We start from the raw sequence: 288,358 nt of genomic DNA, 5'->3' as shown, positions 1-288,358 counted from the left end.
ACCCTTTTTATTCCCTCTTGGCTTTTGTACATATTCTATATTACCCGTCTCTTCCTACAGCTTACCTCTATTTTTTCAGAATTTTGAACAGGTGGCACCATTTTACGCTGTCTAACGCCTTTTCCTGGCCGTCAAGTCCTATGAAAGTGTCTTCATTTTTCTTTAGTCTTGCTTCCATTATCAACCACAACGTCAGAATCCCCTCTCTGATCCTTTACCTTTCCTAAAGCCAAACTGATAGTCATCCAACACATCCTCAGTTTCCTTTTCCATTCTTCTCTATCTTATTCTTGTCAGCAACTTGCAGGCATGAGCTGTTGGGCTGATTCTGCGATAATTCTAGCAGTTCTCAGCTCTTGCACCCTTCGGAATCGTGTTGATGAAATTTTTCCAAAAGTCAAATGGTATTTCACCAAAATGGTATTTCGCTAGACTCATACATTCTCCACACCAACTAGAATAGTCGGTTTGTTGCCACTTCCCATATTTTATGTTAGAAATTCTGATGGAATGTATTCTATCCCTTCCGCCTTATTTTATCTTAAGTCCTCCAGAGCTCTCTTAAATTCTGATTCTAGTACTGGATCCCCTATCTGTTCTAAGTCGAATCCTGTTTCTTCTTCTAACACGTCAAACAAGTCTTCCCCTCATAGAGACCTTCACCGTACTCTTTCCATCTATTCACTCTCTCCTCTGCATTTAACAGCGGAATACCGTTGCACTCTTAATGTTACCACCTTTGCTTCTAATTTCACCGAAGGTTGTTCCGACTCTCCTATATGCTGAGTCCATCCTTCGGGCAATCATTTCTTTTTAGATTTCTTCACATTTTTCATGCAGCACTTCGCCTTATCTTCCCTGCACTTCCTATTTATTTCATTCCTCATCGACTTGTATTACTGTATTCCTGAATTTAACTGAACATTTATGTACTTCCTTCTTTCTTCGATCAACTGAAGTATTTCTTCTGTTAACCATGGTTTCTTCGCAGTTACCTTTCTTTGTACGTATGTTTTTCGTTCCAATTTCTTTTATTCCTCTTTTTAGAGGTATCCATTCCTCTTCAATTGTATTGCCTACTGAGCTATTCCTTATTGCTGTATCTAAGCCACAGAAAACTTCAAGAGTATCTCGTCATTCCTTAGTGCTTCTGTATTCCTGTTCTTTGCGTATTGATTCTTCCTAATCTCTTAATTTGAGCCTACTCTTCACCAATACTATATTGTGATCTGAAGCTATATCCTCTCTTGGGTAGGCCTTACAATCCAGTACCTGATATCGGGATCTCTGTCTGATCACGATGTAATCTAGCTGAAATCTTCCCGCATCAGCCAGCCTGCCGGCCGCATTGGCCATGTGGTTCAGGGCGCTACAGTCTGGAACCGCGCGACCGCTACTGTCGCAGGTTCGAATCCTACCTCGGGCATGGATGTGTGTGATGTCCTTAGGTTAGTTAGGTTTAAGGAGTTCTAAGTTCTAGGGGACTGATGACCAAAGAAGTTAAGTCCCATAGTGCTCAGAGCCATTTGAACCAATCAGCTGGCCTTTTCCAAGTATACCTCCTCCTCTTGTAATTCTCGAAGAGAGTATTCGATATTAGTAGCTGAAATTTATTACAGAATTCTATTAGTCTTTTTCCTCTCTCATTCCTTATCCCAAACCTATATTCTCCTGTAAACCTTTTTGTCTACTCCTTCCCCTACCACTGAATTCCAGTCACCTGTGACTATTACATTTCATCACCCTTTACGTACTCTATTACCCTTTCGATATCCTCATTACCTTTATTTATCTCTTCATCTCCAGCTTGCGACGTCGACATGTATACCTAAACTATAGTTGTTGGTGTTGGTGTGCTGTCTGTCGACTCTAGTAAAAACAACCCTATCACTGAACTGTTCAGTAAGACTCTCTTTGCCCTATCTTCCTATTCACAACGAACCGGTTATACCATTTTCTGCCGCTGTTGATATCACCCTATACTCATCTGACCAGACTGCTTGTCTTGTTTCCATTTCATCTCATTGACCCCTACTATAACTAGATTGAGCCTTTGCATTTCCCTTTTCAAATTTTCTAGCTTCTGACAATCCATGCCCTGACTCGTAGAACGTTATCCTTGCGTTGTTTATTGAATATTTTCCTCGTGGTCACCCCTCCCCACTTGGCTGTCCACTCCAAATGGGGGATAATCCAGAATCTAATGGAGAGATCATTACGATAATTTTTCAGTTACAGGCCACGTGTCCTGTAGACATACGTTAAGTGTCTTTATTGCAGGGGTTTCCATTGTCTCCTGCATACTCTTGCCGTTGATTATTGCTGATTCTTCCGCCTTTACGGACAGTTTCCTACCCTAACGACAAGTGGGTGCCCTTAACCTCTGTCCCCTCCTCCACCCTCTTTGACAAGGCCATTGGCAGAATTAGGACTTCTTATGCCTGAACCCTTCTGCCGTCACTTCTGATTATTAATCAAAAATTAAGCTGTAGCTTGTTTCGAACGCTCTCTCTAGACCACGGGTTAAACATACATATGTGAATGTTTTTACTCACTGTCTGCGTTTGTGTGGTTCGGTTATTACGTAAGTTACAAGAATTTTTCACTCTGTATACGTGTTTTAGTAATTTCACCTAAATACTGTTTCAGCATGAACCATCACTAGGGTTACCACCTGTTAAAAGATAAGTAACGTATCTTATTTCAAGAAAGGATGAATAGAAAGTATATTTCTAAGAAGCAAGTATATTCAAAACCCATCTATTGATTTACCTAAATAGCATTTCTCATACTTACGGCTTGGAACATGGATATTTGGTTGGTTTTAAAAGATTAATAAATGGTGCTACATTCCAAATGTACATTTAAGTAAGTTACCAATTATTCTATTATTTAAATTTTTCGAAGCTCTGTCTCTCTCTTCTCGCTAGTTTGAACGCATCGTCGATTATTTTGCTACCGTAATATAATTTTTTTAATTTTTTGGTGTCTTAATCTCTAGCATTTTAATCATAAACCGTCACTTTCCGCAAGTAATCTTTTTCCAGAAATATTTGTAATCATACGTCAGTTTCCTCTGAATTTCTTTAATTAATACAGTTCCACAATATGACTCCTCCTTACCGATACTGTACATCGCAATGAATCTATTTTGAGAACCACTTTTTATTTATTCCCACGCCACTGAGCGTTTCTGTCCATTATTAAGAAAAGGCTTATTCATAAACATGGTCAAAAAAACTGAACGAAAAGGTACTTATTGGTACTCAGTTCAAATAAAATTTCAGAACGGCAATAACAGTGACAAGTGATGACAGAGTGCAGTCAAAATAATGATTTAACAATGGAAAAACGATCGAATGCTTCCTCTCAGGACAGATTAGGCCAGACTGCGTCGACTGTTTTCATTCGGTTACTCCCACATACTAGTTTCACTTGAAAGAAATGAATGAATAATAATCCGACAGTTAAGTAAACTGCAATCGACTGTTTTCATTTGGTTGCTCTCGCAGACTAGTGTTACTTAAATGATCGAATACTTAGAGCTGCAGCCGACTGATTCGACTGAATTAATTCGTTGGCTGGCATAGACTAGTTTCATTACAACGAATGAGTGAGTAATTCACCTTACACGTAAAACTAATTCGAATAAGTAGGTTGTTTTTCAACAACCGACTTAATCGATTGTCATTTAGTTGTTTCAATAATTATTAGTCACAACGCGCGCCCGGGTTCCCGGGTTCGATTCCCGGCGGGGTCAGGGATTTTCTCTGCCTCGTAATGACTGGGTGTTGTGTGCTGTCCTTAGGTTAGTTAGGTTTAAGTAGTTCTAAGTTCTAGGGGACTGATGACCATAGATGTTAAGTCCCATAGTGCTCAGAGCCATTTGAACCATTAGTCACAACGTCATGTCAGCCGCATCTCCATTTCAAGGTAAACCTGTCTCATCATTAGATTCCACATTTACGCACTGTACTTGTTGCCATGAGAAAAAACTGTATTTATTCATATAGAATTACGGACAGTACAATAATTTATAACTTCTGTGAATCTGGAAAGATACACGTAAAAATGCACAGAAAAACATTTGTCATTCCACGTAATTGTGTTTAAAAACAATGCGGCTTTATTATGTATGTTATTCTCTATTCTATCTTAAAAATATCAATAACTGTGAAACAGTCGAATGATTTGATGTAATTATTTACTCTGGTTTTCATCATGGATAAGGAGAGACATGAGAGACATTTGAAATGTACTTACGTCGCATTTTGCTTAAATATATGTGTTCATTTGCTCTTAAAACATTTATTTATATACCTTTATCATCCCTACATGTTAGCAAACTAATACTTATTTTTTCGTGGTTCAAAGGGTGTTCAAAAGGTTTTACACAGTCTTCTTCATTTTTTTTTCATTTTTTGCAGGAGGAGAATGAAATTTTTTGGTGTATATTTGTCATTCCACGTAATTGTGTTTAAAAACAATGCGGCTTTATTATGTATTTTATTCTCTATTCTATCTTAAAAATATTAATAACTGTGAAACAGTCGAATGATTTGATGTAATTCTTTACTCTGGTTTTCATCATGGATAAGGAGAGACATGAGAGACATTTGAAATGTACTTACGTTGAATTTTGCTTAAATATATGTGTTCATTTGCTCTTAAAACATTTATTTATATACCTTTATCATCCCTACATGTTAGCAAACTAATACTTATTTTTTCGTGGTTCAAAGGGTGTTCAAAAGTTATACACAGTCGTCTTCATTTTTTTTCATTTTTTGCAGGAGGAGAGTGAAATTTTTTGGTGTATATAAGTATTTTCTTTTATTTACAGGTGAGCCATAATGGACCGTGAAGAAGATGTCAGGTTGCGACAACGGTCGGAACTGGACTTCCTCTTCAAGACCGGCGATGAAAGTTGCTCCCTGTTTATGGGGAGGACACAGTGGATCACAGTAGTAGCAAGCGACGGTTGCAGAAGTTTAAAGATGGTGATTTCTCTCTAATGGACAATCCACGATGCGGTAGACAATCGACGGCAGTGATTGATATGAATAAGGAGATCATTGATCAAATCATCCAACATGTCAGATGCGTGATGACACGACAGCTTGCTGAAATGACTCGTTTGTCATTGGGTAGTGTGGTACCACTGGTATAGTCACTGAGGTACAGAAAAATCTGTGCACGTTGGGTTCCTAGATTATTGACAAGAGAAATGAAAACGATGAGGAAGAATGTGTGCGAGGGTCTCATGAAGACCTTTACTGAAGCGTGAAAACAGTGTTTTGGCGGCGTCATTATCCAGGATCATGGTTTTTTTTTGTCCGAACCTGAGAGCAAACCCCAATCCATGGAGTGGCATCATCCGGGTTCCCCTCAGAAGAAGAAACCAAGACTTTCACGAACAACAGGCCGAAAGGTGATGGCCTCCTCCTTCTGGGATCAGGGAGTTGTCATTTTCATTGACTTTTTGGAACCTGGCTCCACAATTAACCAGGACTGTTGCTATTTGTCATCGGACAAGCTGCGACGTGCCATCAAGACCCACAGACCACAGCTTCAGGGTCCGCTTTTCAGACTACATCATGACAATGTCAAAGCCCATACAGCCTTTATGACGTAGGAGAAAATCAGGAAAATGGGTTGGAAAATTGTTCCTCGTTCTCCCTACAGTCCGGACTCCACGCGGTCTGATTTTTGCCTCTTTGGTCGTCTGAAGGCCCACCTGCGCGGTAAAACATTTGACAGTGAGAAAGACCTTATTTCCTGTGTCAAGCGATGGCGTAAAAGTCAAAGAATTTTACCAAAGTGCATTTACATCACGGAAAGAACGTTGCGCCAGATGCGTCACAGCTAAGTAGGCTGTTCACAAAAAATTTCATTCTCCTCCAGCGAAAAATAAAAAAAAAATTAGAGATCACTGTGCAAAACTTTTTGAACGCCCTTTGTATCAGGACGTGCAATAAAGTATCAGCCTATGATTAACTGTTGTCGACAATTTGCGCGGCGCACATCTTATTTGAATGTTGCCAATATTAAACGGCACAGAGCCCCGGAAATTACTTACAAAGTTTCAATTTTACTTATATTATTTATTTTCAGTGTCATTTTAATTTATTTTCGAAGATTAATAGCATGTTGCCCCATAATGGCTATTTTTTATCTGAGCTACGAAATTCACAGAAATTAACTTATTTCGAAAATAATGATCAATGATAAATACGCCACACAATAATATATTTCTACGCAAACCTATGACATTAAAGAAGTCTTAATTTCAATGAAACTGCAATGCAAAACGAACCTGAGATATTTTGTTAACATACGAGCTAGTACTGTGCGTCACATGGTTCTTTACGTGTTTCGTGTTGCAGCCTTTAAACCTTCAAATAATATTTCCATAAAAAAAGGACTGTGACCGTGATATGTTGCCACGTTAGTGTGTGTGGCGTCGTTTCATGTGTAAGTTTACGTAAATGTGCCTATAAATCATAAAGTTTAATGAACTGCGCATGTACACACAATTAAGGCACAACAATTGCCGTACCCACACCACTTGAGGTGCAGAACAGAACAAAATAACGTACATATTAAAAGAAACACAGTACATTCCACCGTTTAATTTCGTAGTAGGCATCCTTCGAGAATTTTTGGTGGGCGTGTAGTTGATATGAAGCATTGCCTTCTCTTTTAAACTGTCTGTATATATCTGTCAGTGTTTTATTTTAACGGAGTGCACACTTTTTAGTGCAGCCAGGAGTCAGCTGCTTACTGTACACGGATCTGGTATGCTCCTTAGTCTACAGAATATTTTCCTTACTAAACTGGTCAGTTGATTGTTGGTATGTTTGTTGGCAGCAGGGAGATCCCCTGTACCCTCAATTCCAATAATAATTATCACGATCCGATGTACAGGACAGGTAATTATTACCTCCAAAGGGAGGCATAGCATCAGAAGCTGATAGAAGTGGTAACTGGAAAGACTTGAAGGTATATAAGAAAGTAGAACCCTTAACATCAACAAATGAAAAATTTCTCCTCTGCCGTTCCATCCGTTAAACAACTCTCCCACTAAAACGTTACAGGTACTCTGAACGAAATAAACAGTACTTCAGTACCACGTCACTTCACGTCACCATGTGAGACTCGGTAAGGTGAGATCATCATCCACTTTTCCTGCTTCGCATATCAAATGGTTCAAATGGCTCTGAGCACTATGGGACTTAACTTCTAAGGTCATCAGTCCCCTATAACTGAGAACTACTTAAACCTAAGTAACCTAAGGACATCACACACATCCATTCCCGAGGCAGGATTCGAACCTGCGACCGCAGCGATCGCGCGTTCTAGACTGTAGCGCCTAGAACCGCTCGGCCACACTGGCCGGCTCCTGCTTGGCCTTTGTCCCACATCGTCACAGGGTAGTTATGCTTATTAACGGATTCGTGTGGCTAGCTTAATGGGTGGACACATGACATTCCTGTCGCTACCCCGTTACCCCCCTGGAGTGTAACATATGTATCCCAGCTGTTTGCGTGTAGTGGTATTCACGTGAAAGTGAATGCAAGTTTTCTAAAGGTTTGCGAATTGTGTAACTGAGGTGAAATTTTGGCGCCTGTCTGATAATCACTTAGAGTGCTGCGGGAAACTGCCGAAAAACTACATCCACGCTGGCAGCACACCAACTCTCGGCGTTAATCCGCCGGGCGAATTCGAGCCGGGACGGGTGCACCTCCCCATCCCGGAAACGGTGCCACAACATGAGAGGCTATCCGCGCGGGTCGAGGTGAGATAATTATTTTATCAAAATACTGGTCTTTGTCAAAGAAGTTTTTGTTGATTCATGCAAATAACTACATGAAGGAACCACTTGTTAGTTAAAGGAAATCTCGTAGTTGAGAAAACTAGTTCGTGAAAACTCCCTTTCCACACTCCATAACCGGCCGGTGTGACCAAGCGGGTCTGGGCGCTCCAGTCTGGAACCGCGTGACCACTATGGTTGCAGGTTCGAATCCTGCCTCGGGCATGGATGTGTGTGATGTCCTTAGGTTAGTTAGGTTTAAGTAGCTCTAACTTCTAGGGGACTGATGACCTCAGCTGTTAAGTCCCATAGTGCTCAGAGTCATTTTCCACACTCCATATTTTTATTTCCAGTTATTACTTTAACTTCATCTGACAGCAGGAGCAGTCCCTTTAATGCAGCATGTAATGGTACTTGAATTACGTAAGCATTACGGCACCTCACCTCAACCTCTCGATACCAGCAATATTCTACTGTGTTTCTGTAAAATAGTTAACATATTTCTGGGACAACATTCAGATTTGATTTCATTAATGCAGAGGTACTTCGATACATCGATATGTATGTATTGCAATGATATTATTCTTATGTGTATTCTTTCTTTTGTCACTATGATCTCTGACGTATTTGTAACTCTGATTTTTGGGCGCGTAAGCGGTTATTAGAGAGTCAAGCTTTGGTCGTCTTGTTAAAAAGATACAAATTGTAGTCAGTTTATGAAATGTAAACTTTAACAGTGAAGAAGATATTTTCAAAAAAAAAATGGTTCAAATGGCTCTGAGCACTATGGGACTTGACATCTGTGGTCATCAGTCCCCTAGAACTTACAACTACTTAAACCTAACTAACCTAAGGACATCACACACATCCATGCCCGAGGCAGGATTCGAACCTGCGACCGTAGCAGTCGCGCGGTTCCGGACTGAGCGCCTAGAACCGCTAGACCACCGCGGCCGGCAGATATTTTCAAGTATGTTTTATATTGTGAAGTGATGTTTTGGAACGAGTTACGTGATATTGCAGCAAAAGTAATAAAAAAGAAGTGTAACTTAAATTCGGAGTGCTGATTACTTTTTTACATCACTATTGTCCTAACTTGCAAAAGTTTAATCTTCAAGAATGGTTTATGAAACACATCTATAAAACTTTTGAATATCGCAGAATAACACCTAGGCCTCTTTGCATCCGAGCTTGGAATCATCATTACCTAGATTTTCGACGATTGAGCCATGAGTTCACAACGAGACCAGCGTGGGAAACACGAAAAATGAGTGCCTATTTTATCCATTACTTCAAGAAATGACTTTATTAACTGTGCTCTAATGACACCTGCCACATAATATAACATTGTTTTTGCCCGAAAATGCAATATTTAGCAGCGTGAGCAACACTACCATCATAATTAATTTTTGACCTTTGTTGTGGGAGGGTTGTTAGAAGCAATAGCCTAATCCTTCCAGCATCGTTGTTGGATATTAGTTCTTCCACCTACGGAGACGAAATCGGCTGCCGAACGAAAAAGTGAAACTTTCTTTCCTTCCTGTAAATCAAAAGCAATTAAGTCACTAGTGTATAAACTGTCATTTCATATTTAAAAGCACTTGGAAAAAAACCAGTGCGCGCCACGAAGGAGCCGTCTGAATGAGACGGAAATCGGTAGATGTGATGTACATGTACAGACAAACACATGATCACAATTTCAGAAAAAATTGGATGATTTATTCAAGAGAAAAGGCTTCACAAATAGAGCGAGTCAATAACGAGTTGGACCACCACCTCTGACCCATATGCAAGCACGTATTCAGCTTGGCATTGATTGATAGAGTTGTTGGATGTCCTCCTTAGATATATCGTGCCACATCTGACCAACTGGCGCATTAGGTCATCAAAATCCAGAGAGTTGGTGGATGAGCCCTGTCCATAATCGTCCAAACGTTCCCAATTGTGGAGACATCCGACTACCTTGCTGGCCAAGTTAGGCGCTAATGAATGTGGAATGGGTTGGGGTTGGGTTGGGTTGTTTGGGGGAAGAGACCAAACAGCGAGGTCATCATGTCTCATCGGATTAGGAAAGGATGGGGAAGGAAGTCGGCCGTGCCCTTTCAAAGGTACCATCCCAGCATTTGCCTGGAGTGATTTAGGGAAATCACGGAAAACCTAAATCAGGATGGCCGGACGCGGGGTTGAACCATCGTCCTCCCGAATGTGAGTCCAGTGTGCTACCACTGCGCCACCTCGCTCGGTAATGTGGAATGAAGTAACTGCTCTAGTAAAAACTCAGTGAAGGTGCCTGAGAACTTTTGTATATAATTTTGCTAAAATAATTTTATATGAGCTTTGAAGTTCAGTAATTTCATCAATTTTTATCCTATATGACTATTTACAGGGGGTTTACAGCCAAACAGTTTGAAGTAAAGATCAGGATGGAAAGCAATGTATTCCATTTCAAAACGGCGTTCTCCTCAAAGTCGCTGTATCTAGAAAGTAACGCCAGAGGCGGAGCGACGCCCGCGGGGAGGCTAAATTTCGGCTTTAAGCGAGCGGGAGCGAAGCGGCGTGTGTTTGCGTTCCGTTTTAATTAAGGACTTTACGGTCGTGGCACCAGAGAGGCCCAGTGGGCAGCGCGGCCCGCCCCAACCCACTGCAGCTCAGTCCGGCTGGTGACCATTCTGTGGACTGGTGGACGACTGGCGGGCAGTTCGTGACGCGTGGTGCCGTCCTGCAGGCGTCCCACGTACAGCACTGACGAGCTGAGAGCAATGTGACGTAGCCACCTGTTCAATCTGACACTGCGGCTCCCAATGAACGTCCTGTTTTCCTCCGTCACTGACTACTCGAAAGTCGCAGAACCCAATTTAATTTTGAATGTAGAGGACGATATAAAATTAATGTTGGCATTCACTAGTAAGTTCCCAAGAAGTTTTGACATTACTAAGAAGCCCGTGCTAGATACTGAAGTAAAAGGTAACACTAAAAATCGAATATTTATTTTACATCTATTGCTGGTGTTCAGTTTTGGTCATGAAATCTGTCCCCAGACTGTCATCACTTCTGTGTCATCACTTCTGTGTCTATGATGTTCATTTTTGGGACACAACCTACGACCAGCTTAGAGACAGAAGAGATGACAATTTCTGCAGGACCTGACTTTCATTTTGCAGGACAATGCTAAGGCACGTACAGTGCAAGCTGTTACTGATTTGTTTGACTGATGGGGCTGCTAAGTGCTACACCACTGCATTCACCTGACTTAAGCCCTCGTGAGTTCAACTCGATTTCTAAACTGAAGGAAACACTTCACGCCACTCGCTTCACAACACTACAAAGTTGTCGGGCAATAGACCGCGCAGCTCGAACTGTCAACACAACTGGCACTGCTAAGAGTATCCTACGACTTCCAAATCGCTGGAAACGGGCTATACACAATGCTGGTGCCTACTTTGAAGGTGAGTAAAACTTTGAAACACGTATCTGTTTTCTATCAGCTGTAAATAAATAGTGTCCACTATTAAAGTTCCAACCCTCGTATACAGCACGCAATGCAGCACTCGGAACACCGTCAGTGCAATTGTAACCACTCGGTTTAAGTTGGATTGTATAGCGTCCCCAGTGCTATATTACGAAAAGACTTAAAAACAGTATTTATAAAGAAGAGACATTTAAAAATTGAATAATATATTTTTATCAAGTAGCCGTAAAACAATAATTTCTCTGTCGAGAAATGCAAGGAAATGCAATGCAAAGAAATAATTTATGACAAAATGATCTAAAGAGACGACAAGATACGCTCTTTTGTTAAATTTTTAGTCGACTTCACTTCTTCACTTGTCTTGATGATGTACAGACGGATATCTTGCGAGTGCTGGCAAATGTAAGCATATTTGTATGAGTTAAGCATATAATATACTGATTTAGTATTATTGTGCACTTTTAATTTGTAAGAGGTGATCCCGATTTCATGTCCGCCTTCCTTGAATTAACCTGCATTCAAGTAATTTACAGTTCAACAATCGCAGCGGCCGATGCAGCCAATGACGCCATTACGTGGCGATATTAACTTACGAAATTAGCGGAAGCGAAATACTCGCCCGCTATTAACATAATATTAATTTTTCTCCGCAGCCGCACGAAGTTGCAGAAATACGTAGCTTTAAGATTCTTATTTTCAGTACCATAGCCGAGAGCCAGAGCCAGGACTCCGACTACAATACAATGGTTAATGGAGGTAAGAAAAATACTCTCCCGCGTGTGTGGGCCGCAATCTTAATTAATAACTACAGATCTTTTGCTTTAAAGTGAACTGACTAGCCGAGGAAATTAATATGAAAGGTTTATTCCAATGTTCAACTTATATGCTCATGTTATAAGATTCTGCGAGTCTAACATTCATTAACGTAACAAATAATTTGAAATTAATATTGTTAAAAAGGAGAACTTCAGGAAAGCATTTAATCGTAAAATCAAAATTAAATGAAATATCATTTTTATTAAGGCCCACCACGTAAGTCGGCAACAATCAAAAAATAATAATAACAGTAATAATATGTTGAATTACGTCGGCCGACGGACGCGAGATGGGCGCCGCAACTTTGGGGCCCGATCAAAGAAAATATGAAATTTGCTAAATCTGACTCTATTGTAATGAATGTAATTATGTATGTGTCTAATTGTTGCAAAATATTAATGCTTATATGAATTCTTTTACATGTACAACAACAAAACCACACCCTGAGGAGATCTGGAGAAGAAAATGTGTAGAAAAGAAAAAGGATTGCGAGAAAGAAAAATAAGTAAGGTAAGGCCTATTGTGCAAGCATCCTGTGTAGCTCTGTGCGGAATATCGAACCCATGTGCACATGAGATACCTTCGGTGTTTTGTGTATTTATGTGTTTATTTTTGGAGGGGATAAGTATTCGTTTTGTTTATTTATATGTTTATTTTTGGAGGGGATAATTATTCGTGTATGTATCAGTGTTAAAGATTCGTCAGTGGCTTAAAGTGAATTTATTATGGGTAAGATAGGACAAGCTAAAGCATCCGTACCAGACGAACAAAATTTTGTTAATATGGAAAGTGAGGGTCATTTGCAATACGCAAACTAATCCCAAGCCACCGCCTCGGATAACATAATTTCCGGAGCGGGGTGCGAGGATCTGTGGGCGGTGAATGACACTCCACAGCAGAATGGGAATAGAGTAACAACTCCACTGCCTGGGCAGGGGGGCCAATCGAGTGCTAGATTAAGCAGCGGGGCACCAGTATGCTCACCGATTGCAGACCCATTTGCAGAATTTCTGCGCAGGTTAGAAGAAAGAGATAGGGAGAGAGATCAGAAACTGGCTCAGATGCTCCATGAGCAAGAGCAACAAAGAGAACAGAAAGAAAGGGAAAAAGAAAGAATGTCAGAACAGAGGGAAAAACAAAGAGACGAAAAACTGGCTCAGATGCTACATGAGCAGGAGAAAAAATTAACGCAAATGCTACATTACCAAGGGAAAGAATTTACGCAAAAGCTCAGTGAGCAAGAGCAGCGCAGTGAAGCGAATCTAGACCGTATACAAAGCGAACTTGCCGAGATGCGGGACGCGTGCAAAGAAATACCCGATCTTGTGCAAAGCTTAGCCGGCAAGATGCAAAAACTACAGATATCGCAGGCTAGGCTTGAAGACAATGTCCAAACTTTAACCACCAGCATGGATTATGTGGAGATAGATGCACGGAAAAGTATTGACGCATATTTGGAAGTGCAAGCTCAAAAAGTAGAAAAAGAATTAAATGAATGGCTAGAAGTAAAGGATCCCGAGATATCTGCAAAGATTGAAAGTGGCGTAAAAACAGCTGTAGAACAAGCCACTGCGGCCGCGAGTGTAAATATTAACGCTAGCGCTGCCGCACTACGTGCCGAATTAATACAGATCAAATCCCGTGTGACAGCGGAGTTACCAAATTGGCAACAGGAGGTCGCGCGGAGAGTGTCTGCGTTGGAAAGCAATGTAAACAGTGGCGGACAGATCATGAATCCGACTCCGCGTACTGATTACTATAATAACGCTGACGGTAGGCAGGGTGCGAGTGCGCAACCGCAACCTAATGCGAATTATGAGCACGAACAACATGTGATACCGTGCAGCGCACATCACGAAGTAATGAATGTCCCAGAATGTAGCAATCAGATGTGCAAAAAAGAGGACAATGTAATAAAACACTGGACATTCCAACCCTTCAATAACGAAAAACGAAATGTCCACCCTGTTGTATTTATTAAGATCTTCAGTAATGTGTTTCCCAGGGCATGGACGGAAAGACAAAGAATACTGTTCGTGGTCTCCTTTATTCAAGGTGACGCGGCACTGTGGGCCACCGACGTGACCGAAAAATGACTAACGATGCAACAGTATGAAGGTGCTTTCTTGCAAAAATTCTGGTCTGATAGCGTCCAAGAAAGACTACGAAAGGAGTTGTACAGTCCAGAAATGTACAATCCTAAGATGGGAACGTTACGCAAATATTTCGAAAAGTATATAAACAAAACCAGGTACTGGGACGAGCCAATGTCCTATCGTGACATAATCAGATTAATAAAAATGAAGTTGCTCAGTGAAATTAAATGATATTTCATCAATGTGCCGGAATACGATATAGAACAATTCATGGAAATAGTGGATTCTGTTGACTTATTGATCCAAGATATGAAAACCGAAAACAAGTGGAATCATGCAGGCTGTAATCAACAAAAAGCCGATTACAATGGCAGCCACAGCAACGGTAGTAACTTAGTACCAAATGGTAACGGGAATAGGCAAGAGCACCGGCAACAGAATCGAGGCACAAACAATGGCAAGGGTTATAACGGCAACGGTTATAATCGTCAAAATCGAAAGAGACATCATGATGGACGCATGAGTAATGGATATAATGGTAACGGCAATCCGCAATGGCGGAACAACCGAAACCAGTGGCGTGGTAGTAATGAACCGACACCACAGTGGCAACAAAACACAGCGCCACAATGGAACGCCAACCCAGGTCCATCACAGAGCATGTCAGGGAGTTACAACCGACCACCGCAAAACGAGCCATACACAATATCAAAATACGCCATCGGCGAGGCAGGGCGGTCGACCCAACAGTAGCAACAACAACAACCAGAACCACAATGTGAGGTTAGTGGAAGTGACAGACAACTGTCAACCCACTAATGCTCATCCGTTAAACTAAAGACAGCGACAATACGCTCTCCGTTGTTGGTTGCAGGATGGTGTAGTGAGGGCACATTCACGGATGACAGCCATAAACTTTGTATGCTGAGATACAATGAAGGAACAAAAATAGAAAAGGAACTTGTAGACATACCGCAGAAGTGTAACCGAACCGACAAAAGTGTTGTGCAGGCTATATTGCAAGCAGATATGTACGGAGCACCAATACCGATAATAGTCGATACCGGCGCGTCAACCAATGTCATGAGTACAAATTTTTACAAGTACTTGAGTCAAAATAATAGAATACCAGTATTGCCAGTGAAGAATTGTCGTGTAACAGGTGCAATAGGTGCACAATCTCATATCATAAAGCACCAGGTGCAAGTCGAGTTTACGGTAGGAAATGAAGCAATGAAAAGCTCGTTCCTAGTAGTTAAGGGATTAGGTGTTGCTTGCATCCTGGGGATGGAATTTTTACGCCAGAGGGACGCAAAAATCGACCTCTTGTGCGGGAAAGTAAGCCTTATGAATGAGGGTAGACGTGTAATTTTGCCATTGTTGAGGACACGGGAAGTGCACGGTAAATATTGCCGGAGCTTTCAGTCGAGATTCGAAGGAATACAGGTAATGAATTTATATTCTGACTTAAGTACAAGACAAGCATGTTATAAAGAGTTTATTGCTGAAGACAGAGAGGAAAAAAGGAAACTGATAGCCATGAAAGTCAGGGAGTCAGAACATTTGACTGAAGCACAACAAAACGAATTGACTCAGCTACTTACAGATTGTGAGAATGTGTTTTCGGAAAAACCCGGTGTTATCGAGGGCTACACCTGTAACATCGAAAGCCGGCCGAAGTGGCCGCGCGGTTCTGTCGCTGCAGTCTGGAACCGCGAGACCGCTACGGTCGCAGGTTCGAATCCTGCCTCGGGCATGGATGTGTGTGATGTTCTTCGGTTAGTTTGGTTTAACTAGTTCTAAGTTCTAGGGGACTAATGACCTCAGCAGTTGAGTCCCATAGTGCTCAGAGCCATTTGAACCATTTTTTTGTAACATTGAAGTGGTACCTCACGATACTTTCTGTCACGCAAACTACACCATCCCGTGGTCAAAGAAGGAGGCAATTACGAAAGAAACAAGAAAAATACTTACAAAGACTTAAAGAAGTTCGCTCAGTAGAGTAACTTTTACATATGTGAATAATAGGTTAAGTTCATAGTGAATTTTTCTCTGTGTGTGTAAATGCTCGGATTTTAGTGTAACATTTAAAGACAATGATGCACACAAGATTAGTGCGATTCAGTTTTGTAGATTTTAAGGATTAATAGTATTTTTAAGCAATTGCATTTTGAAGAAAAAAAAAATGAACGTAGGTTTAAGAATATTTTACAAATTTCATGTTGAGAAATGCTTTAAAAAAAAAATTCAACAGCATGTAACGATGAAAGAATTTTTCATTAGTGTGTCATGAATATTTTTGAACGGTAGTAGTAATGCAACTTATGAAATTCAATATTATAGTGTATATGTTGTTCCATGTATTTATGTCTATACCGATCTTGAAATATGCTCATTCATAATTTACTAAACAACGTGAGTGCAGGGTGTACATCACCCAAGGTACCTCATGTGTTGTGGACAAGGTACAAAGCAAATCAGTAAACGCGACTACCGCTAAGCACTGTTAAAATATATTGCCATCTGCTAAGGCAGAGATTTGCACGAAGTTGTAGTGTAAAAAAAGACACAAATCTAACATTAATCTAGGAACTTGCACGCTAGGCCTAGATTATAAAATGTCTACAATAATGCGAAAGGCAAAGTTTTGTAAAGTCGAGCCTGGCTCTGGAAGGCAAGTACTCAAGATGATGATGATGATGATTAGTGTTTTAGGGCGCACAACAGCGAGGTTATCAGCGCCCGTTCCCAAAAGTTCAATTCAGAGCCGAATCGTGAGAGAAGTGGTATTGTTCAAATTGCAAGATTGGACACAGCCCATCAAAACAGGGAGATAAAACTAAAAATAAAAGAGCAGTACAAACAGGGAAAAGAGAGCAACGGTGGCTGAGTGACCACTTAAAAATAATGGGTGACCAAACCACTGGACAGCACATTAAGACTTCAATCCCAATATTTTGGGAAGAAGGCCAGACATCACACAAAAACGTAAAACTCTAGCGACACTCGCCTCATTATTAGTTAAAAGAGAGGGTAGGTCTGGTGGGAAACGGAAATCTTCCCTCAAACCCGCATATAAAACACACTCAGTTAAAATATGCCGTATCGACAACTGTGTCCCACATGTCTGACACGTTGGTGGCTCCTCACGACGTAACAGAAAACCATGGGTCAAAGGACAATGTCCTATTCTAAGCCGTGTAAGGGCTACTTCCTCAGCGCGGCGTTGTCGGAAGGAGGTGAGCCACGGTCGGACAGAATCCTTCACCGCTCGCAACTTATTATCCCTCACGTCCAGCCACTGAGCCTCCCACCAACGCATGACCTTCCGAGTCACGAAAGACGTAATGGCCTGCAGGGGGACGGAACAGCGAGCAGGAGGTGTGATGGAGCAAGCCTCCTTGGCAGCCGCATCTGCAAGTTCATTTCCAGGAATCCCTATGTGCCCTGGAACCCAGCAAAAAATCACATCCTTACCCTGCTGTTGCAAGAGCAGGAGTGCGTCCTGCACTTCTTGCACCATCCGATCTGCTGGGTACATCTGTTCAAGAGCGTGTAGAGCACTTTGGGAATCGGAGCAGATGATGAATTTCGTGCCACGATGTCGGCGCATATGCTCTAATGCTTGCAGTATGGCAAACAGTTCTGCATAGTAAACTGAGAACTGCTCTGGGAGCCCTATCCGATGGACAGTATCGGGAAACACAGCAGAGCAGCCCATAAAATCCCCCTGTTTAGAACCATCCGTGTAAACAGTAGTAAAATCGGAATGGCGTTCTAAAATCTCAGTAAGTTTAATTTTAAAAAGGTGGTCCGGGGTACAATACTTCCTGTAAGCAGCCAGATCAAGAAGTAATCTTGGCCTTTGTAGTCGCCAGGGAGATCCCCTACTCCATCCCTGGTGGAGGACCTTAATGCCCTCCAGGTGTACCGACTCGAGACTCTCCTTTGCACGGATGCCAAACGGCTTTGTTGCCGCCGGACGGTGGCGGAAGAGACGTGCCAGTGCCGGCTGGGAAAAAGTGTCGGACGCCAATGAAAGAGGAGTGGACTTGGTCCTGTACGCGTGCCGTACCACGAGGAGAAGACGCCGAATGGACAGCGGAGGCTCTCCCGCCTCGACACACAGACTAGCAACCGGACTCGTGCGATAAGCCCCCGTTGAAAGCCTAATAACCCTCATGGTGAATCACATCCAACATTTTGAGGTAGGAAGGTCTTGCAGAGCCATAAGCTTGACATCCGTATTCCAGTCGAGGTCGCACAAAGGCCTTATAAAGTTGGAGCAGACGTGCCCTGTCAGCGCCCCAGGATCTATGACTGACGCATCTAAGGACGTTTAAAGCCTTGAAACAGCGGACCTTTAGATCCTTTAAGTGTGGCAACCATTTGAACTTCTCATCAAAAATAAGCCCGAGATATCTCACTTTTTCCATAAAGGGGAGAACAGTGTCTCCTATTTTTAAAACAGGGAGATTAAAAAGAGAACGGGAACGGTTAAAATCTACACAAATGGTCTTCTCCAAAGAGAATTTAAAGCCCGTGGTCTTAGACCATTCCTCCAATCGCACGAGTGTCAGCTGTAATTGGCGTGTAGCAGCTGTGACGGAGGAAGACGCACAGAAAATGGAGAAATCGTCCACAAACAAGGAGCACTGCACGGGCCGTCGTACTGTGGACGCAATACTATTGATGGCAATTGCGAAAGCTGTCACACTGAGGACACTTCCTTGAGGGACACCGTTCTCCTGCTTAAAACGGTCAGACAGGACATTCCCAACCTTATACTTAAAATACCTGTCCGACAGAAAGGATCGGATGAGTGTGGGTAAACGCCCACGGAAACCCCACTCATAAAGCTGCCGCAAAATGGTATGCCTCCAGGTAGTATCGTACGCCTTCTCCAGGTCGAAGAAAACCCCGATAAGGTGTTGCTTACGTAGGAAAGCAGCTTGTATCGCTGTTTCGAGTAGGATCAGGTTATCTAGGGTGGAATGATACCTCCTGAATCCACACTGGCAGCAGGTAAGTAAGGATCTAGATTCGAGAACCCACACCAGGCGCCTATTGACCATACGCTCAAATGTCTTTCCGACGCAGCTCGTGAGACTAATGCTACGGTAGCTACTGGGTTCGGTCCGACCCTTCCCTGGTTTTAAAAGCGGAATTAAAATCGATTCTTTCCACGAACTAGGAAAGTCACCTGTCTTCCAAATTTCATTAAAAAGTTGAAGGAGGACTTCCTTTGACCGCAGATCCAACTGCTGCAGCATGCTATACGATATCAGGTCTGGACCAGGTGCGGTATCCCGAGAGATGGACAGTGCAGAGTCCAACTCCCACAAAGAGAAAGGCTGGTTGTATTCCTCAGTGTTCTGTGAACGGAAATCAAAACCAGCCCTCTCCTGTGTACCCCGATAGCGCAGAAATTCTGGGTCCTGGCTAGAATCGGCCGTAATAGTTTGAAGAGATTCTGGCAACGGCCGGGCGATGTCTCTCGGAGATGTTAGGAGACACCCCCGCTCACGTATAGCGGCTAGTGGCGGTCGAGAGTATCGCCTTGAGATCCTCCTAATGGATTCCCATACTTTACTTGAAGATGTGGACCTATTGATGGAGTTCAGGAACTCACGCCAAGACCTCCGTTTACTCTCCCTAACGATTTTCCTCGCCCGCGCCCGTGCTATCCGGAAAGTTGTCAGATGCGCAGCAGTGGGGCACCGACGGAATCTCCTCAAAGCCGCCCGCCTGTCTCTGTTGGCGGTACGACAGTCGTCATTCCACCAAGGGACAGGCTGCCTCACAGGTGTTCCCTTTGACTTTGGGATGGATACATCAGCGGTATGGTGCATCACCGCCGTAATGTGATCCACCCAATCCTGGGCGCCTTCACACCGTTCAAAAACAGCCAACTGCCGGTAGAGCGTCCAGTTTCCCTTCCGGAACAACCATTTCGGCGGCTGTGCGACACGACCCATTTCAACTGGCAGATGGAGCCAGATAGGGTAATGGTCGCTGCCATGAAGGTCGTCGTCGACGACCCACTGAGCAATGTCCGCAAGCACAGGCGAACAAATAGAGAGGTCTATGGCAGAAGACGAACCGGAAGCGGTGCTAAAATGCGTGGCCTGACCTGTGTTCAGCAGTATGACGTCGGAAGTCCTGAGCAACTGCTCAATCATCTGGCTTCTGGGGGAGGTTTTGTTGGAACCCCATAATGCATTATGAGCATTAAAGTCTCCTAAAATGAGAAAGGGACGGGGTAGCTGATCAATGAGCCGTGCGAGGGCTTCACTGTCAATGAGCTCAGCGGGTGGTAAATACAAGGAGCATACTGTAACATGAACCTGGGCCAGGATCCGAGCTGCAACCGCTTGTAGCGACGTGGTTAAGGTCACAGGTGAGGAGTGGAATGTGTCCTTAATGAACACTGCCACCCCACCCTGAGCCCTATTACCAGTCAGGTCGTCTTTCCTGTACACGTGATATACCGTAAGTACAGGCGTGTCAGTCTCTTTAAAATGTGTCTCTTGCAAAGAGATGCAAATGGGGTTTGCCTGTACTAACAGCCGCAATTCTGCAAGGCGAGGTCTGACTCCATTCAGATTCCACTGAAGTATGGGAGCCATATCAGCGTTTCGGTTTAGATTTCCCCCTGTCTTTGCGCCGCGCTGGTGAGGCACTTGTAGAGCGAGTGGCAGCAGAGGGGCTGCCAGGTTCTGGGGAAGAGGTATCAAAATCCATGACGATGTCCTCCTCATCAGTCAGGGATGCCATGACGACATCCGATGGTGCCTTTGGCAGGTGTGACGTCAAACGCCGTGCCCCTTTCCCTGGTCCCGTTTTCTTTGTGGAAGCTGGGGATGGGGGAAGTGGAGAGGCATTCTGTTTCTGGAGGGCCTTCGAAGGCTTCACTGGAGCTTTCTCTGCAATAGCGGTGGGTGCAGGCGGAGCAGCCTGAATAGCTATATCGTTAGTGGGAGTGCTCTGGCAGATACAAACACAGGTACAGGTATTGGTGGAGGATACTGCGACGCTGGACATGGTCTGCGTCGAAGCGTCTACTCGCGACGCACAGTTGTGCACCAAGGAGGCATAGGATGTGGCAAAGACAGGGGGTTTTGTAGCCCTATACTCTTTTTTGGCTTCCACATAAGGTAGCCTCTTTGTCACCTTGATCTCCTGAATTTTTCGTTCTTCCGCAAAGACGGGGCAGTCTCTGCTCCAGACGGGATGGCTCCCAGAGCAGTTTATACACAGCGCTGGAGATGTGCAGTTGGTCCCAGCTTCATGAGCTGCCTTGCCACAGATACCGCAGGTTGGTTCACCCCCACAACTCATTGTCGTATGGCCAAATCGCTGACATTTGAAACAGCGCATAGGGTTAGGTATATAAGGCCGAACCCTAAGTCTGAGGAAACCAGCCAGAACGTATTCAGGTAAGACAGGCGAATTGAAAGTCACAATGAAAGTGGCAGATTTCTCAGTGACTCCATTATTTCTACGTGTCCTTTGTTCCACGTCTACAATCCCCTGTGTTGCCCATTCTTGCTTCAGCTCGTCGACATCGATATCCATTAAATCACGGCAGGTGACAACGCCTTTACTGGAGTTGAGGGAATTGTGCAACTCGACAGTAATATCATACTCGCCTAACTTGGGTGACTTCCGAAGCAGCTCCACTTGCGATGCCCTAGTAGTCTCAACTAACGTACCATTCCTCAGGCGTTTGATAGATTTCAGCGTACCTGCGAGTCCTTCTAAACCTTTATGTATGTAGAAAGGAGACACTTTTTCAAATGAGCCCTCCTTCCTCTTAATCACGATGAAAACATTGTCATTTACGACTCCATGAGCCCTGTTACTCTTTTCCATCTGCATATCTGGAGGACTAGTCTCCCTCATGCGCTTGACTGATTGCGAAGTTGGTGAAGGGAAATACGTGGTTGCCATGTGCGTCCCACGAGCAGCTAGGGAACGAAACGTCAGCCCAGACAGAGCCCCGCATGCCTGGGTAAGCCTTATACAACTGAGGTGCGGCAGGTTCCTCAGAGGTCGCCCGCTAGCGACTGTTCCACCTCAACAGCCATGCATCTTATCGGCGCGCAGCACACCTTAAGATTGAAGATTTTTTTTAGAGAGGTATGTACCATCCTCGCGATCCAGGCAATCAAGCCAAGATCCCCGGCCCCTGCGACACACAACGTTCCACCGTTGCGCCACACGGTGGTCGCTGAAGCATGCCCAGAGCTTACGGTGTCAGAGGACTGGCGGCGCACACCAGTCCCCAGCTCGGGGATCCCGGGTTCGCCAAGCCCGTACCCAGCACATAAATGCTGTGTCCCCTGAGGGGGCAAGTACTCAATGAGTGGGCAGACATGATATGGGGACTTACCTCAGATGAGACGGAAATACAATTGTATAGCCAAAAAATCTGAAGGCAAGTACGACTCTAAGTGGAAAATTAAAAAGAGATAATTAGTGCGAGAGACTGGTAAAATCCAGCACGAGCCAAAATCCAGTTCAGACTGAACGAAATACATTAGTGTTTGCGAACTAATCGAAACAGTTACTTCAAACAGTGTGAAAAACTGTGAAGGTGAAACTGTGATACGGACAGTGAAGTGCTAGTATTGAACGTTCAACAGCGGTAAGGACGCCAAACGCAAATATTACGCTCGAAAAACCGTGAATTTGCTTATAAATGTAAACGGTTAACGTGAAGTGAACCCACAGTCAATATTTTTGGGACAGACTGTAATTTCAGTGAGTACAACAACGCGAGATTGGAAAGCGATGCGTGGACTGTTGCAAAACAGCGACCGCAGAAACGGCGAATGTTTGTGCTAAGCTCGTATTGGGACACTCACCAGTGCCTGCGAGTGCGGCGAAAACATAAATAATTTTGTCAAGACAAAAACTGACGTGTAATGGAAACATTATTGCATCAAAACTGCATTTACGGGAGAAGATCCATGTCATGTATTCTGCAAGACAGTGCTAGCTTGACACTCGGAAACTGGCGAAAACTTAACAACTGCCCCACTAATAAATGCTTCTTTCCCACTAGCGTAGCCATCTGCAGCGGGAAACAAATGTTACGTTGGTTGTGTGTGTGTTTCATGTACTACGTCGGAGATGCGTAGCAGAGCTGACTCCTGCCAACAAGAGCGGGGGGCGAATATCATCCCACTCCACCACGCCCGTGCGAGACAGAAACGCATCGCCGACCGTGCAGCCGATCAGCTGATTCAGACGTTCCGCGACGGCGAGAGACACGCTGGCGTCGAGCGGGCGTTAACCTCTCCGCAGCCGCCGCGACCGCCGAGCACCGAACACACCAACCGACGCCGTCGCGAGCTAAACGCCGCGGCGTAGATCATCAACGACACCGCAATCAATTGTTATAATGACCTCATTTCTTTGCATAGTGCAACAAAACATTATTTGTAATGTATGCACATCCTGTACTCCAATGACATCCCAGAAACATTTAAGTGAAAGTGACCCAAGCAGTTAGTCTGTCGCTCCGCCGAGGTTTTCCCCAGGTTTCCCTACGGCCACGCCAAATGGGGAGCGAACAGTTGACACCCCTGGGACTTCAAATATTCCGGACTAACTCGTGCTTGTATACTTTTGAACACTGCAAAAGTTGCAACCCTAAAAAGAAGCAGCCAAAATGAAATTAATTGTATTCTATGTCCTTTTGTACATGACTGTATACGTAACCAATTGTATATTATATTGTTATGTAGATAACTTCATCTGTATTACACTTTGTGTGCAACACACCTCAGTAATTACAACATACGATGTGACATATGTAAACTGTAAAAAACAAATCTGCGTGTGGACACTGTGGACATGAAAGAGGAAATATTTATGTCAAAAAACACGAATATTTTTTATGACATAAACATTTCGGGGGGCAATATAGCGTCCCTAGTGCTATATTACGAAAAGACTTAAAAAACAGTATTTATAAAGAAGAGACATTTAAAAACTGAATAATATATTTTTATCATGTAGCTGTAAAACAATAATTTCTCTGTCGAGAAATGCAAGGAAATGCAATGCAAAGAAATAATTTGTGATAAAATGATCTAAAGAGACGACAAGATACGCTCTTTTGTTAACTTTTTTAGTCGACTTCACTTCTTCACTTGTCTTGATGATGTACAGACGGACATCTTGCGAGTGCTGGCAAATGTGAGCATATTTGTATGAGTTAAGCATATAATATACTGATTTAATATTATTGTGCACTTTTAATTTGTAAGAGGTGATCCCGATTTCATGTCCGCCTTCCTTGAATTAACCTGCATTCAAGTAATTTATAGTTCAACAATCGCAGCGGCCGATGCAGCCAACGACGCCATTACGTGGCGATATTAACTTACGAAATTAGCGGAAGCGAAATACTCGCCCGCTATTAGCATAATATTAATTTTTCTCCACAGCTGCACGAAGTTGCAGAAATACGTAGCTTTAAGATTCTTATTTTCAGTACCATAGCCGAGAGCCAGAGCCAGGACTCCGACTACAATACAATGGTTAACGGAGGTAAGAAAAATACTCTCGCGCGTGGGTGGGCCGCAATTTTACTTAATAACTAAAGATCTTTTGCTTTAAAGTGAACTGACTAGCCGAGGAAATTAATATGAAAGGTTTATTCCAATGTTCAACTTATATGCTCATGTTTTAAGATTCTGCGAGTCTAACATTCATTAACGTAACAAATAATTTGAAATTAATATTGTTAAAAAGGAGAACTTCAGGAAAGCATTTAATCGTAAAATCAAAATTAAATGAAATATCATTTTTATTAAGGCCCACCACGTAAGTCGGCAACAATCAAAAAATAATAATAACAATAATAATATGTTAAATTACGACGGCCGACGGACGCGAGAATTGTTTAAGCATTTTAATGTTGTTTAGAACTTTTATAACTTGTTTCGTTTCAGGAATTTCCAGATGACGGCCTCTATTAACTACACCTCAGTGGGAGGTTACAGATGCTGCTTTTATAATCTAAAATGAAGAGCTTAGCATATAAGATGAAATTGATTAATCGCTTATCACATCGCAGCGGGCTAAACGTGAAGCGTTCACTCGCGGGACAGCCATTAAACTGCAGCCTTACGCGTTGGCTAAACAGGCACGCCGGCATGGGCATCGCTTAATCCGCCACCCCTGACGTCCCGGTACGGTATGGCGAATTAACCTGCGCGCCGCGTGCTTTCCGCTCCGCCGGGCTAATACAGCTGCCGCTGCGGCGCGGAAACTTCGGAGCGCGGCAATGTTTGCCCTGAGAGACACTAAACAAAGGCTGCCCCACTCACACAGTCATAAAGCGCGCCGGCCGCACGCGGGCTGCACTGCCGCCGCTCAACTCTCACCTCCCGCTCTCCCGTGTGTGCTATGCCCCCAGTCTCGCTGAAACTCGCTTCTATGAAACTGCACTGCGAGTAACGTATGGTGGGCTGCATAAAAATTGGCATGATTACCCAAGACTCGCCCTGTTTTTCACCTACGTTGGTAAACATTCGTGTGACTGATCCTTTACTGTCTCCCACTAACCTCGAATTAATGTGACTGTCAGATGTTACTCAATGGTTTAACACTCTGGACTAGCTTAGCATTAGCGGGGTTTAAATTCAGAGCGTGTGTTAAAAGGAGGATATAAGATGAACATCAACAAAAGCAAAACGATGATAATGGAACGTAGTCGAATTCAGTCGGTTGATGCTGAGTGAATTAGATTAGGAAATGAAACACTAAAAGTTGTAAAGGAGTCTTGCTATTTGGGGAGCAAAGTAACTAATGATGGTCGAAGTAGAGAGGATATAAAATATAGACCGGCAATGGCAAGGAAAGCGTTTCTGAAGGAGAGAAAATTGTTCACATCGAGTATAGATTTAAGTGTCAGGAAGTCGTTTCTGAAAGTATTTGTCTGGAGTGTAGCCATGTATGGAAGTGAAACATGCACGATAAATAGTTTGGACAAGAAGAGAACAGAACCTTTTGAAATGTGGTACTACAGAACAATGCTGAAGATCAGATGAGTAGATCACATAAATAATGAGGAGGTATTGAATAGAATTGGGGAGAAGAGGAGTTTGTGGCACAACTTGGCTAGAAGAAGGGATCGGTTGGTAGGACATGTTGCGAGGCATCAAGGGATCACCAATTTAGTATTGGAGGTCAGCGTGGAGGGAAAAAATCGTAGAGGGAGACCAAGAGATGAATACACTAAGCAGATTCAGAAGGATGTAGGTTGCAGTAAGTACTGGGAGATGAAGAAGCTTGCACAGGATAGAGTAGCATGGAGAGCTGCATCAAACCAGTCTCTGGACTGAAGACCACAACAACAACAAATTCACAGCATAGAGGGAAAGGTTGTTTGAGTTTCTCCTAAATCGGTCTTTTTATGTATTACCTTATGGGCAGTGGTAAGGACATGACGCTACAACCTGTCGAAGGAAGAGAACTGGACAGAAGCAGAAATGATTAGAGACCAAGTTAGCACAACGAACAGAAGGTTTATTTAACTCGTAATCCTCCAGGCAAGCGAATAATCACGATCGAAGACATTACAAATAATGCAGTAAGAAACAGAGTCCAGCTACAACAACAGCAACAGCTGTTGAGTCTGAGCAGTGACCAGGTGGCTTCCGCATAGCGTCGCGATGCGAAGTGGCTCCGAGCGCGAGTACGCTGAGTCGCTGCCGCTGGCCATCATATATTGTGGCAGCAGAGGGCGCTCATAGTACAGAGCCAGAGGAGGCGTGGCCAGCAGGAGTGATCCATTGGTTCCGCCAGATCCTGCATGACAGCTATCGGCGTTGGGCAGAAACTTTCAACTCTTTTGCCAACTGCGATACGCCAGTGCAAAGGTATCAAATATGTGATACCACAGATCTAGATGAACGCTAGGGTGATTCCTTCGAAATGGACGCATGCAATCCAAAATTGTGTTTCTTCTGTAACACCTTCCTTGTTAGTAGGACAGTAAATCCAAATATTTCCTTCGACCTGAATTAATAACAGTGCTAAGGCAGATATTACACATTATAAATTTGCTATAGTATTCTATCAATTTACTTAAAAAATTGACAGATATTAGAATGCAAATCATTTTGTACTGTGACAGTCATTCATGAGATTGTGAAGAAAATTTTTGCTGGTTCTGATTTGCAATACTTTGTTACTGGGTGGTTTTGATGAGAGAGACGTTCAAACCACAACTGGCACGTCACGCTTTACAAAAAGCCAGATAGGTTCAAATGGCTCTGAGCTCTATGGGACTTAACATCTGTGATCATCAGTCCCCTAGAACTTAGAACTATTTAAACCTAACTAACCTAAGAACGTCGCACACATCCATGCCTGAGGCAGGATTCGAACATGCGTCCGTACCGGTCGCGCAGTTCCAGGCTGTAGCGCCAGATAGGAACAGCTTCAATGAAGTGAGTGTCCTGCTCAGAGAAGGTTGCCCATGTAAAGTCTGATGGACAGCAAGAAGATTTCCACCAAGTTACATCCACACTCAGACACGTGCATGAAGCAAACGCACTGCATTTACCAACAAGTAAGTTTGTTGCCAAGTGGCTGCTTCCTTGACACCTCTAGAAAGCGGAAAACACTTGAAACAATTCGCTAGGAAGGTTACAGCCAGCACTGCCACAAGGAGGAACATCATGAGAACGAGACGAGATTTCCTGGACTGGACGCCAGCTGCCACATGAACAGAAATTTTCATTCTGCAGAAATTTTCATTCTGCACAAAGAGAAAGCCAATACACTTTGCAAATTCAGTGCGTTGGAAGACAGAGTAATGGAAACAGGAGCATCCAAGCAATCAAATGGTTTGCGTGAGTAATAGATGTGTGATGGAGAAGATGCGAGTACAATGAGTTCGTCTTCTGGGCACATGCCAACCTATTGTCGACTGTCTTAGGACCTCATGAAACGTCCCCTTTTGAACATTTATGCAAGACTGTCCTTAAACTGGTACACAATTTTTTTTTTTTTTAGCGCAACGCAATCTGACTTTCAAAAATCCCTAAAAAAGAATGGCCCTGACTAACATTAACCTATGCGTTTCACAAATCGCTTACCTCACAAAAATCTTGGTTACTCGAACTACTGCAATACAGCTAGCGCCACTACTGCCAGCTAAATATAAGATTCAAACTATGGAAGGCACTAACTACTGATAGAGATAGTTAGCAAATGAAAGATATTAATAGAGGACAAACAATGTATTTACCTTAATATCATATATATATATATATATATATATATATATATATATATATATATAGCAGTTCATGACAAATTTCAAAACTCCGCCATCTCTCTCCCCACATCCACCACTGTTGGCGGCTCACCTCCAACTGCGCAACGCTACGCACTGGTCACAGCCAGCTGCCTAACACTACAATGGCGAGTATTACAACAATGCAAAGCAGCCACAGACTGCACACAGCACAGCCAGTGATTTTCATACAGAGGTGGCGTTACCAATAAAAAAACCCAAACAGCCTACTTACATAGCCCCCATGCTCCCCACAAAAAATTTTACAAATTGTTTTGGGCAGTGGGCAATAATGATTTGATAAAATTTTTCGTAATTACAATAACAAACATATCAAATGCACACACTTATTGATACAATGTTGGTCAGAAGCTAAAATTTTCTCACAGTCCGTAAAGACAGTCCTCATCATTCGTCACAGTAAAATTGCAGTGTTTTTCTCAAAGTCTGAGCAGTAAAAGAAAATGCACACAGAAGTAGTGGATTTCCATGCAGTCTTGAAGAAGTAGTGTTGACCTTCCAACGGAAAGACAGTGCTGACTCTCGACATGCAGACCGGTAATGCGCCACAACAGAGCAAACCCACAGTAGAGTCAGTTGAAGTTTTGAAGAATATTGGTAGGTAGGTCATCACAGAGTAGACCTACTGTAGTCCTGGTAGAGATTACAGTATTGGTGGGCCACCAGGGGTGCAGACCCACTGCAGTCCTTGTAGAATTAATGGTATTGGTGGGCCATCAAAGATACAGACCCACTGTAGTCCATGTAGAGACGGCCAGCAGCCATCTGTTGCAACTGTGCAGGTGCACAATCACCATCGAAGAGTCTTGTGGACAATATAGCAAGTCCATAAACCACCACTTGTGCACTCACAAAGTTTTTGAAATTGTCCTTAGAACCAGCAATGCTGTTATCCAGTCCCTTGCTGAATTATTAACACACGTGCAAACACTAACAGTCCCTACTTCTCACATATTGTCCATATACTATGACCAACAGAAACGTGTGCAGTTAAATGTAACTTACAAGTTGCTTAATTTGATGAACTGGTGTCAATTACAATTTTATAACATAAGAATACAATAACAAAAGTACAAAATACATAATTAAAGAACATAGCAATACAGATAACATTTGCAGTAAAACAGGCTTTACAAAAGAATAGAAATAGACATATACATCAGTGTTACAGGAATTATGACATAAATAAATATATGAGAGATCAGAATAACTTTTGAAACATCAACTTCAGACAGGAGCACTAAAAGAAAACGGAATGAATAATGTCTAAACATCTTTACAAAGTAAATAACATATTATTAATGCCAATTATATTTGAGGATAACAGTATTCCTCATCATAGTGAATGTAGCTGAGTATTAGAAGAGAAAAAAATTCTATGAAACAGTACACAGAGACAGGAAGAAAACAAATACACAAGGGTACACAAACACATAGTGGGATAACACCAATAGGAAAGGACAGGGTTCGTTTTCAGTGTAACATGTGGTACTGCAGTCCAACCCAAAACTTCATATATCTTTCCTCTTATTTCATCCTTTGTTTCCACCAAAAAAAATTCTATCTAAGCATGCTTTCTGTATTTATATGTTCACACATTTCTTACCTCAACATTTATTTCCAAGAAAATCCTACCTAAACCTGTTTTCTGTACTTTTTTTCGTATAACTTCTCAATGCATTTCTTCCAATTCATCGCAACTCATTCTCTTAGAGGCTACCCCCTCTTAAGCTAACTTAAATCTACTGAGCTCAGATGCTAAACTATGGGACGAGGCAATGCAGCAGCATAAAACAATTAATACAAACAGCAATAAAAAAATGGAAATTTGCAAAGCAAGCTACAGTAAATCCAAATTACCAAGCAATTCAACATTACACCTAATATGAGGCAATGCGCAGAAAACAAGAAAAATAAATCTGGCTTAGCTGAGTAACACAAATTAAAATTCAGTAGCACGAAAATGAAATAACTTATATCTAAACATGACATAGCTCAAGCAGAAAAATATTACACTAAAAATGGCCATGCCTAATACCTATGTCACATCTTAACACTAGAGTGATGCATCACAAAAACTTGCTCTGCAAGAAAGTTACCAAGTCAATAAAAAATTATTTATGCAATTCCTGTGAAAAGAAATGTCTATTTGTGCTCTCTTTTCTAAGAAAGTATATCATAAACGTATTCTTTACTGGGTCTGTAGACAGAAAATAGTGATATTAGTACATATATATAAAATTTTATAATAACCAATGCTGCAGTGCAGCTAGGAACTAAATATTAAACAATATAGGCAAAGCAAGGCGTCAAACGTCATTCACTAGCCATATGGCATTTCATAATGTAGTAAACAATCTGTCAACTAGCAAGACAATAGACATAAAATGTTTCTCATCATTTCATTTCAGTAAATGTCATAAATTAAGAACTCTACAGTGTAATCATGTTTTCAAGTTTGAGGGTGTCGTATTTACGTGCTTTCTACAAAGGAATGTCGATAGCGAGGATAATGGCCTCCCCCTTTTTTTTTCTACCACCTAATGGCTTTTTCTCAAGGCGGCTGGCACACCTGGCCGCTCACAACGAATTACGTCACGGTCACTTACCTTTATTACCGAAATATTTACGACAGCAGTTTTCGCTACAGTGACAGTCTCATATAAAAATTTCACAGGTCGAAAATTTGCGTTACAAATGTGTAGAAACAAAATCCTATAAGTATAACAACGTCCAAAAAATTTTCGCCAGCATTGTGATACATTGACGCATACACACACATTTCTTAACTCTTAAAGTGCGATTCTTGGTTTCCAACAACCTTTTTCACAAATCAGAGTCCCTAATCACTACTCATTATTCCTTACCTTATTCGTCGACACTTCTTCAATATTTCATCATAAGAAATACATGGCATAATCAAACTCCTCATATACGGTATCATCATCTTATTAATCATAAACATACCTCAACAGTATAATACACATTGTCGTCGTAATAATAACATCATAACACCTCAGTCAAATCTCAAAAACGTCGTAGCTTTCTGCAATAATTTCAAACCCTAAAAAATATTCTCTGCTCATTTCAATAATGTCATCTACCTCAAACGTACTTTAAAAATCATGATCTCATACCAAATACGTCATTCTAAGCTCTCGTAGTATCACAATGGTTCCGAAAAATATGAGCATTTCTCAAAGTACAGACAAAATACAATTTCGTAAGTGTGAAGTTATCCAACTGTGTAATTACGTAAACATCTGTCACTGATGTAGTAAAAAAAAATGTTTATCTCTCAGTTGAATGATCAGATAGCTGTGTAATTCTGTGTTAGAGAAATATGGTACCGATGTGTAAAGTTGTATAAGCAAATACCATATTAGCTAGGGCTCCTTGTGCTTGCCAAACACATGGTACACAAAGTAAGCGTGTACCCCCCTGAGGATTAATGTAATTATACCCTCAGGTGTTACAGATTACAGCAATGAAATGAAATGTATCACTGAAAACTTTCTTTGTAATTCAAAAATCTTGAAAAATAAATGGCTTTGACTAACATTAACCTATGCGTTTCACAAATCGCTTACCTCACAAAAATCTTGGTTACTCGAACTACTGCAATACAGCTAGCGCCACTACTGCCAGCTAAATAAAAGATTCAAACTATGGAAGGCACTAACTACTGATAGGGATAGTTAGCAAATGAAAGATATTAATATAGGACAAACAATGTATTTACCTTAATATCATATATATATATATATATATATATATATATATATATATATATAGCAGTTCATGACAAATTTCAAAACTCCGCCATCTCTCTCCCTACATCCACCACTGTTGGCGGCTCACCTCCAACTGCGCAACGCTACGCGCTGTTCACAGCCAGCTGCCTAACACTACAATGGCGAGTATTACAACAATGCAAAGCAGCCACAGACTGCACACAGCACAGCCAGTGATTTTCATACAGAGGTGGCGTTACCAATAAAAAAACCTAAACAGCCTACTTACAGTCAAATCATATCGCTGCATTCATTTTGATGACTGTCTTTCCTTTATGACACATTCATGTCCCATCATTTGTTATAAATGACTCTTTAAGCCTCTGCCTGCGATTCCTTGCCTGTGAGATAACCACAAACGACGACGGCCACTGAGGGTGTTAACCTGGAAACATCGCACTGGCCGCGATGCGTGTTACAAAGGAGGGATTAAGTCATGCATTGTGGTTGAAGGAATGATTTAAGACACCTAAGGTATCGCCATAAAACCGCTGAACACAGAAGATTAAAGCTTCCAGCTGTCCGCTCGCTGTCACATAAATATCAAGGAGTATTCAACACGTTGTGCCTACCTCACATACGCTGCACATACCCCCATGTATAACCGACTCCATCGAGTGGTGAGATCAGGTAATCCACAATTGAATCTGTACACAATTGAATCTGTAGCCAGTCAGATTGGCCCCTGTGACATGTACTTGTATCGATGATGTTATAATAATTTATTCCTTTTAATAACTTGTTTCTCTACAATCAAAACACATGAGCAATACACAACTATATGTTTGATTTTTTACCAGAACTATCTGCAACATCATCTCGGAAATAGAAACAGATCCTGTCTCCCTTTTTTTAATCAGATTTTTGGAACATGTCTCTTGGTTGTAATGCAACTTTCGCAACATTTACATCAACTTAAAAAACTATGTCCTACTACTAGTTGCTTGGTAACTGACAGGAAAGAACTGTGACTTTATAGTGAATCAGGTCTACAACAGCCCACTCTGCAGCTGAGATAAGGAAGTACGAAGAAAACTAATGGTAAGTTCTACGTTATTTATTATTCACGAGGTACAAAAACTACGTTTTCTACCGTTCTATTTTATGTTTATGGAGGCTCCTGTATTTAATTGTATGCAACATGAAAAATTTTGGTTTTTGTATATCAATTACAATAAAAGAGTGTAACTCATTGAAAGTCTCCGCCATGTTGGCACTGACAATTTAACTTAGCTACATCTAGGTGGACTCTTGTTAAATGTGAAAATAAGATTGTGACATCTGACATAAACATTCCCCCTAAAATGGAGACTAGTCAGGTTAGTTATTCTGAATAGTCTCATTAAGGTCTAGGATGAATTGACAGCTGCCTGCTTAGTATGTTATTATACAGGTTGGAGAAAAATTGTGGCTCGGAATTTTTAACCAGTAGGAACCAAAATTACTAATGTTGTGTAGGTCGACAACGCAGATTTTTTAAACTACGGAAACTTGACGCCTGGCGCTCCGATTGTCCTCGGGATTGCCCTGTTGCCGGATGCTCTGGACAACGCAAGACTGCGAATGCTTTGCCTGCCGGAGATCGCGATGTTTGCAGGGCGCCCCGTACTCTCGGTGATAGCGCCCCAGCCTTCCACTCTAGAGGCCTGGGGGTGAATCCGCCGGGGTCCCGTTTCATGATGAGACGTACTGGGACAATCCCGTCAACAGCTGTTAGTTCGCATACAGAAAGTCTTTTACAAATTGTATCGTCCCTGAAAAGGACCTTTTTTGTAGCTAGGACACTGTTTACTTAAAGCTGGTGCTCGAATTGGCGACCCTCTGGCGCGACACAACCTTGGTAAAGTCGAACGGTGTTTTGCCGAACTCCTTCAAAGATTCCTGGCGTTGCATGGTGTTATTGGCGGCATGTTGAATGCGATCCATTAATTCGTCTTCGTTTCTAGGTGGTTCACGTCTGGGTGGGTGAACTAGAATCTTAAGGAATCCCCACAGGACAAAGTCCGGTGGCCATGGCGGGGACCATGTCCTACGAACAGCTCTGCCAATTACCCGGCCGTCGGAAAGTTCATTAAAATATCCGCGCACAGCATGACTGTTATGTGCCACGCCCCATCATGCTGCAACCACATGCGTAGCCGTATGTCCAGGGGAACGTCTTCCCACCAGGCCGGGTAGAGTTTCTTGCAAAAAGTGAAGGTAATTTATCCAGGTAAGTCGAGGAGGTTGACGGACCAGCCCAATCAGATTGTCACCCACAATGCCTGCCCAAATGTTGAGCGAAAATCGTTCCTGGTGTCCGTGGACGTACGTGACGTGAGGATTTCCCCTTGCCCAGTAATGAACGTTTCGAGTGTTGTGAAGTCCATCATGATGGAAGGTACACTCGTCGGTAAACAATAAAACGACGGAGAAGTCGGGATCTCGTACAACACGTCGCAGAAACCACCGGAAAATCCCTAGCCTGTGTTCATAGTCCGCGACCGTATTTAGGACTTGGATAGGGTGCAAACTGAATAGACACTGGCCGTCATTCCTCAAAACCCCCCAGACTAACCGATGAGTGACCCCCATGTCGTGTTCAACCGCTCGAGTACTTGTCGTAGGTGCTTCCTCGAACAGCTCGAGAACAGTCCCTTCAACTGCAGCATCCCGTCGTGCTCGAGGTCTTCTAGCATCACCATGATATCCCGCGAACGAGCCTGTTTCGCCAAGTCACCGGTGAATTGCTGTAAATGCCTGCGAGTATGGGTGGCGTCTTGCTCGCTAGCGTTCCGCATGCTACCGTCGAGCTTCACGCGCATTACCGTCGGATAGTGCATAAACAAAAACCATATCTCGTTGTTCTTCAAAGGAATACTGTGACGCCATGTTTACTGTGTGACTAAATCGCAGGTGTATACTCTAAAGCGAAGCTTACGTGTGAGATGGAGACAAATAGCAAGACCTATTCGACACGTGTGCGTATCACGTTGCGGGCAGTGACGGGGCGACAAACGGCAACAGGGCAATCCCACGGGCAATTGGAGCGAGTGGCACCAAGTTTCTGTAGGTCAAAAATGGTGCGTTGTCGACCTACACAACATTATTAATTTTGGTTCCTACTGGCATCAGCCACCCAGGGTTAAAATTTCGTGAGCTGTATAGAGTACTTGTTTCTTGTGCGGTTATAAAACAATTTCCACAGGAAACACTGTTTTTATGCGTTTTGACAGTTATTTCAGACATGAAAAATATAATTTTGACGTCTTTGACATAAGCACCGTGGTGTTAATTTATTTTACACAAGCATTTTAGATGTGGGATTACTGCAGGTTACATTACGTGTTTTAAACATGGAAATAACATTGCGACACAAGACAAACATTTTGTGTGTTTGCGTTGCTGATTTTTTTATGTGCCTTGTATTCATGGAATTAACATTGTGACGCTTGATATAATCATTGTGTGTGTGTGTGTGTGTGTGTGTGTGTGTGTGTGTGTGTGACGAAATTTACTAACGAAACAAAACTTTAAGTGCTTTTTTCAGGATGATACAAGTCTTTCAGATGTCTTTGAACGTTGTGGCTACCTATAGATTTGCCTGTTTCATTTTAACGACCAGTAAAGTACTGAACTGTGACTAGAGAGATCTAAATATGTCTGTATTGGCTTAAAAGTTCTCTGATTGGTCCATTTATAAGATAAGAGACGTGGCTTGTGACGTCATGGGTGGGTCACTGCCCGACACACATTATGACAAATTGTGAACAATGTGCGCTGGAAGTCGTGCTTCCAGTCAAGTGTGTTGCAACCCAACTGTTGATGTTTTGTGTTAATGAACTTCCTGATAATATACTAAACTCAGAATTTTCATAAATGGTTCTGTTATCCATAGCAAAATGCTGACGGAGAATACTTGCACAGTTGCTAAAAATGCCAAAGTGGTTAAAAGAGTGGATACTTGCTTTAAATGTTCGAAATGTAAGATTGTATAGTTCACAAAATAAAAGAATAGAAGGATCAGAAGAGTCAGTTATAGATAAAGCAGGTGGCTGACTTCCATTCATTGGTACAGTAATAAGGAAATGCAATAAGTCTATTGCTTAGAAATCATTCGAGCAACCTATTCGCGTCTCCCTCTAAACAGGAGATAGGGATGTTGAACATACAGAGGGAAGGGCAGCACGAATGGACACAGATTTGTTTCAAATGTGAGAGTTCGTCACACAGATGCTGAAGAAACTGAGCTGGGAGGCAACTGAAGACAGATGCAAACTGTACCGGGAAAGTCTACTTAAAAGCTTTCAAGAAAGAGCTAAGCGTGATGAATATAGCAGTATACTACAACACCCTACGTATCACTTCCATAGAGATCTTAAGGCCAAGATTAGATTAATTGACGACCGTTTGAACAAAACGTACACCAACGGTTTTCAAAACGCATTTATTAGCGGTATTTGGTACTTCAATACTAGCCTCACGCGATGGATAGAAGAAAATTCTACAAAACGGAATATTTGCCGCTGTAAAATACACCTGAATACAGAAAATGTTCACAAAACTCGACATCTCCATTTTTCAAGATTACGTGGTACTTAGCTTCCCTATATTTGTGCTGCGTCGTTGAAACTTAGAACATAAAATATAAAAGTTAAATTTAATAGCCTTAAACTCGCGTTTGTTTATTGGCAGGCAAACGCACAACTCCTAACAAGATTAACTGTCTGTTGGTTAAGTGTTTGTTGGACTACAATGCAGATTGTCCCGCTTAATACTCTCATATTTAGCCACTGTCTTACAACAAGATTAATAGCTGTTGCACTAAGCTATTCTTGGAACATTATTATTAAGATGTTAGAAAATTTAGAATATTTTGACAGTTCAGGAGATGAAAAGTGCAGGATTAGGCAGGAGTCGCCAACGTTAAACGAGTGACAAGTGCAGGACTGCTACCTCAAATTAAGATTTAAATAAAGACTGTAACTATGTGGAAACAACAGAAGGAAACAACATGAAAAGCACGATGTTTGTGTCCCAATGACCTTATTCGTTTTAGAGAGAGCCTGCATATGAATAAAACGAAAATTGAGCAGGATGATTTGTTATTACAGTTAGTGTAGGTGCATTACACATTGGCTGACTAATAAGCAAGCATAAGCTGAAAATAGTTTTAATCGACACTGGACATTCCAAATAAGAGTTAAATGAGTTTGCGATGATTTCTGGCTTGCGCTAAGCTTTTGAGGGCCAAAAAACGACGGAAGTTTAGGACTTTCTTGTTTTTTTTCTAATAGATCGGAAACCATATATCCTATTAAAAATTTCCAAAACTCCAGAAGGAAAAAATGTGGTGTCACCGCCAGACACCACACTTGCTAGGTGGTAGCCTTTAAATCGGCCGCGGTCCGTTAGTATACGTCGGACCCGCGTGTCGCCACTATCAGTGATTGCAGACCGAGCGCCGCCACACGGCAGGTCTAGAGAGACTTCCTAGCACTCGCCCCAGTTGTACAGCTGACTTTGCTGGCGATGGTTCACTGACAATTTACGTTCTCATTTGCCGAGACGATAGTTAGCCTAGCCTTCAGCTACGTCATTTGCTACGACCTAGCAAGGCGCCATTATCATTTGCTATTTATCTTGTGATGCATGTACCGTCAGACCGATGTTCACCAATTATGGATTAAAGTTAAGTATTCCAGAAGCTACGTACTTTTTTTACTAGACTCAACTCCTTTAACTGTTCCAGACCTCACGCCAGCCTCACGTCTGTTGACTGACAGAGACCACCGACAAATGAAGAGGGTCGTAACGTCTAACAGACAGACATCTATCCAGAACATCACACAGGAATTCGAAACTGAATGAGGCTCGACTGCAAGTACTATGACAATTAGGCGGAAGGTGAGAAAACTTTGATTTCATGGTCGCGTGGCCGGTAAATGTCAAACGACGCCTCGCGTGGTGTAAGGAGCGTAAACATTGGACGATTGAGCAGTGGAAAAACGTTGTCTGGAGTGACGAATCACGCTACACAATGTGGCGATCCGATGGCAGATTGTGGGTATGGCGAATGCCCGGTGAACGTCATCTGCCAGCGTGTGTAGTGCCAACAGAAAAATTCTGAGGCGGTGGTGTTATCGTGTGGTCGTGTTTCTCATGGAGGGGGCTTGCACCTCTTGTTGTTTTGCATGGCACAATCACAGCACAGGTCTACATTGATGTTTTAAGCACCACTGTTGAAGAGCAGCTCAGGGATGGCAATTTCATCTTTCAACAGGATAACTGTTCATAATGCACGGCCAGTGGCGGAATGGTACACGACAATAACATCCCTGTAATCGACTGGTCTGCACAGAGTCCTGACCTGAATCCTATAGTACACCTTTGGGGCGTTATGGAACGCCGACTTCGTGCCAGGTTCCACCGACCGACATCGATACCTCTCCTCAGTGCAGCACTCCGTGAAGAATGGGCTGCCATTTCCCAAGAAACCTTCCAACACCTGATTGAAAGTATGCCTGTGAGTGTGGAAGTTGTCATCAGGGATAAGGGTGGGCCAACACCATATTGAATTCCAGCATCACCGATGGAGGGCGCTACGAACTTGTAAGTCATTTTCAGCCAGATGTCCGAATACTTTACACATAGTGTAAAAAATACGTGTTTCAGCATTTTTGGAAGTTTGATCCCTATAGGGGTGAAGTAGTGCGTGAAATTGTTTTTGAAAATAAATCATAATGAAGTACTGAAGTGTTTTTAAAACTACATCTATGAAAATTGGAACTGACTTTTCGGTTACAAAAGAAATCTATGTTTCCATGTTTTTGGAAATTCAGTCCCTTGTGGGATGAAATAAAGCCAGTCTGATTCACTGACCGATCATCACCCAGCCCAAACTGCTAAGGATACTAACTGGAAATTCGGAGAGGGTGTGGATCTTTCACCGTAGGAATCGTATAGGTAGCGATTGTTCGAAATTCCACTCCTAAAGGGTGAAATATTGAATGAAAAACTTTTGAAAAATGTCGCCTTCGTCCTATTTTGAAGCTAGGACTACGAAATTGGTATTTGGTTTCTCAGACGCAAACACAAAAATGTGTTTTTTAGAATTTTTGGAAATTCAACCAATAATGGGGTAACGTAGCGTGTGAAAGTTTCTTTTTTGAAAATAAATCATTATTAAGCAACTACTAAAGCATTTTCAAAACTTCATTTATGAAAATTTGTATTTATCTTCTCGATTAGAAATAAAAGAATGCGTGTTTCACTGTTTTTGGAAATTCAGCATCTAAAGGGGTGAAGCAGGGGATGAAATTTTTAAAAAAATACTTCGTTACATTAAAAATATTTTAAAGCTCAGTCTATGGAATTTGCTGTTTAACTTCTCGGTTAGATGTAAAGAAATGTGTATTGGGGGATGAAAGATCCTTAACTTCTCGGTTAGATGTAAAGAAATATGTATTGGGGGATGAAAGATCCTTCGGAAATATAACCACAAGAATGCAAAAGGCATTATTCATAAAAACTGGACTCCACCTACCTGAGTCGTTTTTTGATCAGAAATATATGCGGGATAGACCCTGCTTCTATGGCCTTATTCAGCTTGATAAGTTCATAAGATCTTGCAATCTGTGAACAACATATTCGGTTAAAGGAAAGCAAAAATAATTTGTTCAAGCAATATATTTTATGGGAGCGCAGTGGTGGGCGTTAGGCTAGTGATATCCTCAGTCTCTAGCAGCAAATTCCCTTTCTGGAGAATAAGTGCATGAACACATTTCGAAATACAGAAAAGGGCTATGAAATTCTGATAACCATAATTAGTATAGGGATCATTAAAATATACTTAGCAAATACTTATGCACGTAAATAAAACACTACATATTGTACTACTGGCAGAGTTTATAACCTTTACTTGTGTTATTACAGTTGCACCTATGTAGCACTAGGGGTTCAATGCATAAATGTTGTTTTATGTCGCTACCATGACTGTCTGTCGAAAATATTTTTGTTTTGTTTTTAATTACGTTTTTCCAAAAATGATAATATACGGTTCTCAAAAATTTGGGCGCCGTACGTCTAATTTGCATAAACCTCTGTCTAGATGGAATTTTCATTAGGTAAAAAAAAGACGTTCAGATGTGTGTGAATTCGTAAGGGACCAAACTACTGAGGCCATCGGTCTCTAGAGTTACACACTGCTTAAACTAACTTATGCTAAGAACAACACACAGCCAGCCGGAGTGGCCGAGCGGTTCTAGGCGCTACAGTCTGGAGCCACGCGACCGCTACGGTCGCAGGTTCGAATCCTGCCTCGGGCATGGACGTGTGTGATGTCCTTAGGTTAGATAGGTTTAAGTAGTTCTAAGTTCTAGGGGACTGATGACCTCAGCAGTTAAGTCCCATAGTGCTCAGAGCCATTTGAACCATTTTTTGAACAACACACACACCCATGCCCGAGGGAGGACTCGAACAACCTGCAGGGGAGGCCACGCAATCCGTGACACAGCGCCTCAGACCGCGCAGCCACTCCTCGCGGCTTCATTAGTTCCAGCTTTAGAAGATGGTGTAACTCGAAACTGCAGAAACACAAATAAATATTACAAGCTTAGCCACTTACTGTTGCATGTTGTTGCTTAGCAAACGGCTGATAACTCCCACGGAACAACAATTAACACACAAGTTCGAGTACCTTTATAATTATTCCATAAATAGCACTTTCTTTGGCATTGGAAGAATAAGCAACTAAATATTATTTACAAGAAAGAATAAATAAAAGATTCAAGTAGGAAATTAACCAAACAAAAAATGTCTACAGAAGTCTAAATTATGGGTGTTCAAAAAAGTCTGGATTCAAACAGCTAATATTGTTATCGTCCAAACCTGTTTCAATAAATTTTTACTGACATCAGTTGGTACCTTTATTCAGGTCTGATTTCCTGTCGACTTAACGCGTGACACCCATACAAAAATCACAGTTTATAAATTTCGATATTTTAACTTGTGCGTATTGTTTATTAAAAACGTGTACCGAGTTTCTGTGCATATTTCTGCAGCATATGAGCATGTACCTGAAGACAGAAATCAACTCTGAGCGTGCAGTTGAAGGCAGCAACCACGAGGAAACCATGTTAACCCATCTAATGATGTAAATAGAGTTCTCCAGAACCTAACAGTCCAGGAAATAAGACCTGAATAAGAATACCTACTGATGATCGCAGGAATGTAACTAAAATACACTTGGGCGATAAAAGGGGTAGTTGTTTGCATAACTGGCATACGTGAATTATCAAAAAACAAACTTATTTAAAAATGGCATTAGAATACCTGTTTGGTTGCTAAGATACTGCTCAGTGTGGGAGTTCAACAAACACTTTAACGCATCTGAACAGTAAAGAAAACCTGTCGTTTAACATACCGCTCTCATAGTATGCTTTATTTTATAGGAAAATCTTACGCAAAGCTCTTCAATTGACTGTACTAACGTCTTAACCTCTTTCTCAGTTCCATATGTCACTCATTATGGGGACACGATGACTCAGTTTTTGAGATTCAGAAAAGGGAAGTGGCAGAACACAAAATCGAGATGAAACACAGTCGCCGTGGTACTGAGTCCAGTGGATGGTGTTTGTTTAGTGAGTGTTGTACGTGACTCGACCTTCACTGAGAAATTCATGAACAATGTAGCATTAGCTTTCGCGTTATGAATTAAATTGAAACTTGCCGTTATATTAAAACTGCCGGAAATGGGCCCAGATTCGAGTAGAGGTCTAGTACACAGTTTTAATCTGCCAGCAAGTTTCAATCAGCGCACACTGCGCTTCGGCGTCAAATTTAATTCCGTATGAAATAACTTTTTGACGTAAAAGTATGAATGAAACAAAAGTGTATGCTGTGGGCAAAACGAACGACGTTGTGCTGTTCCTCAGAGACTGGCCTCATATTCTGGAGGATGGAGGCTCTAATTTGTATCCAGCTATCCTAATTAACTTTTTTCTTGGTTACTTAAATTAATTTATGTCAAGCCTTGGATGGTTCCTACTGTAACACCCCGGCTGATTACCTATCCAGTCCTTATCAGACGAATACAGTATGACATTCCTGTATATATGAAATGTTTTTTTTTCTTCTTAGAAATTAATATCAAAACATACTCCTTAGCTTTATAATCGCTATCCAAGAATAAATGGACTACCGCTCCCACCACCTCTAGCTCTAATTTGGTTTGAAGGTCATGAACTATATAATAGCAGATATATATATACCCCCAAGGTATGCCTACAAAACTACAAACGGCAAATGGAATGCGCCTATATATATATATATATATATACATATATATATATATATATATATACAGTGTAATTAAAAAAGAATACCACAACTTTAAAAATGTGTATTTAATGAAAGAAACATAATATAACCTTCTGTTATACATCATTACAAAGAGTATTTAAAAAGGGTTTTTTTTCACTCAAAAACAAGTTCAGAGATGTTCAATATGGCCCCCTCCAGACACTCGAGCAATATAATCCCGATACTCCAACTCGTTCCACACTCTCTGTAGCATATCAGGCGTAACAGTTTGGATAGCTGCTGTTATTTCTCGTTTCAAATCATCAATGGTGGCTGGGAGAGATGGCCGAAACACCATATCCTTAACATACCCCCATAAGAAAAAATCGCAGGGGGTAAGATCAGGGCTTCTTGGAGGCCAGTGATGAAGTGCTCTGGCACGGGCTGCCTGGCGGCCGAGCCATCGCCTCGGATAGTTGACCCAATTTCAGACGATAAGGTTTCATAACTAACCTTTTTCGTAGGACTCTCCATACAGTTGATTGTGGAATTTGCAGCTCTCTGCTAGCTCTGCGAATCGATTTTCCTGGGCTGCGAACAAATGCTTGCTGGATGCGTGCTACATTTTCATCACTCGTTCTCGGCCGTCCAGAACTTTTCCCTTTGCACAATCACCCATTCTCTGTAAACTGTTTATACCAATGTTTAATACACCACCTATCAGGAGGTTTAACACCGAACAAATGTACAACTAAATGAAACTTTATAGCTCCCTTAATTCGCCGACAGATAGTGCTTAGCTCTGCCTTTTGTCGTTGCAGAGTTTTAAATTCCTAAAGTTGTGGTATTCTTTTTGAATCACCCTGTATATATACTCTCTGACTGGAGACTTAGTAAACTAAACAAATTATAGAAAAATTTGTTGCTCATGGCAAGTCCAATTGACTCACCATCGCTGCCAAATTTTTGCCCCCCCCCCCCCCCCCCCCCCCCAGTGGAGGGTTATGTAAGAGGTCCATGATTAAGGAATTTGTTGCTAGCGCACTCGAGCAGATGTAATTTCGATGGATTGCTCACGCGCTGCCTGCCTTATGTAAGCTATATGCGAATCTCAGAATAGAGTGCACTGTTGTCAGCAGTAGGAACTGTGTAGCAGTCGTAGTTGTTACTAGCGAGCAGTCTGGTGTATCGAGTTGGCTGGGCCGGTCGTGGGGAGCGATGGCGGAGCCTGAGCGTTGTAGTATAAAGTAAAAGCAGCCTCGCACATATGTACTATTGTTATGTCAAGCCCTATGTAAATGTTTTTAAAAGAACCTCTTAATAATAATCTTTCTTATAAAAAATTAACTTTTGATAATCATTCAACTCAAGTTAAAGATTTTACTAATTTCTCCAATCCATGGTCATCCTGATTATTGTAAAGAAAAATCAGTTGTTTCTTTTTATACATTACAAATCTATTGGCCAGCATTGCACAGGGCTGTGCCAGAAAAGTTTAGTTTCATATAGTAGCAGATATATATGCGTTATCCGGCGACTTGACTGAGGTAAGAATTTTCAATATATTCAGTAAAATCTTTCAGGGCCATGACGCAGCACTGCTGACGTCGAAAATTTATCAGTTTAAATTCACAATCAATTATTGAAAGGTTATAAGCGAGTCGCAATTTTTTATTGAGAGATTAGCCACATTTTATTATTGATAGGTTACGCAATTTATCTGTTGGTAGGTTACGCTAAATGTCAATGCTATGCATATTTTCTCTGTTGGGCAGTTACGCTAAATGTGAATATTATTCATATTATTTTATTGTGGGGAGGTTACAAGCTTAAGAATCGTTTACATACCACACGCTGTCTCGGTACTGAAAAGATGGGTAGGCTTCCATGGAAACATTATATCCAGTGTATTTCGCCATCGCTAACAAACAAAAAATTTCTTTCCTGTTTTAAATACGATCAAGGTCTCCTGAAGTCGGGTGTGTACAGTCAGTACAAATGCGGCGTGTCTTACGTGTAGAAGACTATATTAGAACAGTGGAGCAGAGATACAAGGAACCTCAACGAAACAACCAAGTACATCAGCTGTTGCCAAACACTGCATCGAATACAACCATAAAATACAATACCATGAGAGCAGTATCGTATTGGAACGGTTAACCGAGCGCTCTAACGCACGGCTTTCCGGAGTGGGAAGGAGCGCCTGGTCCCCGGCACGAATCCGCCCGGCTAACTTGTGTCGAGATCCGGTGAGCCGGCCAGTCTGTGGATGGTTTTTAAGCGGTTTTCCATCTGCCTCGGCGAATGCGGGCTGGTTCTCCTTATTCCGCCTCAGTTACACTGTGTCGGCGATTGCTGCGGAAACAAGTTCTCCACGTATGCGTACCGCACCATTACTCTACCACGCAAACATAGGGGTTACACTCGTCTGGTGTGAGACGTTCCCTGGGGTGGTCCACTGAAGGCTGAACCGCACAATAACCCTGAGTTCGGTGTGGGGCGGCGGAGGGGTGAAGTGGACTGTAGTAGTCATCGTGGGGTTCTGGACCACTGTGTCTGTGGCGGGGACGGAGCCTCTTCGTCGTTTCTAGGTCCCCGGTTAACCGGTTAACATAACATAACATAACATAGTAATGGAAACACCAAATTAATGGGGCGGCGCATCTTGAGTATCTGATCGAAGTAAAGATATCGGATAACCTAACAAACCGGGTTGGAGGGTTCAACTTAAACAGGGCTTGGGATACAGTACTCAGTTTGTTAAGATAGGTGGGAAACGCTGAGAGAATGTGTGTTTCACGATATATACGGGTCCTGAAAACAAAAAATGTTTCAGAGAGGGTAGTGGGTGATAGAAGCTGGACCCAGCCATAAATAGCGGCTGGAGACCCACAGTAATTCACAGACTGGATGGAGTCCATGCACAGAGAACACGTAAAAGTGATATTACAAGATGATTCGCCAGCAGCGAAACAGGTGTAACGTGGCTGCCGTCTAGCGATAGATCGGGTGGAACTACAAGAATAAGCAAATACACTCCTGGAAATTGAAATAAGAACACCGTGAATTCATTGTCCTAGGAAGGGGAAACTTTATTGACACATTCCTGGGGTCAGATACATCACATGATCACACTGACAGAACCACAGGCACATAGACACAGGCAACAGAGCATGCACAATGTCGGCACTAGTACAGTGTATATCCACCTTTCGCAGCAATGCAGGCTGCTATTCTCCCATGGAGACGATCGTAGAGATGCTGGATGTAGTCCTGTGGAACGGCTTGCCATGCCATTTCCACCTGGCGCCTCAGTTGGACCAGCGTTCGTGCTGGACGTGCAGACCGCGTGAGACGACGCTTCATCCAGTCCCAAACATGCTCAATGGGGGACAGATCCGGAGATCTTGCTGGCCAGGGTAGTTGACTTACACCTTCTATAGCACGTTGGGTGGCACGGGATACATGCGGACGTGCATTGTCCTGTTGGAACAGCAAGTTCCCTTGCCGGTCTAGGAATGGTAGAACGATGGGTTCGATGACGGTTTGGATGTACCGTGCACTATTCAGTGTCCCCTCGACGATCACCAGTGGTGTACGGCCAGTGTAGGAGATCGCTCCCCACACCATGATGCCGGGTGTTGGCCCTGTGTGCCTCGGTCGTATGCAGTCCTGATTGTGGCGCTCACCTGCACGGCGCCAAACACGCATACGACCATCATTGGCACCAAGGCAGAAGCGACTCTCATCGCTGAAGACGACACGTCTCCATTCGTCCCTCCATTCACGCCTGTCGCGACACCACTGGAGGCGGGCTGCACGATGTTGGGGCGTGAGCGGAAGACGGCCTAACGGTGTGCGGGACCGTAGCCTAGCTTCATGGAGACGGTTGCGAATGGTCCTCGCCGATACCCCAGGAGCAACAGTGTCCCTAATTTGCTGGGAAGTGGCGTTGCGGTCCCCTACGGCACTGCGTAGGATCCTACGGTCTTGGCGTGTATCCGTGCGTCGCTGCGGTCCGGTCCCAGGTCGACGGGCACGTGCACCTTCCGCCGACCACTGGCGACAACATCGATGTACTGTGGAGACCTCACGCCCCACGTGTTGAGCAATTCGGCGGTACGTCCACCCGGCCTCCCGCATGCCCACTATGCGCCCTCGCTCAAAGTCCGTCAACTGCACATACGGTTCACGTCCACGCTGTCGCGGCATGCTACCAGTGTTAAAGACTGCGATGGAGCTCCGTATGCCACGGCGAACTGGCTGACACTGACGGCGGCGGTGCACAAATGCTGCGCAGCTAGCGCCATTCGACGGCCAACACCGCGGTTCCTGGTGTGTCCGCTGTGCCGTGCGTGTGATCATTGCTTGTACAGCCCTCTCGCAGTGTCCGGAGCAAGTATGGTGGGTCTGACACACCGGTGTCAATGTGTTCTTTTTTCCATTTCCAGGAGTGTACATTAACTGCGCTCGGAAACAGACAGCCGTTCTAAACGCCTGTGAGTCTGTGTATATGCAGTAGACATCAGTAACGCTCCTATGCGCAGAAGGGGGTAATCCGATTTTTCTTATTGCCTGTTATCGTTAGTTGTTTTCTGTTATTGTTGACATCTGTGGCCAGCATCTGACTTCAAGTTACCATACTGAAGCATATGCATATTTTTCAGTGAGTAAATTTTCGTGAATGTAATAATCGAACATGTACCATAATTTTTGCAGGCAGAGTTTTCTTTTTCTTTGGAGTAAAAAGCGTTCTTGGCGCTGATTGTTTGGTATTCTAGAAATGAACTGCAACAAACAAGCTTGAGCGTCCTAATCAAGATACATAGTGAGGAAAGTTGCCTGTATGATCCTCACGACCTGCTGTATCATAATAATATACCTCTGCACTACAACTTCACGTGCGTGATTTTCGATTTGTATATGTAGAGTCTCAATTGGTGAAAGTTTTGCTTTATTTCAGCATCCCGCTGCTGGAGATAGTCCTATCATCAAATGTATACACACATGGTTTCATTCTTACCTCTGGGTAGGTGAAATTGCCACCCAAAATACTGTGTCGTTTGAGCAGATACTTTCCTGTATCATCGATAGCAGCTAGCAAAAACAAGCCAAGTCCATTCTCGAAGTTTCTGTCAACCTTCGGTCCTCATCTCGTTCATAAACAGGGTTTATATTAAATTACTGTCTTCATCCCTTTTTCACAGCTAGGCTCGAACGCAACTACGTCTGGCTTTTCGCCGTCGTATTCGATCTTCTGCCCGTCTCTTAACGGTTGCAGCCGCTGTCGGAGCAATCAATAGGTGCAAAAGCGGCTGCGTCCTCCAAGTGCAAAATGCTGTATAAAAATAAATTTCGATAAAAATATGGTTGTGCGAGCAAGCCTTAAAAGGAACAGTTCAGCCCATAATTCAGGACAGCAATAACATAACTGAGATACAAAAGATACGGTAATTATCTAATAAACAGAAACGATGACTACTTAGACATTTTTCATACGAATGGACAACGACCTTATTTTGCTACCGAGCGAGGTGCGCAGTGGTTAGCACACTAGACTCGCACTCGGGAGGACAACGGTGCAAAGCCACCTTGAGGCATCTTGATTTAGGTTTTCGGTGAATTCCGTAAATCACTCCAGGAAAATGCCGGGAACGTTCCTTAGAAAGGGCACGGCCAACTTCCTTCCCCATCCTTCCCTAATCCGATGGAATTGATGACCTTGCTGTTTGGTGCCCTCCCCCAGATCAACCAAACAGCCTTACTTTGCTGATACAGTTTTGGCGCCACGAATATCCCATGTGTACCGTGTAGTCAATCTACAAAACATGTACGCCTCGGGCGCTGCTGCAGGTTTACACTTAAAACTGCATAGTGTAAAATGGGGTTAACAGCACAACTCGAAACTTCTGAAGAGGACGGCTTTGTGGTCTTCGACATAATGTGCAGAAAATGGAAATAAGTTATTTGAACATCCGGAAGCACGCCATTAATCAATCACGTCGAGAACACATCAATTGGTTTGTTCCCTCTGCCATGAATTGTTCTGCCATCAGTTCTTTCTGTTACGGTATCTTTCCCTACAGACTGTGCGGGTTGGAACAGTTAACCGCTAATTGCATCCTAGTCAGTGGAATAATTAACTACATAGCGCTGGATACGGCGCCAATAAAACCACCGGTGCCTTACTAGAAGTTGGCTGCAGCCGCTACACAGATTATATCTCGTGAACGCGGGCAGGAGGGTGCTAAAGAGCAGAAAGCGTCGTTCGCTCGCTCGAGCCGTTGTCGGCGGGCGAGTAATGAATGTTTCGGCGTCGGCGCGCTGCCTGGGGGCTCCATAAATCATGGCCCGCGAGCCGCCGGCAGCGGCGGAGGACAATGCGAGGCCTCGATCCCTGCGCCTCCATAATACATGGCCGTCCGCGGCAAGTGCCGGCGACACCGCCGCAGCTGTTGAGGCGTGGAGGCAACCGCACAGAACGTGCTATTTGCTTGTACAGCGCAGCGGCAATGCGTGATGTTGTCCCAGTGCTTCGCAATGACCAATAAATTTACATATATTGTCTCTTCATTTTTAATATTTTAGTTTAACCCTGCTATTTTCCTTGATCCAGTGTGAGCCGACAACAAATTTCTTTCTGTTACTAATTTCAATGTAATGTCTGGTGTTTGTAATTTTATGTATTTTTTTCCATCGATAACTACATCACATGAAAATGTGAATTTCTAATAAGCATTATTCTGCTTTTTTGTAGTTAAAATTGTTATTCCTGTGCTATAATCACCCGACTGCTTTGAATACTCATTTCTACGCTTCTTTCATTTTTCACGTTCCACTATATACAAACCCGTGTGCATATCAGTGTACACGACAACAGAGGTCACTGTTTGCTTTTGAATCAATAGATAACATGTAAAACAATAGACTGGTAGCCAAGATCGGAGGAATTCTTTTTATTCCATGATTACCGGTTTCGGCGAAACTAAAGCCGCCAACATTGGATCTAGGAAGGACAGAAAACACTATAAAAGTGTGCTTGGATTCCACTTATATAACATGTATACATATAAATTTAGTTACATACCTTAGGACACATACAGGTTACAATATCAAGGCAAACAATGGTGATATTAATAGTTGCCTATAACACGCAGGCCTTACAAAATTGTCGTAAGTAGCACATAGGCGTCCAAGAGAGATGTTAAGTGTCTCCATCACATACAAGCGCAAGCTAGGTACTACCGCAACTTTGGCTCTGTTCTTACACTACAGGGCGCGTTGCGAGACGTCGCTAGCAGAAGAGGGGCCAATGAATGTCACAGCTCGCGTCATAACATGACCTGCATGTGTGGTAACACTACGTCATCAGGACTTGTACATAATTCTAGAGATTACTGTATCACGTAAACATATACAAAACTTATGAAAGGTGCAGACCTACACAATTGCACATCTGCCTGGTCACATATACGACACAGCGAAAAGCAAATGCGAATTTCATGAGAATATGATCTCGCAGATGTGTGTGTGTGTGTGTGTGTGTGTTTAAATGTGTATGAACTTTTAAGGGACCAAACTACTTAAGTCATCGGTCCCTAGACTTATGCACTACTTAAACTTACCTAAACTAATGCACGCTAAGAACAACACAACATCCACTCGAACCTCCGGCGGCAGTGGCCGCGCAGTCCGTGACGTGACGCCTCAAACCGCGTGGCCACTCCACGCAGCGCAAATGCGAATTTTGGAAACTAAGAAATCAGTTAGGCCTGACTGACTTCTGAAGGAAGACATACTTTTAGCTCTTTCAGTAAATAGTTGTATACTGTGATCATTGCAAAATATTGCCTAACTGAAAGTGATTAGAAGCAATAGGTAGTGCATCTGATACTATGCAGGATATTTCAGAAGCAGACAACCACTGGTGAAGACAGCACTCACCTTACATCAGAATCGGATGACGGCACTTCAGACGATGACCTTAGTAGTGACAGTCTGCGAACTGTAGAAGTACTCTAGTTCAATCGAAAGATAAGAATATCACTATGGGGTTGTTACCTTTCCACATCATGAGGGCGTCCAGTGCAAACATAATGAAAGAAACACATCGTCCAAGTGTCAAGTCGGAACATTTTGATGACATTACATTAGAGGCTAAGATTAACGTTTTATTGCTTGCCAGTTTTCTAAATCGTATGGTGAGTCAACAAACATCTTGCAATTTCTCCTGTTCCAATGTCGCTACTGATGTCCTGTCACATCTTTCGAGTGTTATGTTTTGATGATAAGCCTGATAGATTGGAATTAAGTGCAAAGGACAACTAGCAGTTATGGGAACAATGTGTAGAAATACTTTAAAAATTATTCAGACCTATGTAAATATTACTGTTGGTTAAGAAATTGTGGTTTTAGTAGTCATTGTCCATTCAAACAATATAATCGGAGCAAACCTGTTACGTATGGTATAACGATTATACTGTATTGTATGTTGTTAACCAGGGACCTACAAACGACGGAGAGGTTTCGTCCCCGCCGCAGCCGCAGTAGTCCACTACCCCACGACGACTACCGCAGTCCACTTCACCCCTCCGCCGCCCCACACCGACATAAACGAATGAAAATAAGCAAAGTAGACTAATTTTCGTGTCGAACGATCACTTACTTCAGATACCGTTCGAATAGTAAAAACGGCAACATTAAGGATTGAACGAGGTCCTGAACGTGAGATTTCCACAACAGTTTACTATCTATCTGAACACCTAGAAATCTGAACTGTTAGTTTCACTATACGCCCATTCTGTGAAATTAAAACGTCAGGTTTGGTTGAATTGTGTGTTAGAAAGTATAAAAACTGAGTCTTACTGAGATTTAGAGTTAGTTTATTTTCTACGAGTAAACATAAATATTTTACAATTACCCGTAATACTAGAGAGCATAAATAAGGAACAGGAGTGGCCCCAACAGTAGTCCCCGGGGCACCCCCACCCCCCCAGTTGACTGTACCCCACTCAGACCCCACATCACAGCCATTCTCAACACTGAGAGTAATGACCTTCTGCTGTTTGTTGCTAAAGTAAGAGGTGAGCCATTCTGAGCTGCTCCCTGTATTCTGTAATGGTCCAACTTCTGGAGCAATATTTTGTGATCAACACAATGAAACGCCTTAGTTAAATTAAAAAATACGCCTAGCGTTTGAAACTTTTTGCTTAACCCATCCAGTACCTCACAGAGAAAAGAGAATATAGCATTTTCAGTTGTTAAACGACTTCTAAAGCCGAACTGTACATGTGATAGCAAGTTGCGTGATCTAAAATGATCAATTATCCTTAAATACATAGAATTTTCAATAACTTTAGCAAACACTGATGGCATAGAAATGGATCTAAAATTGTCTACATTATCCCATTCTCCCCTTTTGTGCAGAGGCTTTACTACTGAGTACTTTAATCGTTCAGGAAACTGACCATTCCTGAAGGAAAAATTACAGACATTGCTAAATACGGGGATAACATGTGCAGCACAGTACCTTAATATTCTGCTAGGCACTCCATCATATCCATGAGAATCCTTACTCCTCATTCATTTAATTATTGACTCAATCTACCCCTTGTCTGTATCTCAGAGGACTATCTCAGACATCAGTCTCGAAAAAGCATTTGCCAAGAGAGTTATATGATTCCCTGCAGAATCTTAATTTTTATTTAATTCACCAGCAATGCACAGAATATTATTGTTAAATACTGTACATATATCTGATTTATCAGTAACAGAAATATTTTTACTACGAACTGACTTAATATCGTCGACCTTATGCTGTTGACACAAAAAATTGGAAGGATTTGTGAAATAAGGAAAAATAAAATTAACTTCAGTACAGGAAATACAGCACAAAATTTTAAATTGTAAAGGAAAATAATGGAATTGCTGCAGGAATTTTCTGGAATTTAATGTTCATTTGTTCTGATAATTATGTAAGCTGTCCAGCGAAAGTCAGCTATTGAATAACATGTGAAAATACAAGAAATGATTATTTGAAAATGTATGAATACAAACTAGCTGTGCTTCAGAGAAAAGCGACCTTTAGGGATAATGTACAAATAATTTGCTAATAATGATAAGGAATGTTCATGGTATATATTTAGGGCATATCTGTGACAGACATCATTATAGCGTTCTGGTGGCCAGCAGATGAATGGCAACCATCAATCTTTCTGAAAGGCAGTTCAGAATATTGTTAAAGTATACATTATCATAAAGATAAGAAAAATTGAGTGTTTTGCAACATAGAAAGGAATGTAAGTACAAAAAAGGGCAACCTTTCATTTTTAAATACGTAATTTAAATGAGCTGTGAAGAATCACTACAAATCTTCTAACAAAATATGTGTAATTAAATAACTTTAGTCGTGTTATAGACAGTGATGATGTTCATCATTAATAAGCGAAACTTGTTCGAGAGATACAAATAAAACTTCCTGTTTCAATAGACGGGTTTTGTCTTATCTATATCATCAAGCTCAATTAAAGCAGCAACTGCAGAAAAATGGCTGAAAATGTTAATAATGATGTTACGTAGGTACAAACAGTTATCCACGTCGTGTTTCATTGGTGGCAAGAGGAATGATATCTGTAGTGACCAGAATGCGTCCGTGGACCTTGGTTTACATCATTTAAACACATACCTAGAAATTAAGAGAGTAGTAGCTATTTATTTACTTCAGTCAGAGTTGATAACGATCATGACCGGTGTGTGCCACTGGAGGCTAGCTCCAGATCTATAAAACATAAAAAAGCATAACATACAAAAAAGCCAGTGTGTCTGCTGTGCAGTTAAAGACATGAAACTGTATAAAATAATATACCTGGGATATCTGCTTACAAATTAAGCCTTCACATTCGTCTTTATCGATATTTTGTATGATTTTAAAGTACTGGACAGATGGTGTTTTTATGGTGGGGAAGAAGGGGGGGGGGGGGGTACAATCGAAAGGTTGGGGGATTGGACGTGGAACAGGAGAAGATATATGAATTTAGAACTGTCCTCTGTTTTGTAAGATAGGGTCATTTTCCATACATTTAAATGCCAAATTTTAAAAACGTTCATTCAAGAAAGATATTAAATCCAAAACCTATAACTTAAAAAGTTGTATAGGTATCATATTAACCGAACATGCAACATTTATCATAAAAATCAGCCGAAAAACATGTATAATGTTATGGCCATGACTGAAATATGTAGTTTATGAATAAAAATCTGTCGACTTACCGTATTTCGGTTTTTAGGTTTTCGTTTGCGATACGTAATTAGGGGGAAAATTCCATTATCAGGGGTTTCAACATTTACACTGGGCTTTCCGTCTTGAAATGGTGAAGCAGTCGGACTACAGAGATGATGTCTTGCTGTTCTTCTTTCCTTCAAGGATTGGGCCTTAGACTCGTTGTTATATAACTACTATAAAGAATGAACTCTAGTACAGCAAACTACACCACCATAAATTACCTGCCTGTGTGAGAAACTAGCTCATTGACTCTCAATGCGATATTCCTGAAGATTTTTTGCCTATTATTATACGCATATCGTCACAAACGTAAGAAGTAAACGTTTAAAATAAATACCCAACTCGAACAAAGACATTAATTCACGGACGTTCTACTCTATAGAATGAGCCACCTGAGACAGAAAACATGTTGTTGTTGGTTGTTTTGGGGAAGGAGACCAGACATCGAGGTTATCGGTCTCATCGGATTAGGGAAGGACAGGGAAGGAAGTCAGCCGTGCCCTATGAAAGGAACCATCCCGGCATTTGCCTGGAGCGAAAATCACGCAGAAAACATGTCAAACGCTATAATTTTCTTATTACTGCGAGAAATGAAGTACATTATGATGGAAGAAGTTCAGACCAAAGTCGAAGTCGGGAGCTCGTAGAAATCAATTGTTCTTTTATAAACGAAGGACAGCAATATATCACACACTTTCACTCACTGCATATTGTTGCAGGAATGGACAACAGTCGCTGTCATTCTTTTGATAACACTGTTAATTAAATAATGACAGTTGAGAGGACGTGTAATACGTAGAGTAGGTGCTTCAGTAGTAATATTTAAATGATTGTTTGTACAGTGTTGCGGCCACAGTAATTTAACTGATGTCACTAATGGAATTACGGTGTATCATATTATGCTCGAGAAACTGCTGTTCCTGTCTGTCTCGCACTCTTTTATTTTGTTATTTTCAAATTAATGTCAGTTTTTTCGTCAACCTCCATATCTTACTGTATGAGTCAATTTCATACCTGTTTCACCCACTACGGTTAAAATTAGTTTTTAAAATCTCGGAGCAGCGTTCCTAGTGACTCTCGACAAATAAACTTCCAAACATTAGTTAACTGCGTGCCCATGCAGCATAGATGAGTAAAATTTTCTATAATTTTTCCCGTTTAAATTCTGCAATGAGTAAAAAATAAGACAAGTACTCAGTTACTTTCGTGTGCCGATCCATACAGTCCCTGCTGAACGAAGTTCACAAGGCCCTGCCATTTTAGACCAAGCAATGTTTCGAAAGAATTCGGTGCCCTACTACAGTAAGAAGAAGGTTTTTGCTGTGGCAATCTTCTTATTTTCAGCCGGGGCCTGACCTCACTTTTAAGCAGCAAATTAGGGAAACTGGTCCGACGCAGCAGTGAAGAGAAGGAAAATAAAGCTTGTTGACGACTTAATCCTGTTATCTCTCTTGAGAAAATGGGCTTCCACGGAAGAGGATTAAAGAAATTGGTCCATAAAACCGGCCGTTCTTCCGTGAACGAGCAGTTAAGACTAAGCCTTTGACATGGCTGCATAAGGAACCTTCGGTCCTGACGAATGGCTAGTGCCTCGTATGAAATAAGCAGGACACATTATAATGTTCCGCATGTTTGAGCACTTTTATGTTCGCAGCTGCCTCGATCCGAAAAGAAACGCGTCTCGATGCGCACGAAGAGTAACCGTGTTACCTTCACTTCTTTCAATCCAACAGAAAATCTCCACATGACGCATTTACGTATAGGAGATAAAGCAAGTCAACACGGTTCACAACGTCGAACAGGTTTTCCAGACCAAAAAAAGAACGGTTCTTTGTAATAGCTTTCGATGTTAACTATGGTGTCTTCGTTAATTTGGTTAAGAGTCATCTTTCTTGACTCATGACTTGCATGTGAAGATTGAAATAGTAACTGCACATCATTTAACACAGTTGTTAATGCCAAGAACGTACCAAATTTCTCTTCACATTGTATTGTAATATTTGGTTCAGAGCTTTGCTTCCGCTGTTTTGCAATAAACGACAGGAGCGGCCAGTGGTGGCGCAGTTGTCGTACAATACGCTTAGGCATTTGTAAACAAAACGCTATCAGTATATTAGATGATCTGTGATTGGATCATAAAGTTCTTCTCGAATGAATAAGCCTATTTAGGAGCCCAGTTCTCGTCATTTGCGGGAAGTTTTAGTATTCTACTTGAACATGAAGAAATCTGCGGCTGAGGCTCGTAAAATGTTGGGTAAGACCTATGGTGAGGCAACTGTTAGTGACAGAACGTGCAAAGAATGGTTTCAACGCTTCAAGAACCGTGGCTTTGGAGAAGAGCGACGTGCGGGAGGAAGAGAAAAGATTTTTTAACCTACTGAAACCGACAAAGACAATCACACCAGATCGTTATCGAAAGCAATTGATGCCTCTGAGTTGAGCACTGAAAGGCAAAGGGCCACAATACAGCCATAGACATGAAAAGGTGGCTTTGCACCGTGAAAATGCTCGACCCCATGTCGCAAAACCCGTCAAAACATACTTGGAGATGTTGATCATGTTAAGTCTTGCAAACCCTGTGTATTCTCCAGACATTGCTACCTTTGATTACCACCTCTTTTGATCAATAACAGGTGGCATGACTGACCAGCACGTCTGCTCAAAGGAAAAAATGGAAAATTTGATCGATTCATGGATGTCCTAAACCAGAATATATCGCGTTCAACCGTTTATTTGTTATGTGCACAGGGAGCACAGTTATCAATGTCGAACAGGGTCAAAGGATTCAGTGCCTAAGGGGCTGAATGTATTTTCCAGTGACTGTATTTTTTTATTGGAATTGGCAATTGCATTGCCCATCAATTCGCACAAAGATTTTGCTGACAATAACACTCACCACTGGCACTTACAACACGCTACACGATAATTCGATTTTTGTATCCATTTCACAGTTCAGACATTCGTTCAATGTAATCGTATAGCTTCTTTTTTAAAGATGGTTACACTTGGCGACAGCCTTGCCAGTCGGTCGCTTTGTGAAATCTTTGACATTTAAAGTAGTCATATATCTGCTCTCAACCACTCTGTAGCTACAATAGCAGTTTGATTTTTTTTGGCACAACGCAATTTACTAACTTGTACAAAATTTTTCCACAGTTCATCGCCATTCTTATGCTCTGCCTTGTTTTCCACTGATTTGATTGTTCGGTATGTTTTGTCTTTGGCTTTGCACCCTGTATTTCATTTACGATGACGCGCAAAAGTGTCAAGGTTCCGGCGGTAATCTGACAATTAAAGATACCGAAATGGACGATTCTCCGATTACTGAATGATAGTGACGACTTTGCGGAACAACTACTGCAAAGCGCCACAGAAAACGTGAATTCCGTTTCCCAAAGTAATGTACAGTTTACTGACAGTATGATTTCACCTCGGTTACCATCTGCTCACTTTGTCGATTCCGGAATAGCGGACGAAGTAGAGCTAGATATTGCTAACACGCAAGTGTCAGAATAGGATTTTTTTACCGGATCAGATCGATGAACTTCCCAGTTCTTCTGCAGTCAATCGGAAGGTCAATAGTACGTCACAGGACAGAGTAGTGCTAAGTACTGAGCCTGTTTATAAAAATCCGTAACATTCCATTAGCAGTAATTATCCAGATAATGCAACAAATGAGACGCCCATGGCTTTAGATGATGTCCCCACACCTCAAAACACAACACGGGTGACGCCCGGAATCGATGCTTCAAAATCTCATGCAAATGGTGATTAAACTGAGTGTCCAGTTCAATGAACAATTTTCCAGCACACGAGAAAAGCAAGATGACAACACCACTCCGTTCAATGTACGATTTAATAAAATGAATGAACAATTTTCAAGCATAAGAAAAAACCAACACCAACACTCAATTCAATGAACAATTTTCCAGCATACGTGACGAGCTTAAATGCACACAGAAACGACTGATAACTTTTTCAGATAAGTAGGTACAGATATTAACGTCAGTGAAAAGCGTCTTTGAGATCAAACTGAAGCTGTAACCATGCAATACGCAGACAGCACCGAACCTTATAGAGATGACATTAATGCTTTAAGATATCAATATAGTGAAACCTATAAAAAGCCCAGATGAAATCCAATCCGTTAATGACAGAATAGATCAACAAGACACTCGGTTGGAGGTACGTCTTAAAGTTCACACTGAGACCTCAGAAAAGCGATACAAAGACTTTCTCCGTAAATGCACAGAGGAAAACAATCACTTTTTACAGTATTAGCAGTACAAAGACAGGAAGTAGAACTACAGTTGCTTACTAGTCTTACAACACATGTATACGCTAGTATGTATTCCTTTAGAAACGTTGCCACGTCGCAAACTGCACTATTGAAAATTCAATCGACAATACAGAGCAATATTTTACGGAGTAATTATCCATGACCTCTATTAAGCGCCATGAGTTTGTCAGCTTTTCCTGCGTCGCTACCGTTAGAGACAGCAGTTTGATAATCTCGGAAAACTTTAATGAACCCATTGTGACTACCAAATGTGATAACAAAACTAGCTTTCCCATCTCAGAAATTTCAGTACATTTCATTGATACTAACGACATTACTGTCTGGAGTGAAGCTCATCACCGACCTGTTGAACCACCCATGCGGTCTGAATCGGTTAATAGTAAAGTTATCAAGCCGCATATTAAGCATGATGACGCTATTAGTAAAGAAGTTTCCTGTCAGCACAAAAATGGTACATACGACGCCGCGTTTTGTGATGGAAACCCGTTCACACCACAGCTTTCCGCTTGATCGTGTGCAAGCACTTCTGCTTCAGTCAACCTTTCTGCTGATAAATGCTCTTCCCCACCTATCGATGTGGAGACCAGATTCATACAGCGAAATCAGTCCTAAGCAAATAACTTTTATTTCCTTCAGATTGAAGATGCGAACAATCAAACACCAGACGCCACACTCAGTCTCAACTCAGCACAGAGTTTGTTTCCTTCCGTGGCGCATACCAGAAATATTAGACTGTCACTGCGTCACAACGTAAAATTTTTTGAAGAACAAGACGATTTCCCTTACACTAAATTTTTGAATTGTGTAACTAATACTGCGCAAAAGCTAAAGCAAACTACGTATACTGCTCACAGCCCACCCTTCTGTTCGATGGCTACGGACTCCTGTGAAACCATGCAATATATCACCATTCCGTTTATCTCTTTCAAAGGAACTATAATATAATATCGTATAATAAATGATAACATAATACAATATAATCATGACAACGTACAGTCAGTACCCAAAATTAGCAGCTACAAGAAGACGATGTCCATTACCACAGAAAATAAAACACAGAATCTGCATGGATGTCGCATGGAAGTCACATTCAGAATTTCAGCACGGATGCAGATGTTATTATGAGCAAAGAAGAGTTTTATTATCGACGATAAGGCATCCCAGTCTAATGTCACAGTCCGTAAGAATGATTGTCACAACAGTTCGAAAGTATTTCAACAGACCACTTCTAATTCTAACGAACAACACATTCACTTTGGTTATGTTAGAGAACTGCAATTGACAACAGGTTTCATGAAAAGAAATTATCTTCTGGCACAGTTGAACTTACACTGTGAAACAACATTTGTGATATTTCAGATAAAATTTGTGAAATCGCTCGGAGTAATACTCAGAAGACTCGTATGTATGCAGACGTCATTTTATGCGAACGGGATTTTCATTATCTACGATCAATCGGTTCTGTCTAACGAGACAGTTCGTTAGCATGATGCCAAAAACAGTTCCAAATTATTTTCACAACAGAGTCCGCAAGGAGAAGAAATTGTTTTATATTCAGTTCACCATTTATTTAATACAAGAAAACACACATATTCCGATAAACCAACCCCGCACAGTTATCCTAGACAAACTGCAAACAGCTCTGATAACGCTAAGATTTCTCAAATGTTACAAATTAGTCAAGGTCAAGGGCAATGGGTAGTACAGACCACAGACAGACAGAGTATAGTATCTGCAGCAGGTAAAGGCCATGCCGTCCTTGAAAACAGCAGCGGCGCGGTCAACAATACCGCCGGGCCGCACAAAGGCACGCTACAGCTTACTTCAAAGCAATGTAGCGCAACGCCGACCAAAACAAAACTCCGCTCCGCATATATCAAGCCCACTGACGTCAAAGTTGCTTCCTTTTACTCGCAATACCCATCTGATTTAACAGTAATGTACAGATCCTATGAAATTATTTGCCAAGCCATCAGCAGCAAATTAATCAACAGTAAAATAACCAGGGTTTGCTATCACCAGCACAAAAGTGTCAAGCATATTTACTTGACAACATCGAATTTCAAAACTAATCACATCTACATTCATCTCAAAAATATTATGCCAAGCCAAACACAGAGCTGGATCAATTATATTGCACAACGTAAATACAACATAGCAGATTCTGCCATCACATAAATTACTTTGTATACTATTTTACTTTCCCGGACTACGACGTTACGCACGGTATTGACACTTATACACAGAACTGGTCTACTTTTTACGTCTATTTTAGGTATGCAACAATTGAATGATATGTACTGAATTTCACTTTCTATCGTATAGCAAAAATGAGAAATTACTGAAATACCAGTAAGGTAAGTTTTAGCGCCAAGAATACAGCAGTGATTATGAACAAAATGATACGCACGCTTACTGCAGAAGCAAGTATTAGAAAAGAAAATTTTACGGCATTTATTCTACAAAATTTCTATGTAACCAGCTACTTTATTAACTATACAGATATGCACCACTCTTAGCGAAATAAATTATTTCTTCAGTTCGACGTCTTGCATTCTGAAGTCATTACACTACTGCTATTTATATTTATGTTAACACTTTTCAGCTCTGAATAAAATTTTTTTGCAACTTTTCAGGAAATATGATATTTGGCATTAGTCTCGCAGTAGTCGCTAATTACATAACCAGTAAATCTCAATTTATGCTTATTTTGGTTTTACATGCAAGTCTACAAACGTATAAAACACACCAGCCTTTAACTTGATACACTTCCCATGCTCATACAAATTCAGTTCATACGTTTCACCCTTCCCTGATTATTCAGTATTTCATTTGTTGGCGACATGCCTGATAGGGAGAATCTGGCAGGTCGGTTCTCTTACTGTAAGTACAGGCCTTGCATTTTTTCTATTTTCATACGCATGTGAATGAAAACAACAACTGGGAAAGACACCATTTATTTTGACATGTGTCCAGCCGATGGCATCCCTTGGGTGTTCTGACTGGTGCAAACTGTAGCTCAAACATTTTTTTAATTATAAGAATTTGTGTCCTTTTGTATATTGCCACTATATATCTTTATTTCCGATGCTATTATATCTTCACTGATACCATGTAAAGTGCTATTTTTTTATAATGCTATGCTGCTCCACTTTGCCATTATTGCACGCCCTAAGAAGGATAGTATTACTAGTGACATTTAGGCTATTGTCTGACGAATTAATATTACATTTTTTGTTAGGTTAGTCAATTTTTGTGCTTTATTATGTTTCCATGTTTCCTTTATGCCCTGTATTTGCTCTAATTTGCTATATATTTCTTGTACTTGATGATATCACTAGTTTACTTGCTTTCACCTATGTAGATTTAAGAAATTAATGTACCCTGTAACTAAAGTCCATTGCATATGCTCATCCATTTTGTATACTTTGCAGAGCCAATGTACTGAAGTATCATTGTCTCTCAACAAGACATTATGGCTATAAATAGAAGCACACGAAAGTGCGAAATGTACCACCAATAAAGGTGTGCAGGAAATGCATTACGTAGAAAGCATGACATAACCAACTGATGTGGAACACTAAACACCATTGACACTTCTCACACTGGCAGTACTTCATAAACCTTTTTCTGTTAGTGTACTTGGTAAAGTAGGCAGATTGCCTATAAAAATTTATGATTAAGGATTTTTTCTCTCCATTTTGTGTTAGCTATAAGAGCATTATTAGAATATTTAATGACTGTTCATGCCCTGAGCTACACTCCAATAATGATGATTGTATTGATATCTTGATGATTCTTGTATAGTGATATTTTATGAAGTTAATATATATTTTGTGTATGTTTGTCCTTTCTAGAAAGATCTATCTTACGTTTGACACATTATTGGAGGTATTTGTGGAAGACTGTCACAGAAGCTTTCCACCTAAAACCATTTATTTTACCATTCCTCGTGAGATTACGTATGATACTGCCTTCTTATGTTAGCATACATGACTGCCTTTTTCTCCAGGTTAATAGCCACATTTCCAGGTTTCACCATTTCTGCAATTCACCATCATCTTTGCATAATCATCTCATGGTTTACTGTGATGTGCTACATGTACCTAGTCAGTAAGCTATATTGCACTTAGTAATCCAGTCCTTACGCTTACATATACTATAAACACATTTTTCTTTGCTTTGGCCATAGCTGTTCTTGACACAAAACGAAAGACGATTGATGGTTAATCATTTTCTTTACAGATAAAGTGCGCTAAACTTATTAACCATTCCCATGTCCTTCCCTGTAGCTATGGTCATTGTCAGAGACATAGGTCACTTACCAGACTGAAATTTATGAAGCCTCTAAGGTGCCAACAACTTATAAATATTGTGTCTTTACTCACATGATGATTCTATTTGTCTAATATGTACTCACACAGGCCATGCAGAGTCACACTTTTATATAATACTGCTATTTATGGACTTTGTTCTTGCAAAAGCCATGTCGAGTTACGTATTCTCATTATGAATTACACATAGGCCTCTGAGTGCCATATAAATTTATATACCTTCTCAGCTTTGATGTATATGCTAAGTAAAACTAGGCCACTTTGAGCTGCAAAGAAGATTTCTGTCACATTTTTTGCTATTAAGGTCAGCATTTTTTTATGTAAAAATAGGCCACTTTGAGCTGCTAAGATGATTTCTATGACATTTTCTTACCCATTAAGATCAACATTTATGTATGCAAAAAGGCCACTTGTTTTAGATATTAAGATATGCATGTATTTCATGTACTAGGGCACTTGAAGCCCCAATCATTTCATAGCTATTAAAATCAGCATTGCGTATGTAGAAAGGCCATTTGGAGCCTCCAATTGATATTTTTTCGACAATTGTTTTAGTTATTAAGATTTGCATGTATTCCATGTGCAAGACCACCCAGAGCATTCAGTTCTTGATTTCACTGTTAGGTTTTCTTAAGTAATTGTATCTCAATATTGCATATACAAGGCCACTGAATGCCACACTATAATGTTATGAATGAGTGATGTTCTCTATCATGTTAGCTTATTCTATGTCTAATTGGCAGCCTGATGCCAAACTAATAGATTTTGCCTTATTCAGAGTTCACTTTCATTTTTGCCTATTCACTCTTATGTAAAGCATTGTTGCTTCATCCAGTTTGTAATTTCATTAGGATTCTCAACTTTTTATGGTCAGGTACTCGTAGATTACACAATGTTGACTTAGGTAGAAATGGTCATCTTCCAATACCTTGCCTGTGCTACCTTTCCATACCTTCCATTCTCCAGTTTCCTACCTCTGTTCATGGAATTAGAGCAATTTATTACTGGTATTCATACTTCAACATAAGTGACTATATATCTCATTTGGATCTCAGAAGAATCTCTACTATTAATAGCAGTGATGATGCTGGTCATCACATGACAGACATTATGATAAGTGCCAACTATGGTTATTGGTATTTTGTTGCTGAGTACCTCTTGTACATCTGCACATGACTGACGAACATAATACACAGTTCAGATGTCTTGGTACATTGAATGCAATCCACATTGTTCACTACTAAATTGTTGAACCTGCAAAAGACAAATAGAAATGGACTTAATGATGCAGTCACTTGAACATCTTATAGGCTACAAACATGACTCTTCCTTTTCCTTGCTCAGTAGTATACTATTATCTTGATGGTTAAGACTGTATACTCATTCTGATTTATATAATTTTTTTGTCAGCAACCTTGTTTAAGAGACAATTTACTCATATTATAGCCATATTATATTTAACACTACCACACCTGGGAACTCACAATTCTTTCAAGTTTAATGATGTGATACAATTAGATGTTTTTGTACAATCATGACATGTTACTTTATAATGGTCCTTGGGTCTACACTGTAATAGTTTTATACTAATCAAGTTTTATGAATATCTGTAATGAGATGCATTTACCACACAATTGTTGTACAAGATGCTTCCAAATATGTGCCAAATTTGTTAAACCTCGCTGGAGGGTTGTGAAAGGAGTCTACTGGGGCTCACTTGTACGTGGCACTCGAATATGCTAAGATATTAATGTAAACTAAACTGAAACTATGATATTATAAACGATGTGTGTCTCTGATAGGCTGTATAAAGCAGAAAGCTGACGACTGTGCACGACAACAGAGACAAAGCTGCTTCGGTCTGAGATAGTAGTGTTAGAGTAAGACAGCACCTGAGTGCAAGAGCATGGAATAGGTAGGTTTTGTGGTGTGCTCCGTGAACTCACCCAACGTTAGATTAATGTAGGTACGACGAGAACATGGAAGCAGAAGTCTTGATGCAAGCAAGGTAAAGATGTTAAATAATTATGACTTTTGTTTTGACAGACGTTAGTATAGATGAGTTGGCTGATAATTTGTAATCGTTGAGTAACCCCAGAATGTACGAGTACATAAAATGATTTGATAAAAAGGCCAGTTAGGTATTTCACTTTTGTAATGTTTCGAAGATTTTTCAACAGAACTATATGTTATTTAATGATTTGCATTTATGCTGGTTTATTGTGGTTAGATAATACTTCCCACATAAATCTCATTGTTTGTGAATCTATTAGTAAATATGATATATTATTCTAACCAATGTAAATTCAATTGTAGATGTTTTTGAGAAGAGAAGCGATATAATTTCGCTAAAATAAAATCGGTGTTGGTAATTCACCACGATCAGTACAGCTTCCCTGTCCAGGTCATATGTTTTCCAAAACCGCTGGATTTTTCATAAATGTTTTCATTTACCGGCCAAAAGAATTTCATGTGCATTGAAAGTATTATGGCCAGCATTTCACGCTGCTGAGCTTGTAGCTAGTATACTTTTTTTTTGTGATACACGAGAATACATCGCATTCCACAGTTGCTGCTTTAGAGGTAAGACAATATAAATATTTGTATGCAATCACCATCATTCAGTATATTCCATACAAAGCAGAGTAACTTTAATGAGTATCGGAAAGAAATTTTATTTTTAAAGTACGTTACAGCACCAATCACACCCCACAAAATGTAGCAGAATGGAAAGTTTGCAAATTATCAGTTGATGTCGTTGAAAGAAGCATTCCAACAAACTGCTGATCATCCATACCACAAGAATATTTGTGGTAAAAGTGCAGGTGCAGGGACATGAAGCAGTGGTAGTTGACTTTTTTTTAAAATTGCGTCATATGACTGGGCGTTATCCACTGACTTGTGAAGTCAGAAAAGAGGAGAGTACCTATGGGTCCGAAGCCCTTACAATAAAGAAGCTGATGAGATAAAATGAAATGAAATGTCATGTGGCAAGGGGATCCCGTTGGGTGCAAGTTTTTTAGCTGACGCTACTTCAGCGTCTTGAGCGTCGATGGGGATGAGATGATGACGGTAAGGACAAAATAACATCCAGTCCCTGAGCGGAGATAACCTCTGACCCAGCAGGAAATGGAACTCGTGCCTCTTTGCATGACCTTTCCTCGCGCTGAACACTTAGCTATCGAGGCGGACAAGATGTTGATGTTCAGATTGCTTACATTATTCAGGAAACGAGGTTGCATGTTGTACCATAAGACGCCGTAGCCTATAACAGTGTTTGTCTACTGTGCCTCTAGCAATGCTGAATACCACATGGCGGTTATGACGGTAACGTAAAACGCATATGTAGCTACAAATGTGTGGAAGGGTTGAAGAAGGACTCCTCCAGAAACAGTTCATTTTCGGAGTCAGCACCAGTTCTGTGGCGTTCGTTGGGTATTGTGGTCAGAGGCGTGAGCGGATCCTGGACAATAGCAGGCGACACAATGGCGTATGTGCTCAGAGTTCTGAGAGCAGGAAGCAGTGTCTAACCAACGACGCAGGCGGCCACTGTGGTACTGGTGTTCAGTTTCGAGCCAACACTGCGGACATTGATGTACGGAAAAGGCGATTGTCTTCCAATACCGTGGCCTCGCTGCGTAGTCCAGCAACCAGTAGTTTCTGTGTATTACATCGCACTTGTTTCTAACAGGCATCAACGACACAAAATCTACTCCTTTCCGCTTCACTGGCATGAAGATATTACGCCCTATGACGTGACAGGATATCCTGCCATTTGCATTATCCTTCCCAATCTATTTGACAGTTACTTACTGACCAAGCTAAACTCAATAATTACACTTATACATCCATAGTTTTAAAGTCATTATAGTCCTTTCCAATCTATTTGACGGTTCTTTATCGAACATGCTAAACTCAATAATTACACCTTTTAAAATGGCCCTGAGCACTATGGGACTTCACTTCTGAGGTCATCAGTCTCCTAGAACTTAGAACTACTTAAACCTAACTAATCTGAGGACATCACACACATTCATGCCCGAGGCAGGATTCGAACCTGCGACCGTAGCGGTCACGCGGTTCTATACTGTAGCGCCTAGAACCGCTCGGCCACTCCGGCCGGCCCATAGTTTTTTAAGTCGTTATACAGTGTATGATGGACGCTAATTCACGCCACTTTCAGATATTAGTTTTCTGCCCCATTCCATTCACATATTGTGTTTGGGAAAAGGGACTGCCTATACGCGTCTGTATGTGACCTAATTTCTGTTGCCTAATTGTCTGCATCACTATGTGAGATATTCGATGAGCATAGCAGAATTTTTGCACATTCTTCAATTTCTCAAAATTTATGAAACAGGGTTTTGTGATGTCAATGCTGCTTTTGTTTATCCCAATTCATATTGGAGCCTAGTACTAACGTAAATATATCCAAGAACTGTTTACAACTAGTCTTATTTACAGTCCAGTCACATTAATGTGACCACCGCTTATGTTCGACGTCAATGTTAAATAACCTCTTACAGATGGGAAGTGGCAGTACTAACTGTGGAGCGTATGTAAAGCATGTTTGGGGGACGCAGGAACCAATATCGTATTGTGGAAACGGAGCGAATTGTTTGACGTCTGCAGGGGCATGATCACTGGCTTTCGGGCCAAGGGTGGAAGCATTTCCGAAACGGCTAAGTTTGTAAATAGTTCACTTGTAATCGTAGGCAAAGTATGCCGTGCTTGGGAAAATGATGCTATCCAAAACCGACGTCAAGGCAGATATAGTGTACTACAGGCACAGGGGTGAACGACAGCTGCGTACGAGCGAGCAGACCTGAAATTGTTGAGTAACTCACCGCCCAGATGAACCAATGACCTACCAACAGTGTCTCCTCAACGAGCGTTCAGCGAATGTTGTTGTGTACGGGCTTCTGCAGCAGCCAGCTTGTTCACACACGCTTGCTAACTGGTGTCCATCAGTGATGAAGGTTGGAACTTGAACGCCAGTACCGCAATTGGACAGGGGGCCTTTTCAGATAAATCTCGTTTTACGCTCCATCGGACGGGTGTGTTGGAGCGTACGGCGTAAATCGTCTGAAAGCAGACACGCTGAAAAAATTGTCGGTGAGGGTTTAGACCGGATGGCCAGCCGGGATGGCCGAGCGGTACTAGGCGCTACGGTCTGGAACCGCGCGACCGCTACGGTCGCAGGTTCAAATCCTGCCTTGGGCATGGGTATGTGTCATGTCCTTAGGTTAGTTAGGTTTAAGTAATTGTTCAAATGTTCAAATGTGTGTGAAAGCTTATGGGACTTAACTGCTAAGGTCATCAGTCCCTAAGCTTACACACTACTCTGTCCGCAGCTCGTGGTCGTGCGGTAGCGTTCTCGCTTCCCGCGCCCGGGTTCCCGGGTTTGATTCCCGGCGGGGTCAGGGATTTTCTCTGCCACGTGATGACTGGGTGTTGTGTGATGTCCTTAGGTCAGTTAGGTTTAAGTAGTTCTAAGTTCTAGGGGACTGATGACCATAGATGTTAAGCCCCATAGTGTTCAGAGCCATTTGACCACACTACTCAACCTAAATTATCCTAAGGACAAACACACACACCCATGCCCAAGGGAGGACTCGAACCTCCGCCGGGACCAGCCGCACAGTCGTTTAAGTAATTCTAAGTTCTAGGGGACAGATGACCTCAGAAGTTAAGTCCCATAGCGCTCAGAGCCATTTTTTTATTTTTTGTTTTTTATTTTTAGACCGGATGAGTAAGCGTTACGGTCTAGGCAATGTTTTTCGAGGCATTTTCTGTGTGATCTCTTCATTCTGCAAGAGAGAGTGTATCGCCACAGGTACGCATCTATCCTTGGGGACCATGCAGTTTGTTCCTCCTCGGCACGATGTTATCTACCAGAGGGGCAATGCAACGCGTCACACAGCTCATAGTGTGCGTGTGTGGTTCGAAGAACACCGGTGTGAGTTTACCGTACTTCCGCAGCCCTCAAACTCCCCAGTTTAAAACCAGTCTATAATCAGTGAAACCACTTTGATCGAGCTGTTCGCGCCATGGATCCTCAACCGAGAAACCTAGCGCAGCAGGCCATGACGCTGGAGTCAGTGTGGCCCTAAATCCCTGTCGGTACCTTTCAGAACTCCATTGACTCTCTTCCTGAACGTCTTGCAGCGGTCTGTACTGCAGAAGGTGGTTCTTCAGGCTTTCGACAGGTGGTCACATTAATGCAATTGGACCGTATTGTTGGGTACAATGGGCTGTCTCTCTTTGTATGGCATTTGTTGCATTTTTGTAGACATTTAATTTAAAATAAATGCAAATTCTGTGCAACTAGTTCTGCAATCCCTTACAATCACCATTCAACGATACCTCCCTGTATCGGACCGATGATCTTAGCAGTCTGGTCCCTATAACCCCTACAACCAACCAACCACCTCCCTGCATATTGTATACAATAGCATACAATAGCATCGTCATCGTGAACGCTCAAGCTGGTGTTGCTGTCAACTCACTCCAGTAAATTACTTGTAAACACTGCCTGACAAAAACACTGAGGCACATAGATGGCATGATAGGGTGTTAATGTAATTCCGCACATGTACGTGCCATCGGTTTACATGTATGTGATGGGAGTTGCAAGTCTCTGTGATAGGCAGAAGTGCCACTAGATTGCGTTACTGTTGCTCGAGTTTAGCGTTTTCACCTTGCCTGGTAGGGTAGGTAAGCGGAGGAAACAGCGTCAGACGCTGAGTGGTCACTATGGACGAGATGATGGGGCGTTACCAGCAACTGGCAGTGTTTGGGATAGGATCGTCGTATTGTGTGCACTAAGTGCACTGTGGCCCCTTCGCATCAGCTCCTGCGATCTAAAAACAAGTAATGGTCTCCCCGCAGCATTCTTTCATCCTGTACTTGTAGTGGGAGGCCAGCAGCCATGCGTAGGCTGCTTTTGAAACTACAACATAAACGGCCTAAAGTGGAGGCTTGACCGGAAAGCATGGAATGGCAGCTTGCCTCAGGAGGGTATACGACCGCTTCATAGAACGCTTCCCAACCGAATCAGTGCATCTGTCCCGACCAGACGGTGTGCAAAGTCATACTGGTAAGTTTGCCCTTAGTACCATGTTCTTTATAAATTCAATTCATTTTACAATGTCTGAAACAACAGCATACAGTGAATAACAGAGCTGCGATGTTTCTTCTCGTTTCCTTCTCCCCTTCTGGCTGCTTCAGTCCTTATCATAGGCAGTGAGTATTAAGAACATTATTACCCCTATTACATTTTATTGTGGCACATCCTACGTTACATTCGTTGCTGCTGAACATTGGCTCTGAGCACTATAGGACTTAACATCTGAGGTCATCAGCCCCCTAGAACTTAGAACTACTTAAACCTAACTAACCTAAAGACATCACACACATCCATGCCCGAGGCAGGATTCGAACCTGCGACCGTAGCAGCCGCGCGGTCATCAATCCAGTGGCTTATCTATGAAAATATATGACAGTCTCTTTCTTTATTAACTCAATTTGTATTACTCTGTCGAATGCCTTTCGGAAACCTGCAAGTAGTAGCGCACTATCGGTACGCTGTCATTAGCATCAGCTATCTTCGGTGTCGTGTTAAAGCTGAGACAATTGCACATGTCATAGTTCTCTGACAGTAGGATCAGCACTTCCTTAGCTTTTCAGGAACCATGACATCATGCCATGTGCCGAGTTCAAGGAGAGGAGGGGAGGGGAGGGCCATGTGCTTCTGAAAATTTTGAGTGAAGATCCTCCGTCCTTAGTGCCCTTCCTTTCTCTCCCACCCCCTCACCATGCGTCCTGCATTTGTGGGAGCGAGACTCCACTGCTGTTCACATGTGTGTTACCAAGTTGTAGGGATCATGACATCATAGCCACTCCATCCCCGTCTTTGCCCTCTGATCCAATGCGTTGCCAATGGCATACAAGTTTAAATTTGCACGTTTGTGCTGTCAGCACGAAGCCCACCCACCTCGGGAGCGCGCGTGCTTTATATCGCTGCCGCTTTCGTATCATACCTGGAACACAGTCCCCTCGCACGTGTTATATTTTTCGCGTTAGCGCTTTCTTATCATTCCGTGAACGCAAACACAACGTGCCCGCGCACCCCAGCGCCCCGTACTACGGGCGTCACCGGCTTTCCACCTCATCGTCAAAGGCGGGACTCCCAACTGCTTTCGAGCAATTCGTTCAGTGTTCTGATATTTGTTATAACGAGAAATCCATTTAAAGTATTCGAGCGAAATGACGACGTCACGCATCCTTCACGTCAGCGTATCGCACATAATTGCTCAGTGCTCGGGTACTTGTTACAGCAATTATTGTTGCCCCAAATGGTCGGACCACGTCACACACCAGCATAACGTCCATAACTGATATAGTGCTCAAAAGTACCTGCAGTATTTACAACCATTGTCGCGACTCTGAAATGTTACTGGGATAACAGACGGACACATTGAGCTGTTACACACCGAGCGAGGTGGCACAGTGGTCAGCACGCTAGACTCGCATTCGGGAGTACGACGTTTCAATCTCGTGTCTGGTCATCCTGATTTAAGTTTTCTGTTATTTCCGTAAACCGCTCCAGGCAAATGCCAGGATGGTTCCTTTGAAAGGGCACGGCCGACTTCCTTGCCCATCCTTTCCAAATCCGATGAGACCGATGACCTCGCATGTTGGTCTCTTCCACCAAACAATCCAACGCCTAAGAGCTGTTATTTTCGGAATTGTAATTGAATTGACGTACACCACTTCGTCTTGCATAAGCGGGAAGAGTTATTAACAACCTTTTTTTGAAGTTTTAAAATAAATTTGAAAGTATCATTATAAACTTCTTCACGGAAATTCTGCAAGAATACGGACAGACTTACGCAGGGGATATGAGGGATATGAGGCTGCAAAGGTACCATGTCTTCGTTTTGCTCTCCACAATGCAGTAGTCTAATTCTGGAAGAATTACTACTTCTCACTTGTTCCGATGAAGACTTCGATCAAAACGGACAGCTATATTGACTAATGATAATGATCGCTGTCACGTACTTTGAATTTTTATGTAGTTTGTAGAAGAAAAGAAAGAGACCTCGGGTGTGATTCCCGCCTCCCCAAGGACACGAAGCTGCACCAGAAATAGTTCTCATGCTCATATTTTCGTTATTAGTCGACAATATGGAAAGATCATCAATATAAATAAACGATTTGCCTGATTCGATCAGCATCTCAGTCAAATTGTGTTTATAGGACTAACTGCGTTGGACGATAACAAAGAAACGTAGAAATTTCCTCCTGGTGTGTTGAAAAGCTCAACTCTTTGTAAATATGGATAATACTGAGATAACACACATAGACTCTTTTACGTATCAGGAAGCCATAAATTGTTCCATGTGATTGCCGTCAGACATAGAAAATGTAGCTCCTGTTGTGTGAAAAGTAATCAGATTAGGTAATACCGTGTGCCCACTGTCCTCCCCACCGTCGCTACACAGCAACGAATTCGGTGTCCGTTACTTACGAAATTTTTAGATGCGTACAAGCTGAATAGGAGAATTTTTTGCTAGTCTCAGCCGGTCCTGAGAAGCGCGTACACGCTACGGTCGCAGGTTCGAATCCTGCCTCGGGCATGGATGTTTGTGATGTCCTTAGGTTAGTTAGGTTTAACTAGTTCTAAGTTCTAGGGGACTAATGACCTCAGCAGTTGAGTCCCATAGTGCTCAGAGCCATTTGAGCCAAGCGCGTACACAAAATTATGCTTAGTCGGTGAGTGTGAGCCTCCTAATCCCCTATGTCTTAGGACTTGTCAAGATGTTGAAGTATGAAAGTACGTACGTAGTTAAGACAGCACCACTGGAATAACATTCCTGTGGGTACCAGCCCTTAATTTGGCAGGTTTCATCCGTTTTAATATAGCACTCCTGTGTCGTATTTGTTGGGGTTGGTGTACTTTATGAAAGCTTTATATACACCGGACAGAGTTAGTATTGCTTCGTGAACTAATTATCTGTGCACCAGCAAACAAACTGCTGAGCGTTCTGAAACACCACACAGCAGCAGTTCTGTAAGGTATTGAGTGTTTGTGATTTACGTCCAAATATACTACATATTTTGTGGTCTACTACTAGAGGTCACCTCAAAGTAAACATTACGCTTCATCCGAGAAATGAAACTATTTACGCTGGAAGTTACCTTAGCATGTGCTTTCTACGGTGTAAGCTGTCACACTGCAATTTTGGAAATGGGTTAAACTGTATCACAGTCGAAAAGAGCTTTAATATATCGCTTCTGCATCATATTTGTTGTGGGCAGTGAGTGCAGTTCATTAAAGCTGTGGAGGTGCCACGTTCAACGCGTAACCCAGTATTTCATTCAGTTCGCTGAAACTCAACAACCGCTCATTTTATAAACATCTTTAAAATGCATCAATGTATTCGGAAAGTGCTGCACTATGTTTTTATATCAGTTTTTTCTGTGGCAACAAATTATAGAGGTCCAATTTGCGAAAATGCATTTTTTTCTGACGACGGTGCCGAATTTTCAACATGAGGGAAATTGTTTTGTTACTGAAGTTAGGTGAACACAATGGGAATGTAACCGCAGGAACACATCATATTTCGTAAACTCCAAACCGGAACTCTGAGTTTTCCAACGCGAGATAATTTCGGTTAATTAACAGCCACAATGGGTCCCACGTGCACCAAATCTACGCGGTCGATCGTACGGTTCCGTTACGAGGAGTAGCTAGGCTTTAATTAACCTTGTGGATGTAAGGTCCTCCAGTTATGCAAAACACCATTTTTTCCATGTTCCCAAACATGTTTCAGCAACACTGAACCATCAGTGGGTTTCTGTTTTATTTAATCTGTAATGTAAACATTTTTACTAAATGATTACAAAATTATGTCTAAATTTAGTTCAAAGAACAATTCGTTTCTTTTTGTTAGTACCTTCACAGTCGGTTTGCATGGTTTTTCAGGACCACTTGTGCATTATTTACTACAGGTAGCTTGTCATCTGCAACCAAACGATGTTGAGAAATTTTGTTGGGAGTTAATCTATTATTTTATGTTATAAAACGTAATTTAGTTTGTTGTAATATTCCGCGCCTATAGACGTTTTTACTAGCGTTTCTGTGTGGCAAGCACTTTTGTTCTCAGCATCATGGTAAGGTACTGTGAAGCACATGTAAACATAACACGTATTTTCACAAAATAAGGTTGTAAGAGCACTTTGCTCTTCACCGAAACACACTGAAATTGTGGTTGTTGTGTGTCCCAACCCAGTCAGTGTTCATTTGTTCACCAGTGAGTTTGACACTGAATTTGAACTTTGTTTACATTTTATCTATGTGTGTGTGTGTGTGTGTGTGTGCGTGCGTGTGTGTGTCTGCGTGTGTGGATTTTTTAGCTGTTTCTGTTGTCTTTTTTGTGAAGTTCTTTTAATGTTTTAAATAGAGTGTCCTTGCAGGGTGTAGTGTATTCATTTACGACCGGTTTGCCTTCTGGTAATGGCTTCTGCATGTGGAAGTTTTCCTCAATGGTCAATTTGCTGTGTAGCCTGTGGCTGGGTTTTAGTATTCTTAAGTTTGTTTCTGTTGTAGTTGGATCGTGATTGTGGGCTATTAGGTGGTCAGCAAATGAAGCATGGGAGCTGTTGCTTTTTAAAGCTCTGAAATATTCTGAATATCTGGTTTTTCAGTTTCTGCATGTCAGTCTTATGTACACTGTTGCATGTGAGTTTACATATTCCTAATCTGTTAAATTTATCTGTGGGTGTTTCTTGTGTTCCGATCTTTTTCTGTGTTGTGCTCTTTGTCCTGTATCCTATTCTGAGTCCCTGTTTCTTAATATGTTGCCTACTCTGTGAACAATCTTGTGATTGTAGGTGAGTATGTGTCATTTCATTTTGTGAGTGTGTTATTGATCTGTTGTGTCTTGTGTGTGGTCATCGTTTGTATTTTGTGTTGTTCTGTGTTGGGTGAGGACTTGAGTATGTGTGTGTGTGTGTGTGTGTGTGTGTGTGTGTGGTATGTTCATTTTTGTACTGTTTACATATTTTCTGATTTAATTTGTCTACCATATGGTTATCATAACCATTATCTACTGCTATTTGTTTTATTGTGTTCTGTTCTTTTGTGTAGTTCTGTTTGTTCATGGGTGTTCTGTTTAATCTATGGAGCATGAATCTGAAGTTTGCTTGCTTATGTGTCAGTGGGTGGTACGATAGGTTATGAACAGTGGTGCTTGTCGTTGTCAGTTTCTCGAATATTGTGACGTTATGTGTGTTGTTTGTTTTATGGATGGTGAGATCTAGAAAATGTATGGGGTTATTAGTTTCTGTTTCTAGTGTGAAGTTAATTTGCGAGTGTAAGTTGTTTATTTGACTATGTAGCTGTTCTATGTGTGTATGTGGTTCATCAATCAGCCATATTATGTTATTGACATAACGGTACCTGTATAAAACTTTGTAGTTTTTTTGTTTTATTATGTGTCTGAAGATTATGTTCTCCAGGTTGTTCGTAAATATGTTAGCTAGGAGGCCACTAATTGGTGATCCCATTGACAGTCCTTCACGCTGAGAACAAAATTTTTTGTTGAATAGAAAATAATTTTGTGACGTTATGGTCTGCAGTATTGTTGTTATTTCATTGATATTGTGACTGGTGACTTTCCTTGTTGTTTTAATCTTTGTGTGATGATGTTGATTGCTTCATTTATTGGAATACAAGTGTACATTGATGTGACGTCAAATGATATGAGGGTTGCTGTCTCTAGTATGTGTATGTTCTTCTTTCTGTCGATTAATTCCTTTGAGTTTTCTAGGCTAGTGTTGTTATCAAATGTGTAATATATTTTTAGTAATATGTTTGTTTGTTGGGCTAGGCGGTAGGATGGAGCATTTTTGAAGTTGATGACGGGCCTAAATGGGATATTATCTTTGTGAACCTTTGATAGGGAATTTAGGGTGGGTGTTTTTGGATTTTTCTTTGTCATCCTTTTTACCTGGCCTTTTGCGAATGTATTTTTGATGTTTTTCAGTGTCTGTTGAATGTTTTTCTGGTGTCTTGCTGTTGGGTCACTGGTCAGTTTTGTGATATTGTTGTCTTTGAGAAAATCTAGTGTTTTTTGTGTATATTCTTTTTCATCCATAATTACAGTAATATTCCCTTTGTTTGCTATTGTTACTATGGCATTGCTCTGTTTTAATTTTTGTTTTAACTTGTTGGCTGTGATTTCTTCTGATGTTCTGTTATTAGAAATAATGGTGGATTTGTGTGTTCTGATTATTTGTGTTATTTCTGCAGCTACTAACTCTCTTGTCAAGTTTGTATTAAAATTTGGTGTGCTCAATCTTTCTTGTTCTTTTATAATGTGTTCCAAATCTGTTATGAGTTTTTCTATTGTTTTGTGTGATATGTTTGTGATAATGTTGTGTTTTGCTCTATTTTCTAGTAGGATATTTTCTTGTTTGGTAAGATTTATGTAAGTTAGGTTAATGATTCTGTTATGGAAATTATATTGTTCGTTGTGCTTGGTTTCAGTGGATGTGTATGTGCTGTTAATTATTCTGTTGAAATTTCTGTTTTGTTTCTCCTGTTTTTCTTGCATTACTCTCTGTATGTGTGCTTTCTCTCTTTCTGTTATTTCCTCAAAGTGAGTTGGTATTGTAAATTTCTTGGCCAATTCTAAATGTTCTGGTGAAGTTCAATGTTGACCGATTGCTTTTTAGCTTATAAGTCCATAATTTCTTGCTTTAGCCACATAACCCCCACTTTCGTCTTCACTTTCTTTGGTGCATATGACTTACTATTCACAGAGTTTTTGATATAGTGTGCATTATATTATGAGCTATTTTTATTAAACTATGTATTGAGGTTTGTCTTCTGATGCTTCGTTAAGGTATTCCTGCAATTATTGTAGAGCTTTCTGGGAAATGCCTCGCTGGGTGACGAGATATTCATCATTTGGATTTTCAGCTCCTTCTGTTTATTGTGTTTGCAGTTAAAATTGTTGGATGTAATGTCCGCCAGTTACGCAAAACACCGTTTTTTCAAAGTTCCCAAACATGTTCAGCAACACCGTGCCATCACAGTAGGTTTCTGTTTTATTTAATCTGTAATGTAAATATTTTTTCTAAATGATTACAAAATTATATGGAAATTTAGTTTAAACAACAATTCATTTCTTTCTGTTAGTACCTTCACAATAGGTTTGCATGGTTTTTCAGGACCACTTTTGCATTTTTTACTACAGGTAGCTTGTCAACTTCAACCAAACAATGTTGAGAAATTTTGTTGGGAGTTAACCTACTATTTTATGTTTTAAAACGTAATTTAGTGTGTCGCGATATTTCGCGCCTATATACGTTTTGCCTTGTGTTTATGTGTGGAAAGCCCTTTTATTCTCAGCATCATGGTGAGGTGTTGTGAAGCACACGTAAACATAACACGTATTTTCACAAAATAAGGTCGTAAGAGCCCTTTGCACTTCACCATAACACACTGTCATTGTGGTTGTTGTGTGTCCTGGCCCAGTCAGTGTTCCTTTGTTCACCAGTGAGTTTGGCCCAAATATGAATTTGGTTTACATTTTATCTGTGTGTGTGTGTGTGTGTGTGTGTGTGTGTGTGTGTGTGTGAGTGTGTGTGTGTATGTGTGTGTATGTACGTATGTTCTGTAAGCTTCTTAGCTGTTTGTGTTGCCTTTTATATGGTATTCTTTTTTGTGAGTAAAATGGTGAGTTTTTGCAGAGTGTAGTGTATCCTTTTATGATGTGTGTTTGTGTGTGTGTGTGTGTGTGTGTGTGTGTGTGTGTGTGTGTGTGTGTGTGTGTGTGTGTGTAGACTTTTTAGCTGTTGTGTTGTCTTTTTTGCAAAGTTCCTGACAAATAGCTACGAAGCATACAGAACGCACTTACACGCACACACACACACACACACACACACACACATACACACACACACTCACACACACATACGCACACACACACATAGACACACACTGACACACAAAGTTTCAATATAAACAAAATTCAAATTTGACGCCAAACTCACTGGTGAACAAATGAACACTGACTGGCGTGGGACACACAACAACCACAATTACAGTGTGTTTTGATGAAGTGCAAAGTGCTCTTACTGCCTTATTTTGTGAAAATACGTGTTACGTTTACGTGTGCTTCACAACACCCCCGACGATGCCGAGAATAAGAGTGCTTGCCACACACAAACGCTAGTAAAAACGTCTAAGGGCGCGGAATATGACAACAAACTAAATTACGTTTTATAACATAAAATAATAGGTTAACTCCCAACAAAATATCTCAACATCGTTTGGTTGCAGTTGACAAGCTACCTGTAGTAAACAATGCACAAGTAATCCTGAAAAACCATGCAAACCGATTATGACGGTACTAACAAAAAGAAACGAATTGTTGTTTGAACTAAATATCCGCATAATTTTGTAGTCATTTAGTAAAAATGTTTACATTACAGATTAAATAAAACAGAAACCCACTGATGATGGCACGGTGTTGCTGAAACGTGTTTGGGAACTTAGAAAAAACGGTGTTTTGCATAACGGGCGGACCTTACATCGAACAGTTTTAACTGGAAATACTAATAAACACGAGGAGCTGCAAATCGAAATGGTGAATATAAGTAACCTGTTATTAATTTTTTACGATCCCTTTCCTTATTTCCCACGCAATAGAAAAAATTTTATGCTTGTATATCGCAGTGAGAAAACGTGTATTAAATAGTCGGTAAATTGGTAAGGCTATTACCATCTGGCAGACAGACCAAATACCGTCAGTTATCGAATGTGTATCAACGTAATATTACCTTTGCGAGTACGGATATCATGGAGGGAATGGACAAGTCACGCGGCACCCCTGACGAGCAGCACACTTGTGCACCAGAGAGACTCCGCGGAGCAGGATTGCTAGGCAAATATAGCCCCAACTAGCCCACGGCTGTCATCTCTGTTGTTGTTGTGGTCTTCAGTCCAGAGGCTGGTTTGTCGCAGCTCTCCATGCTGCTCTATCCTGTGCAAGCTTCTTCATCTCGCAGTAAATACTGCAACCTACATCCTTCTGAATCTGCTCAGTGTATTCATCTCGTGGTCTCCCTCTACGATTTTTACCCTCCACGCTACCCTCCAATACTAAATTTACTAAATTTGTGATACACTCGATGCCTCTGAACGTATTCTACCAATTGATCCCTTCTTTTAGTCATGTTGTGCCACAAATTCCTCTTATCCCCAATTCTATTCAGTACCGCCTCGTTAGTTACATGATCTACCCATCTTATCATCAGCAGTCTTCGGTAGCACCACATTTCGAAAGCTTCTATTCTCTTCTTGTCTCAACTACTTATCGTCCATGTTTCAATTTCATACATGGCTACACTCCATACAAATACCTTCAGAAAAGGCTTCCTGACATTTAAATGTATACATGAAGTTTACAAATTTCTCTTGTTCAGAAACGCTTGCCTTGCCATAGCCAAACTTTATATCTTCTCTACTTCGACCATCATCAGCTATTTTGCTCCCCAAATAGCAAAATTCATATACTATTTTAAGAGTTTCATTTCCTAAAGTAATTCCTTTAGCATCACCTGATTTAATTCGACTACATTCCATTATCCTGGTTTGGCTTTTGTTGAAGGTCATCTTACATGCTCCTTTCAAGACAATGTCCATCAGAAAACACGAAAAACCTTTATTTCGGCATTGATGCAGTTTGTACTGTTGAATTTGACCACGAACGGTCCCTGAGCCAAGTCCATGTGTTGGTGGGGGTGAGAACAGCCCATTATGTCAGAGGTCAATGCATCGAATTTGGTCACATTATTGGTGCTCGTACTGTCGGTGCCTTCATAACCTCTTTCATATCGAGAGTGTAGCATTCGTAAAGTTCTGTGATTGATAGCATTCAACAGGAAACAATACGAACAATGTAAACAATATAGAGATTGTATTGTTGAGTGACGGTGACCTTATTTGTACAGCGCATGTCCGGGTGGGTGGATTGTCAATTGGTATCTCGTTAGTGAAGCCTTCTTTATTTCGATGTTCTGCACCTGAAGTTTGACTTAAGACTCTGCTTCGTTGTGCACTGTGTAAGACCATTCTGGTTTTGTGCATCACTAATGAATTGGGTTAATGTTATTTGCATTCGTAACACTCACACTTCACTTCATTTGCGTTCACCGAGATAGCACTGAATTAAATATCTACACGCTACCCGATTCCCGTCAGTTGACGACACAAGATGGCTATGTTTCTGTTTCTTCTTTGAAGTAAATCACCAGTAACAGTCTGTCAGATCTACCAAATACACTACCTGACCAAAAATTTGAAATACCCAATATGAGAGAACTTAAAACGCTGTCGTTAATAGTGACGGTGAATAATCTTCACTAATATGTTGTTCTTTACAGTTTGCTTACGGAACAACAGTGCCGAATAATATAGCGAAGCCTAGGTAACAGTCACTGTAATACCGCTGAATATCGTTTATGTGACGTTTTCGTCTGGGTCGTGAACAAATGTATCGATTAGAGTATGCTAGTAGTATAATGTGCTGCTGCTGGCTGACTGCCTAAGCACCATGCACTATGGTTCTCATACGCTTGAATATCTCCGATGTATGCTAGAATAACTATGTGCTGCCACTGACAGTAACGCAAAGGCCACCTGGCCGCTCGCCACGGTTTCTTCAAAATAATTCAGTACAAGACTATTAATTCTGTTTAACCCACACGCACAAGTTTTGCCTATGACTGGTGTCGTAATAGGCACACATTATCACATCTACAGTCACATGAAAACATGTATACATGGTGTTCCATTATAGTGACCGGGCCAAATATCTCACGAAATAAGTGTCAAACGAAAAAACTGTAAAGAACGAAACTTGTCTAGCTTGATGGGGGAAACTAGATGGCGCTATGGTTGGCCCGCTAGATGGCTCTGCCGTAGGTAAAACGGATATCAACTGCATTTTTAAAATAGGAACCTAGATTTTTTATTAGACATTTGTGTAGTACGTAAAGAAATATAAATGTTTTAGTTGGACCACTTTTTTCGCTTTGTGATAGATGGCGCTGTAATAATCACAAACGTATAAGTACGCGGTATCGCGTAACATTCCGCCAGTGCGAACGGTATTTGCTTCGTGATACATTACCCGTGCTAAAATGGACCGTTAACCAATTGCGGAAAAGGTCGATATCGTGTTGATGTATGCCTGTTGTGATCAAAACGCCCAACGGGCGTGTGCCGTGCTTGCTGCTCGGTATCCTGGACGACATCATCCAAGTGTCCGGACCGTTCGCTGGATAGTTACGTTATTTAAGGAAACAGGAAGTGTTCAGCCACATATGAAAGGTCAATCACGACCTGCAACAACTGATGATACCCAAATAAGTATTTTAGCTGCTGTCGCGGCTAATCAGCACATCAGTAGCAGACAAATTGCGCGAGAATCAGGTATCTCAGAAACTTCGGTGTTGAGAATGCTACATCAACATCGATTGCGCCCGTACCATTTTTCTATGCACCAGAAATTGCATGGCGACGACTTTGAACGTCGTGTACAGTTCTGCCACTGGGCACAAGAGAAATTACGGGACGATGACAGATCTTTTGCACGCGTTCTATTTAGCGACGAAGCGTAATTCACCAACAGCGTTAACGTAAACCGGCATAATGTGCACTATTGGGCAACGGAAAATCCACGATGGCTGCGACAAGTGGAACATCAGCGACCTTGGCGGGTTACTGTATGGTGTGGCATTATGGGAGGAAGGATAATTGGCCCCCATTTTATCGATGGCAATCTTAATGGTGCAATGTATGCTGATTTACTACATAATGTTCTACCGACGTTACTACATGATGTTTCACTGCATGACAGAATGGCATTGTACTTCCAGCATGATGGATGTCCGGTACATAGCTCGCGAGCGGTTGAAGCGGTATTGAATAGCATATTTCAAGATAGGTGGATTGGTCTTCAAAGCACCATACCACGTCCCGCACGTTCACCAGATCTGACGTCCCCGGATTTCTTTCTGTCAGGAAAGTTGAAGGATATTTGCTATCGTGATCCACCGACAACGCCTGGCAACATGCGTCAGCGCATTGTCAGTGCATGTGCGAACATTACGGAAGGCGAAATACTCGCTGTTGAGAGGAATGTCGTTACACGTGTTGCCAAATGCATTAAGGTTGACGGACATCATTTTGAGCATTTATTGCATTAATGTGGTATTTACAGGTAATCACGCCGTAACATCATGCGTTCTCAGAAACGATAAGTTCACAAAGCTACATGTATCACATTGGAACAACCGAAATAAAACGTCCAAACTTACCTACGTTCTCTATTTTAATTTAAAAAAAACTACCTGTTACCAACTGTTCGGCTAAAATTGTGAGCCATATGTTTGTGACTAATACAGCGCCATCTGTCATAAAACGAAAAAAGTGGTCCAAATAAAACATTCATATTTCTTTACGTACTACACGAATATGTAATATAAAATGGGGGATCCTATTTAAAAAAAAACGCTGTTGATATCCGTTTGACCTATGGCAGCGCCATCTAGCGGGCCAACCATAGCGCCATCTGGTTTCCCCTCTTCAAGATAGACAAGTTTCGTTCTTTGTAGTGTTTTCGTTTGACTCGTATATCGTGAGATATTGGGCCCGGTCACGATCAATGCACCACCCTGTATATTCTCGATATTCCTCTGAATTGTTGTGTGTGAATATATGTAACACGCCTTTTACTGTATGGTATTAACGACGTGAATTGTTAACATTTATTAAGTAGTCTGTACACTGTAGAACAATCTTAATGAGATTAAAAGTTTCGCTGTTAACAAAATACGGGCACCGTATGTGTGTGCACTACTTTACTATGATGAAGTGACGGAAGTGCAAATTGTTGCGAATTACTGGAATTTACAGAGGTACTTCCGCGTACAATTATAAATCGAAAAGAAACGGTAACGTGAAATACCTATTACGATATTTCAATTTTATGGCATGGCATCTAGTTGGTCAAACTCCGTTCTCGTTTAGTGTAAGTGAATCTGAACTACTGAAAATGCACGCATCTACTAAATGGCTTCGTAAGTACTGTGTTGTCCAATCAAGAAGTTGCTCACTTTGGTGCCCTACTGTCAAGCAAGTATGCTTTCACAGTCAAATTCAGTAGAATGATAGCTTTTAACTGCGAGAAAATTAAAGTCCGAGTAAAGATTTAAAATATGTTTGGCCTAACTACCATTGATTTAGATGTCTCTCGATGGTTGGGAGAACGGAATTGGGACGTGCTGGGAGTGAAGGATGGACAAAGTTTTAGGTACTCAACAATTGACACCTACGAATTGATCCATTTAAATAACGAGGCATAGATTTTATTTCTAAAATATCATTTTCAGGTGAGGCGTGCGTTGATACTCATAGTCCAAATATGCTAAACACTGGCGGCTGTTGAGTATACATTTCTCAAACTCTGGTAAACTTGAAAGTGTGAAATAGCATCTACTGTATAAAAGTTATGATTATTGACAAATTTATACAACTTCAGCCACTGCTAGTAATAATAGTAATAATAATAATAATAATGATAAATTCACCAGCAAGGCAATATTAAGCGATTCGAAAAGTTTGAATACCTCGGAGTTTGAGTGATCACTATGAATGGCATAGAATACTCGTATCAGACAGCGTTGTCAGTTCCTGACAGAGTAAAAGAAGCCTTTTGGTCAGCTGGTCTGATCGTAAAATATCCAGGCTTCTCGGGTATTAACATGTGACAGTGGTCTAATAATCGACTGAATGGAAACATGAGGGCAGGCGTACCCGTCGTGAAGGTCAGACCATCACAAGACAGGGCTGCCATACTGTGCACCAAGCACGTCTCGTCCCTTCACATTTGCCTCTGCTGTGCCAGAACTAATAATGGACTCCAGTAACACTTTGTCATGTCACGCCTTTGGTCAGAGATTAGCAGCTGCTGGAGTATGGATATACTGTGTTATGCGTAGACCATAACTAACACGACAACACGGACAGCTGCTTTTGGAATTGTGCCCTGAATGGGAAGCGTGGACTGCTGTCACCGAAGAAACGCATTTCTGCAATACTTTGGATCACCACTGCTGACGAGTAATGCGGCGATCTTGCGCGAAGTACCATTTTTGGCAAGGTTTTGGAGAGGCATGACGGGTTATGGTGTAGGGTGCCATCGAACATAACTTCAGACGTCCACTGGTAGTGTCTGAAGGCAACTGATGGCGTAGTGTACGTCACGGACATCCTACGTTCTCCTGAGTTACCTTTCACGGGACAGTAGCGTGGTACCATATTTCAACGGGAGAATTTCTGTTCGCACATGGCACGTGTCTCTATGAACATTCTGAATCGTTTTGAGGTTTCCCTCTTGGCCAGTGAGATACACAGATCTTTCCCTGATAGAGCATGTGTGGGACCAGTCCTAGTATCCAAAATATCACTGCCCGATTACAACAGTTATGCGTCACCTTGTCTCATGATGAGTATACGATGGGTCCACAATGGTCTTCCGAACCGAATCAGCCCATTCATCCAGGCCAGAGAAGGTGCAACGACATACTGATAAGTGGGCTCATATTGATAAGTTCTTTGTAATTAGAATCGATATTTTAACCACAGAAGTAATATAACTACCCTCACAATCCATTATGTTTCATATCGTTTTCTTTATAAGAGATATTTTCTCTCTAACTAGGTAATGTGAGGCATTTTCAATGTGTGCCTACATGAACATGAAGAATGTAAATACTTATACATTTTTAATCCCTTTTTTTATTTTGTGTTCAAGTGTAAATGAAAATATTATAATGAGGAACTGACAAATACACGGGGTTAATAGTGCTGGGACTTAGTAAGGTCATGGTGGACATGTGGAGAAGTGTCATTTGATCACTGGAGTAAGTGACAATTTCGCAGAAGGACGTTCATGTTAGTTGGTTCTGAAAGTGAGAAGATTATATATAAATGTAGCCAGCTTGAGGAAGCAGTCTGGGTACACAAAAACGAGAGAAATGCGGAAGCTTCCAGAAAATAATCATAACATCATCATTGGCGTGCAACACGAACTTTCGAGAACAAATACGACTCGATATCTCAACCTCGAAGAGCACTCGCAAAAGGGTAGATTGCAAGTAGAAACTTTAAAGAAGTCAACACAGACGACAGGGGTAGGTCAAGACTAACAATACGCCTGGAAGAACAGAACTACAAGCATCTTCATCATTAACCACGAGTATACTGTGAATTGACTGAGATAGTCTACCAAACAGTTATCAGCTTTATTTTGATTGAGGAGGGACTGCGTAATAATTCAGTGCTCTAGACTATGTTAAAAAACGTGATTGGTTTAGCTATCTATTTTATTTGGCAACAGTGCTGCTTACTGTGTAAGAGCACAAGAGCACATGAACGCCATAGTTTTTGACACCTTACGGACTTAATGGTTATTTTTCTTTGGATGCTGTTAAACGTAACACAGATGTTGTAATCTGAAATACACGGCAATTAAATCTACCGCGCTATATACTACATTGCAACTTCTCTAGACACTTTGAGACTTGGCATCAGGGTCGCGAGCTCAGCATCTCTTGGACACGTTTCAAGGAGCTTTTGCGAACGAGCGAGTGACATGACGCATTGCCTTGTGCGTCAAATACAAATGGATTTGATGAACAACGGGAACAGTCAGCGGTGTGCACAGCTAGGCATTACCACTCAACAAGTTTACGTCAATGCCATTTGGTGGTAGCACACGGCAGACGTTTATTACCGTTCACTTAGAAATTGGCGTAAATCCCATTAGATGGTAGCATAGCAGATATTCCATTTACTGTAAAATAAGATTGGCCGTTAGTACATGCTACAGTTAGGAAAACCTATTTTGTGGGTTTCTGCATGAGTTATAGTATAGGAAGTTTTCGATTTAAATCATACAGTAATGCTTTTGTGTTCCTAACGGGAGAGTGTACCAGTTTAATGAGTTTCTTTTACCTGCAGTTGTATCATTTTGGTATACGTTATTACCTGAATTTAATCATTTGCACAAACTTCAGTTTGAGCCTGAAGTTGGTCTTTCACTCTGACAAAACGAACACAAAGCAGTGAATTTGCTTTCGTGTAGTGTCAAGATGGACTCTGTTGAATCTACACTGATAATCCAGAACATTGTGACCACCGACCTACTTTCGATATAAAGCTGCGTCCCATAACGGGGAATGGCTTCTTGTTGTTGTGGTCTTCAGTCATGACACTGGTTTGATGCAGCTCTCCATGCTACTCTATCCTGTGCAAGCTTCTTCATCTCCCAGTACCTACTGCAACATACAGCCTTCGGAATCTGTTTAGTGTATTCATCTCTTGGTCTCCCTCTACGATTTTTACCCTCCACGCTGCCCTCCAATACTAAATGGGTGATCCCTTGATGCCTCAGAACATGTCCTACCAACCGGTCCCTTCTTCTTGTCAAGTTGTGCCACAAACTCCTCTTCTCCTCAATTCTATTCAATACCTCCTCATTAGTTATGTGATCTACCCATATAATCTTCAGCATTCTTCTGTAGCACCACATTTTGGAAGCTTCTATTCTCTTCTTGTCCAAACTATTTATCGTCCATGTTTCACTTCCATACATGGCTACACTCCATACAAATACTTTCAGAAAGGACTTCCAGACACTTAAATCTATACTCGATGTTAACAAATTTCTCTTCTTCAAAAACGCTTTCCTTGCCATTGCCAGTCTACATTTTATATCCTCTCTACTTCGACCATCATCAGTTATTTTGCTCCCCAAATAGCAAAACTACTTTACTAATATAATTCCTGCAGCATCACCAGATTTAATTCGACTACATTCCATTATTCTCGTTGTTGATGTTCATCTTATATCCTCCTTTCAAGACACTGGCCATTCCGTTCAGCTGCTCATCCAAGTCCTTTGCTGTCTCTGACAGAATTACAATGTCATCGGCGAACCTCAAAGTTTTTATTTCTTCTCCATGGATTTTAATACCTACTCCGAACTTTTCTTTTGTTTCCTTTACTGCTTTTTCAATATACAGATTGAATAACATCGGGGAGAGGCTACCACCCTGTCTCACTCCCTTCCCAACCACTGCTTCACTTTCATGCCCCTCGACTCTTATAACTGCCATCTGGTTTCTGTACAAATTGTAAATAGTCTTTCGTTCCCTGTATTTTACCCCTGCCACATTTATAATGTGAAAGAGAGTATTCCAGTCAACATAGTGAAAAGCTTTCTTTAAGTCTACAATTGCTAGTAACATAGGTTTGCCTTTCCTTAATCTTTCTTCTAAGATAAGTCGTAATGTCAGGATTGCCTCACGTGTTCCAACATTTCTATGGAATCCAAACTGATCTTCCCCGAGGTCGTCTTCTACCAGTTTTTCCATTCGTCTGTAAAGAATTCGCTTTGTATTTTGGAGCTGTGACTTATTAAACTGATAGTTCTGTAATATTCTCATCTGTCAACACATGCTTTCTTTGCGATTGGAATTACACTCGTGGAAATTGAAATAAGAACACTGTGAATTCATTGTCCTAGGAAGGGGAAACTTTATTGACACATTCCTGGGGTCAGATACATCACATGATCACACTGACAGAACCACAGGCACATAGACACAGGCAACAGAGCATGTACAATGTCGGCACTAGTACAGTGCATATCCACCTTTCGCAGCAATGCAGGCTGCTATTCTCCCATGGAGACGATCGTAGAGATGCTGGATGTAGTCCTGTGGAACGGCTTGCCATGCCATTTCCACCTGGCGCCTCAGTTGGACCAGCGTTCGTGCTGGAAGTGCAGACCGCGTGAGACGACGCTTCATCCAATCCCAAACATGCTCAATGGGGGACAGATCCGGAGATCTTGCTGGCCAGGGTAGTTGACTTACACCTTCTAGAGCACATTGGGTGGCACGGGATACATGCGGACGTGCATTGTCCTGTTGGAACAGCAAGTTCCCTTGCCGGTCTAGGAATGGTAGAACGATGGGTTCGATGACGGTTTGGATGTACCGTGCACTATTCAGTGTCCCCTCGACGATCACCAGTGGTGTACGGCCAGTGTAGGAGATCGCTCCCCACACCATGATGCCGGGTGTTGGCCCTGTGTGCCTCGGTCGTATGCAGTCCTGATTGTGGCGCTCACCTGCACGGCGCCAAACACGCATACGACCATCATTGGCACCAAGGCAGAAGCGACTCTCATCGCTGAAGACGACACGTCTCCATTCGTCCCTCCATTCACGCCTGTCGCGACACCACTGGAGGCGGGCTGCACGATGTTGGGGCGTGAGCGGAAGACGGCCTAACGGTGTGCGGGACCGTAGCCCAGCTTCATGGAGACGGTTGCGAATGGTCCTCGCCGATACCCCAGGAGCAACAGTGTCCCTAATTTGCTGGGAAGTGGCGGTGCGGTCCCCTACGGCACTGCGTAGGATCCTACGGTCTTAGCGTGCATCCGTGCGTCGCTGCGGTCCGGTCCCAGGTCGACGGGCACGTGCACCTTCCGCCGACCACTGGCGACAACATCGATGTACTGTGGAGACCTCACGCCCCACGTGTTGAGCAATTCGGCGGTACGTCCACCCGGCCTCCCGCATGCCCACTATACGCCCTCGCTCAAAGTCCGTCAACTGCACATACGGTTCACGTCCACGCTGTCGCGGCATGCTACCAGTGTTAAAGACTGCGATGGAGCTCCGTATGCCACGGCAAACTGGCTGACACTGACGGCGGCGGTGCACAAATGCTGCGCAGCTAGCGCCATTCGACGGCCAACACCTCGGTTCCTGGTGTGTCCGCTGTGCCGTGCGTGTGATCATTGCTTGTACAGCCCTCTCGCAGTGTCCGGAGCAGGTATGGTGGGTCTGACACACCGGTGTCAATGTGTTCTTTTTTCCATTTCCAGGAGTGTATTTGCGTTTGACCGATGACAGATTGTGATGGCCAGGAGGCTCAGTACGAGCATTGCGGAAACTGCACGACTTTTCGTGTTTTCGAGGAGTGCTGTGGTGAGTGTCTTTAACGCTTGGCGAAACCAAGGTGAAACCACATCCAGACGTCGTGGGACCGCATGTACGAAAGTATGATCGAGTGTTGAGAAGAAGTTACCGTCTCTGATCGCGCAGATGAGGAAATCAAACGAGAAATTTATTGCTTCTTCTCCACTTTGAAGATCCTGAGTTCCCACTTTATAGGATCATGCCACAGCAGACATAGTCTTCGGGAAACTACAACATCCTTACCTTGAAACAGCGAGCGCTAAACAATATTTATTGGAATTGGAAGATATAATTACAGTGATAAGAAATATGCCACTGAAAAAATTTCATCATCTTATGAAGAACAAATCTAGAAGAAAAGAAAAACAGAAAGCGAAGTAGCGGATGCGAAGGAAGTTTGGTGTCGCCGTAATAAGTCATATGAAATAGAGATGTTGGTTCACGAATCACCTCTTGGCATCAGAATTATTTTCTCTGGTTTCGACAAATTTGCCTTAGAGTGAAGTTGACATTATGGTTGAAAAGTATTCATGGTTACTGAAGGCGCAACTAAGAGCAAAAGTACAACTACTCTACAGCAAAGAATATCTTCAACGTGCAAGTGGTACTGTTGCAATGTTTCAACTTTTACTATACAACTACATGGGTCCAGACGTCTTTCCGCAATTAATGAATTGACGAGAACAATTAATATTACTGAAGTATCACCAAGTCTCATTTTCTCATGGAGGAAAATGGCATAATGTCCTTCTATATAATCCTTCCATATAGTCCATACAATAGTTTATATTAGTACACGTTACGCTGCAGTGTAGATAGGGGCGGACACATTATATAGGGAAAAGTACATTTCAGCGTAATTGACACTGCCTATTTATAAAGAAAATCCATATATCTGTTATTCAGTTGCGCAAATATTTCGGCCACTCTCTGTATGAAGTCTGTTATATGAAATGAACGGTCTGTTGAATACAGGATTGAGGTTAAACTGAAAGAAGGGAAAGTAATGAGGACTAGCAGAAATGAGAACAACGATAAGCATTAGGTCAAAATAGGTGACGAAGACATACCTTGGAAACAAAGTAACACTTCATGGACAAAACAACGAGGGCATAAAAAGTAGACTAGCACAGGCAATGAGAGCATTCCTGGCCAAAGAAGTCTACTGGTATCCAACGTTGGCCTTAATTTGAGGCAGAAATTTCTGAAAAAAAAATGGTTCAAATGGCTCTGAGCACTATGGGACTTAACATCTGTGGTCATCAGTCCCCTAGAACTTAGAACTACTTAAACCTAACTAACCTAAGGACATCACACACATCCATGCCCGAGGCAGGATTCGAACCTACGACCGTAGCGGTCAGGCGGTTCCAGACTGAAGCGCCTAGAACCGCACGGCCACACCGGCCGGCCGAGATTTCTGAGGCTATACGTTTGGAGCACAATATTGTACGATAGTGAAACACTAACTGTGGGAAATCCGGAACAGAAGAGACTCGAAGTGTTTGGGATGTTGTGCTGTAGATGAATTTTTGAAATGGTAGTGGCGAGGTAAGGAATGAAGAGGTTCGCTGCAGAATCGGCGAAGGAAGAAACATTGGGCATAACTGACAGCCAGAAGAGACAGGACAATAGGAAGTATACTAAGACAACAGGAAAAACTTCCGTGGTTCTAAGCAGTAGAGAATTAAGGATATGGAGGAAGACTGAGACTGGAGCATACCCAAAAAATAACCCAGAGCGTAGAGTGCAAATACTGCTCGGAGATGAAGAGGCTGGCACAAGAAGGGAGTCTTATCAAACCGGCCGGAATGTAGCTTCTCAAGTTTGTTCCGAATGTATGTTTGTTTTAGGATAGCTAGCTGCATGTAACCCGGGAGCTGACATCTGCCGGCGTAACCGGGAGACACACGCGCATCTGTCACCACCTACCGTGGGAAAGCTATCCAACGGCTCTTACTGGACGCGTACATTCACTACCTATATAAACCCAAATAAATAATACCAAATATTATTCAGTCATTTTCAATATCGGTACACTACCTTTTGACATTCAGGAGAAGGTTGTCCCCAAATTTCACCTTTATAACTACCATAATTTCAGAGATAAAAAAATTGCTATAAAAGTCAAAAACCGACATTTAGGAAACTAAATTCACTTGCGAAATATAATAGTTTATCCTTTGGTATTATCTATAAACGTAAATAGAACTCTCAGGGTACAGAATTAATTAATTGAGATTTTCATATTAAAACTTAATTATTTTTCGTTTTCGTAATATAAAAACCAGGCAGAATTATTATTGGTGTCTAAAATTTTTGTGGGAGTATATGTGACTGAATGAGAGCGTGTACGTCGGACATTTGTCAAATTTTAATGTGGCATTAATACCGTCTTCAGTAACCTGCAAGAGTTACGCAAGCCTGTCGTGGGAAAATGTTCGTAGGGAATTTACCCACTTTGCTGATGACGTATGTCTAGGTGTGATTGCTATTGTAACAGAGCATCCAGATAGCTGGAGTATTTCTGTATCTAAAAGATATTTCCAGATTTATTCCCTTTTCGTTTTCTTTTGTTAAACAATACTTTAGTATTTGTATGTCAGAATGTCGTAGATGCGTCTGTATGTAAGGATTGGTGCATGCCAGTTTTGGCACGACTATGATCATGAGCGAGCATTCTGTTTGGCAGCGAGTAAGGAATTGAGACGGTTCCCGCTCGTTACCTGGTAAGATATACCGGCAGTGAGGCCACAAGAAGGGAGTCTCCCGCTAGCTTTGAACGCGGATGGTCATCTTACTAGTGCGAGTCAAAATAATGTGTAAAATGAAGGAATATTGAGTTCCTCGCGTTTGATACGTGTTGTGACTAACGCTAATGTAGTTACAGACAGTTTTGTGAAGTTTTAAAACTGTATTGTTGGAATGATATTTGCATGTGGAAGTTTGGCCTTTGTAGTATCTGCGTGGCATGTTTCACTATTCAACCACTGAGCATTTTTGGCGAGCAGTTTCTTTTTTGAAATCCACCAGAAGGAAAGAATGTAATAACTCATGTTAGTGGTGGAATTAATGCCTGCGGAAAGGTTGTTTAACTCGGGTCGTATTTGGTCAGATTTCTGGCTGCTGTGCATGCGAAATGAGTGTATGAATTGTGAACTTGTCTAAAATAACCAATAGTTTAAATGTGGACTGAATAGCCGGCCGGGGTGGCCGAGCGGTTCTAGGCGCTACAGTCTGGAACCGCGCGACCGCTACGGTCGCAGGTTCGAATCCTGTCTCAGGCATGGATGTGTGTGATGTCATTAGGTTAGTTAGGTTTAAGTAGTTCTAAGTTGTAGGGGACTGATGACCTCAGCAGTTAAGTTCCATTACTTAGAGCCATTTCTAGATATTATATGGTGTTTCTTATCAAAACTGCTTTTACATCATCTTGTAAGTATCTACGTTGCCGAGTGAAGGGACATCGAGCAGACGCCGTTTTGAGGTAGGTGAATTTCTAATTTGCAGCCTACACAGCACACGGAATGTCAAACCCCGCCACGCCCGAAGAAGACTGACAACACAAAACATCGCGTTGCCGATCGTGATAGGTGTCGTGCCAGTTTACAAAAATTAAAACTTATTTCGAGGACCTGTATCACGTCCATAGGTATCTTTGATCCTAATTAGTATCTTGCAGTACAATTGAAATGGTAAGTGCACTGCATCTTACGGCAGAAACATCTGTCGAAAAGTGGATCCAATGCCAAAAACTGTTCATAACATATTTTTAAATGAAAAGTGTGTGTTTTATAGCAGATTTTGATAAAAGCGACATGTTCCTTAAGAAAGTTCCTTCGCGGTGGCAGCTTTCATCAGTCCTTTAACATGGATTAAAATAGAAATATAAACGATTCTGCTGAGAAAGGCATCAGGCTAATGGTTTACAAGAAAGAGAAAGATAAGAAACGTGTGCCTCGGGTTGTATCTGAGTATCGCCAGTTTCCAGCGTGTAAAAAGAGACTTCACCAAAGGATAACTACTTTCTGGTCACAGATAACTCATATCTACGTGACTATGTAGGGGAAGGAAACCTACCGAAATTGCACTACAATTTATTTCATAGCATATCTCTTAATCAGAAACTTACATTCCCAAAGGACATATCTGCAGCTCATTTGCACTGATCTATAGAGATAGGACTGAGTGGGAAGAGAGAAATCGGAATGCGTGGTATGGTAATCGTTTGAAGAAAGCGAAGGGTACTTTGATCATGAGCAGTGACAAATTATTCAAATCAGTTACGGCATTGCCACCTATAAATCTATTATACAGGATACTCAAGACATATATGGGAATACAGAAGCTAATACATGCTTCCACTACGAAATTATTTATTAAGTCGAGGGTCCCTAACACATATCAAGGTGTCTTTCGGAGGAAACATTGATTCCGTCGTGGAAGGATCCGTGGCGTGAGTGTAGCAACGAAACTCGTTTCCTCCCCAAGCTTTCACGCAGTGAAGAAGCGGACAATTTTTCCTTCTACAGTCCACTCCCATTACCGCATTCAAAGACCGAGCAGGGAGGCAATGGGCATTATCCTGTGAGAGAGCGAGGCCGCACAAATCTAGTGAAAAATTTAAAAATTTTTAAGAAACATTCTCCATGCATGTGGGTGCTCATAGCGTATACAATTTCATGCTTTACACAGTGCATAGTGACTTTAACTGATGGCCATGAGATCGCTAAAACCTCAGTAAGTAACGGACAAGGGCAATGGCATTAGATATAACGGTTTATCGGTTAGAGTAACGATAATGTGAACACAGTGTTCGCCGCAAGATTCGTAATATATGGTAAAATAAGCTCACTCTGGCTAACGTTTCGGACAAAATTTTCGTATGCTGCGGTTTATGAGGAACGAAGCATACACCATCAAATTACACTTAAACGCTAAATTAAATAAATGAATCGAGAATAGGCTCACGAAGCATTTTTCTAAGATAGCGAAACTGAAATAAAATGTATTGAGCATTTCTCCAAATTATACTATGACTTCAGACAAGTGCTTCCTCGCCTATACAGGACTGTGCAGCAGAGAACGTTTTCCTATCACTAGTTCGTCGCAAGAGAGTGGTAGGAAGGAGCGTGGCCGAAACGGGTCTTCTTTCGAATAGGTGGACGGGAGAGAATTCTGTTACGTGGCCAACCTCACCCCAGTGATATCTGAACCTACCGTTTATCTTTGACATTGCTCACTGTTTTCCTTTCTCTGGTGTACTTCTCGCCTAGACAAAGTTGGTAAGACCTACTTGCTAGCAGGATCAACTTTGATTGCCATTCGAAACATTTGAAATGCCCACACACCACCATTCATTCATTGATAATCATATATAGGATGAAGGGATAATATAAAGGTCTTATACAAGTAAAATACATTTAACGAGTCGGCTTATCCTTTCTCCAGAGGTTTGCGATTTGTGCTGCAGTACAATAAGCGTCATGAATCCAGCACTATGAGTCTGCTGGACGGGTTCTAGATACGAGGTTTATGAAACGAATCTGACTGACCCATTTCAAATTCATAAAATGTAATATGAGACCGAGGAAGGGAGCTGGCAAATGTAATACGAAACTGAGAGAAGACAGTGTCTGCAGGACAGTCTCATTCTATTAGTTCTTTTTTCCGGTAGACAGTACGTCCGCATTAAAGCGAATTCCTCCAGAGCACCAAATTTCTTTGTTTAACGTGCGCTCGTAATCAGACACCGAAATTAAATTTTAAATAGGAGTGCGATAAAATTGGATGTTACTGTCGAACATTAAAGAGCTGGTGCAGAGATAAAGGCACCATCTGTCGGCAGTCAGTTTCCATTGACGCACCGCCCTGTAGCAGCCCGAGATCGTTACACGCTTCAGACTACCAGTAGCCTACTTAAGCATTTTTACCTCTGTTTGGCAGTATGAAACTAGAGACAGGTGAAGAATCACGAACCCCATAAAATATTCATGTCTCTCTAAAATCTATTTTTATAACAATTTAATTTTTGTTTTATAAACAGTGTGAATGGTAGCGTCATAAATTGTATCACGGAACTTAACACAGCAGTATTAATAAATAACTTGAAAGTAAAAAAAAATTCCATTTAATCGTGTAATTATAAATAATACACTTTAGGAGATAAAATGTAAATAAGAATTTAGGCAATTTTTCGTTTTCTCACATGGATGAGTCTGCCATCTCATTTCCTAACGAGCCCAAATTCATATAACTAATTAATTATGAAGTGGAACAAAAGAAGTGGGTAGCACAAAGAAAAAGTCGAACATGAAAAGTAATGGCCATCGTAGTGTGTATCTTAATTCTCAATAATTAGTACCTAGTCCAGGTACTTCTGTCTATGCGTTTGGTCTATATTTTTGCTGGATTTGTTCTAAACTTCTCATATACATTATAAAGCTGTACTGGTTGATATAGACGGATCTCAAATGGAAACGAGATAGATGAATAAAATGTAGGTAAACTGTTTATTATTTCAAAAGTAAAAAATGTTCGCGTTTGCCTGCAGAACCATGATTGTATCTAGGCATGCATCTCTTCGTCCGAAGCTAATCGTTGGCCACGAATGTTTTTTCCAGTGCTCCAAAATATGGAAATAGCACGAGGAGCGATCGGGACTGTATGGAAGATGTGTAATGTATAACGGTAGTAAACCTTACCACGAGGAATGGTACGAAAGAGCGACTTAAGCACCACCGATGTCAAATGCCGTCACAGTACCAAAGGTAAGCAGTATTCGGAAAGCATGTGCTAGTTACACAGTGTCAGCCTGAATATTTCAACACTTATCGCGAATCGTCTTTTTCCCGCTACTCTACTCCAGTAGTCCAAGAGGATTAGAATGGACTTCAGACAAATCAAAGCCCCGTGCTTTCATTATTTCCTGTTAGTGTCGCCTCCAATATACAGGGTGAGTCACCTAACATTACCACTGGATATATTTCGCAAACCACATCAAATACTGACGAATCGATTCCACAGACCGAACGTGAGGAGAGGGGCTAGTGTATTTCGTTAATACAAACCATAAAAAAATGCAAGGAAGTATGTTTTTTAACACAAACCTAGGTTTTTTTAAAAATGGAACCCCGCTAGTTTTGTTAGCACATCTGAACATATAAAAAAATACGTAATCAGTGCCGTTTGTTGAATTGCAAAATGTTAATTACATCCGGAGATATTCTAACCTGAAGTTGACGCTTGAGTACCACTCCTCCGCTGTTCGATCGTGTGTATCGGAGAGCACCGAATTACGTAGGGATCCAAAGGGAACGGTGATGGACCTTAGGTACAGAAGAGACTGGAACAGCACATTACGTCCACATGCTAACACCTTTTTATTGGTCTTTTTCACTGACGCACATGTACATTACCATGAGGGGTGAGGTACACGTTCGACGGGCGTGTCATAGGACGTGGAGGACGCATAAATTGGCCAGCCCGTTCTCCTGATCTTACACCTCTGGACTTTTTCTGTGGGGTACGTTAAAGGAGAATGTGTACCGTGATGTGCCTACAACCCCAGAGGATATTAAACAAAGTATTGTGGCAGCCTGCGGCGTCATTACACCAAATGTACTGCGGCGTGTACGACATTCAAACCATGTGTGTACATGTACCTCACCCCTCATGCTAATGTACATGTGCGTCAGTGAAAAAGACCAACAAAAAGATGTTAGCATGTGGACGAAATGTGCTGTTCCAGTCTCTTCTGTACCTAAGGTCCATCACCGTTCCCTTTGGATCCCTACGTAATTCGGTGCTCTCCGATACACAAGATCGAACAGCAGAGGAGTGGTACTCAAGCGTCAACTTTAGGTTACAATATCTCCGGATGTAATTAACATTTTATAATGCAACAAACGGCACTGATTACGTATTTGTTTATATGTTCAGATGTGCTAACAAAACTAACGGGGTTCCATTTAAAAAAAACGTAGGTTTGTGTTAAAAAACATACTTCCGTGCATTTTTTTATGGTTTGTATTAACCAATTACACTAGCCCCTCTCCTCACGTTCGGTCTGTGGAATCGATTCGTCAGTATTTGATGTAGTTTACGAAATATATCCAGCGGTAATGTTAGGTGACTCACCCTGTATATATATATATATATATATATATATATATATATATATATATATATATATAACTGATAAATAATATAAGTACAGAACATATTAAGAAATGACAAAATGTATATGCAATGAGTACAAGATATATTAACAAATAACATAGAGTGCACATGCACTGTATAAATTTTTAGCATTTTTACATTAACTGATCACATTAACAAATGAAATGAAGTGCACACACACTGCATAATTCTTTAGCATTTTTTACAAGAACTGAATACATTAACAAATGAAATAAATTGCACACGCACTGTAAAAGTCATTAGCATATTTAGGACAACTGATCATATTAACAAATGAAATGAAGTGCACATGCACTGTAAAAGTCTTTAGTATTTTACAAGAACTGATTACATTAACAAATGAACTAAAGTGCACATGCACTGTAAAAGTCTTTAGCATTTTACAAGAACTAGGAAAGGAATGGGAAGGATAGCATCATGGTTGCAGCACAGTGGGTTGCACTTAGCTGCACTGAAAGTCCATATCTTTCTACAGAAGCACCACATCAGGTGAGACAATCTGAAGTTTTCTTCCTGAAGTATTTGTCAGTGTAGCCAATACACTGAAATGTTGCGTTAATATTGTATGTTATCATTTTGGTAGTACATTAGGTACACCAAACAGTAGGACCGTAAAAACATCTCCATCGTTGAATGTGGTGGGCAGCTTGATATGTTGACACCACATTCTTGTAGAATCCATGCTCTTACATCAACATAGAATTAGTGCAAAAAAAAAATATAGTGCTCCATGATCATGAGGATGGACAGGACATACGGATATTGCAGTAATTTGTGGTAATTAGGTCAGAAGGTGAAGGACATTAAGTCTTATACTAGTCATCATACAGAATTACACTAGTGTATCAACCGATTTGACTAGTTACTAAACATTTCTATGTATGTATGAAGTATTACAGAACATTATTCGTTAGTCATCTTATTACAGTAATTATTGGCATAGTATTAATGCATAAGTCATCTCATTACAGTAATCAGCGGCATTCACTTATGCATGTCATCTCGTTACAGTAATCAGTGGCATTCATTTATGCATATGTCATCTCGTTACAGTTGACACACAATATTTTGTTAGCGCAACGCAATCTGACTTTCAAAATTCCCTACAAAAGAATGGCCCTGACTAACATTAAACTATACCTTTCACAAATCACTTACCTCACAAAATTCTTCGCTGCTCAAGCTACTGCAATACAGCGAGCGCCACTACTGCCAGCTAAATAAAAGATTCAAACTATGGAAGCCACTAACTACTGATAGGGACAGTTAGCAAATGAAAGATATTAATAGAGAACAAACAATGTATTTACCTTAATATCATCAAAAGTCATAATATATATAGCAGTTCATCACAAATTACAAAACTCCGCCATCTCTCTCCGCACATCCACCACTGCTGGCGGCTCACCTCCAACTGCGCAACGCTACGCACTGTTCACAGCCAGCTGCCTAACACTACAATGGCGAGTATTACAACAATGCAAAGCAGACACAGACTGCACACAGCACAGCCAGTGATTTTCATACAGAGGTGGCGTTACCAATAAAAAACCTAAACAGCCTACTTACATAGCCCCCATGCTCCCCACAAAAAATTTAACAAGTTGGTTTGGGCAGTGGCCAATACAGATTTGAACAAATTTTCATAATTCCAATAACAAAGAAATCAAATGCACACACTTATTGATACAATGTTGGTCAAAAGCTCAAATTTTCTCACAGTCCATAAAGACAGTCCTGATCGTTCATCAAGGTAAAATAGTAGTGTTTTCCTCAAAGTCTGAGCAGTAGAAGAAAATGCACACGGAAGTAGTGGATTTCCATGCAGTCTTGAAGACGTAGCGTTGTCCTTCCAACGGAAAGACAGTGCTGACTCTTGACATGCTGACAGATAATGCGCCACAACAGAGCAAACCCACAGCAGAGTCAGTCGAAGTTTTGAAGAATATTGGTGGGTAGGTCATCACAGAGCAGACCCACTGAAGTCCTGGTAGAGATGGCCAGCAGCCATCTGTTGTGACTGTGCAGGTGCACAATCACCACTGAAGAGTCTTGCGGATAATGTAGCAAGTCCATAAACCACCACTTGTGCACTCACAAAGTTTTTGGAATTGTCCTTAGAACCAGCAATGCTGTTATCCAGTCCCTTGCTGAATCATTAACACACGTGCAAACACTATCAGTCCCTACTTCTCACATATTGTCCATATACTATGACCAACGGAAATGTGTGCAGTGAAATGAATGCCTACAAGTTACTTAGTTTGATAAACTGGTGTCAATTACAATTTTATAACATGAGAATACAATAACAAAGGTACAGAATACATCATTAAAAACATAACAATACAGATAACATTTGTAGTACAGGCTTTACAAAAGAATCGAACTAACATATACATCAGTGGAATTATGACATGAGTACATACATAAATAAAAGATCACAATAACTTTTGAAACATCAACTTCACACATGAGCATTAACACAAAACAGAATAAATAATGTCTAAACATCTTTACAAAGTAAATAACACATTATTAATGCCAATTGTATTTGAGGATAACAGTATTCCTCATCATAGTGAATGTAACTTAGTATTAGAAGAGAAAAAAGTTCTATGAAACAGTACACAGAGACAGGAAGAAAACAAATACACAAGGGTACACAAACATGTAGTGGGATAACACAAAAGGGAAAGGACAGGGTTTGTTTTACTGCAGTATTTTGCATGGAGATCTCCCTTTGTTCATCATTATTCCCAAAAAGTCCTATCTAAGCCTGCTTTCTGTATTCTGTTCATATTTCTTTCAAAATAATTATTTCTGTTTGTACAATACTCATTTGGGCCCAAATCTTTTTCATATAACTTCGCAATGCATTCTTTACCTATTCTCCATAGTCAGTTTCTTATATAGTCTACCCCGTCTTAAGCTAACTTAAATCTACTGAGCTCAGATGCTAAACTAAGGGACGAGGCAATGCAGCATCACAAAATAAGTAACACAAACAGCAATGACCAAAAAAATGGAAAATTGCAAAGCAAGCTACAGTAAATCTAAATTACCAAACAATGCAACATTACAACTAATATGAGGCAATGCGCAGCAAACAAAAAAATAAATCTGGCTTAGCAGAGTAACACAAATTAAAGTTCAGTAGCACTATGCCTGGCAAACAGCAGCTTATATCTAAACATGACATAGCTCAAGCAGAAAAAATAGTACACTAAAGATAACAATGCAGATAAGGGAAATGTATAATCACATCTTAATGTCTAAGTAATTAAAGTGGTGCACCACAACAACTTATTGTAAAAGAAATATTACCATGTACTTGAAAAGAATATTATGTATGCAGTTACTGTTACTAGTCCCTTCTTATTGTTCTTTCCTTTCCAAGTGCTCCTTTTTTGAAGAATGTGGATCACAAAATTATTATTTAATAGATCTGTTGACAGAAAGTGTTCACATTAGCAAATGCATCTAAGTTTATTTTATAAAACTAATGCTGTAACACAACTGGAAAACAGGTATCAAATGAAATAAGCAATGACGCAAACCAAAGCATACAAATATCATTCAATAGTCATGTGACATTTCATAAGTTAGTAGAAATTCTCTCAACTCTCGTAGAAAGACGCTTGTCGTAATCAGGTGTGCAGATGTAAAAATATTTCTCGTCATTTCATTAGGCATTTCAGTAAATATCATAAATTACGAGCTCCACAGTATGCTTTCAACAAGGAAATGTCAATAGCGCGGGTAATGGCTTCCCCTTCTTTTTTTTCTACCTGTGCTTCCAGAAGGGCACACCCTAATGGCTTGTTCTCCAGGTGTCTGACACAGCGGTGTGCCGACGACGCACGTGCAGGTGGTCACTTAACTTTCTTACGGAAATATTTACGACAGCAGTTTCCGCTATAGTGACAGTCTCATATAAAAATATTTCACAGGTCAAGAATTAGCGTTGCAAATCTGTAGAAAGAAACTCCTATAAATATAAGTGTCCAAATAAAATATTCGTCAGCATTGTGATACAGTCAGGCATTTATGCACATTTCATAACTCTTAAAGCACGATTCTTGGTTTCCAACATACTTCTTATTCCTCATATACGGTAGCATCATCTTATTGATCATAAACATATCTCAACAGCATAGTGCACATCGTCGTCGTAATAATATCATAACATCTCAGTCAGTTCTCAAAATCATCGTAGCTTCCTCCAAGAATTTCAAAACCTAAAAAAAATTCTCTGCTCATTTCAATAGTGTCATCTACCTCAAACGTACTTTAAAATCATGCTCCCTTACCAAATATATCATTCAAAGCTCTCATAGTATCACAATGGTTCCAAAAAAATATGAGCATTTCACAAAGTACAGACAAAATACAGTTCCATAAGTGTGAAGTTACCCAACTGTGTAATTGCGTAAACATGTGTCACTGATGTAGTAAAAAAAATGTTTATCTCTCAGTTAAATGATCAGATAGCTGTGTATTTTGTGTGTTAGAGAAATATGGTACCGATGTGTAAAGTTGTATAAGCAAATACCATATTAGCTAGGGCTCCTTGTGCTTGCCAAACATATGGTACACAAAGTAAGCGTGTACCCCCCTGAGGATTAATGTAATTATACCCTCAGGTGTTACAGATTACAGCAATGGAATAAAATGTATCACGGAAAACTTTCTTTGAAATTCAAAAATCTTTAAAAATAAATGTTTTAAGTACAAAATTAATCACTCAAATACGTGTACTGTAGCGCTAAATGTGCGCCTTGTTGCAACATAATCTATGTGGATGTGTCGTAGTTATCGTCCTCCGATAGCTAAGTTCTGCAGAAGTCAATGTACTTACCTCATAATACACAAAATTGAAATGCTTTGCGTATAAATGTCTTAGTTATTACGCTTATTGCCGTGATGAGGAAAGTACTGTGCTGTAACGTACTGTTGTGCTACGGAAAAGGCAGTCTCATTGTAGCTATACCACAAAAGTTACTACTAAAACCTGTTTTACTTTCCAGAAGAATTCAGAAAAACTGTGCAGATATAAAACAGATACACCGCAAAAGCAACATTGTAAATTGTCACTCATTAGTAGCGTCGTGATAAAATCGTGTAGTTGTCACATAAACTAACCATTGTGTCGTCTGGTATCTCACAGAAAGTACTTTAAATCCAGAATGTATTTTCAAGTAAACCAAAATGTTGCATTAAAATCTCATTAGCAGTACTGGTAAATGTTCTACGTATGTAAGCCTTATAGTCGTTCCATAATCGTGCATTTAACAAGCAAGAATGTACACACACAATAACATTGTGACATCTGTTCACTATAACAATGCATTCATAATTTCTGTTTCAATAAGTTCTCTTGGTGCTTGACTGGATATTTAACTTCAAACATTGTTGCATGTTAACAGATTCTAAGTCTGACAAGCATACTAGTAACGTAAAGTGAAAAGTTTTATGGCAAAGACTAAGTTAAACAGCAGATTATCATTTAATAAACGGTTTTGTGAAATGTGGTGTAAACCTTTACTCTTCCTAGTACTCAGAGTTTGAACTTGAATGCAATTGTCATGCGGTATACGTCGGTAAAGAATACTGGAATTTTTCTCAAGGTTAGTGTCTATGTTATTTTTCTCTGAGCCAGCCGGCGCACGTGGGTGCCTGCGGCACGAGTCATTGTCTGTCTTTTTGTTGGGGCGCGTTGTTATTGGGATTTGGAGACCTAACTTCTACAAATTCACCGTGACGAGAGGGCCCTGCTCTGTTTGAATCCCGCCAGTTCTGATGCAATTCAGGTCTGTCGTTACGATCATATCGTCTGTCGTCGTGTCGGTAGATTCCATAGTTTCTTTCTTGTCGGTCACATGGTGGAGAATTTCTCCCTGAATCGTAACTGCGCGCTGGTCCGTTGCATCTAAAGTTATTTTGTCTCCCTTGATAATAATAGTTCTGATTACCATATTGTCTGTTTCTATGGTTATCTCTGTCATATTCATTACTACGGAAATGCGATCTTTCTCTGTAACTATTACTCTGCCAATGGTTGTCATATGGGTGGTGTCTGTTTTGGTCACGATTTGCGTTGTAAGAATAGGCTTGTCGTGGCCAGTTATTGTTTCTGTCGTCAAGGAATTGTGACGGATGTGACCTGTAGCGATTGTTTTCCTGTTTTCGTATCCCGCGACTGTCTGTGTCAATTTCTAATTCTTGTAACAGTCCCTGAAAAGCTTCAATGTCGTCTTTGCAACGTCCTGCTAAAATAATATGTCGTAAATGTTCAGGCAATTTGAGTAAGCAAATGCGGATGAGTTCTGAGGGGCTGTATGGGTTTGAAAGATACTGATTCTTATGCAACATCTCTTCGAAAAATTTCACAAGACTGGAGAATTCAGATTGTTCGAAATGTTTCATCATTATGATGCCATGTTTTACTCGGTCTTGTGTGGCTTGAGACCAATATGCTAAGACGAAGGCATGGTAAAATTCTCCTTCACTGTGGCAATCGTGAATGACCGATCACATTCTTACAGCTGGTTCATTCTCTAAGTAGCCACACATAAATTCTAATCTGTGTTCTAACGACCAGTTGGGAGGAAAACAATGAGAGAATTGATGGAGCCATGCTTGTGGATGAATGTCGTTGCCAGAATTCTTAAATGTTTTGAATTTACGTGTAGTAATGAACAGCTTATAGTCAAAATCATCATGTCAGCGAGTCGCATATCGGTCATTGTTAGGTCGTGTCGGCCGTTCCATCTCAAAATTCGGTGCACATTGCCAATTTCTTTCATAACTTCCGAAATGCCCTGTGTTATTATTTTGCGGCTTTTCCGTGTTTCTAAGTCACTCTTCCCGTGTTGGAGCGCGAGTGTCCTCTGAAATACGTAATTCTTGTATTACCTGTGTCAGCTGATATTGTACTTCCCAGATTTCTCTTTGGTGTTGTGTATTAATTTGATTCTGATTTTGTTTGAATTTTCTTATTTGTTCATACTCTTCTGTGTCAGTGAAGGCTACGGGTCTTGTGTCATTCAGATCATCATCTACCTTTGTAGATAAGTTAGTGACCTGATCCGAAAGTTCGGCTACTTTCTCCGATAGTGTACTTATTTCTTTAGTGTGTTTTTCTGAACCAAGTTTCAGAGTATCTACTGTGTCCTTAAAGTTTTCCTGAGTTTTTGCAAGTTGCGTAACCGAATCGGTAGATGCAACTGAGTCAGTCTTAGCTTGCAAGGTCTCATGATTTTCATGAACAATAATTTGCAGTTCTTTTATGGCTGCGTCGTGATTCTGTAATGCATTTTCATGCCGCGAAAAAATAGGTTGAAAATGCTCACAAATTTGAGTTTTTACGTCATTACAGACTTTTTGACATTTCGATTCAATGTTATGTAACTCGGTAGTTAAATCTTCAAGCGTTTGACCAAGAGTTTGTTCCAATGAGTCTAACTTTTGAAGCTGTTGTTGTGTTTGTCTCTGATTTTGTTCCATTGTGTCTAACTTTTTGAGATTTTGTTCCACTGTGTCTAACTGTTGCTGTGTTTGTCTCTGGTGTTGTTCCATTGTGTCTAACTTTTCAAGCTTTTGTCCCATTTGTTGCATTAATTGTAATAACAATGCACTGGTGTCTGAAACATGTTCCTCAGTGCTTTTCGGCAGTGAAGTTGCACCGGCCACATTCACATTTTGACAAGTGGAAAATGTGTCTTGACTCATTTGAGAAAACGGTGGGAACCCAAAACCTGAGTCTGCAGTATTTGCAATATTGTGTTCTGTCATTCCCGATTCCTAAGGCGAGTTGTTGCCGACCAATCGATCGATAACGCTTCACTGTTCACTACCTGTTTCACTGTCTACACCATTGTTTGCCGCCCGCTCCATTTCCCTATGCGCAATTACCAAATTACTACTTTGAACATTAGTTAATTCATTACTCTGCGGCGCTAACACACTGCTTTCGTCTTCACTGTCATTTCTCAGTTTACTTTGGAGCCTAGTATTACGTTTTTCACACGCCATTATTGTCACAGTATTTCACACGATAACACAGAAAAGCGCAATTTGAAGAGCAAAATAAAATAACATAGCAATGGAAATAATGTCTACTTAATTACCAGCGCAGCTGCGAAATACTTGGTGCAAATCTACATGCATGCCACAACTGTTTTACTGTACAACAATGAAAAACTACAACTACAAAGGAAATTCTCTCTATGATTACGGGCTATCAATAAACAATAGCTACACTAATTACACAAACTACAAGAAAAAAATCAGAAGATTCCAGTGAGGTATCCTCGGCTAAGGGTCGCCATATGAAACGTCCCCTTTGAAACAATTATACATGACTGTGCTTAAACTGACACACAATATTTTGTTAGCGCAACGCAATCTGACTTTCAAAATTCCCTACAAAAGAATGGCCCTGACTAACATTAAACTATACCTTTCACGAATCACTTACCTCACAAAAATCTTCGCTGCTCAAGCTACTGCAATACAGGGAACGCCACTACTGCCAGCTAAATAAAAGATTCAAACTATGGAAGCCACTAACTACTGATAGGGACAGTTAGCAAATGAAAGATATTAATAGAGAACAAACAATGTATTTACCTTAATATCATCAAAAGTCATAATATATATAGCAGTTCATCACAAATTACAAAACTCCGCCATCTCTCTCCCCACATCCACCACTGCTGGCGGCTCACCTCCAACTGCGCAACGCTACGCACTGTTCACAGCCAGCTGCCTAACACTACAATGGCGAGTATTACAACAATGCAAAGCAGACACAGACTGCACACAGCACAGCCAGTGATTTTCATACAGAGATGGCGTTACCAATAAAAAACCTAAACAGCCTACTTACACAGTAATCAGTGGCATTCATTTATGCATAAGTCATCTCATTACAGTAATCAGTGACATTCATTGGCCAGTTACTAAACATGTATCACGTATTGAGTATTAGCATCAAGCTACTAGTGTTGCAACCTCCCCACAAAAATTTAAAAGATATTATTTTAAATGCAAATGGACATTGAGCTAAGTGTAACCTCCCAAGAGATATTTTGAACACAATAATTGAATGTTAACTAGAATACAACTTAATGTAACCTCCCAGCAAATAAATTTAATGACAATGACAATTAAATAAAAATTAGCAATCTGACCCAGGTATAAGCTGCCCACAAAAATGTTAGTCAATTCAATGATAATGAAATCTCAGTCACAATGAAAATGCAGATAGACCGAAATGTCGATCTTTAGGCCCTGATTAAACTCAAATTCTTACCTCAGTAAAACTGCATCTGCTCTTATTTTTCGCCATAGCTTGGAGGAAATGCATCGCAAAATATTTTTTTTTAAGTTAAAGGGAACTTTTCTTTATGGAAATGTAAGGCAAATATTCTTTCAAAAAAGGATTCTTTGTTAAAAATGGTTGGTTTAAAAACAAAGTTATTATTGGGGCGATTCTTGGACAAATTAGTTACAGTTAATTTACATCATTAGCTGAGCGCAATGCTGCTTCATTACCTTATTTAAAAATAATATACCTCGTCCTGAATCTTGACCAGAGTGCCATATCGACGCCCACCGACTGCTCACACACAACTGCTAACCCGCAACTGAACTGTCTCGTAACTCGACTGCCACAGAACTGTACTCTCGCGCGGTCAAGCGCAGACTAGGAACGGCAAATAGCTCTCTGGTCAGAGACTCTGCAATGCCTCGCCATCGCCGCCACACAACATACGTGTTTCATAACCCTCCACTGGGGGGCAAAAATTTTGGAGCGATGGTGAGTCATTTGGACTTGCCATCGCAAGAAATTTTTTTTTAAACTAATTAACTTTACAGTTACAGCATATATACAGATATAGTACATGAATTAAATGTGGTGCACATGCACCGAGTACAAAACATTAGACAATGACAAAAAATGTATACAATGAGTACAGAGCGTATCAGCAAATCAGAAAAATGTATATACAATATAAAAGGCAAGAGTGCACATATACTGTACTTCGGAACAAATCGAAAAATGTCTTTAGCATTTTAACAACAAATAAACATAATGGCAAAAAATCATGTCGACAAGTGACATAAGTGTACCTGCATTGGAGTTCAGCAAATCTAAAAAAATGTATAGGCCATGAACATAAATGATGTTAGCAAAAAATGATTTTCACTATGTGACAAGAATTAGGATAGGAAAGGGAAGGATTGCATCGTGGTTGTAGCACTTTAGATTGCACATAACTGCTCTGAAAGTCCATATCTTTCCACAGAAGTACAACACCAAGTGACACAATTTGAAGTTCTTTTTCCATTAGTATTTATCAGCGTAGCCAAGACACTGAAATGTCGTAGTAATCTTCCATGTTATCATTTTGGCAGTACATCAGGTACACCAAACAGTGGGACCATAATAACGTCTCCATCGCTCACGGTGGTGGACAGCATGTCGTGTCAACACCACGCTCTTACAAGGCACACCAACGTAGAATTAGTGCAAAAACCAAATATAGTGCTCCATGATCATGAGGATGGACTAGACAAATGGATATTACAGTAATTCCAGGTAGTTAGGTCAGAAGGTGAAGGACATTAAGTCACAGACTAGTCTTGATTAGGAATTACATTAGTAGTTTGCGGCATTCATAGCCCAGTTATTGAACATTTCTGTACCATGTATTTAGTATTACAGAATAATGTTCATAAAATTAAATTATTGGCATCATGGGTAATCGTATTACAATAAACAGCGGCAGTCTTTGGCCAGTTACAAAACATATTTAGTATGACAGAATAATAATCATCAGAAGTCTTCATTAAAAAAAAGTCAGTTATTGGCCTAGCATTAACATAATACATTGAGTTATACAAATTATTGGCACTCATTGGCCAATTACCAAAACATGAAAAGTCATCATTGAAAACAAGAGCTAATTAATGGCATAATTATTAACATAATTCATTTAGTGACATTAATTATTGGCATTCAGTGGCCAGTTATAGAACATGAAAAGTCATCATTGAAAACAGGAGCTAATTAATGGCATAATTAATAACATAATTCATTTAGTGACATTAATTATTGGCACTCAGTGGCCAGTTATAGAACATGAAAAGTCATTATTGAAAACAGGAGCTAATTGATGGCATAATTAATAACATAATTCATTTAGTGACATTAATTATTGCCACTCAGTTGCCAGTTATAGAACATGAAAGGTCACAATTCATTTAGTTATACTAATTATTGGCACTCAGTGGCCAGTTACCAAAATAGGAAAAGTCATTATACAAATTATTGGCACTCATTGGCCAGCAAGTACTGAATAGTATAAAACATTGTTCATCAGTCAGTATTATTCAGATCATTAAGAAGTCATTATTAAAAATCAGATAATTACAATCAAAACATTAATAATCATGGGCATTATAAGTAGTCTCATTACAATAAACAGTGGCAGTTATTATCCAGTTACAAATAATTATTTTATATTTTTTTGTATCATTAAGAAGTCATTACTGAAGTGACATACTATTCAGAGCTGATCAGTATTATTCAGAATTCTCTGAAACTAGTAACATTATTTGGGACTGGTAATACATTTTTTTTTTTTTTTTGTTTTTGTGTTAGCAATGCATTGCTTTGGGATCAGTAATTAATTGCTGAGGCATAACAATATTTGCTTTTGACCTATTGCTGCAAATGAGGATAGGTGTCATTCGTCATGAGTGAGCTGTAGCAAGGTTATGTAACAAGGCAGTATATGTGATCACATTTATAAATGATAGACACAAATTGGTAAAAAATAAAAATGCAAGTACTAGAACAGGTATAATAAGTAACAGGTTTAGTAAGTATCATGAAAAGCTTCTCCTGGAAAAAAAATACCAAATAGATTATTGAGCTGAAAGAAGAAACGTAGACTATACTGAAAAGTAGTGAACTTCGAATTAACAGGTAGTGAAATGTGTATAAAAATGTGTTCCATAGCTGTCCTTTCCAAAATCTTCAGTCATCATACCATACGATATAAAACATACTGTCAAAACAAACTCCAACAAATACTTAAATGACTACATAGCATAAATACATGACTTCAACATTATCCTCATCTGTAAAGAAAAACTTCATTATCCATATTATCATAACTTCATTATTATCATCACCTGTAAAGAAAAACTTCATTATTCATAGTAGCATATTCTTCATCATTACTCTTCATCAGCATTCATTATCATCTGCAAAAATCACTTCATTATTCATTACACAACTATTCCTTGTCTCTAGCATATTTCATCACTTAAAACTAAGATGTGTAGTTCTGTCTGACAGCCTGCATCAATTGCCTTGTATTCTGAAAGAAAAAATTAGTTAAGACTGCTATTCTACGATGTGTATAGTATATTCTTGTTAATGCTTGTTAATTCTGATCCATTTACTCTTCCTCATAAGGTGTTTGTATCTTCTTCTGTCTATTCCGTAGTTGAAATTCCCATTTCTGTTTAATTTATTTCCTTTACGCATCATGTCTTTCTGAAATTGATGAACAAAGATTGATGCCTTGCATTTAAATCATATACCCACTAAATAATGACTGGTTAATGGTGACGCAATTAAGCATACAGCATAACATGACAGAAAACGTAATATGTCAAAAGCATAGACAGTGTTCAAAGGCAAAAAATGTACAATCACAATGCAGCAGCAAAAAAAAAAAAAAAAAGGAAAATGTAAATAGTCACGATGTTGAGATATCATAGGGCAAAAATGTGTCAAAGTCAACTGGTGTGTTATACCTTAACTATTTCACAGTGCATTCAAACAAAACTGGAAAACAATCATACACTCAAAAAAAATGGAAAATGTGCACGGTCCGATGTGTAACGACAAGAAGAGCGACCTGCTAACCTTACCTTGCCGGGCACTTGCCAAGAAAAAATACGATAATCATCAATAATTAGTGATGTGAATATAATTGCATAAATGTTCATAAAAATTAGCAAATAGCATTACAGCGTGATAAATCGTAAAGTATGTTCACTCAATAAAGGGTTTTATGTTGGATAAGTGGTGGTTTCCTTTCGATTTTCTGGTTCTCAGAGTTGCGACGTGTACTACATTGGGGTGAGGAATACTGCGAATCCGATATGGACCTGCGTATAGAAGTTCAAATTTACTGCACCTACCTTTTAATTTGCTGGATAAATAGTGTGTACGTACTAATATCTTCTGTCCAATGTGAAAGTCTCGGCGTGTACAAACCTGTTTTTGCTGTCTTCTCCGGCGCTCTGCGGCACGTTTGATGTTGTTCAGCGCAATGTCAATTATTTCGTGGTGTCTTAGTCGACGACAGGTAGGGAAGTTTACTAATTCTTTAATTTTGTTTGGTGGTTCAACGTTTTTCAGTATAACAGACGGAGATAGCATAGTGGATTCATTTGGAATGGAATTAATTACATCTTGGAATGAGAATATGTGTGTGTCCCAATCAATATGTCTTTTGTGGCAATATATTCTACACAGTTTACCAATTTCTTTCATTAATCGTTCACAAGGGTTCGAAGAAGCGTGGTACTTGGATATATAGATCGGAGAAATGTTTCTAGCTCGTAACATGCGTGTCCATATAGCTGAACGAAATTGTGATCCATTATCGGAAATTACTTTCAACACATGCCCTACATGAAATAGAAAATGTTTTACAAATGCTTTCGAGACAGTTTTAGCAGTAGCTTTCCGTAACGGAGTGAAAGTAACAAATTTTGAAGTGAGTTCAACAGCGACAAAGATGCAGCAAAAACCTCTATTAGTTCTCGGAATTGGACCAAAAATGTCTACCGCGGCCATATGTCTTAATTTAACAGGTATAATGGGATATAATGGAGGAATGTGTGAAGTGGTGTCTGACTTAGCTTTCTGGCAAATTTTACATGACGCTAAAACTCGTCGTATACGTTTTTCCATGTTGGCAAAAATAACAGTTCTGTCTCAGTATAAGAAAACATTTTCTGGCTCCGTAATGTGCGTAGCTTAAATGAGTATATCATATTAATTTGTTAACAAGTTCGTCAGGAATGCATAATAACCAATTGTTGCTGTCTGGATGAGAGCGGCGAAACAGAATGTCATTGCGTACAGTGTAGTGGTTCCTAATCGTAACATTATTCTTATCTTGCCAAAGGTGTTTAATTTCTTTCCACACATTGTCTTTACTTTGCTCTTGTGCTGTGTCCTGTAATGACGATGAAATGAAATTTTCAAATGCAACTTGCTGAATGTACATAACGCTGAAATTTGCTTTGCAGAAGTTGGTTGCTACGTCTTGCTGATTGTTGCTTAGAGAACGTGATAGTGCGTCTGCTATAACATTTTGTGTGCCGGAAATGTGAACTATTGTAAAATTAAATTCCTGTAAATACAGTTTCCATCTACTTAACCTGTCGTGAGTAAATTTAGCTGAAAGTAAAAATTGTATCGCTCTGTGGTCTGTGTAAACGGTGGTGTGTCTTCCATAAAGAAAATGCCTAAATCTCGTAAAAGCCCATACAACACATAACGTTCCCAGTTCTGTAACGGAATAATTTCGTTCAGCAGGTGACAAAATGCGGCTTGCAAATGCGATGTTTTTAATTACTGTTGAGCCAACTTCTTCAATTTCCTGAAAAATGTGAACGCCTAAAGCGGTGTTGGAACTGCTGGTGGCAATGGAAAAATTTCTAGTAAGATCTGGGTGCGATAAAAGCAACAAAGCATGTTTCAGGTTCACAAATTCAGAATGTTCTTGCTTATCCCAGGACCAAATAGTGTTTTTACCTGTCAATTGGCATAATCTAGGAGTGTCTAAAGCAGAGTGATGAATAAATTTGCGAAAAAAGTTAATTAAGCCCAAAAAACTGCGTAGTTGCTTTTTCGTTGTAGGAACAGTAATGTCACGTAAAGCCTGAAGTTTTTCCGGGTCAGGCGCAATACCTTCTGCTGAAATTACGTGTCCAAGAGATTTTATAGAAGTTTTGCCAAAGTGCGATTTACTGAGATTAACTGTGAGTCCTTGTGCATGAAAAGTTTGCAACAGTCGTTCTAAAATCACATTGTGTTCAGACCAGTTAGCTTCTGCGATAAGAATGTCGTCTACGTACGTCGTAATTCTGTCCTTAAGTTCTGTCGGAAGTATAGTGTTCAAACCGCGAATAAAAGCTGCAGAAGAAATAGTTAAGCCGAACGGTAATTTACAAAATTGATAACAGTCGCCAAAACAGAGAAAAGCTGTATATTTTCTGCAATTCGGATGAAGCTGAATTTGCCAAAATCCCGATTTCAAATCTATTGTGGAATAAATAGCTGTACCGTGAAATTTCTGCAGTAGTTCTTCTAATGTCTGTGGTCGATCTGTTTCATTAATAATTATGTCATTGATGCGACGTGAATCAAGTACGAGGCGAAGTGAGCCATCTTTTTTCTTAACAATATGTAGCGGGTTTATGTACGGACTAACTGCTGGTTCTATAATTCCTTGGTCAAGCATATCTTGCAATTCTTTTTTAACTTGTTCTCTATGGATATACGGAATGGGATAATGTTTAGCTTTAAATGTATCGTGCTGTTTGACTTGAAATTCATACATAAATCCGGACATAGTACCAGGAATGTTGTCAAAAACTGGAGCTTGCTGTAAAAGAATTTTGTGTAGTTGCGTGCGTTCGTCGTCTGTATTTGCACTGCTTTGTTTAACTTTATCGGAAATCATCTGCATTACGTCGTAGTCAGCTTCGTCTGGAGTGTTGTAGTTATATACGTACGTATCCGTGAACAATGTGGAATTACAGTCTATGTTACGAGTTGCGGAAATGACCTCTGTGCGATTAATTGTTTGTTCTTCCGCAGATAAAGAATGCTGAAACTCTGAAGCCAATTGCACATTTTCATACTTCAACATTAAATAGGAATTCTGAAAATCAACCACTGCGTCGTGTTGCACGAGAAAATTAGTACCCAAAATAACGTCTGTTGTCAATAAAGGAACAATCCAAAAATTTGAGTGAAATGTGTGACCTGCAATACAAAATGATAAATGCAATTTAACGTCTACTCCTTTACTCGATACTGCTCCTTTCACTTTCGTTTTGCCTAAAGGTAATGTGGGATAGGTATTCTCTTTGTTACACTCGTTAAAAGTTTCTTCATTTATTACTGACATAGGTGATCCAGAATCGATTACTGCTGAAAATTTCGATGAACCAATTTTAATTTCGATCACAGGATGTGAAATAGTTTTCTGAATAACTGGTCTTTCCTGCAAAAGAGTGTCTCTGATGTCGTCAAAAGTAATTACATTTTCGTGAACAACATTCTGCGTGTCTAAAGTAGTGCTCGTGTTACTGGAAGATGCGACCTGTACAGTATCTAGTCAGATTCTATCTCACGTGTTATTGTTATCAGGAGGATGCGGTGGCATTTCTACTATTTGAACAGTTCTATTACTTCTTCCAGACGTGTTACGCTCTGGATGATACCTACTGTCGGGTTCATTCATGAGAATATGTTCTTGCGGATGATTTTGCTGTTGGTAAGATCGACTGTTATTATATGTACGCTGATAATTGTGCTCATCATTTTTACGTCTGTCGTGATACTCATTCCTATACGGTGCATTGCGATAGGAATTGAAATACTGCGTTTTCTGTACGTAGTTGTTCCTTTGCTGCCGTGCGTTACTATTTGTTGGATCTGGGACTATACGTGCATGCGGCGAAACATTAAAGTTAGGTTGACCTTGTGCATTACATTGTTGGTTATGTATTCCAACCGGCTGACTTTCATGCTGTTGTGGTGGAAAACGTCTATTGTTACCAAAATGTGATTCCTGTTGCTCAAAATTTTGACGATATTGATAATTAGAATTTTGTCTGTTATTAAAGTTTTGGTGGTTGTCATTCCTAAAGCGTCTGTTACCTTTTCTATTAAAATTACGTGTCTGATCATAATTGCTGTACGTCTGTTGGCCTTGGTTGTTATATGAAAAATTTTTATTTACGAAAGAATAATCTGATTGCTGCACTTCTAAAAGCTGCAGCAGATCCCTGAATGCCGAAATATTTTCTTTTTGTTGACCTGTTAAAAGTGACACTCTTAATGATCGTGGTAATTTAGAGATACATAATTGAATGAGTGCAGATTCACTATAGGGTTCACTTAAATACTGGTTTTGTTGCACCATGTGCTCAAAAAATTGCGTCACACTCGGAAAATTTGAGTTCTCGTAATTCGGTAAACTAATTAACTGATATTTAATTCCGCGCTGTGTCGTCTTCGACCAATACGCTGACAGAAAAGCATTCTGAAACTCTTCTACCGAGTAACATTGTCTCGCGATCGGTCTCATTCGAGTTGCCGGTTCGCCTTCCAAAAAACTGCAAATAAATTCAAGTTTATGCGTAACGGGCCAAGCCGGTGGAAAAGCAAAGCTAAATTGTTGTATCCAATCCAGTGGGTGAATCTGTGTTCTGTCATTCTTAAACACTTTAAATTTTCTTACTGACAGAAAATGTTTGTAATCAAAATTATCGTCTCTGTGTGATGGAACAGGTTCAGGATTGTAAGAGAATCTGTTGAACTGTGGTTGTTCGGAATCTAAGTCCCGTACTCTTTGTAGATTACCCAAATTATACGCGCTGCGCGAGTCTGATAAATGTTCGCAAAGTGGCGTCTGCTGTGATGTGTTATTAACTGAAATACTTTTCATCTCTGTTACTTCTTGCTGTAAATTTGACAATTTTCTACGTAAGGTGTTATTAGATGAATCAATCTCATTAATTGTCTGCTGTAAATTTTGAAATTCATGTGTTTGGTTAAATGAAACCGGTGAAGTATCGTCTGATTTGCTGTCATTATTAGTTTCAAGAACGTTAATACGACTGGCCAATTCATCACATTTTTCAGTCAGTATTTTTACCTGATCTTCGGTTTTAGTGTCAGTGGCATTAATCTGTTTTTGCAACTTACGTGCAGTTTCGTTCAGTTTTTTAACGTCAGCTTTGACGACATCGGAATCCTGTGTTAGTTCTAATTGTTCGAGTCTGTCGGTCACTGTTTGAAAGTCGGTTGCGTATGTGTCTGTTTTCGATTTAAGATCCGTAATTTCGTCACGTAATTCTGTGTTCGACTGGTTGATGGTATTAATTTCGTCGGACACTGTGGCAATATTATTGTCTACATACGTTTTTGCCTTCGCAAACATTTTACGTTTGTCTTCTTGTCTCAGAGCAGTGATTGTTTCCATGACTTGACGTTTGACTTTATTTTGATCCTGAATAAATTTGCGGAAACGCGTATCACTGTTTTGAATGTGAAGACTAAGACGTTCGTTAATTTGAGTGTTCTGCTGGTCGAATTTCGCGTCAATCTTTTCATCCATTGTGCGCGAAAGTTCTACCGTCATTGCTTTAAACTCGTCGCGTAATTGTGTAGCTTTCTCAGAGCATTGTTTAGCGACTGTACTGATTTCCGCTCTAAGTGTTTCTGTTGTGGCTGTTTGCATTTCCCTTAATTCTTGAGCAACAGATCTAATTTCTTCGCTACTTTTCTTTGAACAAGCCTCAATTTCCTCGCGTAACTGTACCTTAGTGTCATGACACTGCGCGGCAACGGCTCTAATTTGTTCACTAAGCTGTCTGGAATTGTTGTCTAATTTTTCATTAAGCTTGTCTTGTTTTTCGTTCTGTTGTTTGACCTGTTCACTAAGTTTGTCTTTTTTTTCATTATTTTCGTTCTTAAACTGTAGCAAAACTGCCATAATTTGTTCCAAGCCAAAATTAGCATTTCTATTCTCTGTGCTGTTTAGTGGTGTACCTGCAATTGTCGCGCTTTGTGTGACCATTTGGTCATTCTGCAATTTACAAAAAGGATTATCAGTCGGACGTACACTGTCAGTCACTATTTCGGAATTAAACAAATCCGTCGTACTTTCAGTACACTGTCCATTTTCATTAGAAAAATTTGCCTGTACGTTACTTGAATTTTCCAAACCGGGTGTGTTAAGCTGGGCAGCGCTCATTACAATAGTGCGCCCCGCGTCATCAATTATCGTCAAATTAACAGAGGACATAACCGAGTTCGTTTGTTCATCATTAAGACAAAAATCATCATTAGTGGTTGGGATGCACTGATTGTCAGTGAACGCAGGATTGTCATCATTACACTGCGTGTCACAATTACTATCGGTCACGTTGTTAAAGTCGGTAATTTCATTCATAATACATCGCGATACACTATTCACAGTCTTTCGCGGCATTTTCACAATAGTCACAATTGTTCACAAAAGAAATAAGCACAGATGCAAAAAGCAACAAACACAAATACAACAGAGCAAAGAATTGCCGATGATCTGAGCAAACAAAGTCACAAAATTAGTAAAAGCGTTGCCCCAAGTCCTAATTATATTTAAGCAAATAAGAGCTGATATCTGACTGTTTTTCAAAAGATTCTCAACGAAATACGATCCTGGACTGGGTGTCGCCAAGTGTAACCTCCCCACAAAAATTTAAAAGATATTATTTTAAATGCAAATGGACATTGAGCTAAGTGTAACCTCCCAAGAGATATTTTGAACACAATAATTGAATGTTAACTAGAATACAACTTAATGTAACCTCCCGGCAAATAAATTTAATGACAATGACAATCAAATAAAAATTATCAATCTGACCCAGGTATAAGCTGCCCACAAAAATGTTAGTCAATTCAATGATAATGAAATCTCAGTCACAATGAAAATGCAAATAGACCGAAATGTCGATCTTTAGGCCCTGATTAAACTCAAATTCTTACCTCAGTAAAACTGCATCTGCTCTTATTTTTCGCCGTAGCTTGGAGGAAATGCATCGCAAAATATTTTTTTTTTTAAGTTAAAGGGAACTTTTCTTTATGGAAATGTAAGGCAAATATTCTTTCAAAAAAGGATTCTTTGTTAAAAATGGTTGGTTTAAAAACAAAGTTATTATTGGGGCGATTCTTGGACAAATTAGTTACAGTTAATTTACATCATTAGCTGAGCGCAATGCTGCTTCATTACCTTATTTAAAAATAATATACCTCGTCCTGAATCTTGACCAGAGTGCCATATCGACGCCCGCCGACTGCTCACACACAACTGCTAACCCGCAACTGAACTGTCTCGTATCTCGACTGCCACAGCACTGTACTCTCGCGCGGTCAAGCGCAGACTAGGAACGACAAATAGCTCTCTGGTCAGAGACTCTGCAATGCCTCGCCATCGCCGCCACACAACATACGTGTTTCAGTGTTTATATATGATATCGTGTAAGTGACATAAGACATATTTAAAATGTAAGACATTGGAACTAGTATTCAAGGTGTTTAGTCCAATAATACATAGAAATAATGGAATCAATACATCAGAGAAATGTGCATTATCTTTAGGACTAGAAATATATCTTAAACTGGTAGCATTATTTAGTTGTATACCGGTAATAGTTGGGACTGGTAATGATTTTTTCTTTTTTTTGTGCTAGCAATGCATTGTGTTGGGATCGATAGTCAATTGCTGGGGGATGAAGATATTTGATTTTGACTTATTGCTGGAAATAAGGATTAATAACATCATTCGTCATGAGTCAGCCATAGCAAGGTTATGAAACAAGTAGAGTATATGTGATCACATTCATGAATGATACACAGAAATGGGTAAAAAAATGCAAGTATTAGAACAGGTTTCATAACTAAGTATTTATAGCATATTAATATCATGAAAAGCGTCTCCTGAAAAAAAAAAATACAAAATGGATTATTGACCTGAAAGAAAAATGTATATTATGCTGAAAAGTAGCAAACCTCGAATTAACAGGTAATGAAACGTAGACTTAATATTCGTGTACTCTACTGGTCTTTCCAAAAACATACAGTCATTATACATATTATGGTGAAAAGTAGTAAACTTCAAATTAACAGGTAATGAAACGTGTACGTAATATGTACGTACTCTAGCTGTCTTTCCCAAAACATTCAGTCATTATACTATGCGACGTAAAACATACTGTCAAAATGAACTGCAACAAATACTTAAACAACCACATAACATTTCTTAACTAATAGAAAATATATAAACTCCATCATTATCATCATCTACAAAGAAAATCTTCGTTATTCATATTACCATATTCTTCATACAACTATTCATCATCATTTATTATCATCTACAAAAAAATAGACACTTCATTATTCATTATTTGTATTACCATTTACTTCATACAAATATTCACAGTATAGAGTTTCTTACCTCTAGCATATTTCGTCACTAAAATTAACATGTGCAGTTCTGTCTGACAGCCTGCATCAATCGCCTCGTATTCTGAAAGAAAAATAATTAGTCAAGACTGCTATTATACAGTGTGTATAGTATATTCTTGTTAATGCTTGTTAATTCTGATCCATTTACTCTTCATGACAAGGTATTGCATTTTCTTTCTTTCATTCCAATTGTGAAATTTCCATTTCATAGTAAACCACTGTGGTTGTATAATTTATTTCCTTTACATGGTATTGCTTTCTGAAAATTATGAATAAGGATTAATATCTTGCATTTAAATCATATACCCATTAAATGAAAACTTGTTTCTAGTGATATGACTAAGCATACAGGATAGCATGACACAAAACTTATTAGGTCAAAAACATAGACAGTTTTCAAGTGCAAAAAAAGTGCACACTATCATAATGTAGTAGCAAAAAATGTAGAATAGTCAAGATATTGAGATATCATAAAGCAAAAATGTTAAAGTCAACTAGTGTTTGTTACGTCTTAAAGATTTCACAGTGCATACAGACAAGAATTCTACTTTCGATAGGAAAACAATCATACATACACAAAAATGAAAAATGCGCACGGTCTGATGTATAACGACAAGAAAAGCGACCTGCTAACCTTATCTTCCTGGGCACTTGCCAAGAAAAATATAATCGTCATCAGTAAGTGATCATATAATTATCTGGAAATGGCATTACAGTGTGATGTTCATTCAATAAAGGGTTTAATATTGGAGACATGGTGATTGCCTTTGCTTTTTCTGGTTCTCAAAGTTTCTACGTGTACTACATTAGGGTGAGGAATGCTGCGAATTCTACGAGGTGCATTCAAGTTCTAAGGCCTCCGATTTATTTTCTAATCAACTACTCACCCGAAATCGATGAAACTGGCGTTACTTCACGACGTAATCGCCCTGCAGACGTACACATTTTTCACAACGCTGACGCCATGATTCCATGGCAGTGGCGAAGGCTTCTTTAGGAGTCTGTTTTGACGACTGGAAAACCGCTGAGGCAATAGCAGCACGGCTGGTGAATGTGCGGCCACGGAGACTGTCTTTCATTGTTGGAAAGGTGAGTAGGGAGCATGAGGAATCACTTCAATGTTGTTATCACGAAGAAACTGTTGCGTAACGTTAGCTCGATGTGCGGGTGCGTTGTCTTAGTGAAACAGCACACGCGCAGCCCTTACCGGACGTTTTTGTTGCAGTGCAAAAAGGAATTTGTCCTTCAAAACATTTTCGTAGGATGCACCTGTTACCCTAGTGCCCTTTGGAACGCCATGGGTAAGGATAACGCCATGCTGTCCCAGAACATGGACACCATCATTTTTTCAGCACTGGCGATTACCCGAAATTATTTTGGTGGCGGTGAATCTGCGTGCTCCCATTGAGCTGACTGGCGCTTTGCTTCTGGATTGAAAAATGGCATCCACGTCTCATCCATTGTCACAACCGACGAAAAGAAAGTCCCATTCATGCTGTCATTGCGCGTCAACATTGCTTGGCAACATGCCACACGGGCAGCCGTGTGGTCGTCCGTCAGCATTCGTGGCACCCACCTGGATGACACTTTTCGCATTTTCAGGTCGTCATGCAGGATTGTGTGCACAGAACCCACAGAAATGCCAACTCTGGAGGCGATCTGTTCAACAGTCATTCGGCGATCCCCCAAAACAATTCTCTCCACTTTCGTGTCGTCAGACCCGCTTGTGCGAGCCCGAGGTTGTTTCGGTTTGTTGTCACACGATGTTCTGCCTTCATTAAACTGTCGCACCCACGAACGCACTTTCGACACATCCATAACTCCATCACCACATGTCTCCTTCAACTGTCGATGAATTTCAATTGGTTTCACACCACGCAAATTCAGAAAACGAATGATTGCACTCTGTTCAAGTAAGGAAAACGTCGCCATTTTAAGTATTTAAAACAGATCTCATTCTCGCCGCTGGCGGTAAAATTCCATCTGCCGTACGGTGCTGCCATCTCTGGGACGTATTGACAATGAACGCGGCCTCATTTTAAAACAATGCGCATGTTTCTATCTCTTTCCAGTCCGGAGAAAAAAAATCAGAGGCCTTAGAACTTGAATGCACTTCGTATATGGACCTGCGTATAGAAGCTCAAATTTACTGCATCTACTCTTTCCTCTGTTGGATAAATAGTGTGTGCGTACTAATATCTTCTGTCCTATGTGATAGTTACGGCGTGTTCAAATCTGTTTTTGCTGTCTTCTCCGGCGCTCTGCGGCACATTTGATGTTGTTGGGTGCCATGTCAATTATTTCATGGTGGCGTAGTCGACGAGATGTAGGAAGGGATACTAATTCTTTAATTTTGTTAGGCGGTTCAACATTTTTCAATTTAACAGTCGAAGCATAGTAGATCCATTTGGTATGGAGTTAATTACATCCTGGAATGAGAGTATGTGTGTATCCCAATTAATATGTCTTTTATGGCAGTATATTCTACATAGCTTACCAATTTCTTTCATTAGTCGTTCAGAAGGATTCAAAGAAGCGTGGTACCTGGATATGTAGATCGGAGAAATGTTTCTTGCTCATAACATACGTGTCCATATAGCAGATCGAAATTGTGGTCCATTGTCGGAAGTTACTTTCAATACATGCCCTATATGAAATAAAAAATCTTTTACAAATGCATTAGAAATAGATTTAGCAGTAGCTTTGCGTAACGGAGTGAAGGTAACAAATTTCGAAGTGAGTTCAACAGCGACAAAGACGTTACAAAAACCTGTACTAGATCTGGGAATCGGACCAAAAATGTCTAAAGCGGCCATATGTCTCAATTTAATCGGTACAATAGGATGTAACGGAGGAATATGTGAAGTCGAGTTTGATTTAGCTTTCTGGCAGATTTTACATGACACTAAAACTCGTCGAATACGTTTTTCCATGTTCGCAAAATAACAGTTCTGTCTCAGTATACGAAAACATTTTCTGGCTTCATAATGTGCGTGACTTAAATGAGTATACCAAATTAATTTGTTAACAAGTTCGTCAGGAATGCATAATAACCAATTGTTGCTGTCAGGGTGAGAGCGGCGAAACAGAATGTTCTTGCGTACAGTGTAAGGGTTTCTGATGGTAACATTATTCCTATCTTGCCAAACGTGTTTAATTTCCTTCCACACGTTTGCTCTGCTCTTGTGCCATGTCTCGATGACGATGAAATGAAATTTTCAAATGCAACTTGTTGAATATACATGACGCTAGAATTTGCTTGGCGGAAGTTGGTTGCGATATATTGCTGATTGGTGCTGAGAGAATGGGATAGTGCGTCTGCTACAACATTTTGTGTACCGGGAATGTGAACAATTGTAAAATTAAATTCCTGTAAATAAAGTTTCCATCTGCTTAATCTGTCATGTGTAAATTTAGCGGAAAGTAAAAACTGTATAGCTCTATGATCAGTGTAAATGGTAGTATGTCTTCCATAAAGAAAATGCCTAAATCTGGTAAATGCCCATACAACACGTAATGTTTCAAGTTGTGTAACAGAATAATTACGTTCAGCAGGTGACAGAATTCGACTTGCAAAAGCGATGTTTTTAATTACTGTAGTGCCATCTTCTTCAATTTCCTGAAAAATGTGTACCCCTAAAGCGGTGTTAGAACTGTCGGTGGCAATGTAGAATTTTCTGGTAGGATCTGGGTGTGATAAAAGTGGTGCGTTCAACAAAGCTTGTTTCAGATTGACAAATTCAGATTGTGCATGGCTATCCCAAGACCAAATAGCGTTTTTACCCGCCAACTGGCATAATCTAGGGGTGTCTAAAGCAGGGTAATGAATAAATTTACGGAAAAAGTTAATTAATCCCAAAAAGCTGCGTAGTTGTTTCTTCGTCGTTGGAACAGTAATTTCACGTAAAGCTTGAAGTTTTTCCGTGTCAGGGGCAATGCCTTCTGCTGAAAATACATGTCCAAGAAATTTTATGGAAGTTTTGCCAAAGTGCGATTTGCTAAGATTAACTGTGAGTCTTGTGCACGAAAAGTTTGTAACAGTTGTTCCAGAATCAGATTTTGTTCAGACCAGTTAGCTTCTGCAATAAGAATGTCGTCTACATACGTTGTGATTCTGTCTTTCAGTTCTGTCGGAAGTATACTATTCAAACCGCGAATAAATGCTGCTGAAGAAATTGTTAAACCGAACGGTAATTTGCAAAATTGATAACAATCACCAAAACAGAGAAATGCTGTGTACTTCCTGCAGTTCGGATGGAGCTGAATTTGCCAAAACCCCGATTTCAAATATAATGTGGAATAGACAGCAGTACCATGAAATTTCTGTAGAAGTTCTTCTAGTGTCTGTGGGCGATCTGTTTCATTAATATGCCGTAGACATGACGCGAATCAAGTACGAGGCGAAGTGAGCCATCCTTTTTCTTAACAATATGGAGCGGGTTTATGTACGGAGTAACTGCCGGTTCAATAATTCCTTGGTCAAGCATAGCTTGCAATTCTTTCTTAACTTGTTCTCTGTGGATATAAGGAATGGGATAATGTTTAGCTTTAAATGTGTCGTGCTGTTTAACTTGAAATTCATACATAAAACCGTACATAGTACCAGGGATGTTGTCAAAAACTGGAGCTTGCTGTAAAAGAATTTCGCGTAGTTGAGTACGTTCGTCATCTGTATTTGCGCTGCTTTGTTTTATCTTATCAGAAATCATTTGCATAACGTCATAGTCGGCTTCGTCTGGTTTATTATAGTTGTGTAAGTACGTATCTGTGAACAATGTGGAATGACAGTCCGTGTTACGCGATGTAGAAATGACCTCTGTTCGATTAATTGCCTGTTCATCTGCAGATAAAACGTGCTGAAATTCTAATGTCAGTTGTACATTTTCATCCTTTAACATTAAATAGGAATTTTGAAAGTCAATAATTGCTTAATGTTGTACCAAAAAATTCGTACCAAAAATAACGTCTGTTGTCAATAAGGGAACAATCCAAAAATTTGAGTGGAACGTATGACTTGCAATACAAAATGATAAGTGTGTCTGTAATTTTACATCTGCTCCTTTACCAGATACTGCTCCGTTTACTTTAGTTTTGCCTGATGGTGACGTAGGATAAGTATTCTCTTTGTTACATTCGTTGAATGTTTCTCCATTTATAACTGACATAGGTGATCCAGAATCGATTACTACTGAAAATGTGGATGATCCGATCTTTACTTAAATGACAGAGTGGGAAATGGTTTTTTTTTAATGACTAGTTTTTCATGTAAAAGAGTGTCTCGGATGTCGTCAAAAGTAATAACATTTTCGTAAACAAGATTCTGTCTGTGTCAAAAGTATTGCTTGCGTTGCTGGAAGATGCAACCTGTACTATATCTAGTCAAATTCTTTCTGACGTGCTGTTATTTGCGGGAGGATGCTGTGGCATTTCAACTATTTTTACTGTTCTGTTATTCCTTCGTGACGTGTTAGGTTCGGGATGATATCGACTGTCTGGTTCGTTCATGATAATTTGTTGTTGCGGATGATTCTGCTGCTGGAACGACCTACTGCTATTAAATGTACGCTCAAATCTGTGCTCATTACTTTTACGTCTGTCATGATAGTCATTGCTATACGGCGCGTTGCGATAGGAATTGAAATGATGTTTTTTCTGTACGTACTGATTTCCTTGTTGCAGTGCGTTACTATTTGGTGGAGCCGACGCTATACGTGTAGGTGGCAAAACATTAAAGCTTGGTTGATCTTGCACATTACATTGTTGGTTAGGTATGCTAACCGGCTGGTTTTGATGTTGGTGTGGGGAAAAACCTTTATTGTTACCAAAATGTGTTTCCTGTTGCTGATAATTTTGACGATACTGATAATTAAAATTTTGTCTGTTATTTAAGTTCTGGTGGTTGTCATTCCTGGAGCGTCTATTACCTTTGCTATTAAAATACCGTGGCTGGTCGTGTGCTTGTCGGCCTTGGTTATGATGTGAAAAATGTTTGTTTATGAAAGAATAGTCTGATTGCTGAACTTCCGAAAGCTGCAGCAGATCTCTAAATGCCGCAATATTTTCTTTCTGCTGTCCTGTTAAAAGTGATACTCTTAACGATCGTGGTAATTTAGAAATACATAACTGGATAAGTGCTGATTCACTGTATGGCTCACTTAAGTATTGGTTTTGTTGTACCATGTGTTCAAAAAATTGCGTGACAGTGGGAAAATTTGAGTTCTCATAATTCGGTAAGCTAATTAATTGATCCTTGATTCCGCACTGTGTCGTTTTCGACCAATACGCCGACAGAAAAGCGTTCTGAAATTCTTCTGCCGAGTAGCATTGTCTCACGATCGGTCTCATACGACTTGCTGGTTCGCCTTCCAAAAAACTGCAAATTAATTCAAGTTTGTGTGTTACGGACCAAGTTGGTGGAAAAGCAAAACTAAATTGTTGTATCCAATCCAAGGGGTGAATTTGTGTTCTGTCATTCTTAAATACCTCAAATTTTCTCACGGATAGAAAATGTTTATAATCAAAACTATCGTCTCTGTATGTCTGAACACGTTCAGGATTGTATGATAATCTATTTGTCTGTGACTGTTCGGAATCTAAGTCACGCACTCTCTGTAAATTACCTAAATTATACTGGCTGTGTGAGTGTGAAAAATGTTCGGAATGTGGCGTATGCTGTACCGTGTTAGAGGCTGAGACATTTTTCATCTCTGTCACTTCTTGCTGTAAAGACGACACTTTTCTACGCAATATATTATTGGACGAACTCATCTCACTGATTGTCTACTGTAAATTTTGGAATTCGTGTGTTTGATTGAACGAAATTGGTGACGTATCGTCTGATTTAGTGTCATTGTTATTTTCGATAACCTTAATACGACGGCCAATTCATCAAATTTTTCAGTCAGTGCTTCAACCTGATCGCCATTTTTAGTGTCACAAGCATTAATTTCTTTTTGGATTTTACGTGTGGTTTTGTTTAATTTCTCAACGTCTGCTTTAATAGCATAGGGATCCTGTATTAATTCCAATTGTTCAGGACTATTGGTCACTGTCTGAAAGTCTACTGTGTGTGCGTCTGTTTTTGTTTTAAGATCGGATATTTCATCATGCAATTCGGTGTTCAACTGTTTGATTTCGTCTGATACTGTAGCAATGTTGTTGTCTACGTATGTTTTTGCTTTCGTAAATAACTTACGCTTATCTTCCTGTCTCTGTACAGTAATTGTTTCCATGATTCGTTTCTTTACTTTGTTCTGTTCCTGTATAAATTTACGGTAACGCGTTTCACTGTTTTGTAGGTGGTGATTAAAACGTTCGTCAATTTGGCTGTTGTGTTGAAACGTCCCCTTTCAACAATTATACAGGACTGTGCTTAAACTGACACACAATATTTTTAGCGCAACGCAATCTGACTTTCAAAATTCCCTACTAAAGAATGGCCCTGACAAACATTAAACTATACCTTTCACAAATCACTTACCTCACAAAAATCTTCGCTGCTCAAGCTACTGCAATACAGCGAGCGCCACTACTGCCAGCTAAATAAAAGATTCAAACTATGGAAGGCACTAACTACTGATAGGGATAGTTAGCAAATGAAAGATATTAATAGAGAACAAACAATGTATTTACCTTAATATCATCACAAGTCATAATATATATATCAGTTCATGACAAATTAGAAATCTCCGCCATCTCTCTCCCCACATCCACCACTGCTGGCGGCTCACCTCCAACTGCGCAACGCTACACGCTGTTCACAGCCAGCTGCCTAACACTACAATGGCAGACAACAATGCAAACTAGCCACAGACTGCACACAGCACAGCCAGTGATTTTCATATTGAGCGCTACGTAACGTTGCCAATAAGAAAACATAAACAGCCTACTTACATAGAGAAAACATAAACAGCCTATAAACAGCCTACTTACATAGAGAAAACATAAACAGCCTACTTACATAGAGAAAACATAAACAGCCTACTTACATAGCCCCCATGCTCCCCACAAAAAATTTTTACAAATGGTGTTGGGCACTGGCCAATACAGATTTGACAAAAATTTTTCACAATTACAGTAACAAAGATATAAAATGCACACACTTATTGATACAACGTTGGTCAAAAGCTCAAATTTTCTCACAGTCCCTAAAGACAGTCCTAATCGTACATAACAGGAGAATAGCAGTGTTTGTCTCAAAGTCTGAGCAGTAAAAGAAAATGCACATGGAAGTAGTGGATTTCCATGCAGTCTTGAAGAAGTAGTGTTGTCCTTCCAATGGAAAGACAGTGCTGACTCTCGACATGCTGACAGGTAATGGGCCACAACAGAGCAAACCCACTGCAGAGTCAGTCGAAGTTTTGATGAATATTGGTAGGTAGGTCATCACAGAGCAGACCCACTGTAGTCCTGGCAGAGATTGTGGTATTGGTGGGCCACCAGAGGTGCAGACCCACTGTAGTCCTTGTAGAGATGACCAGCAGCCATCTGTTGCGATTGTGCAGGTGCACATTCACCATCGAAGAGTCTTGCGGAGAATATAGCAAGTCCATAAACCACCACTTGTGCACTCACAAAGTTTTTAAAATTGTCCTTAGAACAAGCAATGCTGTTATCCAGTCCCTTGCTGAATTAGTAACACACGTGCAAACACTAACAGTCCCAACTTCTCACATATTGTCCATATACTATGACCAACAGAAACGTGTGCAGTGAAATGTAACTAACAAGTTAATAATATCATGAACTGGTGACAATTACAATTTTATGACGTAAGAATACAATAACAAAGGTACAAAATACATTATTAAAAACATAATAATACAGATAACATTTGTAGTAAAACAGGCTTTACAAAAGAATAGAAATAAACATATACATCAATGTTACAGGAATTATGACATAAGTACATACATAGATCAGAATAATTATTGAAACATCAACTTTACACATGAGCATTAAAACAAAACAATAAACAATGTCTAAACATCTTTACAAAGTAAATAACACATTATTAATGCCAATTGTATTTGAGGATAACAGTATTCCTCATCATAGTGAATGTAGCTTAATATTAAAAGAAAAAATTCTATGAAATTACACAGAGACAGGAAGAAAACAAATACACAAGGGTACACACACACATAGTGGGATAACACCAATAGGAAAGGACAGGGTTCGTTTTCAGTGTAACATTTGGTACTGCAGTCCAACCCAAAACTTCATATATCTTTCCTCTTATTTCATCCTTTGTTTCCACCAAAAAAAATTCTATCTAAGCATGCTTTCTGTATTTATATGTTCACACATTTCTTACCTCAACATTTATTTCCAAGAAAATCCTACCTAAACCTGTTTTCTCAATGCATTTCTTCCAATTCATCGCAACTCATTCTCTTAGAGGCTACCCCCTCTTAAGCTAACTTAAATCTACTGAGCTCAGATGCTAAACTAAGGGACGAGGCAATGCAGCATCACATAACAAATCAACACAAACAGCAATGCAAAAAAAATGCCAATTGGCAAAGCTAGCAGCATAAATGAGCAAAAGTCAAATTCAATAACACTATGCCTGGCAAACAGTAGCAACTTATATCTAAACATGACATAGCGCAAGCAGAAAAAATATTACACTAAAATGGCCATGTCTAATACCTATGTCACATCTTAACATTAGAGTGATGCATCACAAAAACTTACGCTAGTAGATAAGTTACCAAATCGTAAAAAAATTATTTATGCAATTCCTGTGAAGGGAAATGTTTTTTTTTTTTTTTTTTGTGCTCCCTCATTTGTTTTGGATAGATCATAAAATTATTTACTGGATCTGTAGGCATAAAATATTTATATTAGTACATATATTAAATTTTATTTTAACCAATGCTGCAGTGCAGCTAGAAACTTGATATTAAACAAAATGTGTAAATAAATACATTAAGCAAGCCATATGGCATTTTTCTTAACTAGCAAGGCAATAGCTGTGAAATGTTTCTCATCGTTTCATTAGGCATTTCAGTAAATATCATAAATTACGAGCTCCACAGTATGCTTTCAACAAGGAGATGTCAGTAGCGCGGACAATGGCCTTCCCTTTCTTTTTTTTTTCTACCTGTGCCGCTGAAAAGGGCTCGCAATAATGGCTTTTTCTCCAGGCGTCTGACACAGCTGGGTGCCCGCGACGCATTACGTGCAGGTGGTCACTTAACTTTCGTACGGAAATATTTACGACAGCAGTTTCTGCTACCGTTGCAGTCACATTTAAAAATATTTCACAGGTCAAGAATTAGCGTTGCAAATCTGTAGAAACAAAATCCTATAAATATAAGTGTCCAAAAAAAATATTCGTCAGCATTGTGATACAGTCACACATTTCATAACTCTTAAAGTACGTTTCTTGGTTTCCAACATCCTTTTCATAAATCAGAGTCCCTAAACACTACTCATTATTCCTTACCTCATTATACATATACATATTCGTCGACACTTCTTCAACATTTCATCGTGAGAAATACGTAGCATAATAAACATTCCTCAACAACATAATACACATCGTCGTCGTAATAATAACATCATAACACTTCAGTCAAATCTCAAAATCGTCGTAACTTCCTCCAATAATTTCTAAGCCTAAAATAATTCTCTGCTAATGTCAAAAGTGTCAGCTGCCTCAAACGTACTTTAAAAATCATGATCTCATACCAAATACATCATTCAAAGCTCTCATAGTATCACAATGATTCCGAAAAAATATGAACAGTTTACAAAGTACAGACAAAATACAGTTTCATAAGTGTGAAGTTATCCAACTGTATAATTACGTAAACATCTGTCACTGATATAGTAAAAATAAATGTTTGTCTCTCTCAGTTAAATGATCGGATAGCTGTGTAATTTGTGTGTTAGAGAAATATGGTACCGATGTGTAAACTTGTATAAGCAAATACCATATTAGCTAGGGTTCCTTGTGCTTGCCAAACACATGGTACACAAAGTAAGCATGTACCCCCCTGAGGATAAATGTAATTATGCCCTCAGGTGTTACAAATTACAGCAATGGAATGAAATGTATCACGGAAAACTTTCTTTGTAATTAAAAAATCTTTAAAAATAAATGTTTCAAGTACAAAATTAATCACTCAAATACGTGTACTGTAGCGCTAAATGTGCGTCTTGTTGCAACATAATCTGTGTGGAAGTGTCGTAGTTATCGTCCTCCGAAAGCTAAGTTCTGCAGAAGCCAATGTACTTACCTCATGATAAACAAAAGTGAAATGCTTTGCGTAGAGATATCTTAGTTATTACGCTTATTGTTGTGATGATGAAAGTACTGTGCTGTAACGTATTGTTGTGCTATGGAAAAGGCTGTCTCCTTGTAGCTATACCACAAAAGTTACTAATAAAACATGTTTTGATTTCCAGAAGAATTCAGAAAACTGTGCAGATATAAAACAGAAACACTGCAAAAGCAGCATTGTAAATTTTCACTCATTAGTAGCGTCGTGATAAAACCGTGTAGTTGTCATATAAACTAACCACTGTGTCGTCTGGTATCTCACAGAAAGTACTTTAAACCCAGAATGTATTTTCAAGTAAACCAAAATGTTGCATTAAAATCTCATTAGCAGTACTGGTAAATGTTATAAGTATGTGAGCCTTATAGTCGTTACGTAATCGTGCAACTAACAAGCAAGAATGTACAAATACAACACTGTGTCGTCTGTTCACTACAACAATGCATTCGTAATTTCTGTTTAAAAATGTTCCCTAGGTTCTAGACTGGATATTTAACTTCAAACATAGTTGTATGTTAACAGTTTCTTAAGTCTGACACAGCATACTAGTAATGTAAAGTGAAAAGTTATATGACAAAGACAAAGTTAAAAAGCAGATTATCTTTCAATAAACGGTTTTACATGTGAAATGTGGTGTAAACCTTTACTCTTCCTAGTACTCAGAGTTTGAACTTGAATGCAATTGTCATGCGGTATACGTCGACAAAGAATACTGGAATTTTTCTCAAGGTTAGCGTCTATGTTATTTTTCTCTGAGCCAGCCGGCGCACGTGGGTGCCTGCGGCGCGAGTCATTGTCTGTCTCTTTGTTGGCGCGCGTTGTTATTGGGATTAGGAGACCTAACTTCTACAAATTCGCCGTGACGAGAGGGCCCAGCTCTGTTAGAATCCCGCCAGTTCTGATGAAATTCACGTCTGTCGTTTTGTCGGTAGTTTACATAGTTTCTTGTTTGTCGGTCATGTGGTGGAGAATTTCTCCCTGAATCGTAACTCTGCGCCGAACTGTTGCGTCTGAAGTTATTCTGCCTCCCTTGATAATACTTGTTTTGGTTCCCATATTGTCTGTTTCTCTGATTGTCTCTGTGATAGTCATTACTACGGAAATGCGATCTTTCTCTGTGACTATTATTACTCTGCCAACGGTTGTCGTACGGGTGGTGTCTATTTTGGTCACGATTTGTGTTGTGAGAATAGCCTTGTCGTGTCCAGTTATTACTTCTTTCATCGCGGATTTGCGACGGATGTGACCTGTAATTGTTGTGTTCCTGGTTTCGCGTTCCGCAATTGTCAGTGTCAATTTCTAATTCTTGTAACAGTCCCTGAAAAGCTTCAATGTCGTCTTTGCAACGTCCTGCTAAAATAATATGTCGTAAATGTTCAGGCAGTTTGATTAAGCAAATGCGGATGAGTTCTGAGGGGCTGTATGGGTTTGACAGGTATTGATTCTTGTGCAACATGTCTTCAAAATATTTCACAAGACTGGAAAATTCAGATTGTTCGAAGTGTTTCATCATTATGATGCCATGTTTTACGCGGTCTTGTGTGGCTTGAGACCAATATGCTGAGAGGAAGGCATGGTAAAATTCTCCTTCACTGTGGCAATCGTGAATGACCGATCGCATTCTTACAGCTGGTTCATTCTCTAAGTAGCCACACATAAATTCTAATCTGTGTTCTAACGACCAGTTGGGAGGAAAGCAATGAGAGAATTGATGGAGCCATGCTTGTGGATGAATGTCGTTGCCAGAATTCTTAAATGTTTTGAATTTACGTGTAGTAATGAACAGCTTATAGTCAAAATCATCATGTCGGCGAGTCGCATATCGGTCATTGTTAGGTCGTGTCGGCCGTTCCATCTCAAAATTCGGTGCACATTGCCAATTTCTTTCATAACTTCCGAAATGCCCTGTGTTATTATTTTGCGGCTTTTCCGTGTTTCTAAGTCCCTCTTCCCGTGTTGGAGCGCGAGTGTCTTCTGAAATACGTAATTCTTGTATTACCTGTGTCAGCTGATCTTGTACTTCCCGGATTTCTCTTTGGTGTTGCGTATCAATTTGATTCAGATTTTGTTTCAGTTTCCTAATTTGTGCGTTCTGTTCTGTGTCATTAAAGACTACCGGTTTTGCGTCATTCAGATTATCATCTACCTTCGCAGATAAATTATTTAGCTGATCTGAAAGTTCAACTACTTTCTCTGATAATGAACACATTTCCTCAGTGTGTTTTTCTGAACCAAGTTTCAGAGTGTCCATTTGTGTTGAAATCGAATCAACTGTGTCTTTTAAGTTTTCTTGACTTTTTGCAAGTTGCGTAACCGAATCGGTAGATGCAACTGCGTCAATTTTAGCTTGCAAGGTGTTGTGATTTTCATGAACCATAGTTTGCAGTTCTTTTATGGCTGCTTCGTGATTCTGTAATGCATTTTCATGACGCGAAAAAATAGGTTGGAAATGCTCACAAATTTGAGTTTTTACGTCATTACAGACTTTTTGACATTTCGATTCAATGTTATGTAACTCAGTAGTTAAATCTTCACGCGTTTGTTCAAGAGTTTGTTCCAATGAGTCTAACTTTTGAAGATTTTGTCCCATTGCGTCTAACTGTTGCTGTGTTTGTCTCTGATTTTGTTCCAGTGTGTCTAACTTTTGAAGCTTTTGCTGTGTTTGTCTCTGATTTTGTTCCATTGTGTCTAACTTTTGTAGCTTTTGTCCCATTTGTTGCATTAACTGTAATAACAATGCACTGGTGTCTGAAACATGTTCCTCAGTGCTTTTCGGCAGTGAATTTGCACCGGCAACATTCACATTTTGACAAGCGGAAAACGTGTCTTGACTCATTTGGGAAAACGGTGAGGACGCAAAACCTGAATCTACAGTATTTGCAAAGTTGTGTCCTGTCATTTCGGATTCCTGAGGCGAGCTGTTGCCGACCGATCGATCGATAATGCTTCCCTCTTCACTAATTGTTTCACTGTCCACGCCATTGTTTGCCGCCCGCTCCATTTCCCTATGCACGATTACCAAATTACTACTTTGAACATCAGTTAATTCATTACTCGGTGGCGCTAACACACTGCTTTCATTTTCACTGTCATTTCTCAGTTTACTTTGGAGCCTAGTATTACGTTTTTCACACGCCATTATTGTCACAGTATTTCACACGACAACACAGAAAAACACAATTTGAAGATCAAAAATAAGAGAACACATTAACATAGCACTGAAAATAATATCTAGTTAATTGCAGCTGCGAAATACTTGGTGCAAATCTACATGCCTGCCACAACTGTTTTACTATACAACAATGAAAGACTGCAACTACAAAGGAAATTCTCTCTATAATTACGCGCTAGCAATAAACAAAATCTACACTAATTACACAAACTACAAGAAAAAAATCAGAAGATTCCAGGTTCGAATCCTGGCAGGGTCGCCATATGAAACGTCCCCTTTCAACAATTATACAGGACTGTGCTTAAACTGACACACAATATTTTTAGCGCAACGCAATCTGACTTTCAAAATTCCCTACTAAAGAATGGCCCTGACAAACATTAAACTATACCTTTCACAAATCACTTACCTCACAAAAATCTTCGCTGCTCAAGCTACTGCAATACAGCGAGCGCCACTACTGCCAGCTAAATAAAAGATTCAAACTATGGAAGGCACTAACTACTGATAGGGATAGTTAGCAAATGAAAGATATTAATAGAGAACAAACAATGTATTTACCTTAATATCATCACAAGTCATAATATATATATCAGTTCATGACAAATTAGAAATCTCCGCCATCTCTCTCCCCACATCCACCACTGCTGGCGGCTCACCTCCAACTGCGCAACGCTACACGCTGTTCACAGCCAGCTGCCTAACACTACAATGGCAGACAACAATGCAAACTAGCCACAGACTGCACACAGCACAGCCAGTGATTTTCATATTGAGCGCTACGTAACGTTGCCAATAAGAAAACATAAACAGCCTACTTACATAGAGAAAACATAAACAGCCTATAAACAGCCTACTTACATAGAGAAAACATAAACAGCCTACTTACATAGAGAAAACATAAACAGCCTACTTACAGTGTTGGTCAAATTTCGTGTCTACTTTCGCATCCAGTGTGCGTGGAAGTTCTGATGACATTAATTTAAACTCGTCGCGTAACTGTGTTGCGTTTTCTGAACATTATTTAGCAACTGCACTAATTTCATCTCTGAGTAATTTTGTTGTGGCTGCATGTGTATTACATATTTCTTGTGCAACGGATCTAATTTCTTCACTACTATTCTTAGCACTAGCCTTAATTTCCTCACGTAATTGTTCTTTAGTATCATGACATTGCTCGGCAACGGCTGTAATCTGTTCAATAGAGGTGTCAAGTTTTTCATTAATATGTTTGTGATTTTCATTAAGTTGTTTGTAATTGTTGTTTTGTTTCTCATTCGACTGTTTGAGATTTTCATTAAGTTGTTTGTTCGATTCATTGAGTTGTTGTTTGAGATTTTCATTAAGTTGTTGTTTGAGATTTTCATTACTTTTCATTAATTTGTTGTTTGAGATTTTCATTAAGTTGTAGCAATAATGCCACAACGGTATCCATGCCAAAATTAGCTGCTGTATTCTCTGTACTGTGTGATGGTATATCTGCATGTGACACGTTTTGTGTACCGGTAACCATTTGGTCATTGTCTGATTCACAAAAACGTTTGCCAATCGGATATGCACTGTTGGTCACTACATCGGAATCAAATAAACTTGACGTGTTTTGTGTATATAGTTCACCATCGTTAGAATCATTTATCTGTTCACTGTGTAAATTTTGCAGATCAGGTGTGTTAAACCGGGCAGCGTTCATTGTAATGGAAAGTGCCGCGTCATCAATTGTCGTTAAATTAAATGTGGACATAACTGAATTTCTTAGTTTATCAATTGGAATAAAATCATTACTGGTGGTCGGCACTCACGGAATGTCAGTAATAGGAGGATTATCATTAAGACACTGAGTATCGCTAGTATTATCCGTCAAATTATTCAGGTCGGCTTTTTCGCTCATTGCACATCGTGATGTACTGTCAGCAGTTTTTTGCGGCATTTTCACAAATCAAAGGTAAGCACAAAATCAAACAAAGACAAAGCACAATGGAACAAATACAGTGACAACAAGAGCAATAAATTGCCGATGATCTGTGAAAGAAAGAATGACGAATTAGTAAATGCGTTGCGCCAGATGCAAACTACATTTAACAATAGTGTAAATAAGAGCAGATATATGACTACTTCTCAGAAATTCACGAAAATACGATCCTGGCCGCTTGTCGACAAGTGTAACCTCCGAACAGAAAAATTCCGAAACCTACCAATAATACAATGATGATATATGACAAATCTATCGGACAGCATGGCAAAGGGCTGTGCCAGAAAAAAATTCTAATAGGAGCATATATATACGCGTTATCCGGCGACCTTATTGAGGTAAGAATTTTCAATTCATTCAGAATGATCTTTCAGGGCCATGACGGAGCGCTGTTGACGTCCAAAATTCACCAGTTTAAATTCACAGTCATTATTGGAAGGTTATAAGTGAGCGACAATTTTATTGAGAAGTTAGTCACATTGTATTATTGGTATGTTACGAAATTTTACTGTTGAGAGGTTTTGGAGTGTATGTGTTGGAAGGTTACGCTGAATGTGAATTATATACTTATATTTTTTACAGTTGGGAGGTTATTAGACATATTATTTATCTGTGGGGAGGTTACAAGCTCAACTTCTTTCTAAGGATAAATGTATGCTGCATCCTTGCTGTTGACACCTTCTTGATCACTGCTGGCACATAGCACGTCACTGCTAGCTAGTAGGGTTGTTGTAGTTACGCAGTGGTCTCGCTGCTCGCTGCCCGACGGGGTAATTACTCTGCAGCCGTTCAGATTTCGAGCAGAGTGGCAGGAGCGTCAAACGCGGAACTGCAGGAGTGACCTTGAAGCAATCAATCAAGGCTCAAGTTTCAATACATACGGCAATAGTGGCAGCTTGGAATACAAAGCAGCTCGTTACCATCACTTGGTGACGGTGGTTAGCGAACAGCGGGTCGAGCGGAGATGGAGAAGGTTACATGGACAGTTAAGATGCAGTGGGACGGATTTATTATTGCCGGGCGATTTCCGGAAAGTAGTAAGCAGCGAGCAGCGGGATGGCAGCACAAACGTTCTCTAAGGTGTTCCTGATTTTTGACTGCAACGCCCTCGCTCACTTTCACGCTGTGATTAAACATACATTTGGTGTAGTATTCGTAGGTGTTGTAATTCTTTGGCGAGACTTTTGCTTATCTGACTGTGTTCGAGCTCTATGGGCTAGTAACCAATTTATTTGTGATAGATGGTGATGGCTTCAGGCATAAGTTTGTATACTGTGTACAGGGGATCCGAGTTCTCTTCTAAAACGTTGAGGAATAACTGGCTATATTTTTCAAATTTCATTGTGAATTACATATTAGGATGAATCTAGTCTAAATCTCCAACGAAATCTCGAAGTTTTTTCGTTCCATGTCGCCACACCATATCGACAGCAACACGGTGATTTAGACTTGCCGGATCCTTGTGCCTTTAAGATAATGGACTGTTCATCGCCATGCCATCGCACTCCTCATAAAATATTCCATCGAACAGGAAATAGTTTTACATGAGAAGGTTCCTAAAAAGTTCAGTGAAAAATAGTCGATCTGTTGTGCTGTCAATTCAAAGCAGTCAAAAATTGGAACTTCTGTAATGAGGGAGATGCCGTCGAAATTGACCACGAGCATTCATAGTTTGCACCAATATGAGCATATTCATAAACCATTTAATGACTCTTGAGGGGTTTCTGTACATTCTTCCTTGTTTGTTTTACATGCATTTTAGTCCATTTTTGGTCGTCTACGACTTCGTTGATTTCTTTTGGGAAAGGATCTTAAAAATGTTGAAAACTTGTGACGAAATAATTTTAATTGGATATTACTATTTCCGTTTTTCTGTGTATACCTTACCTCATTCCACCTGTTTCATTTTATTCTTAAGACGTGGTATCTAACAATCTTAATTAGTGTTAGTGTTTCGTGCAAACATGTCGCAGATCTGTATGGTGCTTCATTGTATTTTTTCATTAGCTGTTTATCATGACCAGGTAGCACATGGACGACAGGGGAAATATTATTTCTTCAGCTTGAACGTTGTCAATAGAAAAATTATCAATTTTGGTCCTAATGTTTTGCTGAATGAGGTGGAGAAATTCTCCATTGAAATCTAATTGTCAGCCGGTGTGGCCGATCGGTTCTAGGCGCTTCAGTCTGCAACCGCGCGACCGCTACGGTCGCAGGTTCGAATCCTGCCTCGGGCATGGATGTGTGTGATGTCCTTACATTAGTTAGGTTTAAGTAGTTCGAAGATCTATGACCTCAGATGTTAAGTCCCATAGTGCTCAGAGCCATTTGAACCATTTGAAATCTAATTGTTATTGTTGTTGTGGTCTTCAGTCCTGAGACTGGTTTGATGCAGCTCTCCATGCTACTCTATCCTGTGCAAGCTTCTTCATCTCCCAGTACCTACTGCAACATACATCCTTCTGAATCTGTTTAGTGTATTCATCTCTTGGTCTCCCTCTACGATTTTTACCCTCCACGCTGCCCTCCAATACTAAATTGGTGATCCCTTGATGTCTCAGAACATGTCCTACCAACCGATCCCTTCTTCTAGTTAAGTTGTGCCACAAACTTCTCTTCTCCCCAATCCTATTCAATACCTCCTCATTAGTTATATGATCTACCCATCTAATCTTCAGCATTCTTCTGTAGCACCACATTTCGAAAGCTTCTATTCTCTCCTTGTCCAAACTACTTATCGTCCATGTTTCACTTCCATACATGGCTACACTCCATACAAATACTTTCAAAAACGACATCCTGACATTTAAATCAATACTCGATGTTAACAAATTTCTCTTCTTCGGAAACGCTTTCCTTGACATTGCCAGTCTACATTTTATATCCTCTCTACTTCGATCAGTTATTTTGCTCCCCAAATAGCAAAACTCTTTTACTACTTTAAGTGTCTCATTTCCTAATCTAATTCCCTCAGCATCACCCGACTTAATTCGACTATTTTCCATTATCCTCGTTTTGCTTTTGTTGATGTTCATCTTATACCCTCCTTTCATGAGACAGTCCATTCCGTTCAACTGCTCTTCCAAGTCATTTGCTGTCTCCGACAGAATTACAATGTCATCGGCGAACCTCAAAGTTTTTATTTCTTCTCCATGGATTTTAATACCTACTTCGAATTTTTCTCTTGTTTCCTTCACTGCTTGCTCAATATACGGATTGAGTAACATCGGGGATAGGCTGCAACCCTGTCTCACTCCCTTCCCAACCACTGCTTCCCTTTCATGCCCCTTGACTCTTACAACTGCCATCTGGTTTCTGTACAAATTGTAAATAGCCTTTCCCTCCCTGTATTTTACCCCTGGCACCTTCAGAATTTGATAGTATTCCAGTCAACATTATCAAAAGCTTTCTCTAAGTCTACAAATGCTAGAAACATAGGTTTGACTTTCCTTAATCTAGCTTCTAAGATAAGTCGTAGGGTCAGTATTGCCTCACGTGTTCCAGCATTTCTACGGAATCCAGACTGATCTTCCCCGAGGTCGGCTTCTACCAGTTTTTCCATTAGTCTGTAGAGAATACGCGTTAGTATTTTGCATCCGTGACTTATTAGACTGACTGTTCGGTGATTTTCACATCTGTCAGCACCTGCTTTCTTTGGGATCGGAATTATTATATTCTTCCTGAAGTCTGAGGATATTTCGCCTGTCTCATACATCTTGCTCACCAGATGGTAGAGTTTTGTCAGGATTGGTTCTCCCAAGGCCGTCAGTAGTTCTAATGCAATGTTGTCTACTTCCGGGGCCTTGTTTCAACACAGGTCTTTCAGTGCTCTGTCAAAACTCTTCACGCCGTATCGTATCTCCCATTTCATCTTCATCTATATCCTCTTCCATTTCCATAATATTGTCCTCAAGTACATTGCCCTTGTATAGACCCTCTATATACTCCCTCCACCTTTCTGCTTTCCCTTCGTTGCTTAGAACTGGGTTTCCATCTCAGCTCTTGATATTCATACAAGTGGTTCTCTTTTTTCCAAAGGTCTCTTTAATTTTCCTGTAGGCAGTATCTATCTTACCTCTAGTGAGATAACCCTCTACATCCTTACATTTGTCCTCTAGCCATCCCTGCTTAGCCATTTTGCACTTCCTGTCGATCTCATTTTTGAGACGTTTGTATTCCTTTTTGCCTGCTTCATTTACTGCATTTTTATATTTTCTCCTTTCATCAATTAAATTCAGTATTTCTTCTGTTACCCAAGGATTTCTACTAGCCCTCGTGTTTTTACCTACTATGTCCTCTGCTGCCTTCACTACTTCATCCCTCAGAGCTACCCGTTCTTCTTCTACTGTATTTCTTGCCCCCATTCCTGTCAATTGTTCCCTTATGCTCTCCCTCAAACTCTGTACAACCTCTGGTTCATTCAGTTTATCCAGGTCTCATCTCCTTAAATTCCCAGCTTTTTGCAGTTTCTTCAGTTTTAATCTACAGTTCTTAACCAATAGATTGTGATCAGAGTCCAAATCTGCCCCTGGAAATATCTTACAATTTAAAACCTGGTTCCTAAATCTCTGTCTTACCATTATGTAATCTATCTGAAACCTGTCAGTATCTCCAGGCTTCTTCCATGTATACAACCTTTGTTTTATGATTCTTGAACCAAGTGTTAGCTATGATTAAGTTGTACTCTGTGCAAAATTCTATCAGGCGGCTTCCTCCTTCATTTCTTAGCCCCAATCCATATTCACCTACTACGTTTCCTTCTCTCCCTTTTCCTACTACCGAATTCCAGTCACCCATGACTATTAAATTTTCGTCTCCCTTCACCATCTGAATAATTCCTTTTATATCATCATACATTTCTTCAATCACTTTGTCATCTGCAGAGCTAGTTGGCATATAAACTTGTACTATTGTAGTAGGTGTGGGCTTCGTGTCTATCTTGGCCACAATAATGCGTTCACTATGCTGTTTGTAGTAGCTTACCCGCACTCCTATTTTTGTATTTATTATTAAACCGACTCCTGGATTACCCATATTTGATTTTGTATTTATAACCCTGTATTCACCTGACCAGAAGTCTTGTTCCTGCTGCCACCGAACTTCACTAATTCTCACTATATCTAACTTTAACCTATCCATTTCCCTTTTTAAATTTTCTAACCTACCTGGCCGATTAAGGGATCTAACATTCAACGCTCCGATCCGTAGAACGTCAGTTTTCTTTCTCCTGATAACGACGTCCTCTTGAGTAGTCCCCGCCCGGAGATCCGAAGGGGGGACTATTTTACCTCCGGAATATTTTACCCAAGAGGACGCCATCATCATTTAACCATACAGAAAAGCTGCATGCTCTCGTGAAAAATTACGGCTGTAGTTTCCCCTTGCTTTCAGCTGTTCGCAGTACCAGCAAAGCAAGGATGTTTTGGTTAGTGTTATAAGGCCAGATCAGTCAATCATCCAGACTGTTGCCCCTGCAACTACTGAAAAGGCTGCTGCCCCTCTTCAGGAACCACACGTTCGTCTGGCCTCTCAACTGATACCCCTCCTTTGTGGTTGCACCTACGTTACGGCTATCTGTATCGCTGAGGCACGCAAGCCTCCCCACCAACGGCAAGGTCCATGGTTCTTGTAATCTAATTATTGCAGATAAATAATGCTTCCTGCTCATTTCTTCTGTTTGATTTTTTTAAAGAAGTCAACATTGAAGTACCAGTAATTAAACTTATATTTTTGTTAGAGCGAGCGAGGCGACGCAGAGATAAAATTCTGGATTCGTAATTGGGAGGACGGTGGTATAAATCCACATCTGGCGACCGACATTTTCCCTCATTTTCCTTACCTGATTAAGAAAAATGCCGAGACACAGACTGTTCCTATGAAAGGGCACGGCCATCTCTCCAATCCAATATTGTACTTTGTCTCTAATGACTCGACGTCGACGAACCTTTAAGCCTATTCTTCCCGTCCCTTCCTTTTACGGTGACTGCGAACTTAACAATGAATCTAGAGTACACAGTTGACGGTTACAATTACAGGAGACCTATACTGAGTAACAACTTAAAAGGACACGTATTTAATTTCTCGTCTTCACAAATAAAAGCTTGTTTCAGTAATTTTGACTGTGTCCAACTCTGACGTGTTGAATCTCTATGTAAATGGTACTAACTTCTAACCATTAATAATTACTTCTCTATTGCCATGGTTACATGGCGTTAAGACAGGCACAGAACATCTGTCGCTCCGTAATGTCCCAGATATTCTGAACATAGAAGAAGTTCATTTATCTCACTTTTCAAAATTCGTAATTTTCTAATGAAACAAACTAACGTTAGATATATTGTGCTTCTCTTCTGTCCTAGCTTCTTTCGAGACTGCCTGTACCTGCCGGAGTGGCCGAGCGGTTCTAGGCGCTACAGTCTGGAACCACGTGACCACTACGGTCGCCGTTTCGAATTCTGCCTCGGGCATGGATGTTTGTGATGTCCTTAGGTTAGTTAGATTTAAGTAGTTTTCCGTTCTAGGGGACTGATGACCTCAGAAGTTAAGTCCCATAGTGCTCAGAGCAATTTTTTTGAAGCCTCTGTCTATAAAGGTGCTCATCTGATTCCAGTAATCTCAGGTATTTTTCCTCGTGTGTTTTTATCCCCTTTACACTTTCTGCAAGCAGCCCAGCTAATATGACCCTTCCTGTATATTCAGCAGTGTATCTCCATCCTCCCAATTGTAGTAATGGGACAGCACAGGTATCAGACTTTGATGCAGTCAGCAGCAATATACTCAGCTGTTTACATGACTGACAGTTGTATTATCCGTAAGAAGCGTGTTTCATGCTAAACGTACTGTGAAGTGACGTCAGAATGACGTGTCATTTTTATACAGCCCTGAAACTCGGTAGCAGTCAACCCATTAAGCCGCGAGTGACGTCAGTTTGTGCTATATGTGAGTGGGTGCTCGTATTTCGCGACATATTCAGAAAATGCAGATTACATTTATGGCCAGCAAGAATATAAATGTCAGTTCCGCTCGTTTCATTGCATCATTTTAAGCTGTGCTCTTAGGTCTCTGCCTACCCGCAACCTCATAAATCTCGACGTATTATTCGGAAATAGGGCAGCCAAATACTTGTGACTTGCAGTTATTAAATATTTTCTTCTTTTGGTCAGAACGAACACACCCTCTCCTGAGAGATAGCGCTCTTATATGTGCAAAACATGCTTCTATTACATTAATTCAAAGTCCCAGAATCTGTTACAAACGCAGAGATTAAGAGATGGTATAATAATACTAAGTCGAACATGAGACTAGCTTGCCCATGTCAACCAGGGCATTCATGGCGGAGGATAATCTCCGCAAAACCCACACATGTGTGCTGTTACTTCAATGTCACCCCGGTCTTTTTGAAGTCAATATATCGTTAGCTCGGTATTTTCCTGTTCTTCCTACCGGCCGCTGTGGCCGAGTGGTTCTAGGCGTTTCATTGCGGAACCGCGCTGCTGCTACTGTCGCAGGTTCAAAACCTGCCTCGGGCATGGATGTGTGTGATGTCCTTAGGTTAGTTAGGTTTAAGTTGTTCTACGTCTAGGGGACTGATGACCTCAGATGTTAAGTGCTATAGTGCTTTGAACCATTTGGACCTGTTCTTCCTACTAAGAGCACCTGATCATTACCACCAAATTTTTTGCTTCATCCTCAGTGCTAATCACCATTCTAAGTTTGGTACTAGATTACGAGGTGACTGTGACTAGATACAGTGTATACCAGGAAATTCCCCTTGGGTGAACGTAAAGTCTCTGGTATAAGCAGAATACAGAACGCCTGTATGAGACCTGAAGACCTAGAATGGCAATGTTGATTAGTAGGTCAAGACGTGGAGATAGGCTGGCAGTATCCCCATTTCATTGCCGAACAAGCGTGTCCTGGAGGGCCTTAGCGGTCCCTGATGGCAGTATTAGAGCTGTAATACGTAGAGTACCACGCATATCCAGGGTGTATCATGTTGCAAGTACTCTTCCATTCAGCGAGCTTTATGGAGTCACCCATCATCATTCGTGAGAGGCCACACAGATCCACATGAGCAAGTAAATGTGCACAGACGGTCGCAGTATTCGAAAACTTTCTGTGAAAGATACCCAAATGTTGGTCACCGCGTTGGCGTAAGGAGCACCCTGCTTTGAACAGCTTGTGCCCGCCCGTGAATTTAGTAATGATCCTTTTATTGCGTACTGATATCAGTCATTGCCTTCTCTTCTCGTACTCTACAATGACCAAGGAGTTTTGAAAGGGGACTTCTTGTTCTGAGTGAAGACCTGTAAAAATACCAACGATGTAAAGCGACTGGCTGCGTACTCTGAAAAAAATCACTGAAATTGAAAGGAGGCTACTGGGGCACACTTATATGTGGCACCCGAATATTGTAATTATACTAATCTAAACTAAAATTAAACTACTATATTATAAATGATGTATGTCACTGATGGACCGCAGAGCCGAAAGTCCTGCTTCTGGTCTAAGATTGGAGTGTTGGAGTAAGAGAACCCTTGGCCCACAGCAGTAAATAACTGTCTGTGAGCGAAAGAGGATGGAGTAGACAGTTTTTGTGGTGTGCTCTGTGAAGTCATCAAGTGTTAGATCATAATGTAGGCATTACGAGTACATGTATTAATGGAAATACAAATGTGGAAGCAGAAGTCTCTTCGCAACCAAGGAAAAGATGTTAAATATTTGTGACTTTCGTTTTGCCAGTGCGGTAGTGTAGAAGAGTTGGCTGATCATTGGCAGTTGTTCAGTAACTCCAGAATATACGCAGAGAGATGTGGTGTAAAGGCTAGTTAGATGTTTCCCTTTTGAATTGTTCCTAAGATTTGTTAGCACAGGTATATGTAATTTGACAATTTGTCTATATGCTTTTTTAATGAGCTTAGATAATACTTGATGTATAACTCTCATTGTTAGTGACTCAATTAATAAAAAGGATGTAATTTTTCCGAGTAATGTAATTTCAATTTCCAGATGTTTTGGAAGGCTAAACTTAACTTCGAATACAATTTCACTATTGAAATGATCAATGTTAGAATATCACCTAATTCAGTACAGCCTCCCAGTCCAGGTCATACGTTTTTCAAAGACATTGAATTTTTCTTAAATGTTTTCAATTATCAGCCACAGGTGCTTCACCTATATTTAAAAGTAATACGGCCAGCACTGCACACCGCTGAGCCTGTAGCTTATATTCTTCTTCATGAGAGACCAAACTACATCGCGATCCGCCGTTGCGGCCTTAGAAGTAAGACAATTTATTTCTTTGTTTCGTGCACTGGGACCAAAGTTACAACTTTTGAACAGGGCCAGAGGATTCAGTACCTAAGGGGCAGAATGTATTTTCCAGTGATTCTATTTCTTTTTTGGTATTGGGAGTGACATTGCCCAATCACTTCGTATAAAGTTTTTGCTAACAATAACACAGAGTAAGTACACCACTTGCAGTTACAACACGCTACACGATAACCCCAGTTTTGTACGCTTTCTCAGTTCAGGCATTCATACAATGTAATAAAAAATCGGTAAAGAACGCTATCCATTCGTTCAATGAATCCCAAAGAAAATTTTTAAAGAACGTTACAAAATGTAGAGGGTGGTTGAAATATTTGATACAATAGCCAGAAGTCTCACCACGTCGTTAACTGTTCGATTCCACAATTTACACTACTGGCCATTTAATTTGCTACACCACGAAGATAACGTGCTACAGACGCGAAATTTATCCGACAGGAAGAAGATACTGTGGTATGCAAACGATTAGCTTTTCAGAGCATTCAAACAAGGTTGGCGCCGGTGGCGACACCTAAAACGTGCTGACATGAGGAAAGTTTCCAGCCGATTTCTCATACACAAACAGCAGTTGACCGGCGTTGCCTGGTGAAACGTTGTTGCGATGCCTCTTGTAGGGAGGAGAAATGCGTACCATCACGTTTCCGACTTTGCTAAAGGTCGGATTGTAGCCTATCGCGATTGCGGTTTATCGTATCGCGACATTGCTACTCGCTTTGGTCGAGATCCAATGACTCTTAGTAGAATATGAAATCGGTGGGTTCAGGAGGGTAATACGGAACGCCGTGCTGAATCCCAACGGTCTCGTATCACTAACAGTCGAGATGACAGGCCTCTTATCCGTATGGCTGTAACGGATCGTGAAGTCACGTCTCGATCCCTGAGTCAACAGATGGGGACGTTTGCAAGACAACAACCATCTGCACGAACAGTTCGACGACGTTTGCAGCAGCATGGACTACCAGCTCGGAGACCATGGCTGCGGTTACCCTTGACGCTGCAGCACAGACAGGAGCGCCTGTAATGGTGTACTCAACAACCAACCGAGGTGTACGAATGGCAAAACGTCATTTTTTCCTGTTTACAGCATCATGATGATCGCATCCGTGTTTGGCGACAACGCGGTGAACGCACATTGGAAGCGTGTATTCGTCATCGCCATATTAGCGTATCACCCGGCGTGATGTGCCATTGGTTACACGTCTCGGTCACCTCTTGTTCGTATTGACGGCACTTTGAACAGTGGACGTTACATTTCAGATGTGTTACGACTCGTGGCTCTACCCTTCATTCGATCCCTGCGAAACCCTACATTTCAGCAGGATAATGCACACCCGCATGTTGAAGGTCCTGTACGGGCCTTTCTGGATACAGAAAATGTTCGACTGCTGCCCTGGACAGCACATCCCCCATATCTATCATCAATTGAAAAAGTTTGGTCAATGGTGGCCGAGCAACTGGCCCGTCACAATACGCCAGACACTACTCTTGATGGACTGTGGTATCGTGTTGAAGCTGCATGGGCAGCTGTACCTGTACACGCCATCGAAGCTCTGTTTGACTCAATGGCCAGGCGTATGAAGGCCGTTATTACGGCCAGAGGTGGTTGTTCTGGGTACTGATTTCTCAGGATCTATGCACCCAAATTTCGTGAAAATGTAATCACATGTCAGTTCTAGTATAATATATTTTAAACATAGCTGCACAACAGCAACGGTTTCACGTAATAAAATTATAAACAGCCGACCAGTTGCAATGGATAAAGAAATTCTTTACCTAGGTTTCGACAAATATAAATTTGTCTTCTTCAGAAGGTAGCAATTTTACATAAGTAAGGACTCATATACCATCGCCGTTTTTACAATTATCGGCATAGATCCATGTTGTGAGCTCTGCAAGATCCATGAGCTATTTTATATTTACGTGACAAACCCTAATTCTAGGGCTATATTTTATTTTTGACACATGGATCTATGCCGACAATTGTAAAAATTTAAAATTGCTACCTTCTGAAGAAGACAAATTTATATTTGTCGAAACCTAGGTAAAGAATTTCTTTATCTATTGCAACTGGTCGGCTGTTTATAATTTTATTACTAGTATAATATATTTGTCCAATGAATACTAGTTTGTCATTTGCATTTCTTCTTGGTGTAGCAATTTTAATGGCCAGTAGTGTATTATAATGCCAAAACTGCAAGAGAAAACGCTTGAATTTTCTCATGTTGGGAAATCAGAATGAGCGATATGGTTTACATGGTAAAAACATTTTGAAACAAAGATCGCCTAAATGTTTCTTTTTGTTATAAAATATGTTCATTTTGAGCTGAAACGTTACCTCAAGTGTCATGTTAAATGGCTTTAAGCAACTTGTGCACGTGGCTATGTCCGCAAATGGAGCGCTCACATCCACATAGGCATGTGTACAAGGTGCTTTTTGGTTTTAAGTGTTTTATTTACAACAAACCTTTGTGTAATGTGCTATAATTTAGCCACCAACTCAAAATGAACATGTTTTATAGCAAAAATTTTTGTATACCTGGAGTTGACAGCAAAGTCTGCCGAAACAAGTTGCTGTAAGTAAAGAAATATTTATACGATCTTGGCCTTAGAAAGTTTATACCATGAAATTCAAAACTCAAGATGTGGATAATCTAGATTCTTCTGAATTTTGCATAGAGTTAGCTTTTTACGAATATCACTCATTCAATATTGTAAATACAGAAAATACTGCAAAATTGAAACATATTGCAGGTAAAATTACAGGTTTCAGCCAAATATGGACTTTCTTTCTTTCTTCCTGCTTGTAAAAATCTTTGAAAAACATACCATAAATCCAGATATATTTACTTCACCGCTTTGAAAATATTTCGCATGTTACCCGTTTTCGTATTCTGTAACAAAGTAACACAAACGGTATTACGTAAACAACTATCGTTATTTTCGAATGACTGCACAATGAAAGTCACTTGATGTGGGTGAGCTGGACACGAACAGCATAGGGAACACTTACCACAATCAAAAATTTGCAGTTGCTTTGGCCTACTATGGAGTGAGAAACAGAAAGTAAGGCATAGTTACTCCGTACTTTTCATTGCGTCTTCCGAATTTAACTTGCTATGACAGTAATGTTACAGATCAATTGTAACTCATCGTGTCACGAATGATCTCAAGAGTGCCACGTGACGTAACGAGAGCGTGGGCGGCCGCGCAAGGACGAAACCAAAGAATGAGTCGAGATTAGCCGGCCGAAGTGGCCGTGCGGTTAAAGGCGCTGCAGTCTGGAACCGCAAGACCGCTACGGTCGCTGGTTCGAATCCTGCCTCGGGCATGGATGTTTGCGATGTCCTTAGGTTAGTTAGGTTTAACTAGTTCTAAGTTCTAGGGGACTAATGACCTCAGCAGTTGAGTCCCATAGTGCTCAGAGCCATTTGAACCATTTTGAGTCGAGATCAGTAAGTATTTTGACGACGAAATAAGCGCTGCTGTGATCATTATTTCGGTATCAATATTGTCGCGAAGTATTTAAAAATTCAACCTTGAACTAAAGCATTAAGTTAATCTCAAAGATAAAGTGACCTTGTGACTGTTAATCCCGTCATACAGAGAAATCAAAATCAGTAAACCTATTTTGGCTGCTGTCATTTTGTGAGGAAGTAACAATTTGTTAAACATACTGAATTTTGAAAAAAGCTTCTTCTTGGTAGCGGGATTCGGAAAAGCCTACAGTTCTGGCGGTTGTAATGGCGCCATGACAGGGATCCTATGTAACCAAAACGAAGCGGCCAGTTTGTATGGCCCAGCAGGCGATAACTAGCCCGCCCATCAGGATGGCATCAGCCCCACATTCTGACACTGTAGGTATACCAGATGGCAATGGCATTGCCGCAGTGGTAAGACCGTTTCCCATCAGCTAACCGAAATTACGGGCTGTCAGGCTGGGCTTGCACTTGAGTGGGTGATCGACCGGCTCTGCAAATCGCTGTTGACGTGCGGGGCGCTCTCGGCCCTAGTGTAGCCGTGAAGAGCTACTCGACTGAGAAGCAGCGGCTCGTAACGAAAGCTGACAACGGCCTGGAGAGCGATGTGCTGACCACATGGCCCTCCATATCCGCATCCACTGACCCATATCCTTCCGAAATCTGTTCGGACTCAAGTGTAGTAATGTGAAGCGCAGGCCTGTTAACAAAACATTGAGCGCTGCCGCACCACTCCATTCTGTCAGATGGTCTGAGAGCAGGTGCTTCATACGCAACTAGGTCTTCGCTGTAGGCATTCATCCAAATGCTGTTCATTACTTTAGTAATGTCACGCAATGCTGATCGTCATTTCATTCACTTGGCGACCTCGAGTATTTCACGATACAACAGCAAAGCAGTAGCTGCAGCAATGAGATAGGAGTCATCAAAATCTTCCCCTCTCCACACCAAGCCCCAGCCCCATCCTTTTATTGCCTAAATCTGTTATCGTTCAGCCATCTCTGTCCAAATGTTCTCATTTACGTGAGTGTAGCTCTAGTTCTCTACTTGTTTTCCATGTCGTTCTGTGACTGTGCTTATGCCATTGGAGACTGCTCTCGGTGAATTTTACCTGGTTCTAATTTCGAAAAATATCACAGTTTTCTTTTTTCTAGGTCATTTATTTATTAGTGCTTCGATTTCTACCACCTTTCCCCAGTATACATACAAATCAGTAGTCCGCTGCAAGTAGGGGCACACCGAGCGGGGTGGCGCAGTGGTTAGCACACTGGACACGCATTCGGGAGGACCATGGTTCAAACCCACGTCCGGCCATTCTGATTTAGGTTTCCCATGAGTTCCTTAAATCGCTTCAGGCAAATGCCGGCATCGTTCCTTTGAAAGGGCATGGTCGACTTCCTTCCCCACCCTTTCCTAAGCCGGTGGGACAGATGACCTTGCTGTTTGGTCCCCTACCCTGAATCAAATGGTTCAAATGGCTCTGAGCACTATGGGACTTAACATCTATGGTCATCAGTCCCCTAGAACTTAGAACTACTTAAACCTAACTAACCTAAGGACATCACACAACACCCAGCCATCACGAGCACATCACAGTACACATTCTTCTTTAATGTACCCCACAGAAAGAAGTCCAGAGGTGTAAGATCAGGAGAACGCGCTGGCCAATTTATGCGTCCTATGAAACGCCCGTCGAATATCCTGTCAAGGGTCAGCCTAGTGTTAATTGCGGAATGTGCAGGTGCACCATCATGCTGATACCACATACGTCGACGCGTTTCCAGTGGGACACACTCTATTCCACGGGGTTCCATTTAAAAAAACGTAGGTTTGTGTTAAAAAACATACTTCCGTGCATTTTTTTATGGTTTGTATTAACCAATTACACTAGCCCCTCTCCTCACGTTCGGTCTGTGGAATCAATTCGTCAGTATTTGATGTGGTTTACGAAATATATCCAGCGGTAATGTTGGGTGACTCACCCTGTATATCTATCAATTCATGACAACCATCTTTACAAATTTCCTTTTTCTGGCGAACACACGTCCAGATCGTCCGCTTATAGTAATCTCTCAAAACTTTGGCACTTCTCTCTCCACACCCACCACTGCTGGCGGCTCACCTCCAACTGCCCAACGTTACATGCTGTTCACATCCAACTGCCCAACACTACACAAGCGAATATTCCAACAATGAGACCAACCAACCACAGACTGCACACAGCACAGTTAGTGATTTTCATACAGAGCGCTATGTGGCGTTGGCAATATAAAAACCAAAGCAGCCTACTTACAATACCAGTCAATTCAAGCGCAGGTATTCGCAGTCCGGGGGCACCTACTACATCTTCACTTACATCTACATACATATTGGTAATCCAAAAACCATCGTAGAGTGTGTGGCGGAGAGTACCTTATACCTCTACTAGTTATTTCGATCCTATTTCACTCGCAAATGCCGCGCGGGATTAGCCTAGCGGTCTCAGGCGCTGCAGTCATGGACTGTGCGGCTGGTCCCGGTGGAGGTTCGAGTCCTCCCTCGGGCATGGGTGTGTGTGTTTGTCCTTAGGATAATTTAGGTTAAGTAGTGTGTAAGCTTAGGGACTGATTACCTTAGCAGTTAAGTCCCATACGATTTCACACTTTTTTTTTCACTCGCAAATAGAGCGAGGGAAAAACGACTATCTACATAACTCTCTGCTAGCCCTTATTTGTCTTATGTTAGTAGTCATTATGCGAAAGATACGTTGGTGGCAATAGAATCGTTCTGTAGTAAGTTTCAAATGCTGTCTCCGTAATATTTGCCTGTTGATCATACATACATGTAACACATCTAGCAGCCTTTCTCTGAATTACTTCGATGGCTCCCTTTAATCCGACCTGGTGGGGATCCTAAACACTGAAGCAGTACTCTAGATTGGGTGGAACCAGTGTTCTGTACGCTGTCTTCTTTACAGGTAAAACAAATTTTTCTAAAATTTTCCACAATAAATCGACGCCTACTATTCCCCTGCCTACTGCATCCCTTAAATGTTCGTTGAATTTCTTATCGATTTGCAACGCTATGCATACACGCTTAATCGATGTTACTGAGTCAAGCAGCACATTACTAATACTGCCTTCTAACATTAGTGGATTATTTTTCTCATTTGTATTAACACCCACTCAACGACGGCACGCTACCTTACACTCCTGCGTCATCAGCAAACAGTCGCAGATTGCTGCTCACCCAGTCTGTAGACCTTGAATGAATAGAGAGAATAACAGTGGGTCTGTCACACTTCCCTGGGGCATTCCTGACGAGACCCATCTCTCTGATAAACACTCTTGTCGTCGCTGAAAACGTACTGGGTTCTCTTACTTAAAAAGTCTTCGAAGCACTATCGTATCTGGGAACTTACTCCGTCGGGGCCTTTGTTAACAATCCCCGTGTCAAACGCTTTTCGGAAGGCCGGCCGGTGTGACCGAGCGGTTCTGGGCGCTTCAGTCCAGAACCGCGCGACTGCTACGGTCGCAGGTTCGAATACTGCCTCGGGCATGGTTGTGTGTGATGTCCTTAGGTCAGTTTGGTTTAAGTAGTTCTAAGTTCTAGGGGATTGACGACCTCAGATGTTAAGTCCCATAGTGCTCAGAGCCATTTGATTTGAGCTTTTCGGAAATCTAGGAATATAGAATCTACCTGTTGTCCTTCAGCCACGGATCACAAAATATCCTGTTGGAAAAGCGCAAGCTGAGTTTCGCACGAGCTATGCTTTCCAAATCCGTTCTTATCTGTGACTACTTGATTAATTGAGAGGGTTTACGGGACCAAACGGCAAGGGCATCAGTCCTGCGATTCCGAAGTTACTCACAGAAGAAAGAGAGTCCTCTAAAACTGGACGGATCCGGTCAGGGGAGTCAAATTATCAAATAATGAAGTTGAAACACACACAGTAAAAGGCATAAAAGATGAGACCAAATGGAAAAAAACTGGAAAAAAGTGGCGGTTTTCATGGGGGAGAGAAGTCCCAACCTCAATTACCCTGCCCTTGCTCTAGGAGTAAAGCAAAACCATGTATCTAGAAATAAAAACCACTTTCACAATGGAAACTGGGGACCAGTTCAACCATCCGTGAATCGTCTGCCAATATTAAATTTAAGGAATCTCGAAGACTGTACTTAGCACAAAGGGCCAAAAGAAGGGGACATTCCACCAAGATGTGGCATACCGTCAGTCTGGCTCCACAACCACATTATGTGGGTGGTTCGCTACACAGGAGGAGACAATGGGTGAGACTGGTGTGACCAATGAATAGACGGCATAAAACAGTAGCTTTCTTCCAAGAAGAGTGGACGGAAGAGCGCCAAACAGCAGCAGATTCCTTGATTGTGCGGAGTTTATTATTATGAGCAGTAGCGCACCACATATAGTTCCACTTTTGGGAAAACAGAGATTTGAGGCATATCCGCATATCTACAGCTGGAATCATGAAAGAAAAGGGAGGTATCTATATGCTTCTCTAGTCAAACAGTCAGCCAGTTCATTCCTTGGTGAACCGTGATTTATTTTCAAAGAATATCCTTAAAAATTTATTTTATTTACAAGTGATTCATCAAGAACATTAACACATTTAAACACACTATGTAAGCATGGAAGTAGATGCAAGGGAGTAACTGATGAAATCATAAGCAAATTCCTTTTAACAAATGAGAATTTTATTAACTTTAATAATGCCTAAAAGCATTTTTGAAAGAGACAGATTTAAAATTATAATCAGAAAGCACCCTCTAAATATCAAGTTACAATTTATTCAGAGTCAGAAAGAAACAAGTTTTGACTGTTTGAGCTTTTGGGCAGAGAACCTTGCCGCTCCCTTTTGACACGGCCGTAGTCACGACTGCTCACAACAGCCTCTGAAAGACTACTCTGGTGCAAATCTGCAACACACCAGATTACTTTAAAGTAAAGTTTTAACAATTTACACAAGCACACAAACTATGCAACCCCGTAGGAGGAACGGAAATGGTACAAAACACTAAAAATTAAAATATTAACTTTTCCACCGAAGGTGCAACTTGATTTTAACTTCTAAGAAAAGTCTTGCGGTGAAAGGGTGGCAAATTTATTTACTAAAATGATCATTTAAATAAAAGCCCATGAAATGCAATCTTATATAAAATTCTACAGTGTTGGCCAAACAAGTTAAGATGCTCTATAGTGCACAGATACCGTCTCTAAAGATGATAGGCAAGATCAAAACATGTTTCGGCCTTAGCAAGCCCTTCAAGCAATAAATTAGTTAACACACCAAATCCGACAAACATGACAGAGGCAGCTACTACCGTATGGTAGATAGATGGGGAGATTACCAAACAACCCGAACCGCAGGTTGTTCCAACCCGCCCCTACTCCACAAGGGAAAATCGGACCACCCAATTTATAAACAACCACCTTCCCGTGGGTGGGCAAACGGAGTAGAATGGTGGGACGACCCCAAAGCAAAACGGCTGGTGACCTCACCAAGAAAACAAGTAGAATTTAACAAGAGTAAGTGAAACAACATATCACCAATCACTTAACTTCTAATAAACTGCGATATCTCGAGAAGACCTGGCGCTGCGCCCCCAAATCACTCTCCCGAACCGTCCACTGCCAGCCTCTTCAGCCAAGAAGGCGCGCTGATCTCCCGTCTCACTGCGTCGCAGCTCACACCGACCAGACTGATGTCGTGGGTTGACTCCTGTTGCTCTCGTGTCGACCGCGAAGCCACTACCCCTCGCTATACGGCGCGGCAAACTGGACTCACGTGGCGACCTCACATGCGCTGACGCTCAACACGGACAAGTCATCTCGTGTCTCAGTGCGCGACCGACCAACCGATCGATCCAACCGCCAATGACCATTGCCCGAGCAAACTCGAGCAGACTGGCGGCCTAACGCGCAGACTCAGATGCAGGAACTAAGCCCCGACCGGGCGACCACTCGCTGAGTTCTCTTACTGGCGGAGTGGAAAGACTCTCATTTTGCCGGCTTTAAAGGTTGATCCGAACGAAAAACGTACTAGCATTCCGGGCGACAGACAGACACTAACTGCCTCACAAATGCGGACGAGAGACAGACTAGCAAGCTGGGTTCGAGAGACTGACCCAGACGCACTGACCGGCGAGCTCATAGCGCTCCTTAAATGCACGTGAACAGGGAACCTTTCCCCTTTTCCACCAGAGGGAGACACCAAAGCTGCCACTGCCACAGCGGCGCCACCGCCAGAAACGGAGAGCGACTGCTTCACACTACGCGCTGCGGCGCGCTCTTCAAAACAGCAATTTTTACCACGGCTCACTTGGATGCGCACATTACTTCGGACCCAGAGAAAGACAATTGGGCAGGTGGACAGCCAAGGGCAGAGAGAAGGTCACGGATAGCACAGACTGAAAGGTGACGAGAAGCATCGGTCGATAGCCTGCAGGATGCTCATTGAGTCTGAACAAATTAAAACACTGTGGAGGGAGGCCTGAGAAACACAATGGAGGGCTCTGTGAATGGCCAGAAGACCTTATGTGAACACACTACATGATACGATCAATAAGTGGTGTTCTAAGCGAGCAGGAGATGTGAAAGAGTATCCCACCTTATCGATTGTCTTAGAACTATCAGTATAGAAGATGGTGGCACCCTGGAACTCTGCAAAGATGGCACATACAAGACACCAAAAAATCATAGGGACGACAGAGACCTTAGAACCCTGGAATAGATCGGTCCTAATCCATGGTCTAGGCACCATACAAGGGGGGGGGGGGAGGGGGCAGTATGGGAGGAAATACATGGGGTGCATCCAATGAGTGGAGATGGAGATTCCAACAGAGGGAAGTAAGATGCATGCCAGCTGGAAATCCCACCCAAGGGCGGTTGTCAGGAGGGAGACATCCCTCATTGTGAAAGAGGAGAGGGTACACAGGAGGTCAGGGAATCGGCAAATGGTGATTGCATAAGAAACCAGGAGTTGGCTCGATCATATTTGTAGAGGGGTAATCTCAGCTTCTGTGAGGAGACTGTCAGCAGTACTTGTGCAAAAGACACTAACAGTCAGACACAACCCACAATGGCGAACAATGTCAAGAAGCTGCAAAGAGGAAGGAGCCACAGAGCAATAAACCTGACTGCCAAGTCTAGTGTGGACAAGATCAGAACTCAGTAACGATGGAGAAGAGTGGTACAATCTGCAACCCAAGATGGGCCAGGAGGCAGAGAGCATTAAGCTACTGCATGCATGTAGTCTTTAGGTGGCGAATATGGGGCAGCCAAGTCAGCTTTTAAAAAAATAGGACCCAAGAAACGGGACTTTGCTACAACATTAAGGATATGGTTGCCTAAATAAAGTTCTGGATCGGGGTGTACTGTGGGTCAACGACAAAAATGCAGAACCTGGGTCTTGGAGGGAGAAAACTGAAAGCCATGGGAGGTGGCCCATGCAGAGGCTCGTTGGATGGCGCCTTGGAGTCAGTTCTCAGACAATGCTACTGAGTGGGAACTGCACCAGAAGCAAAAATCGTCGACATACAATGCCAGGGTAACCAGGGGCCCAGCAGAGGTTACAAGCCCATTGATGGCTTTGAGTAAGTGTGTGACACTTAGCCCAGAACACTCTGCGATACCATTCTCCTGAATCCGAGGGGTACTGAGTGAAGTGCTAACTCGAACCCAGAAGAGTCAGTGATATAAAAACTCGCTGATAAAAATCGGAAGGGAGCCACAGAAGCCCCAGTCATGGGGTAACTAAAATGTGATGGCGCCAAGCCATGTCATATGCTTTATGTCGGTGAAAGAAGACTGGGAAATGGTGACAGCCGTTTGTAAAAACCTGTCTGATGGTTGTTTCCAGTCTGAGTAAATGTCAGTTGGAGATCGCCCTATCTGGCAGCTACATTGATTCAGGGACGAAAGGCCCCTAGATTCGAGTACCCAACATGATCTGAAGGTAACCATCCTTTAGAGCAGTTTACAAAGTACTTTTGTCAGGCTAATCAGGTGGTAGCTGTCGAGAGACGTTAGGTTCTTTCCAGGCTTCAGGTCAGGGATAACTACACTGTCTCGCTATTGTGACGGAAAAGCACCAGTGAGCCAAATGTGGTTGAAGAACCTGAGGAGATGCTGCCTGTGGGGATCGTCCAAGTGTTAGATCATCTGGTTGTGCATGGAATCTGGGCCTAGAGCCATGTCTCGTGAAGAGGTAAGAGCCTGCAAGAAATCCCATTCAGTGAAGGGTTCATTATAGGGCTCCACTTGGTGCAGTTGAAACAGAGGGGCATCTATTAAACTCTGCATTTCTACCAGAGGACGGTAGCAAGATATGAAGAGGATGCAGGTGCCACTGCAAAGTGTGTCGCAAGGTGTTCTGCAAGGACCAGTGGATCAGTGCACAGGAAACCTTGGAGGTTAAGACCCTGGTGGTCCAGAAGGGTATGGAGCTTGGACCAAACCTGCGCTGAAGAGGCATATGTCCTGAGGAGGAAACACAGCGTTCCCAGCATTTCCTTTTGCTCTGCTTAATAAGGTAACGAGCCTCACCATGAAGACGCTTAAAAGCAAGGAGGTTGTTCTGTGAAGGATGTCGTTTAAATCACTGCAGCGCCCATCGGTGGTCCTAGACAGTGACTGCTACATCCTTGTCCACCACAGTATCGGTCGACAACAAGGGGGACCAGTGGATATGGGGACAGCACTGCCAGCAGCATGAACAATAGTGGCAGAGATACTTTGCATGACTTCATCAATGGAACTCGAGAGGGAGGGGTCGAAGTACAATGGCATATATATATAAAGGCCCACTGGCCCTGCAGTATACCCGTCATGGAGGTCTGTCTGCCTGGTGGAAGTAGGGGAACGATAGAATTACCAGATAGTGGTTACTGTTGTGAGGGTCATCATGGGCTGACCAATGTAGGGAATTCACAAGAGCAGGGGAGGAGATCGATAGCAGTGAAAGTTCCATGACCAGCAATGGAGTGGGTCGGGGAACCATCATTGAGATCCATAACAAGTTGGTCAATTAGGAGACCCCTACCCACTGAAGTTGCACTCTGCCAGAGTAGGTGGTGGGCATTGAAGTCCCCAAGGACGATAAATGGGGACAGGAATTGGTGGCTTAAGGTAGACAGTTGAACATAAGGAAGTGGCCTACCTGAAGGGAGGTAGACATTGCAAATGGTGATTGATGGGGTCATGTGAATTCTAACCACTATTGCTTTCAGGTTGGTACTTAGAGAGATCGAGTCACTAATAACATTGGAGCAAATCAAAGTGCACACCCCACCAGATGCTACCATTGGGCCAGCATGGTTCCAACAGAATGCCCAATAACCATTAAATGTTGGAGAGTGGTTATCATAAAAATGCGTTTCTTGAAGAACAAGACAGGATGCAGAATAGGTGGAAACAAGATGTTGTATTTCCGGTAGGTGACAATAGTATCCATTGCAATCCCACTGGATGATCATGTGGTGAGAGTCCAGGTTAGACATAAAGAAACTGAGAGGAGGTCATGTCACTCAGTCAGTGATCATCACCTACAAGGATGGAGTGACATCCATAAATAAGATATCAGACTCAGATTGCAATGGGGGATATGGCACCTCTGGGGGCACCAGAGGTGGGGGGGGGGCTAGTCTTGGGAGTTATGTTCTTCTTCTTCTCTTTCAGAGGTGGAAGAGTGAAGGGCAGAGAGGGAGTACAGGTGCCTGACACCGCAAGAGAGTGGGCATCCTTGGGGTGTTTCGTGGCTGAGTGGTGGTAGGAGTCTTTTGGTCTTGAAGGCGCTGGGGAGAGGGGTCCTGGAGGGGGGGGGGAGAGGGAGCCCTATCACCAGCACGTGCCACAGAAGGGGGGGCACTTCTTTGGCTGGGGAGGGGGAGTGCCTCCCAGACAGGATATCAAGGGAATCAGAGGGAAGGGGAAGAGGAGAGCAGGATGGGTCTGCAGTAGGGAAGAGGTAGCAGGGGGAAAAGGATGTAACACAAACAAAAGTGAAAGATAACGACACTGGATGGAATCTCTCATACTTTTAGCGAACTTCAGTATAAGACAGGTGATCCAGGGACAATCTCTTGGATCTTCTCTCTTGTAAGCCAGGCAATTCAGCGAGTGAGAGGAGTGGCAGTCATGACAATTGATACACACAGGTGGTGGTAAACAAGGGCTTCCCTCACATCTGTAACACAAAACCTTGACCTTTTCTGTGAGGGTATGCCCCTCAAAAACCAGAATGAAGGCACTGGTATTGGTACAGTTGTCTTTGTGACTCTTCTGCACACTTCAAATAAAATGAACACCATGTCACTACAGATTAGCCCAGAGTTCCTCAACAGTTTGCAGGATGAGGTCCGTATGAAAAATCACTCCCTGGACCATATTCAGGGATTGGTGAAAGGTAATAGACAATGGGACGTTGCCAAGACGATCACAAGCACGAAGAGCTGCAGATTGAGCGGCAGGAGAAGCTTTGATCTTCAGGGAGCCTGACTGCATCTTGCTAAGATACTCCACCAAACTTGTCCTCGATATTCCCCACAAAAAACAATGGCTTTGTGGCAGTGAATGTGTCCCCACCTGCCCTAATACAGACGAGGTAGAGGGGAAAGTCTCTCTTCCCAAGACAGCAAGCATGGCCTCCTCCCAAGGTGTAGCCATGGAATGGAAGGCTGCCGGGTCATAAAAAGCAGCATTCAATGATCCCTCACCTTTCAAAGAGACAGCTGTTTGAGAAGGGCCAGATTTTTTTCAGATTGACACGTTTCATTCGCTAAGCATCTGCCCTGATATCACATACCCTGATTGGGGGCTCCCCCCATGAGAGCCACCCAGCCTGGTATGGCGGCCGTTGCCAGAGTTCCAGTGCTCCAAAAAGACAAGCAACCACAACTTGGCATACATGGAGAGGGAACAGCTCGGGTATCACTAGTGTGATCTCTGTGTTGTAAGGGGGCTTAGCCAGATGGGTACATAACAGCCCTACCAAACAGACTGGCTACAAGTGCTCGTGACCTTGCAGGGTGGAAGGGGGCTACAGCGGGGAAGCGAGAAGGGAAGGAAGGGGGAAAGAGGAATCCACATTGTAGACACTAGGGAGAGAGTTCTTCCCCAAATGACTCACACGAAAAACAGAAAATTTTGAAGTGGAGGTCAAGCCTCAAACGGGGACCTAATCTCCAAAAAGGATGAAAGAACAGGCAGAAGGAACAAAATTGCAAGCAATGCAGGGAACCAGGTGGATATCCAGGTCGATATAAATCAGAACACCGAGATGGGGAAGGAAAGGGCAGCGGAGAAGGAGTGAGGATAGAGAGGGATTGCAGGGTGAAGGAAATGCAGCCACGGAAGGAAGAATTGGCTGGAATAGCTCAGGGCTCCGTGTGCACCACGCACGAATTAACGAAAGAACTTTAAACCCCCTGAGGGGTATTGATCTGTGGGCAAAAGCTTTTCGTCTCTTAAAAATTTATTGTATTCGAAATGAGAAAATTATCAAGAATTCTGTAGAAAATCGATATTAAAGTTATTGACCTGTAACTTTACGTGTCCATTCTCATACTCTTCCTACATACCCGAATCATCTGCGGATTTTTCCAGTCGGTTTGGACTTTGCTCTGGATGAAAAATTCTCGATAAATGAAAGCTAAAGAAACGGCTCATGCCGTAAAGTACTCTCTGTAAAACCGAAATGGGATTCTCTCTACCTGGCTACTTATTTACTTTCAGCTCATTTAATTTCTTCTCTATGCCATGGCAGCCTATTATGGGAGACGTTCGGCAATTAAGTTTCGTCATTGTTTTCAAAGAGAGGATAGTACAGCAGCTGACACAACCAAACCCCATGTGAATCCACACTCGTTGCTAGTTCAGCGACGGATGGGGCACCAGCGGAGGAGGGATGATGCATGTGCAGAGAGCTGAAAAAGAGGGAATAACAGCAGACTGGCGTACCCGAAATTATTCGAGTACACATACGATAGTAGAGGACGTTTACTCACAACGTGGTCGCCAATGGAAGTGCGTGCTGTTACCCAGTGTGAATGGGCACATGAGACTAGTGTGTTCATCATTCATGAGCGACTGTTGACCGTGTAAGCCGAAAAGTCATGTCCCATCAAATTTTGGTCACTACTGTTGCATGTTCAGAGAAGGCGCGAGGTAGCCAAGCAGTCTATGGAGTCTTGTCACGGTCCGCGCGGCTTTCCCCGTCGGAGGTTCGAATCCTCACTCGGGCATGGGTATGTCTGTGTTGTCCTTAGCGTAAGTTAGTTTAAGTTAGATTAAGTAGTGTGTAAGCTTGGGGACCGATGGCCTCAGCTGTTTGGTCCTATAAGACCTTACCACAAAAAAAAGTTCAGAGAAGGAAGGCAGGGTGTGGAGTTTGAGGGTCGAAGTGGGTTTCCCTCGACATTCATGAATACAAACAATATTTCTTGAGTAAACGACATGGTGTTATTTGACACCCGCCTAGTACATTGGATATTGGCCATGCTCAGGCCCGTCGCAGTTTCCGTGACTTGCTGAGTTACCGAAACGTGTCTGCAAGAGGGATACCGAGAAACCTGGCCCTGGATCACAAAGGTGCAAGAATGGGAATCCGCCTCTGTCACTTGATGCGGTATTGGCAAGAGGGAAATGAGTTCCTGTTCAGAATCCATTGCCGCTTCAGTGACTTCGAAGCATCGCAGTTCACTAGAGAGAAAAAAATGCAAATTGTCACCCTGCACAGGAAAGATTATGGCCACAGTATCCTGGGATGCGAAACGTGTGATTCTAACTGATTTTCTCCAGCAAGGGACCATCAAAGTGGCAAGCTGCTGCGACGCCCTCACCAAACTCAAGTGCGCCATTCGTCGAAAGAGACCAGGACTCCTGAGTGAAGACCTTATGCTCTCGGACTATAACACTAAACCACACACAGCAAGGCTCACACAAGAACAGAAGCTTCGCTTTGGTGGGAGGCTGGATCATCTGGCCTACAACCCTGCTCTTTCCCCAGCGGATTTTCACCTGTTCCCTACATTGCAAGCTGCACTCTAGGGACGTCACTTCCAAACCAGTGGTGAGGTGAAACAGGCGTGTGACAGTTCCTTGCATCGCAGGCCACCGAGTTTTACCAGAGTTGTTTCTTGAAACTGATTGCAAACTACGACGAATGTCATGATTTCGCTTACGACTAGATCTAAAAGTGGTGTCAGGTGTATAGTTAACGATGTTATGGTGTATTTGCTTTTGGCACTACGTTTCTGTATGAAAAGCGACGACAAAACTTACTTTCGGAACATCCCTCGCACTGTCTCCTCCATACGGGAGTCTATGCGATGGTCAAACCACAGTATATTTGTTCCATACTCCCGCATGAACCATTAATTAAACGCGAAACTTAAAAGTGTAGCTTTCTTTTTGCTATGTTTAACGGCAACATCAGACAGGTCAACCAATGACTCGATGGAAGCCTTCGACCCGCTTAATGATTTTATGTAGTGCCAGAATTTTCTTCGGTTGTCGGTGTGATCTCGTCTTGAAGTGTGATGGCGGTAGTTGTTGTTTCGCACGTTGAGCTTTTACGGATGCACCTATCTCCATTAAATTTTGCCTCTCATCAATTGCGAATCTTCTTTTGAACCGAGAATGCAACAAGTTTTGCTTCCTCAGCATTTTCCGAATTTTAGTTATCAAGATTGTACTAGGATGAGATAACTACGCTAGGTGCCAGATTGATATGGACCAACAAGCAGCCTACACTACAGATGGACCACCTTCTGGCGGATAGTCCTCCTCCTGGACTTATTGCTTTTCTATTAGTGGACCGCCTTCAGGATCACTCCTGCACCACCAGACTCCTGTCCTAGGCGTTAGGGTTGGGGAGGGGGGAGGGGAAGGGGAGGGGGGTTTTCAGCAGACTGTGAGCAGGGCAGTACAACCGCTCGCCCTCTTATGCTGACGTGGGCATCATAAGCGTCACACACCTCCTCTCTGAAGTGGCGCGTTCCAACCTGGAACCTCTCATCCTCTGCAAGAATTCCAGCAGAAGGTCGCACCGCTGGCGCCTACCGCAACCAGCCACGCTACATGGGATTTCAAATGGCTCTGAGCACTATGGGACTTAACATCTGAGGTCATCAGCCCCTAGAACTTAGAACTACTTAAACCTAACCAACCAAAGGACATCACACACATCCATGCCCGAGGCAGGATTCGAATCTGCGACCGTAGCAGTCGCGCGGTTCCGGACTACAGCGCCTAGAACCGCATGGCCACCGCGGCCGGCCTACATGGGGTTCCTGAGCGTCAGCATACCTGGAGAGGCCAACGTGAAAGAAAGGTCGTGGCGCTTACGTCATAGTAGGTGACGCTGCAGGTCTTACGACTGCCAGCAGCCACCTCCGGGTTGGAGCGCAAAACTATTTCGGACGAGTTTAATAATTCTTGACTGCGCTGTCAATACATGCAAGCTCTCGATAGCACAAGGCAAAATTGAGACTTTTAGTGTGTACTTTTTCATTACATACCGATTCCCTGTGGACCCTGCACGGAGCCAAGCGCTCGCGAATTGTGGCGGACAAGCCGACTACTATGAAGTGTCAGGTTCGTTGCGGGCCCCGTATATCTCGTGGGTACCAGTACCTGGGCGCTGACGTCACGGCCGACCTCTTGGTCGACAGCTGGCCACAGCAGCACTCTGCGGGACATCGACGTTAAGCGCCAAGGGAGGCGTTGCCGCTGTGTTGCAGTACTGCGAGTGTGGTAGCTCGAATCTCAATAAAATGTTTGACTTTCCGGTACTACCAACGGCCAGCAAATTCGCCATGACTTACCGCCGCAATCCAAGCCTGCACAATAGTGGTCCTGTACCCCAGGCCACTACAGTTAATTTATTTTGACGAAGTAATCCTCACTCGCGCACGCTACCTTAGCCAACTGCAACTTCAATTAATATTAAGTAATAGGATTTTCTGAATAATAATTTTGCACACAATTTACGTCTGCAAGAGATGTGCACAGAGAAGAGTTTTAACACATGCATAAACCTTGATAATATTTCAATATATTTTGCAAACTTCACATATGGAGTAATTATGAAAATATGCAGGTTTGAGTATCAAGAATTATAACTGTAATTTTCATTTGATCCTACTTCTTGATTTTCCATTAAATTTTTAAAACGGCATGCCCTGTTAAGATGTTTTTGCCTGCCTTGAAGTTCTACGTTCTCTCCTTCCCATTGAACATAATGGCTGAAGTTATCTGTAGAATATCGAGCGACATGGCGCAGTAGTTAGGATACGGGACTCCCATTCGGAGGGTGACGGTTTAAACCCGCGTCAGGCCTTCCTGATTTAAGTTTTCCGTGATTTCTCTAAATCCCTTCATGGAAACGCTGAGTTGGTTCCTTTGAAATGGTGTAAGGATTTTATTTGGTACAGAAAATTGTAATTTCGGTAATATTTTCGTTGTGACCCAGTAATAGTGGTACCGTCCCTGCCGCCGAAGAGGTTGCGTTGCGAGAGAGTGTCATTATATGCTTTACTAGTGAGTGGAGTGCAGCCTTGGAGAGAGGGAGGGAGGGAGAGAGGGAGGGAGGGAGAGTAGCCGAGCGGTTCTAGGCACTTCAGTCTGGAACCCCGCGACCGCTACGGTCGCAGGTTCGAATCCTGCCTCGGGTATGGATGTGTATGATGTCGTTAGGTTAGTTAGGTTTCGGTAGTTCTAAGTTCTAGGGGACTGATGACCTCAGTTGTTAAGTCCCATAGTGCTCAGAGCCATTTGAACCATCTGAGAGGGAGAGGGAGGGACCGAGAGAGAGAGAGAGAGAGAGAGAGAGAGAGAGAGAGAGAGAGAGAGAGAGGTGTCACGTTGTAGCTTGTGGTCAAGTAAGACGTGTTTAGGCCGTGCAGTGTGCCGGAAATAATTGTCTTATATTGTTTTTCGTTTATGGAGAGATATTTTGCCAATTCATTTTAAGAGCGCATTTGCCGATATGTCCATGAGTAGTAATTAATTTGGTCAGAAATTTAGAAATTGAGATTTTCATGATTATGTAACAACATTTGAAACGGCTATGTTTCACTGTTTCGAAACAATGGTGTTTCATACCGCTCTGTCTCGGAAAACGGGACCAGATTCGATCTCGAGTTGGACACAGGAACTGTATCGCTGTTTGAAAATGACGCTGTTTCAGTCCACTTGTGCTTGGAAGCGACTAATTGTGTCGAAACAGTGACGTTTTATTCCGCTTTGTTTCTGGCGCGGTTCGGGCACGGTAGAGATACTGAAACACATTTAACATCTCACTTCATGAAACACTTTATAATGACTCCTTTTCTTACTAGGCTAATTACTGTTTAGCTCTACAGGGCCATTATACTGAAATGTTTCCCCACACCACCTAGTATTGTCTTTCTATTTGTGTGAGTAACTGTATGTTCACTGTTGTGGGTAAATACATACAGCGTACACAGGGCGGTGTGTGAAACTGATGGCGATTACACGCTTCCGCTGTTGTAGAAATCTGCTCCAGATGCTGCAGATACCATGTTGAGCTGAAAGTGGTAACCAAAGTAAGGAGAAATATTCTTCGGGGCTCTGTTGCATAGCAATCAGATTGCTTTCAGTTCTGAGAAATGTCCAGTTACTATTGTGGATTTGAATGATCCATGAAGTGACTTCTTTTCCGAAGAAAACATCGAACTATTACACTAGAACTGAACGCTCCCGTCGGAACTGTTCTCAACTGGTGTTTATTAGTAAATCACAATAGCAGTACATCGCTGGGTGTATAATAAGACGTACCTTCTTGAAATGAACAATATTTTATTGTTCTATTAACTGATTTCCTTCCATATACACTTATATTTTACAATGTGAATCAAAACTCGCAATGGCGTCGATTTTTTACATCACAAGAATGGCTCTCCTCCCCTAAAAAATTACTCTTAACCAGAACAAAAGAACTCTATATCCTAAAATAATTATGTGAGCGCTGACCGCCATAGAGTAATAAACAATATCTTTGTCTCTCTCTCTCGCACTGTCACAGCAAGTTACGCTGCATGATACATCATATATGCCCCTCTTGTGGACGAACGTTTTTGGGCAAAAACAAACACGAGCGTTCACACAACACTATATCGGTGATTGTTTATGACGCTGTATTAATGTCCACTAGAGTATTAATGTCCACTGTATTTCTTATGATATTTTGGTATTAGTGAATGACTATCTAAATGTAAATTAGTGATTTGGGTGCATATACCGCTGACAAAGCCTGTGCTGAATTCCTGATGCAGCATATATGCATAGCTTACATGCTTGCTTTTATTCATTTGTCGAGGATGGCATGAGATGTGATCAGAAAACTTTTTCATCATCACTCAAAGCTTCTGTCACTCACCTTGGGATGTCTCAAACGGATAATCTAGCCATTCGGCCAAGCCCCACAAAGGAAAACCAAGGAAAACTTCGGGGTAGATTTACCATCCTCGTATTTCTCATTTGCAAAGAAAATTAATTGAATTACAATGGAAAATAAAAAAAATATTTACAATATGGATTTTTTTTAAATGAATTTAAACACTGTTCACTAAAGAAACACAACACTGTTAATCTTCTGTGTCTTGAGGTGAACCGTCGACGCGTTGGTTTACGTCCATCTACGATTGCCTTCTATCTGTCATCTCCTGGTAACTGATGGAATTCTATTCCCATTTCACCGTCTCCTCGTGGGTATTATGGTTTTCCGCATATGGTTAACATGAAAATAAGAGTCAGTGTAAGTTCCGTGGAAAAGGTATTTGATCTATGCTGAGCTGAAATAGAATCTAATCTAAAGTTCTTTCTAATTGTCTGTCCTGAATTCGAAATATTCGGAAGTCGTAAGGTGTTCTTCATTTCTATCAACAACCCTATAATGCACTATACACAAATCCAACTGGTGCTGCCGTGTCAACTTATGCTCGTCATCTTTCAGATGGACTTTTACACTTGTTGATGTGCTTATAACTGAAAGGCATTTGCTCAGTTGGTAACTTCGCGAGTAACAATTGACATAACATAATTTACATACACAGGTATGTTACAACAATAGTACAATTATAAAGACAATGTTCATCACAAAAGATTGAAACAAAGTAATAAGCGTCCTTTTAAAACTGAGAACGGGTTACCCCTTCCGAACAGCATGACTTCAGCTCAACAAGGAAAAAAGAAGCAAATAGAAACATACACTGACATTGTTAAATTGACATAAGGAAAAATATCTTGCCATAGACCAGATTCATTTGAGTCACTAACCCATGGTCATTATGCATTGTGAAACCTGATTGAAATTACTATCTACTAAATAAAAATTTTTTTAAAAGAAATCATTCATACTGTAGCTAAATTCTCTGCATACTGATAAGAAAACTTATCCTTACAGTGGAAAACCTGTACATAATGTCTGCATATCTCTCGTACAGTATGCCTGAAAAGAAGAACTAACTACTAAATTGCAAAAAAAAAAGAAACTATCCTAAGTATGATTCATAGGTTTAATGAAAATTCTCTAATCAATATTATTTGATAAGAATAGTATTTTCAATCTTCAGAATCTTCAGTCATCATGAAATTGCTTTAACAAGTGATGAGGATACATTCCTTTCACCTTTCCATTCTTCACATCCTTCTAAACATAAGTTCCTGGATGGGGTATTTTGGTAATCACAAATGGTCCTTGATACAATAATTGCCGTTCCGTATTCTTCCTCTGTATAAGTGAAGCCTTAGGATGAGTTTTTACTAAAACTTGGTCTTTCACTTTGTATGTTTTTATTTTTCCAAGTCGATTGTCAAAATATATTTTCCTTTTTCTTGCCTTGTCCATTATATTGAGTAAGGATTGTCGTACTTTATTTTGTAGTTCTATTTTGTTAATAGCTACTTTAGGAATTGGTCGAATCCAGTCATTCTGTTCCTGTTTTCCAAACATCAGTTCGTATGGGGTGTATTCTGTCGTAGTATGTGGCATATTGTTTACAATTTCCTGAAAATCGTGAAGATAATTGATCCATTTGGGTTGCTGGTTGTGGCAATATGTTCTCATGAACCGGTTTAATTCACGAAAAATTCGTTCCACGGGATTCGCCGAAGGGGGGTACACTGATGTTAGAATTTATTTTATACCACAACTGGCTAATGTTTGCCTCCAACGAAATCCAGTGAACATTGACCCATTGTCAGAAAGAATAGCCTCTGGTTTGCCTACTTTGACTATATAATCTTTGACCAGCTTCTTGGCTATGGATGCAGCAGTAGCTGATTTTAATAGATAAAGTTTGACATACTTAGTGAATATATCAAGAAAAGCTACAATATATTTGCATCCTCCCCTTGATGATGGGAGAGGACCACAGACGTCGACCGAAATGATTGACAGCGGTTTAGTGGGTATAATAGGATGTAGGAAATCTTTCACACAAAAATTTCCTGGTTTGGCTAGCTGACAAATTTTACATTTCCTTAACTGTCTGTGCACTTTCCTGTGAACGTTTGGGAAGTAGCAATATACTTGAATCTTCCGAGCACACTTTAATACTCCAAAATGTCCCCAAGTGATGTGCGTGTGCAAAATTAAGTCATTCTCATTCTTCTCGGGAATACACACCTTCCAATTATCTGAATCAAGATGCCCTTTGAAAAATAAGACATCGTCCTCAACTTTGTACAGTCTCTTCAGATCATCGTTTCCAGGCTTTGCTAAAGTTTCCTTTATTGAATGCCAACGAGGATCTTCATTCTGTAGTTTTTCCATGTTCTTACACATGTCAAGAAAATGTTTCCTATATATTCTATCAGTCATTATAAGAACATTAAATTCGGACGGATTGCCGGTGATGTTGATAGTTGACAAATCTCCATCTGGCATTCTAGACAGTGCATCAGCGATGAAATTATCCTGTCCGCTTAGGTATTTAATTTCAAATTAAAACTCTTGGAGTGAGAGCGTCCATCTTGCTAATCTTGGATGCAATAATTTACATGTTTGCAAAAAACTTAACGCTTTGTGGTCACAGTATACTGTTGTCTTCGCTCCATATAAGTAATAGTAAAATTTCTTAAATGACCAGACTACGGCCAATGCTTCCCTTTCGGTAGTCGTATATGTTCTTTCACAAGCAGTTAAGAGTCGGCTAGCAAAAGCTATTGGACAGAAAGTTGATTTCCTATCTATCATCTTTACCTGGAAGAGGCATGAACCTATTCCAATTTCCGAAGCATCTGCCATTAAACCGAATTCTTGGCTCATATCTGGATGATATAATATTTGTGAATTGACTAAGGCATGTTTTATTGCTTCAAATGCATTCTGACATTGTTGCGTCCACACCCACGGAGTATTTTTGCGCAACAAGCTGTACAACGATTCTGCATTAATAGAGTGGTCATGAATGAAACGCCTGATAAAAGAGACAACTCCGAGGAAGCCCTTTAACTGTCTTTTTGTTGTTGGAACTGCAAAGTTTTTGATTGCCTTTAGTTTCTCGGAGTCCGGTAAGATGCCTTTTCCATTTATAAGATGACCCAAAAATTTGATTTTATCTCGAGCAAAATGGGACTTTTGCAGATTTGCGGTTATGCCTGCTTCCTTGAAGCGTTCTAACACTCTCCTCAATAAATCAACGTGCTCCTCCCATGTGCTCGTAGGTATGAGCATGTCGTCCACAAATAAAGTTAAATTGCTTCGAAGTGCAGGTCCCAATGCATGATCTAGAGCATTTATCAAAACTCCTGAGCTCACGTTTAGCCCGAAAGGTAAAACCTTAAATTGATAGCTTCTACCTGCATGTACAAATGCGGTGTACTTTATTGATGGTTCGTCTAGAGCCACCTGCCAAAATGAACTTCTCAAATCAATATTTGTTAAGTATTTCATCCCCTCGAACTTTTGAATTATCTCATCGATGTTTTCCGGGTGAGTTCGCACGGGCATGATAATCTTATTTATCTGCCGTGCGTCTAACACGAGACGAACTTTTCCTCCCTTTTTCGAGACAACATGAAGCGGACTACAGTATGGACTCGTCGAAGGTTCGATCAGATCCCATTCAAGCATCTGGTGGATTTCCGCATCAACTGCCTTTCGTTGGTGCCACGGTACTGGATAAAAAATACGGCAGAAAACTTGGTGTGGTATCACATCTAAATGGCATGTGTATCCCTTGATTACACCAGGTCTTTCTTGAAAGACTTCATGATATTCCTGTAGAAGATCATATAATTGCTTTCTTTGGTGTTGTTGCAAATATTCAGGTTCTTGCACCTTTTCATATACCATAACTTCAGGGTTTAAAACTGGTTGCAAGTAATTAATTTGGTAATACCGTACAGGTTTGCTATGTATCCACTTTATTTGCAGCTTTCGTCCCTGACAATACTTTCCATGGGTACTATATTCCCTGAGAAGATTCAGTTGATGTTTCTGATCCATTATTGTAAAACTGGCACGGCCTAGAGAAAAATCGATATGCCAATTTCTCTCTCTAAATTCATCTATACCCAGGATACAGTCCTCAACCAATTTTTTTATTACAAGGAACGTGCAATTTATAGCTACATTTCCTATATCTAACTGGAGTTGAGTCTGCACTTTAACCTGAGAAGACTTATGACCAGTAGGACCTACAATTCTACAACATTGAACAGGAAAAATCGGTGGATTTGCTTTCTGAAGTATTCTTTGAAATAATTTCTCAGAAACGACATTTACTGCTGCTCCTGTATCTAAAGTAACTTGCACAGTAATGCCTTCAATCGCCGCCTGAATTTTCGCAACAGGTACAGTGATATGTTCCACTTGACAAGGCATCATATCCTGCTGAAGTTCTTCTATTCGAGACTGAGAGTGTCTATCCTCCGAGTAAGCTCAATGACAGCTTGCTTGTTATCGTGCTTAATTGTATTCACGTCTTGCGCAATAGTGTTCTGTACATGAATAACTTCTTGCACTTGATGATTTAGTGTATCTTGACGACATAAGATGTCTTTGTATTTGTTTGTTAATTCCTGATACTGTTGTTCTTGTGTAACTATGAGTTGTGCCTGACTGGTAGTCAAGTGACTCTGCTTTGTTTCCAAACTCTAGAATTTTTCAGTAATCTTATCATTTATTTCTTTTAGTTTATTAGATTGCTCCTGAGCCAAATTCAATTGCGCACTCTCCAATGCCTGGAATCTACGATTCATGTCGTTTGCAAACGTGGATTGTGCCGTTGCAAGATTAGATTGCGTGGTTTCCAATGCCTGGAATCTACGATTCATGTCATTTGCAAACGTGGATTGCGTGGTTTCCAATGCTTTAATCCCTTGTGTTATGACAGTCAAACTTGACATCAGCTGGGATAACAAATCGGTATTCTCAGCAATTGGCGATTGCACTGGGCTTAATGAGGATTGTACCGACACAATTTTCGGTACAGTCATTTCGTTTTCGCACGCGTCTGTGTCAGAGATGAAACTCATGTTGTTTGTTGGTTGCAGCATATTTCTCTGGACTTCTTTCGACATATGAATGTCGGAACTAGCAACCGTTTATGTCGACGGCATGAGCGCATTAATTATTGCTGGTTGCTCAGCCGTAATCGACATATCGCTAACTACGGCGGTATTAAATTCTGTGGCACTAGTTGACGATGTATTCACACTATTGAATTCATTTTGTGGCATTGTGATGCGTGCTTCCTATTGGCTTTGAACATAGATCTAGTTATCACCATGTAAATGAGCAATTGACAGTTTCTCCTCTAAATAAGTCCTACAAAAGTGACTATTAAACTTTTACACACGCAAAAACGTTAATGTCCTAATGCTGTTAATGTAAACTTTACAGTGTGACACAAAAACAGTGCATAGATAACACATAAAATGTTGTCTTACTATATCTACTGAAATACTGGACTTCTAGTAAAAGTAATATAGCAACTCTACTTATACTTAGAAAATTTCTACGTGAAGGGTCACTACAATGCATAAATGCTCAAGAAAGCTAGTAATTCAAATGTTCTGGCCTTTTTGAAGTTTCTGCTCGGCTGCTGGGATGGCGCACTCGTTCTCTTCACAAGATACTCCCGCACGTTAGCGTTAGCATGAAACACACAAAGGACCATAATGTAGTTACTCTATAAGACTAGACATATATACACACAATGAAACATTAATTACTAAATTACTAACATATTTATATTGCAGGTTCACTATGAGTGTTGTATCAGGATCGTGTCCTATCTAACGGTCGCCATTTATAATGACTCCTTTTCTTGCTAGGCTAATTACTGTTTAGCTCTACAGGGCCATTATACTGAAATGTTTCCCCACACCACCTAGTATTGTCTTTCTATTTGTGTGAGTAACTGTATGTTCACTGTTGTGAGTAAATACATACAGCGTACACAGGGCGGTGTGTGAAACTGATGGCGATTACACGCTTCCGCTGTTGTAGAAATCTGCTCCAGATGCTGCAGATACCGTGTTGAGCTGAAAGTGGTAACCAAAATGCGGAGAAATATTCTTCGGGGCTCTGTTGCATAGTAATCAGATTGCTTTCAGTTCTGAGAAATGTCCAGTTACTATTGTGGATTTGAATGATCCATGAAGTGACTTCTTTTCCGAAGAAAACATCGAACTATTTCACTAGAACTGAACGCTCCCGTCGGAACTGTTCTCAACTGGTGTTTATTAGTAAATCACAATAGCAGTACATCGCTGGGTGTATAATAAGACGTACCTTCTTGAAATGAACAATATTTTATTGTTCTATTAACTGATTTCCTTCCATATACACTTATCTTTTACAATGTGAATCAAAACTCGCAGTGGCGTCGATTTTTTACATCACAAGAATGGCTCTCCTCCCCTAAAAAATTACTCTTAACCAGAACAAAAGAACTCTATATCCTAAGAATAATTATGTGAGCGCTGACCGCCACAGAGTAATAAACAATATCTTTGTCTCTCTCGCACTGTCACAGCAAGTTACGCTGCATGATACATCATAACTTTCATGTGTGTCTAAATCTTTTTGACACACAACAGCACGAAGCTTGAGGTTTCCGAAAATAAAGCTTCTTTTCTAATTGACTGCCCTATTCCAAAATGGCCTAATATCTGCTTTGCAAACACCAACAAACAATAAAATAAAGGACAGAATTCGTATTTAAAATACGAGTAATAAAAGTGCGAAAAACATTCAGTTAAATTACATATCTCCTATAATATACACGTGCTGCAACTATATTCGAGCTCAATAAATATATGAAGATGCCCCTGATACACAGATCACAAGATCTATTGCTGTGGTGGAAAGAAGATCATGTGTTGTTTCCTACGCTGTTTGAAATAATGAAACGACGTCTTTGTGTTGTGGCCACCTCTGTTCCATGTGAGCGTATATTTTCAAAGCAGTACAAATAATAACAGACAGACAATCCCGTCTTTCGAGCTAAAAAGTATCAAAAATGATATTTCTAAACTACAACTGAGAATAGGTGCAGTAGATCTACTCAGAAATGAAACAGTAAAATTTCTGGTGATTTTCTTCTTCTCTGGCCAGTGTGCACTGAATTTGTATTTGACTGTATTTTGTTCAGTCCACTAAATCTTAAAGGTAACTACCTTACAAGAACATTTTTCTCAGATTTGTTGCACGCACAAGACACGGTTTTGCTCACCATTCAGTGAGTTAAATTTTTTTGAGTATGTTTATTTATTTGTGTGTTCGAGAATAATTATCTGATTTATGTAAGTACATGTTTGTGTGTTGTAAATGTGCTATTTTTGGTTATTAGACAAAATAAGCATCTTAATACTTGTGTATCATAGATTTCCTTATTTTATTTATTTAGCGTATGGCAGTACATATGAACAGCGATTAGCAATTGTGGATTACGCAGTTTAACCAAATTGTGCGAAAATATATTAATTTCATAATTTATAGTTTAAGAAATAAGTCTATTAATTAAAAACTAATTTGCTGATCCATTCAAGGGCTGCCTCTATCACTTCAAAGAAATCTTCCAAGTTCCCATGCTAGGCTCTTCTGCTACAGCTTGTTACAATGTGATGGATCGTCTGGTGTTTCTTCTGTGTCGTTTGTTTCGAAACAGTAATGTGTTTCAGTTTGCCCATGTCTACTGCGTTCCAGGCACAAACAAACCTGCTACTGACTGGCAATAATAGTAATCTGACTGCGAGGAAAATATAAAATATAAATAACTACCAAAAATGTCCTGTCTGAAAAGTATGACACTGTTGAAATGTTAATTTTATCGCACGTAAATTATAAATGGCCGACCTGTTTGCGCAATGAATAAATGCTGTGGAGCTCCCATCTCCAAACTATGGTTGCAGCTGCTATGCTGGTTAAAAAATAAAAATTCAAACTACTAGCAACTCTATTTTTTTTTTCTTTATTGTTATTTTTAAACCCATACAACAGGCAGGCTGTCAGCAGCATGTTACGCTGCTCTTCAGACGTAGAACAGACAAAGAAACAACAGAAAGAATACACATAAGTTACATAACGGTGGGTAATAAAACAGTAGACACATAGAGACAAACACAGAGCCGTTCACACTCGACGATAATCCACACTACAAACTGTTGACACGACGCACAAACACTGAAGATGTCGACGGCACAGCTGAACGATGGAGTGCGACGGTGAACACTGAGCACTAAACACGACGGCACACACGAGACACTGATGGCGATGATCTCCGGCACGCGAATGTCCATGTAGCGTGTGCGAGTCCAGGGACCTGCCAAGATGGGAAGAAGGGTGAGGGGGGGTGGAGAGCGAAGAACAAAGATGCAAATGGCTGAGGAGATGGGAGGAGGAGTAGAGGGACAGGGGAGGGGTTGCCTGGGGGAGGAGTGGGGAGAAATGGAGGAGGGAGGGAAGGGGAAGAGATGGGAGGGAGGGTGCCCAAAGGAGCAAACACAGGAGGAGGGAGGGAGGATCAAAGTTGGTAGGAGGGGGTAGATGGAGGGGAGGAGGGCATCATCAGGGAGGGGGAGCTGGCGGAAGCCACCTTGGGAGAGGGTAAGGAGGGCGGAGAGATGGAGAACAGGTGTGACATGGGAATACAGGTTCGGCAGCGGGCAGGCGTGGGAGAGGAGGGGGAGACAAGGGGGTGAGGAGGATCGAGTTTACGGGAGATGTAGAGGATCCATATCCCTTCAAGGAAAAGGAGGAGGTGGGGGAACGGAATGAGGTCGTAAAGGATCCATGTAGGGTAGGGGAGACGGATGCGATAGTCGAGGCAGAGAGCATGGCATTCAAGGTTCTGAAGGGACTTGTAAAACGTAGGGAGGGCGGAGATCCAGGCAGGACGGGCGTAACAGAGAATAGGGCGGATGAGGGATTTATAGGTGTGGAGGATGGTGGAGGGGTCCAGACCCCATGTACGGCCAGAAAGGAGCTTGAGGAGACGGAGTCGGGAGTGTGCCTTGGCTTAGATTGTCCGGAGATGGGGGGTCCAGGAGAGGCGACAGTCGAGGGTGACGCCAAGGTACTTAAGGGTGGGTGGGGGTGAGGGCGATAGGACGGCCATACATGGTGAGATAGTAATGAAGGAGCTGGAAGGAAGGGGTGGTTTTGCCTACAATGATCGCCTGGGTATTGGAGGGATTGACCTTGAGCAACCACTGGTTGCACCAAGTGGTGAACCGGTCAAGATGGGATTGGAGAAGGTGTTGCGAACGCCGCAGGTTGGGAGCGAGGGCAAGGAAGGGGGTGTCATCGGCAAACTGGAGAAGGTGAACGGGGGATGACGGCAGCGGCATGTCCGCCGTATACAAAAGGTACAGAAAGGGGGAGAGGACGGAGCCTTGGGGCACAGCAGCGGAGGGAAAATGGTGTAGGAATCCGTGTTATGGATGGTGACGTAGGAAGGACGGTGGGAGAGAAAGGAACCGATCAGACGGACGTAGTTAACGGGAATGGCGAAAGTTTGGAGCTTGAAGATGAGACCGGAATGCCATACGTGGTCATAGGCACGTTCGAGGTCCAGGGAGAGGAAGATTGCGGAGCGACGGGAATTAAGCTGTTCGGAAAGGAGATGAGTGAGGTGGAGGAGAAGATCATGGGAAGAGCAGAATGGCCGAAAGCTACACTGGGTAATGGGAAGGAGGAGGTGCTGGTGGAGATGCTGATGGATGCGTCGGGTGAGGATGGATTCCAGGACCTTGCTGAAGACCGAGGTAAGACTGATGGTACGATAGGAGGAGATGGCGGACGGCGGTTTATCATGTTTAACGAACATCAGGATATGGGAGGTTTTCCACAGGTCGGGGTAGTAGCCGGTGGACAGGACTACATTGTGAGCCTGGCCAGGGCGGAGAGGAAAGAGACAGGAGCTTCACGAAGGTGGCAGTAGGTGACACGATCGTGACCGGAAGCGGTGTTGCGTTTTGTGCGGAGTGTAGCAATGAGATCCTGTGTAGTGATAGGGGCATTGAGTTCCATGTGTCCAATGTTGTCCAAGTACTGGAAACTAGGTGCGAGGGGAGGGACAGAGGTGTCAGTTTGATCACAGACATCTGGGAAGAGGTAGTAATCGAACTGGGTATCGCCGGGGATGGAAAAGACATCAGAAAGGTAGGACGCAAAGTGATTGGCCTTACCAAGGGTGTCAGGGAAGGGGTGATCATCATGGAGAAGAGGACAGTAGGGGTATGGTTTGGTTCTGGCTCTTCTTCTTCTTCCGTGTCCGGATGCACCAATTATATCTTCCCTTCCCAGAAATTAGCAACGTAGATTGCTTTGTCATTGACTTTCAAAATATCATCTTTAGTGCATGTTATAGACATATCTGGGCAGATTAGTAGGTGGTCCAAGTCCTGTATTGCTCTGCATTCACACCTATCACTATCACTGTAACCCCATTTCAATAGGTTTGATTTGCACCCAGTTACTCCAGTGCACAGCCGGTTTAATGACCTCCAAGTTGAAAAAGGTAGTTGAAATCCTGCAGATCCCTCCTCAAGTAGTTCCATTGTGGAATGTGGCACCATTTCTTCCCAGAGAGATAGCCGCCTTGCGACGGGCTTGGTGGCGAGCTCTTCAGTAGTTTCAATGAAACTCCTGCAGGATTTCAGCCGGACACATTGTTTTCGGTGCGTATGCATCGGGTGTCGAGGATCATTCTTTTGTTTTGATCTTTCGATCTCGGCGGCTACTTGTCTGCGGATAGTGGGTGGTGCTATGCCTATGATGGGGTAAATGATGTCTGTGGGAGTTCGTTTGAGGCATCCTGTGGCAATACGTACAGTTTCGTTTACGGCGACGTCAACTTGCTTAGTGTGGGCAGAGTTCCTCCAAACTGGCGCCGCATATTCCGCTGCTGAGATACTCAGCACCAGACCCATGGTGCGCAAAACATGTGGTTGAGCTCCCCACGATGAACCTGTTAGCTTCCGCAGTATGTTGTTCCTGGCACAGACTTTTTTTTTAGTGTTGTGACAGTGCTGCTTAAAAGTAAGTGCTCTGTCCACTGTTACTCCCAGGTATTTTGGGCTGTTTGTATGTTTCAGCTCTTCCCCTTGCCACATGAGTCGGAGTTTCCGTTTGGCTTGGTTGTTCCTAAGATGGAAGGCGGATACTTGAGATTTACTAGGGTTTGGTTTGAGATTATTGCCGTCGTAATAGGTAGCAAGTTCTGTTAAGGCTCCTGTGAGATTCTCCTCCACTTGTTCAAAGATTTTATCCTGTGTGGCCATATATCAGCATATATGAACATTCGTGTCTGGTGGCTGATGGGAAGATCGTTGGTATAGATGTTAAATAATATTGGAGCCAAGACACTGCCCTGTGCAAGTCCATTTTTCTGTGTCCTCCATAGGCTGTTTTTAGATTGTAAGGTTACATAGTAGCGTCTGTTCTGTAGCATACATTGCACGAACATAGAAAGGGTGTAGTCCTTAGTGACAATATACACTTTCTGGGTAAGCAACTTATGGTTAACTGTGTCATATGCAGCACTGAGATCCAGGAATGCGACCCCAGTTACTTCTCCCCTCTGACAGCCGTCTTCGATGTACCGTGTGAGATAAAGGATTTGGCCACAGCATGATTTTCCTGGTCGGAATCCAGCTTGTTCGTTAATGAGGGCTTTGTCCACATAATCAGCTATGCGTTTGAGGATCATTCGCTCCAGCACTTTTATTTTTTGGTTCTGGTAAGGCGATGGAAGGCTGACCAGAACTTGGACGAGTTTATAGGTAGGGTAGCATTTAAACGGGTGCATGTCTGTCGCCAGTCCCAGCGTTTCTTAGCCGCGAGTAAGTGTTGGGTGTGTCGCTGGAGTTGCCAGTGGCGTCGTAGTGTGTCTGGGTCACGCGTGTGTAGGAAGGCATGGTAGAGGTGGCGTGATTCACGGAGAAGGAGGTGGAGGAGTGGATGACATCGGGATTGGAGTTCGATTCGGGGCTGGTGTTCTGGGGAATGGGGATGAGGTCACCCTGGAGGGTGGAGAGGAACCGATGCCACCGCTGTAACTGGGTGGCAGAACGACTATGGATGTTGAGGTCGGCGGCGATCACGTAGGAATAGAAGGTAAGATCAATGTGGGAGAGGAAGTCGAAAGGAATAGGGGCATTAGGGCAGACATAGATGGTGGCCCAGGTGACGGTAAGGCCAGGGAAGAAGAGACTAAGGTACAGGTGTTTGAAGGGGTCGGGAAGGAGAGGTTGGAGCCGAACCGGGATCTGGCAGTGGTGACCAATGGCAACTCCGCCACGCACAATCGGGAGGGGATTATCGGAGCGGTGGAAAAGGTTGGGCGAAGTGTGGATGGTGTGGTGGGGTTGGAGGAAGGTTTCATTGAGGAGGAAGGCATCCATGCGGTGGGTTGCAAGGGTGTGCATGAAGAGGTTCTTGTTGGTGGGAAGGGATGTTGTTGAACAGGATACGGTGCTGTTGCGCCACGACAGGGATTTAGACGAGGGTGTCGAGACAGGAGGAGGTGAAATGGGCCTGGTTGTGGGAAGAGGTAGCATACATTTTTAGGTGGAAGACGGAACGGGCGGTGAGGGAGACCTGTTGGAGGGTGTGAGGGCGCTGGAAAGGGTGGACGTTTTGCAGGACAATGGTGAGGAAACTGATGATGCCCTCAGCGGTGGGGGGGGGGGGGGGATGAAGGGAATTACCAGGAGGGGTGGGGGCGTCCAAAGGATGGACAGGGACGGTGAGTTCAGGAGTGGTCAGAGGGGGTCGGGCTTTACACTTTTGGGAGTTGGTGGGATGGGGGAGATTGCAGGTATTACAGGAGGGAGGGGATTGAACGTTAGGGCACTGCCAATGTGGGCAGGTGGGGCCTCACGGCACTCAGCTGTTGTGTGCGCATTGTAGCACAGACACCTCTGAGAGCAAAGGGATTGAGGAGGGGAATGGCAGGGGTCGACCTCATATCGCTGGTTGAAGAGGAGGGCACCCTCCTTCAGGAGACGGTCAATGGAGGGGGTGTCCTTGGAGGAAACGCACATAAGGCAGGTGGGGCTGGCCGAGTTAAAAATGTGGCGGACCGCCCGCACCTCCAGTGAGGGATGCACCTTGAGCTCCACCAACACCACCTCCTCTGTGATTGTTGGACTAAGCCGAGTGATCACGGCAGTGAGGGTCAGCGGGCGATGCGGGGGTTGGGGTTGGCGGGTAGGAGATGGAGAAGGAGCAGGGGTGAGGGAGGTGTTGGGGCCAAACCAGGTGATGGGGAGGAGGGAGAGGATGTCAGTATGGAGTGTGGGTCTGGGGGAGGAGATGAGAACTTTATCTCGTCTAGGAGTGAGGAGTGAGATGGGGGCACCAGGGAAGTGTTGGCAGAGGAGGAGGGAGAGGTTCCGGGCCTCAAGAAGGGAAGGATTGGGATGGAAGAGGAGGTATTTGTATAAAGAGTGGGGGAGGAGGAGGAGGAGGCGGAGGGGGCAGGGCCAGTTGGGGAGACATCCATGTCATCCTCGAGGGGGGGGAGGAGGACAGGGCAGGGCCTTTTTGGGAGCGGAGGAGGTGGTCGTGCCACTAGGGCATTTAACGGCGGCAGAAGGGTGGGTGGTGACATGAGGGATGGGAGCTATAGGGAGGTGGCGGGAAGTGGCAGGTTCCGGCATGGACGCACTAGTCGGCGCCGGAGATGGTGATGGTGAAGGCGACGGCGACGGCGACAGTGACGGCGACAGCGATGCTGGTGGCAGTGATGGTGAAGGCGATGGGGAGAGCTGGGCATGGGCAGTGGCCCGACGGGCCACCACTCTAGCTGGAGCTGCAGTGACAGGCTGGGGGTGTGGGGGGAAAGGATCAGAGGGAGAGGAGTGAGAGGAAGATGCCTGGGGAGGGGGTGACAAAGAGCGAGGGGAGGAAAGGGGGGGTGACTGGTGGTGGTGGCAGCGGAGGGCGAAGTATACACTATGGCAGTGGTGGTAGTAGTGGCAGTGGTGGTGGGGGCTGACATGACGACAGGGATGAACTAGAACAGCACAGGACGAAAAGGAGAGGAAAAGACCGGGGACGGACGAAGACGAGGACCATAGTCCCACGCTGCTGGCGCTGGCGACGGCTGGCAGGAATGCCACAGCTGCTGCTGCCGCGGACTGGGCCAAGGACACTGCTACTGCTGCTGCTGCCGCTGCTGCCGCTGCTGGAGGGCTGGTTGGCTGGCTGGACCGCTGCTGCTGGCTGGACCGCTGCTGCTGGTCGGGGCCGCTGCTGCCGCTGCTGCTGCTGCTGCTGGAGGGCTGGCTGGCTGGCTGGACTGCTGCTGCTGGCTGGACCGCTGCTGCTGGCAGAGGGCCACTGCTGCCACTGCTGCTGCTGCTGCTGCTGCTGCTGGAGGGCTGGCTGGCTGGCTGGACCACTGCTGCTGGCCGGACCGCTGCTGCTGGCCAGGACCACTGCTGCTGGCTGAACCGCTGCTGCTGGCCTGGGCCGCTGCTGCCGCTGCTGCTGGAGGGCTGGCTGGCTGGCTGGACTGCTGCTGCTTGCTGGACCGCTGCTGCTGGCAGAGGGCTGCTGCTGCCACCGCTGCTGCTGCTGGAGGGCTGGCTGGCTGGACCACTGCTGCTGGCTGGACCGCTGCTGCTGGCCGGGACCACTGCTGCTGGCTGAACCGCTGCTGCTGGCCGGGGCCGCTGCTGCTGCTGCTGCTGGAGGGCTGGTTGGCTGGCTGGACTGCTGCTGCTGGCTGGACCGCTGCTGCTGGCAGAGGGCCGCTGCTGCTGCTGCTGCTGCTGGAGGGCTGGCTGGACCACTGCTGCTGGCTGGACCGCTGCTGCTGGCCAGGCCACTGCTGCTGGCCGGGACGGCTGCTGCTGCTGCTGCTGCTCGGCTGGTCCGCTGCTGCTCGGCTGGCTGGCTAGCTGGCTGGCTGGCTGGCTGGCTGGCTGCCACCTGAAACCCTAACGCTTCGATTAGTGCTGGAATGGCACAATCGAAGGGCGGTATCCTTTCGAATTACCGCTGGAGATCCGCTAGCAACGCGATGTGCAATGTGTGCTTTAAACTATAGAGACATCTCATCACTGCAATGATCATGGTCAGTTAAAAGTTCCGTTACTGAGAAACTCAAAAAAGCCAAATAATATACAGGGTGTCCAGAAAAGGACTCCCTGATTTCAAAATTACATATCTCGAAAACAAAGATCGATAGAGGAATGCAGTAAACGTTATGTTTATTGTGAAAGCTGTAAGAAGTTTACACAGCAGTTTGAAATAATAGTTACAAAAGCTGCTAACAGATGGCGCTGTAATCGCCATATGTAATGCCTAGTATAAATAGTGATCCGAAGCCCAGAGCGATCAGTTCCACTACTGAAACGTGAAAGGAGGTTAGCGTACCGAAGGAAGAGATTAAAACCATGTACTCCATTGAACAACGCGTTTTTCTGGTGCTAGAGTACCACAGGTTAGAAGAGAGTCCTGCGGCAACAAGGCGAAGTTTTCAAGCACGATTTAATGTTCCAAAAGGACCCGATGCGAAAATCATTCTTACGTTCTTCGCAAAATTTCAACGAACGGGCAGCGTAACTGATGATTTAGTGGGGCATGTTGGCCGCAAGCAAACCGCAGTTACGCCTGAAAATATCACCACAGTTTCTGGAATTATTCAGCGAAATCCAATGTCATCCGTCCGTAGAATCACACGCTCTTGTTCAGAGAAGCTGTAGAAATACAAAAACAAGCGAACAGTTTCAACAAGAAAGAGGAAAGCCTTAAGGTAAACGGATCCTGGCTTCCCGTACTGCAGCGAAAGACCGTCGCAGGTAGCAAGAGGAGAACCGCACCGGAAATGATCGCGGGGAAGCCCTCGGAACTTGGCGCGCCAGGTACATATAGCCTGCGGCGGCGAGCTCGTCTCCATTTCACCATCGGCAATGGATGGTGAAGCTTTGACAATGCCAGCCACTCGTGCTGGCGAAACGTCAGTAAAATCATTAGATGAATGTCGGTCGAAGAACCCGAGACAGAAGCCAATAGGCAGTTTGTCAACAAGTGGCCACGAAAGCCTGATGGAAAGACAATAAAGTAATTGTATTAACAAAACCTTACATCACTAAGACCAAATATTTTAGCACTTGAAATATTAGAAATTCACTTTACATTAATAGTAGAAAAACCAGAACAAATTCTCTTTGCTTTCTTACAAGAAAAATCAGCAAATTACACATTGTTACGTTATCATAAAAATCTCCAATTCTAAATTCCTAACCAAATTAATTACTTCGCCTGTCTGTCTCGGCAAATGCGCTATAACAATACCTTTTGAAGTCTTCTGAATGAATTTACTAAATATATCTCCATAAATGAAAAGTGATATAAGAAAATTATTGCCGCCACACTGCTCAACCTAAACACGTCTTAATCCAAGATACAACTCGTTATCTCCTCTCTTCAAGACTACACTTCACTCTCAAAGGTTCTACCGCCAGTCCCTCGCAGCGCAACCTCTTTACCAGAGATGCTGTCCTCTATTATTCAGATGCTATTGGAGCTTTACTTTACCACGTGACATCCAAAATGTTACCAAAACTACAATTTTCTGTATAAATCAAAACCCTTACATGGGCAGCGCCGATTTCCTTCCCCTTCCTTCCCTAATTCAAGCTTGAACTCCATTTCTAATGACCTCGTTGTCGACGGGACTTTAAACACTAATTTTCCTCCTCCTCCTCTCCATGTCTGTCGAAAGTACATCCAATTTACCTAATCGCATCTAATCAACAAAATAACATACTGAGGCGTAGCAGTTTCATTGTCTTGTATAAACTTAAAATCTAAGTTCCAGAATAATTTAGAAATGTGTTTTGTTCTACAGGCCGGTCTCCACTGGTGTGAAACAAAACAAAAACGAAAAATTCTCAGTGGGTCACGTGTCATCTCTAGTGGCCTTTTTCTCTCAGTGATACTTCTTCCGTGAAAATGGAGCCTTCGCATATGCAAACTGTTGCCCCTTGAGAGTTCTTTCCCTCGAGAAGTGTGTTGATTCTCTCCTACGGCCCGCCAACGTTTCATTCCCTTAGGGAAATGTCACCCGCCCACATGAGACGACACAAAAGCGGCTCCCAGCTGCTCACAGCGACGTCATTGAGTGCTAAGACGGACCCATCTGCTGGATGTTTAAACGGTGTAGTTCCTTCTACATGCGCATATCAGAATGTCTTACCCCCAATCTAATGACATATAGAGTTTAGTAACAGCTAACAAAAAAAAATTCATTGGAATGTAATGTTTCTTTGCTAATTAACATTAGTTCAAAAGTGCCTGCTCCACATACTTCTTCCTGATATGGCTGTGATATTCGAAATACTGAAATAGGATATCTTTTTTTCTTTTGTATAAATTCTAGATAGTGCGCTTTACTGTGTATTCTATACAGTCATTCGTGACATCTGCAGTAACATCTGCTTTGAATAGTGAATCGCAATTAATGCCCCCATTAAACTTCGTTACTCAGTCACATCATTGGGAGCCAGTTACAGCTTGTTCCACACCCCCCACAAATATAATGTTGACTGGAGCACACTCTCTTAGATTTGAAAGTAATCAGGGACAATATTCACATTAAAAACCTATCTACAACTTGTACAAATATCCCGCTGCAGCTCTATTAATCGAGGCGCTATGGTCGCAGAGGGAATGAATCATGATTCTCCCTGTTACTCAATGTCTACACAAAGAAACCAGGAAAGAAAGCCAAGGAATAATTTGAAAAGAGATTTAAAGTTCAGGTTTTCCGATTACTTTATAAATCGACCACAGGCCGTCCATGGGGTGTCCAACTGCATGCTAGCGCGATGTGCGGGCTGAGGCTACTGTAAGTCTGTATCGGCTTTGCTCGATCCTTCTCGAAAGTACTCTGTTCAGTGGGACAAAATGGTACGATGTGATACTGTTTCTTCCTGCATATGGTGCGGTATTTGTCTGTGGTTTAAAGGAACAGTATAAGAACGGGGATTGGCAATGGTAAATACACTCAAAAAGAGGAATGTATAGCGACGTATTGTCACGATCATTTAAGTTCAAATGGTTCAAATGGCTCTGAGCACTATGGGACTTAACATCTATGGTCATCAGTCCCCTAGAACTTGGAACTACTTAAACCTAACTAACATAAGGACATCACACAACACCCAGTCATCACGAGGCAGAGAAAATCCCTGACCCCGCTGGGAATCGAACCCGGGAACCCGGGCGTGGGAAGCGAGAACGCTACCGCACGACCACGAGCTGCGGACATCATTTGAGTATGAATGGGAATTACAGTACTTTTTCGAAGAGAAGGGTGAAAATTCTCAGTGTCCCTTATGGAGTTGCATAACTTCTATGCACCAAAAATACGCTATAGAACGGCATTACACCATAATGTACGAGAAATTTAAAGATCTAGTTTGTGACGAACGAGAGAACGACTTGGCGGACCTAAAAAAAGTGCAATGATGCACAACGGGTCCATCTCAAAGTAAGTCACTCAGGAAAAACATTGTGTTTCTGCTGTTCCTATTTGTACGTGTTTGCTTGTATAAATCCAATGTGTTCCCAGTTCGCTTTTTTAATTTTTTGCGGGGAACCAAATGTAGCGATATGTCATTACAAGCAAGCTACAAAATAGCACTCAAAATTGCACGATTTAATAAACCTTTCCGTGATGGCGATTTCATTGAAGAGTGCATTGTTGAGGCAGCGGAACTCACGACGCCATTTGAGGTACACAAGTTTTCCGAAATTAGTCTTTCGCGACAAACAATAACTGGCCGCATAGCTGTCGCTGCAGTCTTTCGCGACAAACAATAACTGGTCGCATAGCTGTCGCCGTATCGGATATCTAGTCAGTTAATTCGCGATGACGGCAAGATTATTACATTCTCCATTTCTTCGGACGGGTCGATCGACATTTCGCACGCGGCACAACTTTCAATTTATGCTCGTGGAGTCGACAGCAATTTCCACGTGACAGATGAACTATTAGATTTGGTGCCAAAGAAAGACACAACGAGAGGAGTCGACTTGCTGATGACTGTTGAAGAGACAATTGAAAGTGTTGGCTGGAATTAGCACATGTTAGTCTCAGTTGTCACCGAAGGAGCGCCAGCGATACGAGGGACACAAAATGAGCTCGTAGCTTTGTTGTGCAAAAAAACGACTACCACCAACAAACGATTTTTGTGGAATTCATTGTTTTATACATCACGAAGCACTTTGTGCTGAATTTTCAGGGATCGAACACGTCATGAAACTGGTAGTTCGAATAGTAAATTATCTAAAGTCTCATGGGTTATTACATCGGCAGTTTCAACAGTTTTAACAGAACTGCAGCAACAATATGGAGACATAATTTACTACTGCGAAGCACGTTGATTAAGTCAAAGGGCATTCCTCGAACGATTTTTCGAGTTAAAACATTCAATTGTTCAATTTGTGAGGCAAAAGGAGGAAGCGGGAACGGACATTAGAAGACTGGGAATTGACTGCAGACCTTGCATTTTTAGTAAGCAGCGCACTCAATAGACGTTGTACGGTGACTAGCCATCAAGATCTCATCTAATGGGAAAGTTTGACGCATTTAAAACGAAAATCACGTTGCGGAAGGGACAATTTCTGAAAAAAAACACAGCTCATTTCTCTAAGCTCCTTGATGTTAAAGAAAATGCAAATTTTGAATTCCGCATTTCGACGTTGGAAGAAATACAGAAACACCTTTCAGATCGTTTTCAGGTCACTGCCAACTTATCGTTTTCAGGTCACTGCCGACCTGTCTATTTGAGATTTTTAAGACAATCAGCCGTTTTAGCCGAAAGTCCCCCCCCCCCCCCCACCCTTTTTATCTGCAAAGTAACTCCCGAGTAAAAGCCAAATTACGTTTTCCTGGGGAAGAATTTCCACGTATCTATAATAAGTTTCAAAAAGTAATATCCATGTTTGGATCAGCATATCTGTGTAAAAAATTTCTTTCGACAATGAAACTAAGTAAATCACGATTACGTAGAAACCAGAGTAACTTCAACTGATAAGCTGCCGGCCCTCTCAGTGTGCCGAGAGTTAGTAGCAGTTATCAGTTTTATTATGTATTCATTGGACGAAAAGTAATCTAATAAGTATGAAAAATTTTTTCTGGTTGCGATATATTTTATTGGGAATTGTAGTCATGACACTGTCGCTAGAGAAATGCTAGGCAATAAAATGTTTTTCCTTTCACATATAGTTAAGGTAATTCCCCCCATGAACCATGGACCTTGCCGTTGGTGGGGAGGCTTGCGTGCCTCAGCGATACAGATGGTCGTACCGTAGGTGCAACCACAACGGAGGAGTATCTGTTGAGAGGCCAGACAAACGTGTGGTTCCTGAAGAGGGCAGCAGCCTTTTCAGTAGTTGCAGGGGCAACAGTCTGGATGATTGACTGATCTGGCCTTATAACACTAACCAAAACGGCCTTGCTGTGCTGGTACTGCGAACGGCTGAAAGCAAGGGGAAACTACGGCCGTAATTTTTCCCGAGGGCATGCAGCTGTACTGTATGATTAAATGATGATGGCGTCCTCTTGGGTAAAATATTCCGGAGGTAAAATAGTCCCCCATTCGGATCTCCGAGCGGGGACGTCATTATCAGGAAAAAGAAAACTGGCGTTCTACGGATCGGAGCGTGGAATGTAAGGTCCCTTAATCGCGTAGGTAGGCTAGAAAATTTAAAAAGGGAAATGGATAGGTTAAAGTTAGATATAGTGGGAATTAGTGAAGTTCGGTGGCAGGAGGAACAAGACTTTTCGTCAGGTGAATACAGGGATTATAAATACAAAATCAAATAGGGGTAATGCAGGAGTAGGTTTAATAATGAATAAGAAAATAGGAGTGTGGGTAAGCTACTACAAACAGCATAGTGAACCCATTATTGTGGCCAAGATAGACACAAAGCCCACGCCTACTACAGTAGTACACGTTTATATGCCAACTAGCTCTGCAGATGATGAAGAAATTGATGAAATGTATGATGAGATAAAAGAAATTACTCAGGTAGTGAAGGGAGACGAAAATTTAATAGTCATGGGTGACTGGAATTCGAGAGTAGGAAAACGGAGAGAAGGAAACATAGTAGGTGGATATGGATTGGGGCTAAGAAATGAAAGAGGAAGCCGCCTGGTGGAGTTTTGCACAGAGCACAACTTAATCATAGCTAACACTTGGTTCAAGAATTATGAAAGAATCTTGTATACATGGAAAAATCCTGGAGATACTATAAGGTATCAGATAGATTATATAATGGTAAGACAGAGGTTTAGGAACCAGGTTTTAAATTGTAAGACATTTCCAGGGGCAGATGTGGACTCTGACCAGAATCTATTGGTTGTGAACTGTAGGTTAAAACTGAAGAAACTGCAAAAAGGTGGGAATTTAAGGAGATGGGACCTCAATAAACCGACTAAACCAGAGGTGGTACAGAGTTTCAGAGAGAGCATAAGGAAACAATTGACAGGAATGGGGGAAAGAAGTCCAGTAGAAGAAGAATGGGTAGCTCTGAGGGATGAAGAAGTGAAGGCAGCAGAGGATCAAGTAGGTAAAAAGACGAGGACTAGTAGGAATCCTTGGGTAACAAAAGAAATATTGAATTTAATTGATGAAAGGAGAAAATATAAAAATGCAGTAAATGAAGCAGGCAAAAAGGAATGCAAACGTCTCAAAAATGAGATCGACAGGAAGTGCAAAATGGCTAAGCAGGGATGGCTAGAGGACAAATGTAAGGATGTAGAGGCTTATCTCACTAGGGGTAAGATTGATACTGCCTACAGGAAAATTAAAGAGACCTTTGGAGAAAAGAGAACCAATTGTATGAATATCAAGAGCTCAGATGGAAACCCAGTTCTAAGCAAAGAAGGGAAAGCAGAAAGGTGGAAGGAGTATATAGAGGGTCTATACAAGGGCGGTGTACTTGAGGACCATATTATGGAAGTGGAAGAGGATGTAGATGTAGATGAAATGAGAGATACGATACTGCGTGAAGAATTTGACAGAGCACTGAAAGATCTGAGTCTAAACAAGGCCCCGGGAGTAGACAACATTCCATTAGAATTACTGATGGCCTTGGAAGAGCCAGTCCTTGTAAAACTCTACCATCCGGTGAGCAAGATGTATGAGACAGACGAAATACTCTCAGACTTCAAGAAGAATATACTAATTCCAATCCGAAAGAAAGCAAACGTTGACCGATGTGAAAATTACCGAACTATCAGTTTAATAAGTCACAGCTGCAAAATACTAACACGAATTCTTTACAGACGAATGGAAAAACTGGTAGAAGCCGACCTCGGGGAAGATCAGTTTGGATTCCGTAGAAATATTGGAACACGTGAGGCAATACTGACCTTGCGACTTATCTTAGAAGAAAGATTAAGGAAAGGCAAACCTACGTTTGTAGCATTTCTAGACTTAGAGAAAGCTTTTGACAGTGTTGACTGGAATACTCTCTTTCAAATTCTAAAGGTGGCAGGGGTAAAACACAGGGAGCGAAAGGCTATTTACAATTTGTACAGAAACCAGATGGCAGTTATAAGAGTCGAGGGGCATGAAAGGGAAGCAGTGGTTGGGAAAGGAGTGAGACAGGGTTGTAGCCTCTCCCCGATGTTATTCAATCTGTATATTGAGCAAGCAGTAAAGGAAACAAAAGAAAAATTCGGAGTAGGTATTAAAATCCATGGAGAAGAAATAAAAACTTTGAGGTTCGCTGAAGACGTTGTAATTCTATCAGAGACAGCAAAGGACTTGGAAGAGCAGTTGAACGGAATGGACAGTGTCTTGAAAGGAGGATATAAGATGAACATCAACAAAAGCAAAACGAGGATAATGGAATTTAGTCGAATTAAGTCGGGTGATGCTGAGGGAATTAGATTAGGAAATGAGACACTTAAAGTAGTAAAGGAGTTTTGCTATTTGGGGAGGAAAATAACTGATGATGGTCGAAGTAGAGAAGATATAAAACGGAGACTGGCAATGGCAAGGAAAGCGTTTCTGAAGAAGAGAAATTTGTTAACATCGAGTATAGATTTAAATGTCAGGAAGTCGTTTCTGAAGGTATTTGTATGGAGTGTAGCCATGTTTGGAAGCGAAACATGGACGGTAAATAGTTTGGGCAAGAGGAGAATAGAAGCTTTCGAAATGTGGTGCTACAGAAGAATGCTGAAGATTAGATGGGTAGATCACATAACTAATGATGAAGTATTGAATAGAATTGGGGAGGAGTTTGTGGCACAACGTGACTAGAAGAAGGGATCGGTTGGTAGCAAATGTTCTCAGGCATCAAGGATCACAAATTTAGCATTGGAGGGCAGCATGGAGGGTAAAAATCGTAGAGGGAGACCAAGAGATGAATTCACTACGTAGATTCGGAAGGTTGTAGGTTGCAGTAAGTACTGGGAGATGAAGAAGCTTGCACAGGATAGGGTAGCATGGGGAGCTGCATCAAACCAGTCTCAGGACTGAAGACCACAACAACATTTCATTTAATTACTAACAATGTGCTACAGAGACTATTTGTTTTTGGCTCTTTTTCTGTAACTCAGCGGCAGTGTTTTAGGAATTTTACGTGGGACAATGTTGCTCGCACAATATTATTGTTCTGTAGCAGTTACAAATTCACCTTTATTTTAACTTTTTCATTTGGTGGACACGTGCTCTTGTATGAACTTTCAATAACAGCCTGATAGAAGCTGGTCTGTGTTCCAGGCACAGCACTGCTGTTTTCCGTGGCGCATTTGTAGTCGCCGCTCAGAGTGCACAACGGAATGGAGCGAAAAACGTGCAGGCCGACGAGAGAAAGCGGCCCACGTGCCAATGGGTGTCTCTGCGGTAAATGATTCAGGACAGCAGCTGAACAGAATCGATAAAGTCCTAAAAAAATGCAATTGGATAAGTATCATCAATCACAAAACAACCTTAATCGGTTATAATCGAATGAGGCACGCTATTCTGAGAAATTAGATTTGGAAATGACACGCTGAAATCTTTGCGATTTGAGCAGCCAAATAACTTACGAGGACTGAAGGGGATATAAAATACTGAGTGGCAGTAGCAATGAAAGCTAACGGCCTTGCCGCAGTGGTGACACCAGTTCCCGTCAGATCACCGAAGTTAAGCGCTTTCGGGCTGGGCAACCACTTGGATGGGTGACCATCCGGTCTGTCCAGCGCTGTTGACAAGCGGGCTGCAGTCAGACTTTGTGAGGCAAACTGAGGAGCTACTCGACTAAGAAGCAGCGGCTCAGTTCACGAAAACTGACAACGGCTGGGAGAGCGGTGTGCTGACCACATGCTACTCCGTATCCGCATCCACTGATGACTGTGGTCTGAGGATGACACCGCGGCCGCTCGGTAGTGTCGGGCCTTCATGGCCTGTTCGGACGGAGTACAGTTTTTTTGGGAGCAAGGAAACGAGAGCATCTGAACATCGAAAATAAATTTCATATCAGGAAGCCTTTTGCGACATACCATAATCGGGGTATAATACTCCGAAACGTGTAGTTAAAAGATTAACGTACCAAATGTGACCGATTACAGATATTTATAATTTGAAATGGTAGAAACTTGGCTGTTGCGTAGCTAACCAGCAGTTGCGACTTTCGTAGTCCAGTGTGCAGTGATTTTGCCAAGGCTTCTGCTACTCTGAGCTAGATTTGTGGCGGCTCAGGCGGATAAGGGCCGATAATGAACGGGGATATTACAGGGTTTCTATGTTGCTGTAAAAGTCAACATTGCCCTTCTTTAAAACTGGTAGGGAATGGGTGACCAAATTTAAGATTTCATCTACATCTACGTAGCGTTCAAATAATCTACATCTACATCTACATCCATACTCCGCAAGCCACCTGACGTGTGTGGCGGAGGGTACTTTGAGTACCTCTATCGGTTCTCCCTTCTATTCCAGTCTCGTATTGTTCGCGGAAAGAAAGATTGTCGGTATGCCTCTGTGTGGGCTCTAATCTCTCTGATTTTATCCTCACGATCTCTTCGCTAGATATACGCAGGAGGGAGCAATATACTGCTTGACTCCTCGGTGAAGGTATGTTCTCGAAACTTCAACAAAAGCCCGTACCGAGCTACTGAGCGTCTCTCCTGCAAAGTCTTCCACTGGAGTTTATCCATCATCTCCGTAACGCTTTCGCGATTACTAAATGATCCTGTAACGAAGCGCGCACCTCTCCGTTGGATCTTCTCTATCTCTTCTATCAACCTTATCTGGTACATATCCCACACTGCTGAGCAGTATTCAAGCAGTGGGCGAAAAAGAATACTGTAACCTACTTCCTTTGTTTTCGGATTGCATTTCCTTAGTATTCTTCCCATGAATCTCAGTCTGGCATCTGCTTTACCGACGACTAATTTTATATGCTCTTTCCATTTTAAATCACTCCTAATGCCTACTCCCAGACAATTTATGGAGTTAACTGCTTCCAGTTGCTGACCTGTTATTTTGTAGCTAAATGATAAGGGATCTATCTTTCTATGTATTCGCAGCACATTACACTTGTCTACATTGAGATTCAATTCCCATTCCCTGCACCATGAGTCAATTCGTTGCAGATCCTCCTGCATTTCAGTACAGTTTTCCATTGTTACAACCTCTCGATATACCACAGTATCATCTGCTAAAAGCCTCAGTGAACTTTCGATGTTATCCACAAGGACATTCATGTATATTGTGAATAGCAACTGTCCTACGACACTCCCCTGCGGCACACCTGAAGTCACTCTTACTTCGGAAGACTCCTCTCCGTAATAATGACATAGATGGAAAAAAGTAAAGTTTTGTAATTTCAGTAGCAATCGCCATAACTGTTAACACATTTATCCCAATGTAAGACAAGATGGTCAATGCCCTCATGGAAAAATGTTTGCGGTTGCCTACGAGACCATGATTGTACCTAGACTTGCACCTCTTCAGCCGAAAGAAATCGATGCAGAAGGATCTCTCTTCAGAGCTGTCTTCCTAGCAAAATTTCTGCAGCCTAGTCGAGACAACCTTGGCTATATGTGGGCCCACCTACGTTAGTCGCCGTCGACTTGCTTCCGACGAAAAGGTGTCACGCCGGAGTACTATCATGGTTCCGAACGCAACCGCAAACATTTTTCCATGAAGGAATTGACTGTCTTGTCTTATAGTGAGATAAGTGTATTACCTGCTCTGGCGACTATTATTGCAATAATCGCAACGCATACGACAGCGTATGTTCCAAAACGCCATGCCTATAAATGGGATTCTTCCGGGGCTCTGTTGGTGATAAAACATCGCGTGTGACGAGGGCCTCCCGTCAGGTAGACCGCTCGCCTGGTGCAAGTCTTTCGATTTGACGCCACTTGGGCGACTTGCGCGTCGATGGGGATGAAATGATGATGATTAGGAAAACGCAACACCCAGTCCCTGAGCGGAGAAAATCTCCGACCCAGCCGGGAATCGAACCCGGGCCCCTGGGATAGACAGTCCGTCGCACTGACCACTCAGCTACCGGGGGCGGACTCTGTTGGTGATACAAAGATAGGCCACGTGTTAACCTTCACGCGCTCGCGCGGGCGGTGAAGTGACCGCCTTTTTGCAATTTCGCGCCATACTTACTCCACAAAGGTAACAAGGCGGCGGGAGGGACATGTATTCTCTAGTTGCACCATTTTCCGACAGATGCAGCGCAAAATTCGTCCAAGTCGCACCTCTCTGCCTCTCAAGACAAGTTCAAGTAGGTTCGAACACGTTCGGCGGTCAGTTTACCGCCTTGCGAGCTCTTACGAGACTTTGTTCTACTCGTCTACTTCGGATTGTAAGTATTTCTTTTAATAATTCCGCCATAATTCCTCAATTTCATAGACTTTTCCAATTCTCTAGTGGATGTGTATTACTTTCTATAAATTTTGCCATTCACAAATTCTGTTTTTCTTTCTACTTTATCACTTCGTCATTTTAAGAAATTTCTGTTGGCAAAATTAACAATTATTTTTATTTTTTAAACGGAACGACGTAACCTTACATCTGATGACATACATAGAATCTTGGCTGAATTGGAGAGAGAGGAAGCAGAGGGGAAAGGCCATGAGGAATCCCTAGAAGATGACGTTAACGATGACCCAGATTATGAACAAGAAGGGACTGAAGATGATATACACAAAGTGAGTCGGAAATTGATTTGGAAAACGGGGGAGAAAATGACATAGATTAACAGGAGCTACCAACAAATGACTTCAAATTTTATATAGGTAAGGACATGGAAACTATTTGGGCTAGTAGTGCCAATATTATCAGCACAAAATCAAAATAAAAAAATATAATCAAAACTCTACCAGGTCCTAGAGTACAAGCCAGACGATGTGAAACTCGACTGGAAAGTTTTCAGTGTATAATAACTCCCGAAATGGTAGAAGGGATCGTAAGGTACACGAATATTTATATTGAAAGGAAAAAATTGGCACGTCAAGCACTGGCAGAAGGAAGCAGTAACTCTGAAGTACGTGAAAGGCATTAGAAGCCGACAGCAACGGCTGAAATGCTAGCGTTGTTTGGTGCTCTGTTTTTGATTGCGGTCAAAAGAGGAAACCGTGCAAATTTCTCTGAATATTTCAATAGCAATGGAACAGGTCTGACAATTTTGCGAGCCAGTTTCAGCCTAAATAGATATAGATTTTTGCTACGAGCTATAAGATTTGATGACCTAAACACGAGATTGGAACGTCAAGCAACGGACAGACTTGCTCTTATTCGAGAAATTTTGTCTTCTTTCATTGCTAACAGCCAAAAATCATTCAGTTTAGGGGAATTTGTCACTGTTGATGAGATGTTGGTTGCGTTTAGAGGACGATGTTCATTCATCCAGTACATGTCTCAAAAACCAGCCAAATACGGGTTAAAAATGTATGCATTGTGTGACGCACGCACCTTTTATACATATAATTTAGAAGTGTACTGTGGAAAACAAGTGCCAGGCCCTAACGTACTCTCCAACAAACCATACGACTTGGTCGCTAGATTGGTTGAATGCATAGAAAGGACAAATAGAAATGTAACAACTGATAATTATTTTTCAAGTTTCTGAATACATCCTTAGCAAAGGCCTCACTTTTTTTAGGTACAATGAGAAAAAATAAAAAATAAATTCCCCCAGAATTTGTGACAGTAAATGGAAATGCAGTGGCAGGAGACTACATGTTCGATTGTCAAGATGACAAAACTTTGATTTCTATGATTACAAAAAAAAGGAAAGCTGTAGTAGTGCTCTCCACAATGCATGATACCGACATCATTGATGAAGATAACATAAAACCCGTACAAATCACAGACTATAATTCAACCAAAGGTGGAGTTGATACTGTAGACCTGATGTGCTCCAGAATTTCAACATCAAGAAGAACACATAGGTGGCCTGCATGTATATTTTTCCGCTTACTTGACTTGGCAGGAATAAATTCGTTACGCATTTTTCAATTCAACACAAGTAATATGAAAGAAAAAACGAGAAGACAATTCTTACATACGTTACCTTTGGAACTGTCGAGCGAAAACCTGAAAGAAAGAATTAAATTGAAGCATTTACCAAAAGATTTGTTAGTATTTTTGGAAAATTACAGAGAGAGTAACGTAGTTTATCCAGCTGTAGCAACCCCTGCAAGGAGAGGAATATGTTATTTGTGTGGCTCAAAAAAGAATATAAAAACAAAGCGAGAATGCGGTGAATGTGGAAGATACGTCTGTCTACGACATTCAACCACGACAGTTACGTGCAATAATTGTTGTCAGCCTCAAAACGAAAATGAAATGGATACACAGACTGATCAGCATGTTTCATCTGACAGAAATGTTTGTGACGTTTTCAATCAAAAATTCTTTTTTCAAAGCAAAATTAGCTTTTCTTGTGACGAGTTAAGACAGTGAATAATTCTAGTCTTAAGTATTGCATTATAGAGTCCCAAAACATTATAATTAAAAAAATGTTCTTATATTTCATTTGGGTATTTGGCTTCCTTTTTGTATTCAATTGTATAATTTATTGTTAAATAAATAATTTTGATTACAAATGTGTTTGCAATATTGTGTGATATTTTATGGAAATATGACCTTTAAAAACGGAAAACTTCAAGAGATTGATGAAAACTCTCGGGCAAAAAGAACAACCTAATAGGCAAAAGAATTTACTTATTGTCATGTGGAAATTTATTACCTGACGTTCTTAACGTCTCATTGATATTAGTACCAAAAAATAATGAAGTCTGAAGAGTACCCACCTCTTGCCCCATTCGTGTCGAAAAAAGAATGATCATTGCCTTCACACGAACTAGGTGCTATTTTCAACACCAGGCAACTGAAAACGAAAAACAGTAACACATGTACTTTACACTGTCTTCAGTCTCTGTCATCTAAGCACCTTCGACTCCAGTAATGTGAAGTTGACCCCGCTACACACAAAATTAACTGCTCTGCATCGATTCCACGGACCTTAACGAGGATCTAGTCAATTTAGAGTTCCCCAGGTCGCAACACAATTCAGTTAAATTTTAAGGAGCCTTTACCGAAATTTTTTCTAGTGCCTGCTCTCTTTGTATTTTACACACAACATAAAGGTTTAACAGCGCTCTAAAACTTCAAATAAAATCTAATATCTGTTCAGTTACGGTATTTGTTAGCTCTGATTGTGAAGGTGACTGAAATTTATGAACCATGGTTACAAACTGAGAAGGCATAACTTTGAAAACTGAACTTCAAATTTCACCACAACCCAGAAATAAAAAATATCAATGAAAACTCAGTATGCTTACAAAGCGAACACTATAATGTTAGAATCATCACTTTAACATCTGTTAATAATGTCAATATCACTGTAGCTTAACCATCGATATTAGTTAAACATTAAAGTTTGTCAGAAGATTATTAATATGTAAATCTACTCTGAGAGAAAAATGGCTTTTAACGACTATTTCTTATATAGAAGATACTCTAGAGTAACATTCGAAGTAAATAAAAATTATGTTATTTTCATATGGTTATTTGTACATGTTTGATAAACGCTTCGGATGAATTTATCAATATGTAGGGTAAAATTTGGTTCAAACCCATGACTGGACTACTGGCTGACTGCAGATAGAGTGCAGCCTCTCTACGCCGCAGCACTAGTTGAGAAGGTGAGGTGAGAGTGACGGGTCCACCGTCCCGTCTGACTTTTACCCCTGGGGAAAGATCCTCGGTACTCATTTGATAGCAGGCTGTGTGGAGCCAAGTCCATACTGAAGGACCAGGAACGAGGAAAACTCCCAGCCTCTGTATGGGATGGAACAAGCCAGAGCTAATAGGTCGCAGTCTATTCCTCTATCCGCTAGACCACCAAGGGCACACGTTTATCTAAAGTGCTTTTAAAAAAATTCGCTTAATAGTGACGATTGAGGTCCACGTGGTGACAACCGTTGCGAATGAGTAGACTACAGTGGTGTGTAAAAGTAGGAACGAAAGTAACTTTAGCATAACGTGCCAAGTAACACAGCTCGATAAAAGTTGGACCATAGAACTTCTACGGTACCGTACAGTACAACAGGTAACTGAAAGAAGTACACATTGTGGCAAACAGAAATGACACTTTCATTCACAGACTGTGACTACAGTGCAGTCATCGCGATTCATGACGGTCCCCTGGACGTTACGAAAGGCGTGACACGGTTCTTAAATATGTGTGGTATCACTACGGACAGAAATGCAAGCCCTGCAACGTGTTTTCAAGCTGAAAAATGGTTGGTACGGAGTTCTTTGGTAGGGCATTCTGTTACCCACCTGTGCAGCCGATAACTGCTGGATGTTCGCTGCTGCATGTGCGTGCGCGCGCGCGCGCGCGCGTGTGTGTGTGTGTGTGTGTGTGCTGCAATACGTCTTCCCAACAAATCCTACATGTGATCGATGGAATTTAAGTCGGGGGCCAGTCCATTCGCCGAATATCGTCCCGTTCCAAGACCACCTCTACCTGCGCTCTTCGACGCGGTCGCGCATAGTCGTTCATAAAAATGGAGTCGTGCCGAATGCACCTCTGAAAAGATACATACAATACCCGGACCACCAAAAAAATCATGTTCGACATTATTCCTGAGTGCATTACGAGTTCCCAGCTCTCTTTACGAGAGCATACGTCCAACAATGTCCAAAATGAATGTTTAATGTGTATGTGAAAGGCTAGTGTATCACATATTGCTTATGTAAGTTTCAGAATCTATATTTTACGTTAAGAGTACTAACAATACCTGAAACAGAGAGTTTTCAGACACTGTAATAAATATTCTGTGAGAAGAGCAAGGACTGGTCATAATCCCTTGTTATACATAGATGTCTACATAAAACGTTGCAAGGTGGAGAAAGATATTATTCTTTGTCATAATTTCTCATAATGTAGTAAATAATAATCAAAGATAATGACTTACTTCTTAATACGTTTCTGGTTGAAGTGATAAAAGAGCCATTAGAAACAAATATATTAAACTAATCTGAAAACAGAGTCAAGAACGAAAAATTCTACGTGGAGTTTTGTCCTCATCTAATACTTTTTTTTTTAAATTTAATAAAAATTTCAGTTTTCTTTCTCAACCAGATACTAGTTAAGAAGCGGCTAATGTTAAATTGTGTATGTTGAAAATAAAATTAAGTTGTTTTGATAAATATGATGCGCAACTGTGACTCTGATAGGATGTAAACAGATAAACAGATATACTATCAAAATTTGTTTAAAATTTTTGAAGAAAAAAATTATTTGAACAATATATTGTAAAATTATTTGAAATTAGTAAAATAATGATGACAAATGAAATATTACACTTCCTTCACAACACAGCTACTTTACATATAAGCGTACGTGTCCTTGAAACTATCCTTACAGGCTATTTGGAGCAAATTTGGCGCATTTGTAATGGAACAGTGGCACATTTACTTTTTCATAATGTGTTTTCAGCAAACATAGGTAATTGGTTAATGATTATTTTAATGACTTGATATTAGAAGAATGAATTCATAAGATGATCGAGTAAGTATTTCGCAATTACCAATAGATCACTTTATTACACTGTGATGTATATATGTATTTGTGGCGATCAGAGTTGTCAACTTTTGTTCCTCTTGTGAGGAAGGAGTAATTCATTATGAACAAAAGGGTGGTACTGAACTACCGAAATAGATTAGCTATTACTGTACACTTTTTAACTGCCAAGCACTTTCAGTTGTCGCTTCCATTTCTGTAACGCCGGTTCATCGGGAGAAATGTGCACTAGGCTGGCCCAGGCTTTAGCGTCGTGACAGAGTTACCACGCGGCCTTGCCTCTTCTGTTTTTTGGTAAGCCTTCTCTTTGGAAAAGTTGCACAGCAGTCATAACGCAATGAAGAGACTAGTCAGCGAAAAGTGATTGAATAAAGCTCTAGTGCGTTCTACAGAATTATAATATTTTGTACTAAATATTGTGTACATTGTGGAAGAAGGGGGTAATCAGCACTTACGTTTGCAGTAAGTCGTCTCATGCAAATTGTAGCCGTAGCTGCCAGATATTTTCAGGCAAAATACGGCGCTGCAAGAATTGCTCCATCATTACATCCCGATTGCTTTCAAAAGGTAAAGAGAACGACGTGTTCTGTCTATGTAAATAATATTGGATATGAAGATGCAGTGAAAGCATATTTGCATCATATTCCTAACTGAATTGTATCTGAATAAGCAACATACCGACAATGTATTTCATACTTAATACTGTAACAGGAGGAAGAGACCTTTTTTGAAAAAAAGGGTGGTGACGGGTTTTTTGGGACAGTAGAGTAATAGTTTGTTGTCCGCGTGTTGCATTCTTTTCTCAAGTACCTTATAAGTACTTTTTCTCAACTACAATATAAAATTATTATTGGTTATTTAAAAAAGAGGCTGAAGTTATCGTAAATTTTGTGTGGTCATTTTGCATAAGGAAGCACTGAAATGCAAATTTGATGGATCGCGATTTAACAGAATTTGATGAAATGTGTTTGTTTAGTTTCCAAGAACAAACTTAAATTCAATCTGATAATTATAGTTAACTTCATTTTAGTTTCATTCCATTAATAAAACTAAAATAGCATTAATTCAAAGACAAATTAATTTTGTATTTGAAGTTCAATTAACAGAGGTGTTTTCAAAATTTGTCCCTTCAGGACTGCCGAACGAATTTAGAAGGTAGAATTACCCGTCTTCAGAAGAAAAGTGCGTAAGGTGGGCTGGTTCAGTTGTAAATACTGACACTTAGTTTTGGTGAGAAAATGTAACTATGTAAGAGATCATTAAGGTAAGAGTGCAGTGTTAAGCGTTATTTCTAGAGAGAACGACCGCCCAAAGTTTCTCCTAAATGGTCGGGAATAATTACGATAGCCTTAACAATAATCAAACACGTTTACACAAGTTAACAATCATAAAAGGGTTCAGTTTAAGTAAAAATAATTCTCAAAGTGTAAATTTTAGTGGTTACTTCCAAGTTCGTAGTTAGATGCTATGATAACGACTCAAGGTTATAGCAAGGTTTTTTTCTTTCTTCGAAGAACCACGATTCGATATAGCCATAGGTTATAAAGTACCCCTTAATAGTATGGCGAAGTACGTAAGTCCTAATTTATTTCATATCAGTATCTACAGCTGCTACAGCAATATTTGTAGTAAGCACTTACAAAGACCATTTTATAACGAAAATAGATGTTTTGTATATCTTACAGTTGGCATCAGCGTCCCAGGTTCTTGTTTCGAGGATAACTATAATGAAAATTTATAACACTCTACGGTTGTTTGTCCGATGAGACTGAAGAACGGTCGAAAGACTAGTAAGCAGTTGCTGATGCCTTTGGCGCCAGATTACAGTATATATCAAACAGATAATGTCCTCGAAGCTTACAGAACTTTCTAAGATACAAAAGAAAAGTTATAAACATCTCCGCATTTGAAAGTAAATATAATTCCACGTTAGTTACTGTGTTTCACACATAAACATATTTTAAAATTGGTATGGAGATGAAAGACATTTTAGAAACTGACAAGATAAATTAATTGTTTTTCAAGAATCCACATACTGTTATGGTTGTTAGGTCTATAGGAAGACTAACTTTCGTAACGTAACCAAGACGCGTATTTAAATATCGATGTAAACTCAACTACCTTTACATACGGAAAAATTTCACTACTTTGTAAAACACTGAATAAATATACAAAAACATGAATAAGATACTATAGGCCTACACATCCGAAAATAGATGTAACTCGGGGTTCAAAATAAATTGGTACCATAAGTTTCTGTAATCTAAAAAGTTACATAAGCTATTGGATTATTATAAAGTCTTAGCTGGCAGATTAGAAGAAGAACTAATTACACTCGAAAGCACTATGGACAGAATTCGGAATTGCCACGTTAGCTGCTTGCACTAACGCCGCTGCTCGGTGGCTGCTGCTTTTGTGCAGTATCCGACATATTAGTAATACTCTGAAAACCAATATCTCAAAAACTGTCCTACTTATGTCTTAAATTTCTTATTACTATGTTACTGTAGATGTTGTCTGATTGTCGCGCTGTTAATATGCGCTGTGAAAATGGCTGACGCAGCTTTCTGCTCCGTAGCGAAACACTCGCGAACACCGTTAAAATTTGACGAGAAACGAATTGTTCTTAACATTTTTCATAAATTTACGGAAGAAATCGGATTTGTACTTCTCTAAGAAACTTTAGTCCATAAAAGTAATGGGCGTTTGTACACGAAATCTGTAGCTGAGTCGGTAGCGCTGGAGAATGGTAATTCGGTATTGTATGGATCATTGTTCGTATCTCACTTTGGTCCCTTTTCGCGAATTTTTTCCTTCAGGTCGAATATATATCATTTAAATATACAATTCATGAAATACATGGTACGTAACACACGTAAATAATTTTTATGAAAAGTGTACGTTTTCTTGTTTCTAATTACATATCGCACAAAAATTCCAGTTATGACTGCAATTGCAGCTTCTTAACTATCGATATTCTGTTTAAGCTGTCAGACCTCCTGGAATTACAATCATGCTCATAAATTAAGGATAATGCCGATAAGTGGCGAAACAACGCCCTGGTGGGCGGTTTGCGGGTTTAGATCACCTCCGGGTGTGACCATGCGTTGCATTTGAGCTGCGGTCGTGGCATGGTGGTGCTGGCATCAATCCACATGGTGCATGTCAGAGTACGGTGCAGCGAGTAAGTGTGCAGACGTTTTCAGACGTGCTAACGGTGACTGTGTGTTGAAAATGGCTCAAAGAACACATATTGATGACATTACGAGGGGTAGAATACTAGAGCGATTGGAGGCTCGTCAACCAAAGCAGGCGTGATCTCAAGATTATGGCAACGATTCCAGCAGACAGGAAACGTGTCTAGGCATTACAGTACGGGAAGTCCACAGTGTACAACACAGGAGAGCCCGTAAAGCCGGGTGTCAAAAACACAGTACATGGTCATTGGAACAGTGGTCCCAGGTTACGTTCATGGACAAGTCCAGGTATAGTCTGAACAGTGATTGTCGCCGGGTTTTCATCTGGCGTGAACCAGGAGCCAGATACCAACCCCTTAATGTCCTTGAAAGGGGCCTGTATGGAGATCGTGGTTTTATGTTGTGGGGTGGGATTATGATTGGTGCACGTACACCCCTGCATGTCTTTGACAGAGGAACTGTAACAGGTCAGGTGTATCGGGACGTCATTTTGCACCAGTATGTCCACCTTTTAGGGGTGCAGTAAGTTCCACCTTCCTCCTGATGTATGATAACGCACGGACCCACCGAACTGCCATCGTGGAGGAGTACCATGAAACAGAAGATATCAGGCGATTAGAGTGGCTTGCCTGTTCTCCAAACCTAAACGCTGCGCGGGATTAGTCGTTCGGTCTCAGGCGCTGCAGTCATGGACTGTGTGACTGGTCCGGTGGAGGTTCGAGTCCTCCCTCGGGCATGGGTGTGTGTGTTTGTCCTTAGGATGATTTAGGTTAAGTAGTGTGTAAGCTTAGGGACTGATGACCTTAGCAGTTAAGTCCCATAAGATTTCACACACATTTGAACACAGACCTAAACCCCGTCGAGCACGTCTGGGATGCTCCCGGTCGACGTATCGCTGCACGTCTTCAAACCCCTACGACACTTCAGGAGCTCCGACTGGCATTGGTGCAAGAATGGAAGGCTGTACCCCAGCAGCTGTTCGACCACCTGATTCAGAGCATACCAACCCGTTGGACGGCCTGTGCACGTGTGCATAGTGATCATATCCCATACTGGTGTCGGGGTACATGCGCAGGAAACAGTGGGGTTTTGTAGCACATGTGTTTCGGGACGGTTTTCTCAAATTATCACCAATACCGTGGACTTATAGTTCTGTGTCGTGTGTGTACCCTATTTGCCTTTGCTATTAGCGCCAGTTTTGTGTAGTACCACGTTGTGTGGCACCACATTCTGCAGTCATCCTTAATTTATGAGATTGAGTGTAGTACATGAAGCTTTGTCACAAGTTACTGCCGAAGGCTGGCGGAATGGAGAGCAGTACGCCACAAAATATGGTGCTTTGATAACTTCGTGATTTTTGTTACTTACTGGCTCGTTATCAAGTAGCTGATAATGTTCCAGTTCCGAATTGTATTTCTCGAATTCTGAAATGGAAGGAGGTCTGAGATTGCCAGACGACTGACTGTAAGTAGTACCTTCAGTGGCTTCAGTTCTTAATTATACAGCGAAATCCCCGCAGTGTTCTTTTAGGTAACTCACAGCTCACGCAGAAAAATTACAGAGTGTTTACGTTAGCAATTCTCATCACTCTTGTGTTTAATTACACTACTGGCTATTAAAATTGCTACACCACGAAGATGACGTGCTACAGACCCGAAGTTTAACCGACAGGAAGAAGATGCTGTGATATGTAAATGATTGGCTTTTCAGAGCATTCACACAAGGTTGGCACCGGTGGCGACACCTACAACGCGCTGACGAGGAAAGTTTCCAACCGATTGGTCATACACAAACAGCAGTTGACCGGCGTTGCCTGATGAAACGTTGTTGTGATGCCTCGTGTAAGGAGGAGAAATGTTACCATCACGTTTCCGACTTTGATAAAGGTCGGATTGTAGCCTATCGCGATTGCGGTTATTCGTATGGCGACATTGCTGCTCACGTTGGTCGAGATCCAATGACTGTTAGCAAAATATGGAATCGGTGGGTTCAGGAGAGTAATACGGAATGCCGTGCTGGATCCCAACGGCCTCATATCACTAGCAGTCGTGATGACAGGCATCTTATCCGCATGGCTGTAACGGATCGTGCTGACACGTCTCGATCCCTGAGTCAACAGATGGGGACGTTTGCAAGACAACAGTTCGAGGACGTTTGCAGCAGCATGGACTATCAGCTTGGAGACCATGCCTGCGGTTACCCTTGACGCTGCATCACAGACAGGAGCGCCTGCGATGGTGTACTCAACGACGAACCTGGGTGCACGAATGGCAAAACGTCATTTTTTCGGATGAATCCAGGTACTGTTTACAGCATCATGATGGTCGCATCCGTGTTTGGCTACATCGCGGTGAACGCAAGTTGGTAGCGTGTATTCGTCATCGCCATACTGGCTTATTGCCCGGCGTGATGGTATGGGGTGCCATGGTTACACGTCTCGGTCACCTCTTGTTCGCATTGACGGCACTCTGAACAGTGGACGTTACATTTCCGATGTGTTACGACCCGTGGCTCTACCCTTCATTCGATCCCTGCGAAAACCTACATTTCAGCAGGATAATGCACGACCGCATGTTGCAGGTCCCGTACGGGCCTTTCTCGGTACACAGAATGTACGACTGCTGCCCTGGCCAGCACATTCTCCAGATCTCTCACCGATTGAAAACGTCTGGTCAATGGTGGCGGAGAAACTGGCTCGTCACCATAGGCCAGTCACTACTCTTGATGAACTGTGGTATCGTGTTGAAGCTGCATGGGCAGCTGTACTTGTACACACCATCCCAGCTCTCTTTAACTCAATGCCCAGGCGAATCTAGGCCGTTATTACTTCCAGAGGTGGTTGTTCTAGGTACTGATTTCTGAGGATCTATGCACCCAAATTGCGTGAAAATGTAATGACATGTCTGTTATAGTATAATGTATTTGTCGAATGAATATCCGTTTATCATTTGCATTTATTCTTGGTGTAGCAGTTTTAATGGCCAGTAGTGTACAATACTTTGTTAGCTAAGAATTTTTGCATGTGATGTTTCCGTCTGCTTCTCTAACAAGCATATTGCCGGAATTTTGCTGTATATTATTTCATTCTGTTCAAAACTTAAATGTCATTCAAAGCTATATTGCTTCTCCGCTCGTCACGTTTTACGTCTTAGCCATAACTGTTCACATCGCTGCAGGTTAGCTGGGTCAGCTGACCGGCCATTGCTGTCCAGACTAAATGAGCCAGTAAGGCTTTTGCGCCGTATTATCACTCGGTCGATGTGCGAGTAACGCAGAGAGTAAAACATGTCCTTATTATCGTAGTTGACCGTACTCGAGGGAGCCTGGCTTCCGCTCAACGTGAAACGAAGTTCAGTGAGATTCTAGCAAGATTTGGAAGATGAGCTATGGAGTATGGCTGGGTTTAAGTTTCCCTTGTAAGACAACCTACTTAAATTCTTGGTGGACACAAAGCAGATTCACCAGAGACCCTACTCGCGGTCTCTGCAGAGGCCTAGACGGAATGCCCTCTCCCCCTGCCACACGGGTACTGAGCGACTTCGGCCGGCTCGCCTGATCCGCCGCTGGTTCCTCAAGCGGCTCCCCGAGGGCGCTGTTGGTCATGCCCGCTCGGTCGTCACGGCAAATCATCGCAGGAATTGAATTACCCGCGCAGTGCTACAGCGAGGGCAATCAGCATGCAGATTAGTCCGTCTGTCGTTGTATCGATCAGGGCCACGCGCCGGCTGCGACTGGACGCACGCGGACGCCTCGGGCTCTCGCAAACCACCCTGCGCTCTAATTGCTGCAGCGAGGAGTCCTCGCGTCGCGCCCGGACATTTGACCGAGAGGCCTGCAGCCGCGCCATGTCGGTGGAAGGGAGGGGAAGGGGACCAGGCAAGACTACTCAGAGTACTAAGGGTGTAAGCGGAGATATATGTGCCCTCTCCTGTGTGTTAGTTGTTTTTTCTCTGCAACTAATATCTTCCCCCAAACACGTCACACAATTTACTACTGATGTCTCCTGCCCGGTCATAGGTGTACCGGTAAGCGGATACGCCTGTCAGTTAATACTAGCCGTTTAGAGTCGAAGTGTACACACTTTTTAACACCAGAACTCTAAGGCTCTATTAATTTATTATGCCTTTTTGTTTTATTTAACATTCTGTAGTTAAACTGTTGTAAATATTATTTGACTGTATCGATACCATAAGAGCGTTTGCCTTTTTCCTTTGTAAAAACTTTGATTTCATGGTTTAATCCTATGTAAGGTAGTGTCTCTATCGGTTAAAGTCTTTACCTCATTTGGAGGGAGACAAAACTTACTGTATATAATTGTAATTTTTGTACGAATAATTTTTTTTAGAAATGTCAATATGTGTAATTGATCTGTTATGTTCAAAATATTTGTATGGTACTTTGTATACGCTGATCCTCACTTAGGGTTCTTATTTCTTTATATCTATAGAAGGTGATGTAGTTCCCCCTCTGGAATGAAAAGTAGCAGCCCGCGCAAAATGTGGTTGGTAGGGATAGAAAGGTGGAACAAATAATTAGTCGGACACGAGCTACTGAACCGCCAACAGCTCATGTAACAACAGTGGATCCTGCTGGCGCCGAGAGAGGCTTTTTGTGCCGTTTTCCAGTGTGCCAAAGCCTCCGATGGATTGATTAATAAGCTATCTCTGTTTCGGAAATGGTACCTGTCACAGCCACCAAGAAATGACAGAGCTTTATCATTATCCGCTACTGATCCACCTGCCAGGACGTACTCGCCACCACATTGTGCAATCACTGCAATGGAAATAAGGAGTTGTAGAAATGTAAAGTGAAGGATCAGTTTATGTGGATGTTTTATTTGTTCCCAATATTAAACCAAAAACTGTATTTTGAAATCTTATCTCGAATTATCCCCAGTCACATAAGCACTTAGGAGCTTTTCCATGCTAAATATGCTTACCGAGTGTTCATGTTGTGAAAATATTAAAGCCCAGTTGTTGACTTAAAGCAATTTGCTGTCAGTTTGAAAAGTAAGTGTTTTTAAAACTGTGGCTCATAGTGTTTTTCATTGTAAAGAATCATAGTGCAGCCTGTTGAGAAATGTAAAAAGGTGAATCATTGTCTTATAATTACGTCAGTTTGTGTCCCACTACAGTAAAAGTTAAAAACTATCGCTGTTGAAAGTTATATATTCATATTTTCTAAAATCTTGGTCCCTATGTGTGTTAAAGAATATATTGCCAATTTAACAGGATCCATATTCTGTCTTTTGTGCTCACTGACAGAAAATTATTAACAGAAAGAGCTTTACCTATAAAAATAGTAATTTATTTTCTTCAGAGAACTGTGAGAAATTGTTTGCTAGTGAACTCTATTTGATTTTCATGTCAGGTAGAAACTGTTCCCTAGATTAAAAGAACATTTGGCCGGAAAGTAATTCAGTTCCGATGCCGAGGTGAAAGAAGAGGTTCATAACTTTCTAATCAGCATGGCGGCTAGCTGATATGACATGGGCATACAAAAACTGCCACAGCGTCTACAAAAATGCATCGACAGAAATGATGATTATGTCAAAAATAGCTAAATGTTCAAGCTGTAAACTGATGTAAACGCGGCGCGGGATAAGCCGTGCGGTCTCAGGCGCTGCAGTCATGGACCGTGCGGCTGGTCCCGGCGGAGGTTCGAGTCCTCCCTCTGGCATGGGTGTGTGTGTTTGTCCTTAGGATAATTTAGGTTAAGTAGTGTGTAAGCTTAGGGACTGATGACATTCGCAGTTAAGTCCCATAAGATTTCACACACATTTGAACATTTTTGAAACTGATGTAAACCACTGTAGAAATATACAGGTCTATGTACTTGTAAAAAAATAGAAGACCTTACTTTTGGGATTACCTTCGTATTTGGTAAAGAGAGACTAAATTCATACCCAATTTTATAATTCTACAGTAAACTTTAATATTAATGTTATTGAAACTATTCGATTTGACTAAGACCTGAATGCAAAAGTGTGTGTCATTATATGTTGTGCTTATGCAAATAGGTTTGTTCTGCTATAACTGTCAGCACTCTAACGTTAACATATGCTTATGACTGGGGTCATTGCACTCTCGTGTGGCAAAGTATAGGCTGTGTTTATCCAATGAAGTTACTTAAATCTATTTTTTTCAACAGGAATGCTACACATTCTTATGCCTAATTAGGCCTGCGACCGTTATCTTTATTATTTGGACAGTTTGAATAGGTAAATTTTATCTGTTACTTGTTGTATAATTACGTAATTCTGACTTTCACGTCCGATAGGCAACCTCCTTTAGGCACATCACGGTCAAAACAACAAAATTACTTTCAGAAGGTAACATTGCACTGCTTCTAAAGCTCATAATTGATTTAACAACATAGTTTCGTTATACTTACTGTCTCCAGCCTTTGAAGTTATGGTATAACAGTAGCAGGGCAGTGTTATACGTGGCTTATACCGTTACAGGACTATTAGCTCTGTTGGGTCATAGTCCTTAATAAACCAAATTTGGTAGTTGATAGCACATGCTAGTGAAGTAGTGATAGTGTTATAAGCTCAACACCTGACCTGTTGCCCAGGGGAAAATGGCCATTAGCGGCTTGTTCCTACCACACGTACTTGGAGGTACCAACCAACCTAAAAACATGGTTCCTAATAGGCGTAAGTATGAGCCGACAAATGCTGTAAGTATCTGCACTTATACCTCTAACACTCTATGTGAAGCTATAGTACAACTCTGTCATGTTATTGGTACGGAAGTAATGACGCGCACCTGTTCTAATGTGATCTCTTTAAATTTAAATACAGAACTTATTTTGGGAAGACATTATCCCATTGTCAATTTCTATGAACAAGTACAATAAAAACCATTTTGTCACAATTCATGCCACGTGGAGTGGCCGCACGGTTTGAGGCGCTCTGTCACGGACTGCGCGGCCCCTCTCGCCGGAGGTTCGAATCCTCCATTGGGCATGGGTGTGTGTGTTGTTATTAGCATAAGTTAGTTTAAGTAGTGTCTAAGTCTAGGGACCGATGACCTCAGCAGTTTGGTCCCTTCGGAATTCACACAAATTTCTATCACGTATTTCATATACGTATAATGGAAATCTGACCTCCGAGTGGAAAAAAAAATGTTAAGTACAAAAATGATCAGAGTGTTCAGAGAAGTTAAACGGGAACACTTGTTTATGTGACAAAATGTCATACGTGTGCCGTTTTCCCGCTAGGGGTCCACCAAGACTTGTACAAAAACGGTGTTCATACTGCTGTGTGATGAATATTGTGTTAGGCATGGTGCTCATCTATGGATTTCAGTTGTCGGGGCAGGTGAATCATTCAGTACTTACCGTTTGGCTGAAGCTTTAGCTGTTACTCGTGAAACACATGGTTCTTCTGAGCAGTTTAGACAGGGACTAATGACCCGGTAGTTTAGTCCCTTTAAAAACGTAATCATTACCATCATCAAGCACTTTAAACAATCACTCAGATACCAGATGTGCATTAATGTGAACGGAAGACACTTTCAGCAGCATCTCCAAAACAATATTCATCACGTTGTAGTTTAAACACTGTCTGTGAACAGAACTAGCGACAAAACATCCATGGGCCCGCAACGAGGAAACGGTGCTCCTATGACATTTTTGCCACATAAAATTGAGTTCCTTTTTATAGCTTCTAAGCACTCAAAAATTTTGTACATGTTGTTGTTTTGCACAATTTTATTGTCCACCAAGCATGAAATACTTTAAATGTATTATTCCATTCCGCACAGTCAAAAATAAGCAAGTAGTAAATATCCATTGTTGACCGTACTACTCTTCATTAGGCCTATATACATCTTTAAACGTTCGTAATTATTGGTGATGCTTAACAGTCTCATAGACCTCTGTATACTGAAGAAAGTGAAGTGCTATTCATTTATTAAGGATGGCAATGTCTCGCTGTGTACACATCAGATACGCATCTCCACGTGACCGTAAAACACAACAACAATCTCACACCCATGTTGAAATATTGTATTTATTGAAGTCTAACAGGACGCACCATTCACTTATAGATGCTAAATGCGTCGAAACGTCCAGTATATCATACAATGTTGTGGAAAGACAGAATAATGTACATTATCACACCTCTGTGTAACAGCATTAACCTTTATTGTTCAGAATAGCTTGAACAGTGCATTGTCATTTGCTAGTCTTCAGCGATGTACACTACTGGCTATTAAAATTACTACACCAAGAAGAAATGCAGATGGTAAACGGGCATTCATTGGACAAATATATTATACTAGAACTGACATGTGATTACATTTTCACGCAATTTGGGTGCGTAGATCCTCAGAAATCAGTACCCAGAACAACCACCTGCGGCTGTAATAACGGCCTTGACACGCCTGGGCATTGAGTCAAACAGAACTTGGATGGCGTGTACAGGTACAGCTTCCCATGCAGCTTCAACACGATACGACAGTTCATCAAGAGTAGTGACTGGCGTACTGTGACGAGCCAGTTCCTCGGCCACCATTGACCAGACGTTTTCAATTGGTGAGAGATCTGGAGAATATGCTGGCCAGGGCAATAATCGAACATTTTATGTATCCAGAAAGGCCCTACAAGACCTGCAACATGCGGTCGTGCATTATCCTGCTGAAATGTAGGGTTTCGCAGGAATCGAATGAAGGGTAGAGCCACGGGTCGTAACACATCTGAAATGTAACGTCCACTGTTCAAAGTGCCGTCAATGCAAACAAGAGGTGACCGAGACGTGTAACCAATGCCACCCCATACCATCACGCCGGGTGATACGCCAGTATGGCGATGACATATACACGCTTCCAGTCTGTGTTCACTGCGATGTCGCCAAACACGGATGCGACCATCATAATGCTGTAAACAGAACCTGGATTCATCCGAAAAAATGACGTTTTGCCATTCGTGCACCCAGGTTCGTCGTTGAGTACACCAACGCATGCGCTCCTCTCTGTGATGCAGCGTCAAGGGTAACCGCAGCCATGGTCTCTGAGCCGATAGTTCATGCTGCTGCAAACGTCGTCGAACTGTTCGTGCTGATGGTTGTTGTCTTGCAAACGTCCCCATCTGTTGACTCAGGGTCCGAGACGTGGCTGCACGATCCGTTACAGCCATGCGGGTAAGATGCTTGCAATCTCGACTGCTAGTGATACGAGGCCGCTGGGATCCAGCACGGCGTTCCGTATTACCCTCCTGAACCCACCGATTCCATATTCTGCTAACAGTCATTGGATTTCGACCAACGCGAGCAGCAATGTCGCGATACGATAAACCGCAATCGCGATAGGCTACAATCCGACCTTTATCAATGTCGGAAACGTGATGGTACGCATTTCTCCTCCTTACACGAGGCATCACAACAACGTCTCACCAGGCAACGCCGGTCGACTGCTGTTTGTGTATGAGAAATCGGCTGGAAACTTTCCTAATGTCAGCACGTTTTAGGTGTCGCCACCGGCGTCAACCTTGTGTGAATGCTCTGAAAAGCTAACCATTTTCATATCACACCATTTTGTTCCTGTCGGTTAAATTTCGCGTCTGTAGCACGTCATCCTCATTGTGTAGCAATTTTAATGGCCAGTAGTGTAGCACAAGTAGAAAACGCGTAATCGTGCCAGCATGTTACGGATGTCAGGGAACATGCTGCGTAACTGAGATGTTTATGTTTATTCACTACATATTCCTCACTGTTCAAAACTTTACGCTTACGCTTAACTGTTTTTTTTTTTTTTTTTTTTTCACCAGCAGTCTTCTTTGGAATCCGGCATTTCGCTGTACGACAATTCACGTTTTAAGAGTTACGCATCTAGACGCCTTGGAAGAGTTCGTAATGTACGAAAACATATGCATATGGGCGTCGTCGAGAGGGTCGAGTGTTATATATAAATGTGAATTTGATGGAGATTTCCGCTGACACCATATTGACATCCACTGCAATGGGTTTTTTTAAGCACAAGAGTAAATATATTTAAATGTTCATTTCAACACGATTTCTTGTCGTACCTCGAACCGAAGTCTCGTTGTAGCCATAGAAGTGTTAGTTGGAAGATTAAAAGAAAAAGTATTATTCCACATATGCAACCCTTGGCAAGCAGTCGACACCTCATGAGAAACAATTGATCCACGTTGCAAAATATGCTCGGTATATACATTTTAAATTACAAACTAGAAACATAAAATCTTGATTACCATTAAACAGGTTACTTTGGTGGCTGCTTTTCACGAAAACATAGCTAAAGTAGACCCACGAAAACCCATTGTCCCCTTCTGCCTTTTCGTTTAACACGCTGACTCTTTCATTTCTGAAACCTCAATTTCTTTCTGTTGCACTTTAATTTGACAGCAACAAATCTTTTTCTTCTCAACGTAATATATTCAAGCGGTCGGCGATGCTGTCCAACGAGTGCTTTTCTTTATTAACATGCTTTGATACCGCTAATGAACCATTATTTTTCTCTCAAATGTATTTTATAGTTTCTTCCTGTTTGACCCTATAATTTAATCAAGTCCAAGACATATAGTGAACCGTATGATATCATCGGGTACCATTATCTTCATGTATAAAAAGAAAAATTTCATATTACTAAAACTACGTCCATAACTATTAATTACGTCACACTTAACTGTTTATATTCCGTGTACTGAAAAGAGTGTTGAAGTTTTAACATAAAATTTTGTAAATGCAATTCTGTTAATGTTGCTAAATATGTTCCAGCGATTGTCTCTGATGAAGATGTCAACTCTTTGCTTTGTATAATACCTCATTTCTTATTCATCCTGGACAGAGTTAGCGGTAAGTTGTGATGAATTGTATTCAAGTCAGGTTTTGAGGCTGAAGTAAGCAGCCGTATTGTTCGAATTGTTAGTTCAAATTGTGTCGTCGTAATGAGAATACGAAAGTGAAAGTTCATGTACTTAACTTCATTTAGTAATTTGAGAACCATCTGACTTTTACCCTCTTGCGTTCAGCGAATTTTCTACGTACTAGAAAAACCTGCAGACATTATCTTGCCTCTAAATGATACAAGATCAAGACATTTGGTCGGTATCACTCATGATGTGTTTACCAGGAGATCCAGCACAGGATTATCTGGATTATCTGGTTGCCTTTAGTGCTAGTTCACTTAGCGTTACCCAGGGTGCACGTGTAGTATTCTACTACGGACGCGAACTAGCCTTACACAGAGGCTTGATCGATGCTCAACTAAACTACACAATGAGGATGATATCAGGAACAATAAAGCCAACGCCTTTACACTGGCTACCTATACTGAGCAACATTCCCCCACCGGACCTGCGCAGAGAGAACGCTCTCATACGCGAGTATGGAAAAGTGCTGAACAACGAGAAACTGCCAATCCATAAGGATGTTCCTGCCCTGGAGATGAACAGATTGCGCTCAAGACACCCCTCTTTAAAAAAGGCAAAAAATACGCATCCTCTCAACCCGGATTATGGCAACCTCTGGAAAATGCGGTGGAGAGAATCTGTGCCCCAAAACCTGCAGAATATGCCATGCATCAATGTCCAACCACCAGGATACAATTTGCCAAGGAAAACTTGGACGACCCTGAATTGAATAGGGACAAATAACGGCAGATGTGCAGACAGCCTCCATAGGTGGGGTAAAATCACCACCCCGAGATGTGACTGCGGTGCGGAGCGGCAGACGATTCGTCACATCGTGGAAGATTGCCCTCTGAGACGTTTTGCGGGAGACCCCAATGAGTTTCTGACCGCGACTGAAAGTGCAATAGACTATGTCACAAATCTGGATGTGTGTTTGTGAACTTTTGTTTGTTACATACACTTTTTTTAAACACTTTTATACCTACAACTATATGTTACACACTGTGACTACTCTTTATTTCTGTGTCTTATGATTTTTATGTCTTTTCTATATGATGTGTTATATGCCATAAGCTAAATAAATAAGATCAAGACAAAAATTTTATACTTTAATTTGTGGATATGCCATTCGACACAACTCGCTTCAAAACGTTAACATTCGCTCTGAGGACAAGTAATGGAATATGCTACATTGTAGAGCACATTACAACACACATACTTCAATTCAGAAAGATTATCATTGTATATATGTTAGTATGTGAAATTATGCGAAACAATGATTTCCATTTTCCTTGTTTGTAGAACACGATAATGGGTCATGTCTTCCTGATTCATGTTGTATTTTTAAATTAAATAAATCACGCAGCTGGGCAATTTGCGAGTCATAATATCTGTACTGAAGACAAGACACACCCCCATATAGACTCGAGGACTACAGAGGGAAGGGTGTAACCTCCTTCTAACGGAAGGGTATTCAGGATTATCAAACGATCTCGTCATCGTTGGTTCACCGTCGCAAAGTTCACTAGAAAGCGTTCAAACTTTTCTCACAATAAAGCTTATTAACTTTACGCACACGTGTCTTAACGTAAATTGCATATGAAATTTGGCGCTTGTCAACGCAATCCGAGTCAGCGGAAACTAGATCTTCATCGAAATCAAACTTCTACGTAATACTCGATGCTCTCATCAACACACATACCGTCATGTCGACGTTTATTATGAACGCAAACAGCTGACGTAACTCTTTCAAGGAGACGAGGTGTGTGACTTCCAAAACGTGCATTGTATTTCAGCGGAATGCCTCATTCCTAAGAAGGTTGCTGGTAGAAAAACAGTTATTCGTAAGCTTTCGAGGAGCTGGAAATGTACAGCACACTTCAACCGAGGCCAAGAAGCCTAGGAATGTACAAAATGTTAGGAAGAAAAAACTGCTGCTTCTAAGTAGTAGCCATAGGCTAGGTGTAGTCCCTCAGTTACAGGAAACCTTAGGGGCAGCGTACCAGGCCACCAGTATCTTCAAGCCAAATGCAGCGCTAAGCCATGTGATAGAGGATTTAGGGTCTTTATCTAAGGACTTTACAAAAGAGGAACCTGTAGTGATAGTGGGTGGGGCAGGAAACAGATTGGACAGGGATGGGGCATATGACATATGTGGTGACCTGGACAAAATAGCTTCCGTGACTCATGTCTCCAACGTACACTTTGTTCAGCTGTTCCTGCGTCATGATCGACCACAACTTGATGGAGCTATGAGGCGAATCAATGTGGGGTTTGGGATGGCTCTGAGCCTAGCCAACTTTTCTCATGTTTCTCTGGTGCCCGTCGGGTCTATCAACAGACGGGGTTTCAGTAGGTATGGCCTACGCCTAAACGGACTCGGAGGGGAAGTTTGGTACAGCAGATTCATAAAAGTATAGGGGGTGGCTCTCGGGCCACAAGTGGTCAAATACCTGTTGCCATAGGTAGGAAAAGTAGGTATTTTTAGGATGAATCCGGACAACAGGTTCCCCTGCCTGAAGAGTATCTCCAGCAGTTTGAAAAATACTGAACGCAATCATCCACAATACAGATTTTAACACTTCAAATATCACAAATACCAGATGCCACAAAGGAAAACAAACCACTGGAAAAACATGGGGCATTTGACAGACGTAACAATCCTCCATCAAAACATGCAATCAATAATAAATAAAATACATTAGAAATTGAGCTCCAATCTTTGAACTGCACAGTAGTGTGTGTAACTGAGCACTGCTGCAGAGACACAGAAATCCAACATGTAACATTATCATTTGATGAAAGACCTCAGTACAGTAAGTGAAGACAAACACTATCAAATATTAGCTGTTGAATTAACAGGGCTTGATATCACCAAGAAATTAATCGTTTGTGTTTGTACAGATCTCCCAGTGGTAGTGTGGGCACTGTTTTTCAATAAAGTAACAGAAGTTCTAGATAAAGTCTCATTACAAAGGTCAACATAATTCTGTGTAGGAACATTAACATCAACACTAATATCATAAACGAATCCAGCAGCACTCTCATAAATATCCTTAAAATTTTTGGCATGTCCTTTTTTGTCAATAGTGCTACAAGGGTTACTACACTGACTGCATCAGTAATTGACCATGTGGCACAAATATGGACAGGGAAAAATGTGATGTGGCTGTAAAAGATCTCAGACTATCAGACCATCTCCTTCAAATAACAACAATAAAATCAGGCATTGAATCATTCCCTAAACTACAAGCCTACAAAATACATTATCAAAAAATCAAAGTAAAAGTTTTTTCAAAAGAACTAGCAAAACAAAATTGGGAGGAAGTGTATAAGAAAACCAAGGTGAATATTAAATTTTCTAAATTCTCCACATTATTTAAACTGAACTTTGAAAAGGTCTTTCCAAAAGTACGCATGTCTCAATCAACATCTCACAAAAACAGATGGGTAACAGCAGGTATTAAGAAATCCTCCCAAACACTTAAATACCTCAGTTCCATGAAAAGGAGTCGCAATGATCCACAATTCTTAATTTCCTATCATAGATACAAAAAGATCTATAGGAAGACGCTGATTGCTGCAAAAAGGTCATTTAATGGCAAGATGATATACAATGCAGAAATAAGAGCAACATAGTCTGGGATGTTATAAAAAAGAAAATGGGGAGAGGCAAACAAATGCAGAATAACATATTGCTAAGGGAGGGGGATAATGTAATAAATGATCCACAACACTTAGCAAACTATATAGACGAGCATTTTTCAAGTACTGCAGAGATGTTATAGAAAAAGTTCCCCAAAACAAATATAACTCCTGTAAATAATGTTGCACTAAATACAATTATGTTACTTCCAACAACAGAGAATGAAGTCAGTAAAACTGTTCAAAATCTAAAAAATAAAAAGTCTGTAGGTTTAGATGGAGTACCAATATGTGTACTGAAACAATGCATAGGGATTATACAGGGCCCCTCAACAGGTATAATAAATGAATCCTTCACACCAGGGACATTTCCAGAGCAGTTAAAACAGGCAAGAGAAAGCAAATGAAACTTTCAAGGAAGTTTGTGATTGGTCAATAAACAATAAACTGGCATTGAACATAAAGAAAACAAATGCCATGAATTTCAATTTGAAGAGAAAAAGTGACAATATTGAATTAAATGTAGATGGCACCTCTACACACCATGTAACAAATGCAAAATTTTTATGTATGATCAAAACCAGTCATTAGGTACCCCTCTCATTCCTTCTAATTTATTTAATAGAATTTATAGGAATGAATATTGACTCTCAGTTGAAGTGTGAAACCACAAAGGTACTTGCAAACAGAATGTCTTCAGCATGCTTTGCACTTAGAATCCTATTATCAGTGTGTAACATACAGTGTCTTTTAGTTACACACTATTCATTTGTACACTCACTTCTTAGCTATGACATACTTTTTTGGGGAAAAATGCACAAAATATGAACACAATTTTCAAACTCCAGAAAAGAGCTATAAGAATAATAACCAAAACTAGTAATCGATCACATCGTGAAGTTTTGTTCAAAACACTAGGGATTTTAACTGTTCCATGTTAATACATTTACCAGTTACTTGTACACATCAAAAATAACATTGGTAATTACTGTACAAAAAGCTTTGCCCATGGCCATGGAACAAGAGCTAAACTCAACTTACATTTACCAAGAAGAAAATGGCTCTGAGCACTATGGGACTTAACATCTATGGTGATCAGTCCCCTAGAACTTAGAACTACTTAAACCTAACTAACCTAAGGACAGCACACAACACCCAGTCATCACGAGGCAGAGAAAATCCCTGACCCCGCCAGGAATCGAACCCAGGATTACCTAGAAGAAATAAACATAAAACTCAAAACAGCATTTTCTACCAAGGAATAAAACTGTACAATAAATTACCAAAACAGATTGAAGAAATTGCAAAAATACATGTATTGAAAAAGTCAGCTAAAAAGTACCTATTATACACTACATTTTATACATTGAAGGATTAGTTAGATAAAACCGAGTAGGGTTTGGTAAAAAAAAGTTATACAAATAAATAACAATAATGATTATAATATATCCAGCATTCCACATAACACCTTTACACTATGTTTTTGCGCTCAGTCCAGAACTGCGAGACTGCTACGGTCGCAGGTTCGAATCCTGCCTCGGGCATGGATGTGTGTGATGTCCTTAGGTTAGTTAGGTTTAAGTAGTTCTAAGTTCTAGGGGACTGATGACCACAGATGTTAAGTCCCATAGTGCTCAGAGCCATTTGAACCATTTGAACTATGTTTTTCCTTCTTTTTACCTTTTCTGTAAATACTTAACCCCCAAGCTATGCATAGCAGTATACTAACACCTTTTCCTCTTTCTGAGCTAAACATCTCACGTATTATAGAGGGATGTTGACTCAGTTTTTCAGAATTGCAAATGGGAAGTTGTGATACAGAAAACTGTCCAGAGATCATCAGTGTGTGTATGTGTTTGTGTGTGTAGTGACTGAAGTGTTATGAAACAATGTGTGTATAGTGTATGCAGTGACTGATAGTGAGATATGAGTGAACAGTGTGGCATTACATTATTTAGCACGTTTTTTAAAAAGTATTGTATACCAGGGGTAAATCTAATGACTGTCTCAAACTAGAAGTCTGTAAATGTATGTGTATAAGAATTAGCTTGCTTTAACTTGGTCTTAACTCGTAAATACTTTGACACGTCCTGTCTCCTTGTAAAATGAGATCTAAGTACGAATACAGATGCTATTACTACTACTAAAGTTACAAGGGGTTGATCAATGAACCAAATGAGGTGAACGCCCACCAACATCTCAGTTCTCTAGAAGCTTTTTGATACCTCTAACAAATTGCCGTGATTACTCGTTAACGCTAAACACTAGCAGACATCAAAGTACTGTCACTGATGCTTCATTAAGAAGAAATTAAGAAAATCATGGTTTACAGGAGTAACTGAGCAAGAGAGAAACCTTGCGAAAATGAAACAAAGGAAGCTGCTTGAATTCTGTGGTTCAGAGCATTCTGATATCGAATAATTATACAAGTAGAACTTTGTCAAGGATGGCTTGTACATATACATTACCTTATTGAGAGTGAACCATGAGACATCGGAAACTATTGTTTGAGGTAATTGTTTTCCGTTATATCAACATAAGTTAGTCTAAGTTGTTCTCCAAGAGAATTTGCATCAGTCACCAGCATACCAACGATCAACGATCTGTCAACACACAAAACCTTTCAGACATCTGACAAGAACCAATTGTCGATGGTATATAAGGTATATAAGTGGTATATAAGGTAAAAGGTAAAACAGTATTCAATCCACAGTGCTTTTGTAGACATGGTCGTGTTTGATGTGGTATGTCGTTGTCTTCCTACGACCTACGAATTGACTCAGCGAGTTATAGAGATATACATTTTAACGTGAACTCCGAACCAGTGACAGTCGTGAGAAACTGGGGCTTCTAGAGCTATTAGACGTTCAAGACTCATCACGTAACTTCATAAGTCAGAGACAAACTGGATTATGTTTGGAGAAGAATTGTATTTATGGCTGTTAATAAAATTGACCTTCATATCCGTGTAGAGAACTTAACACTGATGAATATTGGCAGATGAGGCTTTCCCTGACATAATATTCATGTTAAGTGTGTTACTGTGGAACGTAAACGTCGTCAAACTAAATTAATTTTGTATTAAAAAATTCAGTTGTTTAGAAAAAAGTATACATTTTTATCGCAAATGGAACATAAATCAAATGAGTCGGTCCGTATTGCAAAAAATTTAATCTCGTCGGTTGCAGTGCCACCTCCTACAGGAGGAAAAAAATCGTCGGGTAAAACCTATATATGCTTTGGCATAGAATCCAAATCTACAATAAAAGAATAGGGGCTCCCATTTGAAAATAAGAACTGATTGCGCCACACTGGTGCGAACGGGAGGGACAGGGAGACCAGTTTTAGCACAGACAGACGCCCCCTTTGAAATCGTTAACTATTCATCTGGAACATTGTCTTTGCATGGTGCGTATATTTCGAGGTATTCAGCTGTTTCAAGTTAAAACGTAAACCCTGTACATAGGGTGACTAGGTGTAACTGGCTCATATTTTTTTGTTTTCTACTGAATACCACAATTTCCTTTCTCTTTTCTTCAAACTTGCTGATCACATACCATGACATATCTTCCACTTGTTTACATAAAATTATTGAGGTATAATGCATGACACAGAAAATGTTGTCTCTTTTAAGGACTTCACGCAATCTGAGAAAGAACGTTCTAATAACAGCCCTATGAAATTAATTAAAGAAAATTACAGCATAGACACTTTCATTTAAGGAAACACAATTTTAAGGTTGTAAATAAAGAAAATTGCAGCACAGACACTTTCATTACAATTTTTTAAGGTTGTAAAATGTAAAATGTTCTTGAATTCCATCCCATACTTTAAATGTACATAAATAATAAACATACATATAGTTTTGGTATTTAGAAATACTGTATCTACTTATAAAAGGACAAATACAAGTGTCAATCTCGCAGCCAACACATTAATTTTGGGACCACGTTTCACAGAGCATACCCAACACCCACAGATCTGCCACAACACTATTCTGCATACACCTCTTCACAAAAGGACAAGCAGTTTTCTCAGTAACAGGCATACTAACACCAAATGCATTTCCAGAAAAGGGCTCACCCTAATCTATGTTTGAATGACATGACTCTTCATCGCCATCATTGGGGGAGGGAAGTAATATTCTTTTTCATCTCTTCTTGGGGATCCATTTACGTATTATTCCTTTTTCTTCACTAAAACGGTGGGCTCCCTTTCTCTTACGCACTTCTCCCTTCACGTCACTTTCTTTTCTTTTCTGTCTCTTTTCTTGTGACTGATTTCTACATTCTTTCTCTGCTCTCTTCTGGTCTGTATCTACTAGCACCAGTTTATGAGGAGACAATGTTATTAAGGCAATATTTTACTGATTTAGCGTCAAAGTTAGTCCTCTTTTTTTGTGGACTCTGGAATGAACCGAACGTCTTTTGCTAAAGCAGCCGTTTTAGGTTTCTGTGACGTAGAAATTCCAGAGGACCCAGCTTCTTCTAAATCCTTAGCACATTGCAAAGTATTCCGGTTCCAAATCTTTTATGTGCAAACAGGAGACGTTGTGGGTTTAACTTTTTGAGAAGATGCAATAGCAATAGTATGGTTTGGGGAAAGGATTGCGTTGTTTTGTTGGATACTTTGAAAATCTAACTTTGCTATGTTTCTTCCAGAGAGAGCCCAACAGGCTACAGCAAAAACCTGCCGGCTTCAAGGGCAAATCATTGTCGTTCTGAAACTGCTGGTATCAATTATTCCAGTTTGACATAATAGGTAAGCATTGGGAAATAGTTCTAAAATGTTATATGGACCAAGTGGTTTTTCATTATGGTGCACCCATTGTCGAATATTTTCACTGTTCTAACAGCCCCATAAATGTCTTGTCCACGGGTTGCATCTTACGGGTTGTATGAGGAAGAAGGCTTATGATGTTAATACGATTATTCTGTGCAAGAAAAACTACCATATTTTTTGTGTGCTTGCTATGCTCGTCATGAATTAGTTCAGGATCTTCTGCTGTTGGTTTGGTCTTGTTAATAAAATAATTGAAACGGTCTGTAAGTAGATTTCCTTGAACTTGCTCACGATGACATCTTCCAAATGCCACAGATGGTACCCTTTCGTTAATATGGCTAACACGTTTTTCCTCGGGGAAAGTCATCATTTTTGGAATGAAAGTTGCTCCAGCACTCATGCAACACGTAACTCTCCCTCCAAGCAGCACTTACAGCATCAACCTGACGTTTGCATCAAGCATTCTGGGGACCTTGCTTTGCACGATGGATTTGCTTATTTCATCCACATTGAACATACGACCCCCGCTAGAAATGTATATTAAGCTCAGCCTCTAGAACATTAAAAAAATCGTCTGCTGTCTCACAAGTAAACCCTTCATCACGAGAAACTGAAGCTGCTGAAGGTTTTAGAAAAGAGAGTACAGTTTTGCCTAGGTTAATGTAATGGTCGAACCAAGCCAGTCCTGCAGCTTCACCAGAGACCGCATGCTGGATTCCTTTTCTGTCGCATAAATGGAAATCCCACCGCCGGGAATCATCTGTTGCAAGGCCGTACAATTTAGATTACGCTATAATTAAGTATTTAACTAGTTCTTCTTCCATATCAGGAGACAAAATCGACTTTCTCCCGATTTTTCTACTAACTTCTTCTTAGAAAGGCATGTCAGGGCAGAATAGCTTTTGTAGTATTACTTTAAATAAAGAAAACGATTTTCCTGCTTTTACCTGACGATTCTGAGCCGTACGCGGCTCGTGTTCGTGCCATTATTACTAGAAATCTTGTCTTGGTGGTACTCCCGTCTCGTTTCTTATTCGATTTATTGGCGTCACGAAGTTGCTGACTTGCCTGCCCGTGAGTGGCAGCAGCAGCGTTTATAGATAAGAGCACTGTCGTACTCTCTTTGGAGCGACCGCTAGTATTTCTGGGTCGCCATGTGTCGGAAGTTCAGTGTGGACGGAGCAGCAGCCATGACTCGCCCGACCGTTGCCGGCAGCCATGACTTCAGTGGGGACGACCTTGGTTGGTCGTTCGGTCGGTCGCCTCATCGGACAACGTGTATTTGATTGCCGACCGCTTCCGGGTTCTGTGTGTGTGTCGACTTGTGATTCCTCCCAGTTGTTCCACAGTGACTAGCTTTAGTATTGTTCGAGTTGTTTGTGGAAGTATTTCGCGGACCCTTGTGTAGCTTGTGTGGTTTTGACTGAGCTGTGATTTTAATACTGTCTGCGTGCTGGATTGGATCAGCCGGTTGGGACGGAGCAGCGAGGAACTCTCAAGGTCGATGCCAGGCCGGAACCACTGGCTGCGTGCACGCGCTGTAGGATCGTGGACGCTGAAGTTGAGTGATCCGTTAACCTTCCAAACTTTACAAACTTTACAGAAGCTCTCCTGCGAACCTGGAGAACTAGCACTCCTGAAAGAAAGGATATTGCGGAGACATGGCTTAGCCACAGCCTGGGGGATGTTTCCAGAATGAGACTTTCACTCTGCAGCGGAGTGTGCGCTGATATGAAACTTCCTGGCAGATTAAAACTGTGTGGCCGACCGAGACTCGAACTCGGGACCTTTGCCTTTCGCGGGCAAGTGCTCTACCATCTGAGCTACCGAAGCACGACTCAAGGTTCGCAGGAGAGCTTCTGTAAAGTTTGGAAGGTAGGAGACGAGATACTGGCAGAAGTAAAGCTGTGAGGACCGGGCGTGAGTCGTGTTTCGGTAGCTCGGATGGTAGAGCACTTGCCCGCGAAAGGCAAAGGTTCCGAGTTCGAGTCTCAGTCGGGCACACAGTTTTAATCTGCCAGGAAGTTTCAGCCTTTTAAGTTGTTTGGTTGATATTTGCTTAGAGTGGTTATTGTTTCCTTGGCTGTTTTTAAACGCCAATTTCTGAAGACGTAGTGCTGTTCGTATCCTCGTCCTCGACCGATATTTTCCATCGTTATGCCGTTGGTCGGACGGAAGGGAATTGGTTAAATTGTTGTTCGGTCATTGGGCCGTCCCAAGTTTGGGTTGCCATGCGATTATTTAACCTCAGCTCTTGGCTGCCTGTCTCACCTCACCTTACGTTTCAGCTACCTTCTCAGACCGACCCTTGGAACACTTCTAAACACCAAATGTTCTGTTTGTTTTAGATTGTGATTTTCTTTTTAGTTTGAAGTATTGTGTGAGGTCTTCGGTATTGTATTAATTCAGTTCTTTTTAAATTTTACTTAAAAGCCTTTAGCCCTGTTAAATTAAAAGTTGAAAGGTTGATTTTATTTTTTTAAAAAGGAAGAAAATTTTTTCTTAAAGTTGGATATATCTTAAATTGTTTGTTATCCCAGTCCTAAGCCGTTAGCTGCTCGATGTATGTGTGTCCTTCAGCAGAGATTTACGCGAACTCGTTTTAATAAGTCCTTCAGCTGTGTATATTCTTTAAAGGAAAATTTTTTATAAGAAGGAAGGAGTTTATTTTAAATTGTTTGTCTGACTTGTTGTTCAGGCCTTCAGCTGTTGTTTCAAATTTGTTTGCGGCCTTCAGCTGTACAATAAGTTAATATGTCTTTAATTAGGTTTTCGGCCGTTCTGTTGTAGGCTAAAAAGAAATTTCTTGGTTGGAAAAATTGTTTATTAATGTGTTTTAATTATTGTTGTCCTTCAGACGTGTAGTGTAGGCCTTCATCCGCTAATTATTTTCAATTGCATGTTTTTTTTCTAATTTAACTTCTATTTTTAATTGCTTTCGATTTCTAAGCTGGGCCATCAGCCGTTCTTGTTTTTGGTGTGGTTTTGGGCCTTCAGCCCAGAAAGCATCTCAAGTTTTCTTTAACTAGGTCTTCAGCCGTATTGTTTAACTGTAATCTTTTAAACTAATGTGTAAATAGGTGCTTCCTAGAAAATTAAAGTGGTGTGTCTGCTTGTGCAAGTCACAGTAACTGTTCACGGCCCCATCCACAATCTTAACCTTTTCCTCTGCGCTGTCTGAGTACCTACCAGGTTTCACATTCTTTTTTCTGTCAGTGCCTGTAAAGATCTCATCTCGTTTTGTTTACCATTCTTTTTGTTTTCGCCCAGCCATTAAGTCTCTATGAGGTTTCCTCAATACAAAGTCGGAGATATATTCCTTAATAGCCTCTTTTAAAGTGGAGGCCCATATTTTCAGCACTAAAGGGGCTCGTAATACCAACGCTGCCGTACATGTAAACTAAAATTCATCAACGTCTGACGTTAAGAATAAAGCACAACATTAACACCGAAACGTAAAACTTGATGAATGCGCAGTACAAGGAAAACATCGCAGATTGCCTGAATGGGCATTTCTGTAGTTATGATGGGCATTTCTGTAGTTATGTTGGCACAAACCCCTTTCTCTAAAAGTTTTCGTCAGCAGTGAAACTAGGATAACCTCATCGCTCAATGCTAAAGCTAGTTAATGCGTCAGCTGCTCTACAGGCGTAATTACGAACAAGTAATTGGTATGTTGAGTGGCTTTGTATATTAGATATTCAGGGGACCTAAATTACCAGCATGAACCAATGACACCATTCTTACCTCTACTAATTGCCAAGTGGAAGATATAAAACCTTAGTCAACACAGTCCATCAGCTGAGGTATGAAGGATACAAAGTATATTTATTACAAGATGAAAGAATGAAACAGGTCTACAAAAATGGGTGTAGTAATATCTGTTAGGAAAACATGCCGAAAAAATTAAAAACCATTCAAAAGCCAAGATCGCGCGACAGCCTGCTTCAACCGTATTTTCTGTCATCATCAGGTTTTAAACATCTTTTTTCTGCAAAACATGTTCATTTTACGCTGAACCTCATGCACGAGATGTCAAATAGATAAAACTCAGCACATTATTTAATGTTTATCATCGGTAACATGTTTAAAAACACACAGCACCTTGTCCAAAAGGCCATGTCCATATACACGACTCACAGATGGTTGTTGCATGACACAGATACGGTGCACAACAGCACATCTGTTTACGTGTGCTGGATACATAGTAAACAGTGCGAATCCACTTTAAATAGTTACAAGGCACAAAAAGATGTTTAAGACCTCAAGATGGTAGAAAAGAATGTTGAAATCGGTGGTCTTCAATAACAAATATTTTATGCGATGTTGGTTTTCGAGCGGTTTTTAACAATTAAAACAGCTCACCCTTCAATATTCTCATAATGAGAAAATTTAGTCCAGCACTGAAAATGACCTGGAGGTGGAGTGGCAGAATGTTCTCTGCATCATAGAAAAAGGAGCAACAGAATCACTTCAGATATAGAATAAAATAGGTTGTAACCTCCCCACAAAAATTTAAATAAATAATAATAGTATGAGTACGATTCTAATTTAGTGTAACCTCCCCACAAAATTCTTTCTCATTTGACCCCCACACAAAATTCTTTCTGATTTAATCCAAGCTCAAAATTCATTCACACTTAGCGTAACCTCACAACAGAAAATTGTCTAAAACCTCTCAACAGTCAAAATTATAATTATGTCGTTCACATTCAGTGTAATGTCCCAATAAAAAAATAAATTCAGTAACCTAGTAATAAAACAATGTAACTAACCTCTCAATTAAATTGTCGCTCATTTATGACTTTTCAATAATTCACTGTGAATTTAACCTGGTAAATTTTGGACGACAGCAGTGCTGCGTCATGGCCCTGAAAGATCATTCTGAATAAAAAAGGAAAAATTCTTACCGCAATAAAGTCGCTGGATATATCTGCTCTTACAATAAATTTTTACGGCACAGCTCTGTGCAATGCTGGCCGATATATCTCTCATTTATGAAAGGAAGCAACTGATTTTTCTATTGCAATAATCGGGATGATCATGGATCGGAGAAATTAGTAAATCCTTTAAATTGAAACGAATGGTCGTTAAAAGTTACTTTTTATAAGGAAAATTATTGTTACGAGAGTTTTAAAACATTTACATGCAACTTGAGATAACATTACTACATATGCGCGAGGCTGCTTTTTTTACCTTATACAATAATACTCAGGCTCCGACATCGCTGCACCGCGACCGGGCCAGCCAACACGATACACCATACCAGACCAGATCAGACTCCAGACTAGCAACAACATACTGCTACAGCTACACAGTTCCTACTGCAGTCAACACTGCTCTCTGGTCAGAGACCTTGCATATCGCAGGCAGCGCATGAGCAATCCATCGAAATTACATCTGCTCGGACCTCTTACATAACCCTCCACTGGGGGGGGGGGGGGGGGGGGGCAAAAATTTGGCAGCGATGGTGAGTCAATTTGACTTGCCATGAGCAACAAATTTTTCGAAAATCTACTTAATTAACTAAGTTTACAGTCACAGAGTATATACATATATATATAAGTGCAGAACATGAAATGAAATAGAGTGCACATGCACTGAGTAAAGTATAATATGAAAGTGTAATAAACAGGTAACACAAAGCAAACCAACAGCGTAACGAAGCTAATAGCAATTCCAATATCGATGCACAGAACTGTATATAGATAGTGAACACTGCGCGAGGTGTACTGTCTGTCTGAGCTGTTGCATCCGCATTTAATAGGAGACATAGTTCAGAGATTTAGAGGTGGCGCTAGATGGACATCGACGCACGCATCTTAGGTTGTAGCGTCGCACCAGCCATCCTCAGGACTGCGCGCCGTGCTGACCCCCACCTCAACGGGGGCGGCGGCGCCCCGTGTTGTGCCCTGTGATTACGGAGGCAGAGAGCAGCTGTGTTCCAGCGGTGGCGGCGGCATCTATGGCTGGACAATGCCGTGAAAATTTCGGCCGAAGGATGCGGTAACCCAGCAGGTTACCAGACTCCTTCCACCTCGTGGATACGGGAAACTGTTTGGTGGCGAAGAGCCCTGTGCTATGCAGAACGTCGGAGAGCGGCCTCCAGGTCCATGTCATCCATGTTTGCGGACTGGCTCGGAGAAATGACGAGCTTATCCTTAACCGGTACTGGAGTATAAGGCAGAAAATGGCCCGAACGATGACGGCCAATGGTGGACTCAGCAGTGATTGGGCGGGTGCCTTGTGCACATCACCGACGATGGAGAGAGTTCGCCGATGGAGGTCGTGATCTCAAATGGGTTCAGGCAGCGGCATTCCCAGTTGTGGAGCAAGTGGCTCTGGCTTACAGGTGTTGGATGAAGGAGCAGGGTGCGGCTCAGCAGCGAAGTGATGTAACGGAACTGCGATGATGATTCAGCTGGGACGTGGTGCAGAGTGGTGGCGAAGGATAGTAAAGAAGTCATGGTAGTGTAAGCAGTGTGGTGACTGGGGGTCCGCCTGAGTCCGCTGCTCATCTATTTGCTTGTTTCGAATTACTTGCGCCATGAAGTGTTTGGTGGGCACTGCAAAGACAGTTTCAAGATGTGAAGTCACCGCGTTAATATTCATTGGTTGCTCATATCAAAGGGAGTTACGAAAGGCGAAAGCCCCGCACACAGACACGAGTTTCCCAGTCTATTAGATTTGTTACACCGTGCCTGGCGGCAGCCGTTGCGAGAATGTTTGGCAGAATAGTTTGGGAACGACGGAAATGTCCTCCTGCTCCTGGACAGAGACGCATGTCGTGTCGTCCGCTGTTGGTGAAGCAGTATACGACTTTGTTGACACTGAACAGTCGCAGCCTCACCTCGTCTGACATGTCGCAATTACTACCTACTATAGTCCACACACTGAGGGTACAAAGATCGTGGCACACCTGCTAATACCGTGTAGGACCCCCTTCTGCCCGGCGTAGTGCAGCAAGGAAGAATTTCTGAGAATGTACGTCTGCAGTACAGGAATGTGTGGCAGTGTCACATGGACTGTGGGAAAACCGGAACAGAAAAGAATCGAAATATCTTAGATGTGATGCTACAGACGAATGTTGAAAATTGGGTGGACTGATAAGGTAAGGAATGACGAGGCAAGAAATCATTGAGGAAAGGAATATATGAAAAACATTGAACAAGAAGAAAGGAAGGCATGATAGGACATCTGTTAAGTCGTCAGGGATTAGCTTCCATGGAACTAGAGAGAGCTGCAGAAGCTAAAAACTATAGAGGAAGTCAAAGAGTGGATAACATCCAACAAATAATTAAGGTCGTAGGTTACAAGTATTACTCTGAGATGAAGACATTGGCACACGGCATAGAATACAAACACAAAATAGCTTAATAGTGATGTTTACCCACATCATTTCTCTCCTGATATGGTCTTGGTCTTACAGCAAAAACCACACTGAAAACCATGCTGCTCTGTTCTTAGTCGTATCACGGTAACCCTTACAGGATGTTTGCCATATTAAAGGATATTTTTTCAGCCCTTCAGTGAACAATTCCACGTCCAAACCGTCTGCATCCGCGGCAGGCTGACATCAGCTTTCCTGATGTTGCAAATGCAGGTGAACTGCCCCATTGCCCTACACTGAGGTGACAAAGGTCATGGGATACCTCCTAATACCGTGTCGCACCTCTTTCGTCTAGCCTAGTGCAGCAACTCGACGCGTCATGGACTCAGCAAGTCGTTGGAAGTCCACTGAAGAAATATTGAACCACACTGCCTCTCAAGTTGTCCGTAATTGTGAAAGTGTTGCCCGTGCAGGATTTTGTGCACGAACTGACCTCTCGATGGTGTCCCATAAATGATCATAGCATAAATGTTTGACATTCCGTCAGTTTGAGGATGATCTGAAAGCTATACTATTCTTGAAGGATCAGGTTTGCCGAAATCGTTGGCAATTTGTATTATTACTATGACCGGTTTAGGTGGATCTACGCTGTCCTCATCAGATCTTGTAACATTATGTATATCTAATAATATTAAAACATCCGACGACGAAAGCGTAGATGTGTCGAAACCAGTCATAGTAATGAAAAGAATTGTTAGCTATCTTGGCAAACTCGATTCCTCAAGAATATCATGTCGGGCGATCTGGGTGGCTAAATCATTTACTCTAATTGTCCAATATATTCTTCAAACCAATCGCGAACAGTTATGGACCGGCGACAAGGTACATTGTCATCCATAAAAATTCCATCGTTGCTTCGGAAAATGAAGTTCAAAAATGGTTCAAATGGCTCTCAGCACTATGGGACTTAACATCTGAGGTCATCAGTCCCCTAGAACTTAGAACTACTTAAACCTAACTAACCTAAGGACAACACACACGTCCATGCCCGAGGCAGGATTCGAACTTGTGACCGTAGCGGTCGCGCGGTTCCAGCGCCTAGAACCGCTCGGCCAGACCGGCCGGCAAACATGAAGTCCATGAATGGCTGCAAATTGTCTTAAAGTAGTCGTACATAACAATTTCCCATCAGTGATCGCTTCAATTGGACTAGACGATCCAGTCCATTCCTTGTAAACGCAGCCCCCACCGTTATGGAGCCACCACTAGCTTGCACAGTGCCTTGTTGACAACTTTGGTCCATGGCTTCGTGAGCTCTGCGTCACACTCGAACCCTACCATCAACACTTTTTATTTCATTAGCCATCACTCTTCTCTCCTGTGCCAACCTCCTCAATTATCTGCTGGATGTATTCCAATGTCTGTCTTCCTCTACAGTTTTTGCCTAGTATCATGGAAGTCAGTCCCTGGTGTCTTAACAGATGTCCTATCCTGTCCATTTTCCTTGCCAACGTTTCCGACATATTCTTTTCCTGTCCCATTCTGCGCAGGACGTCCTCATTCCTTACCTTTACAGCCTACCTAATTTTCAACATTCGTCTGTAACACCACATCTCAAATTCTTCGATGCTCTTCTGTTCGGGTTTTCCCACAGTCCATGTTTCACGACCATTGTACTGTATGGAACTGCGGACCTAGAAACGACGGAGAGGCTTCGTCCCCGACGTAGCTCTCAGTGGTTCACAACCCCACAACAGGCTACAGCAGTCCACTCACCCTACCGCCGCCCCACCCCGAACGCAGGGTGTTTGTGCGGTACGGCCTCTAGTAGATCCCCCCTCCCCCCACCCCAGGAACGTCCCACACCAGACGAGTGTAGCCCCAATGTTTGCATGGTAGTGTAATTATGGTGTACGCGTACGTGGAGACAGTGTCTGCGCAGCAATCACCGACATAGTGTAGCTGAGGCGGAATAAGGGGAACCAGCCCGCATTCTCCGAGGCAATTGGAAAACCGCCTTAAAAACCATCCACAGACTGGCCGGCACATCGAACCTCTACACTAATCCGCTGGGCGGATTTGGGGCGGGGGCCGGCACAGCTTCCCACCCTGAAAGCAGTGCGTTAGAGCGCACGGCTAACCGGGCGGTCTTCATTACCATACTATTCCTGTGCTTCAAACGGATATTCTCTGAAATTTCTCCCTCAAATTAAGGCCTGTTTATGTATGATACTGGTAGATTTCTCTTGGCCAGGTATGCCTTTCTGCCAGTACTAGTCTGTTTTTGATGTCCTCCTTGTTCCGCCCGTTATTGGTTACTTTGCTGCCTAGGTAGCAGAATTCCTTAACTACATCTACTTCGTGACCATCAATCTTGACGTTAAGTTTCTCGTTGTTCTCATTTCTGCTGCTTCTCATTACTTTCGTCTTTCTTCGATTTACTCTTGATCCAAATACTGTGCTCATTAGACTGTTCATTTTATTCAGCAGATCATGTAATTCTTCTTCACTTTCACTCAGGATAGCAGTCATCAACGAGTCGTATCAGTGATATCCTTTCACCTTGAATGTTAATTCCACTACTGAACCTTTCTTTTATTTTCGTCATTGCCTCTACGATGCAGAGATTGAACTGTAGAGGGGCGAAAGACTACATCCCTGTCTTCCTCCCTTTTTAATCCTACTATTTCGTTCTTGGTCGTCCACACTTATTATTCCTCTTGGTTCTTGTACATAATGTATATTACCCGTCTCTCCCTATAGCTTACACCTATTTTTCTCAGGATTTCGAACATCTTACACCGTTTTGCATTTTTGAAAGCTTTCTCCATGTCGACAAATCCTATGGACGCATCTTGATTTTTCTTTAGTCCTGCTTGCATTATCAATAGCAACGCCACATTTGCCTCTCTGGTGCCTTTACCTTCCCTAAAGTCATCGTCATTTGACATCCTCAATTTTCTTTTCCATTCTTCTGTATGTTATTCTTGTAAGTAACTTGGACGCATGAGCTGTTCAGCTGATTATGAGATAATTCTGGCACTTGCCAGGTCTTGCAGTCTCTGGAACTGTTGAGATGATATTTTTCCGAAAGCCAGACGGCATATTGCCAGACTCATACATTCTACACACCAACGTGAATAGTCGTTTTGTTGCCACTTCCCCCAATTATTTTAGAAATATTGATGGAATGTTATCGATCCCTTCTACTTTATTTGATCTTAAGTCCTCCAAAGCTCTCTTAAATTCTGATTCTACCACTGGATGTCCTATCTCTTCTAACTGATTCCTGTTTCTTCTTCTACCACATCAGACAAATTTTCCCCTCACAGAGGCCTCTCCACCTATCCGCTCTCTCCTCTGCATTTGACAATGGAGTGCCTGTTGCACTCTTAATGTTACTTCCCTTGCCGGCCGAAGTGGCCGTGTGGTTAACGGCGCTGCAGTCTGGAACCGCAAGACCGCTACGGTCGCAGGTTCGAATCCTGCCTCGGGCATGGATGTTTGTGATGTCCTTAGGTTAGTTAGGTTTAACTAGTTCTAAGTTCTAGGGGACTAATAACCTCAGCAGTTGAGTCCCATAATGCTCAGAGCCATTTGAACCAACCATTTTGTTACTTCCCTTGCTTTTAATTTCACCGAAGGCTGTTTTGACTTCCTGCATGTTGAGTAGTCCTTCAAACAATCATTTCTTTTTACGATTTCTTCTCATTTTTCGTGCAACCATTTCGTCTTAGCTTCCCTGTATTTCCTATTCATTTCATTCCTCTACGACTTGTATTTCTTTATTCCTGAACTTCCCTGAACAATTTTGTATTTCTTTCTTTCATCGGTCAACTGAAATATTTTTCTGTTACCTATCGTTTCTTTCTAGTTACCTTCTTTGCATTTATGTTCTTTTTTCCAGTTTGTGTGATTGTCCTTTTTAGATATGTCCTTCTTTTTCAACAGTACTGCCTACTGGACTATTCATTATTGCTGTATCTACAGCCTTAGAGAATTTCAAGCGTATCTCGTCATTCCTTAGTACTTCCATATCCCACTTTTTTGTGTATTGATTCTTCCTGATTAATCTCTTAAACTTCAGCCTACTCTTCATCACTATTACATTGTGATCTGAGTCTATATCTGCTCCTAGGTACGCCTTAAAATCAAGACTCTGATTTTGGAATCTCTGTTTGAGCATGATGTAATCCAACTGAAATCTTCCCGTATCCCCCTCTTGTGGTTCTTAAACAGAGTATTCGCTATTACTAGCTGAAATTTATTACAGAACACAATTAGTTTTTGTCTCCTTTGATTTCTTGTCCCAGCCTATATTCTCCTATAACCTTTTGCATTCCAGTTCCCTATGACTATTAGATTTTCATCTCCCTTTGCCTGTTGTATTACCTTTTCAATATCCTCGCGTCCCTTCTCATTCTCTTCCTCTTTATCTTGTGACGTTGGCCTGTATACCTGAACTATCGATGTCAGTGTTGGTTTGCTGTCGATTCTGATAAGAACAACCCTGTCACTGAACTGTTCACAGTAACACACTCTCTACCCTGCCTTCCTATTCATAACGAATCCTACTTCCGTTATACCATTATCTGCTGCTGTTGATACTGCGTTACCCATCTGACTAGAAATCCTTGTCTTCTTTCCATTTCACTTCACTGACCCCTACTATATCTAGGTTGAGCCTTTGCATTTCCCTTTTCAGATTTTCTAGTTTCCCTACCACGTTCAAGTTTCTGACATTCGACGTCCCGACACGTAGAACGTTATCCTTTCGTTGATTATTCAGCCTTTTTCTCATAGTCACCTCCCCTCCTCCCCCCCCCCCCCTCCTTGGCGGTACCCTCCCGAAGATTCCGGAATCTTTTGCCAATGGAGAGATCATAATGAGTTTTTTTCAATTTCAGGCAAAAACACATGTCCTGTGGATCCATGTTACGTGTCTTTAATGTAATGATTTGATCTGGCCACCGTTTTCCAGTTGTCTAGGGTCCAGTTGCCAGTGCAGGCGATGTCGTGCTGTTAGCAAAGGCACTCGCGGTGGCAGTCCGGTGCAGTAATCCATTAACGCAGAATTTCGCCCCACTGTCATAACGGATACGTTCGTTGCGCGTCTGATATTGATTTATGCGATTATTTCACGCAGTGCTGCTTGTCTGTTAGCACTGACAACTCTAAGCAAACGTCGCTGCTCTTGGTCGTTAAGTGTAGGTCGTCGGCCACTGCGTTGTCCTTGGTGAGAGGTTTATTGTTGTTGTTGTGGTCTTCAGTCTTGAGACTGGTTTGATGCATCTCTCCATGCTGCTCTATTCTGTGCAAGCTTCTTCATCACCCAGTACTTACAGCCACCCACATCCTTCTGAACCTGCTTATTGTATTCAACTCTTGGTCTCCCTCTACGATTTTTACCCTCCACGCTGCCCTCCGATTCTAAATTTGTGATCCCTTGATGCCTCAGAACATGTCCTACCAACTGGTCCCTTCTTCTTGTCAAGTTGTGCCACAAACTCCTCTTCTCCCCAATTCTATTTAATACCTCCTCATTAGTTATGTGATCTACCCATCTAATCTTCAGCATTCTTCTGTAGCACCACATTTCGAAAGCTTCTATTCCCTTTTTGTCCAAACTGTTTATCGTCCTCGTTTCACTTCCATACATGGCTACACTCCATACAAATACTTTCAGAAACGACTTCCTAACACTTAAATCTATACTCGATGTTAACAAACTTCTCTTCTTCAGAAACGCTTTCCTTGCAATTACCAGTCTACATTTTATATCCCCTCTACTTCGACGATCATCAGTAATTTTGCTCCCCAAATAGCAAAACTCCTTTACTACTTTAAGTAATCTAATTCCCTCAGCATCACCCGACTTGATTAGATTACATTCCATTATCTTCGTTTTGCTTTTGTTGATGTTCATCTTATATCCTCCTTTCAAGGCACTGTCCATTCTGTTCAACTGCTCTTCCAGGTCCTTTGCTGTCTCTGACTGAATTACAATGTCATGGGCGAACCTCAAAGTTTTTATTTCTTCTCCATGGATTTTAATACCTACTCCGAATATTTCTTTTGTTTCCTTTACTGCTTGCTCAATATGCAGATTGAATAACATCGGAGAGAGGCTACAACCCTGTCTCACTCCCTTCCCAACCACTATTTCCCTTTCATACCACTCGACTCTTTTGACTGCCATCTAGTTTCTGTACAAATTGTAAATAGCCTTTCGATCCCTGTATTTTACCCATGCCACCTTCAGAATTTGAAAGAGAGTATTCCAGTCAACATTTTCAAAAGCCTTCTCTAAGTCTACAAATGCTAGAAACGTTGGTTTGCCTTTCCTTAATCTTTCTTCTAAGATAAGTCGTAGAGTCAGTATTGCCTCACGTGTTCCAATATTTCTACTGAATCTAAACTGATCTTCCCCGAGGTCGTCTTCTACCAGTTTTTCGATTCGTCTGTAATGTATTCGAGTGAGAGGTAATGCCTAAAATTTGTTATTTTTTGTAATGTCTTGACACTGTGAATCTTGGAATACTGAATTCCCTAACGATTTCCGAAACGGAATGTCCCTTGCGTCTAGGTCCAACTACCATTCCGCGATCAAAGACTGTTAATACCGTCGTGCGGAAAAAATCAAGTTCGGAACGTTGTCACACGAATCAGCTCAGCACAAATTGAGCCGTGGTGGCTTCCTCCTTCCAAATCTCCTGCCATTTGCTCCAGAGAACTAGCGATTCCTCACCACAGAGAGCGCTTTCCAAATAGTAGGGGCGTGGTCCTGCCCCTGCGAGCGGCCGGGCGGTTGCAGTCAGCGGCAGTGTGGTTTGTGGCAGCAGGTCGGACTCGGCTCGACTGGCAGTGATGCGCTGTGTGGGCCCTGGGATTGGTCACGTTGGTCGTTAGTATTTGGTACGAGGCCTGTTAACACTGTGATTGACGTTATTCCCGAGTGTGCATTACTGTAGCGACCTTCTCCCTGTGTGTTCCTTGAGCGCATTTTTTTTTTTTTTCGTTTGTACATTCAAGTTATTTCCCTTTCGTTTGGGGATTCAATTTGTATGAAGCAATGTACGGAGAGTCTGGTGTCTCGGATACACTGATTCGTTACGTGCTTTGATCTTCGGATTGTGGGTCCTCTTTATCAGAATAATAAGTTGCATGTTGGCATTTTTTTCCTAAATGTGTAAACTCAACATTAGAGTAAAATCCGCTATTTCTCGTTCAAGTTTCATTTCAGCGTCCTGTGGGCTTGTTCTTAAATTGTTAAAGAATTTTTTTTCAATTAATCTGTTTTAAATCTATCCGGTGAGCTTGGAGCTGGTTAAGCACGTTAGATGGGCTAAGTCAGGAGCAGACGATATTGGTGGTGCCTAGGGTTGTTTCTTGTCCTGGTATCCTGCCCTCAGGTGCTGGGAAAAATCAAGAGGCTGAAATACCTGAGATGTGGTTCTAGTAATCGTATTGTTGGTTGTTATGCTCAACGGTAAATCTGTTAGGGTAAAAAGATTTAAAATCTTATTAATGATTGTTGACTGTGCAGAGAACTGTCGACAATTGCAAAGGTGGTGCCTGCTAAGACAACCCCTTCGTGACTGAACACCCGATTGCAGGAGATTGTGAAAGCAGTATTGATTAAAAATAGTCTTGCTTGCAGTTTTGGCTATTTTGTTTTTCAACGACGCGTTTCGCCTTATTTAGGCATCTGCAAGTTACCTTAATTTGGTATTTCTTAAAAGAATCCTTTAGTCATTGTGGTCAAAGGGCATCGTCGAAAATATCAGGCCAACATCGCCTTCGTTAAACTCAGTAAGACTTTTCTAGATGGACTTGAGTGACACCAAGATCTGCATAACGCGTTCCCGTTCACAGGAGCGAGTAACAGAATCTGTTGGCCTGATATTTTCGGCGATGCCCTTTGGCCACACTGCTTAAGGATTCTTTTAAGAAATACCAAATTAAGATAACTTGACGATGCCTAAATAAGGCGAAACGCGTCGTTGAAAAATAAAAAACTAAAATTGCAACCAAGACTGTTTTTAATCAATACTGTTAAGCGCTGGTTTGCTGTATGCCACATATGGATTGGAAGAATTTCGATTGTGAAAGCATAGATGTTGTCTTAGTTTGTCCCAGTCTTATGGATGTTGTGATACACGCGTTGGACATCGAATCTTTATTCTCCATAGTTCTCTTGTGGACCAGCCGGCTGAGTGCTTGGACTGCCGACATCGTCTCTGCTGAGCATGCCTGCCCCTACATTGTATCACGCCGCAGAGAATTAACTTACGTAACCTTGTTACGGCCGTCCACCTCAAGAACTGTAATATTTTTATTTTATTTTCCTTTATTTGAAGAGATACCCTAATTTTTGTTTTAATTAATGTCGGTTTAAGAGTTGGGGTAATATTTTGCAGCGCCCTGGACGGCCGTTACCCAGGCTGTTAAATTTCCTAAAGTTTTATTATCTGGTGCTGACGAGATTTAAACTTTAAGAGTCTCTTGATTTGTTACATTATGTTTTAATTTTTATCATCTGACTCTGGCAAGTTTTTTTGAATGAAAGGCAGTATGTTAATGCGATGCATTTCTGAGTCGTTATTACCCACCAAATTCTTGGTTTCGTATTATTCCGGATACCGTTTGCAGTTTTTAAGTGTGGTGTATAATTCTGGTTTGCCAGCTGGTCCTCTTTAGCAGAATAATTAAGCCGCATGCTGGCATTCATCTCTTTTCTCTTTTTCTCCTATATGTGTAAACTCAACATTACAGTAAATTCCGTTATTTCTCGTTCAAGTTTTATTTCAGTGTCCTGTGGGCTTGTTCTTAAATTGTTACAGAATTTTTTTGGATTAGTCTATTTTAAATTGATTAAGTGGCAATAACCATCGGGTAGGTTACATTAGAAAGTTTGACTATTGTAAAATTGGTTTTTTGCACTTTATAATCTTTTATAATAAATGTTTTGAAAATTGTGGAACTTGGCCGGCCTGAGTGGCCGAGCGGTTCTAGGCGCTACAGTCTGGAACCGCGCGACGGCTACGGTCGCAGGTTCGAATCCTGCCTCGGGCATAGATGTGTGTGATGTCCTTAGGTTAGTCAGGTTTAAGTAGTTCTAAGTTCTAGGGGACTGACGACCTCAGATGTCCCATAGTGCTCAGAGCCATTTGAACCATTTTTGAATGGTGGAACTTGTTTACCCGAAAACCGGTCCAGTCCATTCAAGTAATTTATCCTGAGCGCCTGATAAATGCTCTGCCCTTTTATACCGTGTGTACGCGATACTAGCGCCATCCGTTTCTGTGCCTATCACTATCGCATGACTTTTGTCACCTCATCATTGAGATCGCTGGCACGCATCATTGGTTGGCTAGCAACTTCTCTCTTCGCGTTCTCTCGGCGAAATCGCAGCGCCACCGCCGTAGTGTGTGCGGCTCCATGGCTTCACATGCGCTGCTGAAACGTGTGAGAAATGACGCTGCGAGCTCACGTTGATATATCGAGCTTGTGCATCGGACCGTAACGGGCGTCGAATGAGCCAAAATATTATGACCACCTGTTTACTAGCATGTTGTTCCACATTTCAAACAAAGTACAACAGAGATTCTGCTTGGCATGCATTCTACAAATCCTTGACAGGATTCCAGATTCCTACACACAAGTCAAGCAATTTCCGCAAATTACGAGATGGTCGTTTACGGGCAAGCAGCTAGAGCCCCATCTGTGTTCTTATGTGTACAGATCATGCATATTTTCTGGCCAAGACATCAATGTGAGTTCACTATAATGCCTCTGAAACCACGGTAGCACGATTCTGGCCTTGCAACACGAACTGTTATCCTGTTGGAAGATTCAATCGCTGTAGGTGGGGATGCAGGTGGTCCTCCATAATGTTCACTCAGTTCATTACTGTCATGATGCTTTCGATTATCACCACAGATCCCATGACAACCCAACTCAGTGTACCCCATAGGATAATTGTGCCCTCACCGGCCTGCATCTTTAGCGCACAGCATGTTTCTTGCAGCCATTCGACTGGATGACGGCTTTGAAGCACCCAACTATCGACTTGCTGTAACAATAAATGCGATTCATTTGACAGGCGACACGTTTCTGTTGATCCATGCTGAAAACTCAGGGATGCTGTGTCCACTGCAATCATAACTGACGATGTTATTTGATCAACCAAGGAACACGTAGTGGTATTGTGATACGAAGCTCCTTGTTCAACAATGGCCTTCGAACGGTGAGCTCAGAAACACTTGTGCCTGCTCCAGCATAGTACTCTGTTGTCAGATCTGGCACAGATCGCTGCCTATCCTGGATTACACAGCGGTGGATCCTACGGCCTTGTTTTATAATGAAGCGTGGTCGTCCCAATACCATATCGCCTACTCTTTATTTCACCATCCTTCAACCACTTTCGGTAGATGCTCACGACAGTAGTACGCCGACAGGTGACCAGCTTCACCGTTTCAGAGATTCTCATTTTCAGTCATAGTGCCACAACAATGTGCCCTTGGTCAAAAGCGCTTACATCAGATAGATTTCCGAATTTCAGTCCGGTATCTTCGTTATAATGACAACTCATTCATCTCTGTTCCTCTTACTTTCTTTCCTCACTGCGTCACGGGCACGCAACACCACCAGGTGACATTCAGTCTCGCAGTGGGCGGTGGTCACAATTTTTCGGCTCATCAGTGTAAATTTTGGACTGTAATGTACAGCGATGGATATGCTAGGAAATTTGTGAAGGCCTTCGGGCCAAACAAAGAATCAAATATTGTAGGGAATACAGGTGAACAAAAACTGAAGAAATTTTAATAACTGAAGAAGCAGTACAAGGGCATCCAGTATCAGCCACCCAGTGTCACCCACTCTTTTTCGTATGTATATAGATACATTAACTTGGAGTTAACATATGTAAAAGACATTAAAAAATCAAAGGATGGGATGTTAAGTTTTTGTCTTTATACAGGTGATGTGTTGATATTTCAGGAAAAAGAAGATGACAAAAACAACATGCACTGAACCAGTTAAATTACCTTTGCAAACAATATAATGTTAAGATTCCTAAAACCAAGATTAAAGAGACTGCTTTCTGGGGTATGAGATCCGATCAGATCCAAAACTGTGGTGTCACCGCCAGACACCACACTTGCTAGGTGGTAGCTTAAATCGGCCGCGGTCCATTTAGTACATGTAGGACCCGCGTGTCGCCACTGTGTGATCGCAGACCTAGCGCCACCACAAGGCAGGTCTCGAGATACGGACGAGCACTCGCCCCAGTTGTACGGACGACATTGCTAGCGACAGTACGGAAGAAGCCTTCCTCTCATTTGCCGAGAGACAGTTAGAATAGACTTCTGCTAAGTCCATGGCTACGACCTAGCAAGGCGCCAATTGTAACAGTGCATGTATCTTACGAGTCTCATTTGTATAGTCAAGAGAGATGTATCACAAGGAGTGAATAAAGTTAAGTATATTCCAAAGCTACGTATTTTCTTGATAGCAGTCATAACGTATCTTGTTCCAGACTTGACGCCAGTCGGCGTGTGTGTACGCGTGCCTTTCTTTCGGCTACTTCAGTGTGGCGTAACAGTCTTGTTACGTCACAACAAAAACCATTGTGAGTAATGATATTGTAGAACATGTGCCATCCTTCGCTTATGAGGGATGTCAAATTCGTCTGGATAGTAATATAGATGTAGATGAAAACTAGCTAGTTTTGGAGATACATGTAGCACCATCTTAATGCATCTACCAATATCACCAGATAAAATACGTCGAGCCATTTCACTGCTTTGTGCAGATTAATCTTGTGGCCTAGAGCACGAAGTTTTGCGTTGCTGGCGTGGGTACCTTACGTCACAGAATTGTTGCGCCGACTTCTTGAAGCGCTTGTGATGAAGCAACGCTTCCGGCATTTCGTGAATCATTTAATAGGATTCCAGGAAGGTATTTTCAGTGCACTTTTTAAGCCGTGGTATCATAGATAAGTTTCATTCTGCTGTGTTGTCCTGTACAACAGCAACATACGCTAGTATCGACAACACCAGGGTGGCCAATATTTCGGCTCGAGACCTTGCCCATCCACTAGTGCCGAGGCAAGCACTCAGACTCGCTGCACATTTCCCCCACCGCCACGCCAAGCTGTCTCAGCGCGAGTATAGACGGAGGAGAAAACTGCGAGCTGGCCGGTGTGGCCAAGCGGTTCTAGGCCCTTTAGTCTGGAACCGCGCGACCGCTGCGGTCGCAGGTTCGAATCCTGCCTCGGGCATAGATGTGTGTGAAGTCCTTAGCTTTGTTAGGTTTAAGTAGTTCTAAGTTCTAGGGTACTGATGAGCTTCGATGTTAAGTCACATTGTGCTCAGAGCTATTTGAACCAATTTTTTTTTTTTTTTTGAAAACTGCGAATACGCCACATGTAAATCGCAATACAGTTGACTGCATACGACTTGGTTCTATACTTCGCATTTCTCAACAATAAGGGTCACAATTAAAACTTATATTCAGTATTGTTTGTTTGTGACGTGCTGAAGAAAAATATATTTACCCGGTACAAACAGTCAGCATACGGACAAGATGCACACAGTTTCACAGATTTTTCTCTCGCAAGTTGCCACGTAATAGTGACGTATTTAGTTTCATAATGGAAAAAAGTTCGTTCACGCATTTATCCCAATTGAAATATTGTAGCACTATTGCAACCTCATTACGGAGACGTGGAAGCTCTACCCCGTAAATCGCCGATATTTTGGTCATCGTACATGTAAGAATTATCACTTAAGATTTATCAATTATGTTAATTAATGCAGATATTTTATATCATGAGAGATCAATGGTTAGGAGAGTTGCCACTTTATTAAAGGGTTGATGTTTGCTAACTTCTCCCTAACATAATGAAATTGCACGCACAAAGAAGATTAAATTGCTCGCTGGTCATAACAACGAAGAGGCAGGGAGAGTTCCTGAGCGCTATGGCCAACGAAGGGGGAACCCCGCCTACGCTGATTGTTAGAGCTGCTCTAGCGAAGCCGGACCAAGGCGAGGTTACATTCATAGTTCGGTGACTGTGTAGCCGTTGGCCGTTTCGCGTCGAAGTGAGGCTGAGAAATGATGTCATTGGTCGGGGGTTTCAGCATGCATTTGCATGAAGCGCTGTTCAGGCTGGCGAGCGGTTTCACACCCTACAAGTGTGGGGGGAAATAATTTCAAACGGAGAGCCGTGATTGGCTGCGTCCGGAAACGGACACTAGAGTAACACAGACTTGGTAGCGAGCGTACACCCCAGTCTAACGAGGGGAGGCGAGCAGGACAGTCAAAAATCAAGGCTGCTCGGAAACGTTGCTGGGAACGTGTCCAGTCACTAGTGTCTGCCTTAGTACAACGATGATTGCACTACTTGAAGTACGACCAGTTTGTTTGCCTATAGAGAGAGGAACAGGTTGGTACTTCATTGTGGCGCTATCAGCATTGAGAAGTGCTCATTTACGCTCGTGCACTAGAGAAACACTTCTGCTGTTGGTCAGTGTAGGCAAGCAGATTGTAGAGTCTCGTGAACGACTGCGATGACTGAGTAACTTCAACCGCAGGAGTTATCGGACACAATAATACGTCTATTTCGTAGCCGTATTTATTTACTGGGCCCCACGCTGCGTCTCCACGACGCCGCCAGTCACCTACGACGCGGAAGATCCACACATTGCTGATCACTTGGGTGATACGTGCGAGTCGAGCTAATATAGAAAACAGTAAATTTAAATACCTGCAGTTCTACTAGTTCGTCCTTCTCTGAGTTTTTCGTTGTCCACTCCAGTTCAGGTGGTGGTTAGAACTAACAAAAGGCTCAGCAGTATCCTCCTTTGCAGTGTTTTTAATGAACATATCAGAGGATGCGTTTAGACAGCTAGGTGTTGTACCAGTCTAGGATGGGATAAAGAGTAGGACTGATAATTTTGTATTTGTTAGGATTCCACATTGCGTTTTTTTTCACTTTCTTCTTTACTTTATAATTAAACATTTGTTAATTGAATCTTCCTTTTCTTATTTGACTAGGATTAGTCCCAATACTCGTAATAAATGCATTAGGTAAGGGAAAGATGCATAGGGATGGATCAATTAAATTAATTTTTCATGCGACGAATATCACATTGTTGTCTCGAAAAACAAAGCCAGAGTCAGATAGCGACTACTAATACCACTGACGGCATCTTGCAACCCGAGGATCGCATTGTGGAGGTCCCTCATAGTTTTAACGTAAGGGGATTTGGCTTTAAACCGGGAGTTACCTTGCAAGTCAATCCGTTACGTCAACACATGCACAGGGGCGTTTTCAGTTGAAACGGCTAACCGTTTTGCAAACTGCTCGGTAACAGATATAAGACTGACAGTGCCCTTAAACGCTTAGGGGACTAACCTTGTAATTCTTTCCAAGACACCATGAATTCTTCAAACCTCACGTTTTCTTTAACGGCAGTGAGGTTACAGTGGACTGTGTTTATCCCAATGTGTCACTTCGATAACGCTTTTTTCTTTTTAACTGCATCCGCATCAAATCAGAAAGTTGTTTTCCACGTTGCAGTGTCTTACTGTGGGTAGTGTGCAATCGAGTCCACTTAGACTGCCGGGTTTGCTCTGTCATACCTGCACTCACTCTTCCTTCATAAATAAAAAAAAAACAACTAGTTTTAAATAGAAAAATTGTTCCCGGCATGCTAACTGACGGTGTAATAATGCAATGCGACTTCATAAATTTTACTATTCATGTCACTAATTTCTTCACGTGCTGCGTGCCTGCAAATTTAGCACACAGTGCTTCTTGATCTATTGAACTATGAATCCTGTCTGCCATTCGTAATTTTTTTCTCTATCATTGTCAGCTAAACCTCTAAATAATTTCTGCGTGGTGTTGTAATATCTTCTCATAGCAAATTTGCAGTAGCCATGACTTATGCTACTGCATAATAGGTAATGACAAGTCTCATCCCTGTCTTCTGTCAAATGGTTCAAATGGCTCTGAGCACTATGGGACTTAACATCTGAGGTCATCAGTCCCCTAGAACTTAGAACTACTTAAATCTAACTAACCTAAGGACATCACACACATCCATGCCCGAGGCAGGATTCGAACCTCCGACCGTAGCGGATTCGCGGTTCCAGACTGAAGCGCCTAGAACCGCACGGCCACACCGGCCGGCTGTCTTTTGCCATTCCTATTCATTTTTAAAAGCTTGTGACGATACGTCGCTAGGTGTGTCTTTTTGTGCGAACATACACTTGAAAGTTGGATGTTAATACTTCTTTGCAAAGTTGACCAATGCATACGAGGTGCGGCTAGAAAAAAACTGGACTGATGCTGGAAAAAACATTTATTTACAATTATTTACAATTTCATGTTATCTCCTTCAATGTACTCTCCTCCTCGGTCTCTACACCGCTCCATACGAATTTTCCACTGTTCATAGCAACGCTGCAGATCATTTTCGGTAAGTCCTTACATTACTTCCGTCGCTTTTTCTTTTACTGCTTCAACAGTCTCAAATCTAGTTCCTTTCAAAGCTGACTTGACTTTAGGGAAAAGAAAAAAGTCACAGGGGGCCAAATCAGGTGAGTAGGGTGGATGATCTAAGATGGGAATGTTGTGTTTTGCCAAAAACGTCTTCACTGACAACGCACTGTGAGCTGGGGCATTGTCTTGGTGAAGGATCCATGACTTTTTTCTCCACAAATCGTTCCGTTTTCTCCGTACTCGCTCACGTAGGGTAGCAAGGACGCTAATGTAGTAATGCTGATTCACTGTTTGTCCCACTGGTACCTAATCAATGTGCACAATCCCTTTGATGTCAAAAAAAAAAAAACAATCATCATTGCCTTGAATTTCGATTTTGACATTCGTGCTTTTTTTTTTGTCGTGGAGAACCAGGAGTTTTCCAATGCATCGATTTTGTAAGAAGGTGGGATCACATTCAATGTTTTCCAGGATGTCAGAACAAATCATTCTTCGGCGTTCCTTCTGTTCAATTGTGAGACACTTTGGAACCATTTTTGAACACACTTTGTTCATGTTGAAACTTTCATGAAGAATCTGGCTGACACTTTCCTTGTCAACTCCTATTAACTCAGACGCTGCTCTGATTGTTAAACGGCGATCTTGTCGAACAAGTTTACCGTTTTTTCAATGTTTGCATCAGTTTTTGCTGACAAAGGTCTGCCAGTGCGAGTGTCATCACTGGTGTCTTCGCGGCCATCTTTAAATCGTTTAAACCACTCAAACACTTGTGTTCGCGATAAACAATCATCGCCGTACACTTGTTGTAACATTGCAAACGTTTCACTTGCAGATTTTCCTAGTTTGAAACAAAATTTGATGTTAACACGCTGTTCTTTCTGTACACTCAACATTTTCCGACGCACAGACAAAACGCCAACTACTTAAAACAGACGCCACGGGCAGACTGAGTGCAGGAGGCAGATGAAACTCGAGCAGTAAGGGGAGCGAGAGTCACGTGACAGGCCACGCGACTTTCAGCCTTATTGCATTCGTTTTATTGTTTCACCAGTACTAGTCTGGTTTTTTTCTAGCCACACCTCGTATGCATGTACATGTGCTGCGGTGTGCATACATGAACTCTGAATCTGAGATATTATTATCATGAGTAGTAGCGAGCGAACACTTGCTGAGGGAGCTGGAAGTGGTCGGACGCAGCTAGTGGTGGGGCGAAGCAGTGGACATGAGAGGTCGCAGCCTACTGTGATCGTGTTAAGAGCGTGGCAGGTGTCTTTGGTATTAATTGAGAATTTTTGATACTACAATTTTTTTTGCTCGTACTTATTGCTCTTTTGAACACTGGAGGGATTTTGTCAGAATTTGTGTGTGCTTTTATTAGGTTAGGTTAGTGTTGTTTTTTAACGTCCCGTCGACAACGAGGTCATTAGAGACGGAGCGGGTGAGGGAAGGATGGGGAAGGAAATCGGCCGTGCCCTTTGAAAGGAACCATCCCGGCATTTGCCTGAAACGATTTAGGGAAATCACGGAAAACCTAAATCAGGATGGCTGGAGACGGGATTGAACCGTCGTCCTCCCGAATGCGAGTCCAGTGTGCTAACCACTGCGCCACCTCGCTCGGTGTGCTTTTATTGAGAGTAGTATTAGTATCGTATTGTTCATTCTGTTGTTGTAGACTTTTGATGCTCTGTGTCAATTATGACAACCTGTTTTCTCAAAGGGACGCAATATCAATGCCTCCATGATCTTCATGAATTCTTTGGTACTCATGAAGTTATACTTTTGTCTTATGTCGTTGCTACTAATTCTATGCAGTATCTTTACCTGAATACGAAAAGGAGTAACATTTTGGTGTGGTTATCAGTGAACATAATGTATGTAACTAGTCCCTGAGTCTGCTTATACCTCAAACTTGTGTGATGTAAAATGATTATTTTAACATTTTGGTTTGATTGTCAGTGGATATAGCGTATGTACTGAATCCCTGAGTCTGCTTATACCTCAAACTTATGTGGAGTCAAATTAACATAGTAACATTTCGGTGTGGCTGTCAGTGGACATAGCGTGGGTTGTCCCTGAGTCTGCTGCACCTAAACGTGTGTTTCTTTACCTCGCTTTCTAACGCCATAAAATTTTTGCTCTGTTGAAAAACTGTAAATGACATTTTGTTGTCTTGACGAATGAACTACGGCCAGTGTCATGCAAATATTAATGCTTACGTCCGCAAAGATACTTGTATATTTATTTTCTCTCTCTGCTTGCACTATTTACAATTCTATGTAACATTTGTATCTACACAACTGAAACACATTTTTTTTACAATTTAGAGAGCTATAAATATCATTTTGTCACCTGAAAATGAGTGCTTACATGCGCAAGATGGTAATTGTATATTATTTTTTCTTGACTGTGTTGTACAGCTTACCAATTTCCTATTACATACATAATTTATGTAATTTTATACTTATATTTATGTATTCCACCACTTCTGTAACATGTGAAGCTACTTTTCTCAAATTTGTTATACGAGAATTTTGCGTTTGCTCCATGCCAAAATGTTAGGCAAGAATCATCCCTCAAAATTCTTAAAAGTGAGGGTGAGGGTTATGAAAGTTGAATGTTAATACTTCTTTGCAAAGCTGGCCAATAATTCTGCTGCTGAATCTGAGATATTATTATCGCGAGTAGTAGCGGGCGAACAGTTATTGAGAGGAGTTGGAAGAGGTCGGACGCAGCCGTGAAGTGAAGAGAAAGCGGACGACTTGAGAGGTGGCAGCCTACCGTAATCGTGCTAGTAGCGCCGGAGGAGACTTTGGTATTAATTGAGGATTTTTGGTAAAGTCCCTTTTTGTTCCACGTAGTTGTTGCCTCCTTGCGCACTGGAGGGATTTTGTCAGAATTTGTGTGTGCATACATTGAGGATAATATTCGTATCTTTGTTGTGACCAGAGACGTATTTATTGAGTATAGACACTGTGGCATAATTAAAATCTGTGTAAAGTTTGTCAGTGTTTAAATAATCTGTTTTGCGAATGTGCTAAATCAAAGTCTTTATTGGTTTCTTTCCTTTTTTCACTATTTAAGACTAACAGACCAAACTCCACCGATCATTCAATTTCTCTATAAAAAAAATATGGCAATAGTTGTTGAAATTATTATGACCATGCATTGCACTCTGCATGGCTCACAGTATAGCTTTCGTAATATTTTTAGTATGTTGCTAATCACGCAGTTGCAGCGACAAGATGAGGTAAGTTGTCCATTGCGTACAGGAGCATAGCAGATAAGTTGTTAGGACTTGTCAGAGAACACTTGAGAAATGATTTCTTTATGATTTTTAGAAAGAGTAATTAATTTCTGTTTCTTTTTGTTCTCAATCAGAATACTATTACTGTCGGAGATACAACGCGACTTATTTCCGTACGTCTCTCACCAGAACAAATTATAGTTAAAAATTAATTACGAACTCGTTTGATACTTATCCTGTAAACATCCATCATACCACGAACAAACAGCGAATGGTAAATAGCGCTGACGCCACGGTTGTGCTGTGGCGTGTCGCACTATCGTGTTGGGTAATTTCGGCAAGACTACAACAAAACCAGTTACTTATTATTAACGTAACAGGTGGTCTTATTTAATCACTGCTTTTCCCGGCTAATGATCGTTATTTTGTTAAAGAAATCTCCACCTGGGAACGTGTACCAATGTTTTCTGTCAAGCAGTGTAAATGGCACTACGTTCATGCTCAAAAGTGATTATATACAACTAGCAAACAAGCTAAATGCATGACAAGTAATTTCAACTATGCAAGAGTAATGGATTTTAGCAATCTTCAGTCCTGTTGCATAATTGTATCACTGCTGGTTATTCAAGATGGCAACACTTTCTTTTTTTTTTGAAGCAAAATGAACAGTTTTGTCACACAGTACCACACGCACACAACACAAATGTATTGTTTCCTGTCAAAATATTTCATAAAAGTTGTTACGAAATAACCAAGCTTCATACATCAGCAGAGAACAGTTTTCATCACGTAAGGCGCTGTTTGCATAGACATACGTTCACTACAGTTAAAGGTTATTCACAATCTAAGTGTCCGCAGCTCGTGGTCGTGCGGTAGCGTTCTCGCTTCCCACGCCCGGGTTCCCGGGTTCGATTCCCGGCGGGGTCAGGGATTATCCCTGCCTCGTGATGACTGGGTGTTGTGTGCTGTCCTTAGGTTAGTTAGGTTTAAGTAGTTCTACGTTCTAGGGGACTGATGACCATAGATGTTAAGTCCCATAGTGCTCAGAGCCATTTCCACAATCTAAGTGGAATTTATTACCTTTGAGTGGGTTCTGGGCCAATTATTATCGCAATAATCACAATCAAGATTTGTCTGTAAAAAAATACAATTTAAAAATGCCGCTGCAATATTTCACTAAGATGGCAGCTAACATAAGACAATCACTTACAGATTCTCCTTCAGGCACTGTTGTAGTACTAACAAATAATTTATATTAAATATTTGTTGTTGTTGTTGTTATTGTTGTTGTGGTCTTCAGTCCTGAGACTGGTTTGATGCAGCTCTCCATGCTACTCTATGCGAGCTTCTTCATCTCCCAGTACTTACTGCAACCTACGTCCTTCTGAATATCCTTAGTGTATTCATCTCTTGGTTTCCCTCTATGATTTTTACCCTCCACACTGCCCTCCAATGCTAAATTTGTGATTCCTTGATGCCTCAGAACATGTCCTACCAACCGGTCCCTTCTTCTTGTCAAGTTTTGCCAATAACTCCTCTTCTCCCCAATTCTATTCAATACCTCCTAATTAGTTATGTGATCTACCCATCTAATTTTCAGCATTCTTCTGTAGCACCACATTTCGAAAGCTTCTATTCTCTTCTTCTCCAAACTATTTATCGTCCATGTTTCACTTCCATACATGGCTACACTCCATACAAATACTTTCAGAAACGACTTCCCGACACTTTAATCTATACTCGATGTTAACAAATTTCTCTTCTTCAGAAACACTTTCCTTGCCATCGCCAGTCTACATTTTATATCCTCTCTACTTCGACGATCATCAGTTATTTTGCTCCCCAAATAGCAAAACTCCTTTACTACTTTAAGTGTCTCATTTCCTAATCTAATTCCCTCAGCATCACCCGACTTAATTCGACTACATTCCATTATCCTCGTTTTGCTTTTGTTGATGTTCATCTTATATCCTCCTTTCAAGACACTGTCCATTCCATTCAACTGCTCTTCCAAGTCCTTTGCTGTCTCTGACAGAATTACAATGTCATCGGCGAACCTCAAAGTTTTTATTTCTTCTCCATGGATTTTAATACCTACTCCGAATTTTTGTACCTTCACTATATGCATTAACATTTAAAAATATTTCTCAATGTTAATACCTTATTATTCAGTATTTACCAATAAACTGCGCTGTAGATCAATAACGCTAATGGGTGCGCTCCTTTGTAGTTGATCTGAGAACGTAACATTTATATAGGACGAGAATCATTGTGAAATAAAAGTCTAAACAAAGTGGATTCATTTCAATGACACAGAAACTCTTATTTTTCAAATATTACTTAACAACATAATACAGTTTGTTACAGACATCAATCACATCCGATCAGTACAATAGTTCGAACAAGGAGGATCATTCTAGCAGAATCATAGATAACAAAAGATTGAGAATTTCATTATCTTTCTCCATGAGTATTGCTTGAGATATAATTTCTTACAGAATATTAAATTATGTAATTGACAATAATTATTTATTGTTTTACTATCGATAGAGTCCTTTTTATTAATATCACGAGAATGTTTATTCGCATTTCACACATAGCGCCGTCGCGAATATGACTCTGAATAAAATATAGGCCTGGATATTACAGTGCCTAATTGAAGAGAGTTGTGCCGACCGGAAAATTCCACGCCGCAGTATCATATGAAATGTGGCGCTGTTCCAGGAAGTCACGAGCTGACCCGAGACAGGCTACCCCGTGGTCCGCACTCAGTGCCCGCGTGAAGTCTGGCAAGCCGTGGCCGACTGTGTGCAACGTGATAAAGCGAGACCTAGTTGACAAGCAACAGAATACATGAAATGGGTTTTAAGAGGGGGTGAAGTTCCTCTATCGCTCGAATGTCTTTCCTGGAGAATGTGTTGGCGCCACGTTTGTCTCCTGTCGAACGTGACACCCAGATACTTGTTGGCTATAGGAGCACGAACTGCGCGACGCGACGAGACTCTATATATATACGCCTCAGGCAGTCAGCGGCGCGCCGCTTAAAGGCCGGTTCCCACTAGGGCTGCCGCGCGTCAAAACGGCGCGTCAGCGGCGTGGTTGCCATGGAAATGGCGTCAGCGGCAAGGCGCGGCGGGCTCTGCGTCGCGGTTTGACCATGTCGAACCGCTTCCGCTGCCGCGTGCCGCGCTCCAGGTGCGCGCCGCCAATCACAGAACGCGCTGAGCGTGACGTCAGGTACGGACTCCCGGGCCACACGAACTCTCGCCGAACCGCTGGCGCGGACGCGGCGGCAGCTATGAAATACTTATCATCCGATTCCAAGGAAACTATTCGGTAGAAAAATTTGATTCTTGGGCATGTTACAGCCTGATATCTTCTCTCGATAAAGGACCGAATTTCTTTTCGTTATTCGTCGTGGTTACTTGCTGTATCGCATTTACGTAAACCTTTACACGAAATTTTAATGAGTGTGCAGAGGTAAAAACACATTGCGTGGACTTTGCGTACAGTCCATTTTAGGTAATACATTATTGCGTATGAAATTTAGTCAACATATCGAAATTGTTTTTAAAGCTGAGAGCAGATCGATAGCTATCACCGTTCTCGAGATATTGTCTGATATGTCGGCGGACGGGCTATGCCGTGACCGCGCGCGGGTTGCTCGGCGACGCGACCGGTACTTCGTCCTGCTCGTCGTAAACCATGTGGTTGTATCAACCGCAAATTTCGTAAACGGTTCAAGACATCGATTTTTTTTTTTGCAAACGATAACTTGTGAAAAGTCATGTATTTCGTCGCATGATAAATATCCTAAATCTGTTTATCTACCAAGATATGAAAGTAACTACAGTTTTTCAGAAGGGATAGATGAATTTTTTTAAACGGCATTAATAGCATGTCGAATGAGAAGTTAAACCGAAACTAATTTGCTGGTATGTCATAAGATGTAATTTACTAAATATGTAGAGCTATTGATTATTTTCTTTCTTTTTTCTTTATCCAGTGTACTTTACTGATTCAAGACACGTTTCGCCTTTTACTTTAAGGCATCTTCGGTGGAATCTAGAATGATTCAGTTTTGTTTTGATATGTGATACTTGGAGATTATAAAACAGTTCACATCTTTTTTTACGTGAATGACTGATTACTTTCAGTGAATCGAATTTTTGGCGGACATATACGTTTCCCCTCACCTGGTCACATGCTGGAGGTTGAACTAAAACTTAGATTATGGAACATAAGCACATTTTCATGTTCGCTCTTTTTTCTTCTGTCACTAGCAGTAGACGTTTTACTGAAAACTCTGCTTTGACGTCGTAACTACAGTGTGTTCACCTCATGTCCCTTCCTGTCTGGTTTGTTTATGTACATGTTGCCAAACTGCAGAATTATATGCCGAAAACTAATGTTTGTTTATTTTCGTTCTCCTTATATCTGTATGTGTGTGTGGCTAGCCGGTGATAGTTATAGAAAGTTGAAAGTGAATCCAGTAGTTGTCAGACAGTGGTTGAAAGATTTGGTGTTCAGCTGATTTCAGTTTTGGTTTAAATGTTTTGTGGAGGAGTGCATGGAAGAGTAAATTCACTGCTTACATTAACAGATAAAATAGTAGAATAGTATTTCAACAGATGATTATTATCAGAATAGTATCAACCAACCCCTTTGTCCTCACTCTTTGACGCCCCATAATACGTCCTGTCAACTAACCCCTATTGTTGTCAAAGTTGTGCCATAATTTCCTCTTCCTCCTCTATTTAATTCCGTACCTCTTCTTTAGTCACACGATCCTCGTACCTAATGTTCAGCATTCTTATGAATCACCACGTTTTGAAAGCGTCTATTGTCTTTTTGACAGAACTGTTCATCATCCACGTTTCACTTACGTACAAGGCTGCACTCCACACAAATACCTTTGTAAAATAGTATCCAACCATTAGAATTTATATTCGGCATGAACAAATTTTCTTTTTCAGAATGCTTTTCTTGCTATTGACAGTCTTCAGTCAGGTTTGCGTCTGCATCAGGAAATGCCTTACAATTTAAAATCTGGTTTCGAAAACTGTTCGAAATATATATTATTCTTTCGTGATTCTTAAGCAAGGTGCTGGCGATGATTACATTATGCTCTGTGGGAAATTCTATCAGGTGGCTTCCACTTTCATCCCTTCCCCCTAGCCTTTGTGTTCTTACTGTTTCGTGTACCTGCTACCGTATCACATTTTAAATTTTTGTCTCGCTTAACTATCTGAATAATTTCTTTTGTCGTACATTGTTTCAATGTGTTAGGAGATAGTGAACAATCGCGAACGGTAGTCATGAAATCTGTTCATGGTGAAATGAGAAAACATGAAAAATGAAATATGTGAAAGAGTACATTGTACAGAATATGAAAAATTGGTATGTCTTCACCCAACTTCGTCTTTCCTTCATGTAGGTGTAAGATATAGTTAATCAAACGCACCGCGCGTTTCGGTGGGTCCCACCCCGTACCTCAGTGGCTGTCCGTCATTGGCTACCGCTAACGTCTGCCGCTTCCAGATGGGAACGCCAATTCCGCGAGCCGCCGCGTCAACGCGGAAAACGCTTGCCGCTGCCGTTGCCGCACGCCGCGCTGCCGCGCTCTAGTGGGAACCGGCCTTAAGGCCGTCAGCGGCGTGGTTGCCATGGAAACGGCGTCAGCGGCAAGGCGCGGCGGGCTCTGCGTCGCGGTTTGACCATGTTGAACCGCTTCCGCTGCCGCGTGCCGCGCTCCAGGTGCGCGCCGCCAATCACAGAACGGGCTGAGCGTGACGTCAGGTGCGGAATCCCGGGCCACACGAACTTTCGCCGAACCGCTGGCGCGGACGCGGCGACAGCTATGAAATACTTATCATCCGATTCCAAGGAAACTATTCGGTAGAAAAATTTGATTCTTGGGAATGTTACAGACTGATATCTTCTCTCGATAAAGGACTGAATTTCTTTTCGTTATTCGTCGTGGTTACTTGCTGTATCGGATTTACGTAAACCTTTATACGAAATTTTAATGAGTGTGCAGAGGTAAAAACGCATTGCGTGGACTTTGCGTACAGTTCATTTTAGGTAATACATTATTGCATATGAAATTTAGTCAACATATCGAAATTGTTTTTAAAGCTGAGAGCAGAACGATAGCTATCACCATTCTCGAGATATTGAACGATATGTCGGCGGACGGGCTGTGCGGTGACCGGTCGCGGGTCGCTCGCTACGCGACGGATACTTTCGTCCTGCTCGTCGTAAACCATGTGGTTGTATCAACCGCAAATTTCGTAAACGGTTCAAGAAATCGAAGCGTGTTTTTTTTTGCAAACGATAACTTGTAAAAAGTTATGTATTTTGTCGCATGATAAATATCCAAAATCTGTTTATCTACCGAGATATGAAAGAAACTACAGTTTTTCGGAAGGGATAGATGAATTTTTTTAAACGCCATTTAATAGCATGTGGAATGAGAAGTTAAACCGAGACTAATTTGCTGGTATGTCATAAGATGTAATTTGCTAAGTATCCACGGCTATTGATTATTTCCTTTGGAAGTAGCAAACGTTTTTTTCTATATCCAGTGTACTTTATTGGTTCAAAACGCTTTTTGCCTTTTACTTTAAGGCATCTTCGGTGGAATCTAGAATGATTGAGTTTTGTTTTGATATGTGATGCTTGCAGATTATAAAACAGTTCACTTTTTTTACGTGAATAACTGATTACTTACAGTGAATCGAGTTTTTGGCGGACATCTGCGTTTCTCCTCACCTGGTCACATGCTGGAGGTTGAACTAAAACTTAGTTTGTGGAACATAAGCACATTTTCATGTTCGCTCGTTTTTCTTCTGTCACTAGCTGTAGACATTTTACCGAAAACACTGAATTGAAGTCATAACTAGTGTGTTCACCTTATGTCCCTTACTGTTTGGTTTGTTTATGTACATGTTGCCAAACTGCAGAATTATATGCTGAAAACTAATGTTTGTTTATTTTCGTTCTCCTTATATCTGTATGTGTGTGTGGCTAGCCGGTGATAGTTATAGAAAGTTGAAAGTGAATCCAGTAGTTGTCAGACAGTGGTTGAAAGATTTGGTGTTCAGCTGATTTCAGTTTTGGTTTAAATGTTTTGTGGAGGAGTGCATGGAAGAGTAAATTCACTGCTTACATTAGTAGATAAAATAGTAGAATAGCATTTCAACAGATGATTATTATCAGAATACTATCACCCAACCCCTTTGTCCCCATTCATTGACGCCTCGTAATATGTCCTGTCAACTTACCCCTCTTGTAGTCAAAGTTGTGCCGTAATTTCCTCTTCCTCCTCTATTTAATTCCGTTCCTCTTCTTTAGTTACACGATCCTCATATCTAATCTTCAGCATTCTTATTGATCACCACGTTTTGAAAGTGTCCATTGTGTTCTTGACAGAACTGTTCATCGCCCACATTTCACTTACATACAAGGCTGCACTCCACACAAATACCTTTGTAAAATAGTACCCAGTCATTAGAATTTATATTCGATGTGAACAAATTTTCTTTTTCAGAACGCTTTTCTTGCTATTCACTGACTTCATTTTATATCCTCTCTACTTCTGCCTTCTCAATTACTGCTTCCCTTTCAAGTCATTGAAGTCTTAGAAATGCAGTTTGGTTTCGGTACAAGTTGTAGATAATCTTGTGTCCCTGTGTTTTATCGATGACATCTCCAGAGCTTCAAAGAATGTTTTAATGAAGATTGTCAAAATCTCTCTCTTAACATGCAAATGCTATAAACACAGTTTCGCAGTTCTTCAGTGTGTCTACTTAGCTAAGATATAGGATCAGTATTGCCTTGCGTGTTCAGACATCTCTCAGGAATCTGACATTGTGCTTATGTTAGTTTGTACAACCCCTCCCCCTTTCCTCTCTACATATTCCTTCCACTTTCTAGCCTTCTCTTATTTGGTTAGTTCTGGCTTGCCAAATGAGTTCTTGACAGTTGCTTCTCCTTTGAGCAAAGTTTTCTTTGTTCTTTCTCATTTTCATTCCCTTATGTTTTCCAAGTGCAAAATCGCGTTGCAATTTTGGACTTTCTGTCAACGTCATGTTTAGACATTTCTATTTCCTATGGCCTACTTTATTTGCTGCATTTTTATATTTTTCCCTCGTGTCAAATTTAATATATCACATTTAATCTAGCGATTTCTACTGTACCTTCTTCCCGTTCACATACTCTGCTGCACTGACCACTTCTTCTCTCAAAGATATCCATTCGTATTCTAGCGGATTTCTTCCTCTGTTTCAGTCAGTCATTGCATTACGGCGACTTATTCAAGTTCCATTTCCTTAATTTGCCACCGTTTACTGCCTCTTTAGTTGTAAACCACAGCTCGTAACCAATAAATTATTGTAGGTTTGCGTCTGCACCAGGAAATGTCTTATAATTTAAAATCTGGTTTCGAAAACTTTGTTCCAAATATGTGTTATTCTTTCATGATTCTTAAGCAAGGTGCTGGCGATGAATACATTATGCTCTGTGCGAAATTCTATCTGGTGGCTTCCACTTTCATCCCTTCCCCCCAAGCCTTTGTGTTCTTACTGTTTTCCTGTACCTGCTACCGTATCACATTTTAAATTTTTGTCTCGCTTAACTATCTGAATAATATCTTTTGTCGTACATTGTTTCAGTGTGTTAGGAGATAGTGAACAATCATGAATGGTAGTCATCAAATGTGTTTATGGTGAAATGAGAAAACATGAGTAATGAAATGTGTGAAAGAGTACTTTGTACAGAAAGTGAAAACATGGTATGTCTTCACCCAACTTCGTCTTTCCTTCATGTAGGTGTAAGATATAGTTAATCAAACGCACCGGTCGTTTCGGTGGGTCTCGCCCCGTACCTCAGTGGCTGTCCGTCATTGGCTACCGCTAGCGTCTGCCGCTACAAGGTGGGAACGCCGATTCCGCGAGCCGCCGCGTCAAAGCGGAAAACGCTTGCCGCTGCCGTTGCCACACGACGCGCTGCCGCGCTCTAGTGGGAGCCGGCCTTTAGGCCGGACCCCTGGGACGCAGCACCGCGGGCGACTCCAGGCGGCTGTTAGGGCAAACACGGCCGCAGGCCCCCGCAACTGGCGCCTAATTCAATCTTCAGGTTGTTTGCGCCGCTGCAAGCCCTCCGAAGCCGCCCCATACCGGCCCTCTTGAACTGCCCTCATCCCTTTCCCTCACTCTTGCTAGTCCCAGGTGACCACTGAGTGCGCGACGCTGCTATCATTGGGTCATCATCTGCAGTCGCAAAGGGCTCTTCTCGTTGAAACTATGCACCGTTCATCGTAAGAATCAACCTCATGTAAACAGTACACTATGTATTCTTTCGCTTCGCTGGCACCTCGTTGGATTTTGCTTCACGTATAGCAGAAGCCAAGCCGTCTTCGAGTACAGTCAAGTTCGATAATGAGGATACGGTTCACGTTGTGCTTTAGCCGTCCATCAACCCAGAGAGGATACGGGGCAACAGCTTTACAGGCCCATTTAACCTGCACAGCATTGGCCAGGCAAGTCATCCAACTAACCTGCAATGACGTGAACAGTTGCAGTAAAAACAGCAGAGACAAGCGGAGAACCTATACAGCTTTGAATGTCATTTAATTTTTAAACAGAAGGAAATAACATACGGCTTCTTAAGTGACCAGACGGAACACGTAACATGCTCTCGATCTTAGCTAACATTGTATTGTAATCAAAGTCAATAGTGATGAAAATTCCCGATTTAACAAGAGTAATTTTTCTGCATGAGCTATGTGTGGCGTAAAAGCGCACTGCTGATTTTCCATGTAGTTAAATATTGAGGCCACTGAAGGTATTGCAGTCAGTCGTCTTGGTAATCCCTGAACTTGTTCCATATCGGACTTGTCAGCACTGCAATGGTAATAACGACGCGATCAGCAACAGAATCCCAAGCTACGAAAAAAAATTATTTAAAAAAAATCCTCATTTCCTACTCTTGAAACGTCCTCTTTGAAGAATTATACATTACTCTGCTTAAACTCACACACAATATTTTTAGCGCAACGCAATCTGACTTTCAAAAATCCCTACAAATGAGTGGCCCTGACTAACATTAACCTATACCTTTCACAAATCACTTACCTCACAAAAATCTTCGTTACTCGAACTACAGCAATACAGCGAGCGCCACTACTGCCAGCTAAATAAAAGATTCTGAGGGCACTAACTACTGATAGGCATAGTTAGCAAATGAAAGATTTTGATAGAGAACAAATGACGTATCTACATTAATAGTCATAATATATATAGTAGTTCATGACATCCAGTCTTACAAATTTCAGAACTCCGCCATCTCTCTCCCCACATCCACCACTGCTGGCGGCTCACCTCCAACTGCGAAACGCAACGCGCTGTTCACATCCAGCTGCCCAACACTACAATGGCAGACAACAATGCAAGCTAGCCACAGACTGCGCACAGAACAGCCAGTGATTTTTCATACAGAGCGTTACGTGGCGTTACCAATAAGAAAACCTAAACAGCCTACTTACATAGCCCCCATGCTCCCCACAAAAAATTTTACAAATTGTTTTGGGCAGTGGCCAATAATGATTTGATAAAATTTTTCATAATTACAATAAGAAAGATATCAAATGCACACACTTATTGATACAATGTTGGTCAAAAGCTAAAATTTTCTCACAGTCCATAAGGACAGTCCTGATCATTCATCACAGTAAAACTGCCGTTTCTTTTCTCAAAGCCTGAGCAGTAAAAGACAATGCACATGGAAGTAGTGGATTTCCATGCAGTCTTGAAGAAGTAGTGTTGTCCTTCCAACGGAAAGACAGTGCTGACTCTTGACATGCTGACAGGTAATGGGCCGCAACAGAGCAAACCCACAGCAGAGTCATTCGACGTTTTGAAGAATATTGATAGGTAGGTCATCACAGAGCAGACCCACTGTAGTCCTGGTAGAGATGACGGTATTGGTGGGCCACCAGAGGTGCAGACCCACTGCAGTCCTTGTAGAAATAATGGTACTGGTGGGTCATCAAAGATGCAGACCCACTGTAGTCCTTGTAGAGATGGCCAGCAGCCATCTGTTGTGACTGTGCAGGTGCACAATCACCATTGAAGAGTCTTGTGGATAATATAGCAAGTCCATGAACCACCACTTGTGCACTCACAAATTTTTTTTTGAAATGTCCTTCGAACCAGCAATGCTGTTATCCAGTCCCTTGCTGAATTATTAACACACATGCAAACACCATCAGTCCCTACTTCTCACATATTGTCCATATACTATGACCAACAGAAACGTGTGCAGTGAAATGTAACTTACAAGTTACTTAATTTGATGAACTGGTGTCAATTACAATTTTATAACATAAGAATACAATAACAAAGGTACAAAATACATCATTAAAACATAACAATACAGATAACATTTGTAGTACAGGCTTTACAAAAGAATCGAACTAACATATACATCAGTGTTACAGGAATTATGACATGAGTACATACATAAAAGATCAGAATAACTTTTGAAACATCAACTTTACACATGAGCATTAAAACAAAACAGAATAGATAAATAATGTCTAAACATCTTTACAAACTAAATAACATAGTATTAGAAAAATTCTACAACAAAACTCTCATCAGCTAAACACATAAAGACAGGAAAAACACAAATTCACATAGTGTAATAACACAAAAATACAGGACAGGGTTTGTTTTCAGTGGTGACGTTTGTTACTGCAGTCCACCGGAAAACTTTATTCCATATATCTTTCCTCTTATTTCAACATTTGTTTCCACCAAAAAAATTCTATCCAAGCATGCTTTCTGTATTTATATGTTCACATATTTCTTACCTCATTATTTATTTTCTATTATCTTACCTCATCATTTATTTCCAAGAAAATCCTACCTAAACCTGTTGTCCCTAAACCCTACTTTTTTTTCATATCCTCTTTCAAAATACTTTTTTGGCCAAACCATTTTCTTATAGCTTCTCAATGCATTTCTTCCCATGCATCACAACTCGTTCTCTGATATAGCCTATCCCATCTTAAGCTAAATTAAATCTACTGAGCTCAGATGCTAAACTAAGGAATGAGGCAATGCAGCAGCACAAAACAATTAACACAAACAGCAATGATGAAAAATACAAATGGAAAAGCAAGCAGCATAAATTAGCAAAGCAAATGCAATATTACAATTAATATAAGGCAATGCGCAGCAAACAAGAAAAATAAATTCGTAGTAAAACTGGCTTAACAGAGTAATGTAAAGTGAAATTTAGTAGCACTATGCCTGGAAAACAGCAGCAGCAAATGCAGTAACTTATATCTAATCATGAAAAAGCTCAAGCAGAAAAAGTATTACAGTAAAGATGGCCATGTCTAATACCTATGTCACATCTTAACACTAGAGTGATGCATCACTGTAACTTGCTCTAGCAGACAAGTTACCAAGTCACTGACAAAAATTATGTATGCAATTCCTGTCAAGTGAAAATGTCTTTTCGTGCTCCCTCATTTTTTTTTTTTTGGAGTACATCCATCATAAAGTTATTTTTTACTAGATCTGTAGGCATAAAATATTTATATTAGTACATCTATAAAATTTTATTTTAACCAATGCTGCAGTGCAGCTAGGAACTAGATATTAAACAAAATAGGCAAAGCAAGGCGTGAAACATCATTCACTAGCCATATGGCATTTCATAATGCAGTAAACAATCTTTCAACATTTCAGTAAATATCATAAATTAAGAACTCTACAGTGTAATCATGTTTTCAAGTTTGAGGGTGTCGTATTTACGGTGCTTTCTACAAAGGAATGTCAATAGCGAGGATAATGGCCTCCCTCTTTTTTTTTATCTGTGCCTCTGAAAGGGCACACACTAAAGGCTTTTTCTCCAGGCGTCTGACACAGCTGGCCGCTCAAGACGCATTACGTCAAAGTCACTTGGCTTTCTTACCAAAATATTTACGACACCAGTTTGCACTACTGTGACAGTCTCATATAAAAATTTCACAGTTCGAGAATTTGCGCTGCAAATCTGTAGAAACAAAATCCTATAAATATAACAGTGTCCAAAAAATATTCGTCGGCATTGTGATACATTCATGCATTTGGACACATTTCATAACTCTTATAGTACGATTCTTGGTTTCCAACATACTTTTTCAACGGCCAGAGTCCCTAACCACTACTCATTATTCCTTACCTTATTACACATATACACATTCGTCGACACTTCTTCAATATTTCATCATAATAAATATGTAGCATAATCAAATTCCTCATATAGCATCAGCTTATTGATCATAAACATACCGCAACAGCGTAATACACGTCATCATCATAACACCATAAAACCTCAGCCAAATCTCAAAAAAGGTGTAGCTTTCTGCAATAATGTCAAAACCTAAAAAAAATTCTCTGCTCATTTCAATAGTGTCATCAACCTCAAACGTACTTTAAAATCATGCTCCCTTACCAAATACATCATTCAAAGCTCTCATAGTATCAAAGACAAAATACAATTTCATAAGCGTGAAGTTACCCAACTGTGTAACTGCGTAAACATGTGTCACTGATGTAGTAAAAAAAAGTTTATCTCTCAGTTAAATGTTCAGATAGCTGTGTAATTTGTGTGTTAGAGAAATATGGTACTGATGTGTAAAGTTGTATAAGCAAATACCATATTAGCTAGGGCTCCTTGTGCTTGCCAAACACATGGTACACAAAGTAAGTGTGTACCCCCTTAGGATTAATGTAATTATACCCTCAGGTGTTACAGATTACAACAATGGAATGAAATGTATTAAGGAAAACCTTTGTATTATTGTACTTCAAATATCTTTAAAAGTAAATGATTTAAGTGCAAAATTAATCACTCAAATACGTGTCCTGTAGCGCTAAATGTGCATCTTGCTGTAAGATAATCTCTGTGGAAGTGTCGTAGTTATTGTCCACCGAAAGCTAAGTTCTGCAGAAGCCTATGTAGTTACCTGATGATAAACAAAAGTGAAATGCTTTGCGTATAGATATCTTAGTTATTACGCTTATTGCCGTGATGAAGAAAGTACTGTGCTGTAACATATTGTTGTGCTACAGAAAAGGCTGTTTCATTGTAGCTATACCACAAAAGTTACTACTAAAACATCAGAAGATTCCAGGTTCGTATCCTGGCAGGGTCGCCATATGAAACGTCCCCTTTGAACAATTATACATGACTATGGTTAAACTGACACACAATATTTTTAGCGCAATGCAATCTGACTTTCAAAAATCCCTACAAATGAGTGGCCCTGACTAACATTAACCTACACCTTTCACAAATCACTTACATCACAAAAATCTTCGTTACTTGAACTACTGCAATACAGCGAGCGCCACTACTGCCAGCTAAATAAAAGATTCTGAGGGCACTAACAACTGATAGGCATAGTTAGCAAATGAAAGATTTTGATAGAGAACAAATGATGTATTTACCATAATAGTCATAATATATATAGCAGTTCATGACATCCAGTCTTACAAATTTCAGAACTCCGCCATCTCTCTCCCCACATCCACCACTGCTGGCGGCTCACTTCCAACTGTGCAACGCTACGCGCTGTTCACATCCAGCTGCCCAACACTACAATGGCAGACAACAATGCAAACTAGCCACAGACTGCACACAGAACAGCCAGTGATTTTTCAAACAGAGCGTTACGTGGCGTTACCAATAAGAAAACCTAAACAGCCTACTCACACTCTTTTATGACGTGCTGTTCTGAATTTCGCCATCGTTCGCCATTGATGTGTCACAAAGCATCGTGCGTTAGTTTCAGAACGTTTGAAAGTTTAAATGTTTTGTTATCTCTTGAGAGAAATCCCTTAACTTGGCCCCAGATCAGTTCTGTTGACTCAGGTTTCAGTGTTACGGTGACAACTCTAAAAATGCGGCATTTGTACAGTGTTCTCGTTGCCGCGAAAATTATTGTTTTCAGTGTTGCTACTATGCTTGTCACTACGTCTCGCGTCCTCCCAGACAATGGGCACATTCAAATAAAGAGAATTTGATTTTTCATTTATCTCCATAAAATTTAATTGTGTAATGTTTTGTTAACATCAACAATCTTTAACAATATTTCATAAAACATCGATAATTAAGAATGTTTATTTGCAATGAAAACCGCAATTTTGCGTGCGATATGTAATGACAAAGTAGACGATGTGCATTTTTAAACTCCGAAAATATGTGTACATGCGTATACTTCTGCAGTATTTTCCATCCCTGTGCACTGACCTTCAAAAGTCACGCTACTTTCACAAATGTACACGTTTTCTCCAGATTAGGGTTATACTACCACGAAGAGAACTTGTTTAGCTTTTTGAAGTAAGTTTAAATTTCTTAACAAGTTATTGGCTTGCAAGTAATTTCAAGGTAACTATTCTGTCTCTGAGTGTAATTAGTGTTTAACGACTTATTTGCACAAAGGATAATTTGAAACTATAAGTTCGCAAAATTAAGAACGTCTTGTCAAGATTTATTTTATTTCAGTGAAAGTGATTGTACGAATAGTGGCGTTACTATAGTTCAAATAGAGCAGATAAGTTTGTAGAGTTTACATTCTCTGTGCTGAAGAATGTGGTGGGTGTCTCTGTGCCGGAGAGGCAGATCTCTAGGACACTAAGACACTGAAACCTTAGTCTTTATTCCTCTCACATTAGAGCCGCCAGAGTCCGTTCTTTCTTTTGTGATGATAGTATCTTAATGAGAAATGAATGATAGTGCTAAAAATTTCCGTAATTCAAGACACGAGAGTAACTGGACTCTAGTAATAGTTGTGACCGTGAGCAGGCTCGTCCACCAAATCAATTCACACTTGTCCGATGCACCTAAGCGAGGCCGCAATTTTGCTCACGTGAAACCAGGGAATCGCTGAAAATCGATAAATATACGTCCTTTCTGTTTCTAGACAACACATCCCTAATACAGACTTTTATAAGTAGTTTATTCTCTATTCAATATTAAGGCCTTAACTTTCTCAAGATAAGAATTAATGTAATGGCGGCCTTTAACACTGTACCACGATAGGAAAGCTCTCGCTATCACCAAATTAGACTATCTCGTACAATGGTTCGATTGCAAGTGAATGCTGATTATCAGCTGAAGGTTAACATTGGGGAAAATTTTAAAAAATAAAAAAATACGTATAAAAACGAAGAATAATTATGAATCTCTCAGAGTGCTGAATGCCTCGCAGCTGAATATCGTTGCTTGTTGTTTAGGTGCTTATAACAAATTAAAGATTTGCTGAATCATTTAGTTTGATTTTATTTGTAATAAAATGAGATAATTGAGATCCTCATCTAATTTCGAAGTCAGATTAATTACTTTATGATTCGAAAATTGCATTTCTTGACATATTTTACGCTTTCTTTAGACAGTGCATGCTACTAAGGCTGGCACGAGTACAACACTTTCATTCCTGTTACTCATGACTACTGCTATGCTTACAGCACGCAAGTAATTTTTAGTCTTTTTAACCCAGATTTTCGTGACTCCGCTGTAAAATGTGTATGTATTCTATTAGTGTAAGTTTAAGCTTGTGCATATATTGTTTGCTGCGCTTGTCCATTTGAAAATGACCAAAAGGTTGACTCTACAATAGTGTAATTTTAATAAACGTACCGTCAATGGAAAATGTGGAGTTTTTCTAAGTCCTTTATCGTTATCTGACTAAGTGATGAAATTATGTCGTTTATAAGGGGTCATATTTAAACATTCAACTAAAGGTTCGATTAAAACACCTCACCAGTCTCTCACACACACCGGCAACTTTCAGTATCTCATAGATAATAGGACTTGTGTTTCTGAATATGAAGCTGAGTCTTCGAAATCGATTACAAATAAAATGAAGCAATAAACAAAAGAAAGAAAGATTAAGGAAAGGCAAACCTACGTTTCTAGCATTTGTAGACTTGGAGAAAGCTTTTGACAATGTTGATTAGAATACTCTCGTTCAAATTCTGAAGGTGGTGGGGGTAAAATACAGGGAGCGAAAGGCTATTTACAATTTGTACAGAAAGCAGATGGCAGTTATAAGAGTCGCTTGTATGGTACAGTGTCAAAAGCCTTCCGGAAATCCAGAAATACGGAATCGATCTGAAATCCCTTGTCAATAGTACTCAACACTTTATGTGAATAAAGAGCTAGCTGTGTTTCACAGGACCGATGTTTCTAAATCAATGTTGATTGTTTGTCAATAGACCGTTTTCTTCGAGGTAGTTCATAATGTTCGATCACAATATATGTTCCAAAATCCTGCTGCATATCGACGTTTACGATATGGCCCTGTAATTTAGTTGATTACTCCTACTACCTTTCTTGAATATTGGTGTGACCTGTGCAACTTTCCAGTCTTTGGGTACGGATCCTTCGTCGAGCGAACGGTTGTATATGATTGTTGAGTATGGAGCTAATGCATCAGCCTACTCTGAAAGGAACCTAATTGGTATACAGTCTGGACCAGAAGACTTGCTTTTATTAAGTGATTTAGGTTGCTTCACTACTTCGAGGATATTTACTTCTACGTTACTCATGTTGGCAGCTGTTCTCGATTCGAATTCTGGAATATTTACTTCGTCTTTTGTGAAGGCATTTCGGAAGGCTGTGTTTAGTTACTCTGCTTTGGCAGCACTGTCTTTGATAGTATCTCCATTGCTATCGTGCAGAGATGGCATTGATTGTTTCTTGCCACTAACATACTTCACATACGACCAGAATCTCTTTGGATTTTCTGCCAGGTTTTGAGAGAAAGTTTCCTTGTGGAAACTGTTATAAGCATCTCGCATTGAAGTCCGCGTTAAATTTCGAGCTTCTGTAAAAGATCGCAAATCTTGGGGATTTTGCGTCTGTTTAAATTTGGCATGTTTGTTTCGTTATTTCTGCAACAGTGTTCTATCCCGTTTTGTATACCAAAGAGGATCAGCTTCGTCGTTTGTTAATTTATTTGGTACAAATTTCTCAATTGCTGCCAATACTATTTCTTTGAATTTAAGCCACATCTGGTCTACTCCTATAGTATTAATTTGGAATGAGTGGAGATTGTCTCTCAGGAAGGCGTCAAGTGAATTTTTATCTGCTTTTTTGAGTAGGTATATTTTTCGCTTATTTTTCGAGGATTTGGGGGCTACAATATTCAATCTCGCTACGACAGCCCTGTGTTCACTAATCCCTGAATCGGCTTTGATGCTCGTTACTAACTCAAGATTATTTGTTGCTAAGAGATTAAGTGTGTTTTCACAACCGTTTACTATTCGGGTGGGCTCATGAACTAACTGCTCGAAATAATTTTCAGAGAATGGGTTTAGCACAATTCCTCCGGAATTAAACATGTATTTTCGCCAACATAACGAGGGTAAATTAAAGTCACCGCCAACTATAATCGTATGAGTCGGGTACGAGTTTGAAATCAAATTCAAGTTTTCTTTGAACCTTTCAGCAACTGTATCATCTGAATTGGGAGGTCGGTAAAAGGATCCAATTATTATTTTATTCCGGTTGCCAACAGTGACCTCTGCCCGTACTAACTCACAGGAACTATCTATTTCAATTTCGCGACAAGTTAAACTACTTATGACAGCAAGAAACACGCCACCGCCAACCGTGTTTAGCCTATCTTTTCGGTACATCGTTACGTTCTTCGCAAAAATTTCGGCTGATCTTATATTCGGCTTTAGCCAGCTTTTAGTGCCTATAACGATTTGAGCATCAGTGCATTCTATTAGCGCTTGCTCTGGTACTTTCCCAACACAGCTATCACATTTTACAACTGTTATACCAATGGTCCCTGTATCTACGTTCTTCCTGTGTTCACCCTCCACCCTTTGTGGCTGAAGCCCTTCTTGTGTTTTCCCGAGACTCTCTAATCTAAAAAACAGGTCAGTCCACGCCACACAGTCCCTTCCCTACCCGTGTAGCCGCCTCCTGCGTTTAGTGGACTCCTGACCTACTCAGCGGAACCCGAAATCCAACCACCCTTTGGCGCAAGTCGAGAAATCTGCAGCCTTCTAAAGGTGAAGTTTTGTGGTCAGTTGGTAAACATCTGAAATGTGGGGACATACTGACATGTGGGGTAACCTCAGACCTAACTTAGGTTGAAAAATGAATGCATGGCTGTGTAATAGGCAGTGCCAAAACATGTTACATCATGAAAAAGTTTATTTTACGGACACTTGATTTCAACGAGTGGTTTATGTCCGCCATTCTCATGACGTCATAAGTTATGCCAGATGGGTGATAGTGGTGGGCTCAATACTTCCTTCAAACTGCAAAAACTAAGATTTTGTTATCTGAGTCAAATATATTCCCAGTTATTTTTTCTATTTTCCTGAAGGACCATTGGAAGTTAAACATCCTATCTTGACTAAAGACATTACAATTAGAGCGCCAATATATCTGATGCACAAAGATTGAATGAAAACCGGTCTTTCTGAACCAGCCTGTCATTCATTTGAAGTAATATACAGGGACCACAAAGAAAGCTATTTTGAATTACAGAATACGAGTTTCAACAGCACTTCTCTCAGCTTCAAATGTTTGTTTCATTGCGCCTTGTCGTTCGGTGATACAAATAAGGACATTACTTGTCGCTGAAGGCTGTTTACGTTCCGACATAGAATCAAGTGGTGAAAATGTTACAGCTGTTTATACGAGTAGAGCAAAGAGTAGACATAAATACAGTAGACTTCACGATGTGAATCAACGAGCAAGATTGAAAATGCAGAAAACAGTGTTTCACGAAAATTTCAAAACATGAACATGATACATTACTCCTTGCCCTCAAGTTATTTGGAAATAAGAAGATACAGAGTGCAGATTTGTGCTCGCTAATTTTAATTCTGCCTGTGAAATGCAGAAGAGCACGCATACTGGAAGAAGACAGTAAACACAGAAAGCACTCTTACATCTACGAGGTACGTGTACAGAGGGAAGATAAACTCCAGTTTGTTACAAAGCTTTTGTGTGTGTGTATGGTATAATAAACCAGAATATCTTAACGATCTAGAACTCTCTTTCTATTAGTTCTCATGCTCCTATTGACCGGCAGGTACTCATTCTACTAGACAAGCGGTTCCCCAGCTTTTCATTTCACAGAACACTTTGAGAAACCTTTTTCGTTGATGGAACATCTTGTTTATTTTTGAGAAAAATTTTACAAGTTCAGAATTACCGTTCAAATAGCTTAAGGGCGCTTTTGCCGCTAGCAATTAGCAACCTTCCAAACAGGAGCACAACAACATTCAAAACTTCTTAAGTTCAGGCTCTGACAATATTTTAAAATCTACAGGTCCCGAATTACAATACACAGCCTACGTGGACTAGCCACGTCCGGTGAATCGGCAGGTAGTGGATAACACGCCGTGGCCAACTGCTCCAACGCTACGACCAACTCGGGAAGCCGAGGACAAACAAGACTGTGCATCGAATAAGTAAATTCCCAAGGCCTGACACGAGAATACCAAACGCAAAGCCCGTCACAGACACCGACGAAAATCTAAGTGCTACAATGACTGTATAATTAGAACAAAGATTAAGCGGTTAATAGCTTAACAGTAACGACCTCATACAAGAATTAATTTTACTAAACAGCCAGCTGTTAAAAAAGACTCCAAAAAAGAAAAAAATTCACTTAAAGTAAGCTTAAAAGTAAGAAGAAATGCTGAAGCGCTAAAAAAAAAGCACGAGATCACAATAGTAATAAAATACGAGGGTCGTTTTCTTTTCTCAGAACATATTTATTGTTGTCAGAATTTGTTGACAATATACATCAACATGTCCTATTTTTCTTCGTAGTCTCCATCACGTTCTATGGCCGTACGCCAACGTTGTGGAGGAGCATGTATTCCCTGCTCGTAAAAGCTTTTGTCCCCTAGGCGTAGCCACGTTTTCACAGCAAGACTGACACTCTCGTCATCTTCAAGGTGTGTTCCCCGTAGAGAATCTTCAAGCGGCCCAAAGAGATGGAAGTCTGAGGGTGCCAGGTCTGGACTGTAGGGTGGATGAGGCAATGATGTCCACCTCAGTTTAGTGATGTATTCCCGGGTTCTCAGACTTATGTGTGGGGGTACATCAACATGTTCGAGCAAGATTTTTGCTTGATTCTTGTCCGATCGAACACGTTGGAAACGGTTCTTGAGTTTATTCAGTCTGCACGTATGCCTCTGAATTGATGGTTCATCCTCTTGGCATCACATCCACGAGAGTGATGCCATTAGAATCCCAGAAGTCTGTCACCATGACTCTTCTGGCAGAGTAGGTTGTCTTGAATTTCTTGCTTTGTTGTGAATGAGGATGACGCCACTTTATGAATTGCCTTTTTGTTTCCAGCGGAAAGTGGTGCACCCAGCTTTCGTCCCCCGTAACGATCCGTGATAGAAAGGACTCTCCATCGGTCTCAAAAAGCTCATACAATTCAGATGAAATGGCCTTTCATTGAACCTTGTGGCCCATTTTGAGCATTCGTGGAACCCATCGTGAGCACCTCTGTGAACATCCGAGAGCCTCGATCACTGCCGACGCACTTCAAATGCTGACCGACAACTGCAGAGCCAATTGTCGAGTTGTGATGCGTCGGTCGTCGCGAATAATGGCATCAGCACGATTCAGCATGTCTGGAGCAGTGGCTGTGACAGGACGTCCAGAGCATGACTGATCATGGAGCTCTATTTCTGCATTTTCTAAGGCTGTAACTTTCTTTACCCATCGCCCAACTGTACTATCAACTGCAGCATCGCCAAACACTGCATACAAACGTTTATAGATGATCACCACGGTTTCTTTTTCTGCGCACAAGAATTCAGTAACAGCATGCTGCTTGTAATGTGAGTCGTATGTAGACGCCATTTAGACACTGTGCTACGGCTCTGCCATCTTCCAGAACGGTTCGAAACTTCAACGGCACACGCAACAAACATCAAACGTGAAACATCAACAATTAAATTTGCCTATGTATATTAATGACTTAAAAAAAATGTGGGGCATTACTTACTGAACGACTCTCGTGTACAACAGTACAACAATAAATTCCTTCTTTTAAGAGAAGCGCTGGATCTCACCAAGACCTCCCAGCTTAAATATACAAAAAAGCCAACATTCATCGGGCTGCTGCCGTTTGCTTATCAGGACTGCACCCGGTGTTACAAATCATGCACAAGCCGGACAAGCAATAACTTGCTACTTTAAAGGTCAGGCTCGATATTCGACCTAAGTGGTCGAATAGTACAAGATCACTGAAATGCTGAACAAATTGCAATAAAAGGAAAACACAATTTAAATACACTCAAATATATAATGCATAAAAGGAGTTTACGCAGAGTGGGGAAGGGTGAGTTTAGTAGCTTCAGTACGGAATGACGGAAAACACGGGCGAGTCAGCATAACAGGAGCAAGTCCAGCACCGGAGCACAGGTGCCAAAACCCACAAACAGATGTGCCTTACCCAAATATAAGGTGGCACGGGGGGTTACCAGAGGAAACCGACGTCATCATTAAGCCCACATCAGCAAACGGTCACTCGCAAAGCTAGGTAGTCAATCGGGCACAACAGCGTAGCGCCCAGTCCTCCACACCAACACGGCCCCCCGTACAAAAAGCCGCACACTTGGACGAGTGACCGCCAATCAGGCCCCGCAATAGCACGCTCACCGTTTGTCAGCCGTTCCTCTCTCTCTCTCTCTCTCTCACTCTCTCTCACTGCCCCACCGTCCGTCAGCAACCTGTATCCAACTTCCTCTAACCAAAGAGACAACTACAAGAAGAACGAAGCGCCACCCGGTGGCGAGACAGGAAAACGGATCGCACCAATAAGTAATGATGTAACTGCTCGGAAAACGAGCCGACACGGCTTACTATGTACCCACAAGCTGTTATTCAAATTTAAACTCGTATGCAAACCTTTGACTAAACAGACCCTAATTTGAAATGAACTGTAACTGATCTTTATATTAAATGCACAACTGAAGTAAAACTATTACCTGGCCTTACTCAGAATTTCCACTTACCTCACGGCTTGACGCACAGTTGCAGATTTCTACAAAGCACAACAGCAAACAGCAAGAAGGCAGCGGCTAAGCTAGATTTCTATTTTTTAAATAAAATTTACAAACAATATTCAGCCTGTTGCTTAGCATATTTTGCAATGTGGTTGGGCGTAATGACAAGCCTTCTATAAACAATGGGGTGGGGAGAGTAACTATTTCTATGAAATGATATTCCATGAGGACAATTTTTGAATGAAGTATGTATTCAACAAGAGTATAACTTTGTGTGATCTTTGCAAACAACATTGGCTAAGCAATACTATGCTTTACGAAGTGAACAATGACTTAAAAAGCGTACAATGCCAACAAAGAATGTCTATAAAATTAGACATATTAATCAGTTTATCTTAACACATGATTCAGGGACGTGGTGTGGTCCTTCTTTCAGCTCTGCGCAAGTTAACCAGATGACAATCATTCCAATTAGCAGCGCAGTGCTGCAGTCATACTTCAAACTTCTTCTCTTCAAGAAAATAATATACGTGTATATTCTCTTCACCTTCCAATATATGCGTCATATTCATCCTTGCTGTCCTTCACAATGAACCTTTCTTCATCTAACAGGAACAATCGCAACTCAACACAACACTACTGAATACGCCTATACGTCCATAGCCTACCACACTTAAACTATGTATGTATCAGTCTGCGCAAAGACTATGCCACAATAAGACCTCTATCTGACATGCTCGTCGATAACTCACCAAAATCAAAATGGCATGTCCTCCTAAGGCATGCCCTCCACTTATACGCATCACTTACGCCTATTAGCATCCGGAGTTTTATTCCTGGGTCACACACTGTCCTGGAAAACAGAGTGTGTGATTTCCAGTAGTGCTAAATTTATTGCACTGCGCAAACTCTGCAGCAAGTAGAAACCCCCACGTGCTTCAGAAGTGTAATTAAATGTAACAGCGTGGCTAAAGTTACGTTCAAAGAATTTGTTTTGGGGCAAAGGCTTCATTTGCTCAGCACTCGCACTGCATATTGGTGAGCCCTCATTATTAAAAAAGTAACCTGTATTCAAATTGCAAAACTGTTATGTGCTGTTAACAAAGTCTATCAGTCTAAGAGTTCAGTCGCAGAGACAAAAGGACATCCTTGGCCACCGTCTGGTGCTTATCGGCACACGCTAGCTATTGTAGGGGAATTTAAGTATCGGAATTGTGATGACACAATCCATATTGTGAGCAGCTGGTTTCTTGCACTCGTTGCTACACGAGTCACGTTGCTTAATTTAGTTATAATTTGTGGCCTCTTGTAACGTTAACTTTGACTTCGCGAGCTGCTCGTATTAGCAGATCTTGTTGCACTTACTCCGTACAGTCTTCCACACTTTTGGGACCTCCCCACTGTGTTAGTGTCATCTTTGCTAGAGCCATCTTCTAATATTATTTGAACTGTACATATTTTTGCTTTGTGTTGCTTTCACAAGTCCTGCAACGAGTCCTAATTACGAGGCCGATTCGAAATAATCTGTTGTTCACTCACTGGGTTCATTTCACTGTGTCGGCCTTGTCCTGGTGCAGCGTGGCCCACTATAACGATAAAGTACTTACTGTTTTGTAAAAGCAACGAGCATTGCACTTGCTCGGTTTGTACGGAGGGCGTTCATTAACTAATGCAGCACATGTCTTTGTTTTCTCAGTGAAAAATACGCGAAATTTGTTGTGACACCGTGGTATACTCCGTCTTCAGCGCTATACGTACCATTCAAACTGGCGTCTATAAAAGTGGTACGTTCTAAGTAGAGAGCTGGGTAAACCAGAGTATTGCAGGTACTCATGGGCGCTTGCAGAATGTATACAGAGACTTGTAAGTGAACAATAGCGCGGTGAGTCGTTGGGCGAGACTTGTCATCACCCCAAAGTCCCATATAACTGTCCGACCCCCCCGCGTGCCGGGCGACCGCACACAGCTGCGACTCCTGCAATGTTGAAACGTGCGGACAGTCTCAATGGAGGTGATCGATTGGTCGAACACAAACACCTCGCTGCAAAAGTAGACGTCTATGTCCACTACATGGGACACTTGAAGATGTATGTCCCGCTGGGTTCCCCGCCGCCTACGAGAAGACCATAAAGAGCAACGAAGGACCATCTGTACGGAATTGTTTGCGCGTTATGCTCCTGATCGTGACATTTGTCTGTCGAACCTCGTGACAGGCGATGCAACATGGGTTCATCGTTCCGCACCGAAAGCTAAATGGCAATCAATGCAGTGGCACCACACCACCTCTCCTGCGAAGAAAACGTTCAAAGCCACACCCTCAGGCGATAACATCACGATGACGGTCGTTTCGGACTCTGAAGGTGGCATAAGAACGTTGCATTGGACAGAGATTATGTTGTAAAACAGGGTTTTGTGACCAAAAAAGTGGAGAATAATGTAGTGTATTGGAATCCTGAATAAAACCAACTACACTACTGACCATTAAATTGCTACACCACGAAGACGACGTGCTACAGATGCGAAATTTAACCGACAGGTAGAGGATGCTGTCATATGCAAATGATTTGCTTTTCAGAGCTTTCACACAAGGTTGGCGCCTTTGGCGACACCTACAACGTGCTGACATGAGGAAAGTTTCCAACCGATTTCTCACACACAAACGGCCTTTCCTGGTGACACGTTGTTGTAATGCCTCATGTAAGGAAGAGAAATGCGTACCATCACGTTTCCGACTTTGATAAAGGTCGGATTGTAGCCTATCGCGATTGTGGTTTATCGTATCGCGACATTGCTGCTCGGTGGGTTCAGGAGGGTAATACGGACCGCCGTGCTGGATCCCAACGGCCTCGTATCACTAGCAGTCGAGATGAGAGGCATCTTATCCGCATGGCTGTAACGGATCGTGCAGCTGCGTCTCGATCCCTGAGCCAACAGATGCGGACGTTTGCAAGACAACAACCATCTGTACGAACAGTTCGACGACGTTTGCAGTAGCATGGAGTATCTTCTCGTAGACCATGGCTGCGGTTACCCTTGACGCTGCATCACAGACAGGAGCGCCTGCAATGGTGTACTCAACGACGATCCTGGGTGCTCGAATGTCAAAACGTCATATTTTCGTATGAATCCAAGTTATGTTTACAGCATCATGATGGTCGCTTCCGTGTTTGCGACATCGCGGTGAACGCACATTGGAAGCGTGTATTCGTCATCGCCATACTAGCGTATTACCCGGCGTGATGGTATGGGGTGCCATTGGTTACACGTCTCGGTCACCTCTTGTTCGCATTGACTGCACTTTGAACAGTGGACGTTACATTTCAGATTTGTTACGACCCGTGGCTCTAGCCTTCATTCGATCCCTGCTATACATTTCAGCAGGATAATGCACGACCGCATGTTGAAGGGTCTTGTACGGGCCATCCTAGATACAGAAAATGTTCGACTGCTGCCCTGGCCAGCACATTCTCCAGATCTCTCACCAATTGAAAACGTCTGGTCAATGGTGGCCGAGCAACTGTCTCGTCACAATACGCCAGTCACTATTCTTGACGAACTGTGGTATCGTGTTGAAGCTGCATGGTCAGCTGTACCTGTACACGCCATCCAAGCTCTGTTTGACTCAATGCCCAGGCGTATCAAGGCCGTTATTACGGCCAGAGGTGGTTGTTCTGGGTACTGATTTCTCAGGATATATGCACCCACATTGTGTGAAAATGTAATCACATGTAAGTTCTAGTATAATATATTTGTGCAATGAATAACCGTTTATCATCTGCATTTCTTCTTGGTGTGGGTATTTTAATGGCCAGCAGTATGGCTTTGAAAAAAATTGGTTGAGTTACTTAGCGAAGTCCCCTCGTGTTGGTTTTAGTAGCTCAGGGGCAAGAAGTTTCAAAACTTTATAATCAGAGTTAGTGAGCTCACGGTCGTTCCCGCCAAAAACACGGAAAGTAGGACAAGAAACGGAAAAATGCAGATCGACTGGTGGTGGTGGTGTGGAGGGAAGGCTATGACCGATTCACTTGCAAGGCGCTGGAGCGGGATCCATCAGCTGCCCCGCGACCCTCGGCGGCGGGCGTGATGGCGGCGCGGCTGCAGGAGGCGCCGCGGCGCCTGCGAGTCGTCAGAGGGGCGGGTCGATTCTTGCGACGCCCCACGCCGCGCCGGTAATTGGACGTCGCGCCGCGCCTCGCCGCTGTCCCCTCGCGAAAGCTGTCTACGCCGCTGCGCTGCTGGGCGGGCGGCGAGCAACTCTTTCAATTTGCGACCGTCCTCCGTCCCGGTCATGCCGCCCTCCGGAGAGACAACTCGCTCGTTCACATAAAAATTTACGGCGCTCTGATAGAGTTACTCCTCCCGGCGGGCGCGAGACATCTAGCTCTTAATGCTGCCGCCCTTCTTTCCCTTTCTCGCTGACTTTCTTTATCCCTTTCAGCTAACGTCGCTCTCCCGGCGTCCCTCCCTCGTCTCGCCACCCGTTCCGTTCTCCTGTGCTGGGTGGCGGCCGCCTCGTCGGCGGAACCAGAAGTTTGAAAAGGGGAGTGACGTCTGCAAAGGGACGGCATTCCACGCGCCATGTGTTATTCAGTAGGGCAGGCCCTTCACAGCAACAACAACTGCCGACAGCCGCGAAACTTCCCCGTTGCTTTCACAACAATCATCCTAGTTGTCTTCCTCTGTAGCAACACATTCTCCAAGAATTCTCATAAATTTCGCCGCGACTTGTCCAAGAGTTAAGGATACAGGAAAATATTTTTAGCATCTTCTCCTTACATAGGGTGAAAATAATAACTGTTTATAAAGGACCACAGTGGTGTGAGGGCAGTGGAGACGAACAGTTTCTTACAGGACTCTTTTATCCCAAGTTATTTCCTGTTAAAAACTTCGATGATATCTCATTTCTTTTAAACGTCGTACGTTAGTCGAAACAAGGCCCCGGGAGTAGACAACATTCCATTAGAACTACTGACGGCCTTGGGAGAGCCAGTCCTGACAAAACTCTGCCATCTGGTGAGCAAAATGTATGTGACAGGCGAAATACCCTCAGACTTCAAGAAGAATATAATAATTCCAATCCCAAAGAAAGCAGATGCTGACAGATGTGAAAATTACCGAACAATCAGTTTAATAAGTCACGGATGCAAAATACTAACGCGAATTCTTTACAGACGAATGTAAAAACTGATAGAAGACGACCTCGGGGAAGATCAGTTTGGATTTCGTAGAAATATTGGAACACGTGGGGCAATACTGACCCTACGTCTTATCTTAGAAGCTAGATTAAGGAAAGCCAAACCTACGTTTCTAGCATTTGCAGACTTAGAGAAAGCTTTTGACATTCTTGACTGGAATGCTCTCTTTCAAATTCTGAAAATGGCAGGGGTAAAATACAGGGAGCGAGAGGCTATTTACAATTTGTACGGAAACCAGATGGCACTTACAAGAGTCGAGGGGCATGAAAGGGAAGCAGTGGTTGGGAAGGGAGTGAGACAGGGTTGTAGCCTCTCCCTGACGTTATTCAATCTGTATATTGAGCAAGCAGTGAAGGAAACAAAAGAAAAATTCGGAGTAGGTATTAAAATTCATGGAGAAGAAATATAAGATGAACATCAACAAAATCAAAACGAGGATAACGGAATGTAGTCGAATTAAGTCGGGTGATGCTGAGGGAATTAGATTAGGAAATGAGACACTTAAAGTGGTAAAGGAGTCTTGCTATTTGGGGAGCAAAATAACTGACGATGGTCGAAGTAGAGAGGATATAAAATGTAGACTGGCGATGGCAAGGAAAGTGTTTCTGAAGAAGAGAAATTTGTTAACATCGACTATAGATTTAAGTGTCAGGAAGTCCTTTCTGAAAGTATTTGTATGGAGCATAGCCATGTATGGAAGTGACACATGGACGATAACTAGTTTGGACAAGAAGAGAATAGAAGCTTTTGAAATGTGGTGCTACAGAATAATGCTGAAGATTAGATGGGTAGATCACATAACTAATGAGGAGGTATTGAATAGAATTGGGGAGAAGAGGAGTTTGTGGCACAACTTAGGTAGAAGAAGGGATCGGTTGGTAGGACATGTTCTGAGGCATCAAGGGATCACCAATTTCGTACTGGAGGGCCGCGTGGAGGGTAAAAATCGTAGAGGGAGACGAAGAGATGAATACACTAAGCAGATTCAGAAGGATGTAGGTTGCAGTAGGTACTGGGAGATGAAGAAGCTTGCACAGGATAGATTAGCATGGAGAGCTGCATCAAACCAGTCTGTGTACTGAAGACCACAACAGCCACAACATTAAAAGTACAGAAATTCAGGAAACTTCGATACATTTAGTTTTGGTTTACATCTTATGAATGAGTCGAAATAATATCTTCTTAAGAAAGAATAAGAAAAGTCTCTGTTGCAAAAATAGATTTTTCGTAATTGTCCAGCTTTTCCCCACGCCCCTTTTTACACAAAAAATTAAGAGATTGCTGTCCAGTGAGCAACTTTGACCAACATATTCTGCTTGATTGCTGCTTTACCTATGGTATCATTTCCTGCACGATACAGTTATATTAACCTGATAGTTTTTTCACGCGCTTTATCTTTGTAAATTACTATTTTCGTACCATTCTACGTAATTGGGCGTTACTTCAGTGCATATATAGTGGTCCGTACTGCATCGCCAGCTGATGCCATTCATTTCTAGCAGATCCCGGGATATACAAGCCACTCAGTACCCCGCATCACAACAGAACTGCATGTACTGTTATATACAAATGTATTGTCGCAAATTGCTGGACCGCACTCTGTGCTGCTCAGATAGCGGACTGTCCTCAGACAGACGTTTTGCATGATTCAGTCGAACTCGCTGACTTCTTCAAATCGCTCTAAGCACTATGGGACTTAACATCTGAGGTCATCAGTCCCCTAGAACTTAGAACTACTTAAACCTAGCTAACCTAAGGACATCACAGACATCCATGCTCGAGGCAGGCTTCGAACTTGCGACCGTAGCAGCAGCGCGGTTCGGGACTCACTGACTTCCTCCAGTTCGATAGAAAGAGTGGGAAGCTCAAACAGATGGGTTTATTTGACTGCCTTCCGTTTAGATAATAACTGAGACACTTCTATAGAAAAATTTTCTAAGATCACTGTATTCGATTGCACTCCAAGGAAATCAGAAACGCACAGAAGCAGAAAATTAGCTGAATACTACTGCTATCATGTGACCGAAATGAAGCAAAACGTTAAAATTCGCAACGGTTGATTACATGTATTTAACGGGATTGAAGCGACTTTCCTTTTGCAGGGAGATGAAATTGCTATAGTTAACGTAGAGTAAAAGTCAATAGAAAACTAAATTTCCTAGTGTTTTCAGATATTACATGACGAAAGCCCATGATGTACTGATTAAAAATATTTGAATTTCAAATCTTTTTCATACTATCGCTAGATACGACTAATGTAAGCACAGCACTTGACATCGGTGTGACGTACGTCGGTAATTAACTGCAACTAAGAGGCTTTCGTGAGTTGACTGACGCAAGGCCGGCTTATGTTGTTTTTGTACCAGAGGAACTTTTGCAGTTCGTGTAACTCTGAGCTGATTGCTCTGAGCCAATGGGCGTGGCATTCTAATTGCCTTTGTTGTTGTCAAGAAGGAAGGGTACGGCTTAATTTTGTTAGTCACTGTAACAAGGCAGTTAGGTCGATTTCAGTGACTATAGTGGTAGTTGCAACAATATTTGGCCGCCATCGCTCGGTACACGTACGTCGATTGCATGTGCTATGTCAACCTTCAGCATCATTTGCCTGAAGCTGCTAGAATCACGTATATACTTTTTTCACCAAACGAAATGGCCAATATCCTATTGGTGACAACTAAACGCAAAGTAATCCGACTTAAAACGGAACAAAGACAATTTACAGAAGCGAATAACAAGCAAATCTAAGAGGATGTAAATAGTTGGTAATGCTTGGCGGAAGGTGTATAAGAAAATGTCTTCAGTCTCTCTTCTTGATACAAGTCTTTCTCTCGGGCATCCAGCGGCCATGAGAACATATTTCTGTGTAAAACTTAATTGCGTTGTTGACGACTCGTGGAGTCCGAGGGACAATATATGATGGTCTTATAACACTCCTGTCTGTTACTGCTATACCATAACCTTAAAGTAGGAGGCAGGTCGTGAAATATAACTATCTAGAATAACTATCTAGTTAAAACAATTATGGTATAAAGCAACAGAGCAGTGTTACCCTCTGAGAGGAATTTTGTTGTGTTGACCGAATTGTACCTAACGGGGGTGGCTTATCGGAAATGAAAGTCAGAATTACGTAAATATTTGAACAGTAATAAACAAAATTTTTGCCTATCTCCACTGTTTAAAGGATAAAGAAAACGGTCGCCAGTCTAATTAGGCAAGAGAATGATTAACGTTCTCGTTTAAGAAAGTAGGTGTGAGTAACTTTAACGGACAAACACAACCTATACTTGGCCACACGCGAGTGCAATGAACTCTGACACGTACGTATATTTACGGTAAGATTGTAACTAACAGCTAGAGCGGCACAAACTATTTGCAAATATGTAACAGATACCGAAACACACTGTTACTTTCAGGGCTTATTCAATCTGAATGGTCTTAATAACATTACTATTAATATTCACTGCAGAATCATTAACTGGACATAGGTTCAGTATTATTGATCAAACTTTTTCCTAGCTGACATAAAATTATAAATGTAGTTCACTCCATTATTATGAACTGATCACAGGTTAAATATCTCTCAACTGAATACTATTCTATTTAAAATGAATGTTTAATGGAATTCACTAACCAGTTACTTCTCACTGTCTTTTGAATAAAGAAATTATTGTTTTCATAAACAGTGGTAAATGATAGCCTGTGGATCTTATTACACTATTAATATGCACTTTCAATACTCAAAAGAAACAAGTGCTTAGCAAGCATGAGTATATAACTTTCCATAAATGCAGTTCACGACTTTTACTACAGTGAGACACAATGTTGACAAATTTACAAGAAACTGACTCACCTTTCAACATTTAATACGGGCAGCACTATGATCATTAACTAAGCAACACTTTATAAGCCTGGGTTTTAAGAGCTTTTAATCTTTACAAGAAACTGCAAATTGTCTTTATTACCACAATCTTCTACTTTCAAGTAAATGATTAAATATGAGACTTTGAAACTCCACAAAACTTTAAATTAGACTGTTTCCATTCCTGGGAGGCTTTCACAAGACTACATTTACTACCTCCCACAATTTCACTAAATCCACAGTAAATCTGAACACTCCCTTCTTACCAAAGACCACACAACAATATTTAATGTTCTGAGGCTTTCATTTTTTCCACAAACTAGGACACTCGGTAATCATTGTTTAAATGGAGAGGAACCTGAAAGGTGTTGTGATAGGGGAAAATCAAGGTAAGTACATGAATTCAATTGTAAGTTACCTTATATTTGAGCACACTAACACATCCAATAAGCTGATCCTTCACTGTACATTATTATAGTACTCCTTTACAGTGATTGCACAATGTGGTGGCAACTGCAAGTTGGTAGGTGGATTTGCAGGCAGAATTGCTGGACCCTGTCCCTTCTTGGTGGCGATGATGGGTACCAATTCCAGAATCGTTCCAGCTATTTATCCATCCATCCGAGGCATTGGAAAGTAGCAGGAAAAGCTTCCCTCGGAACCAGCACAACATGCAACTTTTAAACAGCAGCTCACAGTTTGGTAGCTCGTGTCCGACTGACTCTTGTTTCACCTTTTCTACCTAGGCCAACCACAATTTGCGCGCGCTACACTGTTCCGTTCCCGAGGGGAACCACAACAACTTTTACACACAGAATAACTAAGAATCCTAAGTGAAGGTCAGCAGTTTACATAACAGCAAACAATCAATTTAAACAAAACATATCATTTGCACATATAGGTAGTTCTAAACAAAATTATTTAAACAAATTCCAAATATATACAGTAAGTTTTGTCTCCCTCCAATTGGGACAAAGAATTTAAATGACAGATATACTACATTGCATAGAATCAAACCATGACATCAAAGTTTTAACAAAGAAAGGTACACAATTTTGTGTTATCTATTCAATCAAACACATTTACAGAAGGTCAATGAAGTAATATTAAATAAAACAAAAGCTATGGTGTTACAGTCTAATACTCAATACTCAACTTTGTCATTATGTCTGCTGCAACAGCTCACCAAATGTAATCCGTGTTCCGCTCTGCTACACTTTGGCTACTTTGCAAACGAATTTGGGTCAGATCTGATGTACATACTTCCGACGTTCAACCGGTTTTTCAGTCAATGAAATGAATCCATCTATACATACTATAAAAATTGATGATCCACATCTTCTAAACCACTGGACCAATTTCAACCAAACGTTGTATGCATATCCCTTACTGTCAAGCAGCACTCACTGTGAGGATAAGAACTACTTATCCATCATAGGTCAGGAGATAGACGTCATGAACAATGAAATGCTTAAAGAACTACCGCTTCGCGCATGACGTTTAAGTTTATTACTTCTGAACTACTTAATCTGTCCGCAACAAATTTCGCAGCCAGCATCCACATACGCCACTAAATATACAAGGTACGTAACGAAAAAAACTTAATATGCAGCATACAAAAGGCGTTTTTATTTTGAACTTTTGTAACTTATCTATAAAATTATGTCACAGTACCACAGATAATCGGGAGATATGACATCATAAACAATGAGACGCATTGGGCGTGACGTATAAATTTATTACTTCTTTGCTACCAACTCCGTTCACAACATATTTCGCAGACAGCATCCACGTACGCAGCTGAATGTACTTACACATATATATCATTGTGCGACACAAAGTGCAAGAGATATGGCTTACAAACACTGAGGTGTGTGAAGAAATGCCGCACCATACATGAAGTTTTAATATATTTATTCTCTGCTACTAAGACACTCCTACAGTACAGCCAAGTTAATGAAATCCCTGACACCTGGCAGCACTTTTGCCATGTTTCAACTGCGAAGTGTAAATGGCTGTAGGCGGTAACAGTCGCTGCCAGTAGAATCTACGAAGAGGCGTTGCCTTAGAGACGTTTACAACATCGCGTTGTACACAAGCGAAGCAGATGTGTCCAGCGGACAAAAACAGTCTGGGATGTTGAATTTAAAATTCTTTTATTATTCATATTTCTTTGTATCATTATTTCATAATTTTAAAGATGTTTCCCTGTGTAAATAGAAATGAAATTTTTTCATTATTATTATTATTGCAAAAACAGATTTTTTTGTTTTCATTTCTGAAGGAAAACTGGCAAAAATGAATACAAGGAAAATTCCAGGTTTGTCAATTAGTTAAAGGTTTATATAACTTGTTTCCAAACTGAGTTTCACCAAATCATGGTGATTGAATGATTCCTGAAATATCTAGTAACTGAAGCAATACTCTGTTGAAATAACTTCATGTTACTACACCTAGTATCATTAGTGAATACAAACTTACAATAAAAATCTAGTCTTGAACACAAGCAAATATTTTATTTCTTTCACTCGTACGCATTTCAGGAATACGCCATCTTCAAACGAACTAAGTCCTATTGGAACAAAGTATCACACCCATCGTAATCGCGTTAAGCACAGGTGCTAAGATTTAATTAAATATGCACGCAAATGAACAGAAGGGTACATATCATCTCAACAATAGCAAGAATCTCTGATTTATTACAGTGATCTACATTTCAGATGTTCACAGGGACTCCTAAATAATCAGATCAATATTCTCTCTGCTACAACAAGTGTAATTCAGTAGCACTACCTTAAGATATTTTTAGTCTAATTTGGTATCAGTAATCTCACACTGAAACACATACAAAAGACATCAGTTTAGGACAAAAGTTTGAGACAGGTATAGTCACTCTCTCACTACTCTACTTCATATTCAAGGCTACTCTTTAATGTTGATTGTACACCGAATACATCATTTTGGTGAGATGGAAGTGATTAACATGAGCAGGCATTGATGGGAGCTTGTAAATTGCCATGCATGCAGGTCTTTATGGTGGCTCTCCTTCGAGTAGTACACACATCAAATAAATTTTCGCATCACCCCGGTTTCCAGACTCCTGAATATAGACGTTGACTGTGGACATTGTATCACAGTCACATTCCCTTTGACTGTTCAGAGATGTCACTAAACCCGGCCAAAGATATAAACAACCATGCATGAGCAGCGCCTATTAGACGGAGGGCGTCCGATAGCCGATCAGTTCCAGTATTTGCACCAGGAAGGAAGTACACGGCTCGTGTTGTCTGTAGTTCAACCAGCCCTAGACGGTTAATACCGAAGTTCGATCGCGTTCGCATTGTTACTTTGGACCAGGAAGGGCTCTCAACAAGGGAAGTGTTCAGGCGTCTCGGAGTGAACCAGAGCGATGTTGTTCTGACATGGAGGACATACAGAGAAACAGGAACTAGCGATGACATGCCTAGCTCAGACCGCCCGAGGGCCACTACTACAGTGGATGAGCGCTACCTGCGGATTATGGCTCGGAGGAACCCTGACAGCATTGCCACCATGTTGAATGACGCTTTTCGTGCAGCCACAGTCCATGTTTCACTACCATACAATGCTGCACTCCAGACGTACATCCTCAGAAATTTCTTCCTCAAATTAAGGCCGGTATTTGATATTAGTAGACTTCTCTTGGCCAGAAATGCCTTTTTTGCCATAGCAAGTCTGCTTTCGATGTCCTCCTTGCTCCGTCCGTCATTGGTTATTTTACTGCCTAGGTAGCAGAATTCCTTAACTTCATTGACTTCGCGACCATCAATCCTGATGTTAAATTTCTCGCTGTTCTCATTTCTACTACTTCTCATTACCTTCGTTTTTCTCCAATTTACTCTCAAACCATATTGTGTACTCATTAGACTGTTCATTCCGTTCAGCAGATCATTTAATTCTTCTTCACTTTTACTCGGGATAGCAATGTCATCAGCGAATCGTATCATTGATATCCTTTCACCTTGTACACTCCTGGAAATGGAAAAAAGAACACATTGACACCGGTGTGTGAGACCCACCATACTTGCTCCGGACACTGCGAGAGGGCTGTACAAGCAATGATCACACGCACGGCACAGCGGACACACCAGGAACCGCGGTGTTGGCCGTCGAATGGCGCTAGCTGCGCAGCATTTGTGCACCGCCGCCGTCAGTGTCAGCCAGTTTGCCGTGGCATACGGAGCTCCATCGCAGTCTTTAACACTGGTAGCATGCCGCGACAGCGTGGACGTGAACCGTATGTGCAGTTGACGGACTTTGAGCGAGGGCGTATAGTGGGTATGCGGGAGGTCGGGTGGACGTACCGACGAATTGCTCAACACGTGGGGCGTGAGGTCTCCACAGTACATCGATGTTGTTGCCAGTGGTCGGCGGAAGGTGCACGTGCCCGTCGACCTGGGACCGGACCGCAGCGACGCACGGATGCACGCCAAGACCGTAGGATCCTACGCAGTGCCGTAGGAGACCGCACCGCCACTTCCCAGCAAATTAGGGACACTGTTGCTCCTGGGGTATCGGCGAGGACCATTCGCAACCGTCTCCATGAAGCTGGGCTACGGTCCCGCACACCGTTAGGCCGTCTTCTGCTCACGCCCCAACATCGTGCAGCCCGCCTCCAGTGGTGTCGCGACAGGCGTGAATGGAGGGACGAATGGAGACGTGTCGTCTTCAGCGATGAGAGTCGCTTCTGCCTTGGTGCCAATGATGGTCGTATGCGTGTTTGGCGCCGTGCAAGTGAGCGCCACAATCAGGACTGCATACGACCGAGGCACACAGGGCCAACACCCGGCATCATGGTGTGGGGAGCGATCTCCTACACTGGCCGTACACCACTGGTGATCGTCGAGGGGACACTGAATAGTGCACGGTACAGCCAAACCGTCATCGAACCCATCGTTCTACCATTCCTAGACCGGCAAGGGAACTTGCTGTTCCAACAGGACAATGCACGTCCGCATGTATCCTGTGCCACCCAACGTGCTCTAGAAGGTGTAAGTCAACTACCCTGGCCAGCAAGATCTCCGGATCTGTCCCCCATTGAGCATGTTTGGGACTGGATGAAGCGTCGTCTCACGCGGTCTGCACGTCCAGCACGAACGCTGGTCCAACTGAGGCGCCAGGTGGAAATGGCATGGCAAGCCGTTCCACAGGACTACATCCAGCATCTCTACGATCGTCTCCATGGGAGAATAGCAGCCTGCATTGCTGCGAAAGGTGGATATACACTGTACTAGTGCCGACATTGTGCATGCTCTGTTGCCTGTGTCTATGTGCCTGTGGTTCTGTCAGTGTGATCATGTGATGTATCTGACCCCAGGAAAGTGTCAATAAAGTTTCCCCTTCCTGGGACAATGAATTCACGGTGTTCTTATTTCAATTTCCAGGAGTGTATTTTAATTCCACTCCTGAACCTTTCTTTTATTTCCATCATAGCTTCCTCGATGTACAGATTGAAGAGTAGGGGCGAAAGGCAACAGCCTTGTCTTACACCCTTCTTAATACGAGCACTTCGTTCTTGATCGTCCACTCTTATTATTCCCTCTTGGTTGTTGTACATATTGTATATGACCCGTCTCTCCCTATAGCTTACCCCTACTTTTTTCAGAATCTCGAACAGCTTGCACCATTTTATATAGTCGAACACTTTTTCCAGGTCGACAAATCCTATGGAAGTGTCTTGATTTTTCTTTAGCCTTGCTTCCATTATTAGCCGTAACGTCAGAATTGCCTCTCTCGTCCCTTTACTTTTCCTAAAGCCAAACTGATCGTCACCTAGCGCATTCTCAATTTTCTTTTCCATTCTTCTGTATATTATTCTTGTAAGCAGCTTCGATGCACGAGCTGTTAAGCTGATTGTGCGATAAACGGGATAAACTTGTTAAAAACTTTGGTCCTATGGTAACTAATGTCCTCCACACTTGAATGCTGCAACGATATTAGACTTTAAGAAAGTCTCCTCGCTTGAACTTTCCTCCGGTTTCGCTGTTTCTTCAGCGGGGTCGCGGAAATATTTAAGTTTCTATGTATTCTAGTAAGTGTTTCGACTTCCATTGTAGTCATGGTGTTCCATCCAACATTTGGTTTTCACACAGTGGAGTCAGTCATTATAGTAAACTTAGCAATATCTTCACATCCTCTAATCCAAATGCGCAACATATCACAAATACTTAATTCGCAGCGAGGTCTAGAGCGAATTTGCGAAGCTTAATCAACAGCAGTATGATGCCAGAGTATGACTGCACAGGCGCGGAAGACGTTGATGTCTTTGAATCGACGACATCTCTGGGTGGGGAATTTTCCTAAACTATAATTCCTTTTATTTTCTTGTTTTTCGTCGCGAATAACGGCTGGAGTAACCTAATTCCGACTGTCATGAACATCAATTTGCTTCAGAGCAAATACCAAGCAAAATGGCAGGATAACGAAATAATTGCTGATAGATAATGATAGATGTAGTAATATTATAGGCATTCTCAATATCATACGGTTGTTTATAGCTTGTACGACGCCACCTATAAACACGAAGAATGCGTCGTCGAGGCACGCCGGCAAATGAGCAGCTACGACACTGTATGTACCTTATATGGCTACGCGCTAGCTGAATGACGTCAGTCACTGATAACGGATCTACATTATTTTCATTCTACGAGCCATGTCGGCATTTCGTAAAATTATTTAAAAAATGTCTCTGAGCACTATGGGACTTAACATCTGAGGTCATCAGTCCCCTAGACTTATAACTGGCTCTGAGCACTATGGGACTTAACTTCTGAGGTCATCAGTCCCCTAGAACTTAGAACTGCTTAAACCTAACTAACCTAAGGACATCACACACATCCATGCCCGAGGCAGGATTCGAACCTGCGACCGTAGCGGTCACGCGGTTCCAAACTGACGCGCTTAGAACCGCACGGCCACACTGGCCGGCTAGACTTATAACTACTTAAATCTAACCAACCTAAGGACATCACACACATCCATGCCCGAGGCAGGATTCGATCCTGCGACGGTAGCAGCAGCATGGTTCCGGACTGAAGCGCCTAGAACCGCACGCCCACAAAGTAAAATTATTAGTAATTGTTTTTAGCTTCCTACTTATAAATATCACTAAGAGCTACATTTAACAATCAAGGATACCTATCTGTGTCTGCACAGACATTTATATGGTAAACAGCATGTCTCGTCAGTTAACTTCAGGTGGAAGTGTGCTTGTTTAGTACAAAAGTCACGCCAATAAATAAACTTTCTGACAGAAGGTGTGAATGAGGCCCGTTAATTTGACGTTACACACAAAAGCCCATGTCGTTGTGAATGTGAGTGTATGCTTGCACCCATGCGTTAAATCGCATTAGCTGCTGTAATTGCTGGGTGTAATCGGACTTCTCCAGCACTGGTCGCGACGCTCCTGGCAAATATCCAGCTCGAGGCCTCCAGAGCGGATCTGGCGGGTTTCCAGATCTCTCTATGCGATTGCCGGTCACGCTCCCAAATTTTTCCTCGGTCGGTGAAGTCACGAAACAACAGATATAAGGCCACGACAGGCTACACACAATATATGGGCTCTGTTAATTAGTTCTCCGACAAATCCCGTTCCAGTCTATATAACAGAGGTAACCCAGAAGAAATGATGCTGACATTACTTCTCAACTTACAGCTATTCGAAACTACTTCCATCGTGAATATCGTTGCAATAGCTGAGGTTAGTGCACTATTATCAACTCATTTCCTTACATTAGGGTGGTACCTGCAGTCTATAGGAATAAAATGATCGAGTATAAGAACTTCTTCACAGAGTAATGTGGTGTGGCGGACAGATATTGGGAAAAGGAACGCTGGAATCTATTCCTTTGCGTGCGAGGCGTTATCAGGCTACACGACATGCTAAGAACACTAGGTAGTTTCTTTGATTTGACAACAGCTTTTGATAGTGTCGACCATGCAACATTCCTGTATTGCTGGAAGATTTTGGGCTTAGGGAAAAGTTCAGCAGTGGTTCACTTCATGGAAGGAAAGTGGAAAGTTGGGGAATTTTGTACAGTATCAACGAACAGAGAAGACGTTTCAACCTGACTGATGCCATGAAAGGTAATCGGTGCCATTGGGTTCTGTTCTGGACCCATTGCTTTACTTGATGTACAAGGTGGTCGGAAACAGTCTGAAAAGTTTGTGATGGTGTTGCAGGTGTTTTTAAGGGACAAACTTCTTAAGAAAAAACTTCCATACGTTACGCGGTTTGCGATTTAATTAGCATTGAAGTTAGCAAGTCAGGCTGTTCAACATTCAAATTCAAGCGGCCCGCCAGATTTTCGGTTAGTGCACAAGTTCGCAACGGTTTTGTTTCGCATGTTGGTCTTTCGGTTGCTTGAGTTTATTTATCGATCGTCAGTTTCTGTTTGTGTTTCACTGTTCTTGTTTGAGTTTACATCATTTTTAGATAGTGAGTGGAGCTGTGGATGCTGGAAAATGGAATGCCACCTGGAGAAATCTCAATATTTCCGACAACCAGAAAAATTAACGCTCTGTGGGAACAGAGCATGGCAATAAAATGATTTGCTCGTTTTAAGGAGGATCGTTGAGATCTTAGTGTCTCTCCACGTTCAGGAAGGCCTTTGGGGTTTGATGGAGATCGTTTAAACGGATTAATCCACAATGATCGACGTCAGCGTACTTGAGAACTGACAAATGTGATGATCTGTTATCATTCAAACATCGTGAGACATTTGCATGCATTGGAGAAAGTTCATAAATCGGGTGTGTGGGTACCGTATGCTCTAAACCAAAAATCACACAAATCAGTGGGTGGTCACATGTGCATCTCTGCTTATTCGTCACTGACTGGCTCATTAATAAAAAAATGACTCTGAGCACTATGGGACTTAAATGCTGAGATCATCATCCCCTAGAAATTAGAACTACGTAAACCTAACTAACCTAAGGACATCACACACATCCATGCCCGAGGCAGGATTCGAACCTGCGACCGTTGCGGTCGCGCGGTTCCAGACTGTAGCACCTAGAACTGCTCATCCACTCCGGCCGGCGCTCATGAACAACACCGACTATTTCTATCTTGTATCGCTGCTGACCATGTGAAACAATGTCTTTATGCTAACATAACGGAAAGAAAGGAATGGTTGGGTTGAAACAAAGTAGCAACCGCAGTACAAACAACTGCGCGCATTCACGAAAGACAATGTTATGCATGAGGTGGAGCAGCGATGGTGAGTTGTAGTATGAATTGCTTCAACGAGATGCAACCATCACACCTGATATTTATTTTTAACACCTGAGACGTCTTGCAGACGCAACCCAAGAACAACGACCAGGAAGACTGCATGAAGTGATGCTACTTCACTGCATCGCCCTTCCACATTCTGTTAAGCTAACAAGAAACACTACACATGAGTTGGGTTTGGAAGTATTTCCGCACATACCTTATTCTCCTGATCTTGCGCCCTCAGTTTTTCACCTTTCCGCTCTCTACCGAATAATATTCAAAGAACTTATTTTCCGAATGAAAATGTGCTATGAGCAAGGCTTGACGAGTTCTCCGCCTTAAAAACCACGTGATTTCTGCCATCGTGGCGAAAAGTTACCCCAGCATTGAGAGACTGTTGTTAATAGTGGAGGACAGTGTATTACTGATAACGCCAGTTAACTCCTAAACGGCGCTGCGTATCGATTTTTTTTTCTTAACAGTTATGTCTCAGCCCATCCTACCCTACAACAGCCTTGCAGTCTTTCCAGAATGTTTCTGAGCACCATGTCTATCAATGATCTGCTGCTAAATATGACAGATGACTCAAAAACATTTATTTTTATAGATGACGCAAGTATTATTATAAAAGCCATGGAATGTAATGCAAATAACGTTGCTAATAGAGTAGCAAGTAATGCTGGCTTTCACAGACCAGATTAACGCTTAACAACAACGAAAGCAGTGCACACAATTGCTGACACCGAACTCTTTCAAGAGCGAAATTTTATTGTGGTTCAAATGGCTCTGAGCACTATGGGACTTAACATCTGCGGTCATCAGTCCCCTAGATCTTACAACTACTTAAACCTAACTAACCTAAGGACATCACACAGATCCATGCCCGAGGCAGGATTCGAACCTGCGACCGTAGCGGTCGCGCGGTTCCAGACTGAAGCGCCTAGAACCGCTCGGCCACATCGGCCGAATTTGTAGGTTATTTGGTTGAGTTGAGGATCAAACGTGACCGAGGTCATCAGTTCCGTAGATTTAGGAAAGGATGGAGAAGGAAGGCGGCCACGCTGAACGGAAAAGCGATTTGCATTTGGTAACATTTCCTTAAGCAATGTACAGAAATGTGTTCACTATCCACTAGGTTTCATTTTCAATAGGCTTCGAGCAGAACTGAAAAACTTAGTGATAAATCCCAAGTTTTCGAAGTCCAAGTTGAAGGGTTTTTTCGTGGTGCGCTCCATCTATTCTGCACAGGAATTCCTCGCAGTATGGTAGCTGATAAACCTATTCATTAATTCGTGAGCTCTCTTTACGAACCATATTTGCTAAACGATGCACTCACTCGTCCCATTACTAAGTATCTGCTGGTCGCATGGATCTACGGAAGGTGATAAATCCATACATATTA

This window comes from Schistocerca americana, chromosome 7 (genome assembly GCF_021461395.2).
Source record: "Schistocerca americana isolate TAMUIC-IGC-003095 chromosome 7, iqSchAmer2.1, whole genome shotgun sequence".
NCBI classification, from domain to species: Eukaryota; Metazoa; Arthropoda; class Insecta; order Orthoptera; family Acrididae; genus Schistocerca; species Schistocerca americana.
Note: the sequence above shows the minus strand (reverse complement) of the source record.